Source organism: Vanacampus margaritifer, chromosome 1 (genome assembly GCF_051991255.1).
Source record: "Vanacampus margaritifer isolate UIUO_Vmar chromosome 1, RoL_Vmar_1.0, whole genome shotgun sequence".
NCBI classification, from domain to species: Eukaryota; Metazoa; Chordata; class Actinopteri; order Syngnathiformes; family Syngnathidae; genus Vanacampus; species Vanacampus margaritifer.
The window spans coordinates 67407376-67684647 of NC_135432.1; the positions used below are offsets into that span (position 1 = coordinate 67407376).

A 277272-nucleotide genomic window follows, 5' to 3' on the forward strand; every position below is an offset into this window, starting at 1 on the left:
TGCCGTTTGTCACGGTCACCCCGGAGTTCGTGCTGTCATTTTGATTTGAATTTGGACAATAAAATACGTCAGTCGAACCCGCACTCCTGCCGTGGCTCTCCTGCCTCCCTGCATTTTGGGTCCTCTACTCCACACGCCGACAGACATCACGCCGCTCCGTGACTACACAATTTTACTTTTCGCTAACGGCAGCGCCATTAATGAGTTAAAACAGCTGCTTTTTTGTTGAGTTTCAAACCAGATTGGCCAATCATCACTAAAACAGCATCTGGCATCATAATGCTACATAGTCTTTACTTTTACTGTATAGGTGGGTTTAGTCGGTGGGTGCTGCTGTTTTGGTTAACAACTGTGACCAGCAATGGGGGGTCTTCTTTCACATCAATGATAGCGGAAGAAACATAAAAGAAAGTCTTGGATGCATTTATATAGGAAGCCCCCCGCCCCACCTTCAACACACACACACACACACACACACACACACACACACACACACACACACACACACACAGCAATGAATAGGTCCGTTAGAGGGATTTGGTCTTTTTTCGCCCTATTGAAGGCTAATTCAGGTTGTACAAAACAAATGAAAAGGGAGGTTTGAGTATTTGGGTGGTGGGTTGAGTTGGTTTGCCGTCAGACGGGGGCCAAGCCAGTGGGGGCTGTGATTGGTCGAGCCAGGGCATTGATGGAAGCGCTTCCTCCTCTGTGATTCCCAAAATAACCCTCATATAAACACGCACACACACAAACCTGAACACGCACACACCGCCTCGATTGCCCCACTCATGATCAAGCGGGTATCCCAGCTGTGAGACGGCCTGTCAGAACTACACACACACACGTGCACAGGCACACACGCACGCACGCACACGCCTCCTCCTCAGCAAAGCCATGTCAAAACATCCTCACACTCTCCTCCTCCTCCAGGAAATATTGCTTTCATCTTTCGTCTTTTTCCCAGCGTAGTCATGATGATGTTGCAAAATGCACTGCAAATTTCGACACAGCACATTTAACATTTTCCATATTGTGTCTATGAGAAGAATATATATATACAGTATATATATAAAAAGCCAAAATATTGGGTTCCTGTAAAAACAAATTCCGTCACGTTCCTTTTCTCTCCGTGACTCATCTGCAATTTCTTGGGGAATTTCTGGCGGGCGGAGCTTCCTGCAGCTCACCCGCTGACCACGACGATGGGCACGGAAAGCAGAAGGGCGGCGCCCGATTATTGACACACTCACGTCACCCGGGCTCGCACCCCCGCCCCCCCCCCCCCCCACCCCAGTCTCCACCTGCAGAGCCGTCCCATGCAAAATTGATCACGATGACATTTACGAGCTTCCGCAGGCCGGGACGTTGCTCACTGACAACGTGAATGATGAATTGCTCATCTAATTATCAACAATTATTATTCATGCTCATTATTCCACTGACAATGAAGCTAAAAATGGCAATTTGTTCAGAGATGATGGATGAATGTTAAGCGAAATCGTGTTTTTATTAAGTAAGAGCACAGCTGTACGGAAACACACGCACGTTTAGTTCTTTGGTGGTGTTATGATGATCCGTTGAAAAATAAGGATGATATCATGCGCCATTTTGCATGCTGAATATTTATTCACGAAAGGCGGCAGACTGGCGACGTGGCGCCATTCTCTGTGCGCAAGAGGACGATGAATAATCGCAGCCATCCGTGATTGAGTGTGGACAAGGTGAGCAGGTACCCTAATGAAATCATTTAAATATGTCCACAATCCGTGTGTCCCAATCGAATTAATCAAAACCGTGTTAGAACATCAGGTCTACCTTGTGCAAATGTTTAGACATGGTCTACTCAGGCGTAGCTTTAGATTGATTATCAGAGGGTGTCCACACTTGCGCAACCTTATTTGTTTTATTTAAAAATCTCAATTGAGTCGTTGCAATGTTGGAAACGTTTTGAAACGACTTAACTTGAATAATTTTTTAAAAATATATATAATGAAAACCTGCCGTTTGAACAGGGGTGTGTAGACTTTTTATATGCGCTGTATTTTCACATTTGTTAGCTGGAAAGCAAAAGCACAAGATGAACTCCTATTGTGATATGCAATAAGTAGATGCGGTGAAATCCAATGTACTCGTGTCGAGCTGAACAATGTCTTGATATTGTGATGGGCTTCGCGCTTGGCGTTTTGGTTCTCAGCGTGGGCGTCCGACTCAAAAGCAGGGAGGAGGCGGAGCTCCCGGCCGGCCGACCGGCTGGCTGGCCGGTGTCCATACGCTAAGTGCTCTTCATCCTCCTCTTCGGCTCACGGCCCCTCGCGCTGATTTTTAATGCGCTGGCCGCTTGGGCACTTGGAGAAATGTGACGGCTGCTTCGCGTCAGCACGCGCCGCACCTCCAAAATCAGCATCGGCGACACATCGCCGTTGCCATCCGCATCAACATACGCAAATATCATCATCGCTCCGCCATCATCTTCGTCAAACATGATCCAGATGGCTTCATATGCCGCCATCAACGTACACATACTTTCAATTAGGGATGGACCGATAATCGGATATTGGGCATTTTGGCGAATATCGGTTTGGGCCTTTCTTCAAAATCTTACGGCCGATAAAAGGTCAAGCTGAAACCATTTTAATCTTTGATCTTTAATAATGCTGCTGACCCTTTCGTTTTTGTTTGAGATTAAAACAAAGAAATTTGTTTCCATTTCACTTTTTAAGATGTACTGAACATTTTTTTTTCTGAAATTAAGAATGAAGTATATTGTCTAAAATTAAAAATAAATAAAAATAATAATAATAATAATTTTGAAAAGTCTGAAAAATTGTTTAAGAAGCATTAATGCTTTAAGATATTACAACAGAGTAGTGTTCAATTCGTCAACACACATTTTTCACCAGACTAAAACCCTCATTAATAAACTAGGACTAAATCAGTATGCATTTTTGCCGACTAATGAAGCTGAAACAAAAATGTATTTCACTTAATAAAAACTGGACTGAAATCTATGGACATTTTAGCTCATGAACAAAAACGAGATGAAAATTAAATAATTGTGTCAAATCTTGTCTCGGCGAATCTGTCACTGTGACACCGTCATGTGACACAAAGTGAAAAAAGTGATCGGTGCTGGATTTCACTTTCCTTTCTTTTCTTTAGTCCTTCCTCGGGTCTCCCGGCGGTGCTGAAGTGTTCGGTTTAGGTGAACGGTATGGGATTTTTTAATAGGTTTTAGGTGAACTAATGAATACACACTCACACACACATACTCACCCACACACAAAATAAAAAAAATATTAAAAAAAAAATATATATATATTTAAAAAAAAGAACAATACTGAGCTCTGCAGGAAAAAAAACATTAAAAAAAGAGTGAAAGAATAGCCAATTTAGCTCAAGCTACTGCCAAGATATTAGACATGTCCGTTAAATAAAGTCCATTTAAGGTGGAATGAAAATCTCTTTGCGGAAATATTCATCTCGGAAAGACGAAATTAGAATCCCTTAAGAACAATAAGAGATCCGTGCTGGTCTCACCATTTGCAGCCACATCCATATCACGTCGACATCAAAAACCGTATCGCTGTTCCACCATTTGCGGTATCGTCACCATCAACGTCCACTTCGGGTTTAACTAAGCCATCAACACTATGAACATCCACAAAGATCAACATCAACACCTCGTCACCATTTGAATCTGCATAAATATCACCACGCGTCTCATTGTCATCAGCATCTCCATTTGTATCATCCCCCCTCAAAAATCATCATCCAAGCACCATCTGTATCGTCATTTCCATTCTTCATCTTCAACACACTCAACATCCAAATTGGCATCGTCACATCAACATCCTGGCGCGGATGGACGACATCTCGCACGACAACATCACGACAATCGGCGCCCGCGCAAACATCGGCGTTCGCAACCGCCGCCAGCATCTTCATCAAAACATCAAACCTGTTGTACGACCTCCATGAAAATGCGGGAGGAAAAGGATGCGTTTTCGTCGTTGTTGGAGGAGCCTTGAAACGGGGGCAGGCTTCGGCGTCGCCTCTTAACTAGGACGCGGCTATAGTTAGTTTTGCTGCGCTTGTGCTAGCGTGCACCCGCTTGCTCGGGGTAAATCAAGCGGCACACAAACATTTATTGGGAACATTGACGAAGAAATGGATTTATTGCTTGTATTGTGGGTCAAATGGACACAGAGGGTTTTTTCTTATGTAATATGTTTTTTTTAAAAAAAATGATTTGTGAATTGTGAATCATTTTAACTCTTTGACTGCCAGACGTTTTCAGAAAAGGGATGCCGTGGGTGCCAGCCGATTTTAAGCATTTTGACTGATCTTTCAAGGTCCATAGAAAATTATGTGTTTGGACTATGGAAACACACATACTACCAAATGAAAGATTGGACTCTCATCTTTCATCAGAAAAAAAAGTTTGTTTCTACCTTATTCCGTTTTTGAGTAATCAACAATAGAAAATGGTTAGTTTCACCTCTGTTTTGAAACAAGCGTCTTTTAACGTCTTTGGCACTCCTCCATAGGATTTTACTAAACGTTATTTAACGTTTTTGGCAGTCAAAGAGTTAAGAATAAGATGAAAAATATGATTAGTGGCATTTTCTGTGAAATGTAACACATGACTTAACAACGATTAGTTAACAGAGTTATCCTTCAAGTCATGTTGAGGGTCAAACTGACCCATTTAAAAAAAAATTCTCTTTTAAAAACATTGTTGCAAGTACTTCTTGTGGCAATGAACTTCTTAAAGAAACAATGTGTATTGACATTTTTGTCCTGTTTTATGACACAATTACATCGTTTAAGATGCCCTGGGTCAAAGTGACCCAGAAATGTTGCTGTTCCTGTGAGATGACTGCAAAAGGGTTAGACAGAGAATGAGATTTGACTTATTGAGATTTCTGTGAGCAGTAACTCACTAAATATTGACTGAACTGTTTATAGTGGCGTTAAACCTCCCCTTTACATTTCGGGTCAAATTTCTTCAAGAAACAGTGTGCATTAAGATTTTGTTGTCATTTCGGACACTTTTTGTTTTAAGGAAAAAATGCCCTAAGCCCGAAATGGACCCAAGAGAGTTTTAGTATGTACTTCTCGTCAAACGTTTTGATAGGTGTGATGTCACTTCCTGTCCTACCCCATTCACTTCCGGTCTAAGTCTCGCCCCTCAGTTCCGGCCCCGCCCTTTTTACCCACGTTTCATGCCGTGTCATACTTCCGGCCCGCCTCCATGCCCAAATATGGACTTCCTATGACGTCATACTTCCGGTGGCTGAGAACATGCAACCAACATGTCCTGTTTAGACCCCACCCCCTATGTCCAAAGATGTCGGGACATGTCCTAGCGTGTATAATGATGCCATTTGGACCCCACCCCTGGAACTATTAGGAATTAGTTCTGAAAAACATTTGTGGGCACTTTTTTTCATTTCTGACACTTCTGGAAACTGAAACATGTCCTGGGTCAATTTGACCCAGGAAGATGATTGCTGAGAAACCCGAGTAACAGGAGGGTTGAAGGAGTATTGGGTGGCGTGACGGTTGCCGACGGAGGCGAGCGGAACACACAAACACTTGAAAGGGTTTTTTGAAGCCGGCGGCGGCAAGCGGAGATGAAAGTGGCGGCGTGGCGCACTTTCACACCATCATCATCGCTTTGACGTCTTCATCAAACCTCGGCGGCGCCGCTCACACGGCTGTGTTAAAAGCTACTTTTAAACGCGCCGCTGGACAACACTAATGAATGGGACGCAAAGAAACAAAAAGGCCGCTTGTGTTTGTTTCTTGTCTGCTTCGGCAGGACATGACATCATGAGCCTCTTTCACACAGAGATCCGGCAAAATCGTTGCACATCCGAACCAGTAACAGTAGAGCCGCAAATTTGGCCACCTGTACCTTTTCACATGGAATTCAGCAAAAGCAGGATCCTGGCACAACTGTTGCGTCAAAATCCTGCTTTTGTGGGGCTCTGTGTAAAACTGTCACTAGCTCCTTTTATCAACAAAATTGGTATTATTAACACAACACTTCCATCACTATCTAAGTTTTGCTCAGTTCAGTGTAAAACAGCCACTACCTTCTCTCACCAGAGTTTCTTAAATGTTGTTGTATTAGAGCCAAAAACGTAGTTCTGGCATTTTCTCACGGAACCGAGCGAAAGCAGGATATAGACCTGTGTCAATATCCTGCTTTTGCTGGTTTCTATGTAAAAATTGATGTTTTAGAACTGTAGCAGTATCCATATCCAGCGGTTTTTGCCTTTCATACAGAACCCAGTGAAAGTCAGGATATTAGGACAAGTTGACAGCTTTTGCTGGGTTCTGAGTGAAATGTCCCTAACTTTTTTTCTCACAGTTTCTGCAAAATTGGCAGGTAACTAAATAGATCAGAAGTATCAAGAGATTTTATTTTAAATCACCCACGATACAAATTTTGTTCCGTTTCCATCTCACTTTTTGGCACATTCTTCTTCCTCCTTCAAACCCCCTCCGCAACATGTGACATTTGCAAGGAAATTGGCAGTGCCCGCATCCCCTCATCTTCACAGGAGTGACCCCGCTTGCGCCGACAAAGCGCTTCTCGCCAAGCGGCAGTTGGAAAAGGTCACGGCCAGAGAGAGAGAGAGAGAAACAAGGGAGACAAAATAACGCACGTATCCATCTCGGCTTAGAAAGATCACAATGTGACCTTTCATCAAGTCGTCAAAGTGCACGAGAGGAGGATGATGATTATGATGATGATGATGATGATGATGATGATGCTTGTTGTTCGTCGTGGGCGCTTTGTCAGCTCAACAACACTTTTGAGTTCATGCAAATGCATCGAGGGAATATTTTCAAGGAATCAAATGTAAACAAGCCAAAAAGCCGCAACTGTTTATTTCATTCATTCATTTGAAAAAAGAAAAAAGGCAAGACAAATGTTCTAAGTCAAATTTTCTCCCCAAAACAAAAATGATTTAAGTTACTATGCGTCATGAAAGACATTTGACTGGAATAGATTTCCAAAAAGAAAAATCAATATTGTATTATTATTGATATGTATCATGAAATGCCTTTCACTTTAAAATATATAAATGTTATGTATCATGAAAGACCTTTCACTTGATGATGATTTTAGAATTCCATGACATGACATTTTAATTCATAATTTATGTCTAAAGAAACAAATGTTGCAGTCGTAAAAACGTTTTATCTTAGACCACAAATATCAACATCCATCTAAAAAAAAAAAAAAAAAACATTTTACTATCCAGGATGTTACCTGCAGGAATCAACAGCAAAATGGCGTCCTGTTTTTTTGCCAGCTTCTTTCTAAGCAAAATACTTCAAATATCAAATACTCTAAAACATGGCAGCCATTAAATATGAAAAACAGTAAAGCAATCAGCACCTCACATCATATACATTATGTAGTACTCTAGTTCATGTAAAAAGAAAAAATGCACTTAATACTACAATTACTTGTACTAGCACCAGTAGTAATACTACATATTGGTAGCGCTATGTAGTAGAACAAGGACAACAAGGACAAATTGCAGTAGTCTAGTAGTAGCAAGTGTTGCAGCGGTCCAAAAGTGGGCGCAGTAGTAGTCTGGTAGCGCTGCTTGTGCTAGCTGTAGTACAAGTCTGCAGGTAATTGTAGGAGTATTGCTAGCGGGCCTACTGTAAGTGCAGTAGCACTGCTAGTAGTATTCTAATTAGACTGCCTGTAGTAGTAGGTTTAGTAGCCCCGTTAGCTCTAGCTAGCGCTGCAAGAAGAAGTAACTGCGGCTAGGCCTAGTAGTCTTGAAATAGGTGCTAGTAGTAGTAGTTGTTGTTGTAGTATCGCTAGTTGATTAGCGAAGCAACGCAAAACAACATTTGTTAGTTATTTAGTGTGTTTCAAATGTCAAGAAAGTGAAAAAAGTAAAGTACAACTTTAAAACTTTACTCAACTCACCAAGCTTGGAACAGAAACTTCCATTGAAGGTCTGCTAACGCTCAGTTGGCAATAAGGCAATTTGCATTTCTCTCTCTATTGATAAAAGCAGTAGACAAGCAAGCGCTAAAGATATCATGCTGCCCCCTGTAGGATTGGAGTGCCATGTCAAGGACTAGCGTGTTGATTTCAATTGAATCAAAATAACCTAAAAATGACAAACATGATTGTTCTTATCTAGCTTTCATTTATTTGTTGTATCTTAGTGAGTCACATTACAAAAAAAAACACTTTTCCACAAACCGCACATTTCCAAGATACTGATGTACTACTTTAAAGGAATAAACCAGGAATTTTCCATTTGGAATATTTTCCAAATTCCGGAAATGTTCTATCCATTTGCAAGCCGAGTTGGCACCTCAAGCTGTGTGTTGTGTCTAAGTGCTTTTCTATTGGACGTCTCACGCGTCCACACATGGACTAAAGTCACTGTTAACATGGAGGTTGAGTTTTTCTGCCAGGTGACATCAGTTGGAGGTCTGCGCCGTCGCACCTGAAGCCCCTTCACCAGATCCAGTTTGGACCTCATCTGAAAGGACAACACGCTAGGTTATTTAAAAAAAAATGGTCTCCCAAAGTAGTTGATAGTTTGTGATTTGCGAACCTGGTAAGTTTCCAACAAAGTCTTTGTTTTGACTCCGTCTCAACCCCTCAAGTCTGTCAGTCTTGGTCACGTTTTGGTCTTAACCAGCATTGGTCTAAATTCAAAAGTCTTTGTCTTGACTCAGACTAAAATCTTGTTTTGAACTTGGTCGCAACCGTACTTTTGGTCTTGACTTGTTTGGTCTGAATTTCCCTTGGCCCTGGACTTGACTCAACCCCTCAATATCTCGCTCGTGACTTGGTCTTAACCTCATCAAATGTTGGTCATGACTCAACCGTTCAATGTTTTGGTCAAGATTTGGTCTCGACCCTTTCAAGTCTTGCCCTTAAATGGGTCTTAACTTGTTCTGAACCTTCCTACATTTTGACCTTTACTCAATTCCTCAAAGTCTTGACTTAGACTCAACCTCTCAAAGGTCTCAACCTCTTAAAACCTTGATCTTTTATCAACTCCTCAAAGTCTTGCATTTTAATTGGTCTCAAATCTTCAAGTATTGGCCGCGACTGGTTTTCAACCCCTCCCTGACTTTGGCTGGGGTAGTCTTATCTTCTTCTTAGTCCTGACTTAGTCTTTGGTCTTCTAAACCCATTCAAGCCTTCACTCGGTCTTGACTTGCTCTCAACCCTTCAGCTTGCTTTGGACTTGGTCTCAACCAGCCTGGATTTTGGTCTTGACTCTAGCTCAACCCCTCAAAAGTTTTGACTTGGTCTCAATTCTGAAGTCCTGGTCTTTACTCTACAAAGGTTTTACATTAATATAAAACCCTTAAACTCTCTGTCTCGATTAGTCTTAACCTCTCAGTCTTGGTCTTAACTGCTTCTTAAAGTATAGTCTCCACTCTGTCTCATGCATCCTTTGAATACTTTGAATTATTTTGACCATCTCTCCCTACCCTAGCCTAGCACCAGCATGAGGTTAGAATGCAGTCTTCCTCACCAACTGGTTTGGCCTGAGCATCTGTTGAGCTGGGTTCCGGTGGCCACCGCAGCTCGCCGCTCTCCACTTCCGGCCCATCTGTCGGCTCCACCACGATGGAAGGAAGCCTCTTGGACAACTTTGGATGCCTTTCATGGGAATCTGGGAATATCTGCAAGTTTATGTAAGGTTGGCTGCAGGGTGGCGCAGTGGTAATGTGGTCAGGGAGGGCGAGAACATGTGACGGCGCATGTGAGAGAACAACAATGCAGTAAAAAATTGGATTAGCAAAGCCGCTAACAGCGTGTAGCATCTGATGAGATGCCGACTTGAACTCATCTCAGTTTTGTTTGAGCATAACACGGGTTGGGCGATTTGAATTGATCGACTTCAAGTCACGGTGTCGTTTGGAAAACTCACTCATTGCTTCATAGTGAGCGCAGTGACATTATCTTATATTTGACTCGTGGTTCCAATGATTTCAGGATTAAGATGGCAGAAAAAGCATGCAAACGTCCCCGTTCACGCCCACTTCTGGAAGGATACGGAGTCCTGGTCGCCCCCTACCGCGCCTGACTCCAGAGAGTTCATCACCTCGGTCATCCTGCACAAAGCAAACACCTCGGGATCAGTAGACCTTAACATTTAGTCCTTAAGTTCATTTAAATCTTTGAGTCATTGGAAAAGATAACAGCACATTGGAAGCATGCAGATAATTCAGTTTTTGGCTTGTTTGTTTGTTCAAATATCTGCTATGGTGTGTGTGTGCCTTCAACCTGACTTGGTTCTGACTTGATGACTCAAGTGACTCAGTCTGCAGCCGTCAAAGTCTTGGTCTTTTGGTCTTGACTCTGCCTTAACCCCTTCAAGTAGCTATTGACGTAAGGATCTTGACTTGGGCTTAATCCCCTCGGAGGTCTTCAGTTGGTGTCAAGCCATCAGTCTCAGTCTTGAATTGGTCTTAAATTGGCCCTCAAATGTCTCAACTCAGTCTCCACTTCTCAAAGTCTGTCTCAGCTTGTTCCCAACTCCTCAAAGTCTTGACTGAGTCCCGACCCCTTGAAGTCTTGGACTTGACTTGCTCTCAACCTCTTGAGTGAACTCTGTTATGCCTCAGATGCTGCAATTTTTGTGTTTAAGCAACCAGAGATGTGGGCCCAGAAAAATCAATATACTTGACATGAACAGTGAGTTTTGAGTGTTTTTGAAGGTTGTGCTTCAGCCTTCCTCGGTGGCCTCTTATTCCGACACGCCAAAGACTGAATGCAGCCTTTATCCGTCTCTTAGTTACGCAACGTGCGCATCTCCAAACAGTGTGTTTCAAATATGGCTACTCATATCTTTTCGGTTAGCTTTGACGAGAGTAAAGCGGTGGTGGGGGCTTCCCTCGATGTTGCGCAAAGCTCCCACACAAACGTGTCTTTTCTTCCCAGCGTAGTCGGCAGCTGCTGGCCATTTGGCGGCGGCTGGCGCGAGCACCGATCAACGACCCGTTTTGTGGACTCCATCGCCATGGAGATGCCGGGCGGGCTGCTCACCACATGATTGCAACTGGGCAGGTTTGGACAAAGTATGGCCCTGTGGGGACATCGGCCCATCGAACATTTGCGTTATTCACAGTGCTGTCATTTTTGTTGGAATGACTTAGCCGTTTAATTATTTTTTGTTTTTTTTATTCAGATGAACTCTTTTACGGAAAATACTAAAATATCAACAAAATGAAAAATGAAGTTATTAAAACAATTTTACATATACAATATAACTAAATACGTTTTTAGATTAAATTTAAAAATATTATTTTTTTCTATTATTATTGTATTAATAATTTGCCAAATCATCATAATTACAATACTGTATAAACGATGAAACCCAAATAAGTTCAAGAAAATGCAAGGTGATAATGATAAACAATCAAATAATAAGCATATCTTACTGACAAAAATAAGCAAGTTTACATAAAATGACAAATTTGTTAGTAAAATAAAAAAAATACATTTTTATTGTTTCATTAAATATTTGAAATATATATATTATATTTAAATTAATTATGCATAATGAAATAAAATACGAATCGGACCATTATTAAAATAAACAAATGTTCATCAAGTACAAAAATAGTGAGATTAAATTTTTTAGTATTTTATTAAATATTTGCCTAATTTATTATAATTTAATAAATGATAAACATAAAATAAGAAAGGGAATGGAATATTATATTAGCATTAAAATATGCAATTTTACATTTTCACTTCTCCCATTTAACAGCTTTCTTTTAACTTCATCTATGGAGTACCTGGCTCATTTTCCTGTCCATTTAAAAAAGAATTTGAGGCCCATGAGTACAAAAGAGCCACCCCCCCCCCACCTTCCACCCCCAGCCCCCGTGCCTGCTCCGAAGTCACCTGGATGTGCTGTCCGGCCTTCCATTCGGCTGTTTTAACAAGTTATGTCACTTTTCATACAATCAGTCAGCAGCGGACCGGCAGCTGCTGTTGCCATGGGGACCGAGAGATGAGATTCCTGTGATGAGTTGAGTGAGTGGAGCACTTTGCTTGAGCGTGCGAGGCCCACAGCTGATTTTTTATTTTGGGGGGGGGGGGGGGTATTCGTGTGTGGCGTCAATCACCAGAGGACACGTTGTTGTGCACAATGCAGCTCTTATCCCTCATCAGAGGCCATTATTGTTCCTCCGGAGGAAATGTGTGCTTTTCAGAAGAGGGGGCTATGGAAGTATGGAGCCGGGTTAGAACGAGGCCCGACATGGTCCGCACATGACGCCAGAATCAGAGAAGTGCATTCACACCGTGATGTGTCACAGACACGGGTATCAAAATTCTAATGCCAAGCATGATGATGCATCAGTAATGCCTTTTTATGAATACTGCATCTTAGAACGTGGACTTGTACCCCAAATTTGTGATTGCTGTTTTTTTCCAGTGTTAACCACCAAATCCTGAATCAATACAAAGGGGTTACTAATTGTCCATCCATCCATTTTCTTAACCGCTTGTCCTCACAAGGGTCGCTGGAGCCTATCGTTACTAGTTGTCCAGAAAAAAACGTTTAGCATAATTCTAAATGGTGTACACTTTTATAGTGCTTTATCTACACCATATGTTGTCCAAAGCACGTTACCAAGCCTCATATTGGAGTATACGGTCACACAGCATCAATCTTTAGCTTAAGATAACCCAGGGCGCTCTTACAACTATCCATCCATCCATTTTGGACCAATTTCAAATCCAACTCCTTGTGGACCTACTGCTAATAATTAGCGTTAGCACCAAGCTAACCCGGGTAGGCTATGGTGTCTCCGCACCAGCATGCAAACTGGCCAGACTCCCTTCATATGCCGCCATGTGATGGTGCGAGAGGTTAATGTAATGCTGAATGTTCCGACGCAGCATACAACATGCAAACACTTCCGTGTGTTGTACTCGAATGTAGCGAGGATTCACACATTGCATGCGCTCCTCTCACATTGAACGTCACACATAGACGCGAGTGTGTGTATGGCCAACTGGACATTCCTCTGTGACAATTAACGCGACATTCGGCATTCGTTTTTAACGGCCAATTCGCTCCTCAATTTGGGTCACCGATTCGTGCACAGTCCTACTGCGTGTACAGTGAAGCAACCTCTATTCACTGGGAATAGGAATCGACCCATGAATTGCCAAAATCAAATCAAATCAAAGGATTGATGCTACGACTAGGGGTTTGTCATTTGATGACAAAACTATAAGGTACTTACAACAGAGAGGACCATAAAGCACAATGCATGTCGCATGTACACACCCATGACCCATGTTACATAAACGACTGTCTTCCGTGGAATGATTCAACACAAACGAACCACCTTCACATGAGGCGTATCAAAAGTATTAGCTAACCTAAATAACACGCTAGCACAAACTGGCCTGACCTCACACCTGGTCAAGCAAAAATGCGCACAAGCAAGCACTTAGCAAAACGCCATTAAGACATTAACCTCGAGTTTTGGCATTTACAAACAGTATTAAATGTTATGGAATGCAGGCAAACTGCAAATGCAGACGAAAAAACACCGTCAATGAATTGTGTGAGTGAGAATGCAGTTTTACTTTGTACTTTATTGTCGTTTAAGGCTACTGGTTTGCTACTTCACCTGTGAAACAGTTGCACTTGTCTATAGCCTTTGCTTCCTAAAATGAAGACAAACTATTGATGTTGCACTTTCCTAAAACTAAAACAAAATAAGGTGTTTTATTTATGACGATTGAGGACATTGCTCTTGCTTTTATAGCATAATAAATCTGACTTTTCAGATTATTTAGTATTTACGTATCTATGTCCTTTGTTTCCTAAAAAGAAGACAAACTATTATTGTTGAACTTTCCAAAAACGAAAATATGTCATTTGTAATATCAATTATTAGAGCCATTAGTGTTTTTATAGTTTAATAAATGTTCCAACGGTTCCTGTGTTCCTTGTCGTTTGTTGCACTTTCCTAAATAGATTTATTTTTTATTTTTTTACAGTTTGTCCTACGTTTCATTGTAAATATCATTAAGTCGCTTCCTGTTTACATAAAAGAGAATCACTTTTGCATTTGATTTGAATGTGAAGCGAGCCATCAGTCACCTTTAAACTCGAGGTAATGTACCCAACTGTGATTGTCGGCAAACCCTTGATATGAACTATTTATGACTGGTACTTTTGCCAACGTGCCAAATTTGAGCGTCACCTTAATAAAGTTGTTAAGGTGTTCTGTACATAAGAAAAATGGCAACGTATCCTACTCACCATATTAGAACCCACTTGCGTGCAACAGTAGATAATATAGAAATAACATAATTTGCAAATACACTCCGATGCAGTAAAGTATTCATTCCTAAAACGATCGATCACTTTGCATGTTGCTATGAGAGCCACGAGACTCAGCAACAAGAATTCAGTTCGGAGCAAATAAGATGAAAATGAGAACAACTGTAAGATGACATAAGATGCAGGGTGTTCCTATCGTGAGCCAACTATACACAATAACAATTTTCATCATGTAATATTGTGTCAAAGCATAGATTGCTGAGGAATAAAAAGATTATTTTGTGGCGTCAACATTTTTATTTTCATTGTCAAATTAAAGCATTTCATTTCTGATCATCGCCACTTCCAGATGAGAATATCCATAATTTATCACCAATACAAATGGGTATAAAATACAAATAAAACATTAAATGAATAAGTTCTTACTAAGAGTTAAAGGATGTCCAAATGTATTTCCTCTCTACACACACCATGCAGCTTTGTGGTATTTTAATGTCATTTCCTGTTCCCTTTTTGTTACTGCACCAAATAAATGTTCATACTGTGTGTGATGGATGATGAATAATTAAGCTTCTTCACAACAGGTAGCCTAGTTGCTTACTGACACTATGAATAGATTGAGATTACTGTAGAGTGGTTCACTGTATAAAGAGACACCCACACTTATACACACAACACCAAAAGTGTTAAATGTCCAACATCTCCAATGAGAAAGTTTCAACAATCTACTCTTGCTTATTGTTTTCTTCACTCAAATATAGAATACAGATAGAATTAGATTAAAATGTTTGTTTGTTTTTTTAAATAAATAAAAAGCACCGTACCTGTCTGTATATCTAGATAAAGAAGCTCTTCATCACACTGCTGCTGCTGCCGATGATGATGATGATGATGATGGTGCGGATTCTGATGAAGATGCGGACTGTTGTGGGCGACAGGCAGCAGAGTCTCCCGGTCAAGTTGCCCAGCAAAGTGTTGGCCGCATGCGCAGTTGGGAGCGCCACGGCCACTTTAAGGTCTGTCGGAAGCACGGCTAAAATTGTCTAAATTAATTCACTGGCTCATTTGTCATTCAACCTTTACCCCCAACACTATTTGATATACGATCTCGTTTTAAGATAACCGGTAGAGTGGATATAAGATGTAAAAATCCGCATATTGGTACCCGATTTCGCAAGCGAAAGGGCAATTTACTAGGCGTACTTGAAAGCAGCATATGTTCAGGCGCGAGACACGAGGCTTTCGACGTCTTGAATTCAGCTGTTCGCCGAATCAATTGTCAGGTAAATGTGCTAAAAAAAATCCCACAATGTTTGAACTGGTTCACACATAAAGATGTGTTGTGATATGTTTTAAATAAGGTTAATAAGTAGTGTAAGTTGTCCTCGTTCGAACTGAACTGACTGTACGACCGTAATTTACACCGGCGGTAGCTAGCTTGATTAAAAATGTCGGTTAGCTAGAAAGCGTCGCGAAAATACAGTTAAAGAAGAAAAAATCCTTCAAAACTCCCTTCTTATTGCCACCGGTTTCATCCTAATAGTTCCCGAGAGTGTAAGTCAAACCTTTCAGGTGAGCTGTGTCTCCCTCTAGGGTGGAAATGCAGTACCAACGGCCAAAACCGCCCTGTAGGCTACTGTATTTGTAGCAACAAGAATACCGGGACTTGATTAATTAATGGCGGATAAGAGTCACAAAGGCATAGTGGTCAGAAGTAACGAAGTACAAATACCTAACAACTGTATTTAGTAGATGTTTAACTTATCTGTACTTAGTTTGAGTATTTACTTAACTCCACTTTATAGAGCACTTTAAAACAACCATCGCTGCATACAAAGTGCTGTACATGGAATAAAAATCAGTCATGCAGTAAAGACAAGCAACGAAATAACAAAAAATAAATTAATAAATATAATTAGGTAAGTTAATAAGTAAAAAAAAAAAAGTATCTATTGTGTGCAGTTTTTTTTTGTTGTCAAAACAGCTACAGTACTGTTTATAATTGACAATAAAAACTCCCTTTTACTTCTGTACATGGCTCAGATTCTGGACTTTTAACTTTTACTTCAACAGTGCTCATTGTCTCATGCAGGTGTACCAGCCCTCAACCAGCCCCACATACTACTGGACCAATGGCGAGCCCAGTTTTCGTTAGATGAACAAACAGCCAACCAAGTAAGTGCTGCATTTCAGAAGCTCGTGCTAATCAGTGAATCAAATACCACTTAACTCATTTCCTCCCAAAAATGTAAAAATATGTTCTATTTTAAATGTTTTAGGTGCCCCAAAGACGTATTTATACGTTTTCTATGTTGTTGTTGTTTTTTTAATGCTAGACCATACAGAAGGCTTTGGATGCTGCCTCTCAACTGCAAAGAACGGTTGAAGAAATGGTAGTTATTACACAAACGGCCAGCAGGTGGCAGCAGAGTATAGGAAATGAACCGGGACCATTTTGGAAAAAAAAATAACCCCGGTACTCAGAATTCTAAATAGATTTGTGAATAATGATGAAACTTAGCTAGATTCTAATGCTAATGGCTGCAAAACGGAAACAGATAGAAATATACTTTTTATTTCTTGATGAAAGAAATTACTTTAATCTTTCTTTTTGGTAGGTTTCATGTTTTTATAGCAATAGAATACAATATTCTGTGGGCCTTGCAAAAGCAGTCAAAATCTAGTAAAACAGCCGGGAGTGAAGGGGGTTGTTTTAGTGAAAATGGCTGGGAGTGAATGAGTTAAAGTAGCACTAAGGAACTTTTCAACTTTAGTAAAAAAAAAATTATAACTCTTCTGATGAAACATCGACTTAAAACTCGTTGAATGGTACCTTTGCCATAGCCTGAGTGGTCTGTATCATTTTTACTGACACTAAGCAACTTTGAGGAGGATGGTAGGAACACTGGCACACAAAAAAACTATAAATGTGCTGACTGCTTTATGGCATACGTCACTTCCCCCTTTCCTTATTCGTTACAATGACGGAAGTCAATTTGAATGTCGATGCATGATTCCTGCTTTCCTGGCAGAAGCTGCAAGACAACAGAAAAGTTTTGTCTGAGGAGATTAAAAAGCAAAAAGCAAAAAGCAAAAGGTAAGCTACCCGGATAAAAGGACAGTCAGGGATCAACAAAGTCGCGGGCGTGATCACGCTAAAAAAACAACACAATGCACTTGTCCTCATGGGAAACGTGGTCTTCCTTCAGGCTTAACATTATCGCTTTTGTCCATATGGCGCCGCCATAATCAACGTAAACTGAAAGTTCCTTAGGTTTGCTTTAATGCACCTCTGATTACCTTGCACAAAGCCATTAGCTAATTTAACCATACCCCCCACCAAGCTCATACACTTGTCAGCTGTTTGGTAGCAATGTGTGGTAAGACATGAGCTCTTCAGACATGCTTTGACTAATAATATGTATTTATTTATTTATTTATTTGTATATTGCAGACATTTGGAGTTGAGGCATATGGAATAGTCCAGAGGTCATTAAAAGCTATTTACACAGACAGCTTTATTATTATTATTCACACTGGCTGAGAATACGCTGCTGATACATGTATAGGCATGTATTGTAGCAAATGAGGTTTAAGCAAAAATATTAATACAAAATATAGTTACAGTGGTACAGTTTTTTGTAACTGTTACATTTCTTTGCTAGTGTTTTCTTTAGTGCATCAACAAGAATACCTCAGCAGATACACACACATACACACAGTTTTTATGACGACTATCGTAAACATTCATTCTGCTATAGCCTGATTGTTAACACCCTTGTGATCTTAGAGCACAGATGCTGCGAGTAAACATTTTTTGTACCACATACAAGCATATTTTACGGAAGCCCTGTCATAAGACACCTAGATACATAGCTTATTAACAATTTCATCGCATTTTTCTTCTGCCAACAATGTTTGTCCATCTTTTTCATTCAGCAACATGCAGTCATAGGTTTATTTAATACCTGCCCTTGACTAAACACTAATAATGATTGTAATTGTTGTGTTGATTTAGCTAGCACCTCACTTCTCAGCACCGTCAAAAAATCTCATTTTCTCCGAGTGAACGGATTCTCGGAGACGCTGGATGGACGAAGCCGTCTCGTCATTGGCGAAGAACTCTGCGGGGACGAATGTTTTAGTGATCTGTTTGGTAATCACAAAGGTTTCTGTGCTTTCGTGCGATGTTTGGCGCACAATTTGTTTCTGCGACACCGTCTTCCTGCTGCTCTGAGCACTCTCCACTGTCCATGATGACGACATCTGGCTGGCCTCGCCTGTCGACTGGACCGTGGACATAAGTTTGGCATGATGTGATTCGGGGCCTGATTGTACACTGGATGTAAAAACGTGTATTTTGTCCGACGCCAATCTGAGAGTTTCCTCAGAGGAAGACACCTCAGACGACAGGATAGTGACCTTCTCGGGTAAGTTTGGCTCGATTGTGATCAGCTCGGACCTGGCAGTAGAAGTTACGACGTTCATCTCTTCGAGATCTGGAGGTAAGTTCTGATTGGAATATTTGACCATTATCTTGGTCGGAGAAGATGAGGGCAAACTGACATACTCGCTTGTCACTGTTGAGCTGATGTCAGCAAAGATGTCTGATGACTGCACAGAACAGGTAGAGCTCATGTTCTCGTCGCGGTCACCTGATGGGCTCTTTTGATCCTTCTCATCATTTTTGGGGGGCATTTTGGCAGGTTCTGAAGGTGAGGAGAGCCCAAATGTTGGAAACTTAAACCATCCCGTCCGCTCAGGACTTTTAGTAGCTTGTTGCTTGGTTTCTTTGTCCTTGCTTTCTATTTCTTCCTTTAAGGTGTCTGGATGTCTGTCCCCTGTTTCTGTTTTTGCCACATCAAATTCAGTGTCAATATTTTTGAGGACAAGTCCAAATGATGTGGGAGTTGCTTGTGGTGATTTACCATCTCCATTCACTTCAGTTTTCATCTCTGGTTGATTGTCTTTATATTCTGTGCCAGGTGACACACTTTCTACTGCTGGTTTTTGTCGTGAGAATGCCATTTTTGGCATTTTGAAGGATGGCAGTTTGAATTTGCTTGGAGAGACGGGGCTCATGTCGGCATTCTCTGTCCCTTTGCTCAATTTGATGTCGACTTCGATTTTTGGTGCTTCCCTGACTGAAATAGTACTTTCCAATTGTTCAACTTCAACATCCGGCGCCTTGATCTCAGCATCAACATCTGGTAATGGTTTCATTTTGATTCCTGATCCTTCAAGTTCATCTCCTTTAGTTGTCTCTTCTAGAGACAGGCCTTTAATGTCAATACTGGGTGCTGAAACCACCAGCTTTGCTTCATCTTCAGGCATCTCCAGCTCTTTGTGATGACTATCAGTGTCTTCATCCACGGCAGGCACTTCAACACGAACTTTTGATGGAGAACCTCCAAATTTAGGTAATTTGAAAGATGGTAATTTAAATTTTGATGGAGAACCTTCAGCACTACCTTTTTTAACTTCAATTTTAGCAGCGTCTATTTCCACTTTAGCAGATTGTAGTTTCATTTCAGAATCTGTCATTTGAAGGTCAGCATCTGGGAGTGTGATACCTCTATCTTTCTTTGATAAGCTTATATCAGTGATATCTCCGTCTTGCTTTGACAAGCTTAAATCAATGTCAGGACCTTTCACTTGTGGCATGGATATGCCAAACTTTGGCATTTTAAACTTGCTCTCCTGACCATCTATATTTACATCAACCTCTGGTGGTTGAAAGTCCACTTGAGGTGAAGTGATTTCCATTTTTCCTCCTGGAACAGAAACATCAACATCTGGGAGAACAATATCACCTACAGATTCTTTGTGGTCCTTCGTTATTGAGAATTTGGGAAATGAGAAAGTCGGTAGCTTGAATTTTGAAGGTGATCCTTCAACACTCTTTGTTTCAGCTTCAATTTTAGGAGGTTCAATTTCCAGTTTCGCTGATGGTATTTTCATTTCAACATGTTCAACTTTAGTCTGTGGGAGTGTGGTATCCTCATCTTTCTTTGATAAGCTTATGTCAATGTCGGGTCCTTTCATTTTTGGCTTAGAGATGCCAAACTTTGGCATTTTGAACTTGCTCTCTTGACCATCTATATTTACATCAACTTCTGGTGGTTGAAACTCCACTTGAGGTGAAGTGATTTGTATTTTTCCCTCTGGAATAGAAACATCAACATCTGGGAGATCAGTATCAACGTCAGAGTCTTTGCTACTTTGCTTGGTTAATGAGAATTTAGTAAATGAGAATCTGGACTTTTTCACTTTGACATCGTCTGTGGCAGGATCAGGAACTTTAGCGTCAATCTTTAGTTCTGGTGATTTTATATCTCCTCCGTGTACCTTGATGTCTGTGTCCGTACCAGTCACGTCAACACTGACCTGTGGTAAGGCCACCCCTAATTTGGGCAATTTGAATGTTGGTAGTTTGAATTTTGATGGCGATCCTTCAACACTACCTGGTTGAGCTTCAATTTTACCAGCTTCAGTATCCACTTGAACCGATGGCAGTTTAACATCAATATTCGAGAGTTCAACTTCAGCTTCTGGGAGTTTGATCTCGCCATCTTTCTTTGATTTGCTTATCTCAATGTCGGGTCCTTTCATTTTTGGCATAGAGATGCCAAACTTTGGCATTTTAAACTTACTTTCCTCACCATCTATATTTACATCAACTTCTGGTGTTTGAAACTCCACTTGAGGTGAAGCAATTTCCAGTTTCCCTTCTGGAATAGAAACATCAACATCTGGGAGATCAATCTCAATTTGAGACTCTTTGCTACTTTGCTTTGTAAATGATAATTTGGGAAATTTTATTGTTGGTAGTTTGAATTTTGATGGTGATCCCTCAACACTACCTGGTTGAACGTCAATCTCATGATCTGCTATATCTATTTTAGCTGATGGTAGTTTCATTTCAACATTATCTGTGAGTTCAACTTTAGCTTCAGGAAGGAGAATATCTCCATCTTTTTTTGATACGCTTATATCAATGTTAGGCCCTTTTACTTTTGACGTAGATATACCAAATTTTGGCATTTTAAACTTGTTCTCTATATTTACATCAACTTCTGGTTGAAACTCTGCTTGAGGTACAGTAACTCCCAAATTTCCTTCTGTAACTGAAACATCAACATCTGGGAGACCAATGTCAACTTGAGACTCTTTGCTACTTTGCTTGGCTAATGAGAATTTAGGAAATGAAAATGTTGGTAGTTTAAATTTAGATGGAGATCCTTCAACACTACCTGGTTGTGCTTCAATTTTAGGAGCTTCAATTTCCACTTTAACTGATGGTAGTTTAACGTCAACATCTGGGAGTTCAACTTCAGCTTCTGGCAGTTTGATCTCTCCATCTTTCTTTGATAAGCTTATGTCAATGTCGGGTCCTTTCATTTTTGGCATAGAGATGCCAAACTTTGGCATTTTAAACTTGCTCTCCTGACCATCTATATTTACATCAACTTCTGGTGGTTGAAACTCCCCTTGAGGTGAAGTGATTTCTATTTTCCCCTCTGGAATAGAAACATCAACATGTGGGAGATCAGTATCAAAGTCAGAGTCTTTGCTACTTTGCTTGGTTAATGAGAATTTAGGAAATGAGAATCTAGACTTTTTCACTTTGACGTCAACGTCTGTGGCAGGATCAGGAATTTTAGCGTCAATCTTTAGTTCTGGTGATTTTATATCGCCTCCGTGTACCTTGATGTCTGTGTCCGTACCAGTCACGTCAACACTGACTTGTGGTAAGGCCACCCCTAATTTGGGTAATTTGAATGTTGGCAGTTTGAATTTTGATGGCGATCCTTCAACACTACCTGGTTGAGCTTCAATTTTAGAAGCTTCAATTTCCACTTTAGCTGAAGGTGGTTTAATTTCCGGGAGTTCAACTTCAGCTTCTGGGAGTTTGATCTCTCCATCTTTCTTTGATAAGCTTATGTCAATGTCGGGTCCTTTCATTTTTGGCATAGAGATGCCAAACTTTGGCATTTTAAACTTGCTCTCTTGACCATCTATATTTACATCAACTTCTGGTGGTTGAAACTCCACTTGAGGTGAAGTGATTTGTATTTTTCCCTCTGGAATAGAAACATCAACATCTGGGAGATCAGTATCAACGTCAGAGTCTTTGCTACTTTGCTTGGTTAGTGAGAATTTGGGAAATGAGAATCTGGACTTTTTTACTTTGACATCAACGTCTGTGGCAGGATCAGGAATTTTAGCGTCAATCTTTAATTCTGGTGATTTTATATCTCCTCCATGTACCTTTATGTCTGTGTCCGTACCAGTCACGTCAACACTGACCTGTGGTAAGGCCACCCCTAATTTGGGCAATTTGAATGTTGGTAGTTTGAATTTTGATGGCGATCCTTCAACACTACCTGGTTGAGCTTCAATTTTAGGAGCTTCAGTATCCACTTGAACCGATGGCAGTTTAACGTCAACATCCGGGAGTTCAACTTCAGCTTCTGGCAGTTTGATCTCTCCATCTTTCTTTGATAAGCTTATGTCAATGTCGGGTCCTTTCATTTTTGGCATAGAGATGCCAAACTTTGGCATTTTAAATGTGCTCTCTTGACCATCTATATTTACATCAACTTCTGGTGGTTGAAACTCCACTTGAGGTGAAGTGATTTCAAATTTCCCCTCTGGAATAGAAACATCAACATCTGGGAGATCAGTATCAAAGTCAGAGTCTTTGCTACTTTGCTTGGTTAATGAGAATTTGGGAAATGAGAATCTAGACTTTTTCACTTTGACATCAACGTCTGTGGCAGGATCAGGAATTTTAGCGTCAATCTTTAATTCTGGTGATTTTAAATCTCCTCCGTGTACCTTGATGTCTGTGTCCGTACCAGTCACGTCAACACTGACCTGTGGTAAGGCCACTCCTAATTTGGGCAATTTGAATGTTGGTAGTTTGAATTTTGATGGCGATCCTTCAACACTACCTGGTTGAGCTTCAATTTTAGGAGCTTCAGTATCCACTTGAACCGATGGTAGTTTAACGTCAACATCCGGGAGTTCAACTTCAGCTTCGGGCAGTTTGATCTCTCCATCTTTCTTTGATAAGCTTATGTCAATGTCGGGTCCTTTCATTTTTGGCATAGAGATGCCAAACTTTGGCATTTTAAACTTGCTCTCCTGACCATCTATATTTACATCAACTTCTGGTGGTTGAAACTCTACTTTTGGTGTTGTGATTTCTATTTTCCCCTCTGGAATAGAAACATCAACATCTGGGAGATCAGTATCAACATCAGAATCTTTGCTACTTTGCTTGGTTAATGAGAATTTGGGAAATGAGAATCTGGACTTTTTCACTTTGACATCGTCTGTGGCAGGATCAGGAACTTTAGCGTCAATCTTTAGTTCTGGTGATTTTATATCTCCTCCGTGTACCTTGATGTCTGTGTCCGTACCAGTCACGTCAACACTGACCTGTGGTAAGGCCACCCCTAATTTGGGTAATTTGAATGTTGGCAGTTTGAATTTTGATGGCGATCCTTCAACACTACCTGGTTGAGCTTCAATTTTAGAAGCTTCAATTTCCACTTTAGCTGATGGTGGTTTAATTTCCGAGAGTTCAACTTCAGCTTCTGGCAGTTTGATCTCTCCATCTTTCTTTGATAAGCTTATGTCAATGTCGGGTCCTTTCATTTTTGGCATAGAGATGCCAAACTTTGGCATTTTAAACTTGCTCTCTTGACCATCTATATTTACATCAACTTCTGGTGGTTGAAACTCCACTTGAGGTGAAATGATTTGTATTTTTCCCTCTGGAATAGAAACATCAACATCTGGGAGATCAGTATCAACATCAGAATCTTTGCTACTTTGCTTGGTTAATGAGAATTTGGGAAATGAGAATCTGGACTTTTTCACTTTGACATCGTCTGTGGCAGGATCAGGAACTTTAGCGTCAATCTTTAGTTCTGGTGATTTTATATCTCCTCCGTGTACCTTGATGTCTGTGTCCGTACCAGTCACGTCAACACTGACCTGTGGTAAGGCCACCCCTAATTTGGGTAATTTGAATGTTGGCAGTTTGAATTTTGATGGCGATCCTTCAACACTACCTGGTTGAGCTTCAATTTTAGAAGCTTCAATTTCCACTTTAGCTGATGGTGGTTTAATTTCCGAGAGTTCAACTTCAGCTTCTGGCAGTTTGATCTCTCCATCTTTCTTTGATAAGCTTATGTCAATGTCGGGTCCTTTCATTTTTGGCATAGAGATGCCAAACTTTGGCATTTTAAACTTGCTCTCTTGACCATCTATATTTACATCAACTTCTGGTGGTTGAAACTCCACTTGAGGTGAAATGATTTGTATTTTTCCCTCTGGAATAGAAACATCAACATCTGGGAGATCAGTATCAACATCAGAATCTTTGCTACTTTGCTTGGTTAATGAGAATTTGGGAAATGAGAATCTGGACTTTTTTACTTTGACATCAACGTCTGTGGCAGGATCAGGAATTTTAGCGTCAATCTTTAATTCTGGTGATTTTAAATCTCCTCCGTGTACCTTTATGTCTGTGTCCGTACCAGTCACGTCAACACTGACCTGTGGTAAGGCCACTCCTAATTTTGGCAATTTGAATGTTGGTAGTTTGAATTTTGATGGCGATCCTTCAACACTACCTGGTTGAGCTTCAATTTTAGGAGCTTCAGTATCCACTTGAACCGATGGTAGTTTAACGTCAACATCCGGGAGTTCAACTTCAGCTTCTGGGAGTTTGATCTCTCCATCTTTCTTTGATAAGCTTATGTCAATGTCGGGTCCTTTCATTTTTGGCATAGAGATGCCAAACTTTGGCATTTTAAACTTGCTCTCTTGACCATCTATATTTACATCAACTTCTGGTGGTTGAAACTCCACTTGAGGTGAAGTGATTTGTATTTTTCCCTCTGGAATAGAAACATCAACATCTGGGAAATCAGTATCAACGTCAGAGTCTTTGCTACTTTGCTTGGTTAGTGAGAATTTGGGAAATGAGAATCTGGACTTTTTCACTTTGACATCGTCTGTGGCAGGATCAGGAACTTTAGCGTCAATCTTTAGTTCTGGTGATTTTATATCTCCTCCGTGTACCTTGATGTCTGTGTCCGTACCAGTCACGTCAACACTGACCTGTGGTAAGGCCACCCCTAATTTGGGTAATTTGAATGTTGGCAGTTTGAATTTTGATGGCGATCCTTCAACACTACCTGGTTGAGCTTCAATTTTAGAAGCTTCAATTTCCACTTTAGCTGATGGTGGTTTAATTTCCGAGAGTTCAACTTCAGCTTCTGGCAGTTTGATCTCTCCATCTTTCTTTGATAAGCTTATGTCAATGTCGGGTCCTTTCATTTTTGGCATAGAGATGCCAAACTTTGGCATTTTAAACTTGCTCTCTTGACCATCTATATTTACATCAACTTCTGGTGGTTGAAACTCCACTTGAGGTGAAATGATTTGTATTTTTCCCTCTGGAATAGAAACATCAACATCTGGGAGATCAGTATCAACATCAGAATCTTTGCTACTTTGCTTGGTTAATGAGAATTTGGGAAATGAGAATCTGGACTTTTTTACTTTGACATCAACGTCTGTGGCAGGATCAGGAATTTTAGCGTCAATCTTTAATTCTGGTGATTTTAAATCTCCTCCGTGTACCTTTATGTCTGTGTCCGTACCAGTCACGTCAACACTGACCTGTGGTAAGGCCACTCCTAATTTGGGCAATTTGAATGTTGGTAGTTTGAATTTTGATGGCGATCCTTCAACACTACCTGGTTGAGCTTCAATTTTAGGAGCTTCAGTATCCACTTGAACCGATGGTAGTTTAACGTCAACATCCGGGAGTTCAACTTCAGCTTCTGGGAGTTTGATCTCTCCATCTTTCTTTGATAAGCTTATGTCAATGTCGGGTCCTTTCATTTTTGGCATAGAGATGCCAAACTTTGGCATTTTAAACTTGCTCTCTTGACCATCTATATTTACATCAACTTCTGGTGGTTGAAACTCCACTTGAGGTGAAGTGATTTGTATTTTTCCCTCTGGAATAGAAACATCAACATCTGGGAAATCAGTATCAACGTCAGAGTCTTTGCTACTTTGCTTGGTTAGTGAGAATTTGGGAAATGAGAATCTGGACTTTTTCACTTTGACATCGTCTGTGGCAGGATCAGGAACTTTAGCGTCAATCTTTAGTTCTGGTGATTTTATATCTCCTCCGTGTACCTTGATGTCTGTGTCCGTACCAGTCACGTCAACACTGACCTGTGGTAAGGCCACCCCTAATTTGGGTAATTTGAATGTTGGCAGTTTGAATTTTGATGGCGATCCTTCAACACTACCTGGTTGAGCTTCAATTTTAGAAGCTTCAATTTCCACTTTAGCTGATGGCAGTTTAACATCAATATTCGAGAGTTCAACTTCAGCTTCTGGGAGTTTGATCTCTCCATCTTTCTTTGATAAGCTTATGTCAATGTCGGGTCCTTTCATTTTTGGCATAGAGATGCCGAACTTTGGCATTTTGAACTTGCTCTCTTGACCATCTATATTTACATCAACTTCTGGTGGTTGAAACTCCACTTGAGGTGAAGTGATTTCAATTTTCCCCTCTGGAATAGAAACATCACCATCTGGGAGATCAGTATCAAAGTCAGAGTCTTTGCTACTTTGCTTGGTTAGTGAGAATTTGGGAAATGAGAATCTAGACTTTTTCACTTTGACATCAACGTCTGTGGCAGGATCAGGAATTTTAGCGTCAATCTTTAATTCTGGTGATTTTAAATCTCCTCCGTGTACCTTGATGTCTGTGTCCGTACCAGTCACGTCAACACTGACTTGTGGTAAGGCCACCCCTAATTTTGGCAATTTGAATGTTGGTAGTTTGAATTTTGATGGCGATCCTTCAACACTACCTGGTTGAGCTTCAATTTTAGGAGCTTCAGTATCCACTTGAACCGATGGTAGTTTAACGTCAACATCCGGGAGTTCAACTTCAGCTTCGGGCAGTTTGATCTCTCCATCTTTCTTTGATAAGCTTATGTCAATGTCGGGTCCTTTAATTTTTGGCATAGAGATGCCAAACTTTGGCATTTTAAACTTGCTCTCCTGACCATCTATATTTACATCAACTTCTGGTGGTTGAAACTCCACTTGAGGTGAAGTGATTTCAAATTTCCCCTCTGGAATAGAAACATCAAAATCTGGGAGATCAGTATCAACGTCAGAGTCTTTGCTACTTTGCTTGGTTAGTGAGAATTTGGGAAATGAGAATCTGGACTTTTTTACTTTGACATCAACGTCTGTGGCAGGATCAGGAATTTTAGCGTCAATCTTTAATTCTGGTGATTTTATATCTCCTCCATGTACCTTTATGTCTGTGTCCGTACCAGTCACGTCAACACTGACTTGTGGTAAGGCCACCCCTAATTTGGGTAATTTGAATGTTGGCAGTTTGAATTTTGATGGCGATCCTTCAACACTACCTGGTTGAGCTTCAATTTTAGAAGCTTCAATTTCCACTTTAGCTGATGGTGGTTTAATTTCCGAGAGTTCAACTTCAGCTTCTGGCAGTTTGATCTCTCCATCTTTCTTTGATAAGCTTATGTCAATGTCGGGTCCTTTCATTTTTGGCATAGAGATGCCAAACTTTGGCATTTTAAACTTGCTCTCTTGACCATCTATATTTATATCAACTTCTGGTGGTTGAAACTCCACTTGAGGTGAAGTGATTTCTATTTTCCCCTCTGGAATAGAAACATCAACATCTGGGAGATCAGTATCAACATCAGAATCTTTGCTACTTTGCTTGGTTAATGAGAATTTGGGAAATGAGAATCTGGACTTTTTTACTTTGACATCAACGTCTGTGGCAGGATCAGGAATTTTAGCGTCAAACTTTAATTCTGGTGATTTTATATCTCCTCCATGTACCTTTATGTCTGTGTCCGTACCAGTCACGTCAACACTGACCTGTGGTAAGGCCACCCCTAATTTGGGTAATTTGAATGTTGGCAGTTTGAATTTTGATGGCGATCCTTCAACACTACCTGGTTGAGCTTCAATTTTACCAGCTTCAGTATCCACTTGAACCGATGGCAGTTTAACGTCAACATCTGGGAGTTCAACTTCAGCTTCTGGCAGTTTGATCTCTCCATCTTTCTTTGATAAGCTTATGTCAATGTCGGGTCCTTTCATTTTTGGCATAGAGATGCCAAACTTTGGCATTTTAAACTTGCTCTCCTGACCATCTATATTTACATCAACTTCTGGTGGTTGAAACTCCACTTGAGGTGAAGTGATTTCAAATTTCCCCTCTGGAATAGAAACATCAACATCTGGGAGGCCAGTCTCAACTTCGGATTCTTTACTACTTTGCTTAGTTAACGAGAATTTGGGAAACGAGAATGTTGGTAGTTTAAATTTTGATGGTGATCCCTCAAAATTGCTTGTTTGCGCATCAATCTTAGGACATTCTATTTCTACTTCAGCTAGTGGTAGTTTCATTTTAACATCGGTGAGTTGCACTTCAGCTTCTGGGAATCTGAGCTCTCCATCCTGCTCTGATAAGCTTTTATCAATTTCAGGTCCTTTTACTTTGGGCATGGAGATGCCAAATTTGGGCATTTTAAACTTGTTCTCCTGTTCGTCTAAATTCACATCAATTTGTGGTGGTTGAAATTCCACTTGAGGAAGAGCAACCTCCAGATTTCCTTCTGGAATAGAAACTTCCACATCTGGTACACCTATATCATATTCAGACTCTTTGCTACTTTGCTTGGTTAATGAGAATTTGGGAAATGAGAAACGAGACTTTTTCACTTTGACATCAAGTTCTGTAGACTCTGGAAGATTACATTCAACGTTTAATTCTGGTGATTTTACATCTACTTCATCCACCTTGACATGTTTCTCCATTTCCACATTGACCTGTGGTAAAGCTACTCCGAATTTGGGTAATTTCAGTGCCGGTACTTTGAATTTAGAAGGTGACCCCTCAATACCGACTGTTTGAGCTTCAATCTTGGCACCTTCTATTTTTGCTTTAGCTGATGGTAGTTTCATTTCGACATCTGTAAATTCAACTTGAGTTTCTGGGGTTCTTATATCTGCATCTTTCTTTGATAGGCTTATATCAACGTCTGGCCCTTTCATTTTTGGCAATGATATGCCTAACTTTGCCATTTTAAACTTGCCGTCATGCTCTTCGATATCTACGTCAACTTCTGGTGGTTGGAATTCCACTTTAGGTGATGTGAGTTCCAGTTCTCCTTCCGGAAGAGAAACGTCAACATCTGGGAGATCAATCTCAACATCAGACTCTTTGCTGCTTTGCTTTGTTAATGAGAATTGGGGAAATTTCACTGCTGGTAGTTTGAATTTTGAAGGAGATCCCTCAACGCCACTTGTTTGGGCTTCAATCTTTGGACCTTCTATTTCCACTTTAGCTGATGGTAGTTTCATGTCAACATCTGTTAGTTGAACTTCATCTTCTGGGATTTTGATCTCTCCATCTTTCTTTGACAAATTTATATCAATGTTAGGGCCTTTTAATTTAGGCATGGCAATGCCAAACCTCGGCATTTTAAACTTGCTCGCCCTGTCGTCTATTTTGACGTCAACTTCTGGTGTTTGATACTCAACTTTTGGTTGAGTCACTTGCAACTGTCCTTCTTGAATAGAAATGTTAACATCTGGGTGACTAATCTCAACTTCAGACTCTTTGCTACTTTGCTTGGTTAATGAGAATTTGGGAAATTTGACAGTTGGTAGTTTGAATTTTGATGGTGATCCTTCAAAATTGCTTGTTTGAGCTTCAATCTTTGGACCTTCTATTTCCACTTTAGCTGATGGTAGTTCCGCTTCTGGGAATCTGAGCTCTCCCTCTTTCTTTGATAAGCTTATATCAATGTCAGGGCCTGTTACCTTTGGCATTTTAAACATGCTGTCCTGCTCGTACATTTTGACATCAACTTCTGATGGTTCAAACTCAACTTTAGGTTTAATGACCTCCAAATTTCCTTGTGAAATAGAAATGTCAACATCTGGGGGAACAATTTCAACTTCACTCGCTTTGCTACTTTGCTTTGTTAAAGAGAATTTGGGAAATTTCAATGATGGTAGTTTAAATTTTGATGGCGTTCCTTCGGGATCATTTGTTTCAATGTCAATTTCAGGGGATTTAATTCCCACTGTGTCCGAGGTTTCTTTCAGTTCAACTTCAGGAAGGTGAATTTCACCTTTGACTTTTGGTGGTATTGCTTCTGAAGCTGTTTTTGAAATGCTAAAATCAATACTTGGCCCCTTGACCTCCGGCACAGAGAAACCAAAAGTGGGTAGCTTAAACTTGCTTCTTTTCTCCTCATATTCAGCTTGAGTCATTGTCATCTCTATTGAAGGACCATCCGTGTCAGTGTGCGGTGGCTCAATGCTAACTGCTAAAACCTCCTCAGGAATTTTGTCATCAAATCCATCTATTTTCACATGTTTGTCTCCATCGGGTTCCTCTACAGAGAGACCTGGAGAAACAACCCCGAATTTTGGTACTTTGAATGTTGGCCTCCAAAATTTTGTTGGTGATGTTGTATCCTTTGCTGTAATGTTAATCTTAGGTGTTTTAATATCATCTTCAACAGAAAGCTCTTTTTTTTCCTCACTTGGAATTTTCACTTCAGCTTTGGCTTCTCGTAGATTCACATCTTTCTTTGCTATACTTAAATCAATTTCTGGTCCTTTTACTTTTGGCACGGAGATTCCAAGTTTTGGCATTTTGAACTTGCCTCTCTTATGTTCAATTTCAGCATACAAAGGTTCAGTATCTATCTCACGATCTCCCATTTTTGCCTCTGCAATCCCAATATTCACTATTCCAAGATCGACTTTGGGAACATCTGGACATTTGATGTCAACACCAGCCTTCATGTTTTTGAATTTCTCTCTATGCTCAAGATCCTTTCCGGGAATATCGATATTGGTATCAACCTTGGCCTCTGGCACAATAGCATCTCCGCCTTCCTTGTGTAAACCAAAATCAATATCAGGTCCTTTTACTTTCAATTTTGGCATTTGAAATTTGCCTTCATGTCCATCAAGTTTAACTCCAGGCAGAAGAAGTTCAGGTGTTTTATCTTTCCGTGGTGACGTCTGTGCTTTTCCAGGACTTAAATCCACATCTAAGGCTTCTGGGAGTTGTGCCTCAGATTCAGGCTCTGGCTTTTTCACATCCACCTCTTTTTTGAAAAAGTTTACATTGAGTTGTGGTCGAGTGATTTCCGGTATCGTGAATTCAAACTGTGGCATTTTAAGCTTACGTTCTTTTGCTTCCTGATCTATGGGTGACGCTGCAATGTCACCTGTCGGCTTCTCTTCCGGAATATTATTGTATGCGCCTAATCGAGCATCAGGTGATTTGACTTTTCCGTCAGTCTTTGATAAGCTTAAATCAATTTCTGGAGCTCTTAACTTTGGCAATGATACTTCAAATTTCAGTATTTGGAATGGGCTCCCTTTTCCATCAAGTTCTCTCTCAACAGAGGATTCAGCTGAATCAATGTATTCAAGTTCACCAGCAGTTGTCACAGCAGCTGTTTCAACTTCATGCTTTTTGGCATCTAATTTGATGCCTCCTTCACTTATTTCTTCTTGTAGGAATATAGTTCTTTCTCCTTTTACCTCTTCATCCTCTGGCTTGGAAATATTTGGCTTTGTCAAATACATTCCAACGTCAGGTATTCTAAAGTCTGCCTTTGAAAACCCGATACTTGGCAAAACTATCTTTGCCGTCTTTGATTTCTTGTCAGATTCGTTTGAGTTCAGTGCAGGTTCACACTCTTGTGTTGTCTCTGTAGTTATTTGGCCCATCCGGGTCACAGTTAGAATTTCTTCTGAAGGTAAGTCACCCTGTTTGATCGTTGGTAGCTTGAATGAAGTCTTGGATAATTCTGGAGTGGAAGTGTCCTCAGCCTTACTGATGGGTGCCTCCTGTTTCGCTTTGCTATCAGCGATTTTAGTGGGTGTTTTTACTGATATTCTTTGAGCATTGGCATCTATCACGGTGATTTCTTCAGGAATCAGTACTCCACACATATCAACCTTGGGTAATTTATATCCAGGCAATTTTGAAACAGCCTCTTTCACGCTGTCCACATCAATCAAGAGTTGCACAGTTTCTGGTAGTTCATCGTGGTGTCCTTTGACCTTTGTCCTTCCTGACATGTCCTCCATACCAGGAATTTCAATGTCTTCACGCTTGGGTAGAAGGATCATTTTTTTATTTTTGCCTTTGCCTTTCAGTGGTGATGTTTGTTCAATTTGAGTGGTATGCTCAAGTCGATCGCCCTTGACAGTGCCTTGATCTGCTATTTCTAAGCTTGCACCCAGTGTTTTTAGCCTTTTGGGTGATTTTGCTTTCGCCTCTTTCTTGTTAGATTTTTCCTTCCCTACCGTTTTAATTTTTAATTCAGACCTTTCTTTCTTCTTTTTCTTGCCGCCAGGAGAGAGTGGCCCTGTGGGGCTTTCTAGACCCGTCAGAGCCACCGTTAGATCAGTTGTTTTTAAAGCGCTGTCTATAGCAATGAGTTCCACCTTGTGTTGAATAGCTAGAGGTTTGGTCACTCTTGAGTCAGAACTTTCTACCAGAGTCATCTCCTCTATCCTGTGCACTTCACGTCTTCTTTCCATGGGGCTTTGAAGGTCTTCAGGTGAGAGCAATTCTGCAGCTTCTTGTGTGCATGTTGTCGGTGCATCAGTGTCCTGATCCTCAGATGAACTAATGCGGCCTCTCTTTGTCAGAGACGGAAGCTTCATCTTATGCCGTTTCTTGCCTTTGAGGGCGTCTTGAGTCTTTATTGGGGACTCTGTGTCGCTCGTGGTAGGACTCAGCTCCAGCTTCCTCTGCTCATCAGCTTCTGAGGAACTGTGAGACCTTGCAAAACGGGACTTCTTTCCTCTACCTAAGGATGGAAACTTGGGCCAAGAAATGCGTGCATCACCTCGTCTCTTGGATTTCCCATGTTCTCGCATCTCTGGAGTGAAGGTTTCATCCTCCTGTTTAGGAACAGGAATGTTAGTTTTGCCAAAGTAAAAGAACACACCAGAAAAAGTCTGAATATATAAACTAAAATAGTTACAGGGATGATGTCAGACTCAGCGAGGGGATCTGTCTCTGTGATGTCGGGTTTGCGTTTTAGGCACAGCTTCACTTTATAAGCCTGAGCATGCTCCAGAATCTGAATGGCGTCCTGATATGACACATTGTCAAAATACACGGTGGCACTCAGAAGCTGATCGCCTGCATTTAAAGGAGTAGAACATTTTTAGAAGCATATTGGTAAGATAATAATTCCGCAGCAAATGCACTACTGAACTTAGAACTATGTTCGCCATCGTCTTGGAAAACGTGTATTTCTTTTGTCAAACTGGAAGAATACCTTCTTTCAATTGTAGACTTTTAGAGGCAGGTGACTCTGGTACCACTTCTTTGATGAAGATGCCTTCTTTACCTCCTCCACCATATACAAGACCTTCTGCACCGCCATCTTTGGCTGTTTTCACTATCATCCCTGACTCTGGGCTATACGCTTCCTGTCCAAACACCAACATATGGTAGAAAGGTAGATGTTTAGGAACAACTGGTGCACTTTAGCAATCCTGAGAAATTGATTGGAAAATTACTCACCTTCAGTTTGCTCATCTTGGGAGTCGAGCGGCGGTCAAACCCACAGCCAAAGCCAGACTTTTTACCCTTCTTTCCCCTGCCTCTTTTGTTATGTGGATCATCCTCCTGTAAAAAAAAGAAGAAGAAGAATATACATTTATGAGAGTAGGTGGGTGCCTTTGAATCTCTTTAGTGTATGGCAGTTTTGATCTAGGTCGGGTCACGTATCAGAATTTTGTGGTTGATGGTGGGAAAAATCTATGTTATAAAAGAAAATGCCATTTTCATTTGTCCTTTGTCAAGCATACAGGGTTGAAATTTGGTAGCAATCAGACGAAATCTTTCGCACAAGTTTTTTTTTTTTAAGACACGTGCAAATGCCAGAAATCACACGGAAATGGCCACTTCAAGACAAAATAGAAGACTTTCATCTTTTTGCCATTGTTTTTTTTAGCTGTTTTTGTGTCTCTACATATGATAGACATGCCTACCAAATTTCATGTTTGCTATAAAATGCTTCGGGGCTCAGTTTTGAAAAATTCAGGCTAGGCTCTCAAAAAGGTGATTAATTTGGCCTAAGAATTTTAATGGCAAAAAAATGAAGCAGCACGTTTGGGCCATAGTGTGGTATCGAACACACAAGATGAAATACAGTTGACTCAAATGAGTTTTTGTGCTGGGGAGAAAATTGCTCCAGTCAATAATTTATGTGAGCGTTTGCTGGCCAGTTTCCAGTCATGTGTGCCGTACTGCGCTTTACCTCCTTGTCACTGTCGCTGTATTTCTCTGTCTCTGGATGTTCCTCGACGGGGGACGATCCCTGAGGGCGTGGTCTCTCGCCCTCGGTGAAATGAGGCGGCTCGTCACAAGCCTGTAGATGACACAGTAGGTAGGCTATGCTTTAATTTGATAACGCTTTGTGCTGTTGTTTTTTTTGGGTTGTTTCTGTCAGCTTCATGTTGCCAGAAGGAAGCAAAAGGTGTGATAATGACACTTTTCTGAGCCATTGACAGTTGTGATATTTCTTCAGTGGTGGGGAATAACAACATAGAAATACTTTGTTGGTGTACTTGAGTAGATATTTAGCATTTCGTCAACCTTTATGGATAGCATGTCTATACAGAAGACTGCAGAGAGGTAAAGTCAACTGGAGTTGAGATTTTGATTGATTGACATTTTGGGGAATTATAAGGTACAGTATTACATTTGTGTTTCCCATCCATGTCCTTATTAAGGGCAATTGTTTGATATTGTCAACTCCCAAGAATGATTTGTGGCCTTAACACCACCTTTTGTTACCTTTTGCATTTCTTCTTCTTTATCACATGATTGGGAATTCTAGTACATATTCTAGTTCTGGTCCAAAGTAAAATTAAAACAATAAGAAAACAAAAAATACAAATTTCAGTTCCATTTGTCCTCTTTTTTTTTTTTTTGATCTGCCTCTTAAAAAAAAAAAAAGCTCCAACAAGTGGTTCTACGCTGCTCAAATGTATATTTAGACTCACCGAGTGGTCCTCTGAGCCAAGGTCCGGCGCTCTCAACCTGCGTCCAGCTCCTACAAACATAAACACAGCACACTACTTCAACATTTGTATCATCTTAATTGTTGTTGAGACTTTGTAGAGTTCTTCCTGGCAACAATTCCCCCCGGGGCCCATCTCCTCCATGCTCTGTTAAGTGATCCTCTTTATTGATCCGTACATGAGACGCATTTCCAAAAAGGGAAAATCTGACTACAAATGCATCTGGTTGCTTGTTGTTAGTGTCCGGAGCCCTGATAGCATGTCCTAAGATTTTACGTATGCGGTTCATTTGAGTGAACATTTTGTGTAGTGTTTGAGGCAATAACGGAGCCATAACTACATTTCTTAGTACCGGCAGTGTGCTTGAAACATCAGTGTTTTCAACGTCAAATGGCTTTTCAATAGTGAACCCATATTTATTTGATCCCGTAAGAGGGGAGCGCCCACAGATGCTACATTTCCCCAGGCAGTTTGAAACACTAAATACACCGCTCATGTTTGATATCATGTACAGTGCGTACTACGTATGATTCCAATCACTGCATTTGAGTGACTGTAAAAGCCCATTTGAACAGAACAGTATCAGCAGCAAGCTGTCGGCCCACTGCCCCCACTCTCCCAAACATTGCAATAATATTAATAATAATAATAATAATAATAACCCACTTAATGAGCCCAGTATTTGTCTTGCTCTCATTCAATTTGTTGGCACAAAATATACCCAGATGATCATCATGAGGCCAGGTTGCTAAAATTGCATTCAGCTGATATGAAGTTGTATTCAGGGTATTGATCAAGTGTACTATACTACATGTTTTTTTTACAAACTTGCATAGTAAGACCTCACTCACTGTGCTAACGTTTGTCATGTGAGCTCCAACTGCTTCTTTAAGTGCATTAGTGTTAAGAGATGGCGGTATGTTAGCTTTGGGGGGAAAAAACATCAAATCACATTCCACTTAGATAAGAAGAAACAAACAACAACAAAAACACTGGTCCACATTCATTTGACCAAATGGAACATTGCCAACATACACAATATAATCTCTACATCGAATAAAAAGTCTAAATACCCAAGATATTTACTTAAGCAGTTCACCTACCTGCTGAAGTTGTTTGTTCAAGTCCTGGAAATGGCTTGAGGTCCTTTTAAACACAACAAGTGACTCAAATGATTTGTTCAGCCTGGCGTAGACAAAGAGGGTGGGAGTGCACACCTTATGTGTGAACATGTGTTTCTCTGTCATAATGACTAATGGCGCCGAATGCAACTAAATGTAGCTCAAACTTTTAAAAATGTCTGATACTGTCAAAGTATGTGGCTTTCGTCACAGTTAATTTGGGGGTATGGCCAATAACGGGGCACATTCAATTTGGGTTAGAACCAGAAAAAGATGTGGATCCAGCATTTCTTTTCCCATTTTTAGTTTTGAACATTTTCATTCCACATTGAATCATCCATTAATCCTGTCATGGTCATAATTTAAACCCTATTTAATGTTTTTTCCCAAGTCATCGCTTTGTGTGATAGGCACCCACACAGAAAGTGGTTTGAAGTCAGCTCATAGGTGCGGTCGCCATTGTGTGAAAGGGTAGGAGGTAGACCCCATTATTTGCATGAGGGTAGGGACTGAGCCTGGCCACAAATAGTGACGATTGATTATTATTATTATTATTATTATTATAAATAGTTATTTGGTATCACCCGTGCCACACTTTATGAATCAGTAGTTTAAACTATGAACAGTATTTTGCCATTAAATAAACAAAAAATCAGACTTTCTTTTTTTTCTTCTTTTTTTTCCTTCTTTTTTTTGCAACAAATATTTGTAGGTGCATGACACAGAAAGGTGGGACGGGTATGAACATTTTACACCCAAGAAAAACTCACTTCATCTCACACCAGGCAAACTTCAGCTCTACTGTTGCGTTTCTGATACGACCCATGTTAATAGTTGTGAATTGAAAGCATCTCTCCTCTCCATCCTGCAAAGGCCGATGTTCCAGGATGTTGTCTTGAAATGGATTAGATGGATTAAAGGTTGCGGCGAGAAGGTGTCGGGCTGTTTCAGGGCTACAATCATCTTAGCTCGTGTCAAGTGCATGCCACTGATAAAGTGCAGTTTTTTTCTGTCGCTGTGTGCGATGAGCTTTACGTGACTTTGCGCGACACGTTTCAAGTCCAACAATGCACACGAGGGGAACTCCTTTCTCAAATATTTGTCATGTGCTCACTGCACAATTATGATTAATTATGCATTTTTCACACTTGAAAAAGATTTCTAAGATGCCTTAATAACATGCTTTAGCAAAAGATCAAGAATTAAGGCACGCTTTTGCCCCTCTCAAGTGAGATGTACAGAAAATGGATGGACGAGCTGTTTCGAGAGGGCGGTCCTGTGCTCAATGCAAATGAGTCAAGGATCACCTCATGCACTGCTGGGCCAATGGTGAGCACAGTTTTAGACTTCGACGAGGGGGCAGTTATTATGTAAATTAGCAACACGGATGTCACAAAAGGTAAAAAATAAATAAATGAATCCAAATGTTACGCTTACAGACACATTTTCAGAAATATGAAACTCACAAAAATATTGTCTTGGTTGGGTAGTTTGACACTAGATGGGTAGGTAGGCACTCCACGATCCACTTAATTGTATGCAAGACATTAAAAGTCACATTTAGCAAATATATCCACTTTAACACCCATTTTCATTGATAAATGTTTGGCACCACAGTTGAGAGAAGCATTTTGTCAGCAGCAGGCGATGCTGCAGATGAGTCGCTGCAGGTTGACACTGCAGCTCGAGACGTGGGTGTGGCTGCTCGTCCCTCGGAGCGCTTCACCTTAGCGCAATGCCGTCACACCCGGACGTTCAAGTTTAATGGCAATCATAATGTCTTGCAAAAAACAAACCTAAAGCGCTTAAGAGATTGTTTCTTGTCTGATTGTCTTGCGTAACTCGAACAAAGTCATCAAAAGGCACACAGCGGCTTGCTGGTGCTCGGACACAAGCGCCTTTCACCGCAGACGAGCATATCATAATAGGATTTCAGCCAAGAAACACAATTAGATTTCAAGCTCGTGCTATCAATATACTGAATTCTAATTTACTGGAACAAGAGATTTAAGCTAATTCTTCAACATAATCTTCAAATTTCATATCTTAAACTGCACTCATTCATTCCCACAAAGTGATTATGTAAACAACGCTCCACTGAACTTTCTTGACATTTCACTTCATTACCACAGCAACAACATCAATAAAATCAGTGTTGAATAAGCTTTTTAAATACGTATTTATTTAAGGGAATTTTTCTGAATTTCAGTTAGTGTAACTATTTGTTTCAAATTCGGGCTGGGACAAAATATCAATATACGTATATCACATTGTTGTCGATCACGTTACAGTATCGATACACAGAAACGACAGTTTTTCTATTTTTGGAGTATCCAAAACATAATTCCACATTCCTCAATGTCAGTACAGGGCTGAGGAGTTTATCACCCGACGTTCTCTCCGCCCAACTATTTTATACAGCACACCATCTAATTATTACGGGATTTCGTGTCAACTGCGTGAAAGCTTACACATTTCACCGGGTTCTGTTTGAAAGGCTCAGACAGATCAATGCCGTGTTTTCTGCACTGACTTGTCAGCTTTGCAGGACCTCTGGGTGAATCTACTTTTTTTTATATATAAAACTTGTGTGGGTGTATTGTATGGATCAAGGAAGAAGTCAAATCTTTTTTTCTCCCCAACTTTGTGCCTTTGCAAAGACATTTTGGACATTTTCTTCAATTTCGTCATGGACGTCACAATTTATTTGTCTCTCAGAAGGTGTTGATCCATAGTAGGATTTTGTTGCTTTTTACTGAGTGTCATTCAAAAAAAAGCTGCAACCATTTTCCTGCACTGGCCAACTGCAGAACTGAACATAGGAGCCACCTGGCTCGCTTCCCAACTTAAATCCCTTTTTCCCTGTTCTGACCTTGAGTGCCTTGCAACCTAAAAAACAAAATGGCCACCTTTTCATCTCAGAGATATTACAGAAGCCGAGATGTGAACTGCAGCACGTACTGAAGCATGACAGTCGAGCTTCAGCGGATATCTTGATACTGAAAGATATCGACCTGAGCTTTGATTTTCACTTTTAATCTGCTAAAAACAAACGACTTATTTAACGACTGCACTCCTTTTTTTATATGACCAGACGTTTGTACATTACAAAAATACACAATCCAATCGACACTTGACCTTATGAGATATAAAAAACAAACAAAAAAAACAATCATACAGATCGGTTTCAAAAAGATCTTAAAAATGTAATCCACTTAAAATCATAACCAAGAATGACTAGCATTATACGAGACCAGACCAATCCAAAATAGTGCTCAAGAAACATGATACTCGAGCTTCAACTCACTTGATTTATGGAACTGTTTCAATGCGAGCTGCTCAAATGTCTATCTCGTAACAGGCCATAAGTTTGGACACACTTTCTTTTTACTTTACTTTATTTTCTTGACTGGTTACTTTGGAGCTTCTCACTGAGGGCATCAAAACTATTTGTGAACTGATGTCAATTATGTATTTTACACACAAAAAAAGGTGAAATAACTGAAAACATGTTTTATATTATAGATTCTACAAAATAGCCATGCTTTGCTCCAGTTACTTTATTGCTTACTTTTGTAATTCTTACCTCTGGGAACTCCTTAAAGACTGTTGGAAAAGCCTTTCAGGTGAGGTGAGAATGCCAAGAATGTGCGAAAAAGTAATCAGAGAAATTTGTGTATTTTCACCTTTTTTCGTTAAGTACATAACTCAAATTGTGTTTGTTAGTTGTCATAATTGTTCTCATAGTTTTGATGCCTTCAGTGAGAATCTACAATGTACAGCCATGAAAACAAAGCAAATGTATTGAATGAGAAGGTGTGTCCCAACGTTTGGCCTGCACTGTAACTCAATAATCACTTGACATGACAAAAATTAATCATGCCACGCTCGGCTTCTAAGATAACTTAAAAATTGAATCTTATTCAAATCACATCCAGGAATAACTTGACCAATCGAATCATAATACTCAAGAAACATGATACTCGGGCTTCAGCAATCTTGAAATTGAAACGTATCGATGTGAGCTTTGTTATGAACTTCTAATCTTCTGAAAGCCAACTATCTCCATTTGTCTAGTACTACTACTACTACTCACTTTGGGCTGATTACCAGTCAATTACAGGGCATATATTGACACACCTTTGGATCTTTTATACCTTTGGACAATTTAGAGAGTTCAATGAAGCTAATATGCATGTTTTTGGAATTGGGGAGGAAGCCAGAGTACACGGAGAAAATCTACGCTAGCACATGCACAACATACAAACAAGACGCTAACCACTCGTCCATCGTGCTGCCTCTAATTTGAATCACACCCAGAAATGACTGGCTAAAATGCTTTAACCATAGTGGACCTTCCGACAGTGGTATGTAATTATTTCCTTGACTGAGCTTGATATATTCCAAGCTCATGCATACCACAGTTCTTGGCTCAAAGCGCAAAGCAAAAAAGTCAACCGAGTGACTGCTTGAAACTCATAAAACTCGTAAGTTTGTGCACTTGGAAGTTGGAAGTCAAGATACCGTTGTCAAGCCGTTGTGACCTTCGGCTTTTGCCGTCAAGGGTTGCCAAGGCGAGTCATTCGCGTGATTTGTTTGGCACCGTTTTGCGCCAGATCCCCTTCCCGATGCAACTCATTCATTTTCTATCAGGGCCTGTGGCTGCAGTAGCGACTCGAGTCAAACCTCCCGCCATCTGCATGAAAGGCAGCAGGATGTACCGTTACACCACCAGCGTAAGATATCGCTGTAATGTGCTTGTACCATAAAGCCTGCAAGAATTCCCCCCATTTGACCCGAGTGCTTCTAACAGCCTTGAGGCAACAAAAACGTGTGATGCATCAGGAGGCAAGTCAGCAGGCTGTGAGAGGAACAGCAAAGAATGCCAATTTCACCCCATTTGCCATCTGTTCTGTTAATGTGCTGCAAGGTCACAGGTGGCGACTGTAAACACATCTTTTCCTTTTTGTCTTTTTGGTCTAGTGCAGCCGCGGTTTTGAGTGTCCTGAGGCCGACACAGGAAGCACGTCTGTGCAGCAGCAGCAGCAGCAGGATGGCGAGCTCGCCAGAAGAGATGATGACATCTCTGCAGACGACACACCCAGCTCTCACTGCAGGTCGGCATTAGCACCTCACGCACACGCACACACGCACACACACACACACACACACACACACACACTGCTGCTGAGTCAGCATGTTGTTCAGCCCAAACATCCATCCATTTTCCTACACCGCCCACCCCAGGTGTGTCAAACTCATTGTTGCAGAATGTAAAAGCCATCTAAATGTTTAATCATCTGGTTTTATTACACATACAAAGTTGCCCCTTATTATTTTGTTTATAAGCACAAATTGAATTTGAAATCAGGAGTCATGAAAAAGAGTGGCAAGCAAATCTTTTAGTACGGTATATGTCGTAACTATTGACGAATTTATGTTAAAAAGTGGTTGGTCAAAATAAACGCTCGTAAAACCGGTTCAAGCGAAATAAAATGCCAATTTGTGTACAGTTTTTCTGCCAGAATGAAAAGAACGAATCCATTCAGTAAGAAGCATGAAGTAGATGCTTTATTTGCGTTAGTGGACCGCAAAAAGATGACACGGTAAGCCGTCTTGCCCCTGGGCCTTGAGTTCAACACCCTGTCTGATACCTTTGGGTGGCTTTGAGATGGAGCCTCTCTCAGCTGACTTTGAGCTCGATGCGAGGTACACTTTGGACCGCTTGCCAGAGAACACATAACGACAAAATATGGACTGGTCGCCACTCCATCACATCGCACACATTAACACTTGCAGACAATTTTGATCTCATTTTCATTGTAGGCCACTTTCTAGTTCTATATTATTACGTATGCACAATTGCCCCTGCATTTCGCGTGCTTTAACAACTCATTGATTTTCAAATCACGAATTACAAACTTGATTGGCTTTAGTATAGCATAAAAAAAAAATCATGCGGTATGCCAGATCCCGGGCCTTAAGATTGACATGTCATTTAATGAAGCTATCATGCATTTTTTGGAGTGGGAGCCAAAGTGCCCATGCAGGCAAGACTCAAACCCCGAACCAGAGAAATGACCACCCGCCCACTGCGCTGGCCTCAGCCCAAACAAGATTAAACATCAGGTTAAAAGGGACAGATGTTCACCTGTGCCGGAGGGCGCGCCGTGCCAGTTAGGGAAGGCCAGGTGGAAACAGTCGCACATGATGGCGGCGATGGCGGTGCTCGAGGCGTCTGCAGAGTAGACAAGGTCCTAAGCCGTGAAAAGGCGGGACAGGTGGCGGAATGGCGGGGAGGCTTTTCCTCCCCTCTTCTCCTGGTCCCCGATCCGACGAGAGGCGAGTGAGAGCGATCGCTGACGTCTGACGACTGGCTTGCCCTGTAAACATCACAGACCTCCAGCGCGGCTCGATAACTTGCTTATGGGAGGAGCTGCCCCCCACCCCTCATCCGCCATCACCCCCTCCCAGCACAGACTCCCCATCCCTCAATTTCTCCTTCTTAATCCTCCTCTTCCTCCTCCTCCTCCTCCTCTTCATCCTCTTCCTCCCTCCTCCTCGCTCATTGATCTCTCTCATCGGACAAGGACGTTCAGCTATGGCTCCAGTGCTGATGGTGTGTGTGTGAGTGTGTGTGTGTGTCTTTGTCTGTGTGTGTGTCTGTGTGTGTGTGGGCGGGTTTATAGCACATCATGGGGACCATTTTTACTATCATTGTGGGGACCTCGTGTCCTTGTGGGTACATTTTGGTGGTCCCCATTAGTCCAGACCTCTTTTTGAGTGTCAAGACTTGGTTTTAGAGTTTAGGTTTGAATTGGGTTTTGGCTGGGGTGAGGGTAAGGGTTAGGATTAGGCAATCAGTTGTGATGGTTAAGGTTAGGGTAAGGGGCTACGAAATGTATTGTGTCAATGAGCTGTCTCCACTAGAAATGTAGACCCAACATGTGTGTGTTGTGTGCGTGTTCATCTGTGTGTTTGTGTTGTATCTGAGCTCATGTCTTGTTTACACGTGTATGTTGGTGTGCGTGGGTGTCTGTGTGTATACACCGATAAGAGGCCATAAATAGATTTGCCGCCGTGTCCATGCAGTTTTTCAAGCCCCTCTTTGTGGAGGCAACTTGAGCCAGAGCGGCCACGTCGACTCAATCGGACACAAGGAAACGAGCAAGTCTGAGAAGTTTGAAAAGTCTGATGCAGCCGGCGGGCGCCTTCGTCGTTGGCATTCCGGACCTTAGCGCTCCAATTTGCATTCAAGAGCAGAGCGTAATCACTTGCTTTGAATAATGGCTGACACAATGAGAAGCTGCAGTCCAGTGAAGTTTGCGAAGATATTTAGGCTAACTTTGCGCATCCGCAGAGTGCTTCAAACATCACAACGCGATCATGCACCTTCATCGCCACCTCCGTCATTTGGATTCATTGCGAAATTAAACAACACGATGACAACGTGTAATAGGTTCTTTTTGTTTCTTTTGTACATTGTCGGGTTGTTTATTTGTTTTTGCAGGGACGTCTCTTCTGTGAGTGAAAATGACTTCACGTGCCCAAATTACTTTTGTTCAAATGTCAATGTTTCCTGTGACAAGTGAGGAGAAAGAAAATGTGTTCTGGAGAAAGTGCCCGTGCGAAGGCGGCTCTTAATGACATCTCTGCAGTTTTAATCTGTAGCTGTGAAATAACACCTACATTGGACACCATTTAACAATGAAAAATATTCAAATTACACTTCAGGAGTTAAAATCAACTCCCAAAAAATTTAATTCTGAAATTTTTACTCTCCATTTTTTTCTTTGTAACTGCTTAAAATTCTTTACAAGGATTTAATACTATTACTCATGTGTATATTATATTATTACTGTTTCATCCCTTAAACGTAAAAAAAATGTACACGTGTTTTTCACAGGACAGCGTCGATATGTGCTTTTAATGGAATACACAGACAGTTATGTAAAAAATATATATATATATATATTCAAGACATGTAATAGTCTACAACAATATATTGACATCAGGGATGTGATTTTTCCGCTAATTCGCGGAATTCCGCTTTTTTTATCTCCCCCCAAAAAAAAAAAAATCCGATTTTTTTAAAAAAAATTTTTTATAGTAGTTCATTGTGTATGCACATGACTCGGACAGATAACATCTTCTGCTATAACAAAGACATTTGTGGTATGCTCTAATATGAGTTACTTTTCATTTGGTCATGATACAATTATTTGTTCATGAAATTTGAACTCTTCAACATTATTTATGTGTTAACTTAGTAATCACATTAGTTAGATATGATGATATTCTCAGTGATAGTTTTTAAAAGCAAAGGCAGTCCAATGTTTTTGAATGTGACTGATTTTGAGTTGACTAAAACTGCCATTTTATATGGGATAGTTCAATATACATTGAAAATTTATGCTGTTGTTTTGTCTATTTCTTTGTCATGTGAGTGCATTGAAAGTACTTAAGAACACGGAAAACCCATGAGCTCCGGGGGGCTGCGCCCCCCTTGTCCCCCCACCAGGGCACTGCCCTGGACCTAGCTGGGTGCCAGCGGCCCCCAGACCCCCGGCTAAATTTTCAGATAATTTCACTTTGGTCAAATCACATCCCTGTGACATACTATTGTTATAAAAAATATATATGTTGTTGTATTGTAATAAAAGTGTAAGAATTTGAAAGTGTGCTTTTAAGGTTAGTAAAACCAAAATACATGTAATTCATCAATGCATTTCGTGAACATTTGACTTTTTATTGTTTTATTTATCTTGATTTATCAAAGAGCAAATATAGTTGGTTGTCTAAATACCAAAATACAAAACATCAATACAAACCTTACATAAATATATTTAAAAACAGATGTGCTAATAGGATGTCACCATTCACCACTAGTTGGCATTTATGAGGGCATGCCATATAAAATTTGCACGTGAAAACATGTATGAACAGCAGTAGTATAATTTCATTAGTTTTCCTGTATACAAAATGTATAAGACTTTTAGTATTACATTGTGCATATATGGCAAATTTGAAATTTTTGCATTTTGTATATGGGTGTTTTGCGGCATACAGGATCCACATATAATCCTGTTAGAACAGATAAAATTCATATGCAATTTGTATAAAACCTTTTCATATGGGATCGATTCAATGCCCTGAAAGAATGAGAATAAGTTGTAATTGTAAATGATTGACTGGCGACCAGTTCAGCCTCTCACCCAAACTTAGCTGGAATAGACTCCATCTCACCCGCGACCCTAGTACGGATAAATGATACAAACGGTAAAACGGATGATTGTAGGTTGTAAACGTTAGTACATCTTTCTGGCAGAGGAGGCGTAGCTGGTCCTGACCAGTTCATGACTTACTGTATAGTTTTATAAACCACTTGGAGAACGGCTCCGTGAAACAGACATCGGGCAGCCGTCACTGCTTTTAGACCCGTTTCAGTTAAAAATGGATTAGCCGCTTCCTTAGCGCCATCGCTAACGTCATTAGCAGCAGCTGGACACAAAATGAGAAGATAAAGGTCAAATGTCGTTTTGCCTGAAGGACATGTCAGACGTTCTGAAAATGCTCATTAGTCCCTCGGGGTGCAGCTACCTAATGTTGACCCGACGTTAAGAAATTCCTATTTTACTGCCTAGCGAGAGTGGACTCACACGAAGAGCTTATTCTGGTCCGTAGGTGCCCGTTAGTACTAAGTGATCCCCATGTGAACTTGATGGTGCATTAGCCTTGTGGATCGATAACAGTGGAATGCGAGGAAGCGTTACACTGTGACGAGCAGTCCAGGTATCAGGTAGCCTCAGTTTAGGCGCGGTCTTTGTTTTGGCTGTTGTTTTTCCCTGCATTTTAAACCAGAGTTTCCTAGTATTCCCAAATGGAACTTCCAGAGTGTCGCATTTCAGGAAACAATCACACCATCACATATCAGGAGGGATATTTATAGTCTGTTGGCACGCAGATCCTCGACTGCGTACAGTTCTCATTAGATCCACATTCAAGATGATCACAGAGATCAGCTTTTTTTTTTTTTTTTTTTTTACATCTCCCCACCCAACAGCCAAAGTGACGCAGCATTTATTTCTGGCTCACCTTCAAAGCAACATTCGCTAAGCCTCCTCATTTTATGCCTGCAGAGGAAAGGAATAAATATCTGTGACAAACCCTAATGATGCATTATACTGTGTAGAAAAAAAATAACCATAAAAGTCAGACTCAGTCCAAATGCAGGTGCCTTTTTTGTTTCGCCGCAGATATCACATTTCGCAGCAAGAATCAATGGTAAATAAGGAAATGGAAGAAAAAAAAAACTCAACTATCTAAGCGAGGTAGGATCTACAGCGCTCCAGATGCACGCAACGCCAGAAGTTAACTAAGTCAAAGTTCTTCTTCTTCGGGTATCCGTAGCAGAAAGATGGCGACGAAACATGTCAGCCTCCTGTCAGGCACGGCGCAACCTTTGTAATGAACTAATTTGCTCCCAAAGACGTATTCATACGTTTTTAATTGTTGTTTTTTTTTTATGCTGGAGCATACAGAAGGCTTTGATGCAGCCTCTCAACTGAAGAGAAATGCTTGAAGCAAAAACCACCAGTAGGTGGCAGCAGAGTATAAGAGATCAACCACGGTCATGTTGCAAAAAGGTCTTTCCCCCACTGTTGTAAACAGATTTGTGAATAATGATGAAACTTCTCATGCTAATTGCTGCAAAACGGAAACAGATACAAATTTACTTTTTTTCCTGATGAAAGAAGAAACTCTAATCTTTCTTTTGGCAGGTTCCATGTTTTTATAGCAATAGAACACAATATTCTGTGGGCCTTGCAAAAGGAGTCAAAATCCAGTAAACCAGCCGGGAGCGGAGGGGATTGCTTCAGTGAAAATGGCTGGGAGTCTATGAGTTAACTAACGATTACTAGATCTACGATTATATATATATTTTTTTTTTAATGAACATTGTTGTGATATAACATATTTTGGGGGGATATTATTGAAATGAATATTGTGTTTTTGAAATGAATGAATTATTAGTTCACCACTAGATGGCACTACATCCTACACACTGTGGCTTTGAGTAAGCTTCCGCCAATTAGCCCCACCTTGTCATTGTGATCCTGCCAGTCTGATTGATGACTCTTGCTGTCAATCAAAGAGCATCGACTCTGCCAGCAGGCCTTTAACAAGCAGAGTCTTCTTCTTCTTGCAAGCTCAGCATCTCATCAGTCTGCTTCATTACACCATGCTGGCGGTTTTATCGCACCTCCAACCCTGCTCAGCCGCCAGTGAGTTTATGTGACACAATGACTTGTTTATGGACGTCACGTGAGCAAGACGAAATCTGCATTTGTAGTCACACACATACCTCAAGTCGTGGCTTCTTATTTTGGGTGATATTTTGGAGATCTTGGTATTTGATCCACTTGCGTTTGGTCCTACAGCCGTCCTTGACCACATTGTCGTCTGAGGTTTGTTCTCGTTGTGATTTGGACCTCTGGATGTCTTGACGTCTTGGTGCCTGCTTCTGTTTCTATGGGGTGCTTAGTCGTCTTGATTTTATTTTATTTTTTTAATGCTCCGTGATTGACCACCGACTAGTCCTCTGACCCCAAAGTCCGCCGAGATAAGCTCCAGCTCACCCGCCACCATAATGAGTGTAAATGCTGAAGAAAATGGATGAATGGTCCCCTTTTCCAACTGGGCCTCTAATGTTTCTGGGTTTTGTTATTTTGGACCTTTGGATGTTTTGAGGTCTTTGTGCTTGTCAGTGGGGCGTTATGTCCTCTTGGTTTTTGCTACTTAGTCCTATTGACGCTCAGCCATATTGGTTGTTTGTACATTCATTCCATCTAAAAAGGATTCAATTGTTGCCATGTGTGAGTGAGGTTCCACTGTTTTGTGGATCTTACATCAGGACTTTATTGTTAAGCCCGATGTCTGTCTTGTTTTGAGTTTTATCCGAGCGTTCTTGTTTGGTTAGCAGATTCTTGTCGGCCGTGTTAAAGTCGCATTCGCTTCAGTTATATAAAAGCGATACTGTAAATAAGCGATGGGGATTCCTATCAGCGTCACATCAGCGTTGGAAATTCCTTAAGTTGCCACCCATGAAGACGTGAATCCATTTTCTCCTGAGGTACTGGAACGCTTACGATGAAATTATTTTCGTCTCCTTTTTGAGGCTGAATAGATTGAGCTGTTCGCGTGGCTCACGTTCACATTTTTTCATTTTCATAAAATATGCTCGTAACTTGAAAATGTAGCACACAAATATGCAGCAACATTTATGCTAATTCAAAAAGTTGGACTTAATATGCTATCACAATGTTTTTTTGTAGACTGAATACTTAGCTAACATCCACTTTTGGGGTTAAAAGTCCAAGTCCCCCCCCCCCCAAAAAAAATGCATCTTTAGACAAAAATGTCACTGTTTTCTTCTGACTCGTTTTCATTTATCTCATCTTATCTCATTTTTTGCCACCAAAGGACTTTTTCATCACTGATGGTGTGACATCATGTAAATCGCAGCTTTAGATCCAGATGAGCAGACTGAAACCTTTGACTTGACCCAAAAACAGAACGATAGCCCTGACCCTATCAAAACCAAATTGTTCCTCGGACCAGCTGCACTGCGCTGGCTGCCAGGGAAAAAGAGGGCGAAAGTGCGCCAGCTAATGTCATTTACCGTGACTGAGGCCTCTTGTACATGTTCATTATCTCCACTTGGAATCATTTAGCGGCATTTGCAAACATCCAGTTGATTGAGTTTCCAATTAAAATGCACGATGCAAAGTTCAAGAGCCTGCAGTTGCCGTGGAAACCGCCGTATAACCTCCCCTCAACTTCAGGACCATAAAACTGTAGATGCTAGTGAGTGTGGACGTGCATCGCTAACACTTTTTCATCCGTGCGATTGAAGCGCTGCCTCTCATGTGACGACCACGTGACGCTGGTCCACGCATGAGCTTAAAGGCGCCACATGGGCCAGACCGTGTCCCTAATTAGCCTCCTTTATAATTCATGTAGAGGAAATGAGATTGAACACTCCCATTCCTATTTGTCGAGAACAGTCCAACATGATTATCATTACGACTTGCGATTTGAAAACCTTGATTTTAAGAGAGCATGCATTTTCTGTTTAAATTGCATGTGAGTGTTGAATGTGAGGCTTGAATTTGGAAGGGTTTGAACCTGTCAGCTGATGTGGAAGGAGGAAGTAAATGTGGAAAAATGTCCCCATTTGGGAATTTGATTGTGGAAATGACGGAAATTGCGCAGTGTGATAAATAGATCTCCTGGATAAGCTGAATATTTTAAAGTTACGATGGTTTGACTTCCTCAAACGAGGAAAGGGGGAGGTTAACATGTCAAATATCTCCCAAGATGTTCCGAATAAAATGAGCCGTTTCAATTTGGATCAGTGAAGATGGGGACGTTTTTGTGTCATATCAAAATATATATTTTGGGGAATGGGAAGAGTGGGAATTTTGGGAACATGGAAAGAAACTCTGATGTACGTCATTTTCAATCAGTTGAGAAATGTGGAAGTAAAAAAGTGGGGAGAATAATAATCTTCTGCATTTTCCAAACGATTGTAAAATGTTCACATTGGAATGATGGCATCACATGATTTTGTCGAGACTGGGAAAAAAACAACATCCGTGAGCAGCATGTGAAGAGTGAATGGGATCGGTCATGAGATGGCATCGCAAATCCATTTTCAGGACCTGGACCTGACTCTCCACGCTGTCTGGCGTAGCCTTGTAAATCACTTAACGGATAATCAGATCAAGAAATGTGTTTTCTCAGCTTTCTCCCAACACATTCCCACTTGAGTATTCCAAAGCTGAGGCTTTTAAACGAGTCTCTGGAGGTGGAAGCACTCAGGTTCAACACGATTTGTGTGCATCTGCTGCCCGGGTTTGCTTTGTAGTGCAATCATCCACACTTTTACTTCATTCTTAAGAATGTCTAATTCAACGGCGTCATTTGCCTGCTGTGGCTGTAAACCAGTCGATTAGCATCACAATGCCTTGAAATTCTGTTGACACAAACAAGTTGCTAAGTGGCGCCATCTATCTGTCGTCAGGAGCGGTTGCTGGTTCATTGGGTTTGTGTTGCCGAGTCAGCTCCCCAAGCCCGGCTCGCCTCTTTTTCTCATTTGCTGCAGTCAACTGATGTCGGCCATCTCGTGAAAAAGCAGACGAGCAGAGCTGGCCGGACTGCGGGCAGACTTTTTATTGGACCGCACCCGCAGCCCCGCCGTGACCGATGTCTGCAGCAAACGCGCAGATCGATCCCAGGCGGCGTTCACCTATTTGGCTTCTGCTTCATCGGCAGCAAAAACAAATAGAGAGAACAAAAAAGCAAGCATAAATATGTAAAGTAGACGCGAGGATGTGTATTGTAGAACTGTTTTTACTGGTCTGCATTCATATTTTCAAATTTGATGAGCTGAGAACGATGGTTTTTGATCAGAATGAGTCATTTGTTCATATCACCATGAAACTTTGAGGGTTAGGCAAATCCGCAAAGATGTAGGGTGAGGCAGGGGTGGGTTTATCATTAGGCAAATATAAGTAATAACCTGCCCGAGAATTCCCGGAACACCCAAACGTTTAGTAAAACAATGATTAATGAATAGTTTTCATCAATATAAAGCAATTGTTGTTCAGGCATTTAAAACTAGCATTAAAAAGGGGAGTGTGACGTCGTATGACACAGACATCGTAAACCGAGAACTCCGTGTACTGGACATGCCAAATTGCCAATTCATGTATGTGTACCTGCATTGCGGTCTTTTAACCACCAGAGGGCAACCTTTGTCGCCATTTTGTGTCTGTTGATACATTTTGCCCTGTAACTCACACTTGGAGGTGCTGTGCAGCTGTCACTTAAATTATTTATGTTAATTTTATTTCTTAAAATTTAGTAAAGGGAGGTTAAAAAAAAAAGGTGTGTTGTGTGTGCAATGCGTGTTTTTGTTTTGTCGGCAAGAAAAAAGACACACGATTGTCGTTTTTTGTAGTTTCTGTATTGGTGAATAAAATGTATAAAATATTCCCCAAAAATACATTATTAATATGAATTATATCAGCAAATGCATCCTTCAGTTACATTTAAATATATAAAGATCTTTCTCGACAACATACAGCGTTTGTGCTTAATGCTTATATAACTCTCAACAAACACACATAAATAACACTGCAGCGTTCCTTCCGCCTCCTGTTAAATTAAATTAAATATCATATTTCATTGGTCAGGCCCCGCGAGCTCTTTTCTACACAGAAGAGAAATGCTGAAAAACAAGAAAACAAGTCACCGGAGCATACTGTATGTCTCACACGATTGGCCGAGCTCTCCAAGTCTTGGACAAAACAAGCTGAAGCTCCTCCCAACGGACAAGTGACGCAAGCGGTGCTTCCTCACCCCACCCCTTCTCAACCCTTCCCACCTTCTTCGTTCTCTCCTCCCCTTCCCCTTCCCCTCCCTCCCTCCCTCCCTCAGCTACTTGCTTGTCAGCCTGTCAGGAAACATGAAGCCCGAGCACAGAAGAAGGGCTGTGGTGGTGGTGGTGGAGGCGGCGTGTGTGTTGGGGGGGGGGGGTTGTGTGCTTGAATCTGTGACGCTCAGGCAGCCTCAGGCAATGTCCACATGAACGCAGATATTGTCCAAAAGGCCTTTTTTTCTATTCGTTTGGCCCTTTGGCGTCTCTAAGAATTGCCAATTTTGGAAGATTTCCAACTGTTTGTGTGTCGATGGGGAAAACTCAGCCTTTTTCCACATTAGCTTCTGTTATTGAGCTTGAAAAAATAAATAAATAAAAAGTCTGGGTACGTGTAAACATATAGTGAGACTTCGGTTTACCGTGATCACAACATATGATATTTACCATAATTATAACTTTGTTAGAGGGACAGACTACGGTGCAGTTGGGTACAAATTCTGATTATGTCGTCGCCATAAGAATATAATTTCTAAACCGAGTGACACGACCACTGTACTTACTAAAGTTGCTGTCGTACTTTCTGTTTATCATTTGATTGCAAAATACTTATGAGCTAAGTATTTTACCGTAATAATGACTACGCTGCATCCTGTCTAACGGACTAATTTGTGTCATAACCATAGAACCGCAGTGCTACTGGTTAGCATGTCAGTCTGACAGTCGGTAGGTCTTTGAAATTTGGGCTTTGCGTCATGAAGCGCACGCCGAAAATGTGGCCATAAGTCAGTGATTGGGCCCAATGAGAAATGAAAGAGCCCACCACTGGAAAAAGGGTGAACGGATGCTGATTTTGCTTTTTCAGTCTTTTCGTGTGGAAAGAGATTATTTTTTGAACTCATGGTTAGCTCACACGTTTTTGAATGCGTGGACATAGCCTGAGACGCACAAGTAAGGCACATCGCTGGAATGAGATCGGCAAGATTTGGCCTCCTCATGGGAAAGCTAAAACTCAAAACCATTGGTTCACAGGAGTGTCAACATCAGGAGGTAGAACAGGAGTAAACCACACCATAAAAGTTCCACACTGGAGCTTTTCATGTATAAAACTGCTTACATAAAAACTCAGCCGCTAAAAAAAAAAGGGCCATAAAAATACAATTGGGGGACACGAGGCAGCAAAATAGCCCTAGTGGCGGTGATCGCCTTTATAACGAGACTCACCTTTTTGGAAAAACGTCGAAAAAGAAAAGAGCCCAATGACCAGTTACACTTGCGATTAACAATCAGCCACAAAGAAGAAGCTTGTGGTCGCTTTTCAATGGTAAATAATATCGTCGTAGATAAGAATTACGGAAGAGGCTTGTGGTTGAAAGGTCAGAGTGCATAAATAGTTAAATACACGGCACCACCAGGAAAGTGGCGGAAATTGGGCCCCAAAGTCAGGTGCCAGTTAGGTCCTTGTTCTCCCGCTTGACCTGCTACCGCCTCTTAAGTAATTGAAAGCATCTCAATTAATAATCAACCTGCTAGACTCGGGTTTCCTCCCAAGTTGTGCCCGCTACGCCAAAGGAAGAAAAAGAAATCTGCGTAGTTGTTTGCGGCGTTCAGTGATGCGGCAGACGTCACCGCGATTGAAGGCTCACGTTCTCCCAAACGTTGACCCGTCCCGACGTGACACGAGCCCCTTTCACGCTGACTTTGCCACAAAATTGCTAAATCAGAGGCGTAAGCGCGATGCCTTTCACAAAGAAGCCAACAACTTTTGCGACGGTTTCTTTCAACCAAACGGGGATGGAAAAACGCCAACGTTTACACCTCTGATAAAGAATTTATTCACCTGCGCCTTTCCGCAACTAGATAAGTATCATAATTGTTGGATGGCGACAGTTGCTTTCAACACAAGATTGGTTTTGCGGACTCCCCTTACATTTCACTTGTATGGCAAATAACTGTGGCTTTAACTCTGGACTCAGCAAAGCGCATTTCCACAGATGTCAGTGCGTCAGAAAATAGTTGTTGGACAGTGAAAGTTGCTTTTGACATGACAGAATTGGTCCCGCTTTTGCGGGGAAACCTCCGTCACTACCGCGGATCAACCTCAAGACCCCAACTGTCCTACAACCCCAGGAAAAAGGCTTTGATAGGCAGCGTGAAAGGAGCTACTGCTTCCTCTGCAAAGTGTCTTGAGGACTCTGGATTTGCAAAAACGCATCCTAGGATAAAAACATTCCTCCATCTGCGCCCTCGGCCCAGGATCAGACGAGTACAGCGAAACCTCCAGTCTTTCGCGGGGAGTAGTTACCAAGTCCTGCTGTGAGTCGTGAAAAAAAATCGACTAAATATCGTAGGTGGGTTTTGCTGAGAAAACGGAGGACAGGTGACCTCCCAAAAAAAACCTCTAGGTCAGGGTTCACCAATTCTGGCCCTCGGGGTCCCAAGTCCTGCAGGTTTTAGATGTCAGGCACGCTGATGAGCGGATGATATGAATCAGGTGTGCCAGTGGGCGGAAACATCTCAAACCTGCAGGACTCTGGACCTCCAGGACCGGAATTGGTGAACCCTGCTCTCGGTGGAGATGCCGATGGCGAACACGACGACGTAGGGGTTCACTGTACTTCTGGTGGATCAGGACTTGACCAAGATCTCCATGATGTGGTCCAGCTCATTCACGTCCATCAGACACGGCTGGAGACCCCCGGCATTGCCTTTGCCTGCCTCGTCCGCCCAGAGGGGCCACAGAGAGCCCGCCGTCCAGCCTGCGGAAAGGTCAGAGGTCTCATACATGGACGTATCGATGTCCTCGAAGATATCGTCCAGGGTCGAGTCCCCGAGGTAGCCCATGGCGTTCACGACATCATTAATCGCCCCAATGTTCACTTCCTGGGAGGATTCCAGTGATGAGGACAGACTTTCCCTGTCGCCCTCCGCGCACCCGGGACACGTGAGGTCCTCACGCAAAAGAGGCAAGTCTTGAGCGCAGAGGGCCGCATTCGTGTTCTCTTTGGCGTCGCTACGCATGTCGTCCTGGATCTGCCGCAGCGTGTTGATGAGCAGAACCGAGCGGCGCAGGCTGAGCTCCACGCCGGCCCGGTAGCGCTGCAGCTTCTCCAAGCTGAGGCCCAGCAGACGCTGACGCATGTCGCCGGCGTCGCCGGCATCGCCTGGCGACACCTCCGCGGCGTCGGCCTCGCCGTCACCGCGGCGCTGCTTCTCCTCGTCGCTTGCGTCCAACGCCTCCACACAGCGCCACTTCCGCTTCACGCCACGACCCAACATGGACCTGCAAAAATTTTTATCTTGTAATGTTGCCATTTTTTCCCTCTGAAAAAACGTTTTTTCCACTTATAACACTGACATTTTCTTGTAATATCACAATTGTTTTCACAGCAAAATTTTCGTAAAATTAGGAAATTGTTTTTGTAATATTTAGATTTATACTTACTACTTAGGGACGCACAGTATCATGTGCCGACAAGAACATTTGTAGTTCGACTTTGATTTCCCGTTCCGTATCGATACCTTTTGGAGCGGATATTCATTTGCCTTTTGCCTTTCACACAGAACTGCTGTTTAACTGCACAGGTCCCGGCATTCTTCTGCTATCGACGTTTACATAGCTGCTGTCCTACCTCTCGTGCCATATCCTACATTGGAAGCTTTCCGGAAAAAAAATTTGCGGGTTCATTTCCACCTCCTATTCCATATTTGGTACTTTTCACACAGAACAGCGACCTGTAAATTTTGCCTTTCTCCTCCTGATGTCCCGTCCCGACATTCCCAGCCAGGACACCTGGGAATTGTGTCCCTTTTTTTTACGTCATGACTCACAGCCATGAGATTAGATAAAGTAAGATTTTACTCATCCAGACAAGGCGCGGGTTTGTCTACAGGGAGATTTAGACCAGGTAGATGCAGGTTTCTAGAAGATGGTTCTACCCACCAAACGTGGAACTACAAAAAAAAAAGGGGGGGTGCTTGAACCCTCATAGATAAGTCTCTATAATGGCTGTGATTAAACAGGTCAAGTCTATTTTGTTTTAATGACGGAACACACGTGATGTCATGAACATCATGCTGCGCTGAAGGGTCCGAAGTGAACCCGCGATGGCGCCTACGAACCGGTCCCGCTCGTGAGCCGACTTTTAAAGTTCCCAATTAATGAATTAAATGTGACAAACCTTACGTGTCCTCGGCCCGCGTCATGAGTGGACACAATCCGCCGTAAAGTTCGCTTCGGTCACGTTCCGTCGTCGTCGAATCCCAGGGAGAGGAGATGAGGAATGTTCCGTCCGCTTGGAGGGAGAACGGGGACGTCGAAGTAAGGGAGGGCCCGGAGCTCTTAGGCCGGCTGTGATTGGACCACTCGGCCGTCGTTCAAGCGTCCGCCTCCGCCACTCACGGGGCAGCGAATGTGCGGCGGCAGCGGTGCGTTTAATCACTGCAAAAGAGAACGCAGAAACTCGGGTGGCTGCACACGTGAGCCACCAAAAGTGATCGGCGAGTCGCATTTTGTGTGTGATTGAGTGCGATGTTTAATATCGTAACTTTAATCATCAATGCACACGTCGTACTACCGAAAATATATATTTTTTCCGTTGATGTTTCATTCAAAATTACAGCCGTATTTGCACGTCAGAATTACACTTTTCTCTCTTTTTTCTCGCTCCGACGATTACATAAAATTATATACATCAAAATATTTCCAAGTGCAAATACATCTAAAATGCTTATTGGAGGTGCAAAGTACAACGCGACGTGAACCGGAAGGTGTTCCAAGATTTTCGTGTGTTTCCTGAACGCCACATTTTAAAGGGCCGATGACTCAGAACGGGAGGGAGGAGGCAGTGACGGAGCATGACCGGAAGCAGTCGTGCGAATACCAAATAAGGAATCTCCTGTTTTACAAAAAAAAAAAAAAAAAGCAGTCAGCGTGTCACTCGAGCTTGTTCATTTCCGCTCCTGTTCTTTTCTTCCTTGAACACTTGTTCACTGTGGTTTGACAAACTTCTCCCTTTTATTTGCGTTTGGTCATTTAATAAAAACAATCCCATTTAAAACTTACAGCGGGCTATTTGCGCTAAAAATATCAAGGGTCGTGACTCGTGAATAATACCAAGTCAATTCGAAATTCCTTTAGTACATTTGTGTACTTTTCCTTTGGAACATCCACAGCCGTAACCTAACCACCTATTTTCTAATAGCTGTGTTCAATAACATCTAATAAGGCCACTGCAAAGTGCACTATGTCAGTCTGGGGAAACACAGGAGGAGGACGTGGTCTACAATTCGGACAAAAATGAAGATATATATTGAAACAGGGCTTGCTCTCATGTACTTGAATAGAATAATATATGTATATAATAATAATATATAATTTACGGCAGGGGGGCACTGCTCGTGTATATTTCTATCACGGGTATATATAAAATTGTAAATATTGTAAAAAGTAATGTATGCGTCTATTTATGTGCTTTAACTGTCGACTTTCAGCTTTAATTTGAGGGTGTTTACAGTTTGTTTATGTGCTTCCCATTTTTTTTTAAAGTAACGAGACATATGCACAAACATGGATTAGACTTTCACTGTTTGTTGCAAATCCCTTACAGTCGCTTACATCTTGAAGCCTGGACCGCGTCAAATACATCAGCAGATGCTGAACTTCATCCCCGGTGATGCTTTGCCATTGACAGGCGTCTTCCGCAGCCTTCTTCACTTCCTGCTTGTTTGCTTGGGGCATTTTTCTTTTCAGTCTTGTCTTCGTCAAGTGGAATGCATGCTCAATCGGATTGGGGTTAGGGGATCGACTTGGCCGTGGCACAGCATTCCACCTCTTTGCCGTAAAAATCGACTCAAATTTTTGGTCGCTTTCGCAGTGTCCTTTGGGTCATTGTCCATCTGTACTGTGAAGCTCTCAAGCTATTGACTGAATATGAGCAGATCATCAGAATGGCCGAAACCTGCTTTTATCTGTAGTCACATGATCGATACATACAAAGGAACCCCATTCCACTGGTTCCATTCCATTCTCTTGCACTAAAAGCTGCACTTGCCATCGGGCCGTGTAGTACATGTGATTAAAACACGTTTTTGAATTGTGGGGCTGGAAAGAGCATTCATTTCTCTCCACGAAGTTGTATGTGGTCCATCCTAGAAGCTGTTCTTGTGTCTTCCTGAATGGTCCCCCCCCCCCCACCCTCGTCTTTTTCTTTTTGCTGAGTCACCAGCAGGCCATTAATCTTTAACGAGACGGTCACAAAGGCTTGGCAGCAGGCCATCACGCTAAGACACGTGCTCAATTTCTATTCCGCAGTGACCTGACAAGTTAAAAGTCTTGGTAAATAAGGAAGTGTACAAGTTTGTGCGCTTAACAATCAGGGAAGTCGTGGACATTGTTGAGTCGTGTGTGGTTTGCTTGATCACGTTGTAACGCGAGTAGAAGCAGCAGCAGCATGTGAGGACAAAGGCTGCAATTTAAGTGCACCTTTTTATTGTTACCTATAACATGGCGTCACTTACTGACGGAAGCCCATTCCATATAGACAAATATATTTTATAAAAATATATATACAATTAAAAAATTTTTTGGGTTTGTTTTTGCTGTCAAGTGTTTCCGCCAATGGACATTTTCTACTACTATTGTCAAAAATGGACGCATTTTTTGACAGTAAAACAAAAACATTTCCACTGGCGGAAATTGGCTTGCGACAATTTGAAAAAAAAAATATCCTGGCGCGAATGAGTACCGTACTTCCTTCCCCATCAATATGCATAGAAGACAATCAAAGCCTTTACCCTATCAGGAAGAAATCTTCTGATCCTCTGACTAGCATACACACTCTGTACCTTAATATTATAAACATTAAAAAAAAAAAGTTCACCCTGTTTTGTTCCCCTTTAATTTATTAAGACATTTTACATTTGTGTTCTTGCATGTTTGACCATTTATATATATATATATAATTCAAAGTATATACCAGCTGCTTTGGCAAATGAAATACACAATGCATCACAATGTATTTTTTAAATTATTTTACGTTTTATCCCATTTTCTAGAACTGCTTTAAGGTTTAACTGACCTGCTGCATGGCTGGTCTTTTTGCACACTTGGAAAAATATACCACATACACACATATACATTGGTATTATGCTTAAGTTTCAATGACAGTAAAACTATAGCACACAATTTGATGAAATATTCCTTACGTCTCGACCACAGTGAACCACACAAGACAACCAATAGTTGCATCTTTTATTATAAAAAAATATTTACAAAGACGCTACAAGGTTTTTTGTCTGGATATAAAAAATGCATACATTTTTTGACAACGGTAGTAAGTCTTTGAAGTTCTAGCTCCCATTGCGACCAGCGTGACATCCTTCAGGAGTGTGTGCGTGCATGTGTGCGTGTGTGTGTGTGTATTTGTGTAATACTGAAGTTGTGTGTTTGTCAATACATGTTTACATTGCCTGAGTTCTCCGCCGTCGTCGCCGCCTCCTCTTCTTCTTCTTCTTCACCGCCGCTGTGAGCATCCATTTGCAGAAAGGCAACTGTTTGCATAAAAGGACTTTAAAGGACATTGGAGTCGTATACAATCATTTTTGTAACGCGTATGACAGAGCTGCATAGTGATTGGAATTGTGACCCGGTTCTTGTGATTATTCAAACAAAATGGAATAATAAATAGGTACTGCACTCGGGGAAAAAAAAAAAACTTTCAAAAAAAAAAAACGCAAGTGGCAATTTTTCATTTGGGCCGAATGGTTGACGTGTGTGGCGCGGATGTACCTACATACAGAATAAATACAATAAATAAAAGAAGAATAAATTAGCAATATGGCTTCTTCTGGATGGAAAGGTGTGGTTTTGCTTCCCTGGGTTGAAAAAAAAAAGAAAAGAAAAAAAGCTTTGGAGCGAGTGAAGTGAAATCAGCATTGGCAGAAGAAAAAAAAAAAGCCTGACGTGGCAAAAAAAGATCGGGAAGACACTCGAGTCTCAAATGTGGCTATGTTAAAATCTCAGAAAACAATAGGAATATCAAATGATAGTTGCAAAAATCCCCCCCGACTGTATAATGCAAAAAATATATTTCTATATACATATACGTACATATACATATATTCCATTCATAATTGCTCAAATCTTTAGGAAAATAGGCATGAATTCATAGATTTGGATGTTTGTTCTGAATTGCTGTGGTTTGTAGTGTGAAGACTTCCAATAAATAGGCCGAGCGGGAGCTAGCGCGACCGACGTAAACATGGAAAGAACACAAAATAAGAAATGGACTGTTGCAAATGAGAGTTGCGCAATTCCAGGAATTGGAAAAAAGTCCCAAACTTTCCATGGAAATTGATGAGCAATTTCCAAAACTGAAGGTTTGCTCTGAAATGCAGCTGCAGTCGACGACCAGGTTTGAGGTCCGACATTGGAGAGTTCACCTTTTGCGGAAAGTGCCATTCATGAATCATTTTAGGATTATTCTATCCATTAATTGGATTCAAATGATTTTGCATTCAAGTTCATTGCAAATCTTTTTTCTGATTATTATCCAATTGTCGTTCATTTTATATTGTTTAACAATAGTATGAAAAATTATTTTATTATTGTTTTTTAAATAACTTGAGATGGATTCAGCTACTGCTTTTGTCTATAAAACGGCTTGCTTAGATAAAAGATAATCGTTGAAGTCAGATTATTTGGACAATTTTAAATGAGTCAATTAAAAACAATCAATTATGACATTTACAAGGCAAAGTCAATTCCGATTTCTTGAATGTACAGCTTGACCGTGACTTTTATGAGTGCCCTCAACTTGTGTGTTGAAGTTAAGCGCTGTCGTTTGGATTTTTAGTTTTTTTAAAATTGGCTTTGTATTGAGAGCAGAAATTTCAGTTGCAAGTGAACTTCTGATGCACTACTGCTCAAGTGTGGAGCCATTTAGGAACCGTGATGCCCTCACATGTAGGCAAGGAGAGCTATATCCATTTTGCATGGATGACACATAACAAAATGTTTATGTTGATGTTTATGCTTTGAGTTTGACCTTTCCATTAAACTAACTTCAATTTCCACGGAAAGTTTCCAATTTGGAAAATTTTGCCCCAGCATAATTTCCTTCAGTTCAACGTTCCGGAAATGTTCCACTCCTTTGCAAGCCTACTTTGTGAACGTCTCCTCCGTGTTTGGAATATACTGAACGAGTAAAAGGAAATCAAATAAAAAGGTCCCAACGGGAGCTGCCGATCCGAAAAAAATCATTTTTGGCTCGCAGATCATTTCCCACCTTGCCCCCGCCCCGCCCCACCCAAACCTCCCACAATCTGGCTGTGTAACAAAAGCACATTCAGGAAGTCCACGGAGGCGGCGAGCTTCAAGAGCCCACGATGATCTCCATGATGTGGTCCAGTTCGTTCAGGTCCGACCGGCAGCTGGCGCTGGGGCTGAGGGGCTGCGGCCCGTGGGAGGAGAGGCTCTCGAGCAGGTCGTAAGGCCCCATCTTGGGGCTGCTCTGCATGCCCGTCAGCACCGTGTCCAGCTCGTAGTAGGACGGGTCCACGTCCGAGAACAGCTCCTCCAGCGCCGGGTCCGGCGGCGGCGAAGGCGGCGGCTGCTTGATCTCAAAGGTGCCAAAAACCTGATCCCCCGGCCTGGAATCCTCCTCGGGGTGCTCGTCGGCATCCTCGCCCTCCGACTCCTCGCCGTCCTCGTCTTCCTCGCCGTCCTCGTCTCCCTCCTCCCAGCAGGGGCCCATCCCGAAGGGGCCCGCCAGGTAGGACTGCGTGGACAGGACCTCCTTGTGGCCGTCCCCCGCTTCCATCACCACCTCCTCCGAGTGGTAACAGTCGTCCAGGCCGCCCACCAGAGGGTACGGTTTGGGGCTTTGACCGGCCGCCGCCGCCGCCGCCTGGTCCGACGGCCGGCACAGCACCTCGGTGGCCACCAGGCGGTCGGCGGGGCACTGGGCGGCCGCCAGGGCCTGCGTCATGATCTGCCAGGTGCCATCTTGCGTCATCTCTTCCTGGATTTGTCGCACCGTGTTGGCAATGAGCACTGAACGGCACAGGTTGGGCTCCACCAGCATGTGGCACAGCTGGAGTTTAATGAGCGACATGTCCAGGAGAGACTGGCGCTGGAGGCTGTAGGAGGGCGACGGCGTCCGAGTGGTCGCCGGGCCCTGCTCGCTGGGACCGCTCGCTGGTGCCGCCTCCTCGGCTGAGTCTAGGAATTTGCGTTTGATGCCCTTTGGAAACATGTTGCCTGTCTGAAAGTAGAAAAAAAATAATAAATAATAATAATACGCCACATGAGACTAGAAAAGTTTTCAACTAATAACTGCCCTGTCATTTAGGAATCATTTACGTTTGTGTGTGATGGCGGTTATGTGGTGTAGCATTAGCGTAAGGCCCAGTCCACATACGTAAAGTACGCACACATTGTATTCGGATTGTGAGCCTAATAAGACGTAGCAGTGACTGTCAGTCTGTCTTTGTTTGTTTTTTTGCTAGCGACCATTCCTGTTGACAGGCACCGGTATTAGCATAGCAGTGTGATCTGGGTCACAGTCCTTAAACAAAAATCGAATATGAAATAATAAAAATCCCTATATGTCAACTTCCACTAATAATAATTTACATGATTGACATTGCACAAAACTCCAGCCGCTGTTGACACGCGATGTCATGTGACTGCTCGAGTACGCGCATCAAAACTGGTGGAACCAGATTCAGATGCTCAGTGAAGCAGAAAATGCAACTTCCTGATTTCTGTTTTCCAAAATTGAAACATTTGAAAACTCAACGTTTACCATTTTTTTTAAAATCACATTTCCACCCCCTGAACGACGATCAACGAATCTAGTGACATTGCAATGGTGCTATTAGTGACTTGTGAAGCCTCTGCCATGCTTACACTAAAACCGCAACTGGCAAATGTATACATACCCGCCTTAAAGAATAAATTGTATTTTCCCTGGTGGTGGTAGCACCTCATCCATCGAGCCACCAAATCTGTCAAGTATTAAGCCAAACGTCTGACAAGCTAATGTTAATAACTAGGCCTTCCTAATTTCTATAATCGATTAATCTGACAAGTATTTTACTCATTCAGACCCCCCCCCCCATACCTTCATTAAAAAACAGGACATTTCAAATTGACAATGCAACGCTCAAACTTAAATTGATTAACAAAGGATGTGTATCATCCTTTTCCAAAGTAAAAGCAGAAAAAATACCCAACAATGCTAATCAGTCTGTTTTCATGGACGACTATAGAAATCTGAGAATATTTACAGAGTTAAGAGGTTGAATCTAAAGATTTTAATAAGTTATAAGATTATTTGTGATATTTGATTAGTTGTTGACTCAATTAATTGTTGCAACTCTATATATGTTATAAAAAGAAAACAAGATTATCCAGAATTTTTAACTTTAAAAATGGCAACATAACAGTAAGGCTAAACATTCTTCACTGCCTTCATTTTTTTTAAATAATAATCTAAAATGTCACTTATATGGTTACAAAGTGTAAAAACAACGTATTTGTTACGCTGATTGAATCATACAAGAAAACGTAATAGAAGCTAGTATATTGCCAATCGTGACAAACGTGGAGTTATTGCTTCCCTTTACCAACGTTTCTTTCAACAACAAAAAAAATCCTGACAGGTCACTAGCCGATGGTGTTATATAAGCACATCAGGCAACGAGTGTGATGATAACACTCATCATCATCATCATGGAAAAATACGTTTGAAAAACATTACGAAGCTTGAAATGCGAATTGAAAAAAGACCACAAACGCTATCATGTGATTAGCCACATCTTGTTTTGGTGAAATGTGAGGAGAAAACAAACGACACATTGTAGCCGCTCTAACGCGCTTTTAAAGGCCATTTAACGACACGTTGTAGTATAAAATGTGGGGACGAATTAAAACATGTGTTCAAGGTATTGTCGGTGAAAGCGTACGTAAGGCGTAAAGTGTCCCCCTCGACAAGACGCAGTCTCGCCGTACGCCAATGGCCGCTAGCGTGGCCCATCCCCCACCGCCAGCTAGGCCTTGCCTCGGCCGTCATTAATCAACAACTCCGCTCTCCTTGTCGGGTTTATCTTCGCCGTCGCCGGGTATACCCCAGCGTCGACGTTACCGGCCGGCTACTGTCGGCTGGGTGGCCCGCTCGCTCAGTCAAAGTGAGCCGCTCAAAGTAAGCTGGCGCCCCGCTTTTGTCTCCCCAGTCGCCGCACGACAATGAGGCCATTTTGCGCTGCTAGGCTAACAGCTAGCCGGGGGTGGGGGCCGAGCCGGAGCGGAGTTAGGCGACAATGTGGCAGCGAAACGGGCAAAAACAAGCCTCAATCGGGCAAAAAATGGCCGGACGTGCCCGCTGGGTGTCACCCGGCTATTCTCGCGATTAAAAAGGGGGGTGCTAACATTCTAATTAACCCGTAAAGCGTCCACTCAGTAGTCCGTGGCGCTTCCTCCTCCTCCTCCCCGACCCCCACCCCCTAAAATCACTTTTTTAAGTTGTTAAACACAAACAACGCGAGGCTACCGGCTTTTTTTATATAGGGACGAGCGGCGGACGACTCGGCGCTCACCTTGCTCTTATTTTCTTCCGGTCTCACTCATAGGATCGTCGGTGGCGAAAGCGGAGTAGAAGGTTCCGATGAGATCATTCATGCCACGGCTTCAAAAAGTGAAGTCGTCTCTGCTCTCTCACTGCGCGCTCGCTCGCTGCGGTGGCTGCTGCTGCTGCTGCTGCTGCTGCTGCTGTGGAGCCGCCAGCGCCGCTCAGCACAGCCACTCGGTTGAGTCAGCCAGGGAGTGAGAAGCCAGCCAGTCAGCCGGGCACGGACGAGCAGAGCAAAGGGGGAGGGGAGCCCACGAGCCGAGACACATACACACATACGAACGCACGACGTATGCCTTCATTTCACGTTTTCATCGGCACGTTACTCTCCCCGGTCACAAAAAAAAAAAACGCTCGTTTTTTCCGAGTTGGTCATCACTTGACGTTTAGTGCCGTCACTATACTGTCATGTCAATGGCGAGTCCATCGCAAATGCAAGAAACGCACAAAATGGCAACAGAATAATAATAATAACGATATTGGTTACTGTGGGTGCGAAACCGCTTTCTCAAAGCAATGTGTGGGTATTTAACGGCTAATTTTTTTCGGGGGGAGAGGGGGGGGGCTCTCGCAAGATGTATTCTCGCGGTATTTGTGAGTTCACAAACTCCAGAGAATTAATCTTATACCGCGTCTATTGATTTTCACCAATACAAACTACTGGTGGTTCGGACCAATCACAGAGCGACATTGTATCTGGGGGCGGGATATGCCGCTGTGACGAAATCAAGAAGCGCCGAAACCGTGGGAAGAAACAAACCAAACATGGCGACATCGGTGGACGAATGCATGGTCGCTGCAATTAATTCTGTTCTCGCTGAATTAGTCTCTTGTATCCGCATATCAACATTGCAAAACCGATAAACATAAATTCAACGGCATGTCATAACAGTCGCATGTCGGTGACGACATTTTCATCTTTTGCCATGATTGGTCGAAACAAAAGTTAGGTAGAGTGCAGTCCCAGACTGATATTGTGGAGAACTCCCTCGAGTGAAGCACAAATCAATCCGGCTATTGCCAGGCTAGGAAGTTGATGACACTGCGGAAATGAGTTCAATTAGCGTGTGGGTGTTTTACTAGTGTGGACACCCGCATTTTCCTGGGAGGGGTTGTGTAGAAACAGAAAGGGTCAGTGTTCAACCCATTCACTTGGAAGAGTGTGGGTGTTAGAACCTTTCATTTGGTGAAGCGAAGTGTGGGTGTTTTAGAACACCCTCACTTTTCCATGGTGGGTATGAAAACGGTGGGTGTTGAACCCTTTCACTAGGAAAAGTGGATGCTAAGCAATTTAAAAAAGAAAAAGAAAAGCAAGGGTATTTAGAACTCTTCCAGTATGAAAAGTGCAGGTGTTGAACCCTCTTATAGTGTGGAAATTCACACGCTTCGGCTTTTCCAAGGATGAGGTTTACATTGATAGTAGTGGGAACTTGGAAAAGTGTGGATGTTCCAAAATCCATTTTCTTCCCTGGGAGGTTAATTAATAACACCAGGAAAAAGAATGGACATTGATTGACCCTTTCAATGGGTGCAAGGTGCACTCCTTTCACTGGGAAGTGTGGGTGCTTTACAAGGAAAAGAGCAGAAAGGGTGTGGGATGTCTCAACAGCCGATGATATCGATAACATTCACTAGCAAAAGTGGAGGTCATTTACATCACCCATATTTTTTAGGTATGTTGGTAATATTGACAGCAGTTGGGAAAAGGTGGGATTGAACCTTTTGCCAGAAAAAGTGGGTTATGAACTTTTGGGAAACCTAGGAAATGTTTAACCCTTTGGGCATAAAGTGTGTGTGTTAGAAATGTGAATGGCAATGGTGGGCTGTGCACTGCAACACGTGCTATGGGATGAAATTGAGAACAGTGGGAAAAGTGAATGTTGAACCTTTACTGACAAATGTGGGTGTTAAAACCCCCACATGTGAGCGCCCCCTTGGTAACATAAGTCAGCGCAATCTGAATGTTTATCTATTATGCCACTTGTGGTGAAACAATGAACAAGTCTTTTTTTTTATATATATTTTTAGTTTGCATAGAAAATTATGTTTAGCCACCGTGTCGTTTCTCCACGTAGCAACAGCTAGTTGTCAAGTCTAGCTAGCCACTGTTAGCATTAGCATGAGTACACGTTTGATCAGGTAAAACGTGTGAAATTAAACAGATTGGAGCGGCCATCTTGAAAGCAGAGGTGTGGAACGAGAGTCGCGTACAGAGACATCACGCGAGACTTCGCAACGTGTCGGATATCCGGTGTGACCGATAGCAGCCATCCCATAGAAGGCGAAAGAGGCGTTCCCACTGCGACAACTTCCGTTTTCAGCAATTTCTCGCCTCGGCGAGGTAATTCTCTCGCGGGGCGGGCAGAGACTTCTAGAAGCAACGTGTGTGCGAGCGTGTGCGTCCACACCGGCGTTAGCGGAGCACCCTTGTCACGGTCCATTTTATTTATTTTTAACTCCAGCCAAGATGGCCAAGTGGGGCGAAGGAGACCCTCGCTGGATCGTAGAGGAGCGAGCGGACGCGACGAATGTCAACAACTGGCACTGGTGAGGCGGGAAGAAAGGACGCTAGCGAGCGAGTTAGCTGGCTAAATGCTAACAGCACACCGACCTCAATCGGGGCGCACGAAAAGAGCATATTTGAGCTCTTCTTAGTCACCCTAAATCCATTTTATTTTCGTCGTATTACCGCTAAGTGTGAATTATTATTATTATTTTTTTTTAAATAATAGCATTATATCCTAAACGCCCGAGCAAATCTAAAAAATATCTCTAGGTTGAAAGTGTTTGCCAGCTAGTAGCTATAATAGCACAGGTAATAAGGTGTTAGTAATGAACGCAGAATTTGTAATCGCCTTTTTATAGGTTAATTTTAAACCCGAAATGCAGTCCAAACTATAATCGTAAATGTACTCAACTGAATCAGGACTCCAACATCACTCATCTCCTGATGGCCAGTGGAAGGTCTTGGCTGGTCCATCGGAGTTTCGTGAACTTGGGAGACCTCCAGCAGACCAATCTGTGGGAGGTTATCGTAGTAAGACAACGAGAGGCAAACCAGCAGTAAATTGATGCTCATCACTCGAGGGTCCTTGAACATGTTGCAGCCAAATATGGAGGATTTGCCTGTTGGCCGAGTTTGTAGACAGGCATCTTGTTTCAGGTCAAGGTTGACAAAGGGAAATCTCAAGCTTGACTTAAAACATAATGTCAGTTATTAGACAAGGGAGTATCGCAATTGTATCAAATTTGAGAAGTTACATGAATCTGGTATAATGTAACTTACGTTGCTGTGAAGTACTGCATTTCATTTCGCCAGTCTCATTGCTGATGTGGCTCACAAAGGAAATTACAGGAAAAGAAATTATGAGCATGCGCTTAAGAACTTCGAATAGACTTGTGTGGGCATCGGCTCCTAAATGTTTTGGATTCTATGTTCCTGGAAAATGCTATCACAACATAGTAATAACAACAATGAAGAACTATAAAATATTGTCCTAAATGAGTTGAAGATAACTTAACTCCAGTGCAAAATATGTAGCCTCCGTGTGCACATTTTACTCAGAATTGAGTAAAGGTTGTGATGTACTGAATCCCAATTTGCTCAAATATGAAAACAACCCCTAGTATTTGATGTTGTAGTTCACAGGCCTAAAATGCTTTAATATATTTGTGTCATTGGAGGTGTGAGTGTCCCTTAGTGTCAATTTCAAGATCAAAAATGGTCAAAAGATTATATGCTAAAAGTACTTTGATGTAAAACAAATGCAGGATTTTGGTTCTTTATGATTTCCTCTTTGTAGGAATACGTTGGTTTTTGACTGCGATATCTCGCCCACCATTAATGTGATGAAAATGGAAATTTTGGCTTACTATGGTATGAATGAGTTTCAAAATGCCGTTTTCTGGGTGATCTGCGGTGGAATGACCCTATATGACAAATCTCACATAATAAAATAAAGAATCAAAGATAAGAAATTGAGAGTGAATAAGATGATGATAACAATGGTGACATAGCTGAGCACAGTCACAAAAGCTAGTGCATTTTCTTTCTCTTAATAGCTGTGGTATTTCTGCCACTAAGTATAAATTATGTACAGGCTACTAGCTTAAAAAAAAATGCTCCTGCTTGTCATTGTCTTCATTATTAGTAGCATGTCAGTACATGCAAACGTTGAGTCGGCTTCATCAACAAATGTCATCACGGCCAGTCATCGACAAGCGTCATCATCCTCTCTCCTAGTTGCTTCTCCATGGCAACCGCACTCCATCGCCATGGCGACTTGATGGAACAACTTTTTCCGGAATGTTCGGCGCAATTCTCAAGGCTTGTGCAGTAGTCCCACATGTGCACACATTCGGGTCGTTCCACCTCCGATCACCCAGAAAAATGACATCTTGGAACTTCTCCCCTTCCATTAAAAAATAAAATAAAATACTGTATGGCTAATTCATAGCATAAAACGCAAAAACTTCAAATTTCAGCTTGCATTTAATTTTTTTTATTTTTTTTTTGTGAAAATGGGCGTGGCCACCAATGTGTGTAGAGGACAACGTAAAACTTTGTTTACTGACGGGCAAACGTGACCGCGGAGCCGGAGAAATACGCAAACCTTCACTTTGGCCGGACTTTTTAGAAACCTTCGTTTTCAATGGAAAAAATCCCCGCCGACGCGTGGATGAAAAATATCTCCCGTTTGCCAAAAACCCGACTGTGTGCATACATGGCCTCAGTCAACAGGCAAATCTTCCTTATTCGGCTGCAGTTCAACAACGTGGCCGAGGACCCTCAAATGACAAATGATGAGCATAAACGCACCGCTGATATGTTCCTTGTTATCAGACCTGAGAAATTTATGAGCTACAGCTGGGATAATTCCCATGGATTGACCTCGTGGTAGGAGGTCTTGGAGAATTCGGTGACTACAGGATGTTCATGTCCAGAACACTCGGGGACCAGCCAAGACCGTCTACTGGTCACGTTGTGTGAAATTCTGACCAGGATTTCATTCCACTGCTTGAACTTGCTTGTCGAAGAGGTCAAAATTTGCGACATGATTGTTTCTCAATCAGGACGGAACGAGACGCCACCAGCTGGTCGTCGGACAAGTTAAAAAGTCTTCTGCTGGGCCTGCGGGTGGAGAACAACGAAGGGAGCTGCGAGGTGACGGAGGTGAGCAAGATGGAGGGCGAGGCATCCATCAACAACCGCAAAGGCAAACTCATCTTCTTCTACGAGTGGAACCTGAAAGCCACCTGGACGGGTCAGTCACCGTTTTCAGACGCGGGAAGCCTGTGAAGATGCACGCGTTTGGACTTCTGCCGTGTTTTACAGGAGTGTCAAAATCAGGGATCAAATACCAAGGATCCGTGGAGATTCCTAATCTGTCCGACGAGAACGATATGGAGGATCTGGACGTAAGCCGTCAAGGCGGCGCATGCGGAGTGTGTGAGGTCCGAGTGGTGACAGCTGCTGTCCCCTTCTTCTTGTAGATTAGCATCGCGCTGAACAAAGATGAACCCGAGACGTCGCTGGTCCACCTGATGAAATCCAAAGGAGCTGAGAAGATCCGCGAGGCTCTGGGAAGCTACGTCGGATTCTTAAAATCAGGTCGACTGAAACATTTTCCCAATATTTTCACATTAAGCCTTTACACGAGAGCTCAAAGTGGAAGTTCTTCAGCCGCTCACAAGTCTTCGTTTGAAGACACTCTGGCAGAGTTGGGACACAAATCAAAAGGTCCACTCGTCCTTGTCAAGTTTTCAGTCCAATGTTCCCAAAATGAAGGCCTTAAGAAGGTCACGTTAAGCCCTCAAGTCACCGTTAAAGGTCTTTAAAAATGCCACCTTGTGTTCGATGGCGAGACAAATGTCACGTTTTCAACATCACGGCACATCTTCAAAAAGCAAATTCCCCAAAATGAAGGCGTGAATTGGGCAATTCGAAAATCTGCCGTTGAAATGTCTTGAATGCGTCACTGTTTTCAAACTTGTACAAAAGATGATTTCAACATCATTTCAACTGGAACCGATAACCCGAGATAGCACGCGTATTCCAGATGACCTTTAAAAAAAGGGTCCAGCAGTCCCCCCACGAAGGTCAAGTTGCGTTGCGACCCATCGGTCGTCAATCGCTACATGGCAGAGTCGCGAGCATCTTTGAGCGGCTCCGACACACTTTCATGACTTCCACTGCATATTTCATAACTCCCGTCACGGCGCCACGCATTTCTTCCGTGTGTTCAGAGTTCACTCAGGGGATGATCCTGCCGACGGCCAACGGCGTGGTGGCGCTGCAGTCCTCCTCGCAGTCCAAAGCCAAGACGGACACAACTCGGGTTGGCCGCCTTCATCTCCACAAGCATTCGATCGGCTAGAGCGGATGCTGACTCCATTTTTTTTTTTTAGGTTTCGTCGTCGAGCGGCACGGCGGCGCCGGCGCCGGTCAACACGGGCGTGAAGATTCCTACGTGCAAGTTCAGCCTGACAGAAAATTTCCACACCAGCCCAGAAGACCTTTACAGAGTCTTCGTCAACCAGGAGGTGAGAGACGCCTTTCTGGTTCCCACAGATTTGGAATCTACTTGGGTGGGTGGGCTGCGAGGGGGGTCGGGGGTGGGGGGGGGGGGGGGGGGCTGGGGGGTGTTCTCAGTCCTGCTACTTGCGTCTCCTCTAACCTCATGAGTGACGACGAACGAATGTCAACACTTTTTAAAAATATTTTTTTATTAAATTTTCTTGAAATCTACTTGAGTGGTGGCCGCCCGAGAAGTAACATGGTGTGGGAAACACTGCCTTTACGGCAGGTGGTGGGCAACACGCGGCCCGGGGGCCACCTCTCCATTTTGTAAGCAAGCATAGACAATGAGTCGTTTTATCGATAATTTCTTGTTGTTGGTTTTTTTTGTGTATCAATAATTCATTGATTTATTGGAAATAGTGTTTAAAGTAACAATTCTACATATACGGTTTAACTTTTTTATGCTATTAAATAATTGATTAATCATAGTTAAATTAACAAATTTTTTTTAAAAAACGTGGTGTCTCGGTTTAGGAGTTTAATTTGTATAACAGCACTTGTATCACAAATCATCTTTCCACATCGAAATGAATGCAAGGGCCATTAATCCGTTTCAGCCTCCCACAAAAAACATTTGCAACGTTTTTTTAAAATAAGAAAATAGCATTATACAGTATTTACTTTATAAATGAGCAATATTAATTATTAAACATAAATGTAAATAATGAAAGTGGAGTTTGTGAAAATGAAAATTCCAATGGGCATTATTAGTCAGTTTTTAATATATATTTTTTGCAGAGGATAAAGAATATAATATAAATAAGTTGTTCAAAGGTTTATAACTACTCCAATATTGGTGCGGGTTTTATTAGCGTGTCTATTGTCTTTCCCATTAAGCTTTAGCATTATGCTAGCTGACTTTTTGTGAATTTATACACATGTATTTCTTTTTGTCTGATATTATGACATTATATTTGAAGAAGTGGTGTCAATAAATGGCTTCAGGCAAGTTTTTTTTTTGTGTCGTTCTGCTTGTTGTGAAGTTTGCTGCCGCCGTCTAGTGCTCGTGATGCTAATTTTGACCCCAAAAAAGAGCAACAATGACATCTTTTGAAAGGCTGGATTTGATGAATGAATGTGTGTAGCCATCGGTGTCTTTAGCGTCCACTTGAGTGCCCCGTCGTTGCCGTTTCAGATGACTCAGGCGTTCACGCACGGCCCGGCCACGGTGGAGGGAGAGAAGGGAGGAAGGTTTCGTCTGCTGGGTGGAAACGTTTTGGGGGAATTCACACACTTGGTGAGACGCGCCTTTGGAGAGCCTTTATCGTTATTATTGTTTTTATATGTAAGTGACTTTCTCAACTCTTGGTTGTAGGTGCAAAATCAGAAAATAGTGATGAAGTGGAGGTACAACAACTGGCCATGTGGTATGTATTTCCTTTTTGGGTGAGCGCCTGTAAATTGTTTCAGAACACAAACTGGTGGGACTCTTTTTTTTTTTTTTTTTTTTTGTGAGTTTGTGTGGCGTGCGTGCGTGACCGATTGGATTTGCGTCCGTTTCAGAGCACTACGCGACGGTCACGCTGACGTTTGCGGACCGCAGCAGCGAGACGGAACTGCGCGTGGACTGCCGCGGGGTTCCCGACGACGACGAGGATCGCACCAAGGACGGCTGGCGCAGGTTCTACTTGGAGGCCATCAAACAGACTTTTGGCTACGGGGCGCGACTCTTCTGAGACCTGCTTTTTGTTTGTTGCTTTGATTTTTGACATCATCATCATCATCATCATCATCATCATCATCATCATCATGGTCGGTGACATCTTGACGTGACGTCAGCGAGGACCGTTTGTGTTGTTTTTATCTTTTTAGGTTTGACCCTCTTGAGTATTTGTTGTTCAGAGGAACCTCGCGAGAACCACTCGAGCAAATTGGCCTCCGCAAGTAAAAGAATGAACTTTGCGTTGATTTCAACAAACAAACAGGCGGCATCTCTAAGAAAAGTTTCTTTTCGTACGAGCGTAGCGCCGGCCGGTGCATGTTGATCCTCAAAACCGCCACCAGTTGTGAAATGTCCCAGCTTTCATGAAGGCATCACGTGGGAAGCCAAGCGTAGCAAACGGAAACGTCCCCGCCGCACAGAAAGCGCCGCCGCCGCCGCCGCCGGGCGGGCTGAATCTATTTATACCTTTTCATGCTGACGACGTGATGCCAAACTTCTGAAATAAAACAATCACTGCGTGACAAATCTGCTGGATCTTATTTCACATTTTTTATTATATTTTAAATTATATTTGTCAGAATCAAATCTCGATAACCAATTAATTTGTAAAAATCGATCATGAATGAACTTACTTTTGGGTCCCGTAGCACTTAAATAAAGATGCGAATTGCAAGCAGACAGTTTGGCAATAATTTGTTCACCTTGCGCTCATTTTTGTTTTGTTTCTCCCCCAGATTTTTGGGTGGGTGGAATGTTTAAATGTCATATTATCCTAGTCTTATGTTATGTGTTGACAAAAAAATAACGCACTAACGTTGGCTAATTAAATCAGCGGGCTGCATCGGTCGGGCCTTAATTTGAACACGTCTTCAGTTCAACTTGTCTGCGTCGGAGTTAAAAAAAATACTAAATAAGTGCTTTGAAAGTTAAATGCTTCAAGTCAACTCCCAAAATTTTTTATTTTTTTTGGGGGGGCTGCAAATTTATACCCAAACGTAAAAATAAAAAAAAACATAACTAAAGTTGCTTTTGAAAAATCCAAAGCCTTCAACGTGCAACGCCTCAAAGGGTCTGAAGACGACCACACAAAAATATATTTTACCGCCGTAAGCGTTCAGCGCATCTATTCGGACCTTTCCACACAGATGTCAAAATTACCGTAATGAAAGCAATCACTGCGTTTGCTTTTATTCATTTATTTATTCCCATTTGAGGGCATCCTCGCATCCACGTTCGTCCAACGGTTTGTTTTTGCGCACACAAAAAGGTTTGACCGTTTAAAAACGTTAATTTATAAATGCTTTAAAAATTAAACGCTCCAAAAACCCAAACCTCCAACGTGCAATGACAACTCATAACAACCACAATTCAGAAACGCATCAAAAAAAATATTTCAAATTTACACCTGCAAATGTACAAAACTGAAAATACGAACACAAATTCATCCAAAACGTAACTGAAAAGTTCCTTCTTTTTTTTCCCACCCCAAAACCAAAGACAGACATCAAAATGTACTTTTGCATTCTTAATAGATGAACGAGTCTCAATTTTCTTGTCCAAAAGAAGCTAAAAGGAAGCAGGACGCGCTCACAAGCGGATGAAGAGCTCCGATTCCTGCAAAAGAAGGAAAAGACGTCATGAACACCACAGCCTCACGGTGGCGCTGTTGGACCTCCAGATAACTTTCAGCCAGGTTAAGGTAGCAACACACAATTTGCTTGCTTTGTCTATTAGGAGTAGAACAACAACAACAACAAACAAAAGTCTCAAGAAACGAGGCCCAGAAACAAAGTCTGCCATTTTGGTTTGAAGGGACATTTTATGTTCATTTGGACTATTTCTGTTAAAGGCAAACTTGTCTTGGCGATTTCAAATTGGATTTAAAGCGTGCGCTTTTCTGTTTTTGTCATTGCGTGGGAGCAGCGAATTTTGACGACTGACCAGAAAAGTCTAAACATCCAGATGATAAAATAATAATAATAATAAGATATGCAACGATTAATCGTCAACTGGTTTTCAAAAAACAATTTTGATTATCGATGAATCGTTTAGGTAACTTTTTTCATTTTAAATTGTCCACATGCTCAGAATTTCAGCTTTTCAAGAGTAGTAATCTGATTTATAGTTTTGCATGAAAGTGGACTTAATTATCTTTGGGTTAAACCAAATAAAAACATTAGCATTTATTTTGAAAAACTATTTTAAAAAATTGCCCATTTAAACCGTAATTTAATCCGATTAATCAACAAAATAACCAACAGATGAATCTTTTACTAAAATAATCGAGCCCTAAATGTAAGGATGAATTTGAGCGCGACTTATTTACACTGGAACTGGAGTCGTTGCCAAGCGAGTCCAGGTTTCGCCGCGGCGTCGCCTCTTCCACTTTCTCCCTTTTTGGCGCACACGCGTCGGGTCGCTTGGTCCTGCAAATCATGACGTCAAATCAGACCTCCGTTTTCAGGTTACGCAAATCAAAGCGTGCAAAAGCTGCTCACATGCAAGACGACCACAAATTGAGGCCTCTGTTGTCCTGCGGCGGGAACGTGAATCTCGCCGTCACGTCCTTCAGGAAGTGGAAGAGCTTCTCCGACTCGATGCACTGCTTTCTACAAACATGCACATTATTTGGACTTGGCAGCGATGACGACCCAGCGACGGCAACACTCACACGTGCGCGACCGACACGGCGCCGCTGCCGTTGGATTTGGTGATCAAGCAGGTTTTGCTGAGCAAAGACTTGAGGAACATCTCAACAGCTCGAGCTGGACTCGGGTTCAGGACGTCAACATTTCAAGTATTTCTGATCATTCTTTATTTATCATCCGTACACTGGGACTTCAGAGGCCAAACAAGGTCATTTGGTTGCATTTTCACCATAGGAAATGGAAATCATTGCTCAAACATTTCAACACGTGGGTTGCAATATGCCTTCTTTTTGAGTGAGTACGCTCATCTTAAATGAAAACCAATTTAAATGATGTCAATTTTGCCATTCATGTGTACGGGGCTTCTCGTTAGATATCTACAATTCACTTGCAGATATAATGCGGTAGATGACACGGACTTCCGGGTTTCACACATCAGCGCCGTTTCCGGCCATTGCTGACGTCTCAGCTCTCTGAAATGCTTCGGACAACTGAGACGGACACACTCGCACCCGTCGACGGAACGCGCAACCGAGGAGCACAAGTATTGGGACGCGGCCCACACGTCGCAAACCCGGAAAACCCGGAAGTCCCGCCTCCTCAGTGGCATATACCCCATTAGGAAACGGCAGCAGAATTGAAAATATGTAATTCACTAAATGTTCACTTGGTGAAAAGAGGTTGTAGGTATCCGAAACTGGAACCGACGTCGTCACGTGACACGAACGCACGTTGGACCTTCTGATTTAAAAAAATAATAAATAAAATACTCCCATTTTTAGCCAGCAGTAAAAAAGATGAACTAAAAAAAAACCCTTAAAGGATACAGATGATCACAGGCACCGCCATGGCAATCCTTCCCACCTCTGCGTTCTTCTGCATGATCTTTTTGATGCGAGCCTGACAACAAAAACACAGAACACAAAATAACTCGTGTGTCCAGTCATTCGCCTTTGATTAACACTTGTTATTTTACTCGCGCAGCAGAGATCGCTCTTACTAATAACTAACCCGTCCGTGTGGCTAAAATGCATAACAAAATACTGGAAATATATATATATATTAAAATCATCGTGCACCTAAAATTTTGGGAAGGATGTTGACGTTTCCGACAGTCCGCGAAGGCATCACATCACCAAGCTAACTCCACGGACGTGAGCTAGCAAGCCTACACGTGACGTTTCGGCGCATAAACCCATGTTTTGAGAGAGAGAGCTTACCGGTGCGAAGCGGACATTAAATCGTCTCTTGTTGGCCGGCATTTTAGCGAGTCACCTTGGCGCCGCCGGCTCACATTTTGCATCTTTTGTCCGCCGGGCGCCGCCGCGTCCATTTGTTTACAGCCTGAGGAAGGCACACGTGACCCAAAAAAGAAAAAAAGATTGACAGCCGCGCACCTGGCGACGAGGGCTACACCCACCCCCACGTGAGCGGGTGAAGTGACGTCATCACCACGTGCCTCGCAGACGATCGAGAAAGTGGTTAGAAAAATAATTAATACATAGATTGACCCAAACATACCTAATTCCAAACCCAAATTCTTGGTTTTAACTCATTTTAATCCAAAGATCCGGGAGGCGTAAATTTTTGAAGCAACTTGAAATTCATATATGGAAATATGTTATCTGAAAGTATCCTCCATTCGTTTAGATGGAAAAGTGGAACAAATGATATCCAATGGGGAAAAAAAGAATAGAATAAAAAACACAATAACATATTCCCACAATGAAGTGCTTAGTTGAGACTAAAAAAAATGACACACAGCCATGTGTATTGCCAGTGTTTATTTTAAGCACAGCGTCATCTGCTGGTTGAAAATGAGCATTGCGTTCAAGCTTGAACTTTTTGCTTCCTTTCGTGGCTGCAGATGCCGAGGACCATCGTCAACGTGGTGCAGATCCTCCCCATGAAGCCCCTCAGAGACGTCCACAAGCCCAAAAGTTGGTCTGATGGAGCACTTCCTGTCGTGTGATGTTGATGATGACATCACCCGGTCATGTGACGTCGTTGAACGTCCTTTTCCAGGTGAACATCTCACCGCATCATGTTTGACTTTTGCTAATTCCGGAGATTTTGGCGTCTTGGTCGTAAAAAGTTTAGAACTATTTTGTTTGGCCGACAGTTTATTTTGGGTGTAATTCCACCATCAAGCACTAGATGGCGGCCGGCGCTGTTTTGCTCCACACGGTACATTTGACAGAAGGTGAATGAAGTATTTCAGATCATTTTAAATATTGGATGAAGATTATTGATTGTCAATCCTCTTTAATCCTGCTTTTTACACCTACAGAGAGACGGCTTTATGCTCATTTTATGATCTACATATTGTGAGATGATAAATTTAATTTGTTGGTTTGCAAAAAACTGGATTTGTGTACTAGAATCATATAAACAGAGGTGTGCAAACTATAGCACGGGGCCATTTATGGCCCGCCGTCCATTTTTAAGCGGCCCACTGGATCTACTAAAAACGGTATTTGCTAATAGCGAATTCAATTTTATTTTCTAAATGTGCAAAGATACAAATGAACTGCTGAAAAGTAAACAAGTAACATTTATTTTCTACAAGGCCAGCGCTTCTTCAAGCAGGACTTTGCCGTCATTCTGCAACCTTTCCTGGAGAAGGCGGAACCGCTCAGGCTTGCTGTATGAAATGCGCACGCGCACGCGCACGCGCACACGCACACACTTGCTGCTGCCTTTGAGTGTTTGATGCGCTTTGACAGGACGCTTCGCTGGACTTGAGCTTCTTCATAGCCGACTGTGGAACAACATGGTGACGTCTTATTTCAACTACTGGAAGATGAAAATTCCACACGATCATGAGCAAAATAATCACTAGTATCGGTCATATTACTAAAAGAAAAGAAATAAAAATCAATCAATAAAGAACAGCTGTAATTTCATCCTATTTGTTTGTACGCATGCATATTGGATATTTGTCACGTTAGCCTTCCTCATTTGCGTCCCGTTCCAGCCTGACGGTGAGAAGCAGATGATTGGCAGTTTCTCAGAGCCAATCAAACTCATCTGCCCATCAAAAGGTAGACATACGTCATGATGCAGCAATAGATTTGATTTCTGTTTGCTTTTTAATATACTTCTCTTTTTGTTCCAGGAGCATCCTTACATTTACACCAGACTGTAGATACTAAACATGAGTAATTATGAGTGCAAATATACTTTAGTACATTTAAATATGTACACTTGCAAAATACTTGTGCTTTATGCAATTGACTTTATTTGACATTTCACAAAGGCTGCTTATTTTAAAAATATTAAAATGACCGTACAAGTTAAAAACAAAAATCATTTTTAAGTTCATGTTGACGCAGCTGTTCATCTGTTGCATATTAAATGAATGCGGCTTGATTAATTTAGCTTCTATTATTCATGCATTTAATTGGACTTTTATTATTCATTTTATACATTCTATAACCGTATGCATTTCTTTCTCCCTCAGCTTCCTAATATTGTGCTCAGAAATGCACTTTATGCATTTAAATGTGTTTTTAATGTTGAAAAAAAAACCCGTATATTATACAGGTTTATTTAACTGTCAGAAGCCCGTTTCTGCCAGATTTTTACTTAAGCAAAAGGAGAGAGAGCATACATGTGAAAAAAAATCTCTTAAATCTTTAAATGTTATTTAAATTTTGTCTGTAAATCTTTTTCTGAAGTAATTTTATTTTTGCGTTATATATTTGTTTGAGTTCCCCCCCAAAGTATTTATTTCTATGTCATCGTTTATTTTGTTTTTGTGCTGTTTTTCATTTTTTTTTGTTTATCAGAATAATCGTTTTTCTGTTTTCATTTTTTCAATATTTTTCGGATTTGTTTTTAATGACAGGGAAAATAAATATTCCGAAAAAAAAACAATTATTCTAGAAAAAAAAAATTCTCCACAAACAGAAAAATATTACGATGTATAGTAACATAAAAAATAACAACAACCCCATGAATAAAATGAGTCATTTGACAAACAAAAAAAAGCAGCGCTGCATTTCCGCCTGCTGACTGCCGGGGGCAGTAGAGCGACTGTTTACAGCCGCCGTCGTGTGGGGCAACAACAAGTTAGCGAACGCCACAGTAGCAGTCACTGTACAGTACAGTCGAGGGAGCTAGTGGGAGGGAGTAAGCTAGCTTAGTAGCTCCGAGCTGCCTGCTTGGTAGCGTGGACTTCACACGCTCACTCGGGGACGCGTCATACTTTCAGCCTTTCAAAAGTTACGCCAAGTCGAAGGCGGCTCGAGCGACAAAGCATCGCCAAGCGACTCGGAGGTAAACGCCCGGCCGACGTGAAACTTTTGCACCCGCGGGGTCCAAACGAAACGACACTTTTGGTCTGCGGGACTCGCGGACAGACGTGAGCGAGCTGAGGCTAGCTAGCTCCCTAGCCTGCTAACTGGCTCGCGGCCACCTGGGCTAGGCGGCTAACGGTTAGCATCCACTTCGGCTAGGCGGCTAACGGGGAGCGATTCGGCCTGGAGCCACTTCGGCTAGCCGACTAGCGAGGTCCAACTCCCCCCACCCCCCACCCAAAAAAGTTGTTTACCTCGACTTGTGGATGTGGTCACCCCGCGAGTTTTGGTCGACTTTTCTCTGGGACTGGAGCGCAAGGACCAAAAGTTCACCCTGGATCTAAAAGCGCGACGGCTGTAGGGAAACGAGCAGGATGTCAAGCGAGCTTGAAAGCAGTCACTTGGACTCGAGTTTGACAGCAGCGGCGGGTGCGGCGAGCTCCGGCGGACACGAGCGGCGGAACCCCCAAAGCGACAAGCCCGCGGAGGCTGAGCGGGCCACCGCCGCGGACGGCGGCGAGCCCGGCGTCGACGCTGAGGAGCGAGCGACCGAGGCGGGCGACGGCGAGCCCGGCGTCGGCGTCGACGCTGACGCGGCGGCCAAGAAAGTCGTCGAGGCTCCGCCGCCCAAAGTCAACGCGTGGACCCGCAGGACGACGGGCAGGGTGCCGCTCCATAACGTCCACCCGTCGGCCTCGCAAGACAGAGGTGAGCCGATTATTGCCGATCGATTTTCGATTCGGACTTTTGCACGTGTTGGGCAGCACGTTGCGCGTACTATGCGTGCTTGTACTGTGACATCTTTATTAATCCTACTGGGCCACGAGGGATTATTCTTCTCAAGTGGCTTCATTTTAATGTGAGCATGTCGACATTTGAGAGGACCCCCCCTCCGTCCCCCCTTGCTGTGAGCACCACGTGTTGATTGCTGACAACTGCTACTTCTGTAGCAGTTAGCATGCACCCCCCTCCGCCTTTTCCCCGCCCCCATCCGTTGCGTCCTCCTCCCCCTCCCTGGAGGGCTGCCAGTGTCAGGCCCACGGGGAACCAGGGGAGCCACAGAGGCAGTTTGAAATCATTCCACAGCCACTGTAAAGTGTTCCAATGTTATCCCAGCACTCCCAGTCAAAAGTTTCAGAACGCCACAAATTTCCTAAAAAAAAAAAAAAATTAAACTTAGAGTCGGTGTGGGTAAACATTTCTATTAATAACCCACACAAATCAATAGTGATTTAGTGTATATTTTAAGTTAACATGCACTTTATGTGTTTCACTTTTGTCTGCACAATTACACAAAAAAGCTATTATGCACAATTTTATTTTCAGATGCTTTATTGCTCCAACATGTTTAGTGACAGATCACATGTGATGAAAATGATTCTTTCTCCCCAAATCAACATCAAAGCATATAAAGCTAAATCAAAACATATTTAAAGCAGGATTCAAATTGTAAACTAAAGTATCAAAACTCATTTGAAATTGAATCACAACCTGAAGTATCAAAACCAAATTCAATTGCGACCCAATGAAGAGAAATGGAACTGCAACGTTCTCGACAATACCCCGACGTACTTAAATTGATGTCGTTTAGTGTGTCTTTTGCACTCTGAATTGAACGCTCGGAACGAACGAGAAAGCACGCGATCAATCTATAAAACAAAATATATCTTTTAACTTTTGACTCCGGTTGTGGCATTTACACGAAACATTCGATGAGGCAGCAAGAAAAGTTCCCCACGGGGAAAATAAAAAGTATATCGTACAAGCTGTGCGCATCCAATAGCCAGTCGGCTTGTAACGCCTCCCACAAGGCACAGTCGCGTTAGCGTGCGTCACATGGCCTCCATTTTGTGTCAAAAAGTAGCATTAAGGACATTTTACGTGCGCAAGAATCCCGACTCCTAAATGTAGCGATTGAGTCCCTAAAGTGGTTTAGTGAAAATGTATCGATTCCTTTATGTCTTTAATAATTGGCGTACAAAGCGGCCTCTGTGACGTCACAATGTTGTCATAAAAGGAAAATGTCTGCGCGCGGTCCGGTTGAATCCATACATCAAACCTGTGGCTAACTGTTTTGACGTGATGCTAAAGTGGCCGATCGACGCTAATCAGCGCAGTGCGCGCGGCAACCATTTTGTGCATCATTCTAACGATGCAGGATTAGGAAATGGAGGCGCAAATACACAAACACAAATTGATTGCAGTTCATTTACAGGTTTGGTTGGCAGCAGCAAGTCAGAAAATCGGCAAAAATTGATATTTGCTTTTGAGTGCTGACTGACACCAATAGCAAGTACCAAAACCATTTATGATACATAACATTTCAATTAATTGTGAAGGAGGGAGGACGTTGTCAATGTCAAATTTTTTGTTTCCGCGGCTGGTATACGCATCCTTCACGAGTACCCGATACCTGGTATCGGTACTCGCCCTTCCCTACTAAAAAGACACAATAGCTGCAGCCCTTCAGTGGTGCCATTTTTATTTATTTTTTTTACTGAAGATTCATTAACTGTCAGTTAACTTAAAAATGATGGTGTATTTTTATTCTTTTATTAACAGTTCTGTCTCACAAGTATAAAAGTTCACGGTGAAGCATAAACAGTCTTCACTGTTTTTTTTCTGTATTTAAAGAAGTTAAGCCCTTTTGAAAACAAAAAGTCTTCGCTATAAGAGTCAGAATTCCTTCTTGAAGGATCAAGCATCACATTTTTGTGACGTTTTTGAGGCATATAACCCCCCCACGCCCCCCCCCCCCTCTGCAAATAATGTATGTCGAATGTGTTTGACAGTTTGCTATTGGAGCAGCGGATGCGAGTGTTGGTAAGGTTAGCTTTGCTATATTTGACCGCGGCGGCCGCGGCATCGTTTTACAGCGAAGGCGGACGCCCGGCCCGGCCCGAACCCGGCCGGCCCTTTGGCCTCTTATCTCCCCAGCCGTCCTCTGGCAGGCGATAGGGCCCGACGACGGCTGGGGGCCACTCCCAGCGCTCGCAAACACACACGCGCGCGCACACACACACACACACAAAACGCACACGCACGCACACACTCTCAAGCCCCTCAGCCGGAGGATGTTTACCGCTTCAACATGGTGCACACGCACGGCAAGAAACTTTTTTTATTTTTTTGTTTTTCTTTCAAAATGGAGCCACGTTGCTCTTTGGAAACGATATCACGTGTAACTTATTGATGGTCTGTCCGCAGATCAGCAAAACGCTCTGAAGGTCGTCCGTGCCAGCAAACCCAGAACCAGAAAATCCAGCAAGGTAATGAGGACTATTTTTTGGGGGGGGGGGGGGGGGGGGTTGTTTGTTTAATTTACACATGGTTTCAAATCAAGAATAGCCAACGTTATTTGTCCGATTTCCACATTGTTGCATTGAAAACGTTGACATTTGCCTCCTGTTGTGTTGCAGTCCCTAAATGACCGATTGGGAAATTTACAAAATGAGTTAAAAAAAAAACGATTTTTAGTTACTTTTAGTTCATTTTTAATCAACAAATTCAAATGCGTGTTTTAATTTCCACCCCTTCATTAAAAGATAGGACATTATTTCAAATTGTCGATTTGTTTTTTTTTGGTCTGTAAATCAGAAAAATGGCAAGAACGAAAAAACAGCAATATTGAGTCATTGTGTTTGAAAGTGTGAAATTCTCAGCTTTCATTCCAGGCGGTTAACGTAACATCCAAATCAGCTGATGGTGGCGCTTTGTTTAGAAGGGAGCAAAAAGCAATGCGACAATTGGCTGCTCGGTGACAACTCCGGTTGGAGTTGAACGTAAATGTCAACACAGCAAAAAAACGGTTTAGCCGAGAAAGTACCGAGACTTGCGAAAATAGAAATAGAGCACCAAAAATGGATAAGATCCATCCAATAAAGAGATAGCGGCGATACGTGTTCATGGCTTGAATGTGCGCCTTCACCTTTTTACACTTCCGTGGAAATGGAAAAAAAGATTTGACACGCTTGCCGCTGGGGAACGCGACACCTGCCGCCGCTTGCCGGCGCCGCCACGCAAATAAATCGCTTCTCTCGTCTTCTTTTTATTTTTTTTAAAATGTACTAAAGAATTAAAATTTGCGCGGGCTCCATGTTTAACTTTTGTTGACCCGTTTTTCAAGCGCACAAATGTGAACAAATGTCAGCGGACAAACGGGTGGACGGACGACGACGACGACGAGACACAGCAAGCAGCTTTTGACCTTCCCACATGCATTGCCGCTTCCCACAATGCACCTGGGTTGACGTTTTCACGCTCGGTCACATGTAACAGGTGACATGAACATGCTCGGTGGCAAGTAAATGCACTACATCAGGATTCAAAAGGATTTGGGTTGGCTACAAAATAGCAATTTGGCTTTTTTCAACATTTTTTTATCTGCATAAAAAAGTAAAAAAAAAAAAAATTCCCAGGTTTTGTTCAAACTGTTTAATGTAGCTTTGCACATTTTTATTTGTATGAGGAGTTTTAATTTTATTTCAAATGTAAAACAAGTGATCTTTTTAAAGAAGTGCTATTCTCAATATATTTTTGTGAAATATTTACCACCAAACTGTATTTTTATTAGTTTTTTAATTTTTCCGTTTTCTAATTATTTTTATGAATAGAAAAAAAAGACCTGATTTTTTTTTCTTTTAATGAAATGGTGATTCAAAAGTATTCCAGGCTGTCTGCAACTGCAAAAATGTCTATTCTGAGATCTTAAAAAGTAGGTTTAAAGCAATAGTTTGAGGAAAAAGTAGATTCGTTTGGATGAACCCGCGTTTGATATTTCTCTTGCGCCGTATTTGAAAGCAACTCGTCGTTCATCAGCGTTGAAAAATGGACGACGAAGCAAAGTATGGAAGTGGATGCGTGGGTGCGTGTTTGCGCCGAGCGAAAAGCCTTCACCCGACCTCGCTTGTCCAAACTTTGAAAAGTCCAAAGTGAAACATCGTGTCAACTCAGTAACCCTTGACCTTATTCCGCTCCGTGTTCTTGTTGTGTCTTTTCTCTCTCTCTCTCTTTTTTTTTTTGTTAGTCCGGAGACTTTGGCGACATCACAAACTGGCCGACGCCCAGTGAACTGGCCAAGGAGGTAAGAGCGCTTCCTCTCGCGCAACCACAAATTCATTAAACCCCGCCCCCCCAAATATTACAATATAAATCAAAAAAGGATTATGATTTTTTTTTTTAGTTATGAATAATATATAAATATGCAAATGTTTGCCTTTTCCCCTCGAGGGTATGAAATAAATATAATAAAGGAAGAAAGCGGTCGTATATGGAGCCGATTTGGTGATGAGGCGTCCGTCTGCTCGTTTGTGTCCAGCAACAACAAAATGTGGTGAACAACAACACCAATAGCGGCGGTGGCAGCGGCGGCGGCGGCGACAATGCCGGCAAGAAGCCCGCGTCCTCCCGCCGGGACAAGGACAAGAAGCGGGAGCGACCCGACAGGAAGTCCGAGAGCAGCCACGACGACGGCGGCGGCGGAAGAGGAAGCGGCGGCAGCGGAGGTGAGAGCAAAGAGAACCGCCAGACGCCGCCGCGGCCCCAGGCCGAGATGACGCCGGCCGCCGACGGGGACGCCAAGGCGGGACCGGACGCCAAGAGCGGCAGCCCCAAGAAAAGAGGAGGTGAAGATAACAAGCGCGTTTTCACGCCCTCACCGTCGGGTGGAAAGTCACCACTTTCTCTTTGCCCATATTTGGAGAAGCTTTCCGCCGGACAGTGACGAGTGCTGCACGCGACATGCGTGTAGTTGGGGGCGGAGCATGTTTTGCTGCGCTCATTGAATTGCACCAAGTGGACAAAAAGTCTTCGGACGGCTCCTAATCATTCACTCATCATTTAAGTTAGTATATATACATAAAATTCATGAATTATACCTCAAATGATATATTTGCTTAACAAATGCATGATTTCAAATGAAAACAACAAATGAGGGGAGGAAGCGCGGAAGAGCGGAAAAGCGGAAAAGCGGCGGCTGTTGACTCAACTTTGGCACCATTTGTCAAATGATGCAAGTTCGAGTTATGACGCGCAGTTGAAACATGTCATTGCCGTTGAATAAACCCAAATGACGACGCCAAGACTGCGATGAAGCCGGCGACTCGGAAACGTGTCGCGCGTTTGTGAAATGCAGCCCATCCAAGATGGCCGTTCCCCGCCAGCGTGTCAGCTGTGTGTGTGTGTGTCGCTGTGCAACCGTCGCCAGGTAACAAACGCAAGTGGGTGTCCCTGCCGCTGGAGGACGCCACCCGGGACAACAGCGAGGCTGGCGGCGGCGCCAGGACGCCCGGCGGGGCCCCCGCGCACTCGGACGCAGAGCCCGGCAGCGACTCGCCCGACCCGACGTCGCCCAGTCACGCGCTGCACAGCAGCAGCAACAACAGCAGGCCGCACGATGGCGGCAGGAGTAAGTGACCTTTGCCCTCGCCTGCTTGCTGGCCAAATGGCCAAACTTTGTGGCTACGGTGAAAATCTCAAAATATCCAACATTTGTCATGAACTTCATGGCAATTTTCTGTTCTTTTCATTTGTCGTAAAAAAACGTCCACAGGAACGCAAGTCCCGATAAGGACCAAACTCGCTCATCCCTTTTTTAAAACGTATTGAAACAAACTCTAAAATGATTAAAACACACTTTTTCAAGTATTCTTGAGCTGTTCTCACATTTCTCCAAATAAGTTTAATGTTCTTGATGCTGAAGTTGGCATGAAACTAAAGTCTGTTAGCTTCATGCTAACATAAAGTGTGAAATGCCATAGGTGGGCTAACTGTCAACGTAAAACATAACAAAACACTTGGCTCTGTTTTTTTTATTTGTTTTTAGTTTTTTACAGTGTTAGTACGTGAATTATAAGACAGAAAAAGACTCCGCCTTGGTGTTGCCGAATTCAGCAGCCATATTTGCCGCAAGTTACCACGTTGCAAAAGCGCCCCGTTTGACAAGCGCTTTTTTTTTTTTAAACGTCCGTCTGTCTGATGAGTGACTTCAATATGGCAAAGAAGTGTTCGTGCGACTGCAAACACGCGCTTGCTCCACTCACCAGGTTGGAGGAGGGAGCCGCGCGACTTTGGAGACGACGCGGCCAGCGTGAGGAGCGACGGCGGCGGCGGCGGCCGCGGGGGCCTCCGAGGCCGAGGCAAAGGTCGCGGACGTGGGCGAGGTCGCGGCAGAGGTTCGTGGGCGTGCAGCAACTCTTCACTCAACCGAACTCCTCCTTGTCGTGCTCATTTCCAGTTTTTTTCTTTTTCTCCCATTTATCCTTTTTCTTAATCTGCTTTTTGTCACGGAGTCGTTTTTTTGTTCTTTGCTCTATTTTTTTTATTTAAATTTTGCCTTAATTAGTTTGTGTTGGTTCTTCCTCATACAGCTTTAACATTCTCTTTTCCATTTTACTTTTTTTTTTTTATGCTTTACAATTTTATTCGAGGGCGGGGCAATATTCGGAGAAAAAACCCCGCAAATTTGCCACGTTAGAAAAATGTGCGACTTTATTAAGTGGCAGATTTGCAAGAAAAAAAACGACACGTAACGTACTACTTGACTGTTTGTGCCAATACTTTCCCGTCGGGCTTCCAAATAAGGAGATAATAATTGCTTTATCAGATATGAACCATATCATGTTAAGCATTTGCACTTTTAAGCATCGGCTATTGCTAGCGACGAAGACGCCTCGCTTGGCGAAGGCCCACACGCGGACGATCAAGCAAGTTCACTTGTTAAAATGTATATTTTTACGAGTGCATTAATGTTTGCAGAATTATTATTTACACGTTCATAAATGTTGGTATTTTTCTTGCTCAAGTATCCAAGTTGATGTGTCGAATGTGCTGCTGTCCGTCATTCACTAGCATTTAGCTAAGTGTTAACATAAGTACGCTCGCATCGGATTGGTCAGTGTTAGTCAGCTGATCGGCAGATCAGGAAGTGTCGTCGGTCGAGCTGCGGTGAATGACGAGGAACGTTTCAATTTAAGAATGAACCCGTCGCCACGCTGCCTTTTCATTTTAGAAACAATGTCCCGTGAACCACCAACGAATCCCAGCGTGATTACACTATGGCTAAAAATAGTTGTTCTTTTCCTCATTTTATATTTTGCCATCTTTATTTCCCTTTTTATAGCGTTTCTTTATTTTTCTTTTCCCCCTTTCATTCCTTTCCTTTTTCTTTTCCCACCCAATCGAACCTTGTGCTCTCATCCCCGCTTTACCGCTTTGATGCGCTTTTTTTTTGTTTCCTTTCCCACCGCCTTTGTCGTCCGTTTCGTGTTTTTTTGAAGTGACGCGTGTGACCTCTCCTGCTTTCAGGTCGCTTTGATTACTCGCAGGGTTACCGCGACGGAGTGGACGGCTCGGACGGCGCCGCCTCCGAGTTCAGCAGCGGCGGGATGGTTTACTACTACGACGGCGGGAATAAAGTGCAGATGTACTCGGTGGACGAGAAGCTTCTCAAGGAGTACATCAAACGGCAAATGTGAGTTGGGTGAAGGAAAAAACTTGTCATTTTTAATGTTGAAGCCCACCAAAATCTTCAAATTCCATTACATTTGAAACATGAATTCATTTACCATTTAAATTAAATACTCCTTTTTTAATGTCACAGTGAGTCACAGGAGGACAAAAGAGCCGCTTGGGGCTTTAATGACTTTTTTTTTTTTTTTAAATCACAACACAAGCCATCCACTTATTTTAATGGACATGTTTAAAATCCTCCAAACATGATTACTAGTTACGTGAATCACGTGTTGACGTTGATCTCCTCCGCGTGTCAAACGGGCCCTTTCTGATAAATGGAATGTAAACGGAATCGAGCACCTCACATGTAAAAACATTATTTCGTTCTGTTTGGTCAATCGGTTTCGTTCTAGTTGGAACTCGGGACTTCATGTAAGCGATGACTGATAGGATTTAAAATAAATAAATAAATAAATACCACCTGTTTTTTTTGTTGGGATTAAGTTTAGAAGTGACGTCATTCTCCCCTTTTGTTTATTTTGCATTTAACTCTTTGACTGCCAAAAACGTTAAATAACGTTTAGTAAAATCCTATGGAGGAGTGCCAAAGACGTTAAAAGACGTTTGTTTCAAAACAGAGGTGAAACTAACCATTTTCTATTGTTGATTACTGAAAAACGGAATAAGGTAGAAACAAACTTTTTTTTCCTGATGGAAGATGAGAGTCCAATCTTTCATTTGGTAGTATGTGTGTTTAATAGTCCAAACACAAAATTTTCTGTGGACCTTGAAAGATCAGTCAAAATGCTTAAATCGGCTGGCACTGGCGACGTCCCGTTTCTGAAAACGTCTGGCAGTCATAATGTTACCTCATTTTTTTTCTTAATATTTTTCTTTGTTTCTCCCCTCTTATTTTTATTATTATTATTTTTTTTTACTATTGCTCCTGTTTATTTTGTACGTTTTCTTGATCTTTTTTTCTTTTTCCAATTTTCTTTGCCTTTTTTTCTTTTGCCTTTTTGCATTCAACTCCAGTTTTTCAAATGTATTATTACTTTAGTGTAAAGTATTTGAATGTAAAACGCGGACTCCCGATGAAATCGGACGGCAAGGCAACATTTCCTCTATTGTCTGCTCCTCATTTAGTGAGTGGCCTTCAATACAATCAAGGACATCTTAGATGGTCTTCGATGCGGCTTGTTTCAACTTGCAGATACGTTGGCAACAACTCATGAGGTGTCATGAAGCCAGTTGCCCCTTTTGAAAGTTGTTTTTTTGTTTGAAAGCGTAACCTAGCGTGCGTTGCGGTATTTCAGCGAGTACTACTTCAGCTTGCACAACCTGGAGCGCGACTTCTTCCTGAGGAGGAAGATGGACGCTCAGGGCTTCCTGCCCATCTCGCTCATCGCCAGCTTCCACCGCGTGCAAGCGCTCACCACCGACGTGGGCCTCATCGTGGAGGTAAGAGCGCCGCCGGCCCGCCCGCCGCCGGCCCGCCCGCCGCCGGCCCGCCCGCCACCCGCCGATGGCTGACGCGTGTGCGTTTGTCCAGGCCCTGAAGAACAGCAAGGAGGTGGAGCTGAGGGACAACCGGGTTCGATGCAAGGTGGACCCCGAGCGCTGGCCCATCCCGGCGCCGCCCGCCGCGGGATCGCCCAGGACGGACTTCTCGCAGCTCATTCACTGCCCCGAGTTCGTTCCTCGGCAGAGCGTCGCCGTCGCCGACACCGGTCAGTGCTGAGCTGGAGCGCTGTCCGGCTCTACTTTTTCATTTGAGCTTTGGCATGTTTTTACTCCATTTGTTTTCTCCTTTTTAAATTTTTTTTTTTACATGATTTGTATTTTTTTTTAGTCCCATTTTATTTATTTATTTATTTTATTCCCATTTAGCTTTTCCTTTTTTCACTACTTTTCGCTTATTTTCTTATTTTTGCTGTGCCTTTTAATTATATACCATTTCCGTTTAGTTTGTTCCTTAATGTTGTGTTTTTGTTGTTTTTATTCCTTTGAATTATTATTATTTTATTTTTGTACCATTTTTGTTTCATTTGATCTTTTTATTACTTATTTACTGTCCTATATTCTGTCCCATTTTCATTTCTTTTTCTTTTAAAGGAGGAAATACATTTTTTGAATTGAATTGAATATAAATGAGCCTTCACTTTCACATACGACAGGTTTTTGATCCTATATGCAAATGATATGTTAATTCTCTTTATTATCATGAGCACACAACTTTTTATATTTTTTATTTTTGGACTGGCTCCTAAACACACTTTCCCATTTCCGGAAGTAGTCGCACGCAGCAAATGTGTGTTCGTAGGCGGATCAAATGAAGTGACCCGAGCGTAAGTGTAGTTGGTGCGAAATGCGAAAAATGAAAGCGCAAGCATTTGCGTCCGCAGCGTCATCGCCCGTGACGGAGACCCCCGCTGAGACCCCCGCGGCGTCTCAAGAGCCCACAGATGAGCCCCCACCTTCCAGCCAGGAGCCGGCCCCCGCTGCGGACGCCCCAAAAGACGCCTGGATCCAGGTGGAGAAACGTCACCGACAAGCCTCTGGCAAAGCAAAGGTACTGGAACCCGGCGGAGGAGTTTGCTTCCTCAACTCAGACCTTTTTGGAATGTTAACTGTAGAAAAACATAAACATGGATTGGATACATAACATTGTGGAGCGGCCACATGTCACGTCAGTCTACTGGAACGGAAGCGTAGACAAACATAACTAAAGGTGCTGCTGTTCAAATGAGCGTTGTTTGTCATAATTGGAGCATGGCGTCCATTTTGTGGTCGTTCCTAAAACGGTCCCACTTAATTGGCTAACACAGTCGTCGATGGCCTGTTTAAGGACCGCGGCGAGGCTCCGCCCCCGCCGCAGCATCAGCAGCGCGCCGCCCCGGACGCCGACCAGGAGGAGCTGGACTTCCTGTTCGACGAGGAGATGGAGCAGATGGCGCCGCGCAAGAACCAGTTCACCGACTGGTCGGACGAGGACGACTCGGACTACGAGCTGGACGACCAGGACGTCAACAAGATCCTGATCGTCACGCAGACGCCGCCGTACCTGCGCAAGCACCCCGGCGGCGACCGCACCAGCAGCCACGAGTCGCGCGCCAAGCTCACCACCGACCTGGTCAAGGCCATCAACGACGGCCTTTACTACTACGAGCAGGACCTGTGGAAGGGGGACGAGCAGACCGACGGCGCCAAGGTAACCGATGAGCCAGCTTATAAATTTCAATATGTATTACGTCCTACTAACACACAATTGAGTTGGTCTGATCTTTATCGGTGATTACCACATGAAGAATTGGAACGTAAATAACATGGCGGGCGCACGTCCGCCGCATGGCCAAATTTAGTCTGCCTTTTTGAACCAAGTTTTTGAAGTGTACAACACGTGGGAACTGTCATGCTGAACACACACACACACACACACACACCAAGGTCACTGATGTGTAACGTTCAAAGTCCCTCGCACATCTGTTATGTGTCACACACACGGCAGCCATGTTGCTTCTTATCTGCCTTTTTACGAGCAGTAGAAAGAACAAATACTAATGAGGTCTTCCCTTCTTGTCCTCAGCAGGAAGTGGAGAACTTCAAGAAGCTGAGCGTCATCAGCCAGGACGAGTTTGACACGCTCACGCCCAAAGTGCCGGTGGAACCCAACCAGGAAGTGCCGTCCCTGCCCGCTGCTGCCGGTGAGCTTGGGCGCAAACACGCCGGATGAACGCGATGGTGCCGATGTAACACTCGGCGTTGCGCATTTCCAGTGCCCAGCGAGACCGAGATGGCTCGCTCTGTGTCCAAAACGGTGCCAGAATCGCCCAGCGCCCACCAGCCCAGGACCCCGAGGACGCCGCGCACCCCCGGGCGCCAGGACCCCACCAAGGCGCCGCGCTTTTACCCAGTGATGAAGGAGAGCGGCGCCGTGGATGGACAGGTGAGGTCAACAGAGGACCCCGAGGTGGGGGGGGTCAAGTCATGACCTCATGACAATCAGTTACTACGTTAGCGTCTAACGTTAGCACTCAACGTTATCAGCAACATTACACGAGCGTTAGTTTCTAAAAATTGGCTTTCACTTTTGGCTTCTGAAGTTAGCTTGCAACTTTTGACCTCTTAAGATAAATTTCAACATTCCTCTGGCAGCCTCCAATGTTAGCATCCCGCGTTAGCGCTCAATGGTAACTTCTGAAATTTGCTTCTAGCATTATTTCTAACATTAAAGCGAAGGAAGACCAACGTTAGCTTCCGACGTGAGCTCCAATGTTGGCTTCCCACCTTGGATTACAAAATTAGCTTTCAACATTCCATTAGCAATGTTAGCTTCAATGTTAGATTCTGAAGTTTAGCTTCTATCATTAGAGCTAAGGAAGACCAACGTTAGCTTCTGACGTGAGCTCCAATGTTAGCTTACTACTTTGGATTCCAAAATAAGCTTTCAATATTACGTTATCAATGTTAGCTTCTGAAGTTAGCTTCTTACATTAGAGCTAAGGAAGAGCAACTTTGGTTTCCGACATAAGCTCAAATGTTAGCTTCCCACCTTGGATTCCAAATTTAGCTTTCAACATTACGTTAGCAATGTTAGCTTCAACGTTAGATTCTGAAGTTAAGCTTCTAACATTAGAGCTAAGGAAGACCAACATTAGCTTCTGACGTGAGCACCAATGTTAGCTACCCACTGGATTCCAAAATTAGCGTTGAACATTACAATAGCAATGTTAGCTTCAAATTTAGATTCTGATGTTTGCTTCCAATTTGCAATGTTACCTCCACCTTAAAGAGCTGAGAAAGATTGTTAGCTTCCGATTTAACACAGAAAGATTTGCGAATGAACAAGGCTTGACTTGTAAAGATTTTCCCATCTTGCAGATGCCCCGGAAGAAGAAGACCCGGCACAGTTCCAACCCGCCGCATGAGGCACACATCGGCTGGGTGATGGACTCTCGCGAGCACCGGCCGCGTTCCGCCTCCATCAGGTACGGCGGCCATTTTCTTTGGAACAGATTTTAGTTTTGAAAATGATTTGCTTTTCTTTTTTTTAAAAAAAAACTTTGTTAAAATTGTAATTGTAATTTTTGTAATGGATTTGACTTTACAATCAAACCGTCCAGCCCTTGCGTCCATTTTGAAATCAACTCTGGCCCCCGTTCCCACAGCAGCTCCAACGCGTCGCCTTCAGAAGGAGCCCCGCTGACGGGAAGTTACGGCTGCACGCCGCAGTCGCTGCCCAAGTTCTGGCATCCGTCGCACGAGCTGCTGCGGGACAACGGCTTCACCCAGCAGGGCTACCACAAGTACAGGCGGCGATGCCTGAACGGTACCCAGGACGGAAACGGAAACCTTTTTTTTTTTGCCTCCCTTCTCTCGTGACACGTTTGTCGTCATTTGCGGGCAGAGCGTAAGCGAGTGGGCGTCGGCCAATCGCAGGAGATGAACACCCTGTTCCGGTTCTGGTCCTTCTTCCTGAGGGACAACTTCAACAGGAAGATGTACGAGGAGTTCAAACAGTACGCGTTGGAGGACGCCAAAGACAACTACAGGTGAGGATGCTGACCTTGTGGCTTCTGATATTGGACACAAATAAGCGCAAATACCGTAATGCAGAAAGTCATCACACCCCTCAAACGGAGTTGGTAAATCAATGTTTACATTTTGGTAGCAACGCACAAGCCTACGTCAACCTTTTTTGCGAATTTGTGGCCGTATGAGAGGATGCAGAAGTATGCCATTCATACACAATCAAATGTTCCTGAAATTAGAAGAAGAGTATCGACGGTCTTCACGAGTAGTCGATACGTTTGTTGATCTTGCAGGTACGGCCTGGAATGCCTGTTCCGATACTACAGCTACGGTCTGGAAAAGAGGTTCCGCTTGGACCTGTTCAAGGACTTCCAGGAAGAGACCCTGAGGGACTTTGACAGAGGTAACGGATCCTCAGCCGCCGCTCAGCCACCACCGCGTCGTCTTTTTTGTTTTGTTGATGTCGAGTGTTGCGTGACTGGCAGGTCAGCTGTATGGCCTGGAGAAGTTCTGGGCCTTCCTCAAGTACTCCAAGATGAAGAATCAAACCATCGACCCTAAACTTCAGGAGCACCTCTCCCAGTTCAAGAACCTGGAAGACTTCAGGGTGGTGGTGAGTGACAGTCTCACTTTTTACGGGACAACACCGCAAGGAGACCAGTCGAAAGCCATGAGACCAGTTTAGGTCCTTGTAGGCGACACTGCCGAGATGTCCGATCCTGTCGAGGCTAGGCTGGGAGGAAACTGTTAAGGTCCTGGAAGCTCACAGAGAAAAGTTGCGTCATTGCGGCAGGTCCAGGAAGGTCATTCTTGAAGACAGTTAAGGTCCTTGAAGGCCACACTAGAAACCACTCTTTGGTCTTGGAAGGCCACAAACAATTTTTTTTTGAATTTGATGGTCCAACCTAGTCCTGAATGTCATTCTGGATAGCAATCAGGTCCCGGAAGGCCACATTGGTTCTTTGTGTTTTATCCTCAAATGAGTGTAACGTGATGTAAGAACGATGAGCCCGCATCATTGACCCCCTTGTGCCCGCAGCCCCCCCTGGGAGAGGAAGGTGGCCGGAGGAGATGCCACTCGTCGTCGTCGGGGGACGAGGGCCGGCGTCGGCGTCATCCCTCCAATTCTACCTCAAAAGCGGCGCCGGCGTCCTCCAAAGCGCCGCCGACGCACCACAAAGACGGAGGATCCCAGAAGAAGAAGGCGGACGAGCCCAAAGCGGGGAAGAAGAACACGGAATGAAGATGGCGAGCGCGTGTTGACCCGACGTGCGTTTGCGGCATTTCACTCGAAAGCCGCCGTCTTGCTTGTCTACGCAAACGTTTACAACGTCAGATGCATTCCGTGCATTTTGATCCTCACTCTTGCCAAACTCGATTGATCGCGTCACTTGATCTGTAAACTGCCAAGGTGGCTTCTCTCCTGTGCCTTAATCTGTTCCGCCCCGTCTTAAATGTCCTCTTTCTTTTAATAACGTCTTTTAAAGTTCCATCAGATGAAAACAAAACAGATGGCGTTTTAATTGTGACAATCAAGTCGACACTTTTAATTCAAATACATTTTATGCCACCCACAAGCTTTAAAAAAATCCCTTTTGACATAATTTATTGTTTTATTTCTCTTTGTTACCGACTTGATTGATGGTGTTGTCATGGCTTTTTTGCTTCTTTATTGATTAATTTCTGCTGGAATGATGGGTTTGACGTAGCCACGTAAAGAAAACCTAAAGTGTTTTACTTATTTTTTTTTGCTCAAAGTTTACTTGACATTACGCTTGAGGCTTTTTGGTGCTTTTAGAGCACTTAAGTGGCTTTATTTTCATTATTGCTTCGATTGACTTAAAATTGAGGTTTTAGAGTTGAATGAGAAGAAAAATGTAAATACTATGAAAAAAAAAAATCTTTGGCTATTCAGTTATTCCTTTTTTGATTCTAGGAAGCGATTGATTGGTAGCTTTGTTTGAGTGTTTTTTTTGGGGGGGGATAAAGTAATGCATGTTAATATCTTGAATTGTACTGTAAAAATACCAAAAAAATATTAAATAAAAACTGATTGTATAAATGTACATTGTAATCACCTCTTCTTTTAGCCGCCATTTTGTGAGATGTTGATTCGTTAATAACTCACCAAACCTGATTTGCATCATTTTGTGCCAAGTGACATCAGAGGTTGAAAATCATACAAACAAATCAAATATTAGCATGTCATTCCGTTTTTTTCTCCCTCCAAATATTTGCCTCTAAAAACGTCCACTGAATGTTAATTGGAATATTGTGCTGGCGTGGACTAAATGAACCGATGCAATGTCGTTATTTTGGCAGTACGGGTGCCAAATGAGGACACACATCAGGTGGCAGCAAAAGTGGGCGGGTGACGTGCTGCCTTCATGAATACCTCGTAAAACTAACCATCACGCGTCCAGCGTCGTCGGGCAACAAAGAATACTTAAAAACGCATGTAAGACAGTGGAAGATTTGATGTGTTTTGACAGCAAAAGTGTTCGCTTTTTGATTGATGTGAGTGACTATATGTTATGTTAATGTAAAATAAGTCCAAGGCAGTGAAGAGTGGTGTTTTGATAAGCTAAAGGCAAAGGAGGCACGCCGAATTAGCAATATTTTGAAAATTATTTAACGCAGTACCCGGACGAGTCTTTTCTGATGTTGTTTATAAATAAAGAACTATCCAAATTTGTGGTTGATGTATTGGGAAAACTGCCTGTTTCACGTACGCCAGAAATACGATGTATACGTACTTTATTTCCACAATGTCTTGTCAGTATTTTCTCTTTTGATTTTAAGTTTACTTTTTAATTTTCTCGTGATGTTTTTAGCTTAGTTTTTTTTTTGTGGGGGGGGGGGGGGGGGGGGCGTCTTCAAATACCACGTTGAAGAAAAGGGGAATCCCGGTCTCGCCAAGCTGTGACGCTATTTTTTTTTTTTCGACAGCATTGAACGCACCACGAGTCCAGGGGCGGGTAGACGCTAACCGTGCAGTATGGCGGACGATGGAGACAGCTCGACCGCTCCACTCGACACCAGCGGCGGCCAAGACGCGGCGGAGGAGGCAGTCGGCGGCGGGGGGCTCGGCCTTGGCGGGATGCTGTTGAATGTCGCCGTGGTGTTGGCTGTGGTGGCGGCGTGCGTGGCGCTTTACCGCCGCTGGGCCAGGCGGCTCGGCGCGGACGGCGCGGCCCGGGGCGACGAGGCCTCGACGCTACCCAAGATGAGGCGGCGGGACTTGACGCTGGAGCAGCTGCGCGAGTACGACGGGCTCCGGAACCCCCGCATCCTCATGGCCGTCAACATGAAGGTGTTCGACGTGACCAGCGGCAAGAACTTCTACGGGAAAGGTGCGCGGACGTTTTGCCGCTTCCAGCAGTTCTCGCGCTTCCATGTCTTCAAGCAGACAATCGGGCGTAAAGTAGCTTCGTGAATCGCGGGCTAGCCTCTCGTTTTTGGGGGGCTTTTGTCTTGTTTTGAATTGGGGTAGCTTTGAGCTAACGAGCTAGCACGACCACCCAGAGACTTTGAACGTTAGTGCGCGTCTTAACACGTTAAAATGTGTGTTTAAAAAATTGGTTTACGTGGCAACAATTAGCCGTAAAGTAAATTCGCGTTTTGGCCTCAATATCGTTATTTGTGGGGGCTTTTATCTTGTTTTGAGTGGTGATAGCTGGGTGCTAACTTGTTAGCGTGACCACCCGGTGACTTTGTTGACGTTTGCTCTTGTAAAAGCTCTTTAAAATGTGTGTTTAAGAAATAAGAAATGTTTCTGTTTACGTGGCAACAATTGGGCGTAAAGTGCTTCGTGAATCTCGGGCTATCATCAATTCTTTTCGTTATGAGATGAAGGGAGAGCTTTCGTCTCTTCTAAGCGGGATGGATACGAGCACCTGAACGTTTGTGAACGTGCTAAACAAAGCACACTTTTTTAAGACGCACGTTTGCGTGGCAACAAACCGAGCCAATGGCGCCAAGTTCGAGTTGGAAGGCTAACGTTAGCATGTTAGCCCGTTGACGTGCACAAGCTATGACGCGTTGGCGGTTGCCGTCTCACCGCCTGCTGCTCTCATTTGAAATCCCAAAACAGGCTTGGAAGTTGAAGGCCTACTTTGGAATCTTAGTCCTGACTTGAATCCCTACTTTGGACTTGAACCCCCAACACCTTCCTGTGAAATTGCAGCCTTGCCAATAATTCTTAGCTCAGGGGTAGGCAAGTTGGGTCCTACAGAGCCGCAGTCCTGCATGTTTTTGTTGTCTCCCTCCTCGAACACAGCTGAGGCACTCCCGCAGAATGTAATGATGAGCTAACGATTTGAAACACCTGGGTTGGAGGCAGGAGACACCGAAAACGTGCAGGATTGCGGCTCTCTAGGACCCAACTTGCCTCTTCCCTGCCCTAGCTTGAGACGCTACTTTGAAACCATAGCCCAGGTTTGTAAACCATTTTGAAACCCTTGTCTTGGGTTGCTACTTGAGTTGATACCTCAAACCTTCCGTGAAACCACTTGCCTTTAAACCCTATTTTGAAAGCTTGCTTAGAAACCCTATCTGGGAAGCTTAAATTGAAAATGGTGCAGTTGGAAATGATTAAAAAAAATATATAATAAAAAAAGAAAGGACGAAAAAGGTTGAACTACTTTTGAGTCAATTTGTCCTCTCAGCGCCGTATTTTTCAGACTGGATTCTATTTTCCACTTGTCTTCTCATGCGCTCTATGATGAATAGGTGAAGCTTTGTTTTTTGTTTTGTTTTTTTATGCCAAGAAACGCTCCCTAAAAGAGCAAAGACGCCCCATAGCGCATTCCGGTGCAGGAATGCGAGTTGCAGCTTATTAACACTTGATGTTCCTGCAACTTAACTCTTTGACTGCCAGACGTTTTCAGAAACGGGACGTCGCCAGTGCCAGCCCATTTAAGCATTTTGACTGATCTTTCAAGGTCCGCAGAAAATGATGTGTTTGGACTATGGAAACACACATCCTACCAAATGAAAGATTGGACTCTCAGCTTTCATCAGAAAAAAAAAAAGTTTGTTTCTACCTTATTCCGTTCTTCAGTAATCAACAATTGAAAATGGTTACTTTCACCGAAATGCTCTGTTTTGAAACAAAAAGCGGAGAAAAAGAGCTTTTTGTGAAACGATGTTATTTCATGCACTCTAGTGAATTGTACACTTCTTTTTGCCCATGAATGATGCCACAAACACCTAAATAGTGCTTTACTTTTGTAAAACGCTTTCACCAACAATGAAAAAGTGTTTTTTGATTGCAAAATACGTTTATTTCCATTCAACAGTGTAACAATTTGACAAAACAATTTCGCAAACTATTTACAAATGTGTGCAACTGTGGTACTACTTACAATTATGTGGATGTTTCAAATACAGTTTTTCCTTTTGTAACGCTCTCCTGCGTGCAAGGAGACGCCAGGACTCGCACAACAGTTTACTTTCACTTTGTCCGTTTCGCGTGCAAACGTTACACTTTCTTGACGGCCTTTTTTTTCGGGGAATAAAAAGCAAGTAGCAGACTGTACACACTCCTCCGATGAATATGCATTGGACTCGGGGCACTCTCCGTCGTCCGATCGAACGTCCGCCTGAGCGTGCTCGGTTGTGCTCCGCGTTTTCCGGTGTTAGCATCGCTAGCCCGTGAACCTTTATAACGTCGTCATAGCCGCCGCGTCAGCGCTTCCAACTTCGGAGTCACCATCATCATCATCGATGATGATCATCGCCGTCATCAATGTGCTCTTTATCGTTGGTCGATGTCTTTGAAAAAAATGGCTCGACCATGAGCTGCTTGCAAGCGGCCGCCATTATGGCTTCTTCAGCCATTGTCCCCTCAACACTCTAGCCCCGCCTCACGTCTTCTGCTGACGCCCACCCAATCTTGTCAAAAGAGAGTCATCGCTGCCCTCTAGGGGCCAAAGATAGTCATTAGGCTCACGAGACCTGCTTGAAACTTTCAGGACAGCTCCGCAAGCCTTCCCAGCAACCGTTTCAAAAAAAAAGAAAATGGGAGGACGTCTTTTAACGTCTTTGGCGCTCCTCCGTAGGTTTTTGCAGAACGTCATTTAACGTCTTTGGCAGTAAAAGAGTTAAATGTAAAAAAAATAAAATAAATAAATATATATATATATATATATAATGAGTGGTAGGTGTGTTTGTTCCGTATCTATTCCAAATACATTTTTAATCTTTCAACAAAAGCCAGAATGAGATTAATGAAGTATCGAGTTTATCTCTTTTGAGTGTGCAGACGGAGAACGTGTCAGCAAATGTTTATCTTCACACTTTGGGCACATCTAATCTTTATGCTGATACTGACACAAGCTTCGGTGGCAGGCGCGTGTACTCTGTGTCACGTCTGCACGGGCTGCGTGCGTGCGTGCGTGCGTGCGTACCGTACAGCGTGGAAAGCGAAAATTGGGATCCTCTTGACACCGAACTGTGTGGCCTTTGCGATGGCACAACCGCGGCACGCCCTTTCCGACTTGAAGAGTTTGTGTCTCCAAGCCAGATTCAGCCAGAAGAATTCCGTTTTGTTGGAAATGCTTAACTCTTTGACTGCCAAAAACGTTAAATAACGTTTAGTAAAATCCTATGGAGGAGTGCCAAAGACGTTAAAAGACGTTTGTTTCAAAACAGAGGTGAAACTAACCATTTTCTATTGTTGATTACTGAAAAACGGAATAAGGTAGAAACAAACTTTTTTTTCTGATGAAAGATGAGAGTCCAATCTTTCATTTGGTAGTATGTGTGTTTCCATAGTCCAAACACATAATTTTCTGTGGACCTTGAAAGATCAGTCAAAATGCTTAAATCGGCTGGCACTGGCGACGTCGCGTTTCGGAAAACGTCTGGCAGTCAAAGAGTTAATGGTTGTCTCCCGTTTGTTCAAAAAAAAAAACCCCAGTTTTATTTATAATGGCCGATCTATGCGGTTTAGATGACGACGACAACACGAGAAGCACCATTTTGAGAACGGATATTTTTGTGATGAGTTGTTTTTCTCTCTCTCTCTCGCGTCAGAGGGTCCGTACGGGATCTTTGCGGGTCGCGACGCGTCCCGAGGCCTCGCCACCTTCTGCCTGGGTAAAGACGCCCTGAAGGACGAGTACGACGACCTGTCCGACCTCAGCGCCGTCGAGATGGAGAGCGTCCGAGAGTGGGAGATGCAGTTCATGGGTAACCCGCATATTCGCACCTCATCGTCTTGTCAACGTCACATAAAACGTCCTCTTTCGTTCGGGAAAAAAAGGTTTCTCTTCATTCTCAAATATGAAAACAACGATCCCGCAACGTTGCAATTTTCTGACCTCATTTTTCAGTTCATCTAAATTACAATGAGGTCAACCACTATTAAGTCATTAAAAAACATGAAATAATAAAAAAGGAAAAGAAAGACATGCTTGTGTCAATGTAATGCTTTAAAAATATGTATAAACATAATAATTATACTATATATGGTTCTAGTATTATATATATATATTTTTCAAATCTTCACATATATATATAATATTTCCATAATTCGATTATTGAATTTTAAGATTTTTTCATATACAGTTTGAATATCCAGTTGAAAATTTCTGCTTTGTTTTTTGTTTTGTTTTCGATATTTAGCTTGTTTAAAAAACAAATCAATTTAGACTTGCTTTCTTTTTTTGTGTGTAAATTGTGTATTCTTTTGAAATGATTTTGTGTAGTTTAAATGTTCTTGTTTTGATAGTTTATTTCCTTCATTTTAGTAATGTGGATTTTTTTTTGATTTTTGTTTAGTCAATGAAATTTTTGAAAATGTTTATTTATTAAAAGAAAATTAAAATTAAAATATTTTGTTTCATTCTAATTTAGTTACTATTTTTTGATTTAATCTTTTTCACATCTAATGTAAATGTTAAAGTTTATCATCCCCTTGCATAATTAAATGCTCCGCTTTGATGGTTTTATCTTAAAATTTAAGTTTTTTTTTTTTGGGTTACGATACGATACGATATACTTTTATTTTCCCCGTGGGGAACTTTTTCCCTGGACTCGGTCCAGCTGCAGTTTACAGTAAAGAGAAACAACAGAATAGAAAGAGATCAAATTAAAAGGTTTAAAGAACTGCTTTTGGGTGTATTTTTTTTAAATTAATTTTATTTTTTACAAAAATCTTTCATTTAGTAAATGTTGTTTTGTTTTGATTTATTAAATTAAAATGTGATATTCTCAAATGCAATATTTTTGTGGTGATTTTTTTTTTTGGTGGTCATAATTTACTTATTCATTTATTATAGATTTATTTTTAATTTATTATATTTTTATTTTTTTCACTTATTTTGTTGTCTTTCTTGGTATATTAAAAGCTGTGTGTGTTTGAATGTCTTAATGCTGATAATAATTGCGTCTTTCTGAAAGTGTTGTTTTGTCCGTTCCAGAGAAGTACGACTACGTGGGCCGACTGCTGAAGCCCGGGGACGAGCCGTCCGAGTACACGGACGAGGAGGACATCAAAGACATCAAGGAGCACCCCAAACACGACTGACTGCTTCCTTACTCCCTCATTTCTTTCCTTCCTTCGTTCCACCCCCCGAACCCCGACCTCAAATCCCCCCCCCCCCCCCCCCCCCAGTTGGATTGCCGCCATCTTGGGCCCTCTCTCTCCCTCTTCTTGTGGACGGGCTTCAGGAAAACGTGTTCTTTTTACTCTCTGGCTCACGTCTACACTTGCTTGTGACGACCTGTCAATCAAGCCATCTGTCAATCATTTCACCCCCTTGGGGCACCGACCGATGTGGCAGTACCAAAGGTGCGAGGTAGGGCGGCGCTCTCCCCTTGTTTATGCCCGGTATCGTAAGGGGGGGGTTCGAATCAGGGAGGGGGGGTTAAAGGGAAGTTGATTGGCGTTCCTAATCAATCGATTCAGTTGTTTACAAGCCGGCTACAAGTCTGTAGGCACCCCCCCCTCCCCCCCCCCCAGAAAAATCGGAATGGTCCAAGTATTAGTCGTGCCTTATTTGCTTTGTCGTCCCTGGTGGAAAAGCCGCCCCCGCCCCACCCAAAAAGGCACACGCTGATTAGTCCAAGTTACCGACTTGTAAATAACTAGCGCTTAGGACTCAAGTCAGTTAGTCAGTGTTCACTTAGTCCACAATTTTCTTTTTTCTTCCGCCAAATCACCCCCCCCCTCCCCTTCCACTTTCTGTGTGTGTGTTAGTTTGGGGGAATGTTGCCGACGGTGTACATAATAAACAATATCCATGGTTTTCTTCAAGCATGCGCAACACAACCGCGAGTTGGGCCCCTTTGCCACCGTGTTACGTATTTAATGTCAGCTGAGTGTGTGTGTGTGAGAATGTGTGTGTGTGTGTGTGTGTGTGTGTGTTTGCGCGCCAGGCAGGAAGGGATTTGTTCATGCAAAATAAATGGTTTGGTTAAGAATGGATTCTTTGTCTGCTTTATTTGCCCCGACAAACATGAAATGAGTTACCCGTGCCGATGAGATTTTTAGCACTCAGATGCTAACATGCTAATGCTAATACATTGATGCTCATTGTAGCGGTACCAATATAAGTAAATGCCACTGGATGGCGTATTGTTATTCTGACGCCGTGACTTTAATGGGTGAGACATTTGAAGGTCATCGCCGTGTTCATAGATTATTGGTAATCGATTGCTAATGTCTGTTTTTTGGTTGCTAATCCCCCCCAGTCCCAATCAGACGGCAAGCCGAAAGGAAAAGAGGAAGAGTGCGACGACTGTCTTGCGGCTGCAAAGTGAGTAGTTTGACTTTCCATGAGTCTGGTTGACTCATTTTTGCTTGCGCTGGCACGACCGGTAAACATTTCCAAACTGTTTTGCCACACTTTGACCCGAGAATGGAGCAAGTACATAAAACTCACTTTTAAAACGCCACTAGGTGGCAGTATCGACATGGAGGGCCTTTCCACTGTTGGAACTTCAACTGTTAAGTTTTGTAGTTAATAAAAACTGCAACTAGACATTTAGTTAATAAATTATAACAAATGAATTGATGTACTTTTTGTTGCATAAGGAGAGCCTTTTTTCCCCCTAAAACGTGTTAAAAATATTTCTCATTTAGTGAACAATTCTACATAAGCATTTAGTTTTTATTATTAGTTGAGAAACTTGGCACATACACAAGCATAAATTGATTGCTAAAATACACAAATTTACATATGCATTTGACATTAAAGTATTAAATAATGGCTTAATATTTTTATAATTGAACAACCGCAACCCCCCAAACCTTGTTGCATGTTTTCTGGTTTCCCCCCCTAAAATTAGACTTAAGTCAATTACAGAATGTGTAAAATTACCTTAACTTGAAACGTTTGCATTTCCTGTTCAGACTTAAAAGATTCCACCTCACGCTATTAGATTTTATTTTACAAAGCTTGATTTTGATTGCAGAATCAAAGACAAAATGAGTGGAGTGAAGTCATTTATTTTGTGTAAAGTGTCAAGAAAAATGAGAATGAAGCTGAAATGTGTTGTTTGCACGTGGAAATAAATGTTTGTATTCAGTACAGATTAAACTCCCAACACAAGCAAAAACAAACGAGAGAATTTTATGAACAATATATTACAGGGCAGACACTGCCCCCTGGTGGAAAGGAATGGAACATCATCTGGTCGTGGTTCTTAAGACTTTTTGTATTCGATTCTTTCCACTTTGACGTCATCTCCGATCAGCTGGTAGACGTACGTCACCACCGTGGACGCCTGGATGTCCATCAGCACGAAGGACGGGATTATGTTGCTACAAAACAAAGAGCAGAAAAACGTGATCCCGTTTCTACCAAGCGACGACACGAATCTCGCCGTACCTTTCTAGCGCGCTGTAGGCTCCGGTGGCGGAACCGGGGTTGATGTAGAACTTGTTCTCGTTCTCAAAGGCCTCAAACTTGTGCGTGTGTCCCGAGATGAGGATGTCCACGTCCAGCTGCCTCTGGAGCAGCGCCAGGCTGGCCATGTCCCCCCACGGGATCACCTGGTGGCCGTGGATCAGGCCGATCTTGAACTGGCCCACCGTCACCACCTTCTGCTCCGGGTAGTTCAGGTTCTGAAAAAGGCACGCGCAAAACCTGCTTGCGAGATAGTTCGCCCGCCCCTTTCACACAGGTGCGGTGTGGACTCTGCGATCAATCGAAATTCATCTACAATTTCAATTATGACTCTCCACAACTACAAAATCGTAAACAAAAATAAAAGCTTATTCATACTCACTTTGAGTTGTTTAAATGTATACATTTGCACCTTTTTAAAATAATTGAATACATTTGGTTTCCTCCAAAACTTGCACGTTAGCGTTACAAATAGCGATAGACATTATCGGCGCCGATTTTGGGTATTTTGACGAATATCGGTGTCAGCCTTTAAAAAAATAAAAAAACAGCCGATAAAAGGTCGAATCTAAAACCATTTTAATCTCAGGGAACTAGTTATTTAAATTTTTATGAGACATGAACCCGGGAACTTCTCAACCATTTTTTTCCTTTGACATCAAAACAAAGAAATGTGAACGTTTAGGATTTCAGGTATTTTTACATTTTAGGAAAAAAATATTTATTGTAGAAAACTATAGAGAACTTTGGTATTTACTTGTTTTAAGTTTCCGTTGATCTTTTTAAGACATATTACAAAATAATCATGATGAATATTTTCTTCATAATCGAGCAGCCCTCTGGCCGACGTATTTGTGTGTGAAAGGCACAGGCTGAAAAATTTTGCCGAAACGCCGAAGACTTTGAAAACGTGCGACTCCTGTGACCGAATGACCTGTGACCTTTCGTGGAGGCGGCGTGAACGATTGGCCTCGGAAGGGTTCGCTCCGCTTTGGACCACGCCGTACCGACCTCGTCAAAGTCCCCGCGTACGATGTGGACGTCCCCGGCGAGCGTCTTCAGGTAGTCGTAGCTCTCCTTGGTGCAAAGGTTCCCCGTGCACAGGATGTGTTGGATCTTTCCCGGCACCAGAAGCTTCTTGAACTTGGCCGGCAGCGTGTTGCAGCGGTGCGGGATGTGCAGGTCGCCCAGCACCAGGACCAACTGCGTGAAAAGGGTACGACTCAGACGGTGTTTCGGGAAGTCAAGTGGGCTAGGAAGCGCTCCCTGAGGGACACCCAGGCACAAACGCCCTTTCTTTTGAGTGAGTACAAAGCAGAGTGAATTGGCTGTCTGAGCGCCAACTGTTTGATATTTACGCCATTGTTTTGTTACGCGTGTCTTTGATGGACAGCTGAGTGTCAGACAGCCAATAGGAGACCAGATGCTCGTCAGGATTTGGATTGACAAGTCGTCACACGGCGCAAAAGCCCACACAAAACTTCATGGCGCCGTCGTCTTAACGAAGCAGCAGCAACCAACGCGAAAGAAGCTCAAACAACCTGACGTGCGCTTTTCCTCAAATAGTGGACTGACGTCATGCCAACCTCCAGTTTCAAGGTTTGACAAAGCCACACACGCACCTCAAATTCCAGGAAAGTGCTACAAACTCCATCGCAAAGTTTCCTGGACCTGTTCAAAGTACGAGCTCTCTTATTGGCTCTTCGGATACATTTAGCCTGGAGCTACTTTCAATTGAGTTCTGGCTTCTTGCCGTTGAAATGTTGCAGCAGCTAATGTTTTCCAAAAGTAGTCGTCCGTTTGGGGCGAGGCATCCAACAGAGCTCAGGCCACTATTTGAGGATACGCGGCAGACTTGGGGAACCTTGACAGCACCTCGTTAGCTTAGCTGTTTGTAGCATCACATGAGCATTTGGAGCTAACAAGCTACTGTTAGCTCACGGCTAAATCATCTAAAAGAGTTTACCTGATGATTGGCACTATATGAATAAAAAGATTCAATAGAATTAAATATAACGGTACTGTCAGATTGCTGCTCCATGCTGGGATGTGTAAATTGGTCAGGTGGCATTTTGGGGGTGTGGCTTAGCAGAAGCTATTATGTTCCCCATCTCTGTCCCCAGTCTTACTAAAGCTAATTGGGCAACCATTTTTTGCATAAAATGATCCCCCAACAATTGTCATTTTTTTGTCAACACTGCCTTCATTAGTGTGAAAGTGCATTGTAAAAACAAACACACACAAAAAAACCCCATCAAGTTTGAATGTCGGTTCTGTTGGATACTGCGGACCTCCACAGTTTGGTGTTAGCGAGCCAGGCGACAACAAGTGGCATCCACTTACCCGGTGACCAGCCTGGTTGATTGGAGGCAGGCAAGCGGGATGGAAGAAGCGAATATGGGCGTGGGTAGAATGACACAAGGAAGGAAACATTATTTCAACAAAAACAAAAAATGGTTTTCAAGGTGATGAAAGAGAGACAAAGACAATTGAGAGAAGAAAAATGGGGGGGGGGTGAAATTAGAAATCAAACGTGAATGGATAAACACATTAAGGTTAATAAAAACTAAATCAATGTGATTCTTTAAGCTGTTAATAGTTAGTGGTCGTTTTCTAACAGGGGTTATCAAATTGCAAATAGCAAAGGAATTAATAAATGTGACAGGCCATACTTTGCCCACCATCGTTGTCGGGCATTCATGCAAGACAGTTGAACACGTTAAAACACATTAGCGACCACACTTAAGAGTTAATGAGTCCATGCATAAGTGAAATGATTAAGTTTGATGGAATCACTCCGATGCTGCGCTGCATCTTGCGTCAAACATGAGCAGTCGCGCCTGCTAGCTTGTTAGCACGACGAGCTAACCACTTCCAACAGGAAAGAAAAAGTCACGTTAGGGTCAAAGTTGCGCCACGCACACAAGATATTGATTGAAATCGCAGCACAACAAAACGCCTCGATGGCTCCGTTCGACATCTAAAGTGCGTTTATGTCATTCAATTTGAAATTTGGTGACACTAAAGCGCACAAGCTGTCATGTGACCAACGAGCCCTCTCGGACTTGAGGCGTCACCAAAAAAGAAAAAGAAGTGACATCGTTTTACACTCGCCGAAAGGACGACGTCGCCCGTCCGCCAAACTGCGTAAAATTATGCTCTAAAATCAGAAAAATTGTTTCTTTTGGGACGATTGCTTCACACTCACCATCTTCAATTCCGCTGTTTGTGCTAGTCAAGTTGAGGAAGCGCGTACGTACGTAGGTACGTATCTGCATGCGTCTTACGTCACGCTGTCAGCCAATGAGAAACGACAACGGGGCTAAAGTAAAGCAATTTACTGTAGTTTTTATTTTCCTTTTGTCGTTTCAAAATAAAAGCAAGTGACAGGTTGAAACGTGGGCTTATAATTTTTATTTATTTATTTTACGCAAATCCTGAGGCTATTCTTCCCAGTTTCCTTGCTCCTGTTTGTTCTGTAGACTTTATTATGTTTCTGCACTCTTCAGCATTTTTAACGCGACACTTATTTTGGCACAAACCGTCAATTCCGGAAGTAATATCATGCCGCGTTATGCGCCTTGGAAACATCTCGATGGTTAAAGCGACGTGTGGAGCGAGCTGCGCTACTTCCAGAACATTCTAGAGGTAAGGTGCTACTGGTGTTCCCCTACATCTGGTACACTTTACCCGGCTCCTCGCGGCACAAATTACACGGTCGCAGGTTGACCGAGCAAACACGGCGTGCTAAAAGCAGGGTGGGTTAAACTATTTAATATATTACGATATTTCCATTTATTCGGCGTCGACAGCGCCTTGCTAGTTAACGACGTCACAGCTCTTCGTCCTGTTAGCATCTGGGCGCAGACTATTTCCTGTCGATTAGGGTACGGGCTATTTCCTGGCGTACATTGGTCGATTTCACTTTAAATTCTGGATTCAGGTCGGGATAAGCATATCGGGGATTATCTTTCGGGTCAGTCGTGGATAATTAGTTGTGGTATACTGTGGAAAATCGGGTCGTATATGACGCAAGAACACATGCGACACTTGCGTAAGAGTCATTCCTCCATTTAGAGCTTGCGGGGAAAAGCCCGCAGCCCGTCACAACTCGTCGAGATTCGGCCACATTTAACACCACACTCGATGTTTTGCGTGTACAACTGTTTTTACAGTCGAAAATAACGCCTCTCTCCTTCCGTGTTGAAAGGTCTCGCCACCAGAGGACGTTTTTGGATACAGCGGCCCGCGTGTCTGGTCAACACCTTCGCCCCCCTGCCATCAGCTTTTCCCCGCAGTATCTTAAAAAAAAAAAAAAACGCGAGAGAGGCCCCCCTCCTCCTTCCTCGTCCTCCTCCCCGTAATACAGCACCCGAGAAGCCTGCTGCAATCGATACAAGACCAGCGGCAGTCATCGACATCGTTCACTGCGCCTCTTGGGACGATCAGCGTTGTGTTTATGTCTTTATTTTGCGAAAACGGTAAGTCGCAAATGACGATTTGAGTGGTTTTCAAGCAACGTTCTTAATACGAGCGTGTGAGTGGAATTAACATCATGGCTACGGGCGCTATTTGTTTAGTGGGCGCTATCAAAATGGCGCCTCCCATTCACTCGAGTGCATTGGCTGCATGACGCACTATGCGCCAAGATAGCCAAGCTAGGCTAATGAGCTAAGCTAACTAACCTGCCTGCCCCCTGAAATGGCTTCTGGGATCACAGCCAGCGCTGGATTTAATGGCGTCCGTGTGAAAATAGACGCCCGGTCGTCAAACTATTTTAGTAATTGTCACCAGTTTAGCATTAGTAAAGGCCTACTTGTGCATGAGTTCCTAACAAGAGCTGGCCTTGTGTGGAATCATTCCACTACCATCCTTTACCCCGCCATACTTTTGCCCTTGCACAATGACGGGCCTTTACAAACATATTTAGCTTTTTTTTCACAGCCACTGTCAGGGTAAATCTCTCTTTTGTTCTTTTCTTTTGGCCTAATCTGCCTTCGTGTCCCCAATGTGTGCGTGTTCACTTTTGGTCAGCAGATTCTTTTTGCGTGTTTGTATGAGGACAGGAGCTTTACTGCAGTTGTGTCAAACTTGTTTTGCATACACCGCAATTTAAACTCAAGTATGCCCGGACAATTATATTTGTGTGGTTATTAACTAGAAATACTTCCATTTACATTAAGATCATTTTCACATGGACTTTTTTTAAGTTTTTGGTATGAAATGAACTATTTTCCATTTCCAAATCTAATCAGGCTGCCCACAGACCCTTCAAAGCCAAAAGGCATAACTTGTGTATAGTCTTCAATTTGATTAGATATTACATTTGAAATGAAATTAGCTTCTTTCAACCTTCATTTATATCTTGCTTTCAGTCTCCTCTTTTTGTGGTAACAGGCACATTATAGTGAAGACAAAATCTGGGAAATTTTTAGATTGGGTTAGGGTTACTCTGTCCCGTGCTGGATCACAGTTTGTGTGTGTGTGTGGACTGGAGCTTCTTTACTTAATTGCTCAGCACTTTCTTTTGGCGTATTGGTCAGCACTTTCTTTTGATGTGTGTGTGTGCGTGCGTGTGCGAGCGGGAACAGAAGCCGTCCACTGACACTGTAAGCCACTGAGCTCACACGCACAGTCAAACGGCAATAATTGAAGGTGGTCCTGTTGACTTTTTATAATTTGAGCTCACAGCAGGTTGGTCAACTCAACCTTGAAAGGGCCTCCATGAGTGGGCTACGTAAAACTGACTTTAATGACTGGTAAATAATTGGGAAATCTTTATTTTTATTTTTTTTGTAAACCTTTTGTGATGTCATAGGTCTTTCAATATCGAAAGCTCAAACAGAATTGCATGACACCCAATACATTTGACTTCAAGTCAAATACTGATTTTGCATTTGCTGGAAATGCGCTCCAGAGACATTCTTAGCCTTAAACTTGTTAGAATGGTCAGGCAAGTGGATTTGTCAGATTAAAGTATGCGCCAAACAAAGTCCAATTATTTTGTGTAAATCTGAAAGACAAAGTTGCACTTGGGTGTTTCTCTTGTGTATAAATGGTAAAAATAAAATACCTTTTTTTTTTTTAATTACCATTTTTTTTTAATGTTAATAATGAGAGTATTTTGGTGTGACTTGTGCGTTTGTTTGTGTTTCAGAGCTGTTGCGCAGCCGTTGGAACCTGTGTGGTGGAAACTTAGCCTTCAAGCGGGGAGCTTGCGGCCACAGCGGCACGGCGTTTTTCATGTCAGAGACCGAGCGCGCTTGCAGTCGTTTATGTCATCCCCTCTTTTCCAGACAGAAGATCCCGGAAAGTCCCCAATCACGATCCTCTTATCTCACTGATAGTAGCGCCGCCCGCCTCGTCCAGCCAACATGTCTGTCAATGTCAACCGCAGCGTGTCGGACCAGTTTTACCGCTACAAGATGCCCCGTCTGATCGCCAAGGTAGCCGAGCCCGACCGCCGTTGTCGGGACCGTGAGCCACGGTTGCATTTATTTTCAATTTGGCATTTTTCTTCAGGTGGAAGGAAAAGGGAATGGAATCAAGACGGTCATTGTCAACATGGTCGATGTTGCAAAGGCGCTGAACAGGCCTCCAACATGTACGTGCCTTTTTTTTTTTTGTATTCACTAAAGCATTTTGTGATGGACTTAAACGTTAAAGCACAAAGAACATCTTGAATACTGAGGAAGAATGACGCTGACCACCATATTTCCTTTTTTTATTATTATTATTATCATTATTATATTGCCGTTTCCCATTTGTCTCTTGGGCAGACCCGACCAAGTTTTTTGGCTGTGAACTCGGCGCTCAAACGCAGTTTGATACCAAAAACGACCGTTACATCGTCAACGGCTCGCACGAAGCCAACAAGCTGCAGGACATGCTGGACGGGTTCATCAGAAAGTTTGTGCTGTGTGCCGAGTGCGACAACCCAGAAACGGACCTGGTAAATGATTGACCCGAAGCCAGCGCGCTCGCCTCCGCTCCAAAAAGAATTTCTGCATAATTTCAATTATTACACTCCACAATTCCAAAATTGGCATAATTATAGTGTTTCCAAGAAATGTATTTGTCTTAATATTTTTTTACTTTTAAACATTTTCTTGTTTTGCACCAAAAAAACAAATGATCGTCTCGATTGTTGTTTCAAGTATTACCAAATTAATCATGATTAATATTAGGGATGGACAGAATATCGGCCAGGCCAATATTTGGCATTTTGACAAATATCGGCCAGGCCAATATTTGGCATTTTGACAAATATCGGCCAGGCCAATATTTGGCATTTTGACAAATATCGGCCAGGCCAATATTTGGCATTTTGACAAATATCGGCCTTCTTACCAATATTTGGCATTTTGACAAATATCGGCCTTCTTACCAATATTTGGCATTTTGACAAATATCGGCCTTCTTACCAATATTTGGCATTTTGACAAATATCGGCCTTCTTACCAATCTGAAGGCCGATTAAAGCTGCCATCTCACTGAGCGGTGAATGTGGTGAATTTTGGGTTCTCATCAGGATTTGGAAGATGTTCACAGACGGCTTTTACTTGTCACAAAGACATTTTGAACATATTCAGGCCATTTTCCACTGTTTGCGAAGATCTTTTGAAATATTTTACGAGCCCTCATGAAAACCCCAAATGAGCTACATTCGCATGCATTTGTCGCCCCGTGAGATGCAGGGAACTTTAATTTTGAGATTTATTTAAATTTCCACTTTATAAAAATGATGCTGACACTGGGAGCTCCCTACACTTCTTATTAAAATAATTAAAATAAATGTTGACATTTTGGAAATATTTTCGGGAACCAATTACTTATTTAGTATGTCATTTATCAAGTTCCCTGCAATTTTTGTCACATTTTTAAACAAAGCTCTCAATATAGTTTAAAATTCAAATAAAATGTTTTTTTATTTTAATACACACTGTTACTGCAAAAGAATATTTGCTTGAAATATCGGTTATTGTCCTCGACTACTACTATTCTGTACGTGTCCTGAAAAAGCCATATCGGTCCATCGCTAATATTTTCGAGCAGCCTGCTGAGGTGAAGTTTGATTTGCTTGCGTTCCCTCGCAGAACGTAAACCCCAAGAAGCAAACCATCGCCACGTCGTGCAAGGCGTGCGGGTACCGCGGCATGCTCGACACCAGGCACAAACTCTGCACCTTCATCCTCAAAAACCCACCAGGTGAGACCACACCCTTCAAGGTGATCAGCCAAAGTCGTTTGAACGCCAAAATGCGCTCCTCACGCCAAAATGCGCTCCTCACGCCAGCAGAGGCCAGCGAAAGCGGCTCCACCACCGCCAAGAAGGAGAAAGAGAAGAAGAACCGCAAGAAGGACAAGGAGAACGGCTCCGGGAGCGGAGAAGCCGGAAACCAGGAGAACATCGACGCTCCCGACGCGGTGGTGCGTTCGCTGTCCCACCCCGGCCGGGGACTCGCCGGCTTTTGCGCGCCGGCTCACGTTTGCGTCCGTTTCAGGATGGAGACGACGACGACGACGATTGGGGGGAGGAGACCACCAAGGAGGCTCAAAGGAGGCGAATGGAGGAGATCAGCGACCACGCCAAGAACCTGACACTCAGCGAGGATCTGGAGAAACCTCTGGAGGAGAGAGTCAACCTCTTCTACAATTTTGTCAAAGTCAGTTTTATGACGATATGTTTTTTTTGGTTTTTTTGCATAGTTAAAAGCCTGTTAATTTGCAGCCATTCATTCAAAACGATTAGCTTAGCTTTAGTTTCAAACGGGGGGGGGGGGGATCGAATAATCAATATCGATTAGATTTTCAAGCCTGATATTGATTCATTAAACCATCAATCTGTTATTTTAATATCTTGTTCCCATAAATTTGTAAGAAAATATCATTCTAAATGCAGTTTTTTGTATTTTACAGTTTTCGTGACATTTATTCACATGAATTTAAAAGTACTTTCTTACATTTATGCAAGACATGACTTACTGTACTTTAAGACAATTCAGAATCTTTTTAATTTCTATTTACAATTATTTAATAAGAATTAGGAAAATATTTTCATCTCATCCTCGTTGATGCCAATGTTTGCGTAACACTTAAATGATTATAACACTAAATCAATTAACCAGTTACTTCCTCTGCAAAGTTTAATGTGGAATTTTTATCATCTCCTCGATAATTAAGAAAACATTTTGTTCCATAATCTATATTGGATTAAAGTGAATTGAATCATCAAGAGAGAGAAAAAAAACTAAATTGAATGAAACTGAACTCTTGTGAATGAAATTGATTGAGCAAATTAAAACCGATACCAAGCCCGAGAAAGTACATGTTAAAATGCTTTGAACCGTTTTTTGTTTTTTTTCCCAATTGAAATATTTTGTGACTGAATGACAATGAAGTGCGTCGCTGCAAAACTGCCCTCTAAAAACCGCCGGTGGCTGTGATGTGCAGCAAAGGAAGGAGAACGGCACGGTGGACGCGGCCGACAAGGACATCCTGGCCGAGGCGGAGCGTCTGGACGTGAAGGCCATGGGCCCGCTCATCCTCAGCGAGCTGCTCTTCGACGACAACATCCGCGAGCAGCTCAAGAAGTACAAGCGGCACTTCCTGCGGGTGCGTTTTCGGCCTCAAATTGAGGCGGGGGGTGGGGGGGGCGACCGGTCTCATTCAGCCCCTCCTGGCTCCGCTTTTACATGTATTTTTGCTTCAATCATTTCCTGTCCAGGAGTTTTTGTAAAAGCCTGGCAAGATAAGAAGTGACTTAATAATTGCAGGAAGTTGTTTGACTGTGGCAGTAGTTTTAATTCATGTTCTCATCTCCTTCCGACTAACAATCGTACAGACGTTGCAAGTGAATTTAGCAAGCGTCGTGACGAGCTCGCGGTTCCGTTTTTGCTCTCAGTTCTGCCACAACAACAAGAAGGCTCAGAAGTACCTGCTGGGCGGCTTTGAGTGCGTCGTCAAGCTGCACCAAGTCCAGCTTCTGCAGAGAGTCCCCATCATCCTCAAGGACATGTACGACGCCGACCTCCTGGAGGAGGACGTCATCTTCGCTTGGGCTGAGAAGGTGACGGCTTCAACGTTTTTCTCGTCATCTACAAGAGTTCACATTTGAATTTTTTTTCCCCCCAAAAACAAATTTGACTTGTATGGCACCAAATCAATTTATCGCTGCGCTTTGAATGCCGTGACCCGAGACGACTTAAACTCCCACAGCTTCTGTGGTGTCATTGTTGTAAATGTTGCTGGTGCCACTTTGCAGGTTTCCAAAAAGTACGTCTCCAAAGAGCTGGCCAAGGAGATCCACGCCAAGGCGGCGCCCTTCATCAAGTGGCTGAAGGAGGCCGAGGAGGAGAGCGAGGGCAGCGACGAAGACGACGCGCAAGATGATGAGAATGTCGAGGTGAAAATCCCACAAGTCATACCTTTTTTTTGTTTTCTCTGTCTATTAGGCACGTTGCATTAAAAGTGTTAAATTTGATCAAATATTTTCTAAATTAACCTGTGTTGGTTGTTAAATTGTTTTTTTGGTAACATTTTCCCTTGTTCCATCTCTCACCACCAGGTGGTTTATTCCTCTTCGGCCCGTGAGCTCAAAGTGGAGACTGTGAAAGTGGAGAAGCCGGCGAAGGACGAGGAAGACATCGATATCGATGCTATTTGAGATGCTCAGAGAATAATATTGATGAAAATGATGCTTTCTTGTGTTTTTGTTTTTTTTGTGGCTTTGACTCACACTTTTGAAATGGCTGAATCCCTCAACTCCCGCCACTCTGTAACCCCCACCCACCCCGCTTTGAGGCATGTTCACATAACCTAGCGCGCTAAGCTAATTGGCTGCACTTCCACTCTTGTCACGTTGATGTGCGTTCAAGCCTTGAAATATGACGCGTTTCTGCGGCGCTCGTTTTGGGGGAACTTTTAATCATGCCTGTTTTTGGGGATCATTGCAGTGCACTTTTTTTGGTCCCTCGTACTTTTCCAGTCAATAAAGAAAAATGAATGTTTTTGCTATCCACAACTACTGCGTTCACTCTGATTGGTTACTAGTACGCCAGGAGGGAACGCTAGATGCCGGGAAGTGAATTATGATTTTACATAATGACTATATTGGACAACAGTCAAAGACCGCATAACTCCAACAATAAAATTAACAGACAATAAACAGCAATTTAATCGGGATTGCTTTAAATGTAGTGGACAAGTGACAGAACAGTGGTACAGTAGTAGATGGATGGTGCTGTTGCTCTGCAATTATTTTCTTGGCGATTGTGCAGTATTAAATGGTAGGATAAGAAATATGCAACCATTGCTGTTTGATTCAAAATGACTAAAGCACACACCAGACAAGTAAAATGGAAAATAATTTTATATACTGTGAAAACCATTAGCAATACGGCACATCCCAGCTTACTGATATTTTTCTCTCCAATTACTGTACTGTGTAATGACTGAGTTTGTGGATTGTTTTTCACGGGCTGGCCAGGTCCGAGCCCCCGCAAACGCAAAGACGCTTAACAGTTTGTGTGGCAACATAAACGGCACACATGCTGCACTGTTTTATTCTGGGCATTCCTTGATGCTCTGTTGTCGTCTGGAGTTTGAATATAAATAACACACACGTCAACTTGTGTTTGAAGCTTGAGTTAAATGTTGACAGTGTGGGAATTTGAGTGACGACCGGAAGCCAAAAGGTCAACTGGTTTGCTGACTTCCGCTTGGCGACCTCCTCGGCCCCTCCCTTTCAGCTGGTTCTCGGCGATGCTGCCTTCAGGTGCCGTCGGGAACGGGGTAACAGTGGTGACTGCTCAACTGCTCATTACATGGTGAGAATTTAACCGTTTGCTTAATGCCAGGAAATAAGTGTTTATGAAAAGGTTTAGCAACAAAGCAGTTAATGTAGAATCTGAGTCACCAAAATGCTCCAAAATTTAGAGACCGTCTAAAACGACTGGCAATAAAGGAACTCCTCTTGGAAAACGAAAACAGCTCTTTTCTACAAGATTAATAATTTTGATGGAGAATAAAGTGAAGTTTTTGGGTGTGAAATTATCCAGCAATAAACAGTCTGGTCTAGTAGTCACGGTCAGTTCCGGTGTTTATGAAAAGTGGTTTGTCGGAGTTTGGGTGAGGTCCTTGAACGCCTCCTAATCCAGCCCAGCCGCCGAGCACTAGTAGCCATTTTGGTCCCACCTAAATCATCACACGGAGCTGCTCGTCCACTTTGGGCCGCCCGCGATGGACCGAGCCAACCCGACGCCGAGGATTTACACCGGCAAACCCGTTTGACATCCGCCCGCCCGACGACACGCCGCCGTGTGACATTGGAGGCCATGGCTCGTTGCTGCTAGGCGGACTTGAGAGCGAAAAAAAAAGCCCGGGGCGTTTTTTTTTTTTTTTTTTTTTGGGAAGTGTTGGCCGAGCAGCGCCTCCGTCAACGTTGGCCGACTCGAGTTCGCTTCGCCCCGACGGGACCCGCGACGACAGCCACAGCGAGGAGTTGCCATTTTGACTCCCTGTTAGGCACTCCAAGTGTTGTTTCCCCACTCGGTCGAAGATCCATGCGACTGTGCCTCTCTTCCGCCGCGGGATCGAACGAGGTGTCACCGGATTGCGAGCTGCTTCCCCTCGCCTGAAACATGTCCACCAAAACCCCTTTGCCCACCGTCAACGAGAAGGCGACCGAGAGTGTGAGTAGCCGTTTGTGATGCAGCAGCTCCCGACACACATTTTGCTGCGTTTATCGGACGGAATCCTCGCGTATTGTTCTCTCGCACACACTTCGTAAACAAATCGGCTTCCTCTTCGGCCTCCCCAAATCCCCCCCCCCCCCTCAATTTTGAACTCTCTTTGCGCGTGTTTTTTGTCACAGTCGTATTCGTGGTGTTCCGGTGTCAAGTTCTGGAGCGATAGTTGCTTATTTGGGACGTGTTGGTGACACTTATAGGCCCCGGTGGAACAAAACTACAGGACGCTACTTTTGCCTGTTGGCTTGGCAGGAGACAGAGGGGATTGTGTTCTGGCTTCCGATTGGCTATGCGGGCTGTCAATCAGGGGTTTTGACCAGTCGGATTTGGAAGACTGAGTTTGAGGCCCGCCCACTCGTGACCAACGGAGCACCCCTGCCTGACTCACTGCTCAAAACATGCGCGACGTAATCGCACGCACTTCCGACGTGGCTTGTCAGAATAAAGCGCCGGTTATTTATTAGAATTATGTTATTTTTGCATGTCGTTTTTTTTTATAATATTGTTTTGGAGTTGTACTTTTAACAGACATGAGAAATTTAGATGAAACCGCTTTTAAAGTCTGGCAGTGGTGACATAACCTTGTTTTTGTGAGTTCACTAACTCCCGAGAATTCATCTTGTACTGCTCCCGATAATTTCCACTGATACGAACCACTGGTGGTTCGGACCAATCACAGAGTGACATTGTATTTGGGGGCGGGATATGCAGCTGTGACGAAAACAAAAAGCGCCGAAGCCGTGGGAAGAAACAAACCTAAACATGGCGACATCGGTGGACGAATGTGTGGACGCTGCAATAAATTCTGTTCTCGCTGAATTAGTCTCTTGTATCCGCATATCAACATTGCAAAACCGACAACATAAACTCAACGCCATGATGTCAGCTAGTCACAAGAGTCGCACATTTTTTAATTCAAATGGGCAATCGCAAGCATTCCTTTATGAAAATATCTAAATTGTGAATTTCCTCAATCCAGCTCCTCTCGAGTCTTGCAGATTTTTTTGCCATCCGCTCATCAGCAAGATCTGTAGAAGCCTGATAACGATCCTGATCTCTAGGATCAGGTGTGTTGGAGGACAGAAACAGCTAAAACCTGCAGGACTCTGGACTGTGAGGACTGGAATTGGTGAACCCTGATTTAAAACGTACAGGACTCCGGTCCTTGAGGACCAGGATTGTGGAAGCCTGCAATTTAAGGGCTTTTATGTTACAACTCAATCAATCTGTAAGTTTTTTAATTATTAATCAGTGAGTTGGATCATTCATTTTTTTTAATTTCCATCCCTTCATTAAAAAAAGACATTTTGAGTTGACAGTACAGAAAATGCATAAACATAAATTATGATCCAACTTTTAGTTCTACGTGAAGTCTCAGGAGCTGAAAGGTTCCTATCAGATACCGGTACCGGGCCTAGACTTAATTAAAGCACTACTGCTCCTTTTGGCACCTGATAAGTTACCATGGAGCCCAATTTAGCCAATAAGCTTTGGCGTCCAAATGCGCAATGTCCTCCAAAAGGTTTGTGGTGTGAAAGGCTTCTGACAAAAGTGTTGGGCTCATTTATCCCAGCTGAAAGAAGGTTCTGTTCTGCAGGGTGATCCTCTGAAAAGTTTCAGGTGCCGTACTTGTCTTTTGTACGTGCTAAAATGCTAACTAGCTCATCCTTTCTTCGGATTTTTGTTCCACTGAAAATGTAAATTGTTAGCCTTGCACAACAGCCAGGCTTGTATTGCCGGCGCCGGCAGGCTAAGCATCACTTGTTGACAACAACAAATTCTACGTCACATGTAGTATTGACGGTACATTCAGTATAAGGTATGAATTTGGCCAAAGGTAGAGATTTGGATTTTGGACCGTACCGTCCAATTGCAGTTATGCATGTTGATTACGTCACTTCTAGTTTGTATTGTAACACACGATTTTGCCGGCTGGATCGCTAACATAGCTAAAAATGGCAAAAGTTCACTTTGCATCCGGTGTGTACGTCACAAATAGTTGCCAAAAAACAAAACAAAAGCTTCTCTTCTGTAAGGAACGTTCACAAAGACGAAAATGTGTAGAAAGCCGTCAGGCCATGCTATCAAAATGCAGTCGCAAAACACAAAATCTATGGTTAAAAGTATATTAGTTACGTATATGATTATTTAAAATATAAGAACCTTTCGTAGTTCAACATTGGAGAAATGTGCAGAGTTTCAGGATAGTGGATACAGAAAATAGAAAAAAATCAAAACCTGAAATATTATCAGTCCTATCCAATCTCTCAGCAACGTTAATTGTTTTGATATGTTTAAGTATTGTTAATAAATGGCTTTTAATATCGTGTCGTAATTTCAAAAATTCACATTTATGTCAATTTTTTTAACAAGCCGTGATTTTAGGCCACGTGTAAATTAGTGACATCCAGGTCAATTCCTTGTTTCAATTTTCAATGCTTTGAAGATTGTTGGCGAAAGTGAAATTAGATCTGGAACATTTCCATATTGCACGACTTACTGACCGTGTCATGTTATTTAAAAGGAAGATAGCTATGATGTCAATGTCTCTGTATTAGAATATGACATCATTGGTAATTGTTTGCAGTTGCTGCAAATGTTTAATGATTGGTGATCGATTGGCCATTAAAGGCTTGGATCGGCAATCACCAATCTTTTTTTTTTAACGAAAAACGGCCCATCAGGATCGCCGGCCGATCGATCAGAAATGGAGACTTTGATCCTCCCCATCGACTCCCCTGGAAAAATAATCCTTTGGCCGGGATGTCTGGACGGTGAAACATTCATGACTTCCAATCAAAGTCGTGCTTTTATACTGAAAGGCCAGCTTCCTGCTGCAGTTGCCAGCCCGCCGCTGACTTGATGCGCGCCAGTTATTCAAAGTTCTCTCCCTCCGTCCATCCGTCCCTCCCTCCCTGCTTCCTGTCCTGATCTGTGCTGGTCATCAGTGGAGAAGTCGCCGGCGGTCGCGGACGTTCGGCCATCGTCAGGCGTCAGGCGCCGTTTTCCTGTGCCGGCGTTTTCCTGCGGCGGCATGACGGGCTCGCAGGCGGCCAGGAGGCACTGCAGCCTCGTGAGTAAAACCTCAAGACGGAATTGTCACCTGAAATGATGTTTGGGCTTTCATTTTGGGGACGGGGGCTATAATCTGACGCTCTTTGACGTTTCCCGCCGTGAGTGAACGTGTGAAATTTAAGACTTCAAAGTACATCTGCAGTTGAGTAGACGACGGCCAGGGTCCACCTGGTTTGGACGCTCTGGGTTCAAATTGACTTTGTGACATTTTGACTGCAAGTGTGGCTGCCCGTCTTTCATTCAGCAACTTTCAGCCCTGGAATGTTTGGATGAAGTTTTTTGCATTTGGATGGCGGAACTCTGTTGCCTGGATGTAGTTCTGCGGTTCTTTATTAGAACCCAAAGAAGACTTTGCTAAGGGGGTCGGTGACTCGGTACTTCTTTTGGCCTGAAAAGAACCTCCCAGAAATTGCATGTTGGGACAAGTTCCCGAAGTCCAAAAAGTTCCTAGTTCTGGGGTAAAGTTCCTGCCTGCAGTGCACGAGACGTTGACTTTAGAGGAAATATGATCTGTGCTATTTTTAGCAGATTCTCGAAAGATTCTGGAACCTTTGGAACCTTTTCACCCAGGAACTAAGAACGTCTGGTGGCATGTGTGTTTAGTCTCAGGAACGATTTTTTCTTTTTTCTTTCTGAAGTCATTTCTCAGAGGAACAAGAGCATGGTAAGTGGGTAATACTTATTTTGGCCTGGAGAATAACATCTCAGAAACAACGGTGTATTTTAAGACAAGGTCTTAGAGTCGAAAAGGGGCCAAATATCCTGCAGTGCAAAAGACGCTTGCAATTCAGTTTGGGGCCGAACGGAAGACACTTCGCTGGTGGTTCGTCGACTCCTCTGAAAAAGGCTCAGGACCCTTTTGGACGGGGTCTGCAGTGTTGGCTCCATCTCATTTCGTTGACACATTTGCACCTTTAAGGTTTTTGATACTTGCGCTCCCTGGAACAAAACATGTTAAGCACTGCAGACCCAAAGGTTCCAGGACCTCTCACAAGTTCTGTCTCCTTGGAACGAAACTTTCTTCCTTGTGGTGGGGCTAAAGTTCCTGCAGTTGAAAGCCCCTTAACTCTTTGACTGCCAGACGTTTTCAGAAAAGGGATGCCGGGGGTGCCAGCCGATTTAAGCATTTTTGACTGATCTTTCAAGGTTCACAGAAAATTATGTGTTTGGACTATGGAAACACACATAATACCAAATGAAAGATTGGACTCTCATCTTTCATCAGAAAAAAAAGTTTGTTTCTACCGTATTCCGTTTTTCAGTAATCAACAATAGAAAATGGTTAGTTTCATCTCTGTTTTGAAAAAAAAACGTCTTTTAACGTCTTTGGCACTCCTCCATAGGATTTTACTAAACGTTATTTAACGTTTTTGGCAGTCAAAGAGTTAAATGTCGTTTTGGGGTAATTAACCATTATTACATACCAATTTTCCTCCACAACGTTTTTAATTCCTGCTGTTGAAACGTTCTGGGAACCTCGCGCAGCAAACGATAGACACCTTTTCCTTTCTGTCGACTTCAAAGTCCAAGCAATTTCCTTGGACTTAAAGTGGAATCGCATCTTTGCCGTATATATATATAATTATTTGTGACCTTTTTGTCAGTGAAAGGTGCTATATAAATGAAATTTAGTTTCTATTATGGTTAAGCATTTATTATATATAATTATATTTTCATAATATTTTTCATTGCTGTAATGTACCAAAGCACAATATTGTGTGTGTGTTTTTTTTTTTTTTTTACAATATTGTGACCTTTTTTTGTGTAGCCAACCTCCCCTCAGTATCGTGATAATTATCGTATCACAACCTTCATTTCATGATAATTATCGTATCGAGATGTTTGGATATTGTTACATCCCTACTGACTTCTATTCGTTTTCCTTTTTTTTTTTTTAATTATTATTTTTTTACTTCGTCAATTCTGGTTGCTTTTGAAAAGCGCAGCAGTACAACAACAAAAACCAATCAATGTGTGGCGAGAACTGCAGCCAGCAACAAAGTTCACATGAGCGCTCCGACACGCAAGCACACGAATCAGGTCGACGTCCAAACGCTTCATTTCTCACGAGTTTGCGTGTGTCCGGTATTTGTTACTTTGGTCCCATAGGCTCTTTCTCGTTCTTCACTTTTCACATAAATGCACACGTGTCATTTAATCAGGGGTCAAACTGTTGACATCATGCATGAAATGGAACCTTTTCTTCAATTGTTAGTTACGATACTGTGCCAGGAATAAAAATTCATCACAGAGCACATTACCCCAAAATGTTCTTTATTATATGCTGTTTATGCCCCCACTATGCAAACACAGCATTTTGCTTAATATTGACTTTGTGGAATATGAATTAAGCAGCAAAATCCACTTGTTTTTGTCCATCCCAGGAGGCGGCCATTTTGCCACTTGTTGTCGGCTGAAAATGACATCACACTGACTCGCTCTGTTAACAACCAATCACGGCTCACCTGCTCTCCAAGTTTGGTCATGTGACGTTCACAAGCGTCGCTGTCATTGGTCGTGACTTGATCAACTGTGATGTCATTTTCAGCCGGCAGCAAGTGACAAAATGGCCGCCCCCTGAGGGTTGATTTTGCTGCTGAATTCTAAAACACAATATTAATCTGAATAACGTGTTTAGACGAGTGGTGATACGGAAAACATATTGTTTACAAAGAACATTTTTCTGTTGACTTTTAAATTAAATTGATAATGCTTGGAATCAAACTATTATTTACTTATGCTTTCCTACAAGTTTTTTGATGATATTGACTTAATTTAAGTGCCAGAAAACATATTTGTTTAAATACAACTTCACATTATTCTATCGTTTACCAAGTTGATAATTCTTAAAATTGTACGTTTAAATGAAAATATGACTTAAGTTTTCAAGTTTTTTTTTTTTTTTGCCGTTAGTTTTGGAGTCACAAGTGCCGGATTTAAAATGCATATGTGGCAAAAATGTCTGTTGCTATTGCTAATAGCGCATTAGCAGTAAATTTCGCAGACATCCTGATTGTTTTAACCGCCCAACACAGCAGTGCATATCAGCAGAGATGCTTTTAAATTGTGGAAAACACAAAAAAAAACTCTTGGACTGCTCGAGCTATGCTTAAAGCAGCATTTATTTATGTTCTGTATTTGTTTTCAATGTTGTGTCGTAACGCGTCCGCTCCCGCCCCGCAGCACACGTCCTCTCACGCCAATGGCCGACAGGAAGTCAGCAGCTCGCGCTCGTCTCGCTCGGGCGTGCGTTCGCGCGGCTCCGAGGAGCCTCAGCAGCCGCACGTGGGCAACTACCGCCTGCTCAAGACCATCGGCAAGGGCAACTTCGCCAAGGTCAAGCTGGCTCGCCACATCCTCACCGGCAGAGAGGTAATTCGTGTCAGGCAACGTAAGCCTGATAGCACAATTGGCAATGTCACTGCTCAAAATTTTTTTAAAAAAGTTGACTCTTCCATGCTATCATGTATCCTCAGTCAGGTCCGCCTTTCTTGTATATAAGCAATGTGTTGCGGGAAGTCCTCCCACACAGTCAAATTTTGGACCTCGGTCCACACACAAGGCGCACCTCACTATTAGGCGCACCGTTGATTTTTGAGAAAATTCCAGGCTTTAAAGTGCGCCTTCTAGTCTGTAAATGGCCTAGTCCGTCCATGAAGCAGGAAGTAGACGGCTCAACCAAGTTGGAACTGCACAAACGCTGCAGACTTGTCTCGCTTTCTGTGACTGTGTTGACTTCTGTTTTGCTTTGCTTTAATTGGGACATTGGTTTGTCTCGTTTGCCGCACAGGTGGCCATTAAAATCATCGACAAGACGCAGCTGAACCCCAACAGTCTTCAGAAGGTAATTGGCCGCAAATCGGAAACATTCTGTCCGAGTCGAAAGCTTTGTGAACGAGTGCGTCTTGTGATTTCTTTAACAACACCGACGACAAAAAAATCATTTGGGCAATAATTGGGAAAATCAAACTGCATACCTTCTTTTTTTTTTTGTCTTTATGGTAGGGCCTGACCGATTAATTGGCTTCCGATTATAATTGGCCGATTATTGTCCTTCAAACATCGGCCAGTTGGGCAAAATGGCCCTTTAAAACGTTATCATCAAAGGAAAGCCAAGTTTCCAACACTGTGACAGTACCCCGAATGCACCATTTTGCTTGCATAGCATTAGCAACTAGCAAGTGTGTAGCGTATCTTATACTGGTTATTCTGTTGTCCCGAAGCGTTCTTCAAGCAGTTGGAGTTAACTGTCAAACTAAACACACAACGATAACAATTGCATCCACTGTATAATAAAATACAAAACATGCTTTGTTTTTAAAACATCGCTAGCCTAGCGCTAATGCTAAAAGTCAAGGGAAGATCCCATTCAAATACTAACAGGAAGTTAGCATCGATTTCGGGAGTGTTTTTCCTTCAAATAACAAATATTTCACAACACAATTTTTTATGCATTGAATATATGTTTTTAAATACGCTGCAGATTAATCTGTATTTTTTCCTGCCCAAAATTGGTATTGGCAAACTGTGGTAACGATGTCACGAGCCTTTTGTCTCTTGTCGTTGGTCCCGAGCGTGTTTTTGTTTGCCGGGTCGTTTGGATCCCGTCCAGCATGCGTGGCATCTGCGCTGGCCTGTTTTTGCGGGGCCGAGTTGTGTCACCGCTACTGAGTGACAGCAAACATGCCGTGGCCCCACCCGCCTCCATTGCCCCCCCCCCTTTCTTTTTTTTTCCTCGACCAGGCCGGCGGTGGTTTTCCATCAGTTTTTCCAAAGTGCTATTGATTTGTAACCTTTTGTGTGTCAGGCTCCCCCAAAAAAAACTGAGTCTTGACGGCTGCTTTCGCACACAAAACCCTCCCGTGTTTATTTTAAGAAATCTGCGCCGTCTCAAAAGACTTGAAAAGGTGAAATTTCTCACGTGAGGCTATAAATACGCAAAAAGTTGCCTCCTCATCTTCCTCATCTTCATCCTCATCATTGCGGTTTGTTCTGCCCACGAAGAGTTGACAAATCCCCCGAGAGCGACCAGCGTCACCACGGATTGAAGCCCCCCCCCCCTACGCTAATCCCGCTGATCGGACCTTTTGTTCACATCTGCCGCTGTCCGGATGCGTCGGCATACGTGACCCGGCACAGCAAAGTGAGTCACACTGACCCACATTTCACAAATGAGCTTTTGGCAAAACCAAAGATCTCAGCTTTCCAATGATAGGTCAAGGCCAGGCAGGGGTGGCGCTACGTGCCGGCGCTACGTGCCGGCGCTACGTGGTGGCCGCTCTCGGACATCCCCACCCACATCTAAAGGCAGATTTTCAAGCCGTATTATTACACCCCTTTTAAGTAACTGCACATTTAAAGAATACATTTCAAATGGGTCTTTTCAAGAATATTTTATTCTTACAGTCAACGTCAACCCAAATCATTCGTTTCAATCCATAGCAAGCAAACAACATGGCTGACAAGTCTAGTGTTTATCATACCATGATTTCATGAAATCAAAGCATCATTGCCTCGTGTTTTGGAACCTGCCCGTGCGACTTGCCGGCTCGGCTCCCTGCCGGTGGTTAGCGCTGGATGCTAACGTAGCAGTCAACATCATCAATCGGCACCAGGGTTGCAAGATATGTTTGTCTTGGATATTTGATTTTTTTTAACTAATTTGCTCCCCAAAACGTATAAATACGTTCCATTTTAAATGTGTTACGTGTCCCAGAGACAGATTTATACGTGTTTTTATTTTTTTTTTTATGCTAAAGCATACAGAAGGCTTTGATGCAGCCTCTCAACTGCAAAGACCGATTGAAGAAATGGTAGTTATTACAAAAACGGCCAGCAGGTGGCAGCAGAGCAAAAGAGATCAACCAGGGGCCATGTTGAAAAAAAAATCTTTTGCTCACATTTCTAAATAGATTTGTGAATAATGATGAAACTTTGCTATATCCTAATGCTAATTACTTCAAAACAGAAACCGATAGAATTTTTTATTTTATTTTTTCGTGATGAAAGAAGCGACATCTTTCCATGTTTTTATAGCAATTGAACACAATATTCTGTGGGCCTTGCAAAATCCATCCAAATCAGGTCAAACAGCTGGGAGCGAAGGGGATTGCTTTTGTGAATTTAAATGGCTGCCAATGAATGAGTTGCTGTATGAAATATCCACGTTACCAAATGATCAAAATGTTTTATCAACCGAACTCAAAACAAAAAGTTTTGAATAAATCCATGCGTTTATTTCGAATCAACCTCACATTGATATTGTGGGCGGGCTTCATTTCACAAGCTTTCATTTTTAACATGCACGTCATTTTTGGTTGTATTTTTAAAATCTCCCTGTGCTTGTAGGCTGAAATGAATTTTTGGTCTTCTGCTTTACCTTCATCATCATCATCATCATCATCATCATCGTGTCTTTTTGATGTTTGTTTTCGTGGATGTCCGCTCGCCTTTGTTTGCTTTCACAAACGTGTGCTCGTTTCTGTTTGTCTTTGTGCATTTATGGCCACTTTTGTTTGATTGTTTTCATTCATCGTCAATCTTTTGTGTGTCGTCGTGTATTTCTGGTGACTTTGTGTCGGTTTGACTTGATTTGTGATCATGCTTTGTTTTCATAGCGCGATTTTGTCTTTTGAGTGTAGCCAAATTTACGTCCGGGTCGCCATTTGCGACAGTTCCTCCCACTTGGACGCGTTCTGCCTCCGAAACCCTGAGACTCGCGGCACCCGCTCATTTGGGGTCTGTACCTTTCTCACAGGGTACGACGGCGCGAGAAAAAGCCATCTCGGATGGGTCGCGCGCCGGGTTGACATTAATGATGGCTTCCCTGTTTTGTGTGCTAAACAATTGGAGGACGTCCTGTCGGGTGCAGGCTGCTTGTCTTATCGTCTGTCTTTTCGAACCTCGCCTCCAAATTTACGCACTTGTCCCGGCTTTCCTCCGTTCCTTTTCACGCACGCACACAGACAAGTTGGCTTTGACCAATAGTGTTTTTTATGGTACCCCCCCCCCCCCCCCCTTTTTTTTACATAAATTTTTTGGTCATAATTGTTTTTGTTCTTTTTGACTGTTAATGTATACATGTTTGTTTTCATGAGTTTATGGTTGTCTTTACATATGCATGGCCACTGTGTTTTTATTTATCGTCTCTTTGTTTCTCTTTGGCTTTAATGCAATTCATTCATTCATTCATTACTGTATAGTCTTTTTTTTTTTCCCCCGCTTATGTCTGGTCACTGTCTTTGCCTTTCAGCTCTTCAGAGAAGTCAGAATAATGAAGATCTTGAATCATCCCAACATTGGTAAGTGCATCCATTTTTAATATATTTCTCTATTAACTCTTTGACTGCCAGATGTTTTCAGAAAAGGGATGCCGTGGGTGCCAGCCGATTTTAAGCATTTTGACTGATCTTTCAAGGTCCATAGAAAATGATGTGTTTGGACTATGGAAACACACATACTGCCAAAACAAGATTGGACTCTCATCTTCCATCAGAAAAAAAAAAGTTTCTTTCTACCTTATTCCGTTTTTGAGTAATCAACAATAGAAAATGGTTAGTTTCACCTGTTTTGAAAAAAAACGTCTTTTAACGTCTTTGGCACTCCTCCATAGGATTTTACGAAACGTTATTTAACGTTTTTGGCAGTCAAAGAGTTAATCACCTTGTTTGTGGACAAAAAAAAAAAAGTACAGCGAATATGTTCAGAAGTGGCAAAAAGACCTCATTTTGGTTTGTCCACACATTCAACGGCAACCAATAGAAGACGGTTAGCATATTTTTTTCTATCTGGATGCAGTGTGTGAAAATTGTGAAATATGGCAGGATTTCCTTCCAGCATCATTAGCGACCATTCATCTTCATGTGCTGGGATGATTGGCCACTTTAATGAAGTTTCATATCTTTCCTGTCGCACCGCATGCCGTTATGATGCTGGTCAACAATACTTTTTCCCGAGTAAATTTGTGTCCTGATATTTATTTTTGACACAGATTTCTACTTCTTTTTTTTCTTGCACATCAAGTTTTGATAATGATATAATCAATCATCGCAAATAGATATAAATTTTTTGGGCAGATGCCGATATTTGGCAAAATAACATTTCGACAACCAATTAATTGACTGATTAATAATAAAAAAAAACTCTTTATGTGCCTGCTTGCTTCGTCTTGCATCCCACCTTGGGTCTATTTTCAGCTCGTCTCCCACTTTTTCACGTCCGCACGCACGCACGTCCACGCGCACACTGAAGCCGCGTGTCTTGTGTGTCTTGTGTCTCGGCAGTCAAGCTGTTTGAGGTGATCGAGACGGAGAGGACGCTCTACCTGGTCATGGAGTACGCCAGCGGAGGTGAGCCCACGCGTCCTCAAACACTTGTTTTGCCTCCACATTGTTCACAATCTTCACTTCTTGGTCAGCAAAACACATTTAATCGAGGGTTGGAGTTGTTAGTTGTAATATTGCATTTTTTTCTGACTTTAACCAGGAAAAAAAGGTAACGCGCTAACAATCACGTTTGAGGTATTGGCCGGTTCAAATAAGTTACCCAAAGGTAGGGCTGGGTATTAATTCTAATTTCCTCAATCAATTCAATTTCGATTTGTAAGAGTTCAGATTGATTTGATTTAAAAAAAAAAAATTCTGTTGTTGTCGTACGGTCAACAGTTCAGGTCGCTCGCTACATACGTGGCACCTCCGTACGGCGGTAGTCGCCGCGCATGTGCGGCCAACCGTACCGTTGTCTGGCCCACCTCTCCCAATCGTGCTAAACTGGGGATCCGAACCGTATTCAGGCCCGGATCGATTGCCTTCACACTACCGGACTTTAGCAGCAAGCGTTTGAGTGCGCCCTTAGGAAATCAACCAGGGCCATGTTGCAAAAAACTAAACTGCTCACATTTTTTTTTACATATTTGTGAATAATGATGAAACTTAGCTATATTCTATAGCTAATTGCTGCAAAATGGGAACAGATATAAATATACTTTTTTTTTTTTCCTGATGAAAGAAGAGATTTTAATCTTTCTCTTGGCAGGTTCCATGTTTTTATTGCAATCGAACACAATATTCTGTGGGGCCTTGCAAAATCTGTCAAAATTCTGTAAAATAGCTGGGAGTGAAGGGGATTGCTTCAGTGAAAATGGCTGCCAGTCAATGAGATAATATATAATAATCAACCGTCCTATCCGTCGCATTTCTGAGGCACGGGAAAATGAGCAAGGAGCGGACGTGACGTCAGAAAAGCGGCTCGCTGAAATCTTTTTATTTTTTTCGATGGAGTCGGAGTAAAAATCCAACATCCAGCCGAAGAGACACAGTAGTGAATGACTCGTCGTCGTCGTGGGAAAAACTTGAAGCGTGACGTTGCTCGCGAAGACGACGTCACGCAAATAGACAAATTTGATTGGTCGGCCTGTTTTCAGCCGCAGCAGAATTGCTGAAAGAAAGTGGGTGTGGCTTGCCAGGCTAGGTCTGTCTAGCACGCTAACAGCTTTGAGTGGTTTTTCTCCGGGTACACTCTGAATGGTCCCTGGGTGTGGTTGTGGGTGTGAAGGGTTGTTGGTCTGTGCGTGTCCTGCCATTGGCAACCAGTTGAGGGTGTAAATCACGCCTGACATTTAATCATGAACTTGGAGATCATGTTGATGAAAAGTGCATTACAAATTGAATTGATGATGATGATGATGATGATGATGATGATGATGATGATGACCCTGCCTACAGCTGAGGTGGGCTCCAGCATGCGCGCGACCCTGGTTAAGATGAGCGCTTCAGATAATGGATGGATGGATGGAAAAATAGAATTTGTAAAAGCTCCTGAAAAAAACGTTTGCAAGCGCCGCGCTTCCGAATCGTTCCGAATCGTTCCTCATCCTTCCCTCATCCCATGCGGCGTCACGCTCGCGCCATCGATTAGCGGCAAAGGTCGCGTCGGGGAGAGCAAATGCGATTAGCTCCCGAGACCAGCGCTCTGATCGCATTACTCGTTGATCAAGTCAATAGGACGGTTGTGTCCGTGGCCGCTTGCAACCTCCGCTTCTCTGTGGCATTGCAATCAGATGATTAGCCGATCCGGTCTTCGTCCAACCGTCCACTCGTCTGTTGGACCCTCTGACATTCCGCCGCCAAATCTTGCTTTTCTGTCGACTAACGTGTACACAGCGGGTTATTATAGTTTTGGAATTTTTATTATAACTAGTTTTTAGAGTTTTGTTTTATAAATTCAGTTAGTTTTCAAGGCGGCTGTGCTAGTTTTTATTAGTTTTAGTTATTTCAAAAATGCTTAGCTTTAGTTTAGTTTGAGTTAGTTTTCATTTTGAAAAATGTTTTTTACTCATGTGCAAGATTGAATAAATAGCATGTTAAAATGAAAAAAAAAAAGTCACACTTCTTACCTAGCGTCGCGTTTCGGCTGAAGGAAATGAAAAAGCGGGCAAGGCGAGCCATTGGAGCCAAAAGTCAAAGACGTCGTCATCCGAAGGTGCTTTTCTATTGGCTGCCGCGAGATGACATCACTTCCATGCGACACACGTCATTATTCCGGTTAATATCGAAATAAAAATACTTAAATCACATTTAAAATCAACCTTAAAGGCTCATATATTGAATTAATGACCAAAGACGAAAACCAAGGACATTTTGGCTATAATTATAGATAATTATAAAAAGTAGTTTCAGTTATTTATTTTATTTTATTTTTTTTAAGCATTTTCGTTTTTTATTTTATTTTGTTAACGAAAATGTTTTTTAGTTTGTTTCATTACTTTTAGTTAGCTAAAATAACCTTGGTACAGAGGTGTATATTTTACTAGAGCCGGGTTTAAAAAAAAAAAAAATTTGATTTTCCTTTTCAAGCCCGATATCGATTCATAAAACCATGTATTGATTTAGTTTAATATCTCTTTTTTCCCCATAGACTCTTAAGAAAATTGAATTTTAAAGGCCGAGGTTTTTTTGTATTTTATTGTTTTCTTGATATTTACATATATACACCTGACTTTTTTTCATTTATATTTAAAATGATTGAATTATAATATTTATTTATAATATAATAATATAATATTTATAATATTTTCATCTCATCCTTGCTGATTTCAATGTTTGTGTAACATTTAAGTGATTATAATTCACTTTGGAATTTCATATTTGCGGAGCTTTTATCATGTCCTGGATATTTAAGAAGAATTGACATTCTAGAATTAATCAATATCAGATTGAAGTGAATCCAATCAAAATAGAACTCAACTCTTGTGAATCGAAATTGAATCGGTTGAAGAAATTAGAATCGATACCGAGCCCTAATATTTACAGTGGATACGAGACGTCTACAAAACAATGGCAGCTTTTTACAATTTAAAAACAAAAAGAGTGAGCGCAAATGCGTTTGGAATGAGCCGATGACTTTTAAACGCGTGTTGATGGGATTGCAGCACACGTCTGCCACCAATAAAAATGCCTCTCATGAACACCAAATACGGTTCCGTCGTCCTTAAAAATATTCATTTATGGCTGCATTTTCTTTTCTTGATTTTTTTTGCGCTGCGCTGTGTCCGCATATGTTCCACACACTTGGTCATGTTTGTCAGCAGCAGCTCGTGCCCTTAGGAGAGGCTCCATGTGCGGCAAAAGCGCCCGCACGTGCACACACGGGCGAGCAGATGCCGCCTGCACGCCGCGCCCTCCTCCATCTTGTCTCGCCCTCACCGCCGTTTCCCGTCTGCTTCCTCTTCTTCCTTGCAGGGGAGGTCTTCGACTATCTGGTAGCACATGGAAGAATGAAGGAAAAAGAGGCCAGAGCTAAATTTAGACAGGTACGCCGCTTCTTCCACGCCTGCAGTTGTTCCGCTTTGGCGCCGCTGCACGACACGGATGTCAGGAGTCACAACTGGGCGCTTGCCAACGCCGCTGTCGGAACTCCAGATGCTAATTAAGGTCAGGCGTCATGTGACGTCTTAACGAAGCTGCCGCTCGTCAGTGAGGCAAAAAATAAACGGAACTTTTAAACTCTCATAACAAATGGCACCAGGTTCAAAATCATCTCGTTAAAAACAAAATGTGTTTGTTGCCTGTTTGTGCGAAAGCGAATTGCTGCCACACTAGAAAAAAAAAAATCAGGTTCACATTTGTTATGTTTCACATTTTCACATTTTGCAAAACAAAGTATTTCGTTATTCGTCACCTCACTCGTGGTATGTACGGAAATGTATCTTCTTTTGAAATCTGAAATCATAATTATTATTTTTTTCACTATTTAAATTTTTTAGCAAGTCTTGAAATGGAATTTGTGACAATGAAGGCTTGAATGGCTTTGAAACGTATGAAGCACCATTAATGTCCAGGTGCATTAAAAATGAAATGCGATTGATGTATACAATACAATTGCTCAGAATTTGAAAAGAAAAATGTGCCGTTTCTGTCACTAACGTCCAACATGAAACACTAATGCCACCCAGGGGCAAAAAAAATGACAACACAAATCTATGACTCGATGTTTCACACTCCTTTTAGTATATCGTTTTAACTTTAAATAACTTTAGGAATTACTAAAAAAATTAGTCAATGACCTGAAAGATACAACCATATTTGTATTTGGTAACCGTATTAATCCTTTAAAAAAAAAAAATTATTAACAAGAGTAGGAGAAACTTGAAAACAATATTTATTTGTATCGTGAGTTAACTATGGAAAATCATACGATTAATTATAATTTCAGAATTGTAATCGACTGATAGCCCTAATATATAAACAATATTATGTTTATATGTGCACGTGGCATTAATGAGCATTCAATTTGATTTGCGGACACCTGCAGAAACTCTGCTGTTAAAAATCCACATTGCGTCGCTGTTCATTTTCTTTTTTTAACAGTTATTGAAGAGCAACGTAGTTGTTGTAGCCAGTTTGATTTATTCCAGAGGCAATTACTTGATTTAGTTTTGCCAAATGCGGAAGTCGCCGTCATCATGTTTGAACACGATCATTTATCACTTTGAAATCTGGAATTTATTATGTAATAACAGGATACTAAGCTTGATCTTTTTCCTGCTGTGGCAGCAATTCGCTTCCGTAGAATGTAGCCCAGTGTAACTGAGTACATTTCTTCAAAAAGTAAAAAAGTATCTTGCCTTAAAACTACACTGACACGTGCAATTTATCCAAAAAGTTACTTGAGCAAATGTGAGGTCGGATTCGCTAATAACGACCTTCTGCGGAAGCCCGTTTAAAAATAAACCAATCAAATAAATGAGACTCACAACAGGCCGACTGACTGTAAAATGTTTGTTTTCTTCCTGTTGCAGATTGTATCGGCGGTGCAGTACTGCCACCAGAAGCACATCGTCCACAGAGACCTCAAGGTGAGCGCGCGCACGCACACGCAGGCAGACGGCAGATAATCTCCTCAAAGCTTGAGGAACCAGTTTTGCCAGCAAAGATCTGCAAGCCCTGATCTTCAACAGACGTCTTCAAATAACACGTCTCCGCCTCGGCGATCGTCTGACTCGCGTTGCCCGCAAAATGGCCGAGCGAAAGCGCGCCTCGTCCTCCATTTTGCGTCTTTGCGCCGCGTTTGCCCCATGAATGATCCATGAGGCCGCAGACGCTCGCTCGCTCGACACGGAATGGTCGCAGGATGCGCCGCGTCTGCTCGGCCTGTTAAGGACTTTATAAGTAATATTTCAATTCTATGGTCATTTCTCGGGCTGTTTTGATGGAAATGTCCACGTTTGAAAATATTGATTCTACCTTCAGTTCAGATGCTCCGACGGGGGAACGAACATGTGAGCATGTGTAGTTTAGTTTGAATATGATATAAATGCTACAACATTTTCAAAGGCTATTTTTTTTTTTTTACATTGCATTTGTTTATTGTTCTAAACTTCCACAAAATGTGTTTTATTTTAGCCGGAGCTGTCAAACGATTACATTTTTTAATCAGATTAATCACATCTTAGAATTTTGATTAATCGCTTAATTAAAAAGGTTTTTTGTAAAAAAAAAAAAAAAAGGCCTGCCAAATTTAAGGAACAAACAAATTATTTTTTGTTTATTGCTGAAAGACGACCTGGCCTACCTTTACCATAACCATCCGCAGTCAGCTAAAGGGTTCGTCTGCGCTCAAAATGAATGGTGTGATGACTCAGCGTTAATACATGATGAATGCAATCAAAATGTTTGTGATTCATGAATTAGTTTTAGCGCAACAGGAAAATGCCGGTCCGGTGCTGTATTATTCTACCAAAGTGTGTGCAAAAATAGATCCGTGTATGTCTTGAATTCCTCCGCCAAGGTTAAACAATCCAAAAATGTCCGTCTGACTTGTTTGACTGACGCAGTTTGTGTCATGCTGTTCAACTCCAGAACTGTAGATGGTGCTGTTGTGCACTAAAAAGAGAACACAAACCTAAAAAGGAACTATTTCGGCAATTTTGGAGTTCTAACCCATCCATGGATTTTTATTTTTATTTTTTCAATGAATTTTCCTTTTTTAATTTTAAATTTTTCATGGCAAATGCTTATTGGTGGTATCTCCATTTATTCAAGATCCTTTATTATTATTATTTTTAAATGCAATTGTAATGGCATTCAATTATATGCAACTTTTTTGCTCCTCGTGGTTGAGCCGACTCGCTATCCTTGGCAAATTGTCATATTTGCTTCCACTGTATTCCTGATGACATTTCACTTTGGCAGAGGTCACAATTGCATCAAAACGCTTTCAACGGCCGTCATCGAAAGGGTCTACTTGCCGTAATTGATGGCATCGAGAATTGCATTACGCGACATCATCAGAGATCCCGTTTGGATATTTAGTTTGGCCTGTTCATGAGCAGCAAGAAGGGCAAAATATTAGGAACAGGCCTCCGTATGATGCAAGGCACAAAAACGAAGGTTGCTCGGCCTTTTCCTGCTTTCGCGTAACCCCGCCCCCTGCGTTTGCCGCCCTCAGGCGGAGAACCTGCTGCTGGACGCCGACATGAACATCAAGATCGCCGACTTCGGCTTCAGCAACGAGTTCACGATGGGCAACAAGCTGGACACCTTCTGCGGCTCGCCGCCGTACGCCGCGCCCGAGCTCTTCCAGGGCAAGAAGTACGACGGCCCCGAGGTGGACGTCTGGAGTCTGGGCGTCATCCTCTACACGCTGGTCAGCGGATCGCTGCCGTTCGACGGACAGAACCTCAAGGTGAGCCCTGACGTCCGACGGGAAGTGCCGCGGCGCCGCTGACTTTGCCGCCGACCCCCCGCAGGAACTTCGCGAGCGCGTGCTGCGAGGGAAGTACCGCATCCCTTTCTACATGTCCACCGACTGCGAGAACCTCCTCAAGCGCTTCCTGGTGCTCAACCCGGCCAAGCGCGGTACTCTCGAGGTGAGGGAGGACGCCCAAAATGTAAATATGCCTTTCTTGCTTTCTTTACGCCCGCCCCCGTCCCTCATCACGAGCGCGTTGTCGTCTGCACCTCCCACACCTGCACCAGCTTGAGTCCCAATCACAACTCTTTCCCGATGTCCCGACACACTCGCCATTGTGACGCCATCTTGTCGTCGTCGTCGTGTGTGTGTTTGTGTGTACAGCGGAGTGATAGAGTCACCCTGGAGGGAAAAAAATCTGAAGTCCAAACGTAATGAGAAAGTCATGTTTGAGAAAATAATTATCTTCTTTTACTAATGCTTTTGAAATGGTTACTTCATTTTCTTCTTCTCATAAATTGACTTTGTTATGTTTGTAATGATTTTTTCTCCTAAAAAAAAATACATACATTTTTGGAAAATTAATTTGCTTTTCACCAAATATGTATAAACCTTTATTTAAAAAAAAAATACATCTAATGTACGTAGTAATGTTTTTAAAAAAAATAATGGGATTTTTTTTTATTCTTAAATAAAAATAAATAAATACAAACTTTGTACAACTTTATTCACTTTTGGTCATAAAAAACTACCCAAGAAAAAAAAAAGTTTTAATTATTTTGCTCCCGTTCTATTTTAAATATTACCATGATCCCAAATATGTATTTATATGTTTTTTTATGTGTGTTTTTTAATGCTAGAGCATAGACAAGGCTTTGATTCAGCCTCTAAACAAAAGAGAATGGTTGAAGCAATGGTAGTTATTACCAAAACGGCCAGCAGGTGGCAGCAGAGTATAAGAGATTAGACTGGGCCATGTTGTAAAGAGCTTCTGGATATTCACAGATTTGTGAATAACGATGAAACTTAGCTAAATTCTAATGCTAATTCCTGCGAAACGGAAACTGATAGAAATATACCTATTTTTTCCAAAATCCGGTAAAACAGCCGGGAGCAAAGGGGGTTGCTTCAGGGAAAATGGCTGCGAGTGAATGAGTTAAAATGTTATTCTTATTTTACTCTTACTTTTTTCTTCTTTGGCTGTAATTTCAAAAATCCGATTTAGGTTAACTTGTAACTATGGAATTGTCTTTTTACTGCATTTTTATTAGAAAAAAATAAAAACAAAAGATTGGAATAAAAATGGACTATTGTTGTAGTATTGCAAGTTCAACTATCTAAAAATTCGACCCTTTTTCATAAATTTCATTCTCATTAGATTAGATTGGTTTTAAAAATGCATTGTAAATAAAACTTCAATAAAAGTTAGTGTCGCTACTTTTTGTCTGAAGAAATGCAAATATTTTGGGAAAATACAAACTCAAACCATTATCATCTAAAAAAAGGAATTTGTTTCAAAAGATTTCAACTGTGAAATGTTTTTTTTCCTTCTATTCGGTGTATTCTTGATACTCTGTGTGTATTTTAAGAAAATAAAGGAACACATTCTGCCAACCATGATACAAAAAATTGTTGAAATATGAAATGATTCCAATGCTTTTCATGATTAATTGAGGACAAGTAACTTAAAAAGGAGTCCGAATGTCCAGTCCACGTGCTGTGGTGCTCGTCATGTGCCGGCCGTGCGCCAGGCCACGATGTGGTCCGCTCGCATCCCAACAGGATCGATGATAATTAGTTGTTCCGCCGGCTGATTCAAATCTCCCCGAGACATTGATCTGATCAGCGGAACACCGAAAACAAACAACATGAACGTCAACTGAAGAGCTTGCATGTGCGATTGTGCGGCTTCATGTCAAACCGCTTTGACTTTCTGTTTGCTGCAGCAAATCATGAAGGATCGCTGGATCAATGCCGGATTCGAAGAAGACGAGCTGAAGCCTTACGTTGAGCCTGAGCTGGACATCACTGATCAGAAAAGAATAGGTACACCCCCCCCCCTTTCAAAACAAAAACCTCATGGTCTCCAGGCTTCTTTCAATATTATGGCGGAGGCACCGAGTAGTGTTAATTATTAATTTATCAATTTCATCAGCACGCACTTTTCACCGTACTAAAACTAGACTAGAATAAAACCCTCGTTAATAAACAATAAATGGGACTAAATCGGTATGCGTTTTCGGAGATGAAATGATGAAATGAAATGATGAGATGAAAATGTACTTCACTTTATAAAAACTGGACGAAAATCTATGGACATTTTTGTTCATGGACAAAAACGAGACAAAAAATGATATGATTTTGTCAAATCTGGTCTCTGCTAATCTGTGGCTGTGACGCTGTCATGTGACGCTGTCATGTGACACGCCCCCTTTCAAATCTGCAGCTCGCAAGTGCACAACATGTACAAACAGAGGGAGGTGGATTCACGGTGAACGGTAAAAAAACAAAAAGAAGTCAATTATAAACATTAATCCAAAGGTTTTAACGTTCCATCAATAATTTTAATCCGACCGCTAACTAACGCTGGCTAATTTACTAGCTCATAGCATGGAGCCATAGTAGCCACTAAAACGAGACGAAAATGTTGCTGACCAAAACTAGAGGAATAAAATTGTTTTCTTGGACTAAAATAAAGACTGAAATACTAAATAAAAATGGGATGAGGTTGACTAACTATGATAAAAACTAACAAGTGTGATTGAAACTGGACTAAAACTGAGACTAAATAAAAAAAAAATGGTGGATAAAATTAACAATCGCACCTAGCTACAAATTGCCTTAAAAAGCTCTTAACCAGTTTGAAATTTGTGTCGGTTCAGCATCCCGATCCTCCGCTAATCTGGGTGTTGCGTAAGAAGGCTTTTCTTTAGCGCGAGCTGTCGTTTGGTGGCCCCCCCGGGGGCTCTCGCTCGCTCCGTCTCGTTTTTCCAGCGGCCAAGAAGAAACGTGCCGATGAATAAGTCAACGCAAGCTGTTGCCGGCGAGCAGCAGCGAACTTGGCCGCCCCCCGCCCCTCGCCCCCCCGCCCCAGCGCGGTGTCCTGGATAAGGGCTTAATGAAGGGTGTGGGGGCGGGGGCGCTTACATAACAGCAGCTGGGCTGACGAGAGGCAAAAACAACATGGACGCCGCAGAGGGGAGGAATCCCTCCCCTCCAAATAATGCATGTAACGCATAGCTGGGGTTCGACAGCCGTCACGCAGGAGGCACGCAGACAAAATGGTGGACCATTGCACCGTTTTGACAAAAGTATCGGGCCACATAACGTGCGCTGATGCGGGGGCTTGCCCGACTTGACCTACCGCTGTCACGCCAATGCAAAATTGAAGTCGCCATTATTATCATCACAATCCAACAAGGAAAAATATAACAGCGCCATCGTCTGGTGCAGGTCAGAATCAACATTAATACAAGAACACCCAAAAAATATTTTATTATTGATAAATATTTGTAAAATGAACAATGTTTTTAAAAATAAGATTTCTGTTAAATGTAAAAAAGTAATAAAAAAGGCTTGATATTAATGTTTTTTTTTTTTTTACTTGATCTATAAATGAACTCCATAAATCCACAAATTGAATATCATTCATCTAAAAACATAAAGTCTTGTTGCAATTTTTTATGGCTTTTAGGTATCTCATTGAACACTTGTTAAATTTATTGTAAATAACGTGAAAAATTTCATACGTACAATAGTTGATTATGTCAAAAATGAGTGTCAAGATTAATCGACTATTGTTTAAATAATGGAGTAATCGTTAAGTGCAATTGCTTCACTTCACTTCATCCAAATCTTCTGATTTCAGCCTCTCATTAGTAATTATTCTGATTTCTGATGATCTTTTGTGTTGAATCAAAATAAGAAATTTGAAAACATCAGCTTTTTTCGTTGAAAACAATGAATCAACCAGCAACTTTGTCACATTCAAAAAGTGTGATTTTGATTAATTGTTGTTTAGTTGTTTTTAATCACTAAATAATACCAAACAAGCAACAATTGGGTATTAACAGTAATGTGTGTGTGTGGGTGGGGGGCTGGGGGTTAATAAAACACTTAAGTAATGCAAAATAAAAGGTATTATTCAGTTCTAAAAATATTCAATAGTGTCAAATGATTACTTTGAAAATGAGCATTATATTAGAGATGCATTTCAAATACTTCATGTACTTGCTATTTTAAGAGAAAATTGATAATCAAACTCCTAATTGAGCCTAATAACATAATTGCCTAACTCAGAGGTGTCAAACTCGAGGCCCGGGGGCCAGATCTTGTCCGCCACATCATTTTATGGGGGCCGCGACGCCAAGTCATGTGTCTGTCAAATTCATTTTCTTGCCGCGAAAGATGAACCCGCGAGAAACGAGGGAACACTGTCGTTTAAAAAAAAATGTTTTTTTTACTGGAGTCTATGGGGGTAATATGAGGGATCATACAGTTGTATGTTCAAAGTCCTAATGGCCCAACAAGAGAAACCGTCAACCGAGTGGTGAAATGTACAGCAATCAATTTGTGCGTGTGCTCAGATGTGATGGTGGGGATGGGCTACAACCTGGACGAGATCCAGGAGTCGCTGGCCAAGATGAAGTACGATGAGATCACCGCCACCTACCTGCTGCTGGGCAGGAAGGCCTCGGAGGTAAGCGGCCAATCGGCGAGGGCCAGCCCCCTCTTGACCTCCGACCGACCCCTCTTGACCTCCGACCGGCCCCTTCTTGACCTCCGACCGGCCCCTTCTTGACCTCCGACCCCTGCCCTCAGCCGGAGCCAGGCGAGTCGGCGTCCAGCAGCAACCTGTCGCTAGCCAAGCCCAGACCCAACAGCGAACTCAACGGGCAGTCGCCCTCGCACCTCAAAGTCCAGAGGAGCGTCTCGTCCAACCACAAGCAGCGACGCTACAGCGAGCAAGGTCGGCACTTGAAATCCATCTCACTTGTGCCTTCATAACACACCCCTCGTCTTGTTACCATGCAGTTTTTTTTTCTCTCAATTCAATTCAATTCCAAATCTCCCCGCGTCTCTTCTCAGTGGGCCAGAACGCGCCCGCCGGCACGGCCCACCCCAAGCGCAGTCAGACCGCCGCCGTCGACAACGGGAAGGACGACGGCGGCGTCCAGCTGCGCAAATCCGGAGCCCCGGGGAGCCGCGGCGCGCAGCCCGCCAGCCCGCTGCTGGGCAACGCCGGCAACCCCAACAAGGCCGACATCCCCGACCGCAGGAAAGGCGGCAGCGCCGCCGGACACGCCGTGAGTGGAAATCGGCTCATGACGGCACTAGAATAGACGCCGCATACGCACACCTCATATCCTAGCGTTGGCATCGGGTGGGATACTCGTACCTCCAAAATCAAAGACCACAAAAAAACGAATCTTTGTTCAATCTCCAATATGGAACTTTTTCCCCTAAAATATCTTTACAGTAGCCTTTTTATTTGACCACTTATGACTGAAATGTCTTCTCATTAGTATATTAACACCTTACCTGTTCACAATGGCTACTCCTGCAAGCTTCTGGCCAATTCGGGTTCGAATTATGTATGTATGTATTATAGTATGTGATGAAGAGTATGTGCAGTTTCATATTTCGTCAGTAGGAGGCAGTAGCAATTCAAAATTGAATATTCTAGATTCAGTAGAATTTTATTTTATTTTATTTTTTTTAATGATTTGATCTCAAAGTTGTAAATTCAGGACAAAACGTATTTTTTCAGAGAGAAAAATAAGTCATAAGTGGAAAAGTCCCAATTTCACATTTACCCTACAAAAATAAGCATGAACTCAATAAAAAAGGCAGAATTGTATGGATTAAAAAAAAAAAAAAGTAAATTTGAATGAAGGTAGTAAAATGTTGAAATTTAAGGGAATGAAGGAAAGGAAATTTTGAACATGCTCAAAAACATTAAAATGCCTAACGTAAAACATTCGTTACCTTTGCATTACATCTTTCAGATAAAACAAATGTCATTTCTTTAGGCATGTTAAATACGGCATTAATATCATTGGTTAAGGTTTTTGTAAACTGGTGCAGCCCGAGATGGATTTTGAGATCAGTTAGCGAGCATGCGCGTGGCGACGCGTGATTGGCCGTCGACGCGTGGGTGAAATGTGTGTGGCGTTCCCGCAGCAGAACAACACGGTGTCGGCGGGGATGACGCGCCGGAACACGTACGTGTGCAGCGATCGCAACAACGCCGACCGCCTCTCGGTCATCCCCAACGGGAAGGAGGCCAGGTGAGAGTGCCCACTTTTGAGTTTGCCCACTTTTGAGTTTGCCCACTTTTGAGTTTGCCGACGTGCGCCGGAAACACCTGTTCTTTTCTTTTCTTTTCTTTTCTTTTCTTTTCTTTTCTTTTCTTTTCTTTTCTTTTCTTTTTTCTTTTCTGTCTTTCTTTGAACGCTTTTGCTTTCCTCTCACGATCTTGTGTTTAATTTGTGCCCGTGTCGTGGCGGTTGCGCGGGGTTGGGGGCCACGGTGGCCGGTCAGCACGAGTTCGGTGGTCCGCGCCGCCAGCCCCTCGCCTTCCCTGAGGTTCCCGGGGCCCGGCCCCTTGTACGCGTGCCAGGCGGGCTGGGCCACGCTGCCGCACTCCTACTACGCGCTGGACTACTGCTCGGCCAAGTAAGACGAAGGGGGGCGGGGGGGATATGACCCCCCCTTTCCTGACCCCGACCCCCACCCACTTTCTCCTGGTGTCAGCCCCTTGCCAACCCCCGCATGTACAATTGGACGCCTCCTTCACTTCATCACCACGATCCGAAATGTTCGTCACAGGAAAAGTCTGAATTTGAAGTGGCAGAAGTTGGAATTTGACACCAGTCACAGATGTTTGTGTAGATTTACTTCAAATTTTAAGGCTAACAATCTGCAGTCATGGGGAAAAAATGGTAGTTTAGCAAAGGATGTGGTAAATTCACACAAAAAAAGTCTTATTTTTTGTCCAAAAAAAATTCCCAGGAGTCTGAATTTTCCCGATAATTTTTTTAAATATCTGAAAAATGTGAATTTAGGACAAAATGAAAAATTGAGACTGAAGTATTTTTTTAAGAGTGAATTTTATGAGTGTTGTATGGAAGAAGAAGAAGAAAAAAAAAGCCTTCACAGGGGTAACGGACAATTTTAGGTGAAAACCATCGTAATCCGATATTAAGCATTTTGACAAACGTCAGTATCGGCCTTTTTTCAAAATCTGATGGCCGATAGAAAGTCAATCTGAAACCATTTTCATTTTTTGGCCTTCAATTGAGTTTTAAGGTAAATACCGCTTACATCATTTTAAGGTTGCGTAGTTTTGTGTTCATAAGTAAACATGAGAAGAGTTTGAAAAATATAGATGATGATGGCCCCGCCCCCTTTTCTGGTTGCCGTGTGTTTGATTTTTGGTTTGTTTGAACTTTTCATTCTTCTCCTGATCTTTCCTCCGTTTTTTTTCCTCTGCCTTTCAACTTCCTCTGCGGTCCAAAAATGTCGTCTGACCTTGCGTGTCCGCCCGCAGCGTGTCGGTGTCTCCGGGCGGCCAGCGCAACCCGGTGGCGTCCACCCACAGCGTGGCCAACGCGGCCACGCCCGACCGCCTGCGCTTCCCGCGCGGCACGGCCAGCCGCAGCACTTTCCACGGCGGGCAGCTGCGCGACCGCCGCACGGCCACCTACAACGGGCCGCCCGCCTCGCCCACCCTCTCGCACGACGCCTCGCCGCTGTCGCAGGCGCGCAGCCGCGCCACCAGCAACCTCTTCTCCAAGCTCACCTCCAAGCTCACGCGCAGGTAAGCCCATCGCGCGCCCGCTTTGCCTTTCTTCCTTGTTCCTGCAGCCAATCGGCACGCGGCCTGGCGCGGCGATGTCGTGTGTGTGATTTGGCACTTAGCTTAGCATAGTTAGCGGCGCACGCCGATAACTTCAAATTTGATGATTACAAATGTTGAGGAAAAGTCGGTCTGCGTTATTGCATCGTCTATATTTTGCTTACTACTAAATACTTTAATTTGAACAAAAAAATGGATTATGGTATTTTACGGCGATGTATTGTTGCCACACCAGGAAAAAAATGTTCAGTATTGCGTTAGAAATGTCATCATTTAATGTGGTAGTTAATGTTTTAATGTGAAAATTGTGTTACGTTAAAATGTAAAAATTTTCACGTGATAAATTTCATGGTTTAATGTTTTAATTAAAATGATCACATTTTAATGAGATAAATTTAATGTTTTAATTTAAAATGATCACATTTCAAGATAAATTTCATGTTTTAATTTAAATTAAAATATTACATTTTAACTGGATAAATTTCATGTTTTAATTTAAAATGATCATATTTCAAGATAAATTTCATGTTTTAATTTAAATTAAAATATTACATTTTAACTGGATAAATTTCATGTTTTAATTTAAATTAAAATATTACATTTTAACTGGATAAATTTCATGTTTTAATTTAAAATGATCACATTTTGAGATAAATTTCATGTTTTAAGTTTTAATTCAAATAAAAATTAGTACATTTTAACGAGATAAATTTCATGTTTTAACGGGTTAGGGTTGATGAAATAGGGTTTGTTTTTTCTGCTTAATTCTTATTCCTCAAGCGCAGTGCGGACTCGTGGGCGCACATTGCAAAGATAATTTTGTCTTTTAAGACGTTTGCTTGAAAGAAATATTTGAAAGATGGACACAAAAGTCAGCGTGCAACATGCGAAAAGCAGCAGGCAGGTCCGCCGTATTCATTTGTGATGGATGTTACTCGCTGGTCGCCCATGATGCGTGTTTCCCGCTGTCGCCGTCCGTCCCCGCTTTCTCGCCGTCCTCGTCCTCGTGCTGCCGGGACATCGTTTGACGCTGTGTCCCTTGTTGTGTGTGTTGTAGAAACATGTCGTTCAGGTTTACCAAAAGGTAGGATCAGTACTGCCTGCGCTGTCGCATCCCCGCTGGCACGCCACTAACACGCCGCTCGGCTGCACAACAAACACAGACAAACACACACGCGTGACATGTGACATGCTAGCTTCACTAATTTGCCGTTTTGAGAAGAGCGCCACAAAAACGTGTGACGACTTCATCAAATAATCAAATAAATGTTATTCAAAATATCATCCAGTGCAAAAAAATTCAATAAATACAACACACTTGTTTTTAATTATAACTTAGCTCATTCACTCACAGCCATTTCCCCTGAAGCAACCCCCTTCGCTCCCGGCTGGATTTTGACTGATTTTGCAAGGCCCACAGAATAATGGGTTCTATTGCTATCAAAACAAAAGAAAGATTAAATGATCTTCTTTCATCAGGAAAAAAAGTAACAATTAGCATTAGAATATAGCTAAGGTTCCTCAAGATTTTTATTCCTATATTGATATTATGCTCTAGCATTAAAAAAAACATATAAATATGTCTTTGGGACACACACTTAAAATAGAACGTTAAATGTATTTTCATCCGCATTTTTTAATTTAGAATAAATCATTGAACCTGAGCCAAATAAATGCCCGAAAAGCTGCAAGAAATATGACAGGGTTGGAGCCAATGGAAGTTTTGGGTGTCATCGTCTCTGTTTGACACTTTGGAGCCACAAGATGGCGCGCGTGTGCTCGCAGACGCCATCGGAGAAGCGCTCGGCGTTTATTGTGACAAAAAAAAAATAAGTGCAATGGAGTTTTTGCGGGGTTTTTTTTTGTGGTCTTCTTGTGTTGTTTGAACGCGATCCACATCCTCTTCTTGTTTTTGTCTTCTTCTTTCTCGTCTTCTCACGCGTCCCTCAGAGTCTCCACAGAGTTTGAGAGAAACGGGAGACTCGAGGGCTCAAGGTGAGCTTACCCGACGACCGTAAAACATCCGGTGGCACCCGCCGGCCCCTTTCACGCAAAAAAAAGAAAAGAAAAGGGGCCTTTCGGGAGTGGAACGGTGGCGCTGGGATCAGAGCTTTGCATTCAGTGTGCGTGTGAAAGGGGCAAATCGCAGCAAATGGTGGACAATTTGATCAACACAACCAGGAAGGAGAAATGAATTTTGGCTGTGATACTTCAGTCACTGCTTCTGTTTTCACACAGCCGCCATCTTGCCTTTGTCACAAGTTGGGAAATTTGTAGAGCGATTTCATTTTGTTGTACCTTTCACACAGTTTCCGTAAAATTGGGGCATTGGTCATAACCGTTTTATACACAGACCCCGGCTGAGGTAAAATTAGGGATGCACAATAATATCGGCGGCTGATAATTATCGGCAATTATCAACTAAGTTGACGTCACGTGACTTTGTAAATTATTGGTTTATCGTACCGGTTGAAAATAGCATTATCGTGCGTCCCTAACTAAAATATTAACGCAACAGTGTGTAACAACGATTAATAAAATAATTCAATTGCAAAAAAGTCAAAGCATGCCAGAAAGCCAAGAGAAAAATTGCGATAACCGATTAATCAGCTGATGTCACTTTAAAAAATAAATTGAACTAACAAAATTTTGTGAAAATGATTATTTTCAAAAAGGTTGACATCAGCTGATTAAAACCAACCAACAGATTAATCAGTCGGTCCCTACTTGAAATGACGATCGTTGTTGATTTTAGCTAATTGCATGTAGCCCACCACTGCTAGTTGGACGGTTTGAATGACGCCAGTCGTGGTTAAGAATGGACACGAGGCCAACGCTTTCATTCTGACACCCACGGCACTCACCAGGCCAGGCGCCACCTTTTAAAGTCACACACGTACTCAGTCACAGCGTGGAACGTGAAAATGGCGCCCCCAGGTGGTGGACAGCCATAATGCCTGCGCCTCACGTGCACATGTTGATGTTTCATAAATTTGATTCGTCGATGGGATCACCAATTGTAAACATATCCGATTGCTGAAGCCAATGGTGTGGCATACTCAAATACCTGCCTGGGAAATGTCCTCGGTAGCCAACGTTGGCCCCTTTCACGCTGCGCATCGAAACAGATATTTACCCCCTTCCCCACGTGTCATGTATTAATTAATATGTTGAATGGGATGTTGGAGTTGAGCCACAAAATTTCCAGCTTCTGAGAGCGTAACAGGAGGTTTGGCGGCCGTGTGAAAGCCGGGACAGCTGTGTGAAATGTAGCACCCGACACCGCCTCGTTGTGTTGAAAGCGATTTGTCGCTGTTAGACACCAGTTGACTAAATGCCAGCTCGCCAGTTCCGTCCCGGATGTGCCACTTTTGCATAAAGACAGCATGAAAGGGGCTACGCCGTCCATACCGCTCCTTCTCCATATCTTTGTCCTTTTTTTTTTGCCGGTAGATTTTGTGAATGCGTCAGACTTTCTCCCGGCTGATTCGTCTTGTTGGCTGCATGATGTCGATGTCGTCATGCTCGTTTTTGTTCTTGTCGTTTTTTGTTTGCTCTTTCTGCATGTTGACCTTGAAACGCACGAACGCCTCTTTACAAACAAACAACCCCCCTTTTCACGCCTGCTGCAGCATGGTCCATCTTATGATGATGAATTTTTCCAGATGCTTTAATTCGCGTTGGTTCTTTTCATCATACAAAAAGCAAAACAACCTCCGCTGGTCCGACTGCCACAATTTCATGGCCGCTCGTTGACATTTTGTAGTCACAGTTTTGTGGCCACAAAATATTCTTGGACACGAGTTCACATTTTGTGATCATAAATTAGTATTTTCTGCCCATGAGTTTGGATTTCGTGGCCACAGATGACAATTTTGTGGTCGCAAATTAGTATTCATCGATTTGTCATTTCTGACGGAAATTTTGCATTTTGTGGCCAACAATTACACTTTTGGCTACAATTTCATATTTTGGAGCCACAAATGACCATTTTGTGGTAATATGATGACTTAATGAGCATTTTTTGTCCATAGAAAAAGATTTTGGGGTCGTGATGCAGTATTTTGTGGCTATTAATTAAAATTATGATTTGAAGGGCACATTTTTGTGGTCTTATATTAACATTTTGTGGCTGTGGATGAAAATCTTGTGGCTCAGTTTAATATTTTTTGCTCACAAGTTAGCATCACAAATGACCATTTAGTGGTAATTTGGTGAATTTATCAGCATTTTATTTCCATCGATCAGCATTTTGTGCTTGCAATGTTTTGTATTGTGGCGACGAATTCAAATTTGTGGGCAAATATTGGGATTTGGTGGGCACATTCTGTGGTCACATATTAACATTTTGTGACCACATTTTAGCATTTTGTGGCTGCGGATTAAATTTTGTAGCCACAAGTGACCATTTTGTGATCATTTGATGATTTTTTTCCCCATAAATCAGAATTTCATGGCTGTGATTTTGTGGCTACAAATTTTTGGGCATATATCAGGATTTTATTGCCACATTTTAGCATTTTGTGGCCGCAGATTAAATTGATGATATATTTTATTTTTGTCCATAAATCCGAACTTCAAGCATTTGATGGTCGTATTTTGTGGCAACTCGTTCCCTTTTTTGTGCACGCATCAGGATTTCCTTTCCACAAATGAGCATTTTGTGCGCACGTTTCCTCTAAACCGCGGCCACAGTTCCAATCCCCCCACCCCCCTTTTTCGTGTGTGTGCGTGTGCGTGCGCGCCCGCGATGTCTGCCGTGACGTGACGGCGCCGCGTGTCTCCGCAGCCGCCACGTGCCCGGAGAGGCCAAGGGCGACGGCAAGGACGGCGGCAAAGACGGCAAGCCGCGCTCGCTGCGCTTCACGTGGAGCATGCGGACCACCAGCTCCATGGAGCCCTCCGACATCATGCGGGAGATCCGCAAGGTGCTGGACGCCAACAACTGCGACTACGAGCAGCAGGAGAGCTTCCTGCTGCTGTGCGTGCACGGCGACGGGCGCGCCGAGAACCTGGTCCAGTGGGAGATGGAGGTGTGCAAGCTGCCCCGCCTCTCCCTCAACGGCGTGCGCTTCAAGAGGATATCGGGCTCGTCCATGGCCTTCAAGAACATTGCCTCCAAGGTGGCCAACGAGTTGAAGCTATGAGGCGCCACCGCCGGCGCCATCCCAGCTGTACAATCATCCACGTAGCAACTTTCCAAATGTCTCCTTTTATAAGAAGCAAAAAGACCGGCGAGTCTGTTATCCATTGGCAAATCCTATACCCTCCTTTCCTTTTTTTTTTCTTTTGTTCGGGGGGCAATAATCACTCAACCGCCGACTAATCGCTCGTTCCGGCCACACGGGGGCGACATTGCGGAGCGTTGATTTGTGTCCTGCTGTGAATGTGGACACAAAAGAAGAAGAATTTCTAGTCTTATTTATTTTCTTCTTTTTTCCCCATTTCCTCAATAAGATTAAAACCACCACGTAGCTTTTTCCTTTGTTGTTTTCCGTGTAAATAATATCTCACATTGCAAATACTCTGTTTGTTTTCTTTTTGTATTTGGGTTGGAGAAGTGAAGAAGACGACAAAGTAGAAATGGTGGCGAGCAGCACGAGCGTCCGTAAGGGTCACATGACCCTGACTCCATTAAAAGTGGCAACTTGAACACAAGCTCTTCATTTCTGCAACTTCAAATTTGACGGCACGTTTTCCTACTTGGCGGAGGTGTCCCATTACTTTTGCTCACATTTTGGTGCATGCTCCAACACTTTTGTTCACTTCCTGTTGCTAATTTGCGGCTTCAAATTAGTACCGTTTATCCACATTTTCCTACGTTGCAGAAATATCTTAATACTTTTGCTCAAGTTACACATTTTGCATCGTTTTTGGGAAGTGTCCTAATACTTTTGTCCCCTTCTTGAGACGTGTTCAAATATTCTTGGAGTTGTACTATTTTTTTTTCTACACTTTTTGGACAAGATGACTGCAAAAACAGTGAAACGCCAGCCGGAAGAGAAAAGTGGACTTCAGACAAAAATTTGGGGACATTACTGAAGAACGGACAAAATTAGCTGGACACCTGCAGGACGTGAATAAGTATTGGGACACGTGCAGCAAATGAGAAGTAAAAATGTGGATGTTGGGCAAAAGTATTGGGACACCTACAGGAAGTGAAATGTGGCTGGACACAAAGTATTTGGACATTTAGAAGTGAAATTGTAGACTGAATAAAAAAAAAAAAATTGGGACATCTTTTACAAGTGGAAATTAAGAAAATGTGGCTTTTGGGACACAAAGTTAAAAAATAAAAAAATCAAGTGATGGGAAATGGGGAGCTTGGTATTCCTGAAAAATTAACAAAAATATTGGGACACCCCTGGGAAAGACTATTAGACACCAATTACCCCAAAATCCTACAGTTAGTGTAAAGTGGTCAAATACAAGTATTTGACATGAGAAGTGAAGAATTTTTTTTGAGCAAAAGTATTGGGATGCTAGCAAAAATAAAAAATTCCAACCTGTGATTAATTGGCAGGCGTGTCCCAATACTTTTGTCCTTATGGTGCATTTAACAACACGAGCCCAGACAAGTTCTCTTCAGGAACATTTTATTTCAGATCCATCTTAAATACACACATCAGGAGCAGAGCGACGAGCAGAGTGCATTCTGGGACAGTCGAAGGAAGGCGGGCCAAGACTCGGGAAGGTTCCCACGTGGTCGCCATTGTTACTTTTGTGCGGGCACGAGGTCGTCGATGGGCTGGCCTTTCTCCAGCTTCTTCTCCATGTCCACCAGCAGCCGGACGCCGTCCACCACCATCTGGACCAGCTCCACCTCAGAGAAACCCAAACGGTCGGCGTTGGAGATGTCAAAGACTCCGCCCACCGCCGCCGTGTCCACGCCACCTGCACGTGGAAATTTAACTCGAGGTGAGCGCCACCTTGCACATCGGCAAACAAAAAATAAATAAAACTTTCATTTTCAACTTTTTCAATCATATTCAGTCCTATCAGCTGGTTTTAAAAATTTCTATTTTTGTTCTGAGGCCAAAATTTTAATATGGAAGCAATTTTGTTTAAAAAAGTAAAAAAAATTGAAAGAATGCATTGACTGGATAATCCATGTATTCATTTTTTAAATTTTCAATACCAAAATAAGTGGCTAATTTGGTATTTGTTTTAAAATCTGGCAAAAAAGGTCAATTTATAAAAAAGAGAAAAAAAAAAGGCCAATTAACTGTTGAAAACGCGATATTTTAAATGTAATTTGAGCCAAGCCATCAATTATAATAGGGGGGGGATTCAGGCCAAATTTTGTGATTTACAGCTAATTTTTTTTTTCTTGCCACTCATTTGTTTTTAAATAAACAAAAAAAAGGGGGGCAATTAACATTTTATTAAAAATTAGGCATATTTAACTTTTGAGTCACTTTTTCCATTTGCAACGCTAAAATTGAATGATACATTTTTTTCCATTTTCACTTTAAGAAAAAAAAAGTTGTGGTTCTCCCCCTCTTTTTGATAATGCTGCATTCAAGGAATACAGGAAATCTGACTACTCTGACCAAGAAAAGTGCACTGGAACACGGGAGGACAGAGTTGGTAAGGACCAACTGTATCAATTTAGAATGAGCCAACTTGGTTCTTTACAGTCATCGTGCACCGAGGTCATAACTGAACTTGAATAACTCAAAATTCCCACGTTCCTCGAATGCAGCATGACTTTTTCCTGGGGCCAATTGAAAGCGGCAAGAAAGGATTGGCAACCCACCGGTTCCTCTCTTCTGCAGTCGGAGGCGCTTGAGGACGTCCTCAAACTTTGCGTGCTTGCTCATGTTGGGCAGCTTGACGTGGACGCCGGCGCGCAGGCCCGTCCCCAAGTTGGACGGGCACGTCAGGACGTAGCCCAGGTGCTCGTTCCACATGAAGGCGTGGCCGCGGTCCTTGAACAAACTCTCGATCTGGAGCGCAGGCCACAAGAACGCAAATTCAACTAATTGGATGGCAGCAAAATGTCTTTTATGAAACCGCCATTTTTGGTAAACATTTGTCCTAAACGTCTTTGTAAAAAAAATACTTTAGTTGTCGAGGCATTTAATAGTCCGAAAGTTGACCTTTGTGAGTCCGGTGCAGAATCGTTGGAAGACCTCCTTCATGTTGCCCCCCTTCTGCATGGAGATGACCCTCAGGTGGTCCTCCTCATTCACCCACACCAGGAAGGTCTTGTTGTCGTTGTGCCTTCAATGCAATCGTCACGTGAGAAGAGCAAGTTTGGGAAGGGGGGGGGGGGGGTCGCCTCACCAGATGCCCCTGCCGTCGGGCCAGTCGCGAGCCATCCCGGACGCCAGCAGCAGCGGAGAGACGGGCTTGTCGAACAGGAAGTGGTCGTCGATCAGCTGCTGCTGCTCGTCGTCCGTCATGTTCTTCAGGGCGTAGTACTTCCCCTTCAGGTCGCCGCTCAGGGACGCCAGAGCTGCGGGATGGAGACTCGTCACCACAGGTGGGACACGCGGAACCTTACATACTCTTCTTGTCCAAGTTAAGTCACAAAATGAGATTCCCGAGAGAAACCAATCAGTGCTTCTTCAGATGTAATCTTCATTTTATTTTTAAGAAGATCCAATTTAAAGTCAAGGATTGTTTGACTAAATTGAGGACAATAAAAAGGCAGCAACTAAAAAAGCTAGATGGGTGTCGTGCCACCTGCCGCCACCAGAGGTCGCACACTTTACTTCGAGCCATATAGAGAGCGTTTGGCCTGTCGGTTTCAAGCAGGGTAACAAGATGGCGCCTGTTTGTCATGTGACCAGCAGTTGACCAATCACAGCGTGACATGGTCGCCATCTTGTTACCCTGCTAAAGAGTTGGCCAAACTCCATCAACGGCTCCGTTTTACCTTGGATGGAGAGCTCCTCGACCGCTCGGCGTTCACCGCGGCTGCAGTGCGGCGGCAGGCAGAATCCGCGGACGCTGCGGCCCGTTCGCACGCGAGAGCTCAGCACATAGTTGGGGTCCAGGTCGTCTCCACCCTCAACGCCAAAAAGAAATAAAAAGGTCACGCAAACCTGCCCTGGGCCATCATGTGACTTTTAAAGTGGTCTCAAAATGGCGGCTACCTGGAGGTGGTCGGCGTTGATGTCGGTCTTGTGCTTGTCGGAAGGTTTGTAGCCCCCGTGGCGGTCCTGGATGACGGGGTCCAGAAGCTCCTTGAACACCTCGTAAGTTTCCTCGTCGCCCGCCACGCAGCCCACCGTCATGATGAACGGGTGACCTGAGCGCACATGCACGACAAACATACACTTTACACAAAACTACACACACAAAGAAAAAGAAAAAAAACTGCTCGTCCTCACCGGGGTTGTCGACGCCGGTCTGGATGACGTCATCGAGCGTGAAGCCGCTGGGCGTCTTCCTGGCGCGCAGTTTGTCGTACATGTCGGCCGTCAGCACTTTGGCCATGTGGTTGTTGTGCTGGCTCAGGTCCGGGAACTCCTGCTCCGACGTGTAGCGCAGCTTCATCTCATTGTGCGTGTTGCCGAACGGCATGGCGGCGCCCTGACGCCGACGGCGGCAAACGGAACACACATTTATAAATTGATCAATTGGGCCCGTGAAGGCTAAGCACCTGCTTAGCACCTTGCGACCACTAGAGGCCCCCCTAGAGACATTGAAACGCATTACGCGCCTAGCGAGCGCCACAACAGTCAATCCTGGCTTGAACAGTAAAAGTACAAGATGCCCCCCCCCGCGCACCAAAATATTTGTAAATCCCTATCAATGCCACAGGATGGCAGCAAAGCGCAACTCTACTCATTTCAACATACATCATTGACACCACGAAGCCGTTAGATGGCACCAAAAGGAAAAAACAAAAACATTGCTTTGGCCTGACAAACAAAGCAGGAGATCACTTTTTTTTTTACCTAACGTGCCATTGTTGTGGTTTTAAGATCACATTTTCAACGTTTAAAAAAAAAAATAAAAATCTTGTTTCAGGTACTTAAAATAAATTAAAAAAAGAGGCAAATGTGAGCTTTAACTGATGTTCACTGTGCCGTGAAAGAAAAAAAAAACGAAGTGGGGATTTATTTTTATTTTTTTACCCAAGCATATTTTTTTATTGTTGTAAGAGAATTATTCGACTTAAAGTATTATTTACTCTCCTGTTTCACCTTGTTTCAGGTACCTCAAGCATTAAAACAGCAACTATTGCAGGAGAGTTTTTCCCTGCAGAAAAATATACACACGTTTTAGTTCTATTCATTTGTACACTAAAGCACTTATTTTTATATACAAGTTAGTTCAACCTTATTTTTAACCATTCATGCCATCTTGTTTCTGGGACCTTTATTCAGTTATATTTGTACAATCTGTCATTTTTGTGTATCTAAGCAACTGTATTTGTCGTTCTTGCATTACAATTTGCAAACGTTGTATTTTTTATTTTATAATTTTATTTAGTAGGCCTCAATGATATTCAGTATTCCACTTTAATGGTTTCTCTGTTGTGCATATCAGGCCCAATCAGCCGTTTTGTTTGTTTCCTTTTTAGATTTAGGACCATTCACGAGATTCGTATAAACGATGTTATACCGTATACGACTCACGAATGAGCAATAATCAGCATTCCTGGCAGAAATGGAGGATCCCAGAATGCAATTTGTCTTGGAGGCGTGGGCCTGTGCTGTCAATCAATGCAAGTCATTGTGTGTCCGATAATAAGCGTACCAGGGCCACCACGCATCATTCCATCATTAAATGCCCTCATTTCAGGAATTGTTCTTGCACGTGCATGTGTAAAAATCCAACTTCTTACCTTTTGTTTGAGGATGTGCGGCTGTTTACTACAACTACTAGCCGGGACGGATACGAAGATCCCTATTTTTCCTGAAAAAGAGACCAAAGACGCACTGTGGTGTCCAACAACAAGCTGCCCTCTTTCTCCTCAGCGTCCGCGAAGAGACGCCAGCTGACCTCATGATTTATAGACCCCCCTGCTCGACGCCCATTGGACGATGCTCGCATCATTCACATCGTTCGCGACGTTGATTGGACGCCTCCTCCTCGCCTGTTTTTAATACACTATGCTGCACATTTGGAGTCATAAAATACCGCGACAGGTGGAATTTATTTTTCCAATCACGGAAATGATTGTTTTAAATCAATTCAGAAAATATATTTTGGGTCAGGAGATGGATGATGGAACGTCACGAATAAAGATTCATTTGTACTTCACACAAAACAACCCAGAATGGCTTCACAAATATTAAAATGTACTATTATTTAAGATGTAACAAATGTCAGCATGCTGTCAAGTGTTTGCTAAAAGTTTATATTTTTGTTCGTTTTGGACGTGGTAAGCCAAAAAGAAAGAAAGAAAATAAATTAACTCGATCTCTAAATCCACTTTAAAAAATCTATAAATCCTTTTACACTTTCTTTTTGAAAACGTAGATCTAAAAATCACCTGTACTAACACTTTTAGCATACCTTGTCCACTCCAAGAAGTATATTGATCTACGAAATGCATCCACTTCCGGTTCATTTCGCCCAACTTCCTGTGAGCTCACCGGCACGTGTGGCTACCCACGGCTACATTTCTTCATTGTAATAGTGACGGGAAAAAGTTATTTAAAAAAAAATAGCACTCTTTGCGAGTTACTAAACAAGCACCGTTGTTGAATTGGTAAGTCCAGTCCTGAAAATTGATTGTTTTTCTTTTCCATCTGTGCAGTGCGTTAGCCAGTCAAGCTAATGTCGTTAACTCGGAAGTCTTCCGCGCATGCTCGTAAACTAACTTTCACTTCGAAACTTTTCTGTCCCATAAACTCGCTTTTCGTTATTATTATTTTTTTTATTGTTATCACTGATCTATGTTTATTTCCAAACGCGCTCAAATATGTTTATTGTGTCGTGTTATGCTAATGCTAATCGACTTAGCTTACACGTTTCATTCATTTAAAGAGCTAAAGTTGGCTTCAAATGTGTTTGGTGACAAACAGTTTTCTATAAGTGTTGTATTGCTGCCTGTAATGTGTGCACGTTTGAGTGAAAAGCAGTGTAATCTTATCAGTTTTGCCCAAGGGCACGTCAAGATAGCACGCATCACCTACCCTAATAATTTACCTTATCACATAGGTGACGTCATTTCGACTGTTTGGCCTTCTTGGTGCAAAGTTGTCATGAAAAAAAGTACACTCGTTAATTATGCACTTTAAATGATAACTATAATTTTTTTTTTTTTTGAGGGTTGGCACGGATTTGGATTTTTTGGATTCAATTCAATGTGTAAAATGAGTCCATTTAGTTTGGTCACATATGGTAATTGTATTGAAATTTAGGTCACCACAGCAGGATTTTCTGTGTTTTTGTAAACGTCAACACGCACAACGGGTTCATTAAAAACTTGGGAGATTTAGACTCTGTTCAATCGGAGATACATTTTGATTAACAGCAAACACTTGTCAATAACCATGTGAATTTTTTCCATCAGCAGCAGCTGTGTTTTTGCAAACAACAAATAGCATTTGACTCTAACAAACCTAAACATCTTCAACATGCGTAACGGCGTGTTAAAAAGGTCATCTGCCATTCATTTAATGTTGCCATGAACATGGAAGACAATTTATGTGGCAATAATTTAAACTTTCACGTCTCAAGTCATTTATCATAAATGTGAATGACAATTTAGAGGCTTTTCATCAACGTAACGTGCATATTTTTAGCAAATATCAAAGAAAGCACCAATTGTTTTGCTGATGTATGGGTTGACGTCAACAAAGACAAATTGCTCCAATTTCCGTTTTTGTCAACATCTTAACGGCCAAAGTTGACCCTCTGTTCTTTTCTGCCAGTTTTTTGTAGTGTGATGAGTTTTGTGGAGTACTCGGAAGAGATCCGCGAGGGCGACGTGGCCATCGTGTACCTGGGCCACGAGTCCATGATGCCGGTGAAGGTGCGGCACGGCGCCCAAACGCAGACGCGCTACGGCGCCATCCGCCACTCGGCCGACCTGATCGGCAAACGCTACGGCGCCAAGGTGACGTGCAGCAAAGGCGGCTGGGTGCACGTGCTGCACCCCACGCCCGAGTTGTGGACCGTCACGCTGCCGCACCGCACGCAGATCCTCTACACCACCGACATCGCCACCATCACGCTCATGCTGGAGCTCAAGCCGGGATCCGTCGTCTGCGAGTCGGGTGAGAACCGCCATTTGGCCTTTTCAACTACTGCACATGCGTTCTGACTTGTGTGGCAATTGCAAAGACATTTCATGGTCATTTCCTGCGGTTCTTTTTCTGGTTTTGGGGTATTTTACGGTTACTTTTTGACATTTTTTGTTTCTTCATTTTTTATTCAATTGACCACATTTTTGGCAATATCGTGGCCATTTAATTGTCATTTTTTGGACATTTTTTGGACATTTTTAGGTACTGTAGTTTTAAAAACTTTGTCAACTTTTTCTTACAACTTAAAATTGTACTATGTCATTTTTTATGCTTAATTATTGATTTTTTATCTAAAGAATATTATTTTTAATTTAGAGGATATTTCATAGATACAATAAAAAAATATATATCAATAATTTCTACTGTGGGTTTTTTTTTTTTTTTTTGCAATCACCATTCGTACTGCTTTTGGTAAAAAATAAAAAATATTGTCTTTAACTAAGCCACGTTTGCATTTTCATAAACGTGACCGAAAATCTTGATGAATTCAATCAAGTCTTTCAAGAACCGATTGTGAGCATTTGTGTTGATATTTTCTTGTAAGTGTTGCATTTCTTCTTGCTCTTCCAAAATGCCGTTTGTTGGTTGCTTGCTGATGAATTGACGGCGGAACTGGAAACACGCATGTAAATGTTACTTCCTGCTTTGTGGCCTCGCTATCAGAGTCACCTTGAGGCGGGTTGCCGTGGAAACAGACAGCCCCCCCCCCCCCCAAGCTGATTGAGTTCTTGTATTTGTGGTTGGGGGGAGGGGGGGGTCAACAATAAGATCTATCAGCATCCACTTGCAAGCTTCCCTGGTGACTTTGCTGGTCTCCATGGCAACCGCGAGCTTTTGCCCTTTAACTCGCTCGTTTGACGTCATGGCGCTAGTTTATATCAATTGCGATGTGTGCAGTGGTACCTTGACTTATCCCAAAGTTGCGTTAAACTTGATTTAAAAAGATAGATATATTATTTATTGCATTTTTTTTAAAAAAACTTGCTAGAAAAAAAAAATTTGAGGCCCAAGCTCACTTCGATAAGCCGCAGCGGCAGAAACGGTTGCTCATCCAACTGTTGAAAAAGACGCAAAACTGACAATTTTTCCACATTTTCTGATAAATTTAGCGAGCTGTGTTGTACCTGAAAGCGCCAACTTTCAATTTAGTTGATTATTGGTTAACTCTTTGACTGCCAAAAACGTTAAATAACGTTTAGTAAAATCCTATGGAGGAGTGCCAAAGACGTTAAAAGACGTTTTTTTTCAAAACAGAGGTGAAACTAACCATTTTCTATTGTTGATGACTGAAAAACGGAATAAGGTAGAAACAAACTTTTTTTTCTGATGAAAGATGAGAGTCCAATCTTTCATTTGGTAGTATGTGTGTTTCCATAGTCCAAACACATCATTTTCTGTGGACCTTGAAAGATCAGTCAAAAATGCTTAAATCGGCTGGCACCGGCGACATCCCGTTTCTGAAACCGTCTGGCAGTCAAAGAGTTAATTTCCATTGAAAGTTTGCAATTTTGAAAATTCCCAGAATTCCGCCCAGCATTCAGTCAGTCACGGGATGAAATAAACGTGCATTTAACAAAAAAAAAAAAAGTTAATTATGTTTAATAAATGTAAAAAAAAATGTTTTTGGATTGCTTTCCAGGCACGGGCAGCGGCTCTCTTTCTCACGCCATTTTGCGCAGCATCGCACCGACGGGCCACCTGCACACGGTGGAGTTCCACCAGCAGCGCGCCCAAATCGCCAAAGAGGAGTTTGCGGAGCACCGCGTGGACCACCTGGTCACCGTCAGCAACGCCGACGTCTGCAAGGACGGCTTCGGGGTGGCGGGCGTGGCCGACGCCGTCTTCCTGGACATCCCCAGCCCCTGGGAGGCCGTGCCGCACGCCAAGGCCGCGCTCAAGTCGCACGGTAAGCGAACGGACGAGAAATGTCGCCCAGCAACGGTCGCTGTCGTCTTCGCTCTCGGTCGAAGGTCAGGTGACTGTGTGAGAGGAACCTGCTGAGGTCGGGTTAGCAAGAAGATGCTAAAGAAGTTAGCCTTGACTTTAAGGCTGCCAATGAGACAAGCAAATATTTTTGGGGCAATTTAGTCAAACATTACGTACGCGTTTATGAACACTCTTTTGATGACTCAAGTTTGGTCTTTGGCGAAACTGACTTTTAACACGTTAGTCAGTTTTAGGCAAACATTGTCGTTTTCTGTTGAAATGTTCAATGCAAGTTAGCCGTTGATGGAACTAATTGACTTGTTTTTGTGAACGTGATATCTAAGAGTTGGCAAACCTGACGTGCATGAAGCTAACGTACATGTTTCCGTTAAAGCAACACTAAGCAACTTTCTGTTTATGTTGATTATGGCGGCGCCATATGGACAAAAGTGGTAATGTTATGCCTGAAGGAAGACCACATTTCCCATGACGACAAGCGCATGGCGTCATTTTTTTAGCTCAGAATATTCAAATTGACTTCCGACTTTGTAACGAATGGGGAAAGGGGGGACATGACGTATGCCATAAAGCAGTCGGCACATTTGTAGTTTTTTGTGCGACAGTCTTCCTACCGTCCTCCTCAAAAATGACAATTTTTTTGTTTAACGTCAAAGACGATTTTCATGAAAACTGCCGAAAGCAACGTTTGCTTTTACGTGCGACGCTTCAGTACGTTTTCGTTAAACATCGGAGACGTTTCCGTTGCTGCCTTTTCATTCCGACAGATGAAGAGTTTGACTTTTTCACAACACTGAAAACAATTTTGATCCTTTTTGATTAAACTAAAACATTTGTGTTAACATGGAAGTCAATTGATTTAAATTGAATGCAAAAGGTCATTTCATTGCTAGCTCAGCTAACATTTACGTCACTGAAGACAGTTTAGTCGTCAATCGAATAGCGACGTGACGATAATGATCACGATATTGTGGGAGAGATTGAAACAAACTTCAAAACATTTTTTTTTTTTGAATGCATTTGCTGGTAGGACTGATTAATATGAGAGATGATCGCCGCAGTGGCCGAAACATGCTTATTCAAATTAAACTGCACTAACAAACCAACCACCAGAGGGTGCTAGAACTACACAAATGGAATACAAGCTCACCTTTTTACCAGATGCGCTGCTTTTAATATCGTGACACGACGACGACGATGTTGCGGCCATTTCAGTATCGTGACGTCGCCATCTTGCTTTGCTATAACTTCAAAAACAAACGTCACCTCAAAAGACAATTTTGTTGCCAGCAAAGCCAACAACTTTTAATCCGGTTTAGCCACTCATGAAACGAACGCATGTTTTCTGTTCGTGTTTGAGATCATTTAAGTTATCAATAAAACAGAATTTTGTTATCAATGGAGCTAAACTGCACGTTTTGGCTAACATGGAAGACATTTCAACCGTCGACAAAACTAGCGTACGCGCTTTTTGCTAACACTGAAGACAACCCACGAATCTACGATGCGTCGTTTTCATAATTGAGTCTTTCGTTGTTGCAAATATCAAAATCATTTTAGTCCTCAAATAATCTACTGCGCGTCTTTTTCGTGAACATTAACTCTTTGACTGCCAGACGTTTTCAGAAAAGGGATGCCGTGGGTGCCAGCCGATTTAAGCGTTTTGACTGATCTTTCAAGGTCCACAGAAAATTATGTGTTTGGACTATGGAAACACACATACTACCAAATGAAAGATTGGACTCTCATCTTTCATCAGAAAAAAAAAGTTTGTTTCTACCTTATTCCGTTTTTCAGTAATCAACAATAGAAAATGGTTAGTTTCACCTCTGTTTTGAAAAAAACGTCTTTTAACGTCTTTGGCACTCCTCCATAGGATTTTACTAAACGTTATTTAACGTTTTTGGCAGTCTAAATGACTTTGTCCGTCTCTTCAAACACTTTGCAAATGATTTAGTTTTCTACGATGTGATTTGATCTTTCACGAAGTCAACATTTGCTCCCTCGTGGAAACGTTTAAGACGCTTTTTCCAAAAAGTTGAACGCAACATCGACACGAAGATGAGAACAAACGCAGCGGACAAGATGCTCTCCGCTCGGACTCCCTTTTATGGACGTGCTGCTTGACGTACGCGCACACGCATCCCCAAGTGTTGCATGTCCTTAGAGGGCCATGCGGCACGGCGGACGCCACGGCGGCGTTCCCGTCCTCCTCAAACGGGATTTTTCACCAGCGGTCCAAATTGACGACAACAAACCAAAGCAACGTTTTCATTCTTTGCTTCTGTTGGTCGAAATGTTGCATTTGTTTTTAAACGGGACGCTTTAATGAGTTGACTGCTGTTGCATAAAAGTTGTTCTCTGGTCACTCTCATTCTTTCCTCTCGCTTGTAATTCTTGGCGTGTTTTTGGCGAGCCGCCCGACTTCCTTGTTTAGAATAAAGCTGCTCTCCGTCAGGTCCTTGACTTCACAACCCCACCCCCCCCTCCCCATTTTGCAATCCTCCCACTATAACCCCCCCCCCCATTCCATTACCCAAGTGCATAAAACAAATAAGAGTTCAACAATGTGCTGTCGATTGTTTGCCGGTTGAACTTGTTTAATAATCCCCCCTCCACCCCCCCCCCCTCCCTGTTTGCTGCCCCCGGTTGCCACGGAGACCGTCCACTTTATGGCCGCCTCACCCCATTCGCTCCCTGGCTATCTGGACCTCTTCCAAGGAGAAACGCAGCACTGTTAGCCAAAGGAAGCTCCGACGTCACCGCTTGGCTGCCTCCTGCAGGCCACTCGTGCAACTGCAGCAAGCGCTTGCCTTCGCCGCCGCCGCGGCATGAAATCAATGTCGCTACCGTGTTAGCTGCCGCCGTGATGGGAAATGCAATCAATCCACTTACATTTTCTAGTTCTGTTCCTGACCACTCGGGACCAAATGCACAAAATGGAAATACAATCGACCCCCACAGATTCACTGTTGTTTTTCCACAACATTTTTTAAGATTTAAAAACAAAATGCTTTTTTTTTTTTCTCTCAAGATAAACAGTAGGAAGATTTTAGGAGAATTTAGAACCTGTGATGAAAGCTAACCTTTCACCTCCATTTTAACTCGGGCCAACTGATTGCTTTTGAAAATAAATTTTATGTTCCCGATGGCTACGCGAACGGCGTCCGCCATTTTGACCGCGGTCCGTGTGTTGTTGTGCGTTTTCCCGGCAGGAGGTCGCGTGTGTTCGTTCTCTCCGTGTATGGAGCAAGCGCAAAAGACGTGCGAGGCTCTGTTGGCGCTCAACTTTGAGGAGATCAACACCTTGGAGGTGGTGCTGAGGGTTCACGAGGTCCGCACCGTCTCCATGCCGCTGGCCGACTTCGGCGCCGACTTCGGCCCGCCAGCCCCTCCCCTTCCCGCGGTCACCTTGAAGACCACCACGCCGCCCCGCGAGATGGCCGCTCACACCGGGTACCTTACGTTCGCCACCAAACCCAGAACGCGGATTGTTTGATCGTTCCTATGGCATCGTTTTCGGGGTTTTTTTTTATAAATACTTGGTTGCTTGCATCAAGCTTACGTGGTTAATCACAACTTTTACTTTTTTTTATTTTTATAGATTTGTCTAATTTGCTTGAATAAACAGCAAACATAATAGAAAAAACATCGTCTTCATTGTACTGTAATAATGAATGAAAATCAGCACACATTAGACAAGTCCAAATTTGGGGATACATCTTTTTTTTTTTTACAATTCAAAATAAATCTTTATTATTATAATTATTTATGTTGATGATTTTCATTATCAATAGTATAACTCTGTATTACTTTGTTATTTATTTATTATAATAAGTAATAAATATTATTACTTTATTATTTTTATTATTATTTATTATTTAACTATTATTATTTGTTATTTTTATTTTTTATTGTTTTTTTAATTTAAAATTGTTAAAACAAATGACAAGTCAGGTTCAATATTATAAATATTGGCTATTTAAAAAAAGAAGGAAAACAATTTTTTCATGGAAATGCTTCACATTTTTAATGTCATTTATGTCACACTAAGTTCAATCTTACAAGATAAACCACATTTTGAAAAAAATGTTGCTACATTTTGACGGTTTGAAACGATCCAGTAACCCAAGTTTAAATGTCTGGTGATTTATCGGCAGCCGGTTGCTATGACCAGCGTCTGTCGCCGTTTCCTAAAAAGGAAGCTAAACGCTAGCAGCCGCTCGTCGGGAGGCGGCGTTCCTTTCTCGCTTGCTTGCCGGCGTCCTCGCCAGGAAGCACGACGCCACCTCGCCGGTCAGGGCGGCCCGTCTGCCCCGACCGACCGCGAGACGTCGACGCTAATCCCCGGCTTACTCACTAGCGCAGGTTAAATCGAGAAACGTGTGCCGCGTTTAGATCACACGCTCCAGACGCGCTACTCGGAATCTTCATTGTGATTATTTGGGGAAAAAGAGGAAGAACGAGGCCACTTCCTGATTGGGCTTCCCGTTTTCCTCATTTATTTATAATCGCACATCAACTTAAAACCACCTGATATTGACTGTATGGGATTCTTCGGCTTCTCGACTTTGGACTGATGGTCAAGATTTCAAGGTCGCGGCTGTCAGTCAAGGTCGCGTCGATGTCAAACACGCGAAACACGAAAGTCATTCCATTTCCTGCACGTTTCATCCAATCGTCTTCAAATTTGCTGGACATGTCGAAGGTGGCTCGCCACTCGTCCGAATCGTTTTTGGTGCCGATTCACCTTAACTTTAAGGCGATCGCCAAAGGTCAAAGGGCACCAAAATCGAGGTCAAAAATGTCATTAAAACAAAGCACATGGTGTCGTACATCAAATTAAAGGCCATGATGAGGGCTTTCTAGATCTGTAATTTTATTGTCATAGGATGAAGTCATTTCCCAAAATATCTTTTTTTTTTTTTTTTACAACAACAAAACAACAGTAACAAGATTTTATTTTATTTTTTAAATCATTCTGCGGAAACCACATTAAAGTCCACGATGAGAGCTTTCCATATATATCAATATATCAATTCAGGCGTCAAGGGATGACATCATAACAAAAAACGGAGCTAAAACGCCACAAAGCGCGTTCGCTTCTCTTCTCCGCAGCTTTTCAAATCCTCCTGGACGGACGGACGGACGGGTCCTGTAAATAGGACTTGTGAGCTGCTGATCCCGCCCGGGCCGTTAAGCGGCTTGACTCTCTCGCCGACAAACATCCCCGCCTCCCGTCGCAGTGTCTCTCACACACACACACACAGGACACTTCATTAGGGACACCCTCTAACCTGTCACCAGCAGGGCACCGAAAAACCGGCCCTGGCATTTTAGACTTCTGCCCACCGGCCCGGCTGGACCCGAGTCCTGACCAAACCGGTCTAACGCGTTGTTCTGCCGCTAATATTTTGACTGATGTTGGTTCCGTTTGCTGTCTATATTCGAAATGGATTCATGGGCTCGTCCCTGTAAATTGTGGGCCGGGCTCTCGGGTGTAAAATGGAGGGAAAAAGTAACTAAAAAAGCACTGCATTAATAAGCAAAAATCTATTTCTCGTTTTTGTAACTTGACGTTGTTGTGGTGGCTCGTTAGCGTCTTTTTCAAAAGATTGTTTTGGACAGGAAACGGGTTTGATGTAGTACCATGTTGCGCCACAACATGCTTGGCAGCACTGAGCTATATTGGAAGAATGAATTAGCAGGAAGAAGAAGGTCGCCAACTGGGCAGAGTTGATGTTGCGCTTTTTGCTTTTGGTTGAACGTACAATATTTCATCATCTTTCCTTGATGCTCCGCCGTGTGTTAACGTCGAGCGCTATGCTAGTTTCTGTTAGCCCGTCTTTGGTGATTCACATTATGTGTTAGCATTATGCTAGCGTTTTTGTTTAATTTGGTTGACTAATTATTAAGGGACGCCTTTCTAATTATTTTTGACTAATACAACTAAGGAACACTTTTTAACAAGTTCAAATCTTGTTAGCTATGTAGCATAATTGCTGAAGTCATTTTGCATCAAACAAGCAAAACGAAACGCGGATGTGTGGCAAGCTTCTCAAAATATGGCCTTGGAAATTTTAAACGTGTGGGAGGAGTAAAACCTTTTCCTTAAATAGTTTGTCCCTAACGTGGTTACGTCACGGGATGCCGCGCATAAGGGTCGCTTGACTTTTAACTCTTTAATCCCCAAATCCCGAATAATCTCAATGTCACTTAATGCACTCAAGACTTTTTTCTTTTTTTTTTTCCTGCTTTATTTTTAACCCGCGGGACCGCGTGCGATAAGATAACACAGCGATGATGTCATCATCCCGAGACGCAGGCAATCACCACTGGCCGTGGTGGTCCCTGGAGGACGCGCCTTCGCCGTGTTTATAGAGTTTGGTAACCTTCAGATGACCTTGAGTGGGGAGGGAATGTCAAGCGCGCACGTGCGTTCGTGCGTTCGTGCGTTCGTGCGTGTGATATGAGCAAGCGCCGAGGTGTTCCTAATAATCTGGCAAACAGAAAACAACAAATCCTCTTTGGAATAGGAAGTGGATCGTCTGCGGGGTTTCGACATGAGGAAGTGCACGCGGGTCACGCGTGTGCAGCTCGTCACGTCTGCGCTCGCATTGTTGTGACTTTTATTGTTATCGAGGGCAAAGGTCAACTTTGACACTCCCTGCTGAGCACATGTCCCAAAGCTATTCTTCATCACTGATAGCAATTGTCAGACACAAAAATATGTCAAGCCTAACTTAACTCTTTGACTGCCAGACGTTTTCAGAAAAGGAATGCCGTGGGTGCCAGCCGATTTTAAGCATTTTGACTGATCTTTCAAGGTCCACAGAAAATGATGTGTTTGGACTATGGAAACGCACATACTACCAAATGAAAGATTGGACTCTCATCTTCCATCAGAAAAAAAAGTTTGTTTCTACCTTATTCCGTTTTTCAGTAATCAACAATAGAAAATGGTTAGTTTCACCTGTTTTGAAAAAAAAAAACGTCTTTTAACGTCTTTGGCACTCCTCCATAGGATTTTACTAAACGTTATTTAACGTTTTTGGCAGTCAAAGAGTTAACATTGATGTCTTTTTTTTTTTTTTTTTACATGACAAATTCACATTTACTTTTTTTTTAAGATAATTTTAACACAAACCTACCAAATAAACCTCATATGATACATATTCATTAGTCTAATAAAGCCTTAGGTTTATGTATTTAGTATTAATAAAGTGTAACTACTCTAAATGAATAATAATGAGATTATTAAATTGTTATTAATAGTAAAAACACTTTTGGTGCATTTAAAAAAAAAAAGTTTCATTTTTTTGGGATAAACTTCAATGCAGACGACCCAAAAACAAAATTTTTTAAAAAGTAGTTATACTTTTAAAAAAAAAGAATTATTATTTTTTGAGTATTTAAGTGGCCTATTTCTGGTGGAGTCGTTTGTCTATAATATCTTAAGCTTTGATAAATGGACGTCATTTCGTCGTCACCCGAAGTCTGACATGAGTTGATACAAAATGCACAAAATGCACTCGGCACAAATCATGAGGTGCAAACGGGGGCAGCGCAGAGTGAAAAGGGTCGTAGGCCGCTGTTGCTGTGGCGACGCAGCCCATCGGTGTCACCAGCCGCTGCTGCTGCTTCACAATCAAGCGCTTTCGTGCCTTCTTTTCCTTCAAGAGCAATTCATGCATTCTTTCATTAAGCATTTTGGGGAAAATGACTTTTTGTATGAAATTTAACAAATTAGTCTTAATTGTCATATGATGGAAACGTTTGACGGCGTTATGTTGCCGTAGTGCTTGTCGTCAAACTCGGTTGTGTGTGCGTGTTCTGCACTCGGCAAGATTACGTAAGTTTGCGAGCGTCAAGCGGAGCGGAAGAAAGTGCAGACGTCCTCGCTGGCCTCAATCTTCAGCTGCGTGCAGGTCGCCCCCGGGTCGCATTCTGCAGAACTGTCCAAGGTCCACCGAACCAAATATTGATTTTGTTATATTGCCGATTGCGAACGACGCGTCGGCAATCGTCGTCAATCGTCGCCGACTCCTCGATCACGACAGCGTGATTTGGAGTGAAAGCCTTTTTGGAGACGGCGACGGCCAGCGAGCGGAGTCCGGGTCAAAGTTGAGCGAGGACAAATGTCCGTCAACAAAATGAACATGCGGGGAGAGAAGGGAAAACATTTTGGAATGCAGAACGCACGCATGCAGCTGTTCCACAAAAACTTGCCAACGTTGAAAAGATTCTTTGCACGTGCGTTGGCGTACACGAAAGGAGGGACGCGTCTTAAGGTTGCATTTTTTTCAAATTTAGTATTGGCAAAAAATAAATATTTTTTTTTACCTTTTCAACACTTATTTGTTGTCTCTTAACAGTAAAAAAAAAAAATGAATTAATTGTGCAATTAATCTGCATTAATAAATGATTAATGCAATAATTTTGGGTGATTAATTAATTAGCGCTTTAACTTTGACAGCACTACATTAAATACAATGGAATTATTATATATATTTTTTTTACATATTTTAAAGTTGAACTTTTTTTTATGTTTCTTAACATAGTTTTAACCTTTCTTAAAATTGCAGCAGTTTTGTGTTAATCTTGCATGAATTTTTTTAAATTTTTACATTTTCTAACATTGTAAGATTTCATTGTCGTCATGTTTTTTCATAGTGTATATACAGATGATATAAAAAGTCTACACACCCCTGTTGAAATGTCCTTTTTTGATTCTGGTATTTAAAAAGAGACAGCCGAGTCATTCCCAAACTCTTTTCAACATTCATGTGACCTATGACCTGTGCAACTCAATGTAGTTGTAATTGTAAAAGTCAACCGAAACAAGTGGGATAATGTGGCTGCAAAAGTGTGCACACCCTCAGAATGTACCAATCACATTCAGACTTGTGTTAAATGGGAGTCAGAACTTGAAATGCTTCTGATCATATTTCAAGTTTTGATTTCTGTTTAATTCAATTTCCTCATTGAATAAAACGTGAATGTGATTTTAAGTTGTTTTTTCTTCTTCTTGACAATGAGGACGCTTTAAATTCATATTTGATGCATCTTTGAGCTCGACCGCTCAACCATTTACTTTAGAGCTTTTCAGCGTCTTTACGCCAGCTTACCATAATCACTGGGGGGGGGGGGGGGGGCTTATGTAAGACCCCCACCCACCATCCATGTGACGTAAGTGCACATATGCTAGCACACGCACATGCTAGTTTTGCCTGAACGCACCAATTATGAATCATGTTTTGTGATGTTACGTAATTTCCACACGTCATCGTTTGCCTTCATAAGTCGCCTGGCAGCGGCGGTGACGTCATCACGAGGTCCGTCTCACCCCAGCGTGGCCTCAATCGCACCTGGCCACGTGGCGACCCCTGGTGGCCGTTCCCCCCTTTAAATACTAAAAATATGGAAGTAAATCTCTACTTTAACACAAAATCCATAATACACATTAAAAAAAAAAAAAAGGCATCACGTCACAAAAAAATGAGCAACAACAAAAAACAAGACAATGTAACAATGTAACATGTTTATTTTGGCAGCGAATCTAAACACAAGCTTTCTTCTAAACTGTCCGTTTTTTGTACACGTCATGTTTGAAAAAAAGTCACACATTCCCCATTGTTAGCATCAACAAAATAAAATAAAAAAGGGGGGGGGCACATTCAATTGAAATGAAAAGTACTTCCTTAAAATAAAATCTTTTTTTAAAAATTTTCTGTGAGTTTTTTCCTCCCATTTTGACTTTTGCATGGAAGACGTTTGGTTTAAAGTCATTCCCAACATTAAATTGAATTAAATATATTCATGTGACAATTTGGCAGTTTGTGATCAATTTTACAGCAACAAGACAAAAACCATCATTTACATATCAAGTCTATAAATAGCTTCATGAATATGATTAATAAAGTCAATAATACAAATGCATCTTTTATCTTGTTAAAACGGTTTTCCTTTTATGTTAGCGCTGACAAAACGCACAAAAGTAATGGGACAAGCTCCTAATCAGTACGTGGATGGCGGCCATTTTGTTTTCCATCTCAACACATTTAAAGCTCGATCGTGTTGTGCAATAAAAATACTCATTGAAAAATACACACTAGTGCAACTCTCTTGTGCTTTTCATGTGTGTGCGCGCGCCATCGCGTGTCTGCTCACATGGAACACACACACATCCGGTGGGAAGGTATACACACACACACACACATCTGGTCACATGGTACACACACACGGTACACACAAGGGTGTAGTCACATGCTACACGCCAGGTGCGCGCACATCTAGTCACATGGTCTGCATACATCCAGTGAGATGGTACACACACACACACACACACATCCTAGTTGACGTATGGTACACGTTAGGTTGTATTGTGCACCCACAACACAATACACAAAAGTGCGTCCAGTCGCATTACACACCCGTGGTACACACACATCCTACAATAGATTGCATGGTACACACACACACGGTAAACACAAAAGTGTAGTCACATGCTACACGCCAGGTGCATGCATGTTTAGTCACTTGGTCTGCATACATCCAGCGAGATGGTACACACACATCGTAGTTGACATATGGTACATTTGGTTGTATTAAACACACACAATACACAAGAGTCCTGTTACACAGTACACACAAGATGCACACACGTCCAGTCACATTACATACCCGTGGTACACACACACATCCTTCTATAGATTGCATGGTACACACACGCAGTAAAACAAAAGTGCAGTCACATGCTACACACCAGGTGCACGCACGTCTAGTCACATAGTCTGCATACACCTAGTGAGATGGTACACCTTTGGTACACACACGGAGTTGGCATATGGTACACGTTTGGTTGCATTGCGCGCACACAATACACACAAGTCCGGTTATGCAGTACACACAAGGTGCACACACGTCCAGTCAGATTAAATACCCATGGTCCACACACACACATCTTTTTACATATCACACGGTAGACACACGCGGCGCACACATCTGTTTACATGGTGAATGTTTGGTTGCATTGTATACACGCGATACACACGTCTGGTGACATGGGACACACATCTGGTGGCTGAGTACACACGTCCGGTCATATGGTGCACGCAAGTGAGCGCACGGTACACACACATGCGGTCCCACGGTACAAGGCGGCTTTTGGAGCGGTTTGAGAAGCGTGAACATGAAGGCACGAAGATTCCGTTGGCGTCTTCCATCTTTTGTCGTCGGCGTCTTCTTGTTTCTGCACTTTTTTTTTTTTTTTTTAGAACTTCAAGCAACAGGAAGTAGATGTCGCTCAGCTTCCTGTATTTTGGCCTCGGCCTGCCAATCCGCCGAGTGCTTGCCGGCAATTTGACTAAAACGCGTGCAACGGATTAATGAGATGCGCCCTGGGGGGAGTCCAAATGGAGCCTGCGCCGCCACAAGGTGGCGCTGTCCTCCATCCGCTAGCATCGCCTGCTAAGGAAGTTCAAGTTTGGGAACAATGTCGCGGAAAAAAGGAGCGCAGAACATTCCGAGGGAGATTTTCCAGTTAAAAATGACAATCGATTGACTTTTTTCACGATCGTCGAAGTAGGAAATTTTGTGAAAAAAAGTCAATTTTGTTTTTTCAAACGCGGTTCACAAGGTCAAAAGGTCGCTTCCTCGATTGGGTTCAGTGGTGACCATCAAAGGGAAGCTTCAACACAATAGTTCAACCACACGCATGTACACAAATTGAATGCATTCTTAAGCTGGGTTTAAAAATCGAATAATCGATATCAAATCGGTTTTCCTTTTCGAGCCCGATATCGATTCATGAAACCATGAATCGATGATTTTAATATCTCTTGAAAATTGAATTTTAAAGGCCAAATGTTTTGAATGTTATTTTTCTTGAAATGACTTCATATGAATTGAAAAGTATTTTCTTACATTTATGATTCAGGCAATTCAGAATCTTTTGAATTTATATTTACAATGACTGAATTAGAATTCTAAAAATGTTTTCATCTCATCCTTGCTGATGTTGATGCTTGTGTAAGTGACGAGAGCACAAATTCAAATTTACTTTGGATTTCGGTACATGTGGAGGTTTTAAGAACAATTGATGATCCATAATTAATCGATATCGGAGCGAAGTGAATCGAATGGGGGGAAAATTGAAATGGAGTCGAACTGAACTCTCGTGAATCAAAAATCGAACCGATACCCAACCCGAATTCACACACACTTTTGCAAGCACGCGTGTAAATATGCGCACACACCAACTTGTAGATGCACACATTTATGCGCACAAGCAGACGTTTACATACAGTGTGTAAAAAGCAGGAAGTGTTTTGTGACGGCGTGTCATCAGCAGGTGTGCAATCAGGAAAAGCGTCCGTCCGTGCGTCCGTCCGTCCGTTCAGTACTCCCACTCGTCCGTCTTCATGTCCAAATAGTTGAGAATGTTCTGCGCAAACTTGACGGCCTGCTTGCGGGCCCCTTTGGCGCCGTCGTCGCCGCGCGGGTCCACGGCGTCCAGCGCCAGCAGCTGCGTGGTCAGCAGCTCCTCCAGGACCACGTAGCTCTTGTCGGCCCGTTTGCCGTCGAAGCCCAGCGCCCGGGCCTGCAGCTCCGACAGGCTGGCCAGAACCGACCAAACGTCGCGGTGGGCCGGGTGCTCCTCGGGCCCGGGGCGTCGGCACGCCAGCGCCTCGCGCAGGTCCAGGAAGGTGACCACGGCCTGCACCTCCACCACGGCGCGGCGCCGCGCCTCGCGGATGCACGGGTTCTTGGCCGTGTCCACCTGGTCCAGGTGGGTCAGCAGGCCCTGCAGCTCGGCTTTGGGCCGGAAGGTGGTCTCGCCCGGGCCGCGTTGGCACAGCACGCCCTGGCGCAGGTGCCGCACGTGGGCGCGCACCGCCTCGATCTCGCGGATGGAGTCGTTTTGGGCCAGGTCGTACCTGCAGACGCAAAATGGGCCACGGGGTTCCAATGAGCCACTTTTCATTTTGGACTTTTATTGTCGGATTTCAGTTCCATTTTTTTAATAGTTTTAGTATCTTTAAAGAAAAAATATGAAGAGTATTTGTCGAGTTGAAAATATAAAGAACCAAATAACGGTCACAAAGTATTGAAAATAATAAAGTATTGGACTTTCCTTCTAAATAAAAAATAAATCAATACATTGAAAGTGAATAAAAAAAAAAAATTCATTTTTATTTTATTTTGTAATTTTTTTTTCAATTTTAGTTTTAGCCATTTTGTTACTTTTCGTTTGGATTCCAACCGATATGGATTCTTTGAGGCCAAATAAAATCCCGATGAATTAAGAATAAATATAAAAGCTTGATGCTTACGACAATAACGATATGAATTATTACAGACGATGTGACTTACAGAAATTTTGTCGATTTTTTTTGTCTTTTTAACTTTACAAAAGAGAAACATTTGAGAGAGAAAAAGGCGCAAAAATCATCAAATAAATAAATGATGACATTCTTTAAACGTTATCTTGGTCTCATGTTGTCAGATGATGATGTGTTTAAAAAAAAAAAAAAAGATGGGCCAATGAATGGGCCGGTGCGGTTCACCTGCGCGTGTCCTCGCCCTCCCCCTCCAGGTCCAAATGTTTGAGGAGTCCGTTGATCTCCTCCACCACCTGCTTGCGGTAGTTCCTGACGGCGCCGTTTCCCGACACGTCCAGAGCGTCCAGCTCCACCTGCATCTCCATCAGCAGCCGCGACAGGTGAGCGCAACTGTCCCGCCCGCTCAGGCCCATCAACAGCGCCACCAGCTGGCTGCGCGCCACGCTCACCTTGGCCATCACCTGGCAAGAAAAAGGAAAACAAAGAAACGGCTCCATTTTGGACGTTGACCATATTTGGAAACGAGCCCAGCCAGCAAACGTCAGTTTGACCCCAAACGCCATTTTGATTGTTTCACCTGATTGATGCAGTTGACGGCGACGTGCGTTTCGCCCGCCAGCGGCAGCGAGAGCGTCTGCTGCGGCGTGCGTCCCTCCAGCACGTCCTGGACGGCGCACAGTCGTGTGAGCGCCCGGTAGCGCGCCTTCCGCAGCGGCACGCGGCCCTCCGTCTTCACCTGCGTCAGCCGCAGCACCAGCCGCTGCAGCGCCTCCACCAGCTCGTCGTCGATGTCGGCGGCGCCGCCCTGCCGCTGCGGCGCCACCACGCGGCGCTCCACCAGCCGCCGCGCCTCCTCGCTCACCTCCTCCATGGCCAGGCGCGACGGGTGGCGGGCGTTCTCCTCCAGGTAGCGCAGCAGGCCCTCCACCTCCTGCGCCGCCCGCTTGCGCGCCCCCTGCAGCTCCGCCTTCCCTTCCGTGTCCACGCGGTCCACCTCCAGCAGGAGGCGGGTCAGCTCGCGCTCCAGACGCTTGTAGTCGCGGTCGTCGGGGAGGCCGCTGAAGGTGCACACCTGCGGACGCAATTGGCCACGTCGTCGATGGGAGCAAACAAGGAAATGACCTTATAAGGACATTTCAGCCGCTGCTTCCCGAATCCGCTTTTGATGGCAACAAACTCTCATTCGTAAATTGGTGCAATGCTTCCACCTGCTGGCCATTGGCCGTCATTAAAGTCAGCAATAATATGTCTTATGCTATGGAGAACCAAAATTAGACATCAATAAATGAATGAATAAACAAATAAATAAAAAAGGATATCAAAAATATAATTTAAAAAATGAATATAAAAAAGAAATAGAAATAAACTATAAATACATAAATAAAAGTAAAAACAGGATTAAAAAATAAATATGAAAATAAGTCTCTTGTGAGGAATAATTTTAATAATTTTATTGATTGATTGATATTTCATTATTCATTTAGATATTTATATTTACATATATACATTTATTTTTATATTTAATTTTACTTTTATTTATGGATATATATATATTTTGTTGTATTTAATTTTAGGATTATCTTTTCACTTTTATTGATTGATCTTTATTTTTGTCCGTTTTGGTCCTCCATAATATGTTTTTCTGGTTAATATTGCATGAATGGAATATGAGTTAAGCAGCAAAAGTCCAGATCAAAATCATGTGATGTCATCTTCAGTCGACAGCAAGTGGCAAAATGGCCGCCCCCTGACATGGATCAAAACAGCTGGATTTTGCTGCATAACTCCGATTCATCAAATGTCATATTTATCAGAATGTCATGTTTAAGGTTGATGTCCCCTTTAAACTCTGATTTGGTTGTTGAGCTTAAAAAAAAAAAATGTCCGAAGAGTGTAGTTGCGGGTGGTAGGCAGCCATCTTAAAACTGGTGCAACGCTTTCATTTTGGACGTTTGTGGCGCCAACCTACCTGGGGCCCCAGCGCCGTCATTTCCCGGTGGACTTCGTATAGCCGCATCATGGCGGGGTGTTGGGGCGGGTACTGGGACGGCTGCTCGGTCGCCATTGGCTGCTGCTGCTGCTGCTGTTGTTGCCCGCCGTGCTCCATCCTCTTGCCACCATCAAAAGGCTTCCCGAAGAGGCTGCCAAAACAAAACAGGAAGTGACAACAATGAGCGGGAAGTGGCCAAAGAACTCCCTAGCCATTCGACGGTGGCCATTTTTAGTCCGTTGGTGCTTTTGTAGGGTCATGATAGGCCTCCTGTGTGTTTGAGAGCAGAGGTCGGCGAGGGGTCAGGCGGAGGTCAAGACACAAACACGACCCACTTCAATGATTCATGTCGAGATCCCCCGCGAGCCATCGTGCTACATTGCGCAGCTAACCAATAGCGCAGGGAATCGGGTGCGCTCGCTAGTCGACTTGAGGCTGTCGTGATGGTACGTCGCACGATTTCTTTATTGTCGTAATCCCTTCATACTATGTGGCGCAAAAAAAGAAAGTGCTCAGACGAATATCTGCGATATGAACGGACATGCAAAACGCAACGAATGGCGTTCCACAGGGTTCAATTCTGGGGCCGCTGCTGTTTTCATTGGGTTCCATCTTGAGAAAACAGCAACGCTCGTTTTAAAAATGCTCTTTAGATATAAAGGTGAGTTGCGTAACGGCGTGATTTGCAAAGTTGAGCTATTCTAGTCCAGCACAAAACTGGAGGAAGACTTCCTTCAGTCCAGGTGACCTCTTCTAATGTTTCATCATCAAAAAATATCACTTAGCGAGTGCAAGACAATGAAAAAAATAAAAATAAAAAAGGAAGTCCAGCCCGGCAGGTCAAATTGAAGTTTTCTTTTCTAGATTTTCCAAACGTGCCAATTTGACCCGCAACCAAACTCAAGTTTTGCTTTCATTTTCATGAGTAGAAGAAAAATGGGCTGTTTTATTAGAAGGACAGCCTCCAACTAAACATCTTTTTTTTTTTCACACTTCAAAATGTTTTTGTTACCAACAGAAATTAAAATTGCACATTTCCTGTCGAAACTCGTTGGATTGTAAAAATGCAACAAACAGTCGTTGGCACAGAAAGCCTCAAAACAACAACATGTTTTACTCACTTTTGATATGGAAAGGTTGTTGTGGCGCCCGCTGACCCCCCCTCGCCCTCGCCCTCACCCTCGCCCTCACCCTCGCCCCCCTCCCTGTGTGAGACGGTCCAAATGCAGTATTTCACTTAAGCTTGCCTACCCCCGTTTTGGTTTTGCACTGCTATGAACTTTGTACCGCTTTGGCCTTGCATCTCGTCTCATCTACCCCACCCTAAGCATGCACAGGCAAGATAAAGTAATTACGGCTGTCAAATGACACATCGGAAAAGTAGCAGGACAATTTTCCGCCGGTGCGGGCGTACACCAAGGTAGGATCAAAAGAAATGGCGGTGGTCCTGATTGTCCAAATTGTCTTCAGAATCGCAACTTGTCAACGGCATCATATGCTACGTGAGCTAGCTATCAAGCTAGCTAGCTCCTGAGCTAGCACGTTTTGATCTCTCTCTCTCTTTCCTGATTTGTCTTCAGAACGGGATGATGACCCATTATTGTTGAAGACAGACCCTCAGGCAGGCGCGGGTCCGAATCACGCACACGCCAGAGTAATGAGGTTAGCCTACATTTTCCTGTTCTTCCCTCGTACCCGTGACGTCTGCTGACCCAAACACAATCCAATCGCATCTCACATCCCTCGGCCAAGCAGTGGCCTCCATTTCACATCTTCAAGAGACACCATTTTGCAGCAACCCATTGAAGGAACTCGACTTTGCAAACAAACACAGTACGGCTCAGACTCTGACAAGAGGATGGCCAGGCTAGCAATATGGTCCATAGATTCAAATAAAATGGTGTTTATAGAGCATTACTAAGGCCGTTGATCTTTTACAGCATAATAAAACTGATCTGACATCATCGTTTACTAAAAAGAAGGCAGTGTTTCTCAAAGTGTGGTACGTGTGCTACTAGTGGCACACAAACTCATTTTTGTGGTATGTGACATGATCACTGAATGACATTTTTTAACATGTAAAACATGACAGCAGCTGTCAACTTTCCCCCCAAAAATGTCACTATAGTACATTTGCTAAGTACAGGTCAGTTGTATTTAACTTTTAAATACAAATCATATGCACTTTATCATTTAAAACCGTTGATTTTTTTTTTTTACTTTTATGTGCAATATTTTTCAATTAATATTTAATAACAGTGTTAATGTTGAAACTGTGCATAATGTTGTACTCGCATACAAAAAAATTGATTTGACCTTTTGGGAATAAAAGCTCGGCCTGGTATTTGTTTAGGTTTGCTTACTGGTGTACAAAGATGGAGAACTTGAAGCACTTGAACGTATCATTCAAGGCACTTTTTGAAAAAGAAGCTATTTAAGATGTTGCACATCATTAAGGAATCATTTTTAATCCATGAATGGTTGGAGAATTCGCTGCTAGCAGTTAGCAGTTAATGCTTAACTGTAAATGCCATGTGGTCTGTTTCACTTTACACAAAAGAGACCAGCGTATGTTTTGCGTATCGTTCCGCCCCAAATCAAACTTCAAGACAACATCAACAACTGTGATTTTTACATTTTAAATATAGCACGACACCTCTAATAATAACGGCACTTTGGAGAGGTTTTATGGATCAGTAATCCCCTTGGAAAACGTTACGCAAGAGGGTGACGGCCAGGTCATTTCTAGCACAACGCCGGATCACCAGCTTCTGCAGACCACATCGAACCAATGTGACATTTAAGAGAGCAAACATGGAGCCAGTTAGTTGCATGCAGACTAGGAGAGAACGCCTGCAGGCTTTTGTTTCACATGCTAAGTGGCTAGCAGCGGCTAAAACCGATCCTCTTCCTCCTTGCATGCAACATCACCATCAGCGCCTTGCCCACCTGCAGCAAACCTATTCCCGGATTGGCGCATTATGTCATCCCGGCAAAAAAAAAAAAAAAAAAAAAGACAAGACAAGAAAAGGTGCACGTGTCAACCTGCGCGCACACTTGCACATCTGCAACACACACACATTGCCTGTCACGACAGCTCTCACCTCTTCAACACTCCGAACACGTTGGCGCACATGTTTTAACTCGAGCGGCTTCCCATCCGGTGAAATTGAAAGAGGAAAACGAGAGAGAAAAGAGTGAAAATGTGGAATTTTTTGGGGGGGGGGGGTGTGGAAGGGGCTTCGTTTTAAGGGAGCGACGCAGCAGATGTGCTCAGCATCAGCACCAGCACCGCGCAGCTGTGGCCCCGCCCACAAGCCGCTACCAGCTCGCCTTTAAACGTCACCGATGGTCATCGAAAGCTCATTGCGTGCATCAAATCCCCCTCAAAAGACGACATTTGAACTCTTTGTCGATAGCATTTGTCTCCGCGGGAAGCTTGTATTCTCCCCCGAGCAGTTGTTCGATCACCTGACTGTGCCCCGCCTGGCTGGTGGAACTTTTAACGCACCAAAAGAGCTGTGGCGCACGTTGTTGACGTTCTTCTCACCTGCATAGCCAGCGTGCAGCCATGAGAAGTGATAAAGAGCACAGCTCCTTCCTCGGCTTCTTCTTCCAGCACAGCTAACAAACATTAGCTTCGCGAGGCTAACTGCTTGCGTCACTTCGCCTTTGAGCCGCCCGCAACGAACGCGGAGTTTGCGCTCGGCCCTGGAATGTTCGATTCGGGCAGCTGGACGTTGAACAACTATAGTCACAATTAATGTAGTCGCGCGGGTGTTATTTGTTTGTTTGTTTTGGAGCAGGTCGCAACGTTGGAATTTTAAGTCAACGTCGGCTTTGTGTGTAGGTTTTGTTTGGCCAACATGAAGCGACGCTTCGTTTGGTCACCATGACGCGCTGCAAAGGTGGGATTTTAGTGGATTTAGCGCTTGAAATATAAAGGTGAGGCCATGATGGGTGTATCGCGAGGCTCGTTGAAAAAAGGGCGTGATAGAAACATTTTTAAAAAGCACAGTTTGAGATAAATAAAGCAATACGTGAACTATATCGGAAGACAATTACGAAACGGAGGTGGAAATAGTGGAAAACGCCCCGTTACCAACCGGGCGTAACTGGTATCAATTTAAAGCGCTCCTTTTCGGTTGGCTATCACGTGACCAGAAGTCAACCGTAGCCCGCAGAAGGACGCTGTTGGTGAACGAGAATTCGTAGTCGTTTGAATTAAGCCACGACGAGTAATTGTTCAGCGTCAATTGTGCGAGATTCTGTGGTTTTTGGTCGTTATTTGTTTTTGGGTGGTCATCATGTCTGTTCGAGCCGCCGCGGTGTGTTTGACGTGGCGCCGCTGGAGTTGTTTACGTGCACGCCAAAGTGACATGGCGGCCGCCGGCAGTCGAGAATGCAGCAAACTAGCGACTAAACAGCAAGATAAATTGCCGAAGGTTTGTATTTTTAAACCCCCTCTATGGCTAAATATTTTCGCCGCCTCTGAACTGGCAGTAGGCTGGCCAAAGTTTACCCCCCAGTAAAGGTCGAACCGCGGCAACATGGTGATGAAGTGCTCCCTTCACCAGGGAAAATACAATCCATGCTGTTGTTTATTTTCTTCATACTGGACTGGCCACTGGTCTAGTTGCAAGCCCCTTTGTTAACTTATAAATAAATGTTAAATTTTAAATCAATGTACTACGCTACCCCCTGGTGGCCAAGGCATGCAACACCAGAAGGAGCAGCACAATGCTCATTGAATTGTCATGATACATAAACTGCTTAATTCCTTACACTCTATATAAGAACAATAATATAAAGTGCTACTTTTCAGAGTTAAAAAAAAATCACACTTTTTTTTTGTCAGCACGGCACAGTAAATTTTAACACATTCGGACCTCTGTAGAATCTTCCATTTTGTTGGCTTGACTGAAATGTTGACTTAAGTTTGGTGTCTTATGTCTTTGCGTGTTTCGTTGGCACTCAGAGGTCCAAGTTCCGACCGGCACCGAGCGCCACGCACGACTGGATCGGCCCTCCCAACCCGCTTTCCAACCTGCGACCCATCGTCTACCGCGTGGCGCCAAACGAGTCTGAGCTGGAGAGACGCCTGCGGAACATGCGGCAGGACACCGAGGACTGGAACCACCGATTCTGGACCGAGCAGAACCTCACCTTCGACAAGGTGCTCAGAAATTAGTCACAATAACAACTCCTGTTGACCCTGTATTTTTATATTTTTCCAAATACTTATAATATTATCAGTATTTGGTTGAGTTTTGTGTTTTATGAAAAAAAAAAAAATGACAAAGGCCATTATTTTAGGAGGGTGACGTGATAAAAATCCCAATGTAAAAAGTTCTATTGAATAAACAAAACGTCACTATATTATTAAAAATGGTTGTAAATTAAAAACTACATTATGTTGGTTATGAAATAGTTAAATGACAATTAAAAAAAATTTAAATTCAACAATATAATTAAACAGGATCTGTATCATTCTTTAACAATATATATTTTTAATGAGTAGATAATACATTACGATATTTAATTAAAATAATTATTTGATAGTTTGACTAGTTGGCTTTTATATTGAGACTTTTCACTAAACATTCAACATCATACATGACACGCACAGCAGAGGGCAGCGTTGCCTAACGAATTTCTGCAGAAAGCGTTTGCAGCAAATAGCAAATAAAGCACAACATTGACGCAATGCATTTCATTCATCAGCATAACTCTTTGTTGGATCATTTTCTGGCAGCTTCATGTAATCGTTTTTCAAAAATTGTTTTGTGTTTTGTGCAGGAAAAAGATGCCTTCATTGTGTCGCATCTGAAGGCAAAAGGCTTGACTGAGCGAGACCAGCAAGGTTGTCCCATTTTCAGACATCAAGCACATTTAAGAAAACGATTTTTGCCCAATTTTTTTTTAACACATTACAATATAAGAAAAGATATTGACATTCAACCTCTCCCCACCTAATAGCTAATTTTCTATCTATTTTATAGTTCAATAAAGTATTATAAAAGAGTAAATGTCATTCATATTGGGTATCGGAATTTTATTCTGCTAAATATCGGAACTGACCTAAAAAAAAAAAAATCCACATGTGTTGGGCCCTAGTCACTCTGTTTTGTTTTAAACTCCGCTTTGACATAACCCAAAAGTTTTAGTTTTTGTTGAGTTTTTTCACATAATTCCAAATGCATGTTGCAGGTCGCCGCCACACTCTGGCCAGCGAGGAAATGTCCGTCTTCTACAAGGACTTCTTGGACAAAAATCGACAGCGACACGCCAATTACAACAAGTCAGTTGCTTGACACGCACGCGTGCAGTCATGCATGGTAAGGAGAAATGGTGATGTTCTTACGCGTCCTTGCAGGGAGTGGTACCGGCGCAACCTGTCGATCACCTTCCTCATGGCCCGCGTTGCGCTGCTCAACCTGTGGAAGAGGGTCGGCCGTATTAAACGCCAGAACACACCCGCAACGTGATCACAAGCCAGCATCTGCTGGAAAGTCACTTCATTAGGTACACACGGGCCGCGTACTGATTGGCGGCGACGCTGTCACGGTCAATGTGCTGAAACATGATTGGTTCCAAATGAAACAACCTCAAACAAATGGCCAGTGGATTTCTTTGAAATGATCATTTTAATGAAATGAATATTGGTCGCGGACAAGGATGTTTTTTGCATTTTTCATTAGTGTTCACGCCGACACTTTTCCCCATTGGGGATGCGGGTATTTGTCAACAAATGACAGGATTCAACACCTCCACTTTTTCCAGCATAAGGGTCCAACAAGCACACCGTTGGGGGACCTGGGTGTTGCAACAGAGTTGTTTTCTCGCTCTCTCTCTCAGCGTGGATATTTAAAATTTTAGGTATGCTTTTATTTTCATGCAGTTTATTCACTGACTAAGTAAATTCTAATCCACCCAAATAAAAAGGTAAACTCCCACACTTTTTTTCCCTGGAAGCAAAAACGACCTCAGATGTGACGTTGCCATGCATCACGTGACCAGCCAATCGTCTGACTCCCACGCAAACAAGCGTTGTCTCCTAGCAACAGCTTCCCTCTGATAAGAACTGGAAAACACGTCTGATGTCCACGGGAGCGCGCTTTCGTTCGGCGATGACAACGGGGGCGCGCACTCTCTTACCTCACCTCAGCTCCCCTCCCTCCCCTCGACTTCCCTTGTAATCTTGACGGGGTGACGTCATTGCCCAGGAGCCGTGGGAGGAGGCGCCATTTCACGCCCCTAACCAGCACCCAGCCAGTCACTCGGTCTGTCGGTCGGTCAGTGACAGTCAGTCACCTGAGCGGCGAGCCGTCAACTTCTTCCGCGGCGGTCGTCGTGTCGTTTCCTTTGCCCGCTTCGACTCATGGAAGTCCCGGGAGAGCAGGCGTCTCCCGTCACGAGCGGCTCCGTCTAAAGCCAGGACTTTTGACAGCTAACGCTAGCTAGCATGTGAGCTAGCCTCTCCGGCGTCTGTCGGCCGAACGGATCCCACCCCTGCCGCGGGAGGGCGGGACACTCTTTTGTTGGGAATTCACCTTCCATCGGCGCCTCATCGCGCTTGTTTTGAATCCAAGGCGAGGCGAAGGCACAATTTGGCTGCATTGGCAACGGATGTCCTAAAAGAACGGTAAGGCGGGCTCGGTCTAATTCCTGCAACGCGCTTTCGCTCCTGAATGAGGTCAATAAACTCATTGTGGTGCATTATTTACGTGTCGTCATGATCAACTGTACCTCTTGTAAGTATTCCAATGATTTTCATTTTCAGAGAAAGAAATCCTCTGTGCTTGGGCTGATGTGATCTAATTGCAGGATTTGCTCGGGTGAAAGTGGAAGGCTTGTGTTTCCTGTGAGTCAAGAACATTGTATTCGGGCTAACTGGTTCTTCAGGTTGGACCGTGTGCGTGTGAGGCGATGAGGGCAAGAACAGAAGCCTGTCAGCCGGCCAGGGTTCGATGCGGCGTCCCGAGCGCCTGGCCGCGATTGGCATTCCGCGCGGGTGGAGCTTCTTGAAAGCTTCTTGTGTTGGGACACAGTGAACGCCAGTGTGGTGGGACCCACAGCTGGGATGAGGATGAAGATGAGGATGAGGATGACGTTTAGGTTCGACAACCAGCAGGCTTCCCGACTACCACCTTCTCCTCCGTTGGATCATCTTGGTTGTTGTCTACTGGGCTGTCAATTGAACCCATTCAAATGCAGCTTCTGGTGGGACGTATTCAAAGCCATAATCGTCCTGCTAACTGCTGGTTGTTGTGATTGTGTTTGTAAACAAAGTGAACAGCCGCTACTGACTGTCCTCGAACAATCAGCGCGGACAACTGTGGTTCTTGTAAGAACCGTTTCCGCACTTCCTGTCTCTGCGAGATGTGGAAGTGAAAGCTTGCAGTCGATTGTTGAAGAAGTACGCGGTGTTCTGAACACGAGACTTCAAGCGCCACTTCTGGGACAAACGGGACATTATTTACTGGTATTCTGGCCTGGAGCGTTGGCGGACTCAACTGCAGCCGGAGCGAGGCGTCATATGAAGCCGGGGGCCTTTTTTGCTACAACGTGTCTCCAAAGTTTCGACATCTCGTGATCTTCAATGAGGCTCTTGCGAACGCGCTACAGAAGAGCTGCGAGCTTCGGGAACTCGTGGCGGGACTTTTTCCCTGCATTTTAAGCGAATCCCAGCCGTGATTACCGATGAGACTCGGCGCACGGCAGCTGACGGAGACTTCCTCCTCCGCCTCGCGCTCGCACTTCCTCTTCTTCCTGGATCAAACTGGAAATGAAATCCACACCTTTCATCACTTGCCAGGGTGCTCCTCTTCGAAGCCGTTGTTTACATTTCAAGACGTTGGCGTTCCTTCAGGATTGGCAATCGTTGGCATCATTGTTTGTATGTTAACATCTCATAGAATTACGTCTGGTTAATACATTTGATCTTGTGAAGAATATTTGCATTAAAGCCACTCGTGGGTGATTTAAGTAAATGCAGTCCATCAAATGTTCTGGTTGCCTCTTGTTGTACTTTTTTAGTTGGATCTGCACGTCACGCAGTCCACATGGTCGTCTTCCTGCTCGCCAGTCAGCTGACTCGCTGCAGGCTGGATGCTGCCCCCCCCCCCTTTTCGACCGTCCCATTCTTCTGCCGGCACTCTAAAGTGTTTTCTCCGCACACTTGTTAACTCTTTGACTGCCAGACGTTTTCAGAAAAGGGATGCCGTGGGTGCCAGCCGATTTTAAGCATTTTGACTGATCTTTCAAGGTCCATAGAAAATTATGTGTTTGGACTATGGAAACACACATACTACCAAAAAAAGATTGGACTCTCATCTTTCATCAGAAAAAAAAAGTTTGTTTCTACCTTATTCCGTTTTTCAGTAATCAACAATAGAAAATGGTTAGTTTCACCTCTGTTTTGAAACAAACGTCTTTTAACGTCTTTGGCACTCCTCCATAGGATTTTACTAAACGTTATTTAACGTTTTTGGCAGTCAAAGAGTTAACGAATGTGAAATGTTTCCGACGGCAGGTTCGTGGCCTGGCTGTGCTCCGTGTTGTCACGGAGGTGGCGAGTGACCGGACCGATCCTGAATCCGTGTTTCCGCGCCGCAGTCGCGAATGCGTTTGGGAAGCTTTGCGGTGTTGAAGCCTGCAGACATTTTATGCGGCAGCTCACTCATAATCCTCTTTTGGAGGGTGTGAAATTGATACAAAGCCAGCATGGAGCGCGACACGACTCGGCGACACGACTCGTTCTGTCTACGGCCGGAGCTGCTTGAAGGCGGTTTATTGCTGCGGATTTTCATTTTGCATTTGGTGATGCAGAGTAGTTTAATTTGCTTACAACTTGTCGTAGCCGGTTTGTTTGACCTGCTGAGTCGTTATTGCCTCATAGCTTGGAATCTGCCTGTCGGACTCATTTTTCTATGCTGGGTCACAGTATCAAATCCTGGTCCAGAAAGTCAGAACTGTTCGGCTTCCAGTAGATAAACCAGCTCTTACCTGCCAGTTGAGTAGAAAGAAGCAGACGAGCCCAAATGTGGCAGGATTTTGGCTTTCTGGACCTGAACTTGAGACCTCTGCTTAGATGTTCTTAATCAAACCAGTGAGGGAAATGTTTGCCTGCTGTTTTGTTTGGGTTTCCGTCCTCTCTAGGGGGACGGAAATGGAAAACTGTTCAGTCCTTAAGTGTGCACGGAGCCAGTGACATACGGAAGAAGCATTTCTTCTTTGCAACAGGAATTAAAAAAATGCGTGACCTTCACAGTACAAAAGGCTGATGCGGACTTGCAGAAAATGTGCTCTTAAGCTTCAAATGTTGAAAACCGTCAGAAGTGAAGCGAGCAGCTCGTTGACTCACCTTGAACGTTTGCCAACCTCATCCAAGAAAGTTGAAAAAGTCCAGATCCCAAGTTTCCGCGTTGAAGCGCGACGAAGCTCCAATCCGTAAACGCGGCGAAATCCCTCCCGGCTCTCGCCGCTTTCATCGCCGTCTGATGTCCCTTGATGCGTCACGGCGACACGGGCGCCCGCATCACGCCTGCTTCTATGATTGTCGCTTTCAGGATGCGTGAGGACATGTCCAGCATGGTGCGCGCGAAGGCCGAGGAGGAGCCCGGCGAGAAGCTGTCCCAGGACGAGATCATCTCGCGGACCAAGCAGGTGATCCAAGGCCTGGACGCGCTCAAGCAGGAGCATCACGCCATCCTGGACGGCCTGCTGGGGACGCTGCGCTGCCTGAAGCGGGACGAGGAGGGCGGCGTGCTGGTGGAGGAGAAGTCGCACATGATCCGCAAGTCGCTGGAGATGCTGGAGCTGGGGCTGAGCGAGGCCCAGGTGATGATGGCGCTGTCGGCCCACCTGAGCTCGGTGGAGTCGGAGAAGCAGAAGCTGCGGGCTCAGGTGCGCCGCCTGTGCCAGGAGAACCAGTGGCTGCGGGACGAGCTGGCCGGCACGCAGCAGAAGCTGCAGAAGAGCGAGCAGAGCGTCGCGCAGCTGGAGGAGGAGAAGAAGCACCTGGAGTTCATGAACCAGCTCAAGAAGTACGACCACGACCTGTCGCCCGCGGTGAGTCCCGCGACGGTTCGACCGGCCCGTAGGCGGCGGCCTTCAATCAGCGCCGTCAATATTGCCGTTCTCGACTTTTTGCCGCTTTTAACGGCGCCACGATTGATTTGAAATGTACTTTGGATGCAGATTGGCAACGTTTATTTTATTTTCATCCAAGTCAGGGGAACGTTTATGATTTATTTTGGCAGTTTTGGTCCTCCATAATATTCAGCCAGAATCTCCAGAACTCATTAGGCAGCGCTTGACAGGGCCTGAAGAATCATGCAAAAGCAACCAAAGAGGTTTTTTTTTTTTGCTAAAGACAAAACTGCAGCAAAAAGGCCCCAAACGTCAACAAGCAGGACGTGAAGACGGTTGCCAGGGATGAAGTCCAGCATCTGCTGATGTCTTTCATACGTTCCACACTTCAGACTGCAAAGAAGAAAAATAGCGATCGTTAATTCGTCCCATGACGTTTGATGCCTTAAGAATACACAAATTTGGATGTCAATACCTTCAAATGAAATCGTATCTTGTCTCATTTCAAATCCATGAAGGTTGTCTTCAGACCCAAAAAGACGCCAATTGTCCCCAATATTTAAGGACCGGGCCAAATATTGGTCATTTTGTAATGCTGTGTAAATATGTGCAGGGCAGAAACGATTCATCCAATAACTCAAATAATTTCAGATTGAAGCAAAATCTCTGCCTCCAAACTTCGCGTGATCGTTTTCCCAACCGCATCGCTTCGTGTAAAACGATTTTGTGCGACGGCAGCGAGCCGTTTGGAACGATTCATTGATAGATAGATTATCCGATTCTAAACCCTCTGACCGATTTGTATTCATTTTGTAAATTACACTCATTCGTAAAACAATAGGACTTTACTATGATTGCTTATTTTTTTTCATATTTACAGAATTAACGGCGTTGATGTGCTGTGTTGTATTCATGCCAGTGATGACATCATCAAGTGTTTCAAAACCATTTTTCATTGCAAGTACAGTCATTTCTGGACTATATAAGATGCTACTTTTTTTTCCACTTGCATTCGCCCCTGCGTCTAATACAAAGGTGCGGCTTATCATCCGATCACAAGGGGGCGCACTTTAAAGGAAGCGCAAGAGCGTCAGGCAGAGCAAAAGAAACCAAGTGACACCCAAATACAGTGAGAGAGACGGAACCAGAGCGAGACAATTATGGAAAAGAAAGCGGGAACATTAAAACACCTGCGGCTTACAGTCGGGTGCGCCTTATAGTCCAGAAATGACAGTATGTATAATTCTCTGTAGAACAAACCCAGTATTGTGAGCAGGAATGACAAATGATTCCAAAGTCAGTTTGCAATCATTCACGCATTCCTGAATTTTGAGTGGACTTTTTCATTGGCGATCTAAGAATTTATTTGCGCACTTTCTTCTTCAGGAGGAAAAAGACTTGGACTCGAGCAAGGAGACCCTGGATGATCTCTTCCCGGATGATCAGGACGACCAAGCGCAAGGCAGTAAGTACGCTTTATGATTTTGTCAACTTTCGAACCTCTGACGTCCGAGCACAACTTTAGGGCATCCTAAATTTTAGTGAACGAAGCATCACCACAGCGGCGGTCAATAGCGAGACGGCTAACGGCTAACGGCGCTCTCCTCAGTTATTTGGGGTCACCCAGGATTCCTTTTTAAGTTTGTAGATCAGAAATCATTTCAGATACACAAAAGTCTCAGCACGAAGACATTGAAGACTTTTTGAAAAAAAAAAAATATATATATATATATATATATATATATATAAATCTAAAATATTGTCTAGCGACCCGTCCAGGGCGTATCCCGGTCGTTGTGGTGAATTTTGTCAACGTTCACCCTTGTCGTCCGTGGTCTTCGCAGTCCAGCCGGCCCACGGCAGCGCGGCGGCGGCGGCCGCCCAGCAAGGCGGCTACGAGATCCCGGCGCGCCTGCGGACGCTCCACAACCTGGTGATCCAGTACGCCTCGCAGGGTCGCTACGAGGTGGCCGTGCCGCTGTGCAAGCAGGCCCTGGAGGACCTGGAGAAGACGTCGGGACACGACCACCCCGACGTGGCCACCATGCTCAACATCCTGGCCCTCGTTTACAGGTCGACAAAATGGCCGCCGCTACTACTGCGAATGGGACACCAGAAATTCCCACTTTTGGCTGAAGGACCCCGTTTGATATTTAAAATGGGCAGTTAACCGAAAATAGTTCATTTTAACAAAATAGTAATTCAATCATAGTGAAACATTTTATTTAAACGCAGAATTATAAATAAATATATAGAAAATGTATATTTTAATAATACATTGATAATTTATTCTAATGTAACTTATTAATTATAGCCAATGAAATATAAATACAAAAAAACTTAACCAATTATTTAAAGAGGTCAATAAATGATTCAGATTCAATGAATATTTAATTGTTTTTGAAAAGTAAATAAATGCATTTTAAATGACCAATTTTAGGCAACGGATGAAAAAGCAGATGGCGGGATGATATTTCTCGCAGCCTCGTTGTAATTGCCGCTGTAGCATCGCAAAAGCCGTCTAGCGGCTGCTAGACGACCGCAAAGGTCCTTGTGGAACCCGGCCGGCAAGTCCGACGATTTACGGTACGCCGGCAATGTCGCCGCTGTCCGCCCCAAACAAAAGAACCTCCCAAACCTGCTGGAAAACTATTTTAACGAGTTCTTCTGCTTTTTATCTCCCGCCACAAATCTTCCGCGTAGAACAATCTGCCCGTCTTTCGCTTGCGTGTGGGAACCGCGTGCGGGAAAGCGCCGTAACGGCCGTCGTGGACGTTGCCATCGGGCCTTCACGCGCTTTCGTCCTGTTTGTGTGTGCGTGCGCGTTTGACAGAGATCAGAACAAGTACAAGGAGGCGGCCAACCTGCTGAACGACGCGCTGGCCATCAGGGAGAAGACGCTGGGCCGGGACCACCCTGCCGTGAGTTCGTCCTTGAAAAACACACTTTCAATGCTGCCGACATCGACGTGTCCTCGTCCAGGATGTCCAAGTTCGGCATTTCTTTTGTGTTCTGCTAATGAACGGCAATCGGGGGGAACAAATGATTTTGTATTGCTTAGGGACCGGGCCGGCCTTCAAATACAAAAAAATGGTTCATTTAAAATGAATGATGAAGAAATCTTAAAGCTAAGCTAAGCTAACGGGCTACTTTCCTATTTGCTGTAGCTAACTTCTTATTGGACTCATTTTTGGAGGCCGGCTGAGTCATTGGCCTTGTTGACGCGGCCTGTCATCACCCTGACCTTTCTTTCTTTTTATCTGTGTATGCAATTAGGCGGGTAGAGAACCCGGACACGTGCACGAGCACGTGCACGCTCGCTTTAAGATCGATAACATTGATTTTCGCCGGCTCCCTCGCAGACAACAAACACGGCCATTACTGTGTTTTTTCTTCTCAATGGCAGTTTTTAATTCTTCCAAGGTTGTTACACGTTTTTTGTGTCGGTATTTTAACACTTTTGACACAAGATGGTGATAAAGTCACGCACGGAATGAAGAAAGAAAAAGAAAAAAACGAACTGTGTTAACTCCTTCAGGTGTGAATCTTCAGCGATCAACATTTCGTGAGGTTTGCCCCCCCCCCCCCCATCACTGTTTTTACTTTCCATCTCAAAGTGATTGCCACAAAAAAATCAGCATTTCCTCCTCACTCTTTTCCGCAAATACAACTTGCATCATTCAAATTCTTACACGGGGCACTTTTTTCTCCCGCAATTTCAAATCATCCTGTCACATGCTTTGGTCAAAATAACCCAAGGAACAAGAAAGAGTTGCAAAAAGTTGAGCACAGAGCAAGTGGCGGAAAACAAACAAACGCCTCATACATCATGCAAGCATTTTCACTGACGGAGGCAGCACTTCATAAACGACGACACTTTTCACACTTTACTCCGCATGCGACAGTTTAAACAGTACAGACAACAAAAATGATGAAAAAGTCACATTTTCTTTATGTCCCCTTTTTAAAAAAAACAACAACAACCCAACGAGTTCACCCTTCTTCCTTTTTCTTCTTCCCACCCTGCCCTCGCCTGTCCTGGCCTCTGACGACCTCGAGGGTCCTAATGACTTTCGCCGCCAAACGTGATCAAACGACGAGGCCGCACTCGATGACTTCCTTTTCCCGAGCGCGTTCGGTTTTCAGACCAGACGTCGACGTTTGTCGGCGCGAAAATGATTTGAGGCCCGCGTTGGTTTCGAGGTTGACCAAAGGTTCGTCTCGTCCCCCGCCAGGTCGCCGCCACGCTCAACAACCTGGCCGTGCTGTACGGCAAGAGGGGCAAGTACAAAGAGGCGGAACCGCTGTGCAAGCGAGCGCTGGAGATACGAGAGAAGGTCAGATGGAAACACGTCTTCGTTTTCATTCACAACACAATCGATGTGTTATTGAGATAGATACTTATTTATTTATTTATTTATTTATATATAAATACCATTTTAGACAATATGCTTCCTTTTAAAGTGTTCACGGAGCTCCCAAGGTTATCAGTAAAAAAAAAAAAGGTACATGGAAACTTAAAGAAGTAAAAACCATAGCTCAGTTTTTTTTCCCCCAAATTTTAAGAATCTTGAAATCTTAAACTTTCACATCTCTTTGTTTTAGTGTTGAACAAAAACAAAAGGTTCAGAGGATTCCCCGGGTCAGCAGCATCTCTTATCACGTTAACTGAAAATGTAAATAAATAGTTCCCTCAGATTGAAATGTTTTAGCTTTAGTCAGATTTAGTAAAAAAAGCCGATATCGATATTTATCAAAATGCCTGATATCGGCGCCTCAATCAGTCTATCCCTAATAATAAATAATCCAAACACATATACATGGGCCCGGACAAAAGTCCTCAATAAGTCACAGTAATATATCTTAAGATAACATAATAAAACAATCGCCATGATAATTGAGATGCGTAAAAAAAAACAAAAAAAAAAAACATTCAACTGGGTGGCTTAAAACACAGGAAGTCAAGCGTAAACAAAATGGCCGCCGCCTCCGCTTCTGCTGTCGTCGCGCTGCAGGTGCTGGGCAAGGACCACCCGGACGTGGCCAAGCAGCTCAACAACTTGGCCCTGCTGTGCCAGAACCAGGGCAAGTACGAGGAGGTGGAATATTACTACATGCGAGCGCTGGAGATCTACCAGACCAAACTGGGGCCCGACGACCCCAACGTGGCCAAAACCAAGAACAACCTGGTGAGGAGCGCAGCATTGGACAAAAAACAAACAAAACGGTTTTGGAATGTCCACGTTGTGACAGCGCTGTCAACTTTTCCTCCACCAGGCCTCCTGTTACCTCAAGCAGGGCAAGTTCAAGCAGGCCGAGACGCTCTACAAAGAAATCCTCACACGGGCCCACGAGAGGGAGTTTGGTTCTGTTGATGGTACGGCGTGCACCGGTCTTGACCGCACACACACACAATTTGTCTCTGTATCATCGTGGGGACTTCTCATTGACATGATGCATTTCCTAGCCCAGTAGTGGGCAAACTCGGTCCTCGGGGGGCCGGAGTCCTGCAGGTTTTGGATGTTTCCCTCCTCCAACGCAGCTGATTCCAATCAATATTATCTTGCGGATGAGCTGATCATTTATCAGATGTGTTGGAGAAGGGAAACATCCAAAACTTGCAGGACTCCGGCCCCCGAGGACCGAGTGTGCCCACCCCTGTCCTAGCCCCTCCCCCTAACCCCAAGCATCCAAAATGGTTGCCCCCCCCCCCCCCCATTCCTTACCCTAACCTCAACCCTAACCCAATTGGAACCTAAACTCTAAAACCAAGTCGTGACCCTCAAAAAGAGGTCTGAACTTGTGGGGACCACCCAAACGTCCCCACAATTTCAAGTCGGTCCCCACAATGGTAGCTAAACCTGGCAAAACACGCGTGTATGGGCCCCACGATGTGTAAAAGCGCGCACACACACACACACACGCTTGTGTCCACAAATGCTGTTCTTGTTTCCACCGCAGGCGAGAACAAACCCATTTGGATGCACGCCGAGGAGCGGGAGGAGCAAAGCAAGGTGAGCAAATGTTCGTACATTTGTGCTAGAATCGCAAAGCTTGTCTCTTTGGGAGAATCACACAAATGTGCAAAAAAGGAATTTTTTCCATGAAAGAAATTAGACGAGATGTCGTCCTTTTTTGTTTCAATTCAATACAGTCGTTTTTTTTTTTTGTAGAGCATTTGAAAAACAGCCGCCGTTTAAAAATCACACATCAGACAATTCAACAAAATTTAATTTTACATTTATTGTTCAACTTGTGTGTGTTTTGAGGGGGTGGGTCCTTTCTCATGCAAATGAGCCAAAACTCCCCCCCCCGGACCCTCAACACTATCATTGTCCCATTGCCAATCACATCTCTCATTTCAAGCAGGCTACTACTTGCCCTTAGTTGGACCAAAAAGAAGCAAGCGCCTGTGAAGGAAGAAAAGTTTGGGTTGTATTTTCACTGGTGGAAGCAGCACTTCAGCATCACCCCCCACCCCACTGCCACGTAGGGCCGCCATGTCTCAAGCAGGACCCACATACCCTCGTCTGCTGGGCCAATACTGAATATGCTTTTTCTTGCCATGACGACCAGCAATCTATTCTTTATCCTCCGTGAAGAGGATTGGATTTGTGCTCTCCGATTGCGTCGTCCACTTGGTTGCTTGCTGATGGCGGTGCTGCGTTTCCGACTCGACTCAACTGATGTTGAAATGGCTACAGTTGCCATGGTAACCAGTGTTGCCGCACATTGACTAAGTCGTATGGAAAAGCTGCAGTAAGAAGGCACCGTCTCGAGTTAGCGGATTAGCCGCCGCCGCCGCCGCGATGAAGCCTCAACGCTTCGTTATTGCCGAGGCCGCCGTAATCCCACCAGCGTCGCTTAACTTCCAATTTGGTCGTTGGTTCATTTCCAGCTTAAAGTGCTTTTGAAGTTGAGGACCTCAACCAAGTCGCGTGCAGAGATTTAAAAAAAAAACAACACAATCAATCAAATCAAAATTGTACAACTCATTTGAATACGATTTCTCTGAATTTGGAGTTTTAAAGAAAATGAGGTCGGCCGATTGAAACCAACTCAATCGGATGTCTTTGTTTTGTCAGGGCAAGCCAAAGGACGGCTCGCCTTTCGGAGAGTACGGCGGATGGTACAAAGCCTGCAAAGTTGACAGGTAAGTCTTTTTCGAGAGCGACACGAGGAGGCGTGAAACGTGCAAACGTGTTGCGTTGTGTTGCGTTGCGCAGCCCCACCGTCACCACCACCCTGAAGAACCTGGGGGCGCTCTACAAGCGGCAGGGCAAGTTCGAGGCGGCCGAGACCCTGGAGGAGGCCGCCATGCGCTCCAGGAAGCAGGTGACGGCCGCACGGACGCTCGCTCGCTGGCGTGCGCGCAGATCGAAGGAGCGCAAGTCTTCAAAAGCTGCGCGCAAGAAAAATGGCCTCCAAAATGTCGCTTGCGTGTCCAAATAGGGTCAATTTCACTTTATTGACTCCAATTGGTCGTCGTGGGCTGTCTTGACGTTATTTTTGAAGCAGACTAAAAAGTGTTGAAAATAGCTTGAGAACAAATCTGAACATTTCTTTGCGTTGATTCGGTTGCCGCAAAACTGAAAGTCGGCAACTTTGTTTCGACAATTCTGAGTGAAAATCGTTGCGTCAACAATCAAATTATGAGTCGGATTGCAAATTTGGAAGAACAAGAACATGAATCCACCAGTGCAGAGTTTCGCTAATTGGCCAAACGGGTCAAGTGACTTGAGAAGAAGATTTACATCACAAGTAATCATTTTTGCAGCATTTGTCGCTCTACGAACTTTGATCAAGTGTTTGGGATGATGATGATGTCATCGCTGTTGTTTGCGTCAGTGAAATATTTAGGTTGGGAAAGCGCAGACTTTAATGTCGACTACAATTAATACTTTGTCATTTTCACAACTTTCAGCATTCCTACGCAATTTTTGCAGAAATTGCACTTAGCCTAGTTAGCATCAGCAACTTCCTCCTGTTGTCCATATAAGGGCATGCGACCGTAGGCCCAATTTGTGGTGCGCCACAAATGACTGTCGTGCCACGTAAAAATAAACACTCTCGTTGAAATAGTAAAATCGGTATTTGGCTTTGATGATCTAAATCTGCGTTTGGTTCATGTTTCCACCCGAGGACAAAATATTTTATTCACAATTAACTCTTTGACTGCCAGACATTTTCAGAAAAGGGATGCCGTGGGTGCCAGCCGATTTAAGCATTTTTGACTGATCTTTCAAGGTCCACAGAAAATTATGTGTTTGGACTATGGAAACACACATACTACCATGAAGGATTGGACTCTCATCTTTCATCAGAAAAAAAAAGTTTGTTTCTACCTTATTCCGTTTTTCAGTAATCAACAATAAAAAATGGTTAATTTCACCTGTGTTTTGAAAAAACGTATTTTAACGTCTTTGGCAGTCCTCCATAGGATTTTACTAAACGTTATTTAACGTTTTTGGCAGTCAAAGAGTTAGTCGTCAAAGCATCAAAACACATATTGTGGCAACTTTTTTCACGGCCACAAAATGACCCCCTTGACTTAGACGTGGAATGTTTTTTTTTTTTTTTCCCCGACGGAGGGTCTGGACACGGCCCACAAGCAGCGCGTGGCCGACGTGCTCGGCGAGCCCGAAGCTCGCGAGAAGCAGCGCAGCCGCGAGAGCTTGACCTCCGACACGGTCAAGTACGAGAGCGGCCCCGACGGCGGCGAGGAAGTGAGTATGAGCGTGGAGTGGAACGGGGTAAGTGCAGTACACAGCCCTCGCCGATACACGCTGCGCTGATACTCGATGCTCGTTGTTGATTGACCGCCAGGGAGCCGCAGTAGACGACTCGGCGCTACCTCGACTTACAACGATGCGACTTTGCTGCGGATAAAGCGCACAAAACAAAAAAAAAACAAAACCGTCATTCGTAGTCAAGGAGGCCAACAACACATATTTCAAGCCATATTCATTTGCCGTAAAAGAGAACGTTTGCATGTTCTCCGCGTGCTTGCGTGGGTTTGCTCCGGGTTCTCCGGTTTCCGCCCACATTCCAGGCAGGTTCATTGAACGCTCCAAATTGTCCGTAGGCGTGATTGTGAGTGTGGTTGTTCGTCTGTGTGTGCCCCGCGATTGGCTGGCAACCCGTTCGGGGTGGGCCCCGCCCCCCGCCCCCCGCCCACTGCCCGAAGCCAGCTGGGATGGGCTCCAGCACCCCCCTTAACTCTTTGACTGCCAGACGTTTTCAGAAAAGGGATGCCGTGGGTGCCAGCCGATTTAAGCATTTTTGACTGATCTTTCAAGGTCCACAGAAAATGATGTGTTTGGACTATGGAAACAAACATACTACCAAATGAAAGATTGGACTCTCATCTTTCATCAGAAAAAAAAGTTTGTTTCTACCTTATTCCGTTTTTCAGTAATCCACAATAGAAAATGGTTAGTTTCACCTCTGTTTTGAAACAAACGTCTTTTAACGTCTTTGGCACTCCTCCATAGGATTTTACTAAACGTTATTTAACGTTTTTGGCAGTCAAAGAGTTAAAGAAAATGGATGGATGGAAGTTAATATCGTTGCGGAATAAATTGAAAGTTGTAAGTCAAGGTACCGCTGCAAAGTTCCACCAAGCAGTGCGCTTTGGTTCCCTTCAGTCTGCCCCGTGTTCACGTTTCTGCATCTTCTCGGCACCTTTTTGTTGTCAATTAGGGGTGTCAAAATGAGTGCATCGATTTCCAATTAATTTGAAGTCCTTTTACGTCACTCTTTTTTTTTTTTTTTTTTGGGCGCGATTAATGACCGGCCCTAACTTGGAAAGCCGCAGACAAACAAATTTAGCCGTAATGAATTCGATCCTAATGTTATATTTGTGGAGGCAAATCAAGCTTTATTTTACAATTTTAAAAATGTGCAGAATTTCTCAAGTCACTTCATGTTAAAGATGAGCTGCACTGAGCTGTCACCGTCTTACAAATGCAATTATGCCATCTAGTGGCAGAAAAATGACCTCAACACAAATCATTATCACGCTTGTTTTTTTTTGCAGTACAGTACATCTTTTTAATTTAAACTCAAATTTATGAATTATGAAATGACTGTATCAATGACTAAAAGATGCAACCATATTTCTATTAGTTTAACATTTGTTTCCCACTTTTATGCTAACAAGCGTAAGAAAACGTAGGGGGGGAATTATTGTACATTTTATTGTACAATGAGAACAGATATGAAATGTGCGATTAATCGTGAGTTAACTATTGAAGTCATGCAATTAATTACAATTACAAATGTTAATCGCCTGACACCCCTAGTTGACACGTTCCCGCCATCCCGCCTGCCCACATACAAAAGATGCATCAAGATGTTCTCAACTGCTTGCTGGAAACATGCGCATACAGTAGATGATGTTCTAGATCATAGGTGGCAAAGTCCGGTCCTGGAGGGCCGCAGTCCTGCAGGTTTTGGATGTTTCCCTCCTCCGACACGGCTGATATATGATCAGCTCATCAGCGAGCTTTGCAGGAGCCTGAAAACGATCGTGATCGTCAATCAGGCGTGTTAGTGGAGGGAAACGTGGAAAACAGGCGGGATAGGAGAGGGGCTCTCCAGGACCCGACTTCAGCACCCCTGGTCTCGATGCTTCTTGTGCTTCTTAGCAAGTGTGTCGACAACAAACGCTGTACTGTAACTTGTCGTGTTTTTAAGTCTACCGTAGGACGCCGTTGGTCCACTTTGGACTCTTTTCTCTAAGATGTCTCGTACTAACTCCTAAAAACAAAAACTTCTTGTGCAGCTCTAACCGTGGCTTGATATCATGTCCCTCCTCCTGCCCCTCCCACCCCCGCGCCACTAACGCCATGTCGATCTGCATAGCAACAATTGTCATAACAATCCCCCCCCCCCCCCTCCGCTCTGACAACCAATCAGCATCGTCCACTGTCAGCCATTTTGTCACCAAATGGGGTGACTTCAAAGTGTCTTTGTCTCCACTATGTCAACATGGGCTCTGTACTGTACTCCTACTTCATGTTTGGTGCGTGCGTGCGTGCGTGCGTGCGTGCGTGCGTACGTGCACGTCAATGTGTGCATATTGCATGCTAACGTAAAGCTTCCTGCTTTGCTCAACATGTCAGCAGCCGGCGAGCTTCGAAAATGTTCCTTGTACAGCTTGAACAAGGTCGGCCGGTCTGGCTGCTCACATGTCGTCTTTTCGTGGCGCACTTTGACCTTTCAACAGCATCCAAGAAGCCAAACAGGAGCGCTAGTTAAGAACGTTGCCTAACTTCTTCTTCTTGGTCGTCTCTCTGTCCGCCCTTCTGTCTGTCTGTCTGTCCTTCCTCATCTTCCTCTTCCTGTCTCCTCCGCCGCCGCCGCCGCCGCTTGGACCAGCAGGCCTAACGACCTCCAGATGACCCGTAACGCTCGTAAACGCTCGTCTCCTGCGATGGACGCCTCCGGCTTTGCAGCGACGCCTCGCTCTCGCTTGGTCTTCGTTCTCTGCTGGGGGAGGAACGTGCGGTCGTTTTAAACCCGGAGCGGCGAAACCATCCAACTTGTAACCGTGTCGATGTTAACCTGCCGTCCGCTTCTCTTCTTCTTTTCGAGACGCACTCTGTAATCCACCCCAGAAACATCGCAGCGTCTCCTATTGATGACATCACAGTCACGTGACTTAAACGGTTGAAGACGCTTTCTGTCAAACTGCAAAGTGGGAAATAAACCTCGTCTATACTACGATGTCGAACATTTAAAGTTAAACGTGGTTTTAAAAAAAGGGTCACAACAAACTGGCAATAATATTGACTTTAAGCAAGGTGAAGCAGCATGTGGTTCATCACCCACGGCCTGGTCAAGTAGCTGTTGCCAGGCGAGTCAGGAAATAAACTTCCCTGACAATAATTAAATCATTTCGTTATTGCTGCAATAAGACCTTTAAAGTTGAAATGTTGTTAATAGCTAAAAACTTTATTGATTTTTTTGGGCCCGCCTCTATCTTCGTATCTTCGTATTTGCCAACATAAATCATCAATCATCTTTTTTTTTTTACAATTTCACATACAAAACAGTTGTGTTAAAGATGTAGACCACACGGGGTCTAATTGTTTCATCTTTTTTAATTCAGTTCTCCATTTTAATAATCTGTTTATTTGCTATAAATAAAAATGATTAGATATTAGTGAAAGTGAAAAAATACATCTACATTTTTATGTCCTTAATGTAATAATTGGTTAGCTAATTTGAAATGAATGAAATATTTATTCAACGTAAATAATAAGCTTTGACTGTTGCGCATAAAAGTTGTCCCCGTTTCAAATTTGGAACGACCAATCAACACATTTCAGTCCCATAAAAGCCAAAACGAATATCTTGTACATTTGACGCACAACAACCCTGCCGGATTTGGATATTTAATTATTAAAAAATGTTAAATCACGTTTCTAAAATGAGGCCGTTCAGCAATTACCTTCAAACGTGGATTTCCAAAAACAAAATGCGTTTGCATTTTTCCTTGGCAGAGGTTTTCCAGACGGCGACGCTGGGATTTTGTCTCCTCATCACTTGCTGTAAATAGTACGGGAAAAAATGTCAACTGACTTGCGTGTAAATAGCGGTTAGCGCGTCCGCCACGGAGACGCGGTTTGCATGCCGCCATCTTGTACGTGTCGTTGTTCTCCACGCGGTGATTTTCGAGCCGGGAATGACGAAAAAGACGCCGTCACAATCTTTCATCGTTCCCGACCCGCTCAATCGCCACGCTTGGAGTTTTTAGAGGAACTTTGTGTCTCCTCTAAATCGTGATTAGGGAATGAATTGCAACCTCCTCGTACGTCGTACGTCGTCCTTCTTCTCCTTCTTCTCTTGCTAATCGTGCGCTGCTCGTGCTCGCCCGCTGTGTGTTTGTGTGCATTTTTCTTAACTTGCAATTAAACAAACTCTTGGCTGACATCAACTTTGTGTCTGACGCGTCTTCCTCTCCTCCTTCTTCTTCTTTTCCAATAATCACAATAACCACAACAAACATTGATATTTTTGATGATGTCGTCCGTTTAGAGACTTTTGAGCAATTGCTTCATCGGCTTCCATGTTGGCGCTCCCCTTTCATTGATTAGTAAAGAAAATATTGATCCTGAAAATATATTTGTCATCGAGTTGATGAATGGATCAACAGTGTGACAGATTCAGAATTCAAAAATTCATGCGCAGATTTTTGGTGGGGGAACTCATCACGCGTATTTCACAGCAAATAACCTTGGCTTATTCCCTCAAACCCAATCTTATGCTAACACGTTTCACTTTCTTTTCCCAGACCTGATCCCCCACTTACTCCCTTTTTTTTTGATTTGTTTGGGAGCTGATCCTCTGTTTGCTTGTTTTTAATACTTGATCCCCTAATCATTCTTGACCCTATTTTGAGGGGGCAAACCAGCCCCATTTTTTTGTAGAAACTCCGCCTTGAATTCAAGTTTTTAAATACATAATCCTTTGCTTATTTCTTTCATGGATATTAGAATGAATCTTAATTTGCAAATTCAACCATATGCTGATTTTTTTTTTGGGGGGTTGGTGGGGAGGGAACCATTTTTCACAGAATCCTATAGTAGCATTTTTATTTATTTTTTAACTGGTTCCCAGCTCAATCAAGTTTTTTTTTTTCATACCCAATCCCCCATTTTTTTTTCTTCTTCTGGAATATTTTTTCTTTCATGGCAATGACAATGAGCAAATTCACTTTTTTTGCTGATTTTTTGAGCGGGATACTATGAATGCCCCGTTTTGGGTTAACCCCCACTTGCTTGCTTGTTTTCCTCTTTGAGTGGTAAGCAATTCTCCAGCATACCAGGCTCCACTATAATTAGCATGCTAACATGCTAAGCTAGCATAACGAACACCAATACGAGTGGAAAACAAGTTGCGACAAGAACAGCACGACGGAAGAGGATTAGAGAGAGAGAGAGAGAAAAAAAAGTTTGGCAGGATTCTCACAATAAAGTCAGAATTTTGCCAAATGTTTTTTCTCTCTTGACTGGCCCTAATCCTCTTCCGTAGGACTAGCATTGGCTAAGTCTTGTCTTTATTGTCACACCTCTGATCACTTCATTAGGTACGCCACCGGATGAGATCCAATGCAAGAATTACAAAGAAAGAAAAAAAACATTTTTGTTTGCCAAATGCTGCCAATCAAAGTGTACCTTTGTTGTAAAGTTGTACGTCAAGGTAACGTAGCAGAAGAATACTGCGCCTGTTCCTAATGCTGTGTCCGGCGGGTGGCGTTGTCTCCCCCACATCAGGACGGCTCCGGCGCGCTGAAGCGCAGCGGCTCCTTCAGCAAACTGCGAGCGTCGCTCCGCCGCAGCAGCGAGAAGTTGGTGCGCAAGCTCAAAGGCAGCGGCAGCGGCGGCGGCGAGACCAAAAATTCCGGGTAACTATCACCAAAACGTACCCGTCTGCTCTCTCAGACAGCAGGAGGGACTCGCTGGACCTCCAAGCCTGCAGGGGGCGCCTGCTGCACTAACCAAAAGCTAAAGAGTTGCTACGTTTCTTGTACAGGAAGTCATATTTTCATGACGGCCCTTAGAAAATAAAAGAAGGGGGGAAAAATGCAGCTGCTGTCGTGCCAATCTGCACAAAACCTGCTTTTATTTTGGATGGCTTTTTTTGGGGGGTGTTCACTAATATTTATTGCATCTGGTTGGCTTCCTGTGGGCTGCTGTGGGCTTTTATTTCCATGTGTGGTTTTATTTTCGAAAGGTTACATGCTGTTGTCGCTGCATGGCTCGTTTTGTGTGTGTTTCATTATATATATTTTTTATTTAAGAATAAATGGCACTTGAATGTGGACCCGCATGTGCTCTCTGGTCTGGTTTCACTTCCTGCTTCCTGTCTTGTTGGTGGAAAGTTGATGACATCACGATGACGATGATGATGACATCACAATCATTATTTTAGCTTGAAATCACTTTTTTACATGTATCATGAAAATATATTTCCCCGTAAGATTGGGATTTTCTTGACTCTTAATCGTGATTTCAGTTAAAATCTCATCTGTTTTCATGCGAAGTTAAAACTTAGTCAAATTACGACCTCACGTATAGTTAAGTCTTACGTGAAAGAAATTACAACTATTATGATTTTTTTTTCCCACTTTGACTCATTTCACGTGATTGAAATGTTTTCTTTACAGAGTTAAAACGTTTTTTGTGTGTAATATTACGATTTTAGGTAGCAATTGAATTTGAAAATGAAAAATTACGGAAGGCTTTCTTATGAATTTGGGATTGTTTTGAAATACAAGACAAAATGGACTTGTATCATTCAAAGTCAAAAAATCTAAATTTTTCATAATTTATGAAAAGGTTCTCTTAAAATTCCGACTTTTTCATGTATAATCCAAACAGGTTTGTTTTGGTAACGGCTTCATGACTTTAAAATGACAGCCAGTGTAAAGCGATGACCGTGACGTCACTGCCTTCATCGTCGTCATCGTCGTCATTCCCAAGATGCAACACGACACTTGAACGAAGTTGTTGACGTGAGCGTGTGACACTAACTGAGTGTGACTAACCGAGACACGCGTGTTCTCCCCCTCACCCCTAAAACCTCCCCCCGCATGACACCACGCCCATCCGGTGGGGGGCGCGCAGCTTGAAACGAGCCAGCTCACTCGGCGTTCTGAACGTGAGCGAGGAGGCGGAGCCTAATGAGCCCAACTACCAAGTAAGCGCGAAACGTTCAGTGCCATTTGTTTCCAAATCGTCACGTTTTCATTTAAAATAAGAGCTTTGCAACTTCATGTCGGAATAATGCATTCTTCTCGAGAAATTGAGTTTTTGTTTTAAACTCTGTGTAATGTTGTTTTTCATGTATAAAACGTTTTTCTCATAAATGTAAACTCATGACTATTTTCAGGTCAAATTCAAATTTGAAACCCCCCCCCCCCCAAAAAAAAAAATAAAATAAATTACGACTTTAAAAAGAAAAAAAATACTTATATATCATTTTTCATGTACAATTAATACCTTTAAAAACTAATTTTTCTACGCGCTAACGACCAATCATGGCTCAGTCTGCTGACCAAACCCAGAAAACAGGTGAGACATGATTGGTCGTTACCGACTTCCTGAGCGCAGGTGATGTCATCATCAGTCGACAGCAAATGGAAACATTTGTTTACATGACAAGTAATGAAGTTATCAAATGAACTCTACACAAAATATTAACTTTTTACTGCTGAAAATGGCTGAATGTGTCAAGTATCCCTTTAAATTATTTTTTAAATGACTTTTTTTCATTTCAATTTGTAGACATTCTCATAAAATATGGAAATCTTAACGTTTTCATGTTAAATTTTAAAACATTTTTGTAAAGTATGGAAATGTAAAAAAATGTAAAATTCAACTTCAATGTAAATTTATGACTTCATGAATATATATATTTTAAACTCGTACGAAATATGATTTTTTTTTCTCAAAATGACTTTTTCAAGTACAGTGGAAACATTTTTTTCCATAAATTCTCAACTTGCCAAGTAAAATTTAAAACTTTTTTGTATGGTTAGAATTTTTTTCCTCATAAAAGTATGAATTTTTGAATTAGTGAAATGTGTTTTTTTGACGGACTATCGCTTGGAACGGTGCTATGATCAAACTAACGTTGACGACATCAGGATTTTGTTGCAAATCCTAGAATTTTGTTTTCTTTTTTTCAAGCTGTCATTTTAAAAGGTGTGCTGTGATCAAGCTAACATTAGCAACTAGCTCGTTTAGTGACATCTGTCATCGCAAGAGCGACTGAGAACGAGAGTGGGCTAACTTGTTTCGTCACATTGCACGAGACCAGTTGAATGTTTTCGGCCGCAACTTTAAAGGATTCGAAAATTTCACTTTCGATTTTGAAAGAAAAAAAAAATCCATTTTGAGTTTCATTGCCTGATCACGATCATCGACGATCATCGAAGTCAAGGATAAGCAACTGGTGTGTTGCCCACACCCTTGAGACATTTGTTTTTTTTGTGTGTGTTTTTTAAATGTAAACTTCTGTCAATATAATCTTCTTGTGCTAATTCATGTTCTGATGATTTGATCAATCTCGAAAATGGGAGTTAGCCCAGAATTGCACTAATAGATCCGGAAAGGTGCCGAATGGCGGCTCAACAATGGCTGCCTTCGTTGAGACCGGCATTCGCGTGAAAGATTTTCTCCGAGCGAAGTTCGCCCACTCTCGCCCTCAGCGACTCAAACGTTCCCTTTCACTCGTTCCCTTCCAGCCCAGTTCAAAGGGATCGTTGACGGCCGTAGCCGTCATTGGCAGTTGACCAGTTCAACCAAGTTTGGATCCCTTTGAGTAATTTCTCTTTTTTGCTGCCATCCAGGAACGAAATCATGGTCTGAGGAAGAGTCGCGACCTGAGCGCCAGCCACAGCGACCTGCCGCGCTGACGCTCGCCGCCGCGCTGACGCTCGCCGCCGCGCTGACGCTCGCCGCCGCGCTGACGCTCGCCGCCGCGCTGACGCTCGCCGCCGCGCTGACGCTCGCCGCCGCGTTGACGCTCGCCGCCGCGCTTCCTTGACTGCTGCTTGTAAATAACACTTTTTACATTTGGGTTTGACGCTTCCTGGTGGGCGGAATGTGGCCTCCTTAAGCATTTTTGCATGTCAGTCTTGTAGCCTGTAAAAAGTACATGACCAAAAAAAGTTGTAAATGTCCAAGGAAATTTTTTTTTAACCCTGCAGCTCGAAAATAACAGTCAGCAAGAAAAAGTCTGAATATTTCAAGTCTTTTTCTGTAATTATACATGAAAAAAGTGTGGGTTTTTAAAAAAATGAAAACGGATGTGTACACTCAGCAAAAAACTTTGAATTTTATGAAAAGAAACAATTTTTCTTGAAAAAGTCGTTTTACAGCAAGTCAAAATTTTAGAAGAAAATAAATCTCCATTTCACAAAAAAAAGTAATTTATGATGAAAAAAGTTGAAATGATAAATGTTACAATTTTATGTGTAAAATGTGGGATTTGTTTTACGAGGAAGAAAGTCTGACTTGGATGACAGATTTTAATGCGATTTTTTTTTTTTGAAAATGTACAAATTTTTTTTTTTTACTTTGCAATTGTAATTGCAGTGTAATTCCAGGCCAATATTTGCAAAACTGGACTTGATGTTGTCTTTGGCCTGTAAATATTCCGCCTTATCTGTACTTGTACCACAGCAACACGTGCGACCAAAAGACTAACCCCTTTTTTTTGTGCTACTTTTGCAGGGTTGTGCAATAATCCTGTCTTTGCTTGTTTGTGTGAAGTTCATGTCCAAAATGTCGATGGCAGCCGCCGACATTCCCAACACTTGCTGTCATTTCCCAAAACTTGATGACATTAGAATTATGCATGATAATAACATTTGTGAAATTCAAGCGACTGTTGATCGGTCTTTTTTTGTCTTTTTTTTTTCTTTTTGGCGTCGATGCACTGACAACACAACCATTAACAGCAGCAGCAGCACAGTGATGATGTCATGAATGTATTGCCAGTGACAGGAATTCCATACATGTGCATATTGTTTGAAAGCTGTCACTGCAAAGTTTGAGTGTCAACTAGTTTGTGTAAAACATGATAAACATTATAATGCAGTGTGTCTTGTTAGTGAAGATTTTTTTTTTTTTAAAGTGGTGTGCTTTGTTGCGAAGTTCCAATTTGGGTTGTTTCCAGCGCCATCTGCCGCACGTTAGTAGTTACTACATGTTACAATTCCACAACTCAATGCGGTTACTTGGTTGGAAAGTCAAGTCAGAAGTCTGCATTTTGTTTATTCATGTGGTATTTAATTTAAGGTTAAATGTGTTTTTCAGTGTTTCAAAAAATAAATAAATTCCCATACTTGTTTTGTTTTGTTTTACTGCAATGATCAATTCTGTATTTATTTCCCGTTACTTTTTAAAGTAAAACAATTCTCAATACTGGTAGCTAACATGTTTGTTTATTTGTTTGTTTTTACTTTTTAATTACAATTTTAGTTTTAGCATCAAAAAAAGTTGACTAATGAGAAATTTCCAACAGTTTTGTAAGTTTGTTTTACAGACATTGCTAATATATTTTATGACTATTTTAATGTTATTAAAAAACATTAATATATAACAAATGTAGTGATTAAAGTAATCAAAATCTATATATTTTTTCATGGCTAGATTTGAGTTTTTAATCATTAAAAAAATGAATTAAGTTCTATCTAAAATTAGGCAAGTTTTTTTTTTTTTTTTTTACAGTTTGCTGTATTTTTCCAGTGCTGCAAAAGCAAATAAAACAAAGCAAATCTTGTTTGCACCCTCCCTCTTTTTAAGCTATTACTATTCCTGTGTAATTTGCTTTTCTATGACATTATGCAAAAAAGATAGAGATAGACAATATATACAATTCCACTATATGTTATGTTGTTTGTTATTTACATCTATTACCAATCCTGTGTGATATCTTTCTTTTATTCTATTTTTTTTAAATGTCCGTCGTCTCAAACCAGGGATGTTCTATATTGGTGCTTTAACCCCGTCAGAAATCGGTGTAGCTCAAGTGAAGCCCCTCATTTTTATTTGATATTCCAAAATATATTTATAAGTTTTCTTCTCAGCCCCCTTTGTACTGGTCAAGCCCCCCTTTCGCCCCGGGAGATCATAAATCCCGGAGGTAAGGTACAAATGTTGACAATTTGGCCAGCATTTGCATAAAAGTGATTCATTATAACATTGACAGCTGTGAGAATAAACGAAAACAATACATATTGTTTTTATTTGTGGCGAAAAGCAAAAGTTTGCAAACGTGTCGACTGGGCGCGGCGGCCCCAAAAAGCAAAACAGTGGGCTGGCAGCGCTTTAAACCACGTGGCTTGATTCGCGCGCCTTCATTGGCCCGCCGACCTGCCAATACGGCGGGTCGAGGGCGTGTCCGCAGACACTACCAGTGCCACCAGTCTTCCAGAGCAGCCAAAAGACGAAGAGGAGAGGGGCGCAAAATGTCTTCGGTTCCCGACGGCAAGAAGCTGGTCCGCAGCCCGAGCGGCCTTCGCATGGTGGCCGAGAATGGAGCCTTCAACAGTCCCTTCTGTATGGAGGAACCCACATGGGTGCCCGACAAAGACGTGAGGCTAAATCGAGGCTTTTTTACCTACCCTGAAGCTGCTGTAAAACCAGCCAGCATGTTGTAGATTATGCGTTTCCGTTGAAAGTTTGCAAAATAAAACGTGCGCATTTTCGCTATATCCGAGCAAAACCTCCAATTTAATTAAAACACAAGTACTTGAGTCGCTTGTAATGTTTAACAAACGCTTTGTTTGAGTTGTATAATCAAAGCCTTTGAACAACTTTGGTGGCGGATAAAGCGAAACTCTTATTTTGAATTGTTTGAGAAACATCCGGCTTGGCCAGTGCGAAATTCGGTCAATTTAACGGGACTTGTTCGGCAGTAGGCTAAGCTAACAAAACTAAATAAAAGCTTGTTGATTCCCGAAATAAAACTTCCACCCGCCCCATTTAATATTTTGTGTAGTTCCGATGACAAAGAGGGGCTTGTTTGTTGTGACGTAACTGCTTTGTTGTCTTGGCAAAGCTGCTAATTGTGTTTGTTATACGCGCTAAAGACAAACGCGCCATAAAGTGACAGTCAAGTTAATGATTACCAATTGAATCAAGTTTATAAATATATATACACACACATACGCACGTGCACACACACAATGACTTTAATGTCACAAACGCTCAGCTGTCCGTCACGTTCTCTTCCTGTATTAAGTTTACATGTGCAATTACGGACCTGTGGGTCAAAATTAGACCTAAACGTTGATATATGTGTATATGTATGTATGTTTTTTTTTTTTAAATCGATCAGCATTCAACCAAAAAAAAAGATACATTTCTCTGGAGTTTCCATTGTATAGTTTAAAACCCACAAAAAACTTAAAAGCTTATTTGTGATGTTGTGTTGGTTGTTTATTGACTAGCAGGAACATGAACAGATTTCACTTCTTTTTATTTTTGCCAGCATGTTATGTAACCACTTCCTGTTTTCCCTCCTTAGTGCCAAAAATGTATGCGGTGCGAGACCAAGTTTGCTTTCATAAAGCGCAAGGTCAGTTTTTTTTTTGTTTTGTTTTTTCTGCCATGTCACCAAACCTTCCCAACATGTCGCCTGCCTAAACGGTCTTGACCCCCGCGCAGCACCACTGTCGGCGTTGCGGCCGCTGCTTCTGCGACAAGTGCTGCAGCCAGAAGGTGGCGCTGCCGCGCATGAGCTTCGTGGACCCAGTGCGGCAGTGCTCCCAATGCAGCCTGCTGTCGCAAAAGGAAAGCGACTTCTACGAAAAGCAAATCAAAGTGCTCGTGGCAGGTGAGCGTCACGCGCGCTAGCTAGCGCCTCTCATGGAAGGTGTTGCGCGACAGTGGAACATTATTTGTGCTTGGATTGAGAAAAGTAAGAGCACACCTGCCTTAGACAGGGTTATTCGAGTTAACGAAAACTAACAAAAAAAATAAAATAAAATTTCCTTAACGAAAATGCTTCTTTTTTTTTCAACAACTGAAATGTCCTTCATTTTAGTCTTTGGTAATTAATTTAATAGATTTTACCATAGTGTTTATTAAATATTGCGCACAAGCAGAGGCGGCAAATCCAGGTCCAGAAAGTAAAAACCCTGTCACAGTTTGGCTTTAACCCCAGGTGCTAGCTAGCTAGCTAGCTCCCATGGTGCTAGGGAGCTAGCTAGCGAGCATCAATGGCTAAAGCCAACCTGTGGCAGGGTTTTTACTCTCTGGACCTAAATTTGCCACCTCTGCGCACAAATAATAATAATTTTTTTTTAAACTAATACTGAAACTAACTAAAACTAAACTATAACCAAGCATTTTTTTTCAATAACTAAAACTAATACAAACTAACAGAACCACCCTGAGAACTAATTACCACTAACTTAAAAAACAAAATTCTAAATGAAATAAAAACGGACTAAAATGAAAATTCCCAAACTATAATAACGCTGGTCCTAGATGGGACGCATGTTTTGTCTTTGATGGATTCGGGATCAAATTAAAAAATGGCGGTGATATTATCACTGTAAATCTGACGCGTTACTTTTTCTTCGAGTTTGGCGTGCTAGCACACGTCCCAACTGTCATTGGCTAAAATATCAGACTGTTGACCCCTAGTGGCTATGAGCAGTATGACATCATTGTCTAGTCTTGTCGATCATCTAAGTTAGCCAAAGAAAAAGGTTTCAACATTTTTGTTAGGACTGAGAAACAGAATGTCACGTTTTCCCATGAAAAATGGTGCGACTATTAAACACGGTAAAAACGATGTGATTATTTTATTTTTTTTTGTGTGTGTGTGAATGTACAGGAAGTCCCTTCGTGGTCACTCGGGACACGTCAGACAAGTGTGCAACCATGACCTCTCGTCTCTCCAACAACCACAGGTCAACGAGAACAAATATTTACATGTTATTCTGCACCAAAATTGTTTTGTTTTGCTTACAGTTGTTACACATTTATAAAATAGAAATATTCAGAACAGTTTTTTGTTTTCATGTCAACATTTATCGCAATTTGCCGTATTCTACATTTGGAAATTCCCTCAATCAACTCAATTCTGTTGTTCACAATCGCAAAATATCATTGTACAGCAAAGACGTTTGTAAGAAGGAAAGAAAGTCATTCTATCATGAAATGGAACTTCCGAGTTTGTGTGGCTGTTTGTGGCATGCACGGTTTGGCCACCAGGGCGGCGTGCAATGCATGAACTGCTGAGAAAGAGAGAGGATCAAGAATACATGCCTGCTCACATGCTGCCCTCTCCACTTGTCAGGTTCCTGTTCCTGGACGGCGAAAACAACTTTGAGGTGGAGTTGACTCGCATCACCACCATACAGGTCCTGACAGACACGACCAATCACACAGGTGAGGGACCGGCGCTCCTTTCACACGTTTGCACATTTCCCCTCGTTGTAGACGGTCTGTGTGAAATCCAAATGTTGGGCTCGGGTCTCTGTTGGAAAGGGCCTCCAAGAGTTTGACGAGCGGTCGCTTGAACACTTGTTGTGATTTTCAGCTTGTCCGAATAATTTTGAAAACCCGTTTGTCGTTCGTTGCCTTCTCGTAGCATCTCGTCTTTTGTCTCACGTTTGTGTGTGACCAATCGCACCCCACCAGGCGACCACTCATTGTTCTCTCCATTGGGTGTCCACTTCTATCTGTCTTCATTCGGCGTCCACTCACTTTTACATCCCCAACAAGCGACCACTCCCTTTTGCTACATCCCCTCATGGTGTCCAGTACTCACTTTGGTGTTTGTTGGGCGTCCACTCACTTTTACATCCCCCACCAGGCAGCGTATTCACACTTGCACTTCTTCTCACTTGTGCTGCTTTGACTGGTCCCGTCGGATCGGGTTTGTCCTTCTTGGGATGTCAGAGAATGAGCTGGACGCTGGCGACGACCTGCTGGACGCTGGTTGTGCCTGCAAAGGTTAGCGCCACTCGCCGTCCGTCTTTGGGGCTGCAACAGACTTCTTAGCCACCGCTTATGTTTTTGTTTTGGCTTCCAAATAACTTTTGGACCCAAAACACCATTAGCATTAATGCTAAAGCTAAATGTATTTTAACCTTCTTTTTTCGTTGGACTTAAAATGCATGCGAGTGATCCCTCCTGTTTCATTTGAAGATCTTTGTGTCAGCGTTCATTTGAGGTCGTGTCCTGTCCAGTGTTAGCGCTAAGGCTAAGCATGCATTTTCATGGTGTGTTTTTGTTTTGAAATGCATGAAGTCACGATCAAGATTTTTTTTCTGGCCAGTGTTGGCATTCATTTCAAAAGTGTAGCCTAGTGATTTGTACTGGTACTTTATTTTATTTTTATTTTTTTGCTTGTGGTTTATCTTTTTTTCCCCCACTGTTAGCATTAACGCTAATGTTAGCATCAAAGGCATCAGTGTGAATGGCAAGTAAATTACAACAACGGAACAATAACAAATCACACTTGTTCATGGTTGTTCACTGGTTCATATTGCATTAGTGGAATAAGAGTTAAGCAGCAAAAGCCATCCGTTTTTATCCATCTCAGGGGGCGGCCATTTTGCCCCTTGCTATTGACCGAACATGACATCACAGTTGCTCAGGTCTCAGGTAAAAACAATCACAGCTCATCTTCAGAAAACAGGTGAGCTGTGATTGGCCATTTCCTGAGCAACTGTGATGTCATCTTCAGTCGACAGCAAGTGGCAAAATGGCCGCCCCCTGAGGGGGACAAAATGGCTCAATTTTGCTTCATAACAAATATTCCACAAATGCAAAATTAATCAGAAAGTCATGTTTAGACTTGTGAGGTCACATATAACATATTATTGTCAAGAAATGTTGAAGGTTGACTAACACTTTAAAACAGTAAATTGATCAGGTAAAAACAGTCAAAAAATAAAGATGTCTATGGCATTAACACTAAGGCTAGCCATAGAGCTAAAGCTAATGCCCTGTCATATTTTTGGCCTCCATTCATCAGCAGCATCACTGTCACTTCTTGTGCAGTGTTAGCATTGATGCTAATGCTAAAAGTGTTTCATCCTTGCAGTTTTTTTATGAAAACGCATCTCGACCTTTGTAGCGTCATTAATAGTGACTTCCTGTGTCCTGTTAGCATTGATGCTAATGCTAATTGTCCATTTGTGCTGGTGTGCGTGTGCGCGCGCAGGCACGTCGCCACGTGCGGTCGGCATGCTAGTCCAGTACAAGCCGTCGGGCGACCAGGACGTTAAGCAGCTGCGACTGGACGCCGGCACCAGCGAGGAAGAGAAGAAGGCGGCCGAGTTGTGGCTGCTGGCCATGCACAAGGTCCGGCACCCACATCAATCACGCCTGCGAGCGCTGGCTTGAACATCGCCCTCCTTGCGACCGCTTGTTGTTTGCAGGCCGCCAAGCTGCTCTACGAGTCTCGGGAGCACCAGTGAGTCTTCCTCCGCAGACCAAACCTCGCCGGCAGAAAACCGGACGCCCAAAGAAGATTTTTTTTTTCCCCCGACTCTCCAACGGCCTCCATTTTGTACTCGCCGTGTTTACCTTGTTTTCTACTTCCAGCGTCGGCCATCTTGTCTTAGCGTTTGTCGTACGGAGCTCAGAAGAAGGCTGATGACGTCATTTTGTGGCAAATGTCGTCCTGGAGGTGTTTGTACCTTTTACAGTGTTGGTCTTCCTTGCCTTTGTGATTTGGACCTCAGGGGTCTTCAATGGGCCCCCTTGACTTGGAGTTTGGGAACAAAAAGGTCCGTTTTTCGAGGGATTGATCAAGATGATGATGATGATTGTGCCTCAGGTTGGAATGTTACGAGTTAGGTTCAGGTTCATCCAGACGAGGATGCTAGGATTGGGTTTGGGACTCCTGTGGGCGGGGCTTCCGTTGGTAAAGAAGGTTAGCGGTTGGAACTGGGCTTCAGTTCGAGTGTAGCTTGGCGGGGGCCCACTTAGCGCACCGCTTGGTATTTTAAGCCCACATTTTTCATTTTAATTCATACATTTGATGTTTTGACGCAAATGCGGGGGTCCGGGGTGGTGCTGTTAAATAACTCACTGGCTGGGAACCTCAAATTTGAGCAAGTACATTGAACATTTGAAAATAATGATTGATGAATTTTTCAAACACACATTGTATTAATAATCATTGTTTTAATTGTCAAATATTTTGCAAATGTCATGCGCGTTTTTGGTTTCTTCTGCCTACCTCCTCATCTATGAATGACATGCAGAGTCTATGTATCCATTTTCCAAATCAAAAGTGGCCCGTGTAGTCCAGGGGGTTCGAGTTCAGGGTCAGACTTGTTAAAGGCTACTTGACTAATTCTGCCATTTTCAGCAGTATAGAGTTCATATTTTGTCTATCATGAATTTGATATGTAATTATTTTTCATGTACGATTAACCCCTTTTAAAAAGGCCTTTTGCACTTGCTGTCGACTGAAAATGACGTCACACGTGGCGGTGACATCCAATCACGGCCCAGATTCCTAAAAAAAAAAATAATGACCTTATGCAATTCATATTATTGACAAACCATTAAACCTTTTACTGCTGAAAATTGCCAAATTAATAAAGCATCCCTTTTACGGGTTCGGCAAAAGTGTCCTGGTCAGAAAGTTTGGTCCGAGAAGTCCGATCCATTTTGCCGACATCCAGGCTGACGGCTGATTGTCTTCTGAGAAGATGACGCACGCGCTTGACCTTTTATAAGAAGGACGTCGACAAAGAGCACAAATCCAAGCAGATGAAGGACAACTCGTCACTTGATTGGATCAAGTGGGGGTGACAAAAACGTCTCGCAGCTTTTTAACACTACTGCTAAAGTATTTTTCTATGCTCAATTGCCTAAAAGTTGAATGACGTCACTGAACAAGCGTGTGTGAATGTGTGTTGTGTGCACTTGAAGGGTGCCGGCAATTCAGTGCATTTGTACGCCAGCGCTTCATTTATTGACAGCAATTGGGAATAAAAAGTATTTCTCACTTGGCTTCTTCATTGCGCCATTACATAAGCATTTGTTAAACAATGACCAAAAATACTTGATAATGTGAATTAAGGAAATTCTTGGCCATTTTTTTATTGATCTTTTTGATAACACAAAAAATGCCCGTATGGTAATATTAATTTGGACATGAAAATGAAATGTTAATGAAAATATTCTGGACAATATTTCGTTGCTTGTGCAAATATTTATGACAGTATTAACACAAATGTTTAAGAAAGTTGACGTTTTGATGCAGACGAGGTGTGTTTATATAAACGTTGAACGATTTAAGTTTTTAAAAAAAAAACTCATGCCTGTTTATTAAAATTTATATTTTCATGATCATAAAAAAATTGACGTGAGTAAGGAGGTCAATAATTTGAAATCAATTTTAGTATGTACAGTATTTTTAAAAAACGTTCGGGGAGGCCAATATTTCTGACGTAATGCTTTGCAATTGAGAAGGCGCGTGCGTGACTAATGTGAGGTTCCGGTGCGGCCCACGAGTCACGCGGACCTCACATGAATACTTAAAAAAAACACACACACACACACACAACATACCAAATAAATGCTCCAAACTCTGTTGAAATTGTTTTTGGGTGGCTGAGGCCATTGAAATGCAACTTGAACTGACTTGAGCACCCCTCCACTGTCAACTTAGTTGGTATCGTCCGAGCGTGCATTCACGTGCACACGTGTATTGGGAGTGTGGCTTTTTGTGTGTGTGTGTGCCCCCCATGCAAAATTGTTAAGCGCAGTACTACTTTTCAACTGTAAATACACGCACGCGTGGAGAAGGGGACGCAAACACCCCCACGCACACAACGTGTTTTGAGGGGAGGGGGTCGGGCGAGCACGCGCACGTCACTCATCCACGCCGGATTTCAGGTACGTATACGTGCACGCGCGGGCACGTGTGTAGTATCCACCGGCTTGAGCTAGCTTCCAGCACGCTACATTACGATTCCGATGTAAGTGTCCTCGTGGGACAGTTTTCTTTTTCCTCCAATTCTTTTTTCTTTTTTGGGCGTGTAGTTGAAGTGACGCGTGGCCGGAGTGCGAGCAGCGGACGCCGCCGGTGCCACGTAGCTAGCCGGCTAAACCAGGTACGTCCACAATTGTCACTTTTGCCGCCGTTCGTCCATGTTTGCGCGCTTAACTCCGCTTTAAAGACGATTTGGGTTGAACTTTAATTCTGTCTAAATGTCTTTAATGCGCTGTCACGGGGAAGCCGACGTGACGTCAACACGTAGGGAGGAAGTTTCAAAGCGTGAACGAATGAACGACAGCTATCAAGTTAGCGTTGTCTTTTATTTATCGGGTTAATACCACCTCAAATATATATACTTTTTTTTTTTTGCCCTTCTGGCACCACTATAATAACTCATATCAACATACATGCGCAGTACTAGTAGGCCCAAATTAATCCAAAAAGTTTTTATTCCTAAAAAGTGCTTTAGATATCATTGTTAAGCCACTAAATTTGAACATAAACGCTGCCTTAAATCCAGGGGAAAAAGCAACCAAAAACAAGATCAAATGTACTAACAATAAACATATTGCACTAAAAAGTATCATATTTATGCATTCTTGACTCATCCAAGTGTAAAAACAAGATTAGCCGTTCCATTGTTTACAATTCAAGGTAAAACCAATGAAATAGGGGAAAGCACATGGTTCACTTCACTTCTGTTCACTCGTTGAGGCTTCGACACGAGAATCACCAGAAAAGCCAAAGAAAAAGTGAAACCTCCTCGAATGCTCGCTGAATTGAGCTTTCGTGAGCTATGCGGACATTTCGCTTGTTTTTCGTTACACGTCTTTCCTGAAAAAGGTCTGCCACTTTGGAGCCTTTTTTAATGTTGACTTTAATTGAAACAAAAAATACATTTTTATAAAAAAAAAAAAAAGCTTCCTGTGTTAATTGTGAACGGTGCCAGAGCGGCCAAGATGAGCCCGACGTGCAAGAACTGCGGGAGTTCCGACGTGGACGTGGATCATGCACGTGGAGACGCCGTCTGCATGACCTGCGGCTCCGTGCTGGAGGACAACATCATCGTCTCTGAGGTGGAATTTGTCGAGTCGGGAGGAGGCGGGTCGCTCGCCGTCGGCCAGTTTGTGTCATCGGAAGGTCAGAACTCCCAACAATGAAAGAAAAAAGCGTCATCTTGGTGTTTGCCATCACATGCTCGTATTACCTTCCAGGAAACCACAACGTCTGCAAAATGTTTTTTAAATGTTCTAGAAAAGCCATTCTAGAACCCAAACTTTTTTGAGTAGAAATACATCAAGACTAGGACATAAATAAAGAAGGATCTATATGATTTTTGAGTGACACTTGGGGTGTTCTAGAAAATAAACAGACGTAGAACAATTCCATGATGTCTAGAAATAGTTTTTTTTATTCCTGAAGGAAGTCCCTCGGAGGTAAACGAGAAGTTCTATAAGGTCAACTTAAATGACTTGGAGGACAAACAAGATGTCTAGAAAGTAAAACTTGAGATCTAGAAAATAAGCATGAGTAAGTTCTACAAGGTAAAATACAAGCAAACAAAAGTCTCATCACCATTTGGTTTGTCTCGTTGGAAGCTTAGCATACTCCAAAAAAACAAAACAAAAAGTTCTCTTGCAGAACCTCAGACCACTGCAAATGTTCTAGGGGATAATCACATGGAAAAGAAACGAACATGAGAAGTTCTAGAACGCTTTCACAAGGTTAACTAGACGGTCATTCCATGGGATATGATTGATAAACAAGTTCTAGAAAATCGGCACGTTATGTTCTAGCAGGTAAACACAAGACGTTCTAAAACACCAGCAGTTCTAGACCTAACAGGAGAGGTTGTATAAGCGAGACAAGATAAATAATTCATTCTAGAAGCTTAGCACTTTTTTTTTTTTTTTGAAGTTCTAGAATGTAAACAAGAAATGTCCTGGAAGATCAACACTTGAAAACATACTGGGCAAAAATGTCGAAGCTTTTTCATTGGTTAAACAGTTGGGACTTATTGGACAAAATCACTTGGAGAATGTTCTAGAAGATGAGCCAGAAATGTTCCAGACATGTTCTAGAAGGTAAAAAGCCTTGGAAGTTCTTGGAGACCCGAATTTGAGTTCAGGCTTTACTGTATGCAAATGAGCACGCACATAATTATTGATTGATTGACAACCATCATGATCAAGTTAGTCAGATGTTATCTATCTGTCAAGTAGATCTGCTCTTGAACTTTGACCTCCACGTGTCTTGTATGTTGTTGTAGTTCACAGAGTTCCCACAAGAGTGTGCTGTTGCCTTATGATGAGCTCACTCTTGCAGGACCTTGTTTGGTTTGCTGACCCAAATTTGCCTTTTCAGTCATGACGTCATATCATGGCAGAACGTGAACTTCTATCATCCAGTTGTGTGTGTGTGAGTGTAAAAAGTGTTTGAAGGTGTTTGTGTGTGCAGGCGGCGCCAAGCATCCGTCATTTGGAGACGGTCATCTGGCCCACGAGGGAAAAGAGTCGCGAGCGCAGACGCTGTACAGAGGTACAAGTTCACAACTTGTGTTTGTTCTTGTTGTTTTCCACTCGGAACTTTCCTCACATTTCCGATTGGCTGAATGTCGGCCGTCAATATCGACAGGAAAATCGCGGCACATTGAGTGCCACAGTTTGTGTATATTTGGACTTACAAGCCATCACTTGGTCACATTTTTTTGTGTGCGCCAAAATTTGGTTTGAAATTTTGCTCGCGTGAAAGACAAACAAAAATGGAGCCGTTGAAGTCCTGTAATCGATGGCGGCCTTCAAAACAGCAACAAACAAAAAAACAACAGCAAATGAATTAAATACATAAACAAAATGTTTGTTTTTGTGTTTGTCGATTTGCTGTTGAGCATCATTTTTGTTGTTTTGTTGAGCAATATGTGATCGTTTTTTTCATTTGCTCTTGCGTTTGGTTATTTCCTTTTTGTGTTTTGCACTTCCGGGCCACCGTACGAATGCCCTCGCGTGGACAACACATTTATTATTCATTTCGGGGAGGGATGTTTGAATGTCATATGTTGAATGTTGTAAAAGTTGCCCCCCAAAAATGTGCCCGTTTTTGCAATTGAGCTTATGTCAGCCAATTCATCTGAAGAAATACAGAATAAAATCGAACTTAAGAAAATAGAGCAGGTAGTTGGTTCTTATCAATGTGTTGAAGTGAGCCTCTAAGGGGTGTGGCCTAGTGGCTGATATCAGGAATTGCAGTCAAGTTGGATTCCACTGTTGGACCCGTGTTAACGTCTCCTTCATGCTCCTCGTGGGTGTGTTCATGTCCTATTTTCTGATCACCATTTTGGTACCGGAATCGACGTATCTGAAGCCCGCTTGTTTTGGCCCGCAACACAAAACCAAAACATCGTCCAAGCGACGGCGAGTGGAGTTGAGTTGGGGGTTCGGGCACGGCTTGTGAAATGCGGCAAATTTGTGTTTGCAGCCAAGCAGCACATCGGCGTTTTGGGCCACCAGCTTCAGCTGAACCAGCATTGCCTGGACACGGCCTTCAACTTCTACAAGATGGCGCTGGCCAAGCACCTGACCTTCGGACGCAAGTCGGCGCACGTCATGGCCGCCTGCATCTACCTGGTGTGTCGCACCGAGGGAACGCCGCGTATCCTTTCGCTGGCGCCGTCGTCGTCGTCGCCTGCCGTTAGCGACACGCTCGGGTGGAACGTCACATTCGGTCATTCTGTCATGTGCCACTAGAGGGAGCTACTGCAACGCACTTTGAGAACCACTCGTCGAGAAGGTCAAATGCTCAAGTTATTGTTGAGGGGGAAAACCACGTGACACATCGTAGAACAAAAACATTCCAAGTCTAGAATACGAACACAAGATGTCAGAAAATTGGTCTAGAAGGCAACCTCTTGATGTACTGAAAGATATGGACTTGATGTGTTCTAGAAGCTAAAAGCTGACATTTTAGAGGTCAAATATTTGAGATGTTGAACCGTTTGAGGCGTTCTAGACCATCAGTCGACACTTCTCGACGTGAAGTTCTAGAAGATAAACACATGAGGAGGGCTGCACGCTAACCAGTTTGACTTGTTCTAGAGCCTCCACACTTCTAGAAGTTAAATGCATGATTAAGGAGCTCTATGATGTTCAGTTTGAGGCGTTCTACAAGACAACCTATTGAGAGGTTCTGGAAGATAACGGAAGTCAAATATTTGGGACGTGCTAGCAGAGTGACGGTTTGAGAATGTAAATAGGTTGAATTGTTCTTGACTTGAGATGTTCTGGATATTCTAGAAGCAAAATCTATGAGACGTAGTCGGCCAAAAGTTTGACACATTCTGGAAACTGAACACTTGACCTTCTAGAGCTCCTCGTGTATTGAACTTGTATGATATAAACACGTTGTGGTTCTGGACAACCTACCGAGAGGTTTTGGATGAGAACTACTTTGATTGGTTCTAGAAGGCAATACGATTGATCTACTAGAGTATTTGATGCGCTAACTCCTTCAGATGTTCCAGAAATCTTCGTGTCCAAAAGCTTGTGTCATTTTATCGGCTAAAGAACCCGTTTTAGAAGATGTTGTCCTCTTTTTTTATATCGATTGCTCCAAATGTGAAGTTGTTCTTTGGTGTTTTATCATTTTGCGTTGCTGACTTAACGCTTGCGGCGCAGACATGTTGTTGGACCTCAGCGACATCGTCCAGGTACGTCCACCGCTCTCGCCACGTGTTGACGTCTGACGCATGTCGGGACTTGGCATGAGTCGACCTTTGCAGGCAGCGTGCGTGCGCGCGTGCGTGCGCGCGAGTGCATTCTGAGGCCCAGCTGCTGCTGGGAGTGGGCGGGGCTATTTTTACACAAGCAGCTGTCCTGGTGGAGCTCCTCCCACCCAACACGCCCACTAGTGGCATGCGTGTGTGCGTGCGTGCGAGCGTCATCCGTCTGGGATGACGATCAGTGACGCGGTTGAAAGGGCGAACCCGCAGACTGCACATCTTTACTCGGCTGTTAGTCAAGTTGAAGTCATGGCAATCTATCCCGTGTCACTTCCTGTTTGTCACACTCTGTTCCGTGCTTGTGCTACTTCTTGTGTTACTTTTTGTGCGACCGTGTTCCTCTACGCGGTACTTTGTGTCTTGTACTTCCTGTTTGATTCCGCTACTTCCTCTACAACGCTGTGATTTCCTGTCTTACTTCCCGGGCATGTTCCTTTCCGTGTTACTTCCTGTGTTATTTCCATTGTGATTGAGTTACTTCCTGTATGTTACTTCCTGTGCAACTGTTTGTGCCTGCCTTCCCATGTGACGAGTTGACTTATGTGTTACTTGATGCACGACTCATTGTCTTACTTCCTGTTTGCTCGCGTTACATCCTGTTAATGTTTTCTTTGCGAATCTTTTGACTCGCTGCGTTGGCTACCGTGTTACTTCCTGTGTGTCTGTAGCGAGAGAAGGAAATCGTAAACAAGCGTCCAACATTCCAGGCTCGCACGTAAATTCCTGGCTGGAATTCTCTTCCCAGAATAGCGGCGGCCTGCAGAATGTTTGATTGTAGGCGGGGGGACGGGGGGTACGGGAGGGGGGGGTGATGCCGCTCCCCCTTCGCCGGAGGGGAGTTGCAGAGATCGCAGAGGTTCGCGACCCTCGCTGCCTTCTGTCCGCACGTCATTGTGGCGGCTGCTGGCAAAGGAAGTCAAAAGGACGACTCGTGTCTTTGTCATGCGGCCTTTCACTTCCAGACAGACCCGGCTGGGGGGGGGGGGGGGGGTGATGATACAATGAAACATCTGTGACACACACACCTGTCACACACTTTGAATCGAACGCGTGTCGCATCAATAATGTGATTTAAAAAAAATCTGATCTGGTGAAATTGCATGTGCCTACTGACAGGGGGCGCTGAATTCAAATGATGAAGAAATTGAACTCAAATGATTGGACAAGTTCGTATTCGTGCGACGGTGGGGCTGTTTTGGAACGCATGTTATGCCAAGTAAGACAAGGGAGGCGGGTTGTAACTTTTTTTTTTTGTGTGTGTGTGTGTCCAACTTGACAGCCAGTGTGCGGCCCGGGGCGTCGTGCTGGTGCGGCTGCTTTAGAGCGCCTCGTTGTTGTGGCGTGGAAAATTCCTGCAAGGACCCAGTGGGACATATTTCAGCCGCTCGTGGCTTTCAGCGGAGATATTTTGCCAGCTCAAACGTGCACTTATTTTGTAGGCATAAGAAAGATGCTGGACGAAGTCGCATCCATTTTCAAGTGGTAGTTTTGGTCCTTGATGGACAGTTGACGGTTGAGCAGGGCGTGGCTTCGGCACCCTTCAGGCTTGGGAAAAAAATAAAAGTTTTGGAATGCTGACCAGTTTGAATCAGTTGAGTTTTTTTCCCTGGTGAATTTACAATTCATTTGTCTGGGGGGCGATTGATTGGTTTTGTGGACGTTTGTGGAACGCGTGGCTAATAATGACGATAACCATCCAAGCAGAACAAGGAACAAGTTTGTGTCCTTATTTTCAAAGACACTTGAGTGAACGCACACGATCATGAAAGGGAAGCGATCTAGCGTTTGAAATAGCAATATCTGTTTCGGTGATACTAGTAGCATCCATTTTGATCTGGCGTCGTATCGCGATGAAAATCTGCAGTAAACCAATCAAGTTTGACTCTGAACATAATAATTGTGACGTCAATACTGGGGCGAGTGAGCAGATCTTTGTCTTAGCAATGTTAGCATGTTAGCATGTGGTCACGTGAGTAAGAATCATTTTCTCGACGCATCCTGCAAACCACTAGTTTTCGCTCGTCCGTCCTCTTGTTTGCGTTCTTGCGACGAATCGCAAGTGAAGTGTGACGCAAACGTTTGGCTACAGGAAGTTATGCGCTAATGTTTGCGCTAATGTCCCATTATGTGCTAATGTCCTCGTTGTCGTCCTTGCAGGTGAACGTGTACACTTTGGGAAAAACCTTCCTGGCGCTCTCCAGAGACCTTTGCATCAACGCTTCCGCTATAGGTACCGTCCCCTCTTTAACGTCTTCTAATAGCCACAATCAATACGACACGTAGAGCAGGAGGGCCATAAATCACTGGAATGTCCACTCATTGATTTAGGACTCCAATAACATGATTTAGGACATATTACAATGATTTAGGGCACCATTGATGTGTAAATGTATGTGACAATTCCAACAGGATTCTTTTCCTAATGTCATCAATCATTTGGTGGTGATTTAGGACCACTTTATTAAATCTCATGCCATCTAGTACAGACATAATAGATGAGAATTGGGACTTCTGGACTCGCTTGTGTAGTGCAAGAATGTGGTCAAAATATTAGAAACAGCTTTTTGCTGCGGTCGTTGTACGTCACTTACAGTCACAATAATAAACTTTTTTTTTTTTTAAGTTGAACTATGTCAATTTAAGTGGAATAGAATTGATTTAAATCCCATTAATTTGGGAATTGTATTATGCTAATGAGGGACTTTGAAACTACAATGAATTGAATAGGTTGAGAAATTGTGAATTTGTCACATTTCTCCATTCATTTCTGAATGTTCTCATGGAAAATGCGGGACTCTTAGAATTAAAAAAAACAAAAAACATTGAACTTGAGGTTTGAATCATTTGAGAAAATTTCACATCATTTGGGGAATTTTCTGATGAAAAATAATAGGTGGAGAAGAAATAGATTTTGGGGAAAGTACGAATAAATGTACCAATTTTGAAGACAGTTTTTGAAACTGCAGTCGACATTTGTTTTTGGATTGCATAACAATGTGGAAATATGACATCAAATGGCTTGAATATCCTGATTTTCATGGAATGTGACAAATAGTTGGCAGGATGTCTTAAGCGAGCCGAATAGTTTGACTTTGGAATGGTTTGAGAAATGTTGAGCTACTTTTGTAAATACTACAAAACAAAATATGTAGTTGACTTGAAACCCCCACAACGCACACACACACACGTTTGTTTTACTATCCCGCTGGGGACATCCCATTGACGTAATGCATTTTCTAGCCCCTTACCTTAAACTTAACCATCACGACCGATTGCCTAACCCCAACCAAAACCCAATTCAAAACCTAAACTCTAAAACCCAAGTCTTGACCCTCAAAAAGAGGTCTGGACTAGTCGGGAGCACCAAAATGTCCCCACTAGGATAGTAAAAACCTGGAATATGGTCCCCACCATGTCGCACAAACACACGCGCAAATCATAAGTAAAGCCACGTGTGCAAATTGGATCACGGGTGAGAATTTTTATGTCATCAAGCTGGTACATAAAGTCTTCTTCAGACAGCATCAAGCTGTTTTAACAAATTGTTTTTCAACAAAAAGCAAACGTTGGCGAGGGTGCGTCCTCAAAGTGCAAAACAGCAGGAACCCTCGTGGATTCTCCGTCTTCTTAATACAGAAACGTTCAATCGGGCCAACTGGACTCTTCTTGGTTGCTGAAACTTTGAATGTTCTCATGGAAAACAAATTCTCAGCAAGCGTGGAAGCGTGACTGCGTCGGTATTCTGAAACATTTTAAAGCCACTTCTGGAATCTGGTTTTTGAATGTGTCAAAGTGGCCTTCGAGTAGATTTGTCGGGTCCAGTTGACTTTATTCAACTTTTGTTGCTGGTCTGTGTAGATTCGCAGTTCTTTAGCTGATGGTCACCTGCAAAAATTGAATGGAGGCAACTGGACTTCTTGGCAAGCGACAGCAGAGCGACGTCGGCTCTCTTCTCGGTTGCCTCCATTCAATTGTTTTGCGTGTGACGAAGAGCCAGTTGCTTCCATTCAACCCGACTTGGTTTCACACCCGAAAGTAGTCCAGTTGTGCCGTTGACAACCGCAATGTTTAAATAAAAATAAGCTTAAATTAAATCAAGTTCCAGAAGAGTCTCAGAGTTTGCGATGCTACATGACAGGAGGTCCCGACGTCCCACCGGCCCGTCCCGGCGCCCGTCCCGGCGCCCGTCCCGGCGTTCAGGCGTAGAAGACGAGCTCGGGGATCTGCCCCCCCTGCACGCCGGTGCCGTTGGTGCTGTCCGAGGAGCACTGGAACTGGAAGGTGACCCGGCCGCACTGCACCTCCGTCATGCCCTCCTGCCCAAAGTAGCTGAGCTCGTTGCCGTCCAGAACCGCGCTGGCCGTGTAGAAGGCGTCGGGCTCGATCTGGACCGGGTGCTCGAACCACACGGGGAAAGTCCCGCTGGAGCCGTCCGACACAAACTTAGTGAGGCGCTGGGCCAGCATGGCGCCCTGCCGCTTGAGTTCGATGCAAACGCCGTACTCGGCCTTGCCGCCGCTGGAGCCGTACAAGCCCAGCCCGGTGATGAAGACCCGCTTGTCCACGGCAAACTGGATGCTGTCGCAGCGGCCCCGGTAGCGCCACTGGTTGCTCCGGTAGGCCGACGACTGGAATCTGTGGCACCTCTGCGGCGCCAGACCCGTCCTGGCGCTCGTCGGGAAGTCCAGCCGGGGCTTGTTGGCGGCCGTGTACCACAAGAACATGTTGCGCGTCTCCTCCAGCGTCAGGATGTCGGACTGCGCCGCCCCGTCGGCGAACTCCTCCAGGCTCATGGCCGGGATGCGCACCAGGAAGAGCGCCTTGCCCAAAACCTGCCGCTGGTTGCGGGTGGCGGGCGCCAGCCCCCGCCGCTGGCACTCGGCGGACGCCCAGTTCAGGACGGCCTCCAACACCACCGCCTCCTTGGCGTTGAGCGTCTCGCGGCGCAGGATGATCTCCAGCGTCTGCAGGTCGATTTCGCAAAAGCCTTCGGAGCGCAGCGCCAGCTCGGCCTGAGCGTCGATGACCTCCCAGCAGCGTTGGCTCAGCTCGGGTTCCTCGAAAAGGCGGCTCTGAGAAAGCAGCACGCAAGCGTTCTTGGCCTCCAGGCTGGTCTCCAGGAAGTTGACGCAAGCCCGGGCCAGCGCCGGCACGATGTACTTCTTGGCGGCGTACAGGGCGGCCAGCACCGTGTCCGCCTCCAGCTCGATCTCGTCGCTGTACATGTACCTGGCACGCCGAGGGAAACGCGTCAGTGGGCAGGAAATACTCATCAAGACCGCCACAACCTCTCACAAAGTCACGTCGAGACGTAACAAGCACGCGTGAAAGAACCCGTTCTAACCTTCCTTGCAATGCAACATTGGACGATGCCGCAAAGGAAAACTTCGGATCGGAGGGGCCCAGAACATTTTGTAGTCCGCTCAAAAAATGTGTAAAAGGCTGCATTGAAAGAATCCTCCAGCTTGACCTTTGCCCTCAAATGTCGCCCCACTCTGTGACACGTTGGCCTTGGCGGAGGTCTGCGCTCTCCATTATGGGAAGCGGACCGCCGTCCCGCCACATCTCCGTTCCCATCAAGTGAACCACTGCAACTTCCCAGCATGCTTTGCAGCACTGCAGGTTATTTTTAACCTTCTGCTCTGCAACGTAATCGTCAGGCCACTTTTTTTCCCCAGCAGGACGAACAAAGAGCGGCAGAAGAGCAGCAATTACAGACAAGTCAGGATGAGTAATCGGGAGCTTTTGAAGTCTCGTTTCTGGAATCTCTCGTCAGGCCATCCATTATAAAGTGCCCTCGACGGCCATTTTGTAGCGCTGCTAAGTTGAGTTTGTCTGACAAAAATAGTGCTTTGGTGCCATCTTGGTGTCAATGAAGTATGTTTCAGCGAACTGACGAGTAAATCATTCGCTCGTCACCTACTCCCGAACCACTAGAAAGGGAATTTTGTGGCCTTTTTAGCGGCCAAACTAGCGGTTGTCGGCTACAGCGTCACTCACTTGAGCATGATGAGGAAAGCAGCGGGTTCCACATCCGGGATGTGGATGTCCGCCTCCTCCTCGGCCAGGTCGCCGTAGAACATGGCGCAGAACACCGAGCTGCCCACAGCCAGCACGTACTGTTGAAGCAAAAGAAGCGGCGGTGACGCGTCCGTCATCGTTTTGCGACGCAACACGCACGCTTGCTGGTTTGCTTACCTTGTGAGCCGGGACCCTCTGCGAGCCACCCGGCGGGCCCACCATGAAGTGCACGTCAGCCATCAGCTCGTTGTTGAACATCAAAGCGTTCCTGGAAAAAGTACAATCGTTTTGTCACAAAAATGTCATCCTTTTCTTGCAAATCTGGCTGACCAACAACAAATGTCGTTTGCATGACCAAATCCTGATTTTAAGCATTGAGCATCTTGAAGTGCTTTTAATGCAAACTCTTTCCATATCCTGCAAATTGCAATTTAAGAGACGCATCACGCAGTATGTGAGAACACGACTTTGAGCATCTCGTATTGTGGCGTGCTTTAATACGGTTTATTTCAATTTCAGCAAAACAAACTCAAACTAGGTGACATTCAAGCACTATAACTAAAAATAGTCATTTGATTATGTTTCCCCTCAACAGCTCTTCCCAAATGGTAAATTTGTCAACAATATTTTAGGATAAAAACGTATACATAAAAGTGTAACTACAAGCATTACAGGCCTAATGAATGATGTTTGAGTAGCAACCATCAAGCGCTTTAAAATATTCAACATGTAAACAACTGGACAATCCCTTTATTCTCAAACAGGACTCTTGTTAAATCGTGTCTCAACTTGAATTGTTACAAAATATCGGTATGTAAATTGGTGATGGCACACCACTAATGTCGAATCATCATTTGAAATCACGTACTTCTTACTTTTCTGGGCCGAACAACGGATTGGAGACTTATTGGTTATAAATACGAAGGCCATTTGAGCTGTTTGTAGCTAATGGTGCATTATTAACCATTTGGTAACGAGCAAAGCAGGTTTGTCTGCGAGTTGTCACCTTTCCCGGAGTGTGGGGTGGCGGCCCTGCCAGCTGCGGGGCTCGGCGGCGGCGGCGGCGGCGGCGATGTTGTTGTTGTCGCTGACGTCGAGCTGATCTCTGCTGGGGCTGCTGGCCGCCGCACCTCCGCTTTCTCCCCCGCCTCCCCCTTCTCCTCCCCCGCCGGCGGCCTGGCTCACGCTCGCCGCCGCCGCCGCCGCCGTCGCCTCCTTGGTGGTCGCCGCCTTGTCGGCGTCCGCCTCCGCGGTGCCGCTCGCCAGGCTGCCCTTGTTGGCGGCGCACAGCTCCGCCGCCATCTTCCTGTGCTTGTCGTCGGACGGCAGCGGGAGCCCGCCGAGCTTCTTGGACTTTCGGAGTGTGTCGGGCAGCAGCAGCAGGCAGCTCAGGCACCTCATGATCCGGCCATGATGGAGCAGCCGGCAGTCCGCCGTGGGCATCGGCGCGAGAAAGCGAAATTTAAGAAAAAAAAATAAAAGAAGAAGGCGCGGCGACTGCTCCGACCAAGCGAGTGGTTGGTTGCTTTCCCCGGAGGCTTCAGCCGCGTCGCTCCGCTACGCCGATTTGGAAACGGCGTCGGCGGCCAAGTTGACGCCAGCAGCGCATCTAAAAATATCCTCCCGGGCCTCAGCGTTCGTCTCTTTTTCGTCTTCCTCCGCCAACTTGGAGCGCAAACACTTTTTTTCCGCCTCCACCCAGCGGCTAATCCCTTTTCCGCCCTGCCCGCTTCGAGCTCCTCACGTCCGGATACTCGCCTCGGAGCTCGGCGGTGGTTTGTTGTGGAGACTTTCCAAGCTCTGATCTTTATTTTCCCTTTTTTTTTTTTTACCTTCTGGTTCTCCTCCCCGCTTTTCCCTCCGCCCCCCTCTTATTGTCGCCCAATCACATTCACGCTTGTGGCTGACGTCAGAGGGCGCTAAACCTCCGCATGCTGCGTCACAGCACAACGCGCACACGAGCGCTTCCCCTCCGCTGAGCGGGTTAGAGCTAAAGGAATACAGTAATCCATCATTTAGAATTCGTTTGAGTGTGAACGTCACACTCAAACGATGACAAGAACACTCGAGGCTGCAAAATATAGAACATAAAAGTACTAAAAATAAATGGCATGAAAGGATTTTGTCACTGAAATACCTCGAACTAGTGCAAGGTCCTTGTATAGTTGCTATCAAATAAAAATGGAGTGGAGATTTGTAATCATAATAATAAATTACATATGCAGTTAAACTTCTCTCCATACATAATATGTATAAAATCCATCAATACACTTAGACATATTTTTTAACCCTACATTTCATTCGATACTACGACAACCAAAATAGTGAAAGATCTAAGAAATAAGAATAGGATGCCTTAAATAATTGACAGTCTTTTTAATCGGAGGTTGGACCGTACTAGTAATCGTCAAAGTAGTGCAGCAGAATGATGAAGGGGTTCGTCGGGGGACGGTATTAGCAGCTGGCGGGCTGACTTGGAAGGACGTTCAACTGCGCCATCGAACTCTCCTTTTCGGATGCCTGAGGAAGGAAGGAAGGGGGAAGCGTGCTTCCCCCTCTTTTCTAAATTTAGAAGCACTTAAAGTAAAGTTGACAAAAGAGGCAGAAAATGCCCACCTGCCACTTTTTTTTTCTTACACTTTAATTCAGTTATTCATCTTTTTCTCTGAAGTATTAGGACACCGAAGTTGAACTCGCATGATTTGCTCACAATGCTGTAGAATTAATTCCATGAACAGAAAATAATCTTTCACAGGCAAAAAAATGTTTGATGTTTTATAAGTGATTGGCAATTTGGCATTGACGACAAAGTAAACCTCATGAAAATCGGCTGAGAAAGGACAAATGAGCATGTCAGCTTCCTGCCAACATGGCTGCCACGTTGGCGTGTTGTTTAGCCAGCTTGCTACGGCGCGCTGGCGTGTCTCGTCTTCTCGTCGCATCTGAAGGTTCGAGTTAAAAAAACAGATTTTGAAGGAGGGTTTTCCTTTCTCAATAGACAAGGATGCGGCATCCTGAGAAATTATAATAGCTTAGCTCAAGTTTGTTAGCATGATGTAAATCCTCAATCATGAGATGGGCGACACTGTTTCATTGTGCCCCCCCCCCCCCCCCCCCCCCGCAGATCCGTGCCTTTACATCCCACGCTTTGCCCAGCAGCTGGACTTTGGCGACAAGAACCACGAAGTGTCCATGACGGCTTTGAGGCTGGTGCAGAGGATGAAGAGGGACTGGATGCACACCGGACGAAGGCCTTCCGGACTCTGCGGGGCCGGTAAGCGCCGGAAACGCCGTCTGAGCGCCGGAAGCGCCGGAAACGCCGTCTGAGCGCCGGAAACGCCATCGCCGCCGTTCCAGCGAGTACACAGAGCCGCCTACCCAACCCAAATATTACCCGGTATTTTTCTTCATTTTACATGAGGACCAAAAAAAAAATCATACCGGTAATTTTACAAGAAGGACGTCAACATATTACAGGAAAAGTCCTAGTTTATGGGAAAACATAATTATTGCTATTTATATTATTATTAATATTATAATCATTGGATTTTAAGTCGTGCTGTCAAAGTCAAAGCAAAAAATGTTGATTTTAAAAAACGTCATTAATGGGGATTCATCAAAATTCTAAGATGTGGTTAATCGTTTGACAGCTCTAATTTTAAGACAAAAAAATCACAAGAATGAAATTTATGAGTGACAAAAAAGGTTCTATTTCCAGAAGAAAAGAATCATTTGTCAAAATATTGCAGGACACAAATTGTAACCCTTTGAGAAACAATTCTGTGAAATAAGTCAAACTATTACAAGAGCAAAGTTGCCATTTTGCAAGAATAATGTTGTTCGACGTGAATTAAAAATGTATACGAGCATAAAAAGTGGGCCAAACGTCCTTCAAAGTTGCATGTTGACATTTGTGGTCCTGATGGAAGTTGCTTCTTCTTCCTCCCTGGCGCACGCCAGCGAGCGTCCCGCGACCGTCCCTCGACCGTCCCGCCTCAATGCTTAATGTTCATAAAAGATGGAGACGCCTGCTGGAGGAAGTTTGCGGCAAAAGCCCAAATCAGTCGTCAACCTCAAACAAAGATGCATGGAAATAAGCATCCTAATATTTATGATGGCCATTAATGATGATGATGATGATGATGATGATGATGAGTCCGGGATGGCGTTAGTTGGTCTCGCGCCCGCGCGTGTGCAGGTGCAAGTAAGCGCACGCTCGATGTCGCTTTTAGTAGCTCAGCCGCTCTAATCAAGCTTACGTAAGTGTTCTCCTTCAAGGCTCGCTCGGCTGCTCGTTACGCAACACTCGTACTCTTATTCGACACGCACACACATACTTTTTGCCCGTCCCCCCCGTCCCGTCCCCCCCATGTCATTTATGCCTTGATGAGTTTTTTTCATGCAAAAAAAAGTCACGAAAGCAAAATTAATAAGAACTAAAGTCATTTCTTTTGCGCTTACATCATCAAAGATGCATGACAAAGATGACAAAATAAAACCAGAAACGTGTTTAGTTAGATCTGAAATATCGGCGTTTAATCGACAAAACTCCAACTGTGGTTATTTTGAAAAGGGTTAACGAGCTGATAAAAATCGGCGCCGATTAATCAGTCGGACCCTAGTCAGGCAGTATTTTTATGTTCAAAAGAGTGAACCTATACTGACTGGACACTTGATTAGGTACACAATCTAATGTGTGTGCGTGTGTGTTTGCAGCGCTCCTGGTCGCCGCTCGCATGCACGACTTTCGCCGCACGCCCAAAGAAATCGTCAATGTGGTCAAAGTATGCGACTCCACGCTGAAAAAAAGGTTGGTGACCACTTTTGACAAGTATGGCTTTTATGGAGATTAAGGAGTACAATTGTTACAAAGTCCACCCCAAAACCTTTTGGCGCACGAAGAAATTGTTGACGCGGTCAAAGAAGGTGACGAAAATGAATGCGTCGCAAAAAAAAACATCTTCAAAGTGTTGCTTGTTGGTTATCCGGCACAATTGAAACATTGAGTAGGCCTACACCCCCAAAATGCATCTTCCCTTCACATAGTCTACTGGCGCCACCTTTTTAGAGCGCCTCGTTATCAACCATGAGTGCTTGCATGCCACACAGAAAAAGGCGGATTAGTGTGTGTGTGTGTGTGGGGGGGGGGTTGATTTCTTTTTTGTTTTTGTTTTTTTAAAGTCCGTCCTGACAAGCCAACATGTGGACTGCGTCATCGGGCTGGCATGATCGATTTAGAGCGCCTCATTGTTTGGCCATGAGTGTGCGCATGTGACATAGATCAAGTCCATTTAATGTGCCAGCCATAAATGTTGTCGCGCGACCAAAGAAATTGAAATGAAATGTCTGTATGCCGCCAATGTAATTTGAGTTTGTGGCCGTTAGACTGGCGGAGTTTTCGGACACGCCCACCGGCCTGCTGACGGTGGAGGAGTTCATGAACGTGGACTTGGACCAGGAATGCAACCCGCCCTGCTTCACGGCCGGACTGCTCAAGAAGAAAGCGCAGCAGGCACGTCCCGCTCAATGACAACGACGACGCACGCGTCTCGGCCAATCGCAAGCTTCGAGAAAGACCGCAACGATGCTGAAGGCGGGAAAAACCTCCGGTGGCAAAATGACTTGCATGCAAAGTCAACTCATCTCAAGTACCGCGAAGGCAATAATAAGCTACTTGTATTAAGAATAATAATACAATACAAATTATAAATCCATATTAACAGTAGCAAACATGTACATAGGGAATTTCTAAATGAATAAAAAAACAAGGAATTTCTAAATTATTACTGTAAATAAATGGAATGTATTCGTAAATTGAAATATTAGTAATAAATCAACAATAAAATAATTCTATTTCCTCAAATAAAATAGCTATAAAAATATTACTGTAAATAATGAAATATAAAAAAGAATTGGATGACAAAATAATAAACGTAATACAAAATGTTAATTAAGCAACAATTACAAAGAAATGAGAAGTAAACTAACAATTTCAACAACCAAAAACCTCAAATAGCTTTTCTATAAATCTGTGACCAAACACTAAGTTTGTGTGGATGCAGAAGAAAATTGACCTCATTTTGCGCACGATTTTCAATTGAAAAAAGTCTTTTCATGGATTGATCTTGACCTTGGATTTTTTTTTTTGGGGGGGGGGGGGTAATTCATCCCCTAATAAGGTGATCGATCAATGCCAACAGGCTCTCCAAATATCTCCTGACTTTTACAACCGCCCGTTACGATCTGCATCATCCTTGACAATCGCACCATGCTTTTGCGGTTCCATAATGCAACAATACAGTCCAATAAATTGTGTGAAGCCTCAAAACTCCATACTGCAGAGGGTGGCAGTTTTTTCTTTGCAGCGCATCGGCAGACGCGCGGTAATCAATCACTTGCTGTGTGGCCGATCACCTGCTGTCAGTTGTCTTTCACTTTCTTCCGGTGGCTTTTGGCTGCGTCGCAGGCACGTGATGAACGTGTTCTATGCGTGTGTTCTTGTTGTTTCAGCTGGAGGTGGAGCTCAAGAAGAAGATGGATCAAATTGAAGGTAATATGAATGCAAGCGCACATTTTTGTCAAAAGACAAAAAGACAAAAGTCATGAATGAGGAAATCTTGCAGACGAGATCGAAAGCTACCAGGACCAAATCAACAGCCAGCTGGACAACAGCAGACCCAAACTCCGAGGAATTTACGCCGCGTACACCAAACAAGGTCAACATTTTATTATTGGCTTGATATCGAGTTGACAATTAATTCATTCAAACCCAAAAACGTACAAATACGTTTTTTAATACTTTATCCTTCACTCCCAAAAACGTGTTTTTTTTTTTTTTTTAATGTTTTTTTTGCAGAAGGCTTTGATACAACTTCTGACATGAAGAGGTCGCTTAAAGCAATTATTAATTATTTTTTACATTCTACCTTTTTATGTTGTGAAAAAACCATGCTAAAAAATGTCAAATATTTTTTGTTTTATAGAAAGCACATTTAACATTCAAGCTATATTGATTTTTAAACCCACTTAATCCATTGTCAATGTGTAATGAATGAAAGAATAACAATATTGAACAATGTCAACGTAGACACGCAGAAGCACGTGAACGCCGCCCTGTGCGCGTCCCCCGAGGCGGAGCAAGAGGACGAAAAGGAGACGGAGGAGGAAGACGACGTCCTGAAGGCGGTTGCCAAACATTTCGGCAAAGATGTCGCCGAGCTCACCCTGGAGAAGCTCATCCAGCTGGAGCAGATTGGGGGTGCCGCCGAAGACCAGGACCAGCAGGACCAGCAGGAGCCCAAGAGGAAAGGACCCACGCTGGAGTCCATCTTGGGGGCCAGCCTGCCCACCGCGGCTACGCTAGGCCTGGACAACGCCGTAGAAAGCTGCGGCAAAGGAGAGCAAGAGGGCGGTAAGGAGGGAGGGAGGCTAATGTGTTAGCAACTATGATTGCGTTAGCACGAGCAAGTGTGTTGATATCTCCAAATCAGAGCCGCTGATAAGAGTTTGGCCACGCAGGGTAACAAGATGGCGTCCATATGTCATGTGACCAATCACAGAGTAAAGTACGACCATGTGTTTGGTCAACTGTTGGTCACATGACATATGGACGCCATCTTGTTCCAATGCTGAACGGTTCTGCTCTAAATATGTTCACTTCCATCTAAGCGTTGTCATTTCTAAATAAGTTTGCATCTTAAGTGGAGTTAGCGTCTTCTTCACTTAGCTAACGAGGCTATCGAGGTGTTCGCGGCTTGCAAGGATTTTTTTTTTGAAGCTCTTTGATTCCCCGTGAGTCGCTCCATAAATATCCCGTCCTGCTGCACTTCCTGTTTTGGGATGCCAGAGCAGCCGTAAACGCTAACTCTAATTAGCCCGCAACGTCCCCCTTTCCCTCCCAGTGGACCCCCACGTCCCCTCGTTATAGTCAGTGAGCTCATGCTAGCGCTCATGCTAGTACCGGAACCATGACCAATGCGCGTGACTCATGACCCCAGTCTGGTTTAGCATAGCAAACGTGGAGGTAAAAAGCCAATCGTGATCCTCCCGCCAGGAGCCGACAGGTGCTGCTTAGTCAGCTGATTCTCCTCTCGCGTGGCGCCGGAGGCCGTGACTCACCAAGGAAGACGTGTAGACACGTTGAACGCTTTGCTAATAGTGGGAAAAGAAGTCTTAACTTGGAAATCAGGTGCGGTTGTTAGGGACGTTACCTCTCACACGTAAGACAAACACTCTCACACGTAAGACAAACACTCTCACACGTAAGACAAACACTCTCACACGTAAGACAAACACTCTCACACGTAAGACAAACACTCTCACACATAAGACAAACACTCGTACACTACTCAAATGCTCGAATACTCACTACAGATTTTTTTTCATATTGATAAATCCATGCACAAATGCACTACTGATATGCTCTCACACACTACAGTACTCAAATGCTCTCACATATATACATACAAATACACAACTTAAATGCTCATACACACAACCAAAACTCTCATCAAATGTTTCTCATTTTTTGTTACTCATGTCAACTACTGAAATGCTTTCATACACACTAAATGGTCTCCAACATTACTGGGGGGGGGGGGGGGTTCGCTCATGTACACAATTAAAATGCACATACAACTTAAAGTGAAACAGTCTCAAACACACTACTAAAATGCTCTCACACACAATACTGTTATTTATTTTGTTCTTTTTTTATTTTATATGCAACAGAAATGCTCACACAACTGAAACACTCTCATACATACGATACTTTTGTGTGTTCTTGCTCACTATTGAACACTTTTGCACACACTACTGAAATGCTCTCACACACATTTTTTTTTGTTGTTCATACACACTACTGAAATGCACGCATCTGTTACTGGGTTTTTAGTTTTACACCACTGAAATGTTCTTATGCACACGTTTGTTTGTGCTCGTACACATAGTTGATTTTGTACTCGCAAATCCATTGCAACTTGCGAGTGTTGGGGGGGAAAAAAAATGGCTGAATGTCTTCGAGACGCAGAAGATCAAATCACTTGGAACGCGACAGACGTTGTGGAAAGAATTTCCTCATACGAACATCCAAAAGGTTTGCTTGTTGTCCTTTTTCTTTCCGGCCAGAAGTGCATGTGACCAAAAAAGTTCAGCCCATCAGAATAGTTGTCGGTGGTCCGCTGCTTTAAAGGAAGTGCCCCCCCCGGACGCCCGACTTGCTCATTGAGCTTATTGATTGGCCCGAGCGCCGCTTCCACGCCACCAACGCGTTTCAATGTGGGACGCCAACCGTGTCCAACCCGAAGCCCCCTAAAGACTTCCGGCACACGCCGACGTCACGTGAAGGTGGCAAAATCTTACCTCGGATGACGTGACTTGACACTTGAACCCGAGGACGTCACATCATTCTGATGTTGTCTCGTTAAATGCAGAGATTGAACTGAAAGTGGCTTTGGTGTCCTCCGTTCCAATTGGACTTGCAATATGAGCACCTGTTTAGTGAATATTTGCAGCTTGTGTTTAATCTCTCGGAGCACTTTGCCCCCCCCTCCCCCCCCCGTGAATTAATAATGACTCATCATTCATTCATGGACGGACGCCCATCATCCGTCGCACTGATGGGACAGCTGGGAGAAGACATGTGGTCACACGGGCGCACCGCGACGAGGTTTCAGCTGCCGGGAACAAACACGTAACCCCTCCCCAGCAACCCCCCCCCCCCCAGCAACCCCCCCCCCCCCTCCCCGCCCAGTTGCAGTGCAGCAGACACGACCACGGCAAAATTTAGTTGTAAAATTTAGTTTGTATTTTACAATTTGAAAAATGTGCAGAATATTACGTTCACGAAAAGAAAAATACACTGAGCTGTCAACGTCAACTGTCAACGTCTTACAAATGCAATTATGCCATCTAGTGGCAGAAAATGACCAACACAAATCAATATCACCCTTTTTTTTTTTTTACAGTACATCTTATTAATTTTAACTCAATTTTATGAATTATTATGAAATTAATGTATCAATGACTAAAAGTAGCCGCCATATTTCTATTTAACATTTTTTTCCACTTTTATGTTAAAAAAAAAAGTATGAAACATTTTATTGTACATTTTTAACATGCATAAAATGTGTGATTATTTGTGAGTTAACTATTGTAGTCATGTGATTAATTACAATTTAAAAAAATAATTGCCAGACTCACAATATTGTGCTTTTGTATATTACAGCAATGAAAAATATTATAAACATATTTTAAATGTTATATATATATATTGAGGCAGCACACATTGACTTCCTCCACATTTTGTTCACAAGCATAATTGCGCTCGCCTTCGTCTGACTGGAATTTTAACATAGAAGGGCCAAAACATGCCTTGTGAAAAAATGTAACTGCGCGTCTCCCTCCTCCCTTTGACCCCACTTGGGGGGGGGGGAGCAGGTGTTTGAGTGGGCGTTCACTCGCCAGAACCTCCTCCAAGGTTGAGCAGGTCGCATTTTAATGGGCTGGCCTCGCCCCCCCCCCCCCGTGTCAGCAAGAATCTGCCACTCTATTTATTGCCGGTCTGAATGCTTGTTTCTACGAGGGGGTGCAAATCCATTTTGGGGGGAGGGGGTGGGGGGTCCCACACATGCGGAGGGAAGGTTTCACACTCCGGCACCTGCTTTTTTTCTTTGCTTTCGCCATCAATGATAACAGGAGTGCAAATCCTGGGATTAATTGCCCCCCCCCCCCCCAAGATAAATCTGCTTGACTAGACTTTTTTTTTTTTGTGCTATAATCTTACAGAATTGTCGCCACATAGGAAAACTACCGGTCATAATCTTATTAAATATGCATCAGATAGCCTTGCAGAAAAGTCAGCATTATTATCTATAGTACTTATTTGATCTTGCCAAGCGGGAAAAAAAAAATGTCTACACAAACATGCAAAGTTGACAGGTTAGACATGATAACAAAACATAAAAGAAAATGCAAAAATGCTTTTCTTGCATCTGTTGCCCATTCAGCTACTTGGCGGATGTCTAATAAGCTTAAAAAAAAAAGTGATTGAAGAGAAGCTAGCAGGACATCATTAAGACTAAAAAGAGAAGAAAATGGACACAATGAAGGACAAGAAGAATTTTAGCGGGGAAGAGAAAATCTGCAAAAGAAAGAAGAATAAAAAAGGGGACCAAATGATTTTTGGGAGAAAAAGAAGCGCGCAGACGTACGTGAAGACAAAAAAAAGATGAGCAGAAGAAGAGCCGATGAACGGCAAGAAAAATGACAAAGTGAAGAAGACAAAAGACATTTTTGCGAGGAAGAGACGTTCACAGAAGCGCGTTAAGATGAAAAAGAGGAAAGACGAGGCATGACAAGCGGACGGCTTGACCTCCGTTTGCCTTCTCGAAGACTTTTGCATTTAATCTTTCTCCTATTTCTGCTCTTCAGTCTTTTTTTTTCTTGTCTTTTTTTTTTTATAGTTGCGATGAAATTATTAGCGAGCGGCGTGCGACTAGCGCCAGGCTAAGTGACCTCCCCCAAGTCTTATCAGCTGCGCTGCTGCTTGTCAGCTCGCACTTAACGCACAGGAACTTCTCGGAGGACTGCGGCCACCAGATAGCAAGTCGACCCCCCCGTGGACCACGTTTGAGTTTTCACTCTTTTTCTTTTTCTTTTCTTAGACCAGGAAGCTTCTTCTCCTTCATGATGTCACAAATCACACACGCCGTGTTTTCGTTGCTTCTGCTTGTTTGCGTGACAGGAAGTCCCGCTGATGGCGGCGAGCTGGACCTGAGCGGGATCGATGATAGCGAGATCGCGCTGGTACGTAAACAAGATGGCGCCGGTCCTGGTGGTGGGGCGGAAGAAAGCGTTTTCATGCGACGACCGCAATGTGGGAAGGCGTCATCGGGGAAAGTGCTTTGTTGCCACGTGACCTTCATACTGGGGTGGCAAAAAAACATTTTGGGGGACGCCGTTGTCATCGTCTGAGAACATATTCAAAACATAGTTACGTGTTTGGAACGTCAGTTTAGCTTCACGCTGGAAAAACAAATGTTTTGGTGTAAATATGTCGTTACGCTATTGACAGCATAGTAACAAATCCAAGAAATCCTCCATCGAGACGGTTAATTTCAGGTGTGACTCAACACGGCTTTGTCTGCGACATGATTTCGGACTTTGTTGCTCGTGACTTACGGCCATCTTGGCCGCATGCTGAAAAACCAACACACATTTTTCAGCACGTGCGTCATCAGCTGACAAGAAAGCGACAAATCTGAAAAGGCTTCGTCAAGACCTTTAATTTGACGCGCGACTCGATGTGGTTTGTTTGCAAAGTGCTTTTTGACTTTTGTTACTAGGGAGGTTTTGACCAGCGTGAACTTCAAACTGCAAAATACATATTTTGGACAATAAGGTCATGCTCGAAAGATAGATTGACAGCATAGTTACAGAACTGCCAAGCCCTCTTCAAGACCCTTAATTTGAGGTCTGACTCGGTGTGGTTCGTTCCAAATCTGATGTTTGACGCTTTGACTGGTACCGCAAATTGTGACTAGCAAATATTTTGGTGCTGATTTGTACATGCAAGAGAGCGAAAAGCAATACAACTGTTTGCAGTACCTGCTCAGTGAAAAGGAGATCAAGGTCAAGACGGCTCTCTGGATGGCCGAGAACGCCGAATACCTCAAAGAACAGAAAGGTTCGTCGTCATCATCATCACATGGCAACATTCTATTTGTGATTTGGCTTGTGTTGGACCAAATGATTGTTTTTGTTGACAGAAAAGGAGGCCAGGATCGCCAAGGAGAAGCAGTTGGGCATCTACAAGGAAAAGAAGAAGGTAGCAACTCTTGCCTTTCCGTGCCACGCTAATCAACTTGACTTGATGAGTTCACAATGCTAACGCTATGCTACGAGCGCGAGACCTTGTTGCTCTGCGGACGGCAGCATAGTTTAAGAATCGATACAGAAGCTTCAACCTCACCTTTTCAATGTCGCTTCATTAGTTGGCTTCTAATGTGACTTTCAATGTTCGCTTCTAAATTCATAGCACACGGAGACCGTTATCTTCCAAAGTTAGCGAGTCACAGACTGAAATGAGTTTCCAATGTTACCTCTGTTGGAGCTAAGGAAGAACAATGATCGCTTTTGACGTTAGCTGCAGTGGTAGAGTTCAAGGTTAGCTTTAGCATTAGCTTTAGCATAACAAGTTAGCGTCAACATTGGAAGCTAGCCTTGTCTTTCACATTTGCTTCAAGTCATAACGTCAACATTACCTTAAGATTTTGCTTCCAATGTTATTTACATCCGGCTTCCGAAGTTAGAGACCAACGCTCAATTCCAAGGTTAGCATCAACTCGATCTCAAATGTTAACTTTTATTATTAGCGTTCATTGTTTGCTGCTGAAGCGAGCGTCCATCATTAAGTCTAACGTTAGAGCTAATGAAGCTCAACCTTAGCTCGTGGCCAACTCGTTACGGAATCAACATCAACAACTAAATGTGCAAATTGGCTGAAGTACTTTTCCCAGCAAATAGCAAAAATTGAGTTGATAAATCACAATTGACATTAGTTTCAGATTTGCCATTTGACCACATGGACGTGTCGTTTTGCAAACAGCGAGCGGCGCCCAATCGGCGGCCGGCCATCCGAGCCGGCACGGCCGACGAGGCCATCGGGAAGATGCTGGAGCAGAAGAAGATCTCCGCCAAGATCAACTACGACGTGCTCAAGGACCTCAACATCAAGCCCGCCGTCAGCCCCGCCCGCCAGGCCCAGTCCCCCCGGGGGCCCGCCGCCGCGATCAAGCTAAGCGGACGCAACCCAAAGCTGGGACGGGCGTCGCTCAACCTCAGCACGCCGCTCAGCTCGCTGGGCAAAAGGTCGGTGGGCGCAACTCGAATGCTTTTCCTTCGGCCGCATAGTGAATGCTAATGCTATGCTACAAACTTGCCTGTAAAACTATGCAATGCTAACTTATGCTCACAATGCTAATGTCAATTTAATGCTCGCATGAACTACTGAGGACTCGTCGCTTATGCATTAGCAGAATTTTTTTTTAAAAAGTGGGTCGACGGCATGGCCATCGTCTCTCGGCGTAATTATGTGCAGCCTGGGAAAAAGGCCCAAAAAGAAGGCACGCGGTCGGGGGTGCAGAATGGCCGCCTTTGAGCTTGTTATTGAAAGAGCGACGGTGCGGCTCTGCTGACAGTGCGGCCATTGTGCCTTGTTGCTGAGGGGCCACATTGTGGGGCTCCCCTTGGACAGTGCGCCCATCCCCCACTTTTACGCCTTTCTCAAGGCTGCCATTTGCACTTGTTTGCATGTTTGCCACTCGTCAACAGTCAACCAAGCTAGCAATTAGCATTAGCTTTTGGGGAAAGGGGGGGGAAGTATGTATTGTTTTGGTTTGGTTTTTCTTAACTTGATCAGGATATCGTCCTCAGAGATGTGTGTCAAGTGTCCCAAGATTCAAATCTCGATTGAAGGTTCTACTCCTTGGAGTCCTGTGCCAAATGGTGTCAGAAGTGGGATGCTTCGGTTGCTTGTCTTTCTGTGGCGCATTCCTGCCATATTTTCCTTGCATTGTTGCGATACGAAAGCCGCTTACCAAACATTCCCGCCCTCGTTCGCCCCATCCTCACTGCAAAGAAGCGGGATCCAGAAATAGCGCCTAATTGCCCTCTAGCGCTCTTCTCTCCTGCGCTCTCCCGAGTTTCACTCTCGCATTTTTTTTGTGTGTGTGCAAAAAGACAGAAGAAGAAAGAGAATTCCTGACGGGGTTTGTTTTCCAGCAGGAGTCTGTGTTGGTTTTGCGCCACGGAAGAACTGGCAGCTCAGCACTTTAGCCGGCAGATGTTTGCCGCCGTCGCCGCTACCGCGCCCCCCCCAGGAGGGTTGCAGGGCGAGAGTGAAAAGGGGGTGCGAGACAGGAAATGCCGTGTTTTCTCCCAGGCGGCGGCAGCAGCCGGTGTCTGTCGTACCAGGCAATGACTGAACGGCAGAGTCAAGCAGGTTGACTAATGTGTGAAAGGGGAAACTGGGAAATCGGGACCGGGTGCGAAGTTAACACCAGACACCCGTCCTTCGCTCTGATGCATCAAAAGTAATTGTTGCAAATTAGCTTTTATGCTATTTAGAAGAGGCTAAATTCTAATTTTGTTCTACCTGCTCTAACCCCTTTCTCACAGTCATGTTTTTTTTTTTTTCGTTGCCACCTTTTTCTTTTGTTGCTGTTCTGTAAAAACAAATCAGAAGGGTGTGGGGGTGATTTCCTTGACCTGGAAAATTTTCAGCTTCTGGATCAGCTGTAACAGGCGTGACAATAGGTGGTTGTGTTAAAGGGGTGTGAAGTTTACTAAACAGCACTCACCACTTTCACTCTGTGTCAAAAGTAATTTACATTGAACAGCTCTTTGGGGGAGGTCAAATTTAATCTTACCTTCTACTAAAACTGAAGACTCACACTAACCCCTTTCACACAACCTCAGCTTTTCCCCACAGCTTTTTTGTTTCGTAACTGTTTGGTAAAAACAAATCTAAAGGGTGGGGGCAACATAGCTGACCTGAAAAAAATTCAGCTTGTGACTTGGGTGAGAGCTGTAACCGAATCAAGACGGACAGACGTCTGTGTAAAAGGGGTGCGATACACCTGACACAGCAGTGTTAAAGGGGCTAGTGCAACTTTGAAATAGTTGTCAAGATGGCGACACAACAAGGCAGAAGTACCTGTGAAGTTGAAAAAGTCGCAGATCCACTACCACTTGGGTCGATACCTTTCACACAAGACAGCGAGACGGGGGGAAAAGCTGTCTTAGTGAGAACGTGGATTTAGATTGGTCGCCTTGTGGGGATTCCACTTCCTCTTTTGTCCCTTAAGCTCAAGTCCCCCTTACATAGATTAATTTTTCTTACATACGGTGGCAGTCTTTGCACCTCGCCCATCCCCCGCCCCCTTTCACACACACACACACACCAAATCTGGTGGCTAAACTCCACCAGCCGTCAGTCGCCTGTGCAGCTCAGGCGGCGTCTCATTGGACGCTAAGCTGATTAGCGCCGCGTCGCTAAAGCCGGCGGCTACTGATAGCCTAACACAGGAGCAGTTGGCAGAGGGCGGAGTTAAAAGCTAGCGTCGACAGACACTTCATTAGGTACACCAGATGACGTTAGATCGACGCTTAACCGATGAAAACCCGCACAGTGTCTCTCGGGAGGGGACAGACCTCTGCCAAGGTCTCCCTACTAGCTTAGTAGCCTAGCATCAGGTCACTCCAAGGGAGGGCAAATGAAATATAACTAAAAACGATATAAACCCCCCCCCCCCCACTGCATATTTCTGGTTTGGTATTCACAAATTCATCTTCAATAGCGCAGGACTGGCAACTCAAATGCTGGAGGGGAAAACAAGCATTCAAGGACGGCGCAAAACTGCTGAACAGCAAACCAACAGGAAATGCAAGAACTCACAAAAAAATAGTAAATCAACTCACTCAACATTTGCATTCATTCCAAAGACATGTTTGGAACCACACGAGACAATCGAAATCTTGCGATGGACCGTTTCCGTGCCTTGCCTAGCCAGGTGCTGCTGTTTTTGTCAGCCACAGAGTTTGAATGCGTTTTGTCGGCGTCTTGGCTCATGTTGGAGCTGTTGCTTGTATTTTGAGTGCCGAGCAGATGATGAGAAAGAAAAGTAGGAGGCGGACGCGACTCGGCAGAGGATGTTTGCAGGAAGTCAACAGCTCGTCGGGCCTGGAGGCAAAAAACGCTTCCTGCTTGCGCCGCAAAAATCACCAGTCAGCACCAAAGTCCAACTTTGAACAACCGGCGTCAGTCATGAGGACTGTTTTTTCTTTCCTTTGTCTCGTAGTTGATTGGGAGGAAAGACTTCATTTGCGCACACAAAAAAAGGCTTCATGTTGCTGCAACGACGTCTCGCTATTGCAAGACAAAACAGGAAGAAGGTGTCATGTGGTCAAAATGGCGGCAGTTTGAGAGAAAAAGTTGCCTAGGACAGCATTTTACAGGCATGTATAGAAAGAAATAGAATAGTACAATATTTTATTTAAAAAAAGATTGAGAAAGCTCAATATTTGAATTGAAAAGATGTCATTTCAAGGCCCCGGGAAAAAAAATATATTACAAGATGATGATGATGACGATATCATTTTGTTTGAAAAAGATTTATTTAAAAGCAAAAAGTACGACTAATTGGGGGAATATTCCGCCGTTCTGTCGCTTTGCGAGCCTTTATTGGACCCTGGCGACGTGCGAGAAATTGACCCGAGTGAGACATCGGCGGCGACGGCGCGTCTGTGAGAGTGCCACGTTGTTGTCAGCGCACGCATGATTTATGCGCGGGCCGCAGGGGTGGCTGACTCCGGCGGCGCGTCGGGAGCCGCTTCCCCGCCGCGGCACCTCTTCAAGTCGGTCGCCCCGGAGACCGGGCTCGGCTGCCCTTTGACCTCTGAACTCTACCGGACACCCACCGTCGGCCGTAAACATCCAAACGCAAGTCGCTCTCGCTAAATGATTCTCACGTTATTACCACGACTCGCACTGGCTGGCTCTTAATAATCATCATAAGGATTAAAGCTCCCAATAAGTTGGCTTACTGGTGGGAAAGTTATGAAAATTATTATTATTATTGTTCAAGGATCGCAGTAGTAAAAATATTTGCTGCACTAATAATAATTTTAATGATGATAAGAATTATAGCACCTAATAGGTGACTTGATATAATGATATGAATTAAAGATGGATATAATTCAAGGCAGTCCGAGCAGCTTCATGCTCAGGCAATCATCATCATCGTCATCATCATCATCATCTTCATCTTCACTAAAGGTATCAAAGGTCATTTAGTGGCCAGAAAACATATCGGTCAGAATTTCATTTGTTTTAATGATAAGAACAAAATATAACAATTTTCAATTGAGTATTAGCAGCTCTGTGCTTAGGCACAAATAATAATAATTAACATTAACAATCATATCATCATAATTAAAGCCTCCAAAAAGGAGACATTATGACTCGTTAAAAGAAAATGTGAATAACATTATTGAACCCTTTCAATGATGGCAGCTCTTTGCTTGGCACTAATAATAATAAAAATAATAACAGTAGTAAAAATTAAAGCAGCCCGTACAGGTTATAGATTCTCTAGTAGTAACCCAAATAATAAGTTTTTTTTTTTTAATCTGTTTTTTTTTTATCTCTGCCCCACAACAATAATTAGCATATACTTAGCAATAAGCATTAAAGCCTACAAATGGTGATTACAATTTAAGAAGAAAAAGAAATGAAGCGATTCTCATGTTCAGGCCCTGATGACGATGATAACGGTGATTAATAACAATCGTCATCATCATCATCATCATCATCATCATCATCATCATCATCATCATCATGGCCTCAGACAAGCTTGCATTTAGTATTCATGACAAGTTCGTTGCGGGGTCATGCGGAAATGTTACGTGCCCCCCCCGGGGGGGTTCGCAGAGCACATGTTCAACACAGTGGGGGCCCTTCACCATGCTGCCCCCCCCCCCCTCCCACACTCGCCTCACACCCTCCACCCTGGCTTGAGGCTGATTCATTAGCGCTCAACGGCCAGAAGGAGGCGTCGATTGTAAAAGGCGGGGCGTAATCGGCGCCTCGGGTCACGCCGCCAGTGGGGGACGAGCTTTCGGCTGTCAATCACGTCTGTCTTGTGAAATGGAACTTATTTTTCCAATTTGAGTGAAACAAATATCCAGCAATGAGCCCCTGAGAACTGCAGTGGGCTGAGTTGCTAACTCCATTTAGGATTATTTCACATGATGACTGGTCAAAATCAAAGTTTAATTCCAATTTTGACCTATAGGAGGCAGTCAATTATTCCTGATTCCCCAGCGCAACACCGGTCCAACTCCCGTTTCCAAAATGGCCCCCAGGCTTCCCCTCCTACAAAAAAAACCGACATAAGTTGCTATTCAGATCGCTAACTTAAATGGTCCGGAATGAGCTGCCGACAACTGCAGTGGGCCATCGCCTTTTTTGTCCGCATCAGCAAAATGCCAAGTCTTAGGAAAAAGCACACTTTGTGTAAAAACAAGTAGCCAGAAGAAGTCGTCGTTGCCAAATAAATGACGAGAATTTGATTGCAGCCCAAAAGACTTTAAAGGACTGAGAAATGGAATTCGCCCACTGCAGTTCCTGGCAGCTTTTCACATGCAAAAATCAAGTCTAGACGACAGCTCGGTGGTGAATTCATTTCCCAGTGTGGACCTCCCCCAAGGCTTGACGCTGTGAAATCAATCAAGTGAAACTTCCCAAACAGGGAAATCGGCCTGAAAACTTGCATTTGCCGTATGAATCCCAAATTACACATTACATCCACAGTCAATATATGAAGTCACTCAAGCGGGTTTGAAGTCAGGATTCTCAATAGCACTTTTTTTCAATTCTCGTGTAGTATCTGATACCAAGTACCGGTACCGATAAAAGTGGCACTTTCGATACCCTTAAAAAAAAAGACAGATGAAGTTGAATTGTTTTTTGTTTGTTGTCAGGTTGCAGACGTTTGTGACCGGGCAGCCCCACAAGAAGATGGCCGTGCAGCAGGTCAGATCATCTTCATCTTCATCATCATCTTCATCATCATCATCAATACACACAGAAGACTTTTTTTGTTTGTTTTTATTTTTGAAATCCGCATTGAAAAGCGTGGTGTCAAACTCACTCGGTTTCAGGGGAGGCGGTTCTGCCTCTCATCCATGGCGAGTACATCTTTTGTTACCATGACAACAAGCGGGGGGGGGGGGGGGGGGGGGCGCTCGGGGGGCGCAATGTACATTTTTTTTGGTTTCACTTGAGTTCCCGAGATGAGAACGGCATCACGAAAGAGTCCAACTCTAATTTCTTTGTCTGCCCTTCAACAAATGCCCCGAAAAGAACCCCCCCCACACACACACACACACACACACCCCCCCTTCTTCCTGCCTTCAAATCAAAATCCCTTCAAGGCAAAAATGTCCACGGCAGCACTTTTTTTTTTTTTTTTTTTTTTTTGTGCTGCTTTTTAACTTTATGTTTTCTCCTTCCATGCGCTCGCAACACGCCGCTTGCCTGCTGGCCGCGCGCGTGCGTGTGCGCATGAATTGAAATGTGTGTGTCGTGTGTTTCCGTGGACAGTCCAAGTCACACGTCCTGTCCTGATTTTTGGACAAGATGGCGGCAGTCGCATCTTTCCGTTGTGTTGTTCTACTTCCTGTGCTTACTTCCTGCCTTGTCCTCTCTTAATTCATCTTTGCTAAGGAGAAGAACGTTTGCACGAGTGCTGGGGTCAACGAGCCTTGTTACTTAGCAACCCCCCCCACCAACCCCCCCCCCCCCCCCCCCCTTGGGAACAGGAAGCAATGGTCCTCCGTGATTGGCCGAGCCCGCTGCCCACTTATGTAATCTTGCAGATTAGATGAGATGAGTTCGCTCTGCCGACTCGCTCGCTCGCTCGCTCGCTCGCTCCCAGGAATTAGACGGTAGCCACACTCTATTAAACATTCACTCTGGGGGCTTGAAAGTGCAAATGGTACCGTCTAATTCCTGAACCGCATTTCTTCCTGCTGCCGCTCGACAACATTTTACACACACAGTCAGTCCATGTTTGTGAGTCGCGTCACTGGATTGTTGTCCATCATCAGAAATATTGAAAATCAACATTTCCCCGTTTGCTCAGCCCTCCCTCCCGGCGCCGATTGCCGCGGCGGCCCCCGCAGCCGTGCTGGTGGAGAGCGGCCCGGTGGTGTACGACGAGGCGGCCGAGGAAGACGAGGATGAGGAGGAGGACACCTGCATGAGCGCCATGGAGCTGATGGGCAGTCAAGGTCAGTCGGAGGTCGTGGGCTTGTCTAACTCGTGAGGGGATCCGTTTTTTTTAATGACGTCTTTTAATGAGCGCCGCCGGTCACTTTGTGTCCACTTTGCCGCAATTAGCGCCTTCCGTTGACATTAAACTGACCTTCAAATGTAAAAAATAATCCTCACAGTCAATATCAAGGTTTTGGATCTTCATCATACTGACATTGTAGTTATAAATACAAAAGATGGTTCATTTGAGGTATGATTTGTTTATGTTGGTTTGTTGCAAGGTGATTTTGATTTTGATTTCATGGTAAGAGCTTATAGCAGCAACACAATCACATAATCGGAAAGCCCTCGTTAAGACCTTTAATATGAGGTACGACTTGATAGTATTTTATTCATGTGATTTTTGAACTTGTTACTGGTGAACTTTGACCTCATGTAACCTCCTGTAAATCAAAGGTAATTGTCACTCAAAACCAAATCATGTAAGCAGCTGTATACTTTCTATCTTTCCACCAAGTTTGAAGACGAAGTTTTTGCTCTTTGACCAAATTGACAATACTGTGACCTTTGACCTTAGAGCTTAGACCTTAATATTTTGCCATGTCCAAAGCTGTGAAACCAAGGAACATCAATGCTAACTATCCTAGCCATACTCTGATTTTATGTTGCATAAGATGCCATCCTAAATCCAGGAAATCCTTATTTACAAACAGCGTTGCAGCAGCCATTTTGATTTGTCGTTTTTGTTTTTCCAGCAGATTACGGCTGCGACGATTACGACGACGGCTTCTAGCGGCGGCTTGTTGTTTTTTCCTCGGCTCTCGCACCACTTTGCACGCTTGAAGGGATCCAGCCTTTACGAGCCGGGACACAAGTTTGGCGGACGCCAAGAATATCGGACAAATGTCTGGTTGTTGCGCAATTAAGATGGCGGCGCCGGCGGCACAGGGTGCGATTTGGAACGAAGACGTCACGTCGAGCCGCCGTGACCACGCCAGACGCTCGTCAAAATTGACTCCAAGTGGAAAAGCTTTGCGACGCTAACAAGTGCTCATGAAAAAGCTGCAAATGTATGTACTTCCTGTTTGGACAGGAAGTGGCTTAAACACCAAGACAAACGAGCAAGGTTTTTCTTATCTCAAAACTGTTAAGATGCCAAAGTTCCTTATGTTAAATTGTTTACAAATCAAAGAAAGCAAGCACATTAGTTTATTAGTTTTCCTTTATTTATGAGTATGTTTGCTAACCTCATGCTGCTGCACCTTGCCGTTCTTTAAATGGATCATGTTTCTATTGTTTTAATATCCATTTGATTTTAATTTGGGGAAAGACTTTTTTTCTGGACATTTTCACAGATGGCATCCGGTGAGTGAGCAAATATTTTTGTTTGTTTTTGTTTGCTTTTTGGATTTTTTTAGGTTTGTGTTTGAAAGTGGCCACTGGGGGTGCTGGTGAGTTGATGATGGGGAAGTGATGTCGCATGTTGACACCTTGAGACTTATGACATCACAATGTCAGATGATGTTGCTTGATGTCACGTGAGACGGTGTCGTGTCTCGTGATGTAATGTGACATCATTCGGCATCATCTGACATTGTGATGTCATTTCTATAGAAGGTCGTGTCACAAGCCACATGTTACAGGTCATGTTGTCACACTGCCAGATGTGTCACAGGGCCACAATGCGTCATGACATCGTGGCATGATGTCTCATCGTGCCACATTTCATGTGGTCCTCCAAAAAGAATAACGTGTGACAATCAAACAGGAAGTACCCCCCCCCCCCCCAAAAAAAAAGTGGCACATAATTCAACATCACCAATAAATGTTTCCAAGCATGCAAAGCCAACTTTTTTTTGTCGATCATTTTGCTTATGATGAAATTTGAGATTTTTGGAACACTTGAGTGTGGTGAGGAAAAAGATCCCCGTTTGAATCCCAAATGCATCCATCTTGATTCCACTTCCCGCCGACAACGGGCGACATGCTGTGACACTTTCATTTATTTGTGATATATCATATTTACACACACACACACACACAACTCGCTGCTGTCTTTCTATCCAGCTGTGCGTGCGTGCGTGCGTGCGTGCGTGCGTGCGTGTGTCGGCGCAGCCCTGTAATTCCGTGCAGTCAGATGTGTTGTTGTGGCGCAGGTGGGAGAGACAATTTAATTAAGAGGGAGGACGGAGGTGACGGCAGCCCACCTGCGACTGTCGAGTCTTGTTTACTTTGGCTGCCTGTCTTGTGACTTTCGCTCTCCGAGGGAGGAACGTCACATCTGGCGACCTTTAAAGATCATATTAAGAAATGTCCCATTTTTTTATACAAAATAATCATTTTCCTTCATTTCAGGCTAACCAAAAAATGTCACGCCGCTTTTCCAGGTTTTCCAAACCAAAGCAACAGGTGGCGCTATTTAAAAATAAATCATTGCGTAACTGTCAAATCTATTTTGGTCAATCAGAAGCCTGAAGAAAATCATTTCCGGGAAAAAAAAAATCATGCTGCATTCATGAAAACTGGGAATTCTCACGAGGGAAAATTTATGTCCACGAAAGTGCATGGCAAAATATGAAACCATTTTAGCTAATCACAAGCTTAAAGAAATAATTTTCTGGAAAAGGCACAGTCATGCTGCATTCATTAAAGCTGGGAACTTTGAGAATTCCCACAATGTCGACTTCTACGCAAGTTCCTTATACTTCAATACAAGTTTAGCCAATCAGATGCTTGCCGAACGTCATTGTCTGTGCTGCTTTCAAGGAGACTTGGAATTAAGAAAATTCGGAGGGGAAACGACTTTTGAAGGCTGCCAAGCTTTGAACGAGGTTTTGTGTGAAGTCGAGTCTTTTCTAGGAAAGACGCCATCATGCTGTGTTCAAGTAAACCAGGAATCCTGCAATATTGGACACTTTTACGGGCTGTCAAGTGCCAAGGCACCTGCAAAGCTCATTGAGTCGACCAGAAGTGTGGAAAAAGATGCAACCGTGCTGCTTTCACTGAAAATGAAAATGTCAACGTTTGAGCAAATGTTGTCTTTTGACGTCTGTTTGATGCATGATTTGGCCGCTGAAAAGCCGCCTTAGCCAATCAGAAGCAGTGAAAGTCAGCACTGTGCTGCATTCAAGAAAACTGGTTATTCTGATGTACGCAAATGACTTTGTTCCTATTCTCCCCCACGTGCGTCTTTCTGGTGGTCTCCAGCAGATGGCCGCCGGCAAAGCGGGACAAACTCGGCAGATGAGAGAAAATGTTCCTCCTCCGCTCCCGTCGCCATTCGCCACATTCGCCACATTCGCTCGCCGCCGACGTTACACACGAACGCAGCTTCCTTTCCCAAGGTGGGCCCCAATTCTTTGCGCCTCGTTTTCCTTCTCTTTCTTTCTCTTTCTTTCTCTTTCTTTCTCTTTCTTTCTCTCTCTTCCTCCCTCTCTCTCTCTCTCTCTCTCTCTCTCTCTCTTTCTGCAGTGAAACAAATCCACCTGAGTGCTAATTCAACGACATCCCACTTCTAATAAAGCAAACACCCATGAAAATTGGATTGTATTTTCACTGGTGGCAGCAGCACTTCATCCCCAAGCCACCTTGTTTGATTTTGTGAATGAGTGTAGCGGCTCGGCATGTCGATCAGAAATGAATGAGTACAAACACAAATAAGTCATTTCACATCACATTTCAGGCAACCTGGCGTGGTTTCCATGGAAACGAGGGAAGATGCTCCCAACATCAGGACCAGGACGAGTTAAGTGGGAGAATTTGTTTATATTTTTGCCTATTGAGTTGAATTCCTGGGGCCGTTTTGGCGCTATTTAGCGTTTTGCGCCTCGTCCTCCGCCCACGCCGCACGCCCTCGCCAACCTCCTTGCCGATGCGGACGCCGATGGACAGACAAGGGAAAAAATATCAAATGAAATGTAAAAATAGGCAGTCTGAGCAGGAGAACCACCCCCTGTCCCCCCCCCGCCCCCACACGCTCGCCGCCCCCACGCTCGCCGCCCACGCCGTCTGCCGGGAAGTTGGGGCGCTTCCGGCCTGAGGGGAGCGAGATGCGCCGAACGAGACGCCCCCCCCCCAAAAAATACAACTTGAACTTGGACTTCCAGTTGGGATGTCGTCCTCGGGGGCCACAGAAAGGCGGGGGGGGGGGGGACAACCTGGGGGTTCGAGGAGGCGCCTCCGCACCCCGACAAGCGCTTTGTCTTCATTGTTGCTGCACAATGAAGACAAATTCCTTCATTCGCACTCGTGAAGTGCGTGGAGCGCTAAAAACGCACCCTGGCAACGTCGGCTGCAGGTTGACGATTATTCTCATGATGCCGATTACGATTGTTGAGATGCTGATGATTCTAACTTGTTTCAAGGCATAACATTCTTTGCGATGATATTCTGCGGAGAGCTGTCAAAATTCATCCGTTATCAAATTAATCGACAACTATTTTAATCAACGAGTCATCGTTTGGAGCCATTTATATATATATATATATTTTAAAAATATATTTTCACCCAGCCCGAGTTCTCAGTCTTTGCACATTTTTAGCGTTTCCAACATAAATGACAGCAATCATTTCAAAGGTTGTCGCGGGTCGGCGAAGGCGGGACGGAGGTTTTGTCGAGTAATCGGCGGGATCGTGAGAAAGCTGCAGAGGATTTAGTCTGCTCGTCTTGACAGTTGATGGATTGATTTTTGGAGCTTATTAGCAGGATTCCGCTGCTGGCTAATTAGCGCCGATTCTTAAGCCGTTAGTTGCTTACGGTTCCACTTTATGGAATCGATTGCTTCATTTTGCTGAATGGGAAATTGAGAAACGCGTTACTGGTGATTGGATCCACATTTTTTCATTAGATTTTCGTCTGGAAAAAAAATTGTGACAAAAAAAAAGATGGCAATTTTTCGTCAACGAAAGACAAGATGGCTGCAATCGAGTTTTCGTTCAAAAAAAAGACACCAAAATCTCTCTGACATCCTTGGAGAGATTAAAATGTGTGAAAAGAAAGCTTAGTGCAATACTGACGACTCCATAAGCGGCTAATCTGAGGAGTGTGCGTGCGCGCGAGCGCGTGTGTGCGTGCGCACGCGCGATGACAGTTGAGTGTCATTTGGCTTTTTCTTGGACACGCACACACGCAAGTGTTTTCCTGCCAGCATCATCTGCCTCTCGTTAGCGAGCGGACGCGGCGGCGGTCTTCGTTGGTCACGTGTGCGTGCACGGCGCTCACGTGCACGCTCCTGTCAGGCGTGAGGGAAATTCTCCCTAAATTCTGACTATTCGCTAGCGCTCAGTCAGCAGCACTTTCCATTTTGCGTTAGCCTTGAGCTAGCTACGTTCGGGAAACCAGTTCAACAAGTCACTGCTTTAATCGTTCACTCTGAACGGTTCGTGAGAACGAAACAAGGTTCAACAAATACCAGCGTTGGACTCTTTTTGAAGAAAAAAAAAAAAGAAGTCATGATAAAAGTGCCGAGAGTCGCGTGCTAATTAGCATTAGCGTTTAAGACTGGAATAGATCATGACGTCTATAAATTGGAGCAGAAATCTTTGTCAAATCAATTCTGAATGGAATCGAAGACCCAAAAATCGGAATCGAATTGAATCGTGAGACCGCCAAAGATTCCCACCCTGGTTCATACAGAGATGGGAGGAGCAAGATGGCCGCCCTGTCGCTTCAACGGCTAACCCTATGTATGGGCTGCTATTGGCTATCCAGTCATACATTCACATCGGTGGTCGGTACCTTTCACACAGAATAGAAGAAAAAGTCTGACATTTCCCAGGAACATCAAAGAAGACGTTTTATTTTTGCCTTTCATCGTTTGGGAGTTTAGACGAGGTGACGGCGCTTGGCCATGTTTTTTTTGGTTTTTTTTGCCCCCCCCAAGCCTTCCTTATCCTGCACAGCTGCGTGAAGACGCTGGCCTGCCGGCCCCTTTGGTGGCGTCGTCCCACTGATGAAAAAGAACGGCGGTCTGTAATTTGCGGCAAAAGGCGGGCGCGACGCACCCGACCAGGAAACGAGCTCATAAATGCAACGAAAGATGAAGGCCCCCTTTCTCGCTGCTGGATTTTTTCTGCGTGAACGGTACCAACACCGAATGTTACGTTGCGAAAGGGAGACGGATTTCCATTTGCGTCGTCGGCGTGCGGTCGGCGTGCGGTTGGCGTGCGGTTGGCGTGCGGTTGGCGTGTCCTCCCACGTTAGACCGCGCGCGCGTAACCAGCATCGCATCGGATTGTCAATATTTCATTGTTGCTTCCATCTTGTTTGTTTTTCTACGTCTTTGCCGCGTTTCATGTTGACGCGCACACACGGAAGGTGCGTTCTCACCTGGGCCTCTCGCGCACGCACGCACGCACGCACGCACAAACACTGCAGACGTGGCGTAATCGCCGGTTACCTCATGCAGGGAGACAAAAAGAGCAAGATCAAAGAAAGAAAAGCCTGTCATCGCAATCACAGCGGGTGTTGAAGTGTGTGTGTGTGTGTGTGTGTGTGTGTGCGTGTGCGTGTGTGTGTGTGCGTGTGTGTGTGTGTGTGTGTGTGTGTGTGCGTGTGCATGTGCGCGTGTGCGTGTGTGTGTGTGTGGAGTCCATTGTGAGTTCTTGTCTGGGTCGTGGCTGGGACGAGGGTTCCGTCATTTGGGGTCCCTTCAAAGGCTCTATATTATTTTTGTGGTTGTCGCTAACATAACTCTGATTCATTTTTCAAAAATCATTTCGAGTTGAATACATTTTGCAGAAACTTTATTTGGACGTACGCCGCCATTGTTATTTACGTGGCAACGCATTCAGTGCGCAAGTAAGCAAGTCTCTTTGGCATTCCTAAAGGTTTGTGAATGACAAGAGCACAGGGTGGGGGGGCAGGGTGGGGGGGGGGTTGACTCTCCCCATGGCATGTTCTTTCTTTAGGAACGCGACCAGACTTCCTTTGCTCACGTCACTGAATGCTTTGCGACGTGAATAACAATCTACAAAATGTATTCAACTGGAAATGATTTTTGAAAAATGGATCTCATAAGATATGTTAGTAGCAACCGAATAAATCATCTAGAGCAAACTTTTTTTTTTTTTTTTAAAGAATTTACTCCTGATTTTTTTTGTAAAACATTTTTTTAAATGCTTTACAAAAATAGTCACTTTTTTAGGGAGAAAAACATCTTATTTTCCAAAGTGGGATTTAAAAAAATATATATATCTTTATTTTTTTTATATATATTTTTTTCTTGTTTTTTTTTTCCATTTTTTCAAAAATCTGAACTTTTATCTGAAAAAGAATATGATTCTTCCTGATTAAGCATATGACTTTTTATCTCTATAAATGATTACTTTTATTGTGAAAAATGTTACTTTTGCAACAACAAAAACCTTTTTCCTCAGTTTTACAATTTTTTTTTGTGTCAAAAGAAACCTTTTTATTTTGATCAAATACAATAATCTGTCTTTTTTTTCTGTAAAATAAAACTTTTTGGGGTGGGGGGCCACCCACAAAGTATTCCTAAAATAATAATAATAATAATAAAACAAATTAAATGACTTATGGAAATGACATATGTCTTTATTGGAATCATGTACTACTTTTTTTCCTAATGTGAGCCCCCCAAAAAAAAAAACAATCAAAAAATGTCACCTAGTTTTACAAAATACAAAACGTGCGTGTGTATGTGTGTGCGTTCCACAACAACAAGTTGCAAATCCCAGCATAAATGTGACGTGTGTGTGCAGCTGAGTTCAAAGGTCACTTAGCTATGCTCAGCTGGTCACTTTGCTTTCTCGCACCCCCTTTTGTCCCCTGCGGGGGGGTCAGAGTGGGTGAGCTGCGTCTTTGGTGTTAGACTGGCACATCTGTCTTGGAGGAGGAGGAGGAGGAGGAAGATCTCGTGCCTGCACACACTTCTCTTACACACACACACACACACACACTCCATCTGGCCTGTGTGATAGCAGATGCTCCTCTCGCACGCACACACACAAACACACACAAACACGCACAAACACGCTGCTTCTCAGCCTAACATATTTCTTTTAAAGCTTATTTCTTTTTTCATTTTTTCAACATTCGACCCCCCAAAGCCAGTTTCACTCAACATCAAATTTGGTAAGCTCGTCTATCGTGAGTGGAGCCACAAAACCATCTGAAAAAGTTACAGGAAGTCCGCCATTTTGGTTTGAAGCGTCCATTTTACAGTCACGTCAGTCATCAGGAACATTTAGAAAACCCTGAAGCCAGTTTGACTTAAGCTGAGAACATTTTGATACGCTTGTCGATCATGAGTGGACCCACGAAAAACTCTTGTCAAGCGACATCCAAAAACCACAGGAAGGCCACCATTTTGTTTCGATGAGGCTCATTTTGATTATTTCCCCTCAAATACTTTTCCAAATTCAGCCCCCGGAGACAGTTTGGCTCGGCAACATGAAATGTGCTGGGCTTGTTTATCATGACAAGACCCACCAAAAAAAGTCTTAAGAAGCCAGAAGTCAGCCATTTAGGTCTGAAGCGGCCATGTTGCCAAACATACAACTGTGAACCTGTGACACGCTTCAATACCCCCCCCCCTCCATTATTATGACACAACAAAAGACTTTAGCAGTCACACATTTCCTACTTTCATCATCTAAAATCCATTCTAAGAATTCTCCCAAAACTTCCGAAACTATTTGAATACTCTGGCTTTCATTAGAGGAGAATAAAGTGAGCACGGAGGCCTTTTGGAGGTGAGCCGGCGGATGATGCGTAAAAGTGCCGAGTCATGTTGAGCCTGACCTACTTCTCGCGCTCATTGTATTGCTGCATAATCCATGGCGCCCCCTGGAGGCGCCCCCTGGAGGCGCCCGCCGAGCCCGAACAACCTCAGGATGTTGGGCTCGGCGATGGCGAGCATCTCGTGGAAAAGTAGCGGCCAAAGTAAATTGTCAAGAAGAAAAACAGGTCTTCATCAGCATCGCGTGCGTGCGTGCGTGCGTGTCACGTTCTGCTGTTGCCATGGTGATGCGGCGGGAACAATGGAGGCTTTCACACGCAGATGGCGAAACAAAAAGGAAAAAGTTCCTAATGAACGTTTGTGAATCTGAACGTGTGGTGAGTGCTTGCAAGAGGACTCGACATGATGACTGATGAATTTCCTGATTTCAGCAGGAGCAGCTAACATGCTAATTGCGCTAAGCAGCACTTTGGTCTTCACATCACTCGTTTATTCTTTATTTTGTTTACCGTGTTGACATCATTTGCTTACATGCGTTAGTGTTGTGTTGGTGTTTTTGATCTTACTACTTTGGATGACTTGTTTAGCATCATTAGCTTACGCTTCTTGTTTACGTTTTTGTTTCTGCCTCAGTGACCTTGACCACAGTGACCTTGTCGCTCCGTCGGAAGTCGGGGGAACACCAAGAGGGACCCCAGGGAACCCCACCCCCCCCAAAAAAAAAAAATCCCAATCCTGTTCTGGCTTTGATGTACGGAGCAGGTGTTCCATCATGAAGCCAACTTGAAAACCGTTCTTTGATTGTGAACACGGCGCTCGGATCACATGACCTCACCGCCAAGAATCTTTGATTGACACGATGGATCCGCCTCCTTTGCTTCAGCCAATCAACATTCAGATGTGCGGCGCACTCACTGGACCACTGAAGGTATGTTCATGTGTGTGCGCGTGTGTTAGCTCAAGTAGGCTTAAGCGCACTGTTTTGCCTCTTGACAATGAGTCATCAATTCAGGACACGCCCCCTTTGGCCTTTACACACACAATAGACACGCGCGCACACGTACACACAGGTTGCAGATGTTCTTGGACAGATGGAAAGATAATTGAGTGACAGCTCAGTGGAGACCCGCACACTTCCGCCCCCCGTCTTGAAAGGCGGAGAGGTGCCGGTGGGTTCTATTGTGGGGGTTTGAGAGGCAGATGCCGTCTCCTCCATTGTGCTCATTGTGCTGGAATGAATGAATGAATCTCAAACATGTATACATATATGTATGTATATAAAAAATCAAATAAATAATTAAATCAAAAAACAACACAAAGCATTTACACATGTTCGGAAAAAGAGTAGGAAGAAGTATAAACTTTAACTCCTATCAGAATTTATAGTTTATACAAATAGAGCCCCAACTGTTGCAAGTTTACGTGAAGAAAAAAAAAAGCACGTTTCACATGACTGTTGCCGTAATAATCACATTATTCGAACAAGTTCCAGCCAAGCTTGTGGAATTAAAAACTCCAGATAAAGAGACAAAAAAAATCTGTTCAAAACCTGAGCAAGATTCACTTGACTTTTTTTTGTGTCTCGTATCAACCGAGGCTGCATCTCATTCTCAACCCAAAATACAACTCGATCCTGTTCCAGGGGAAAGAAAATCAAAGCGAGTCGGACGTGTTGGTCAGTTAAAGGCATGAGAAGTTGAATTCAAGTAAATCTGTGATTTTGAAGCAATCCAAATCAAGTCCAGTTTTTCTTTATGGTGGACTTCTGACGTGTCAAAGGCACGACGCAACGTGGACGCTAATCCACTTGAGTCCAGTTTGTGTTCACATCAGAACAATTGGCCATTTAAACAGGCTCGATTCTCAGTGAGTCCCTTTGATCCGTTTGACAACTTTTTTTTTTCCACATATGGTGCCTTTCTTGAGGATTTCTGTGGTCTCGGAATGGATTGAAAGAAGAAAGTCGTGTGCAAACGCTCAAAGTGGATTTGGTGTGGATTATAATGTAAACACTCAAAGTCCATGACTTCGTTTGTTGCTCGACATTCTGGGTCGAAAGCATCCAAAGGATAAAATTGACTTCCCAAGTGTCATTTGTGAGTGAAATTAAAAATATTGATTGGTGCTTTTTGAAACTCATTAGGTTTGGTGTTTGATTCCACGCACACACGCACACGCGCACACACATCACCAGACAAAACCTCATTATTGAACCTTCTGTCAGCTTCGGAATTCTCCGCCTCCCCGCTTCTCTCCCAAAAGCTTTTGGGGCTAAGAAGCGTGTCCGGAGTTCTGATGAGATCCTGGTGGGCTGCCACAGGCTGCCCTTTTGTGCCGCCACCCGCCACAAATGCCCCCATCGGACCACCCCCCCCCCCCACCCCAGTGCATCAGAATGACCACGTCGGCATGACCGGAATGGGACCAGGAATTCTATTGTTCTCTTTCAATACCAAAATAGTATTTATCATCACAGAAAGTGTCACGTAACGGAAAGCTTTCTTTCAAATGTTAGCATAAGTATATTCATTTCACACTTTTACATTGTTTGATTTTTAGAGCTAAAATATTCATTTTTTGTGTTATGGTTTTATAACTGCAATGTATTTTGTAATTGAGCAAGATTGTTTGACTGACTTAAGACTTGCTCAAACTCCGCAAGGACTTGACTCGACTTGCACGGGCCCAACATGGCAGCCGGCGCTGAGTCATCACATTTCACGAGGGCCGTGTGCGTGTTTGGCGGCCAAACGCTGTCACTTTGAGGCCTGCCGCTCGTGGCGACGTGTGTCAAAACACGACGCGCGCCTCCACGCCTGCAGGCCGCACGACCACGCAGGCCTTTATCCGCCGCCGTCTCCCGTGATGCGTTGTGGCAGGCTGATGGCTGGCGTGTAAGTGAGCTTTTAGCTCACATGCACACATGCAACCACACGGACGAGTATGTGTGCGGGAGAAAAAAAAGCGGGGGGGGGGGGGGTCACTTACAATTTTTACTCCCGTGATGCACCGATTGTAGCTACATGTCAGGATATTTGAAATAGTTGTCACTCAGTATGAGTATGCTGCGTAATTGTGCATCACTGCTACATGATTTATTTTATGAATACATTTAGTTAAATAAATACATTGATATCCTTGTAAAAGGAAGACTTGCCTGTCAGTCAAAGCTTGTATTTGATTGCATTAGCCGCTGTACTGCGTACAGTAACAACACATGTTTATAAATATGTATTTATGAATTATTGCTAAATAGCTTTAAAAGGGAGTTTCAGGGACTTGAAATAAGCACAGTGGCATGACATCCCATAATAATATAATGAATAATACAGTATCTGTGCACGTGTGATTTTAAACAGCTGCTGGGAATTGGACCAACGGCGCCATCTGCCGATGTGAGGCACAGACATTGTTTTGTAAAAGTATTGCCATAGACAGTTCGTTAGTCAAATGGACGTAAAGAAGGCTTACGAATTGTGTATCTTATTTTTTATTGAGGACCCTTGGCATTTTATACATTTTTAGTTAACTCTTATTTTATTTTATTAGTAACATTTTCTCCGGTGTGTTGTTTTAGTAGTTTGTTCACAGACTGTGAGCTAAATAGTTGTGTTAAGTCTGTGCTGTAGTAGCGCAGCATGTCCACAGGTGGCAGCAAGTCGACTTTATGAAGAAGTCCACAACGAAGAAAAAGAAGAATCGGAAGACGCGGTAGAAGAAGAGGCGGAGCAAGAAGCAAACGCGAGCCACTTAGATCAAGATGGCGGACGCAGAAGGTAAGCGAGGTCGAAGCGCTCCTGCGAACGATTTCGTCTTTGTGTGTGTGTGGCTGCTCAAAAGCAATATAATTGATTGTTTTATATAAAATGTCACTTTTGTAAGAAGAAGAAGGTGACAAAAGCAACTCGTGGTGACGTAAACTATGTCAAATGAGCGGTCCAAATTACTCTCTTTAACATTCAAAATGACCTTTCTTCATTGACATCTTATTTGCAAATAAGGTCACAAATGTAATTGTAATCATTTGAATATTGTTAAAGTCAAGTGTAGTGTTAGCCGTTGATTTTTGTATGGCCAAGCCACGTGTGAGCCGCAAACTACGGGCAGGAGCTCGTGAAACGTCTTTCATTGCGATTAACACTTGGTCGTCATCTGCTTTTGCAACCTTGTTTTTGTTTATCGTCTCCCATTTGGAGGTTTGGGTCCCAATTTGACGCATTTTGCTCACCGGCCTTTAGGTGGTCCTCATGCACTTTAGCATTCAGTTAGCCTCCATGCTAGCTGGCACGTGTTGCGAGTGACCACGTGGGCTCATCCATTCGACAAACTCGCCAATTTTCAAGTCACCATATGACTCGTAATGCATGTATTAATCACCGGAATTTTAATCCAGATTGCCCTTTCTCTCAATTTTCAGCTAATATATTTTTTCACCTTGCTAAGATTTAACGTGCTCAAATGTGTCGTTTTTTTTGCCAACTATTCTGGTGGAATGTGATGCAAAACACTTCATAGTCACTCAAGATTAAGAGAAACATCTCGTCAAGTTGATCTCAAAGAGCTTCAAGTGCCCACAGTTGACAAATAGCAACGACATCCCCTCATCGAACCACAAGAGGGCAAGGAAAAAACTCCAAACCCACATCGGGGAAAATGAGAAACCCGGAGTAGGGACGCAAATGTGCTCATCTTCCTTCCAGGAGGATCAGGCTGCAATGGATGCTGAATGGGCAACAATTTACATAGTTTGTGTTGTGATACTGAACGATATTAACTAGACTAGCGCAAAAGTTCATTTAAGAAGTTGAAGCACTGCGAGAGGACGTCATCAGGGAAGCGGCGCAAGTGAAACACAAAATTCATCATTTGTGCTTGACAAGGCACCAAAAATCCAGAAGCTTCGCAGTCTCTGTGTTTTCGAACCCTGCGCAAAAAGTTATTTTGTGGAGCCAGTTGGCTAGCAACCGTTTGTCGGCCATTTTGGTTACATTTTGTGAGCCATTAAGGTGACATAAAAAAAAATCTGAATCCCCGTTCATAATCAAATCAGCTTTAGGAAACATGCATTGCATCAAATCTCACCCAATTTTGCAAATGTGCATTCAGGTTCAAATCTACTTTTGCAGGGTTTGGATAATAAATAAAAAACACACACAATTGAAGGTTATCATGGCAGCGACTCTTTTGCGTTCCACTAAAGGAAGTCAGCGTATCACACGTTGAGACGCCAGCTTGTGTTTTTCTGGCGCCGGCTTCGTTTTCATTTGCGTTTTGCTTTTGTTTGCAGCTTCGGAAAAGAAGAAGAAGAAGGTCAAGAAAATGGCTGCCGATGTCGGGGTGAGTGTCAAAATCAACACGTTTGTCTCTTGTGTTTTGGGGGATTCGGGGACTTGGAAATTGAATTCCGATGTAATTCATTTTGTAACTTAAGTCCTAAGTCGAGGCATCGCCGTAATCAAGGACGGCTTCCAACAGATGAATTGGCCGATATTGGCTCTTTTAAAATCCACACAAATCGGGCAAATTGTTTTTTTTTTAACATAAGATGACGAAAATGACACTGAAACCACCCAAGTGATTCTTTTTCAAGCCCTTTCTTCGTCGTAACGTTTAATACTAAAGGATGAAGTGTTGTAAAACAGTCACATATTTTGCCTGTAATATCGTTAAGTTATTATTTTGCTTTGCACTTTTTTAATTAGTTGACACGTAATCGTTTTTAATTTGATTTTGAACTGATTGAATATATTTGATGATTGGTCAACTTAAGTGGATAAAACTAAACGGTTGATTAGCTCAAGATGGATGATTGCCAATTAAGCACGCGGCCATATTAGATTGACAGCACGCTAACTAAGCAACAATATCACGTTTAGCAACTTAAAATTATAGCTCCAAAATGGCCTTTTATTCAAATATTTGTCTCAGGGGTGGGCAAGTTGGGTCCTAGAGAGCCGCAGTCCTGCATGTTTTTGATGTCTCGCTCCTCGAACACAGCTGAGGCTCTCGCTAAACGTAATTTTGGGCTAATGATTTGAAACACCTGGGTTGGAGGCAGGAATCACGGAAAACGTGCAGGACTGCGGCTCTCTAGGACCCAACTTGCCCACCCCTGATTTAGGTGGTAATTTTTTCCCCAATAAAACCAATTATTTTTTAAAGACAATATTTGTTGCAAAATAAGCACTTAAGTTTGATTGAAATAAATGTTGACATTCATCTTCTGTTTCAATTGTTCTTAGTCAACCACATCTACTCATGTTGTCCTTGGGGATAACTAGTACGCATTATGATAAAGCAAATGAATCTGAGCAAAACCCCTTCTTGTTGCCGCCCTCCTCTGTGACAAACTGTGAAGGAGAAACAAAACATGAATTGGAGGCAATTATGTCTAAAAGACAAAAATGTCTTCCACCAGGAAATCCAGCAGAGCGGCGACTTTCTCATCAAGCCCGAAACCGTCGCGCCCACATTGGACACGTCCCAGTGGCCCCTCCTCCTCAAGGTGAGCGCACGTCCGCCTCCTTCCTGCCTTGCCGCCGCTGCGACGTGATGAATCCGTTTATCCATTCGCCGAGCGGCGACCCATCCCGGCCCGTCGTCCCGCTCTCGTTCTGGGGGCGGGGCCTCGCCGCCGCCTTCCGAGGTGCGATCCGGCGTTCTGTCGGAGCCGTGGCTCGGGACGGCGCGGCGTCGAGGGCCGGGCGGGTGGCCTCAAAGATGATATACGATCTGATCGCACCGCTGGCGTCTGATTGGTCGCTGCGAGGGGCGCGTCCAGGAAGTGACCACGTCTGTTTCCTGTAGAACTTCGACAAGCTGAACGTGCGCACGGCCCACTACACGCCGCTCTCCAGCGGGAGCAACCCGCTCAAGAGGAACATCCAGGACTACATCAAGTAAGATGAGATGACGTCATCGCATAACATCGGCACCTCTTGTTGTTCGTTTGAAGTCATAAAAAGACAACTGATGCGAGTTTGTGTGCTGACGTCAACCGTTGTCAGACGCTCAACTTTGTTTTAACTTGGTCTGTTTAGTGTGTGTGTGGGGTAGGGTGCACTTCAAACAGCTGACCAGTGGGTGGCAGTATGCACGTTGACAATATTTTTTTTTTTTTGCTAGGGTTGTCCCAGCCAATGTTGAGTTTGGTCCAATATCAGCCCAAAAAAAGTGTTGGTTTGGGCTGTTCAATGAACTCATTCACATTTTTTTCCACTTTTGTTAACGAGTATTTTTTTTTTTTTTGTATGTTTAGAACAGATGTAAAATTTGTGATTAATCGTGACTTAACTGGTGAAGTCATGAAATTAAACGATTAGAAAAATTATCGCTTGACGCCTGTAATTTTAAATTTTTTTTCCTTTTTAATCTTTTTTTTTTAAAGAATATTAAAAAAATAATCAACATTTTTGCAAGAGCAACCGGTTATGTCAATTATTTTGACATTTACTGTTATGAGGAAATCAACATTTTTTGATCCACTGCACACATTCATCCTCCTTTTTCTAATCGGTTAATTACTAAAAATGATCATAATCGAATCGAACTGACCTCTTGTGAGTTAAAATCAAATCGATACCCCGCCCTAATATTGTTTTGCATCCTAAATCAATGTATTTAAGTTGGGTAAGCTTGGCGAGTGGCAGCCCAAGATGGCCGCTGCTCCATCATGTGTCCCTGCCCAGTTACTGGAAGCTTGACTTTTCTAAACCGCTCATTAGCCGGTGCCTCGTTGGAATGTTGTCATATGGCGGACATTTTGTGCAATTGCAGGTCGGGCTTCATCAACCTGGACAAGCCGGCCAACCCGTCGTCTCACGAGGTGGTGGCGTGGATCCGGCGGATCCTGCGCTCGGAGAAGACGGGCCACAGCGGCACCCTGGACCCCAAAGTCACCGGCTGCCTCATCGTGTGCGTGGACAGAGCCACGCGATTGGTCAAATCCCAGCAGAGCGCAGGTACGCCTTCACTTTTTTTTTTTTTTGCATTGGCGAGAAGCGGAAGGTCGATCCAAGTGGGTCGGGCCGAGCCGCCTCCAAAACAAAGAACAAAGCAGCCACGCCCACTCTGCTCTGCTGTGTTGCAGGGAAAGAGTATGTGGGGATCGTTCGGCTACACAACGCCATCGAAAGTGAACACGCGCTGGCCAGAGTAAGTAGCGCTTTGCTACCAAACGTCCAGCAGGTGGCGCTCTACAAAGTCGTGGTCCACGTTGTGTGGCTCGCTTAAGCTCACATGGTTTTAAAATAAGATTTGTTTTCTTTCCCCGCTAATCCAACTGCAATCTTTTCTTGAAATCACGTCTTCAAGAAAAAAGTAGATTTAATAATAATAATAATAATAAAAACTTTTCAGGCAATGGAGACTTTGACGGGCGCCCTTTTCCAGCGACCGCCGCTCATCGCCGCCGTCAAGCGGCAGCTGCGAGTGCGTACAGTCTACGAGAGCAAACTGGTGGAGTACGACGCCGACAGGAGGCTCGGTAAGACCGGAGCCGTTGAGGGAGAGCGTTTGGCCGTCCAGTTTAAGCGTGGTTACAAGATGGCGTCCACATGTCATGTGACCAATCAGAGCGCAGGGTAACCAGATGACCAAACTCTCTCTTATCGGCGGCTGCGTGTAAGACGACGACGATGGTGGCGGCTGCACGGCCGTGTCGTCGGCGTGAGGCGGGTTTTGACGTTGGCGTCTTTCAGGAATCTTCTGGGTGAGCTGCGAGGCGGGAACGTACATCAGGACGTTGTGTGTCCACCTGGGCTTGCTGCTGGGGGTCGGGGGTCAGATGCAGGAGCTCCGCAGGGTCCGCTCCGGAGTCATGGGCGAGAAGGTGGGCTCCACGTCCTGTCACGTGATGTCACTTCCTGCATTTGATTTTTTTTTTTTTTTTCAACAGCGATAGAAACTGGGAGTGTTTTTTTTTTTTTCCCTCCCAAAATGGCGATCATGCTAATGGCGAGATGTGGTCACACCAAAGTGTTGAGTTCGGTTCGACTGCTGGTGTCGGACCGTCAATTAAACTTTGGAACAGCAAAAGTGCAGCTGAGATTTTATTCGTAAAGTCTCACTGCTGACATCAGCGCTTTTGTTGCAACGTGTTCGAATGTCGCTTCTCATCACAATCGAAGGGAAACAAAACTTTAATGTATGGAAATACTGCCTACGTTTTTTTTTCTTTGAAAAACGCACGTATTTCTATATTTTGTGGGGGAGCAACCATTTTGCATTTTTACGGGTAAAAAAAGATATTTTTTTTTTTTAGCAAAGTGCTTTTGCTCGAGGGCTGAACAATTAATTGCATTTGCAATTAAATCACTGTTTGACAAAACTTCATCTTGATGTAAAATTAATTAGGAAGGTCTTTTGCAATAAGTTTTTTCCTAAACTACATTTTTAACTGAGTCTCTTTTCAAAAGATTTTTTTGTTTTGGAAGAAAAATGTTGCCTTTTTAGTTTTTCCACGTGCAAATGACAGAATGTTTGGTATTCTTTCCCTTTCTGAGTGTTTGTGATGTTTTGCGTCTCAGGACAACCTGGTGACGATGCACGACATCATGGACGCGCAGTGGCAGTTTGACCACAACAAAGACGAGACGTACCTGCGGCGGGTCATCTTCCCGCTGGAGAAGCTTCTGGTGTCTTACAAGCGCTTGGTGATGAAGGACAGCGCCGTGAGTGTCCCGCCCTCGCTCGTCCCCGCCGCGTCGCCCGCTGGCGTCGGTTTGACCCGCTTGGCGCTCGCCCTCAGGTCAACGCCATCTGCTACGGCGCCAAGATCATGCTGCCGGGCGTCCTCCGCTACGAGGACGGCATCGAAGTCAACCAGGACATCGTGGTCATCACCACCAAGGGGGAGGCGGTCTGCACGGGTGAGCGGGCGCGGGGTCGCGGTTGCACGCACGGCGAGGCCACGTGATGACACCAGTAGATCCAGGAGCCTTCGGGCTGTGCTGACCTGACATCTATCACCCTTGTCTGATGGCGCTCGTTGGTCTGCGTCCGGGGAAGGTGGGGGGGTTAAAGAAAAATAGAGGCTCTTAGTGGCAATGGCAAATGTGTCCCTGCTTCGGGGGGGGGGGGGGCAATAGCTTTTTATTTTTTGCATGAAAACCTTCATTCAGACGAATCACAATTTTGAGAAAATTGACCAAACCTCGATGACGTATGAAAGGTGCACATGAATGTCAGTGAGAAAGGGGCGTGTGTGAGGATGTCAGTTTCCGCCGAAAATGTGTTAACGGCTTCTCCTCGCTGTTTTTTTGCACGCGCCAGCCGTGGCCCTGATGACCACGGCGGTCATCTCCACGTGCGATCACGGCATCGTGGCCAAGATCAAGCGCGTCATCATGGAGCGAGACACCTACCCGCGAAAGTGGGGACTCGGACCCAAGGTACGCAAAGGCGCAACCTCCAGCCAATCGGGCGTCAGGAAGCGCCGAGCCATTCAATCGCTTCCTGGTCAACGACACGCGCTTGCATCGTAGATGTCATTTATTTCTTTTATTTCATCAGGCGAGCCAGAAGAAGATGATGATCCAGAAAGGACTTCTGGACAAGCACGGGAAACCCAACGGAAGCACGCCTGACGCATGGAAGACGGGCTACGTGGACTACAGGTGTGTGCGCGCGTGCCCTGCGGCGTGCATGTTGTCGCAGAGGGTTATCCCCGGCTGAGGTGTGCCGTCCTCTTTCGGGGAGTCACTCTGCTACAGCGACTCTCCGGGCGGCTTCTTCGCTCGGCTGACGCTCGGCGAGGCGATGGCTGCTCGGAGTACACTTTTGATGATGCACCGCGTGCAATTTCAAGGGAAAATGTGTTTTATTTTTGTTATGGGTGGGGTTTGGTTATTGTATCAAAAGTGTACTAGTGGTATCAGTGACTATTCAAGAGTTGAGTACTTGTGAAAAAAAATCATATCTAAGGGGGGGGGGGGGGGTTCCCAGCCAAGTCTGTATTCATCTTCAAGCAAAACCTTTGTCTATTTTTAACGCCACAGTGCCACCCCCGCCACCATGAAGTCGGAAACGCCCGCCAAGTCAGTCAAGGTAAAACAAAAATCGGCAGCGCGTCTGTTCGCCTCCCAACCTGCAGGGGGCGATCACATTTCTCCCATTTCTGCTTTGTACAGAGGAAGAGGGAGGAGGCGGACAGCGAAATGGAAGCCACGGCGGCCGCTGAGGAGACGCCCAAAGAGAAGAAAAAGAAGAAAAAAGAGAAGCGCGCCAAGATGGAGGACGGCGAAACGGAGACTGCGACGGCGGCCGAGCCGCAAGTAGAGGTTAGTTCACGCCCAAAAAGGACGAGGTTTGTGTTGGAACAGCGGCGCTAGTTTTGTCTTATTTTGTTCATTCGCAACTTTATTTTTTCTCAATATTTGCGTCGCGTTGTACCTGTCAGCTGTGACGCTCATAAATGTTGTTCGTGTGCGCAGCTTGAAAGTGGCAAAAAGAAGAAGAAAAAGAAGAAATCTAAAGATGACGACGATGCAGCCTCCGAGTGACACTCGCAACCTCCGCCCATTGTCAGACCGAGGGACCTTTAATGGGGTTTTTTTTGTCCATTTTTTTTTTTTTATACCTTTTATGTTTAACCTGTAAATAATGTTTGAAAATAAAAGTATGCAAGTTTGTGACATTTTAGAAGAATCTAAAATGAAATGTTGATGCCATGTATCAAACAGTTCCGTGAATAAAAACAAATTATTTTAACCACATTGACTAAAGTCAATCCAAAGCACCAGAAATGTCCAAAAGGAAGTATTTTGGTACTCACAAAACACATTCCACTCGAGTCACATGGATTTGGGCGTCAGAGATGGTGAGTAATGAACCACAACGTTGTAGTGCATACATCCGACCTATATGCGGCGCTATAATGCCGCAAAAAAGACCTCCCCAAAAAGACAACAGATACGGCATTTAAAACATTTCGATTGTGTGTTTATAATGAAGATCCTGCGCGACTACTTACAACTAAAAACATTCCAGAATAACTGCAAAACTGAATTGTGCCGATTAAACTATGCCCCCAAAGTGGAGCACTTTATTTCATTGTTTAGAAAGTAATCATCCGCCTAAAAATAATAGCCTAAGTCAGTTTTTTTAGGTAAACGTAAAAAATTGGACCAAGTAGATGCTGATTATGTCATATTAGTAATCTCATTTCTGGGGTGGAGTTGAATCGATTTAGCCCATTTTAGAAAAGGTGGCCGACATCTTTAGATGTTAAAGGTCCAAATAAGACATGGGCCGTTATTTTAAGATACATATCTGGTTAATTCAGTTGTATCATTTTATGTAAAAGTTGCTCTGTGGCCTAGCAGAAATAATGTAATGAATTTTACGACCCACGTAACGTTGATTTATGAAGCTTAAGCGTCAGTAGGGGGCGATAACTACGCATTGGACACCCACGACGAAGAAAAGTCCAGGAAGTCGACGTGCGGCGAAATTTCAAACACATGGAAGGTAAGTAAAATAAAATGCCTTGCCAGTAGTGTAGTAGTAGCAGTGTTTTTGTAGGGTGACATCACAATATAACTCCCGAGTGTGACGTAGGAGGCCAGGTGATTGAGTTAAATATTTGTATTTGTCCTTTCGTATCATTGATTTTGTGTCCCTCGTTTGAATTGGATGATTGAATTTTAAGCAGTGTTTAAAATGGGCTACACAAACTTGAATCAATGTTGTATGAAAAGTGCTATTGCAATATTATGGAACATAAACATCTGTGCCAGTCAACTGACTTTGTGCTTCTGTACCCTAACCAGGCGACGTCACCAACGCGAACAGGAAGTGCTCGGCCGTCACCGGAAGTGGACGCAAACTAAAAGACAACGCAGCTGACTGGCACAACTTGATGCTGCGCTGGGAGAAGTTCAACGACGAAGGCTTCACCATCGCGGGAAGCATTGTCAACGCCAGGAGAAGCAGGTCACCGCTTTGTACTATTGTTAGCTGTCATGTCGATTCACTGCACACGCAGAGAAATATTTTGCCGGCAAAGCACTACTTTTGTCTGGATGAAGCGCCTCAACTCATTCCAACATAGTTTTCGAAGCCGCCAGATGGAAGCATAGCACTGCATTTGTCTAAAAGAGCTCATGTTGACACCAAATGGCAAGAAAGCACTACTTTTGGTCGAGCGCTTCAATTCCATGAACATCATTCCTTGCACCCAAGATGCCACTGGATGGTGGCAAGGCACTATCTTTGTCTAAATGAAGCTCCGAATCTCACGTCAACTCAACATGGTTGTAGTGTATTGTGCTAACAGGCTTGCGTGCTAACGTTAGCGCCTCTCTCTACTTCCTGTGCAGCGGCGAGACGGAAGGATCGTCGAGGGATCTGGTGCCGGGGAATTTGACGCTTCAGGAGGAATGTGAGAAGCTGGAGGGCGTCGTCAATAAAATGGTGACCAGAATGTTGGAATCCCGCGCAAGTTTACGAGCGTTTGTCGGCGCCGCGTCAAGCTAATGCGTAACTTCCTGTCAGGCGGCCATTGTGGCGAAGATGGAGCGGCTGATGGCGTCCCAGCGAGGCCTGGTGGATCTGGAGGAATTTCAGTTTGGGCCGCAAGGCAGAAAGGTTCCGCTCTTCCACAGCTGGAACGCCAAAGACTTTGGTGAGGTTTCTCTTATGGGCAATTTAACAAGCCCCTTTTCTGCCCAAGCAGCCTTTCTGCAAAATCTGACGTGCGTAGACAGACCAGTGAGGTTATTTTGATGGACAGGGTGAAAGAGAGAAGTTGCAAAATGGCAGTGTGAAAGGGGATGTGAGGGAGGCCGTGACATCAGGGCTACCGAAAGGTGACGGCGGCGCGAAAGGGCCTGTAGAAAGTCAACACTTAATGGAAAGCTACATACTGAAAGATTGATTTTGAAAGGGCATACCGAAAGATAAATGTTCTGGAAAGACAGTGTGAAAGGGGCTACGAAAAAGTAAATATTGCAGAAAGGTGACACTTGTTGTACATATTGCAGATTTAGGGTTAGAAAAGTCCATCTTTTTGGAGCATTGTGATCGTGTTTGTAGAAAGGCACAGGTTGGTGTGAAAGGGGCCACAGAAAGAACGTTTAAGAAAAGTGGAGTGAGGATTTGTAAGAATTTGTCATTTGTGGTGCATTGTCTTGGGTTAGTTTTTTTCCCCCCTCATTTTTATTTTATTTTAGTTTTTTCTATATGGAAAAATGGTAACAAAGTGGTATGAAAGGGGATATGAAAAGAGAAGTGTGGTGTAAAATACTGCAAAGGTGGTATCTTGTTGAAGACAATGTGAAAGGGGTTAGAGATCCGAGATCTGATCACAAATGTTACTTTTAGTAGGTCAACACGACTTCCTGCAAAATAGTGAGTTACAACTTTAATGGTCTAAACCATGTGTGTGTTTTTTGTGCCAGCGCGGTCGTGCGACTTCCTGCTGCAGTCGTTCACGTCGGAGCTGCGTCTCAAGCGCGTCCTCCTCCGGGAAGTGGCCCACAGCGCCAACTCGGACCTCTGCCTGGTCTACCTTTCGTGCTGGCTCCACCAGCCGCTGGTGCCGGCGCGCGCCCGCCTGGCCCTGGAGGCGGTCCTGCTGGAGACGGGCCAGCGACACCTTCCTGGTTGACAACGGCTTTTATTGTGAAAACAGGAAACGAGAGCAACGAGCGGCGGGCGTGCGCGAGCGTTCGCCCGAAAGGTCGTAAAAATAGTGCAACTTCTTTTCTCACATTTATCTACATATGAACAAGGCAAATATGAAAAAACATGTACAAGGACCTCTAAAAAAATCAATCGATCGATCGCTCCGGTGTTCGGATGGCGGCGACATGGAGAAGATCGAAATAAATAGGAACTTAAAGGAGCGTTCCACAAGTTTCCCTTCCAAAGTCCGCCATTGGCGCGTTTGCCGGCTTTATTGCGGAACCTTCCGAGACGAAGCAAACTGATTGGCCAATCGCAGAGTCTGCGATTGGCCAATCAGCTGTTGTCTTCCAGAAGGTTCCGCGACAAAGTCCGCGTTTGGCCGTCCGGCTTGTTTTGTTCCAGAAGGTTCCGCAACAAAGCCCATCGCAGACGTTTGATACAAACTCTGCGTTTTGTCCAGAACCTTCCATACGTGGACCAGAACCTTCTGGAACAAAACAAGCAGAAACGGTCAATGGCAGACGTGACAAAGTCCATCAATGGCCAATCAGATGCTTTCCTTCCGGCCGTCCATCTTGCTTTTTCCCGCAAGGTTCCGTAATAAAGTCCATCATTGGAACGAAGCCAGCAAAACAGCCAATCGCAGACTTTGTTCTGAAATAAAGTCTGCGATTGGCCGGTTGCCTCGTTTTCTTTTTGTCCAAAGGTTCTAGACGCTGACTTTGTTACAGAACGTCCCAGAACAAAAGCAACCCAAACAAGTCCATCAAGTCAACGATCGTCCGTTCAGCTGGCTTTGCTCGGGTCGGCCGCCTCGATGCCCAGCAGGGCTTGCACCGCCTCCAGGGGGACGCCGTCCGGAGTCTGGATGTGCATGGTGGTGCCGTCGGGCCCGTTGACGATGACGATGCCGTCCGCCTCGCTCAGGCCGTCCGTCTCGATGTAGATTTCTTGGCCCTCCTGCACCAGGCACGTCTCGGGAAGCTTCTCCGGCTCCGCCACGTTCTCGGCTTCCTGGGCCTGCTCGCTTGGGGCCGGACCCTCGGTTGGCGTTGGCGTTGGCGTTGGCGGCGGGGGCGGGGGCGGGGCGGCCTCCGTCGCCTGCTGCTCGGCTGTGGTGACTTCCATGGGGGTGGCGGCTGCAGGAGCCTGGGCGGGGCCAGTGGAGCTGGAGGAGCAAATATCCAGATGAGTACTTTTGACTTTTGTCATTCATTTGTTCCAAGCTTTCAAAAAACACCCAAAACTTTTTTTTTTTTATGCGACTTGGAATTTGTGGAGTTTAATCATTCCCTTGATTTTTAAGAGGAATTGATGGTCCATAATTAATCACTATCGAATGAATTGAATCAGGAATAATCGAAATTGAATCAAAGTGAACTCTTGTGAATTGAAATTTGAATCGATTGCGGAAATTCGAATCGATATCCGAGCCTAGCGTTGTGGAGTGGCTACATTTGTTCCGAGTCAGTTGAAAAAAATAAATAAAAAATCACTACAGGGGTCTTAAAAAATGCCTAGTTGTCAAAAATGAGTCGTCTTCACATCATTACTGCGTCTCTGGTTGTCACGGTAACAAACGACATACTGGCAATGGTATGTCATTGAAGCCCCCCCCAAACCCCCCGAGTGATTTCCAGCAGTGAGGCAAGTGGATGTGACGTGCGCTCTCCATATTTACCACTTTGTGGATTGTGACACAAGAATGTCAAAACTTTTATTAAAGACAACTGAGAACTTTATCAAACAAACGTGTCTGCTTCAACATTTGCAGTTCGAACGACGTTTGAAACATTTTGCGGAGCTTCACTCACGGTTTGGCTTCACTGGGAATCAGCGGCGTTGCCATCGAGGAGGCGGCGCTGGCTGTTGACGTCGGCGTCACGGGCGCCACCGAGGTCACCACGGGGGTGGCGGAGGTCACAACTAGGGTGTTACAAGGTCAGAGGTCAACGTTTGAATCGGGCCACGGTTCCGCCACCCGCTCCCATCGACGTACCCGCTCTCTCGATGCCGTTGTGCTGCGGAGGAACGCTGTTCTCCATCTTGAAGCGCTTGGACGGCGGCAGCATCTTGGAGTTCTGGGGGGAGGGGCAAAAACGGGAGTTTGGGGGCTGAGCGGGGTCAAGCGGAGATCGGGTGAAAGGCAGCTGGGAAGCGTACCTCCATGTAGCGGCTACTCTTGTTGCTCGCACTGGACGCCGAAGACGCGCCGGGGAGGACTTTCATGCGGTTGACCTCGTCGAGGATGCCGAGCGAGCGCGCCACCTGAGCGAGCGCAAGCGTCAGCCGCATCACAAATCACGTCCAAAGTGGCCAAAGTTTGTGGCTTTATTCAACATGGACTTGGCGACTGCATTTTTCAGTCTAACAGATTTTTCTGGGATTTGAGGGAATTAACTCATTGACTGGCAGCCATTTTGACTGAAGCCACCCCCTTCGCTCCCGGCCCACTGAATATTGTGTTCTGTTGCTACCAAAACATGGAAGCTAGCAAACCACAGATTTGCGTTTTGCAGCAATTAGCACGAGAATTGAGCCAAGTTTCATCATTGTTTACAAATGTGTTGAAAACGGTGGAGAAAGAAAAGAGCCTTTTCGCCATCGCTGCCGAATTTCGCGGTTTCTGATCTACATCTTGAAAACATTCCGAGTAGCTGTGAAATGAGCAGACCGACCCTAAAATGGCCGCTATAAACCAAAATGGCAGACTTGCTGTGTCTTTTGTCTTCTTGAAATCTTTTGGCGGTTCTGCTCATGTCTACCAACTTTCAAAATCTTTAGATATAGTCCCCCCCCCCCCCCGAGTCTCCTGATGATCTACGTTTTCCACGTTGCTGCATCAAACTTTTCCAGCTCGTCCTCACCTCGATGTTCCTGATCTCCAGGGGTGCGGCGGCAGCGCCCCCTAGTGGCGCCACGATGTAATCCTGTGCGGCTTGTCTGACGTGCGCCTGCAGTGATTCGAACTCGCGGTAAACATCGGGAAAGTGAGTCCGAGGCGGTCCGGTCCGCTCCACCTGCAACACAGATTGCGGTTTTGCCTTCTTTAGACTCAACCTGACTGCACAAAACACCAAATTTGAGGACTTGCTCGGCTGAAAAGCTTCGGCTGGACTGGACTTGATCTACAAGACTTGACAAGTCTTCACTTTCCTTTGGGTGTGTATTTTTTATTGCAAGGGAACTTAAGATATGCTGCCACAAAAAATGGAGGGTTGACTCAGGAACAGTAAGCCATTTTTTTTAGCCATTTAACTCATTCAGTGCCGTGGAGGTTTTTATTGGTCAATTGGAAGGCGAGAAATGCCAGCGCGTTGGACTGGAGTGCGTTTGTGTTCATACCTTGGCCAGCAGCATCTCCCACACACTTAAGACTTTAGTGAGACGAGGAAGAACGATGTCCATCAGCTCCTCGTCCTCACACTGGTCCACCAGCTGCAGGCGGAGGACAACGCGGTTGTCATGGAAACGCACGCCAGACGCTTGCAAACAAGCCAACAAACCTCCTGCAGTCGCTCCCGTCTCCTCTCCACCGGCGGCTCGCCGCTCGCCACGCCGTCGTCCATCTTGGGGGGCCGTCCGCGGCGTCCCCGCCGGCCCATGAAGCTTCCCGAAACCTGAACGAACTTCAGCACACGAAGGACTTGTGAGTTTTCATTTCAAAGTGTTGACGTTTCAAAGTAACCTTACCTTGGGCGGCGCCCCCAGGGACCGACCACGACCACGACCACGGCCACGCCCGCGCCCCCTCCCTCTTCCTCGACCGCGGGGCCTGCCCGGACCTCTGTGGTGGACGCCCCGGAATCCTTCAGCAGACGCCACCAGGCCCGACTGCTGAGCCAACGCGGCGGCGGGCTAATTTGCAAGCAGAGGAAACCGAACCGTCATCGGATTAGCATGAACAGGTCATGCTAATTAGCCACTAATTAGCATGTAGCAGTAACCGAACAATCAGTTCATTAGCATCACTAGTTAGCATGTAGCAGTAACGGGATGCCAGCTAGTTAGCATAAACACCTGTTAATTAGCATGTAAGCTAATTAGCAGGCAGAGTAACGGAACAATCAGTTGGTTCACTTGTAGCGCTACGAGAACAAAACTAACGAGTTAAATTGAGTAGGAGTACTTTGTCGGTTGCCACGGCAGCAGTTTTCTCCTCCGCTTCCTCTTCCGTGGCGGCGTCCGGCGTTGTCACGTCTGCCATTTCCGTGTCGAGCGTTTGCGGTTGGCCGTCGTCGCCGTGGGTCGGCGGCGGCTCTTCGCCGGCCGGCTCGGGTTCTCCGTGGCTGGGGTTGAGCTTGTAGTGGCGGTTGAGCCCCCCCGGTCCGATGTAGGCCTTGTTGCAGGTTTGGCAAGGGTGGGACCTGGACTTGTGGCTGTAGGCCAGCGAGGTGTCGCCGTCTTGGCCGCCGTCCTTTTTGTCCTCGTCCTCCATGCTCACGTCCGAGTAGTCGTCCGAGTCGGACTGGTGGCTCTCGGCCAGGTCCTCGGTCTTGATGAACTTGTAGTCTTTGGCTTTGTACTTGGGCGGTCTTGAAACTCGACCCGACCTGGTCTGCACCTTGACTGCCTTCTTCTCTTTCTTCTTCTGTTTCCTCGCTTTCTCCTTTTCTCGATCCTTGGCCGCAAGGGGAGCGACTACGGCTGTTAGGCCCGCTACGGGGGGGCCAGCTTGTCCCGGCGGGGCGGTGGTTTGTTTGACCGGACTCTTAGTGGGGGGCGGCGCGGTGCCGTTGGTGGGGGTCTTGAGCAGTGACACATTGGTCAGTTTAACGGTGGGGGTGGGCGGCGTCTTGGCAGGGGAGGTGATGGCGGCCGACACAGTAACCGACGCGGTAGTCGGAAGTTTGTGCACCAATGGGAGCAAAGATCCCACCACGGGGGTGGGGCTCTGGAGCAGCAGCTGTATGGGGGCATCACCCAGGTTTTGCTGCAGGAACAACTGCTGGCCCTGCTGAGCCACCATTGGCTGGATGTGGATGATTTGAGTGCTGCCATTGGTCGACAGAGTCACGTGTGGTTGATTGGCGGTCTGATTGTTGTGCAGCTGCAAGGGTGGATGGGGCTTCACTTCCTGTTTGGGAGGAGCCTGAATCTGGATCCTGACTGGTTCTGGCTGTGGGCATAAAAGGAAAATAACATTCAGGAAGAATTTTTGGGGTCAATTAATCATAATTATTTGTGATCTTGGCTCGTGGAAGGAATTTTTTTATGGCGTGGGTCCAGGTGCTAAATTTGATATTTTCTTTTTTGTGTTTGACAAGACTCACGTTTGTATTCAGCCTTTTCTAGATCAAATGACCTCCACTTATCAAAAGGCACTTCATTGAAAAGGGGACCCGGATTCAGATTCTGTGTCATTACTAGTTTCAGAATCCATTTTGTGATGACTGAATCCATAAGCTGATCAGATGTTGTGTCCGTTTGTCTTGACACTTGCAAGGGACTTAAATCAAATCAGAAAAACAAAAACATATTTCATCGAGATGTATTGTTTTTTTTGTCAGGGTAGTTGCTAAATGCCGCATGCCTAATGTGACGTGTGCTAGCTAACGAGACACACATTTTCAGTTATTTTACATTACATTTCCTGGGTGAACTCTGGATGACCTTCTATAATAATGGAAAAACGGCAGCAGCACAACCAACACAGACGATTTCCCCAAAATTCACTTTCTGTGGTTTTAAAAAGTCAAGGTATCAATTTGGGTTGCACCGATTGGTGGGTCGGTGGTTTGTGTTGTGTGCTTACCTTGGACTGAGTCAAGGGGACGACAGTGCTGCTGCTGCTGCTGCTGGGACTTCCCTGCAAAGCAACCTGCTGTGCAGCACTCTTCAGGTGCTGGGAGGCATTCTGGACCTGGACTAGTTGTTTTACCACCTGCTGCGGGGTCTGGATCTGGACTAGCTGCTTCACCGCCTGCTGCACCACCTTCTGTGGTGTATGGACCTGAACTAGCTGTTTGAGCGCTTGTTGCGAGGTCTGGACCTGAATCACTGGTTTGACTGGCGGCTGCGGGGTCTGGATCTGAACTATTTGTTTCACCAGCTGCTGCGGGGTCTGGACCTGGGTTATCTGTTTCACCGACTGCTGCGGGGTCTGGACCTGCTGCTGGGTCTTGCTGCTCACCTGGCTGATGACCTGCTGCAGCTGGCTCGGGTTGAGAGCCACACTGTGGAGAGGGCTGCTCTTTAGGGTCTGGCTCTGCTGGAGCAGTTGGGCAGCCTCACTGTCCGACACCTGAACCACCTGCTGCTTGCTGAGCTGCTCCAGCAGAGCCTGTTGCTCCTCCGGGGTCAACCCGGAGCCTTCCATCAGGCTGCCGTCCGGTTGCACGTAGATGATGGTGGTGTTACTCATGTCTGCGCCCAAGCTGGAGAAATCGGCGCCCACCAGGATGCTTTGTTCCGTCTGTAAAAAGTCCACCAGCTGAGACTCCCCGACCGCGGGGACAGCGCACGCTGCCTGGCCCTGGTCGACGGGATGGTCGCTTTGCTCGCCAGCCACCGCGGGCGAGCTTTCCCCGCACCCTCCGGGCATCGCGGCTGGCGTACACTCGGCCGACTCGGTATCGGTATCGGCGGCGGCGGGCTCCGGCGGGGCCGCGTCCTCGGGCTGCGTGGAGTCCGCGGCGTGGGTCTGGGCCGGGGACCGAGGAGTTTCCGAGGCTGTTATTGTTCTCCCGGACCCGCTCTCATCCTCGTTGTCCGCCATTTTGGCTGCGCGGTTGCTGCTAGCTAAGCGGCTAACAGGGAACCAGTCTGCGCCTCAAAGTAAATGCAATCGTAACGCGATGCGACTACAAAAATCGACGCTCGTAGAGAATGTGTGCGTGTTTGTAAGTGAAATGCCCCGCTGTTGTGAAGAACAACATGAACACCGGAGCAGAAAAGGCGGGGAGCAGATGACGGAACCTTGGGGGAGTTTTCAGCTAGCCTAGCGTAGCCTTCGCCTAGCTGCTCCAGGCAGGAGGCAAAATGTCCGGACTGGCTCACTGGAGCGAACTCCCGCTTCGCACTACAGTCAACACCCCCCCCCCCCTTTTTTTTTTTTTTTTTTAATCTCGGCGGTTATTTTTCTTACAAAAAGGGAAAATCCGCGAGATAGTAATGTCCTGATTAAAAATTGAAAATTATAGCACTGCACCTAAATATTTTTACGGTCTTTAAATACAATTTGATAATAATAACACACATCCTAACATAATTTGTTGAGAGAGCAAAATAAATTGATAGCACAAAAAATATTATTTACCAAACAGTATAAAGAAAACAGAGTAACAACTCGAACTGCATTAAAGTAGGGAATTACTGTATGCACTACATGCAATTTGAAATCAAATCAGAGTATTATTTGGGTATTTTTTATAAAATGTAATTACTTACAGCAAAGACCCATGTAAATTTTTTTTTTTTTAATGATTTCTTAGTTTTATATTTCTACTAAAGCAAAAAAGCTTAAGTTGATAACATGTATATTTCTACTTGAGTAATAATGTGAATGTTTTTTAAACCTACTTACACGTTAGCAACCTCTTTTATGGGGTAGATGCGACGGACTTCCGACTTCCGGGTTTTACACATCAGCGCCGTTTCCGGCCACTGCTGGCACGTTTCAACACTCGCACCCCCACCCCTACGCCCCCCAACAGCATGCTCCCGCTCATCGGCAGGAGGGCTTCTCTGCTATCTGAAATGTTTAGGACACTACACACTTGCAGCCTCGCACCCGTCGGCAGGAATGTGTAACAGAGGGGCACAAAGGCGTAAGCGCAAGTATTGGGACGCGGCGCATACGTCGCAAATCGGAAACGGAAACAAAGTTGATGGGTGAAAACCCGGAACTTGGAAGTCCCGCCTACGCCGTGGCATATAGTCCATTAATTTTCCGAGTCGCTAAATCCACTTTCCGGGTTTTTTATTCGTCCACATTCAATTCTTTCGAGGTAATTTCATCTCGGCGGAATGTGAAAATAATTGCACGAAAAAACACATTTAAAATGTGGATTCGTGGGCTTAAATGTTGAAATTCGAATGAATTTAGACTGAAAAATAGGAATAAAAAGAACACAACAAGGCAGCAAGATGACGTCACAAATCAAATGGTGGGGAGCGGGAGGCGAACGCGTTTTGATGACGACATCAATATGACGTCTGCCAGACTGACAGGGCGATGTCGCCTCTGTTTACCATCCAGCTGCTGCTGGGATGAATAACATCTGGACGCGCAGCCGAGTGACTTGTTCCACGCGACATTAGACTGTGAGTGTGACATTTTGTCCCGGTGCTAATAATGTTATGCTGACGTGCTAATGCTTGGCTGTTAGCTTAGCATATGCTCGGGCTGGCTAGTTCAAAACACAACAACGCCGTCTGTGTGTGTTGTGTTGCGAATGTGTGTGCTTGAACAATTTTATTCTGCTTTCCATTGTCTTTTTCTTACATTTGATTGGCAACAACCAACTTTCCATTCGTGTTGGCATCATTGTAGTAGTGACATTGTACTCTATTCCAAAAATGCCTGCTGGCGTTTCTTGAACACTTGCAAATATCACTTTTGGACAAGAAATGAAACTGTTCTTCCTCTGCAGATCGGAAACATGGCGAGCCAGCCGTCCGTCTTGAGGGAATTCGGCCCACTGCAGCACCTGCTGAACGCCATCCCAGCCAAAGTAAAACATATCTATCAATGTGCAGTTATTTACTCTATCAGGCAATAAGCAGAGTGGCATTTATCATCTCATGACCGATTACTTTTCACAAAATCATGAAAAATCCCAAACTTTTCACCTTTAAAAGATAATAAAAATAACAAAACAAACAGCAAACATAACTATAATATCTAATTGCTTGATTAGTTGGTTTTTAGTGTGTTTAATAAAGTTGGACAATGTCAAAGTAGTTGTTGCATTCTTTGATTTTTCTGTATGCGGCCCTCGGAGGAAATCGTTTTTTTTTTCATGAATGCAATAGTTTGAAGGGCAACCAAAAACCTTAATTAAGTAGAAAAGAAGGTGACTGTAATAATGTATGTGCAGGTTCAGCGCGGTTTCCGCTCGGTGGTGGTCTACCTGACGGCGGTGGACAGCAGCCGCGACTTTGTGGCGGTGGGCAGCAGCATCGGCATGTTGTACCTCTACTGCCGCCACCTGGCGCACATGAACAAGTACAGCCTGGAGGTGGCGCTCGTTTCCTTCTCATTGTCTCTTCTCGCTCTCCGATCAGCTCTCTTTTTATTTTTTTATAACGAGAATGCGTGTTTAGGGGAAATGCGACGCCATCACCGCCGTCAAGCTGCTGAGCTGCTTTGACGACTTGGTCGCCGCGGGAACGGCGTCGGGCCGAGTGTCCATCTTCCAGCTGGTGTCGCCGTTGCCGGGTCGCAACAAGCAGGTGAGCGGCTTCACCTCAAGCTACACAATTGACCTTTTCATAATGGTAGATGAATCGGCAACTAATGGATTATCAAATTAGTCCATAATGATTTTGATCATCGATTAGCTGTTTAGAGATCTTGTTTAGTTGAAAATTGTTCAATTTCAGCACTTGAACAATAAATATTGTCCAGGACCAAACCAGTAACTGAATCAAAATCAGTTTCTGCTTGT

The 277272-nt window shown here is 43.8% G+C and overlaps 24 protein-coding genes, 1 long non-coding RNA gene and 1 other non-coding gene across 71 annotated transcripts in view; 16 read left to right on the forward strand and 10 right to left on the reverse strand.

The window, feature by feature from the left end:
- Window positions 1-6877: 6877 nt before the first annotated feature.
- LOC144050651 (protein LBH) lies at window positions 6878-15944 on the reverse strand. The gene is made up of 5 exons (XM_077564133.1): window positions 15896-15944; window positions 15155-15348; window positions 10071-10128; window positions 9546-9696; window positions 6878-8534 (listed from the first exon to the last, which is right to left on the reverse strand). Exons 3-5 carry the CDS (start codon window positions 10125-10127, stop codon window positions 8473-8475), a joined length of 270 nt encoding a protein of 89 aa, XP_077420259.1. The 5' UTR covers window position 10128; window positions 15155-15348; window positions 15896-15944; the 3' UTR covers window positions 6878-8472.
- Window positions 15524-66986, forward strand: LOC144050642 (uncharacterized). Of its 4 annotated transcripts, none has more exons than XM_077564101.1 (4): window positions 15524-15613; window positions 16423-16505; window positions 41618-41751; window positions 66871-66986. In XM_077564101.1, exons 1-4 carry the CDS (start codon window positions 15547-15549, stop codon window positions 66887-66889), a joined length of 303 nt encoding a protein of 100 aa, XP_077420227.1. In that variant the 5' UTR covers window positions 15524-15546; the 3' UTR covers window positions 66890-66986. The 4 variants fall into 4 exon arrangements, with proteins under 4 accessions (XP_077420227.1, XP_077420209.1, XP_077420199.1 ...); XM_077564083.1 differs by lacking the exon at window positions 66871-66986 and adding an exon at window positions 50721-52251; XM_077564073.1 differs by lacking the exon at window positions 66871-66986 and adding an exon at window positions 51895-52251.
- Window positions 17737-43058, reverse strand: LOC144050599 (uncharacterized). The gene is made up of 7 exons (XM_077564006.1): window positions 42786-43058; window positions 35496-35545; window positions 34748-34858; window positions 34009-34113; window positions 33761-33914; window positions 33461-33621; window positions 17737-33377 (listed from the first exon to the last, which is right to left on the reverse strand). Exons 1-7 carry the CDS (start codon window positions 42841-42843, stop codon window positions 18357-18359), a joined length of 15660 nt encoding a protein of 5219 aa, XP_077420132.1. The 5' UTR covers window positions 42844-43058; the 3' UTR covers window positions 17737-18356.
- On the reverse strand, window positions 52439-56389 carry LOC144050635 (cell division cycle-associated protein 4-like). Its single transcript, XM_077564059.1, has 2 exons — window positions 56258-56389; window positions 52439-55359 (listed from the first exon to the last, which is right to left on the reverse strand). The coding sequence occupies exon 2, from the start codon at window positions 55353-55355 to the stop codon at window positions 54705-54707; it is 651 nt and encodes a 216-aa protein (XP_077420185.1). The 5' UTR covers window positions 55356-55359; window positions 56258-56389; the 3' UTR covers window positions 52439-54704.
- cdca4 (cell division cycle associated 4) lies at window positions 59315-65206 on the reverse strand. The gene is made up of 2 exons (XM_077564045.1): window positions 64677-65206; window positions 59315-62341 (listed from the first exon to the last, which is right to left on the reverse strand). Exon 2 carries the CDS (start codon window positions 62330-62332, stop codon window positions 61451-61453), a length of 882 nt encoding a protein of 293 aa, XP_077420171.1. The 5' UTR covers window positions 62333-62341; window positions 64677-65206; the 3' UTR covers window positions 59315-61450.
- A 45-nt stretch (window positions 66987-67031) lies between the features above and the next one.
- Window positions 67032-73476, forward strand: ahsa1b (AHA1, activator of heat shock protein ATPase homolog 1b). The gene is made up of 9 exons (XM_077564032.1): window positions 67032-67255; window positions 69782-69972; window positions 70044-70126; window positions 70202-70319; window positions 70955-71046; window positions 71117-71251; window positions 72424-72525; window positions 72604-72655; window positions 72792-73476. The coding sequence occupies exons 1-9, from the start codon at window positions 67176-67178 to the stop codon at window positions 72962-72964; spliced, it is 1026 nt and encodes a 341-aa protein (XP_077420158.1). The 5' UTR covers window positions 67032-67175; the 3' UTR covers window positions 72965-73476.
- A 155-nt stretch (window positions 73477-73631) lies between these two features.
- Window positions 73632-79306, forward strand: LOC144050655 (uncharacterized). Of its 2 annotated transcripts, XR_013293896.1 has the most exons (6): window positions 73632-77080; window positions 77467-77624; window positions 78169-78245; window positions 78326-78375; window positions 78577-78643; window positions 78718-79306. It is a non-coding gene; the product is annotated as an uncharacterized LOC144050655 (long non-coding RNA). The 2 variants fall into 2 exon arrangements; XR_013293894.1 differs by having other exon boundaries at window positions 73632-77624.
- On the reverse strand, window positions 74132-77039 carry LOC144050650 (dr1-associated corepressor). Its single transcript, XM_077564117.1, has 6 exons — window positions 76820-77039; window positions 76427-76499; window positions 75623-75716; window positions 75450-75560; window positions 75278-75377; window positions 74132-74565 (listed from the first exon to the last, which is right to left on the reverse strand). The coding sequence occupies exons 1-6, from the start codon at window positions 76859-76861 to the stop codon at window positions 74539-74541; spliced, it is 447 nt and encodes a 148-aa protein (XP_077420243.1). The 5' UTR covers window positions 76862-77039; the 3' UTR covers window positions 74132-74538.
- Window positions 79307-79554: 248 nt separating the features above from the next.
- Window positions 79555-95949, forward strand: LOC144050606 (la-related protein 1B-like). Of its 2 annotated transcripts, none has more exons than XM_077564022.1 (19): window positions 79555-80608; window positions 83108-83169; window positions 84927-84983; window positions 85218-85524; window positions 86106-86306; window positions 86944-87072; window positions 88205-88370; window positions 89668-89812; window positions 89904-90081; window positions 90757-90923; window positions 91200-91562; window positions 91941-92055; window positions 92128-92297; window positions 93233-93339; window positions 93520-93680; window positions 93759-93903; window positions 94177-94286; window positions 94369-94496; window positions 94923-95949. In XM_077564022.1, the coding sequence occupies exons 1-19, from the start codon at window positions 80275-80277 to the stop codon at window positions 95124-95126; spliced, it is 3249 nt and encodes a 1082-aa protein (XP_077420148.1). In that variant the 5' UTR covers window positions 79555-80274; the 3' UTR covers window positions 95127-95949. The 2 variants fall into 2 exon arrangements, with proteins under 2 accessions (XP_077420148.1, XP_077420140.1); XM_077564014.1 differs by having other exon boundaries at window positions 79559-80608; window positions 91938-92055.
- Window positions 95950-96819: 870 nt separating this feature from the next.
- pgrmc2 (progesterone receptor membrane component 2) lies at window positions 96820-103316 on the forward strand. Its single transcript, XM_077564352.1, has 3 exons — window positions 96820-97236; window positions 100922-101077; window positions 102310-103316. The coding sequence occupies exons 1-3, from the start codon at window positions 96882-96884 to the stop codon at window positions 102414-102416; spliced, it is 618 nt and encodes a 205-aa protein (XP_077420478.1). The 5' UTR covers window positions 96820-96881; the 3' UTR covers window positions 102417-103316.
- Window positions 103317-104323: 1007 nt separating this feature from the next.
- On the reverse strand, window positions 104324-108065 carry vps29 (VPS29 retromer complex component). Of its 2 annotated transcripts, none has more exons than XM_077564339.1 (4): window positions 107948-108065; window positions 105751-105942; window positions 104722-104957; window positions 104324-104654 (listed from the first exon to the last, which is right to left on the reverse strand). In XM_077564339.1, the coding sequence occupies exons 1-4, from the start codon at window positions 107948-107950 to the stop codon at window positions 104537-104539; spliced, it is 549 nt and encodes a 182-aa protein (XP_077420465.1). In that variant the 5' UTR covers window positions 107951-108065; the 3' UTR covers window positions 104324-104536. The 2 variants fall into 2 exon arrangements, with proteins under 2 accessions (XP_077420465.1, XP_077420458.1); XM_077564332.1 differs by lacking the exon at window positions 107948-108065 and adding an exon at window positions 107083-107934.
- On the forward strand, window positions 106314-115761 carry eif5 (eukaryotic translation initiation factor 5). 5 transcript variants are annotated; one of them, XM_077564311.1, is made up of 13 exons: window positions 108369-108497; window positions 108950-109220; window positions 110897-110984; window positions 111087-111185; window positions 111262-111343; window positions 111519-111691; window positions 112836-112947; window positions 113035-113168; window positions 113243-113404; window positions 114192-114353; window positions 114643-114807; window positions 115003-115143; window positions 115306-115761. In XM_077564311.1, the coding sequence occupies exons 4-13, from the start codon at window positions 111114-111116 to the stop codon at window positions 115402-115404; spliced, it is 1302 nt and encodes a 433-aa protein (XP_077420437.1). In that variant the 5' UTR covers window positions 108369-108497; window positions 108950-109220; window positions 110897-110984; window positions 111087-111113; the 3' UTR covers window positions 115405-115761. The 5 variants fall into 5 exon arrangements, with proteins under 5 accessions (XP_077420423.1, XP_077420428.1, XP_077420437.1 ...); XM_077564297.1 differs by lacking the exon at window positions 108369-108497 and adding an exon at window positions 106314-106338 and having other exon boundaries at window positions 110897-111185; XM_077564302.1 differs by having other exon boundaries at window positions 108239-108387; window positions 110897-111185.
- A 1121-nt stretch (window positions 115762-116882) lies between these two features.
- On the forward strand, window positions 116883-149136 carry mark3a (MAP/microtubule affinity-regulating kinase 3a). Of its 13 annotated transcripts, none has more exons than XM_077564173.1 (18): window positions 116883-117430; window positions 123746-123934; window positions 124353-124406; window positions 127815-127863; window positions 128845-128910; window positions 132301-132371; window positions 133860-133916; window positions 135509-135745; window positions 135810-135950; window positions 137698-137797; window positions 140338-140450; window positions 140573-140720; window positions 140840-141057; window positions 141938-142041; window positions 142295-142429; window positions 143304-143573; window positions 145563-145607; window positions 148402-149136. In XM_077564173.1, exons 1-18 carry the CDS (start codon window positions 117380-117382, stop codon window positions 148757-148759), a joined length of 2406 nt encoding a protein of 801 aa, XP_077420299.1. In that variant the 5' UTR covers window positions 116883-117379; the 3' UTR covers window positions 148760-149136. The 13 variants fall into 13 exon arrangements, with proteins under 13 accessions (XP_077420299.1, XP_077420290.1, XP_077420307.1 ...); XM_077564164.1 differs by having other exon boundaries at window positions 116884-117430; window positions 141935-142041; XM_077564181.1 differs by having other exon boundaries at window positions 116884-117430; window positions 135810-135929; window positions 141935-142041.
- A 1055-nt stretch (window positions 149137-150191) lies between these two features.
- ckba (creatine kinase, brain a) lies at window positions 150192-154640 on the reverse strand. The gene is given in 10 exon segments (XM_077564275.1): window positions 150192-150506; window positions 151372-151561; window positions 151715-151838; window positions 151902-152073; window positions 152497-152629; window positions 152717-152871; window positions 152954-153155; window positions 154417-154497; window positions 154499-154535; window positions 154537-154640. Coding segments are annotated over 10 exon segments (1365 nt in total). The 5' UTR covers window positions 154629-154640; the 3' UTR covers window positions 150192-150327.
- Window positions 154641-155100: 460 nt separating this feature from the next.
- Window positions 155101-162541, forward strand: trmt61a (tRNA methyltransferase 61A). The gene is made up of 4 exons (XM_077584602.1): window positions 155101-155286; window positions 156455-156799; window positions 158469-158735; window positions 161989-162541. Exons 2-4 carry the CDS (start codon window positions 156469-156471, stop codon window positions 162270-162272), a joined length of 882 nt encoding a protein of 293 aa, XP_077440728.1. The 5' UTR covers window positions 155101-155286; window positions 156455-156468; the 3' UTR covers window positions 162273-162541.
- Window positions 162542-171031: 8490 nt separating this feature from the next.
- On the reverse strand, window positions 171032-177802 carry bag5 (BCL2 associated athanogene 5). Of its 4 annotated transcripts, none has more exons than XM_077564447.1 (5): window positions 177657-177802; window positions 174086-174257; window positions 172694-173188; window positions 172342-172577; window positions 171032-171711 (listed from the first exon to the last, which is right to left on the reverse strand). In XM_077564447.1, the coding sequence occupies exons 1-5, from the start codon at window positions 177677-177679 to the stop codon at window positions 171171-171173; spliced, it is 1467 nt and encodes a 488-aa protein (XP_077420573.1). In that variant the 5' UTR covers window positions 177680-177802; the 3' UTR covers window positions 171032-171170. The 4 variants fall into 4 exon arrangements, with proteins under 4 accessions (XP_077420573.1, XP_077420565.1, XP_077420582.1 ...); XM_077564439.1 differs by having other exon boundaries at window positions 177211-177666; XM_077564456.1 differs by lacking the exon at window positions 177657-177802 and adding an exon at window positions 177056-177162.
- Window positions 177803-177937: 135 nt separating this feature from the next.
- On the forward strand, window positions 177938-180723 carry coa8 (cytochrome c oxidase assembly factor 8). Its single transcript, XM_077564472.1, has 5 exons — window positions 177938-178551; window positions 179085-179282; window positions 179906-179969; window positions 180317-180407; window positions 180483-180723. The coding sequence occupies exons 1-5, from the start codon at window positions 178414-178416 to the stop codon at window positions 180592-180594; spliced, it is 603 nt and encodes a 200-aa protein (XP_077420598.1). The 5' UTR covers window positions 177938-178413; the 3' UTR covers window positions 180595-180723.
- A 514-nt stretch (window positions 180724-181237) lies between these two features.
- Window positions 181238-204061, forward strand: klc1a (kinesin light chain 1a). 10 transcript variants are annotated; one of them, XR_013293931.1, is made up of 16 exons: window positions 181239-181751; window positions 184678-185179; window positions 186587-186665; window positions 187045-187273; window positions 188034-188121; window positions 189436-189537; window positions 190216-190389; window positions 190478-190577; window positions 191162-191214; window positions 192286-192353; window positions 192427-192535; window positions 193792-193953; window positions 199483-199613; window positions 200836-200908; window positions 202563-202768; window positions 203449-204061. XR_013293931.1 is itself a non-coding variant. In XM_077564381.1 (15 exons), the coding sequence occupies exons 2-15, from the start codon at window positions 184679-184681 to the stop codon at window positions 202626-202628; spliced, it is 1908 nt and encodes a 635-aa protein (XP_077420507.1). In that variant the 5' UTR covers window positions 181238-181751; window position 184678; the 3' UTR covers window positions 202629-204061. The 10 variants fall into 10 exon arrangements, 8 of the variants coding, with proteins under 8 accessions (XP_077420507.1, XP_077420489.1, XP_077420515.1 ...); XM_077564381.1 differs by having other exon boundaries at window positions 181238-181751; window positions 193792-193926; window positions 202563-204061; XM_077564363.1 differs by having other exon boundaries at window positions 202563-204061.
- Window positions 204062-205124: 1063 nt separating this feature from the next.
- zfyve21 (zinc finger, FYVE domain containing 21) lies at window positions 205125-211705 on the forward strand. 3 transcript variants are annotated; one of them, XR_013293956.1, is made up of 8 exons: window positions 205125-205313; window positions 206249-206299; window positions 206389-206557; window positions 207566-207641; window positions 208031-208122; window positions 208550-208689; window positions 209906-210045; window positions 210123-211705. XR_013293956.1 is itself a non-coding variant. In XM_077564481.1 (8 exons), exons 1-8 carry the CDS (start codon window positions 205188-205190, stop codon window positions 210159-210161), a joined length of 747 nt encoding a protein of 248 aa, XP_077420607.1. In that variant the 5' UTR covers window positions 205125-205187; the 3' UTR covers window positions 210162-211705. The 3 variants fall into 3 exon arrangements, 2 of the variants coding, with proteins under 2 accessions (XP_077420607.1, XP_077420616.1); XM_077564481.1 differs by having other exon boundaries at window positions 208636-208689; XM_077564490.1 differs by lacking the exon at window positions 208550-208689.
- A 582-nt stretch (window positions 211706-212287) lies between these two features.
- brf1a (BRF1 general transcription factor IIIB subunit a) lies at window positions 212288-246181 on the forward strand. 4 transcript variants are annotated; one of them, XM_077564517.1, is made up of 20 exons: window positions 212288-212598; window positions 212746-212816; window positions 213651-213841; window positions 215159-215239; window positions 216176-216349; window positions 217372-217403; window positions 219633-219705; window positions 226621-226770; window positions 228213-228306; window positions 228882-229008; window positions 230007-230046; window positions 230120-230212; window positions 230584-230907; window positions 235240-235301; window positions 236100-236181; window positions 236264-236322; window positions 237103-237365; window positions 243039-243090; window positions 244202-244349; window positions 245088-246181. In XM_077564517.1, the coding sequence occupies exons 3-20, from the start codon at window positions 213661-213663 to the stop codon at window positions 245123-245125; spliced, it is 2073 nt and encodes a 690-aa protein (XP_077420643.1). In that variant the 5' UTR covers window positions 212288-212598; window positions 212746-212816; window positions 213651-213660; the 3' UTR covers window positions 245126-246181. The 4 variants fall into 4 exon arrangements, with proteins under 4 accessions (XP_077420643.1, XP_077420652.1, XP_077420662.1 ...); XM_077564526.1 differs by lacking the exon at window positions 212288-212598 and adding an exon at window positions 212615-212681; XM_077564536.1 differs by lacking the exon at window positions 212288-212598 and having other exon boundaries at window positions 212620-212816; window positions 245091-246181.
- Window positions 220942-225307, reverse strand: LOC144050881 (BTB/POZ domain-containing protein 6-B-like). Its single transcript, XM_077564545.1, has 4 exons — window positions 224503-225307; window positions 223674-223764; window positions 223476-223594; window positions 220942-222704 (listed from the first exon to the last, which is right to left on the reverse strand). Exons 1-4 carry the CDS (start codon window positions 224937-224939, stop codon window positions 221672-221674), a joined length of 1680 nt encoding a protein of 559 aa, XP_077420671.1. The 5' UTR covers window positions 224940-225307; the 3' UTR covers window positions 220942-221671.
- A 9854-nt stretch (window positions 246182-256035) lies between the features above and the next one.
- On the forward strand, window positions 256036-264745 carry dkc1 (dyskeratosis congenita 1, dyskerin). Its single transcript, XM_077564560.1, has 15 exons — window positions 256036-256809; window positions 258321-258370; window positions 259452-259538; window positions 259841-259932; window positions 260810-260994; window positions 261123-261187; window positions 261392-261518; window positions 261733-261863; window positions 262561-262704; window positions 262782-262902; window positions 263306-263424; window positions 263546-263649; window positions 264031-264079; window positions 264163-264312; window positions 264466-264745. The coding sequence occupies exons 1-15, from the start codon at window positions 256794-256796 to the stop codon at window positions 264532-264534; spliced, it is 1509 nt and encodes a 502-aa protein (XP_077420686.1). The 5' UTR covers window positions 256036-256793; the 3' UTR covers window positions 264535-264745.
- Window positions 262941-263017, forward strand: LOC144042001 (small nucleolar RNA SNORD83). The gene has a single exon (XR_013290491.1). It is a non-coding gene; the product is annotated as a small nucleolar RNA SNORD83 (small nucleolar RNA).
- Window positions 264746-265424: 679 nt separating the features above from the next.
- Window positions 265425-269177, forward strand: cinp (cyclin dependent kinase 2 interacting protein). 2 transcript variants are annotated; one of them, XM_077564584.1, is made up of 5 exons: window positions 265425-265501; window positions 265804-265966; window positions 266353-266446; window positions 266528-266657; window positions 267433-269177. In XM_077564584.1, the coding sequence occupies exons 1-5, from the start codon at window positions 265495-265497 to the stop codon at window positions 267639-267641; spliced, it is 603 nt and encodes a 200-aa protein (XP_077420710.1). In that variant the 5' UTR covers window positions 265425-265494; the 3' UTR covers window positions 267642-269177. The 2 variants fall into 2 exon arrangements, with proteins under 2 accessions (XP_077420710.1, XP_077420718.1); XM_077564592.1 differs by lacking the exon at window positions 265425-265501 and adding an exon at window positions 265514-265599.
- On the reverse strand, window positions 267635-274652 carry znf839 (zinc finger protein 839). Its single transcript, XM_077564574.1, has 10 exons — window positions 273417-274652; window positions 271791-272780; window positions 271355-271519; window positions 271168-271290; window positions 271007-271099; window positions 270529-270681; window positions 269825-269929; window positions 269661-269742; window positions 269476-269587; window positions 267635-268829 (listed from the first exon to the last, which is right to left on the reverse strand). The coding sequence occupies exons 1-10, from the start codon at window positions 274377-274379 to the stop codon at window positions 268448-268450; spliced, it is 3168 nt and encodes a 1055-aa protein (XP_077420700.1). The 5' UTR covers window positions 274380-274652; the 3' UTR covers window positions 267635-268447.
- Window positions 274653-275603: 951 nt separating this feature from the next.
- tecpr2 (tectonin beta-propeller repeat containing 2) overlaps window positions 275604-277272 on the forward strand; it is a 24063-nt gene continuing 22394 nt past the window's right edge. For 5 of the 6 annotated variants that reach the window (XR_013293966.1, XM_077564605.1, XM_077564622.1 and 2 more), the window contains exons 1-4: window positions 275764-275926; window positions 276256-276336; window positions 276703-276843; window positions 276929-277057. Coding sequence is in view for 4 of the 6 variants with exons in the window: in XM_077564605.1 (XP_077420731.1) it covers window positions 276265-276336; window positions 276703-276843; window positions 276929-277057 (342 nt within the window). In the remaining 2 variants the exon portion in view is untranslated. Of the gene's footprint in view, window positions 275927-276255; window positions 276337-276702; window positions 276844-276928; window positions 277058-277272 lie in introns of all 6 variants that reach the window. The other variant, XR_013293968.1, reaches the window with a different exon arrangement.

Bases quoted from the DNA above. Each gene is read 5' to 3' on its own strand.
- LOC144050651 (XM_077564133.1), bottom strand. From the start codon at position 10,127: ATGACCGAGGTGATGAACTCTCTGGAGTCAGGCGCGGTAGGGGGCGAC. The intron at 9,697-10,070 runs GTATCCTTCCAG...ATAAACTTGCAG, and splicing joins TAGGGGGCGACCAGGACTCC to ATATTCCCAGATTCCCATGA. The intron at 8,535-9,545 runs GTGAGGAAGACT...TTGTCCTTTCAG, and splicing joins TGCTCAGGCCAAACCAGTTG to ATGAGGTCCAAACTGGATCT.
- LOC144050642 (XM_077564073.1), top strand. From the start codon at position 15,547: ATGTTCAGGCGCGAGACACGAGGCTTTCGACGTCTTGAATTCAGCTGT. The intron at 15,614-16,422 runs GTAAATGTGCTA...TGTCTCATGCAG, and splicing joins TTCGCCGAATCAATTGTCAG to GTGTACCAGCCCTCAACCAG. The intron at 16,506-41,617 runs GTAAGTGCTGCA...TTTTTGGTCTAG, and splicing joins ATGAACAAACAGCCAACCAA to TGCAGCCGCGGTTTTGAGTG.
- LOC144050599 (XM_077564006.1), bottom strand. From the start codon at position 42,843: ATGTGCGACTGTTTCCACCTGGCCTTCCCTAACTGGCACGGCGCGCCC. The intron at 34,114-34,747 runs GTAAAGCGCAGT...TTTTTTTTACAG, and splicing joins ACAGCGACAGTGACAAGGAG to GAGGATGATCCACATAACAA. The intron at 33,378-33,460 runs GTAACTATTTTA...GTTCCTAAACAG, and splicing joins CTGAGTCTGACATCATCCCT to GAGGATGAAACCTTCACTCC.
- LOC144050635 (XM_077564059.1), bottom strand. From the start codon at position 55,355: ATGTTGGGTCGTGGCGTGAAGCGGAAGTGGCGCTGTGTGGAGGCGTTG.
- cdca4 (XM_077564045.1), bottom strand. From the start codon at position 62,332: ATGTTTCCAAAGGGCATCAAACGCAAATTCCTAGACTCAGCCGAGGAG.
- ahsa1b (XM_077564032.1), top strand. From the start codon at position 67,176: ATGGCCAAGTGGGGCGAAGGAGACCCTCGCTGGATCGTAGAGGAGCGA. The intron at 71,047-71,116 runs GTTGGCCGCCTT...TTTTTTTTTTAG, and splicing joins CCAAGACGGACACAACTCGG to GTTTCGTCGTCGAGCGGCAC. The intron at 71,252-72,423 runs GTGAGAGACGCC...TTGCCGTTTCAG, and splicing joins GAGTCTTCGTCAACCAGGAG to ATGACTCAGGCGTTCACGCA.
- LOC144050650 (XM_077564117.1), bottom strand. From the start codon at position 76,861: ATGCCGGCCAACAAGAGACGATTTAATGTCCGCTTCGCACCG. The intron at 75,717-76,426 runs GTATCCTTTAAG...ACCCGAGTCCAG, and splicing joins GGCGGTGCCTGTGATCATCT to CTCGAGCTGTTGAGATGTTC. The intron at 75,561-75,622 runs GTGAGTGTTGCC...GCATGTTTGTAG, and splicing joins GCCGTGTCGGTCGCGCACGT to AAAGCAGTGCATCGAGTCGG.
- LOC144050606 (XM_077564014.1), top strand. From the start codon at position 80,275: ATGTCAAGCGAGCTTGAAAGCAGTCACTTGGACTCGAGTTTGACAGCA. The intron at 84,984-85,217 runs GTAAGAGCGCTT...GTTTGTGTCCAG, and splicing joins CCAGTGAACTGGCCAAGGAG to CAACAACAAAATGTGGTGAA. The intron at 94,497-94,922 runs GTGAGTGACAGT...TTGTGCCCGCAG, and splicing joins TGGAAGACTTCAGGGTGGTG to CCCCCCCTGGGAGAGGAAGG.
- pgrmc2 (XM_077564352.1), top strand. From the start codon at position 96,882: ATGGCGGACGATGGAGACAGCTCGACCGCTCCACTCGACACCAGCGGC. The intron at 97,237-100,921 runs GTGCGCGGACGT...CTCTCGCGTCAG, and splicing joins CAAGAACTTCTACGGGAAAG to AGGGTCCGTACGGGATCTTT. The intron at 101,078-102,309 runs GTAACCCGCATA...TGTCCGTTCCAG, and splicing joins GTGGGAGATGCAGTTCATGG to AGAAGTACGACTACGTGGGC.
- vps29 (XM_077564332.1), bottom strand. From the start codon at position 107,172: ATGTTTCCTTCCTTGTGTCATTCTACCCACGCCCATATTCGCTTCTTC. The intron at 105,943-107,082 runs GTAAGTGGATGC...CTTTTCACGCAG, and splicing joins TCAACCAGGCTGGTCACCGG to TTGGTCCTGGTGCTGGGCGA. The intron at 104,655-104,721 runs GTACGGCGAGAT...TTTGTTTTGTAG, and splicing joins GCCTACAGCGCGCTAGAAAG to CAACATAATCCCGTCCTTCG.
- eif5 (XM_077564297.1), top strand. From the start codon at position 111,114: ATGTCTGTCAATGTCAACCGCAGCGTGTCGGACCAGTTTTACCGCTAC. The intron at 113,169-113,242 runs GTGCGTTCGCTG...CGTCCGTTTCAG, and splicing joins TCGACGCTCCCGACGCGGTG to GATGGAGACGACGACGACGA. The intron at 114,354-114,642 runs GTGCGTTTTCGG...TTTTGCTCTCAG, and splicing joins ACAAGCGGCACTTCCTGCGG to TTCTGCCACAACAACAAGAA.
- mark3a (XM_077564164.1), top strand. From the start codon at position 117,380: ATGTCCACCAAAACCCCTTTGCCCACCGTCAACGAGAAGGCGACCGAG. The intron at 124,407-127,814 runs GTAATTGGCCGC...TTTGCCTTTCAG, and splicing joins ACCCCAACAGTCTTCAGAAG to CTCTTCAGAGAAGTCAGAAT. The intron at 141,058-141,934 runs GTGAGTGGAAAT...GCGTTCCCGCAG, and splicing joins GCAGCGCCGCCGGACACGCC to CAGAACAACACGGTGTCGGC.
- trmt61a (XM_077584602.1), top strand. From the start codon at position 156,469: ATGAGTTTTGTGGAGTACTCGGAAGAGATCCGCGAGGGCGACGTGGCC. The intron at 156,800-158,468 runs GTGAGAACCGCC...ATTGCTTTCCAG, and splicing joins ATCCGTCGTCTGCGAGTCGG to GCACGGGCAGCGGCTCTCTT. The intron at 158,736-161,988 runs GTAAGCGAACGG...TTTTCCCGGCAG, and splicing joins GGCCGCGCTCAAGTCGCACG to GAGGTCGCGTGTGTTCGTTC.
- bag5 (XM_077564439.1), bottom strand. From the start codon at position 177,242: ATGTGCGCCAACGTGTTCGGAGTGTTGAAGAG. The intron at 174,258-177,210 runs GTGAGAGCTGTC...TTGTTTTGGCAG, and splicing joins GTGTTCGGAGTGTTGAAGAG to CCTCTTCGGGAAGCCTTTTG. The intron at 173,189-174,085 runs GTAGGTTGGCGC...TTGCGTCCGCAG, and splicing joins TGACGGCGCTGGGGCCCCAG to GTGTGCACCTTCAGCGGCCT.
- coa8 (XM_077564472.1), top strand. From the start codon at position 178,414: ATGTCTGTTCGAGCCGCCGCGGTGTGTTTGACGTGGCGCCGCTGGAGT. The intron at 179,970-180,316 runs GTTGTCCCATTT...TGCATGTTGCAG, and splicing joins GACTGAGCGAGACCAGCAAG to GTCGCCGCCACACTCTGGCC. The intron at 180,408-180,482 runs GTCAGTTGCTTG...GCGTCCTTGCAG, and splicing joins CGACACGCCAATTACAACAA to GGAGTGGTACCGGCGCAACC.
- klc1a (XM_077564363.1), top strand. From the start codon at position 184,679: ATGCGTGAGGACATGTCCAGCATGGTGCGCGCGAAGGCCGAGGAGGAG. The intron at 186,666-187,044 runs GTAAGTACGCTT...TGGTCTTCGCAG, and splicing joins GGACGACCAAGCGCAAGGCA to TCCAGCCGGCCCACGGCAGC. The intron at 187,274-188,033 runs GTCGACAAAATG...CGCGTTTGACAG, and splicing joins ATCCTGGCCCTCGTTTACAG to AGATCAGAACAAGTACAAGG.
- zfyve21 (XM_077564481.1), top strand. From the start codon at position 205,188: ATGTCTTCGGTTCCCGACGGCAAGAAGCTGGTCCGCAGCCCGAGCGGC. The intron at 205,314-206,248 runs GTGAGGCTAAAT...TTCCCTCCTTAG, and splicing joins CATGGGTGCCCGACAAAGAC to TGCCAAAAATGTATGCGGTG. The intron at 210,046-210,122 runs GTCCGGCACCCA...TGTTGTTTGCAG, and splicing joins GGCTGCTGGCCATGCACAAG to GCCGCCAAGCTGCTCTACGA.
- brf1a (XM_077564517.1), top strand. From the start codon at position 213,661: ATGAGCCCGACGTGCAAGAACTGCGGGAGTTCCGACGTGGACGTGGAT. The intron at 228,307-228,881 runs GTTGGTGACCAC...TGTGGCCGTTAG, and splicing joins GACTCCACGCTGAAAAAAAG to ACTGGCGGAGTTTTCGGACA. The intron at 243,091-244,201 runs GTCAGATCATCT...CCGTTTGCTCAG, and splicing joins AGAAGATGGCCGTGCAGCAG to CCCTCCCTCCCGGCGCCGAT.
- LOC144050881 (XM_077564545.1), bottom strand. From the start codon at position 224,939: ATGCCCACGGCGGACTGCCGGCTGCTCCATCATGGCCGGATCATGAGG. The intron at 223,765-224,502 runs GTGACAACTCGC...TACTTTTTCCAG, and splicing joins CACCCCACACTCCGGGAAAG to GAACGCTTTGATGTTCAACA. The intron at 222,705-223,475 runs GTGAGTGACGCT...TCGGCGTGCCAG, and splicing joins GCTTTCCTCATCATGCTCAA to GTACATGTACAGCGACGAGA.
- dkc1 (XM_077564560.1), top strand. The intron at 258,371-259,451 runs GTGAGTGTCAAA...GTCTTCCACCAG, and splicing joins AAATGGCTGCCGATGTCGGG to GAAATCCAGCAGAGCGGCGA. The intron at 263,650-264,030 runs GTGTGTGCGCGC...TTAACGCCACAG, and splicing joins ACGGGCTACGTGGACTACAG to TGCCACCCCCGCCACCATGA.
- cinp (XM_077564584.1), top strand. The intron at 266,447-266,527 runs GTGACCAGAATG...ACTTCCTGTCAG, and splicing joins AGGGCGTCGTCAATAAAATG to GCGGCCATTGTGGCGAAGAT. The intron at 266,658-267,432 runs GTGAGGTTTCTC...TTTTTGTGCCAG, and splicing joins CTGGAACGCCAAAGACTTTG to CGCGGTCGTGCGACTTCCTG.
- znf839 (XM_077564574.1), bottom strand. From the start codon at position 274,379: ATGGCGGACAACGAGGATGAGAGCGGGTCCGGGAGAACAATAACAGCC. The intron at 271,291-271,354 runs GTAAGGTTACTT...CGTGTGCTGAAG, and splicing joins CCCTGGGGGCGCCGCCCAAG to TTCGTTCAGGTTTCGGGAAG. The intron at 268,830-269,475 runs GTGAGTGAAGCT...TTGCTCCTCCAG, and splicing joins ATTCCCAGTGAAGCCAAACC to CTCCACTGGCCCCGCCCAGG.